The sequence below is a fragment of the Cyrtonyx montezumae genome, unplaced genomic scaffold, assembly GCF_038088225.1.
Source record: "Cyrtonyx montezumae isolate F1298 unplaced genomic scaffold, pur_monq_1.0 scaffold_1, whole genome shotgun sequence".
NCBI classification, from domain to species: Eukaryota; Metazoa; Chordata; class Aves; order Galliformes; family Odontophoridae; genus Cyrtonyx; species Cyrtonyx montezumae.
In genome coordinates this window covers 13,423,548-13,694,612 of record NW_027071825.1, presented here as the reverse complement: position 1 = coordinate 13,694,612, position 271,065 = coordinate 13,423,548, and the positions used below count along the sequence as shown (strand labels likewise).

The 271,065-nt window shown below is 39.1% G+C and overlaps 7 protein-coding genes across 7 annotated transcripts; 3 read left to right on the top strand and 4 right to left on the bottom strand.

Moving 5' to 3' along the window:
• Positions 1 to 10,414: 10,414 nt before the first annotated feature.
• SH3GLB1 (SH3 domain containing GRB2 like, endophilin B1) lies at positions 10,415 to 25,727 on the bottom strand. Its single transcript, XM_065741165.1, has 9 exons — positions 25,567 to 25,727; positions 22,337 to 22,478; positions 21,411 to 21,539; positions 20,209 to 20,342; positions 19,730 to 19,822; positions 13,465 to 13,554; positions 12,832 to 12,932; positions 11,849 to 12,080; positions 10,415 to 10,878 (listed from the first exon to the last, which is right to left on the bottom strand). The coding sequence occupies exons 1-9, from the start codon at positions 25,636 to 25,638 to the stop codon at positions 10,771 to 10,773; spliced, it is 1,101 nt and encodes a 366-aa protein (XP_065597237.1). The 5' UTR covers positions 25,639 to 25,727; the 3' UTR covers positions 10,415 to 10,770.
• Positions 25,728 to 31,159: 5,432 nt separating this feature from the next.
• Positions 31,160 to 46,015, bottom strand: LOC136051660 (calcium-activated chloride channel regulator 1-like). Its single transcript, XM_065741205.1, has 14 exons — positions 45,823 to 46,015; positions 44,236 to 44,373; positions 43,866 to 44,016; positions 42,198 to 42,306; positions 41,298 to 41,469; positions 40,541 to 40,768; positions 38,583 to 38,807; positions 37,701 to 37,878; positions 36,546 to 36,652; positions 36,029 to 36,253; positions 35,414 to 35,678; positions 34,123 to 34,287; positions 33,033 to 33,260; positions 31,160 to 31,797 (listed from the first exon to the last, which is right to left on the bottom strand). Exons 1-14 carry the CDS (start codon positions 45,979 to 45,981, stop codon positions 31,379 to 31,381), a joined length of 2,769 nt encoding a protein of 922 aa, XP_065597277.1. The 5' UTR covers positions 45,982 to 46,015; the 3' UTR covers positions 31,160 to 31,378.
• Positions 46,016 to 51,209: 5,194 nt separating this feature from the next.
• On the bottom strand, positions 51,210 to 114,399 carry CLCA2 (chloride channel accessory 2). Its single transcript, XM_065741258.1, has 14 exons — positions 114,289 to 114,399; positions 62,115 to 62,252; positions 60,498 to 60,648; positions 60,074 to 60,182; positions 59,006 to 59,174; positions 58,508 to 58,735; positions 57,635 to 57,862; positions 56,640 to 56,817; positions 56,318 to 56,424; positions 55,528 to 55,752; positions 54,572 to 54,842; positions 53,367 to 53,534; positions 52,571 to 52,807; positions 51,210 to 52,278 (listed from the first exon to the last, which is right to left on the bottom strand). The coding sequence occupies exons 1-14, from the start codon at positions 114,397 to 114,399 to the stop codon at positions 51,854 to 51,856; spliced, it is 2,745 nt and encodes a 914-aa protein (XP_065597330.1). The 3' UTR covers positions 51,210 to 51,853.
• On the top strand, positions 66,937 to 85,620 carry ODF2L (outer dense fiber of sperm tails 2 like). Its single transcript, XM_065741271.1, has 15 exons — positions 66,937 to 66,941; positions 69,341 to 69,612; positions 70,585 to 70,716; positions 71,849 to 71,911; positions 72,974 to 73,045; positions 74,354 to 74,470; positions 76,184 to 76,369; positions 77,584 to 77,693; positions 79,178 to 79,313; positions 79,903 to 80,013; positions 80,212 to 80,316; positions 82,909 to 82,994; positions 83,084 to 83,246; positions 84,027 to 84,152; positions 85,492 to 85,620. Exons 2-15 carry the CDS (start codon positions 69,346 to 69,348, stop codon positions 85,618 to 85,620), a joined length of 1,803 nt encoding a protein of 600 aa, XP_065597343.1. The 5' UTR covers positions 66,937 to 66,941; positions 69,341 to 69,345.
• A 4,664-nt stretch (positions 114,400 to 119,063) lies between the features above and the next one.
• On the top strand, positions 119,064 to 225,709 carry COL24A1 (collagen type XXIV alpha 1 chain). The gene is made up of 60 exons (XM_065745862.1): positions 119,064 to 119,074; positions 119,439 to 119,503; positions 124,267 to 125,549; positions 130,298 to 130,351; positions 133,072 to 133,125; positions 135,659 to 135,712; positions 137,113 to 137,166; positions 141,768 to 141,812; positions 143,615 to 143,668; positions 144,796 to 144,840; positions 146,429 to 146,482; positions 146,850 to 146,894; positions 150,134 to 150,187; positions 152,100 to 152,144; positions 154,835 to 154,888; positions 154,980 to 155,024; positions 155,399 to 155,452; positions 156,023 to 156,076; positions 157,539 to 157,592; positions 162,881 to 162,934; positions 167,214 to 167,267; positions 167,535 to 167,579; positions 171,961 to 172,014; positions 172,785 to 172,829; positions 177,489 to 177,542; positions 179,300 to 179,353; positions 179,922 to 179,975; positions 180,676 to 180,729; positions 186,772 to 186,825; positions 187,121 to 187,165; positions 187,279 to 187,323; positions 188,511 to 188,564; positions 191,299 to 191,352; positions 192,296 to 192,349; positions 192,564 to 192,617; positions 193,909 to 193,962; positions 194,658 to 194,765; positions 197,699 to 197,752; positions 198,250 to 198,357; positions 199,223 to 199,276; positions 200,041 to 200,094; positions 201,345 to 201,401; positions 203,027 to 203,080; positions 204,008 to 204,061; positions 204,167 to 204,220; positions 205,859 to 205,912; positions 207,126 to 207,233; positions 210,098 to 210,205; positions 211,181 to 211,288; positions 211,374 to 211,427; positions 211,720 to 211,782; positions 212,836 to 212,889; positions 214,552 to 214,587; positions 219,441 to 219,476; positions 219,572 to 219,598; positions 220,727 to 220,792; positions 222,116 to 222,284; positions 222,976 to 223,085; positions 224,143 to 224,358; positions 224,541 to 225,709. The coding sequence occupies exons 1-60, from the start codon at positions 119,064 to 119,066 to the stop codon at positions 224,685 to 224,687; spliced, it is 5,013 nt and encodes a 1,670-aa protein (XP_065601934.1). The 3' UTR covers positions 224,688 to 225,709.
• Positions 225,710 to 226,590: 881 nt separating this feature from the next.
• ZNHIT6 (zinc finger HIT-type containing 6) lies at positions 226,591 to 254,700 on the top strand. The gene is made up of 10 exons (XM_065741152.1): positions 226,591 to 226,703; positions 227,199 to 227,264; positions 227,349 to 227,455; positions 227,546 to 227,631; positions 227,932 to 228,035; positions 234,110 to 234,178; positions 234,952 to 235,032; positions 235,544 to 235,624; positions 249,753 to 249,877; positions 254,120 to 254,700. The coding sequence occupies exons 1-10, from the start codon at positions 226,636 to 226,638 to the stop codon at positions 254,203 to 254,205; spliced, it is 873 nt and encodes a 290-aa protein (XP_065597224.1). The 5' UTR covers positions 226,591 to 226,635; the 3' UTR covers positions 254,206 to 254,700.
• An 8,125-nt stretch (positions 254,701 to 262,825) lies between these two features.
• On the bottom strand, positions 262,826 to 265,281 carry CCN1 (cellular communication network factor 1). Its single transcript, XM_065741141.1, has 5 exons — positions 265,176 to 265,281; positions 264,869 to 265,085; positions 264,197 to 264,544; positions 263,864 to 264,066; positions 262,826 to 263,754 (listed from the first exon to the last, which is right to left on the bottom strand). Exons 1-5 carry the CDS (start codon positions 265,233 to 265,235, stop codon positions 263,455 to 263,457), a joined length of 1,128 nt encoding a protein of 375 aa, XP_065597213.1. The 5' UTR covers positions 265,236 to 265,281; the 3' UTR covers positions 262,826 to 263,454.
• Between the last annotated feature and the right edge of the window lie 5,784 nt (positions 265,282 to 271,065).

The window sequence follows — 271,065 nt, the reverse complement described above, 5'->3', positions numbered from 1 at the left end:
TTTCTGCATTGATAATTTACTATGCTATTTTTTAAAGAATATTTTAGTTGTGTCCTTCTTGCCAGCCCCAGATCCTCTACTGCTCACCAGGTCTGTTCACTTCATTTGATGTTTAGTAAATATTGCTCTCTGCTTCTCAGTATTTCCTCTCTCTTCCTCCTTACCACGGCTGCCCAGCAAGTTTCTGACTTCCACCCACCCTCTTCTATCTTTCCATGTCTTCCAGCTGCCAGTCCACTGTTACCACACAACCTTCTTCCAGCACAGGCCCTTCACTCTTGCTCTTGTCTTGCTCAAAGCAAGGACCGCACTCTTGTTGCAGGCAGTAACCACCATACAGTGGAAGGGTGTAGCAGATGGGAAAAAAAAAAATTCTTCTCCAGCATACCTGGGTTTTGTGCCTGCAGCCCCAGCTGCCTTCTACATGTCTGTATAGCCTCTTACCGTTCCCTGCACTGGCTCTCCTGTATTTTCAGCAGGGGATCAGAAATGAACTTTTCTCCCAGTTTTGACTCTACTTTCTCTATTTGCTGATTCTCATTTCATATACTAACCCTGCCTTGTAATACTGATATTGTCTCAGCGTAAAAACATGCACAGCATACATCCCTGAATTTCCCTGTCTATTGGAAAATATAGAGAGAGCTCTTTGCAGTTCTGTCACTGAACTGTGGAGCCTTGAACCTATTCAGTCTGCTAGCTTCTACCAACAGTGTAGTTTCTTGACCTGTTAACTGCTCTCCATGCTTTTGAAGGATCATCTTTACATTCATACTGTCCTTCCTCTGTTCTTCCTAATTCTGCCCTTTAGATGATACTCAGATTTCCCTCTACAAAGAAGTGCTAACGTTCTAGCAAAAATGAGCTGGACTTCATGCTAAAAGAGGAAGCTGGAGTGGGGAGTAATTTCTTTTTAGAAATTCTTAGGTTTCTGTTTTATCAGTGTGGGTTGTTTCCTTCAGTTAACAGCTGTGAAAATTCAGAGAGATTGAAAGGTTATTTTGGTTTGTGGCAATTAACTACATAAAATGTTAGGTTGAAAGCTTCCCTGTAAAAAGGAAGTGATTCATTTTTACTTAATAGTCATGATAGGCACTCAGTACTTATGAAAGGCATCCACTCAAAATTATGTGAGAATGATTTAGTCTTATATAATGCCCTCATTGTGCCAAATCTTGAGAGAATTAATGGAAGGAAGAATAAAAGCAGCAAGCATGCATGCATAAGTTGAAATATGAAGTACCCACCTACCGCTCCCATCTTTTTAGAAGGAAGTAAGGTGACTATTTTACAGGAAATATTATTTTAAAAAGAAAAAGCAAAAACATGTTCTATATTCCATTTTGTACACAGATATGATTACAGAGATGAATTTGAAGCTCAGCGTGCAAGCTACTTGAAAGACATTCTTGGGTATCTGCTTTCTGTAGCTTCATCATGGGTTCCTACAGTGCAGACCTGAGCAGCAGACAAACTGCTTTCAGTTCTAAGAAACTTCCATGATTAAAATCACAGAAAGCACATAAGTATTCAACTGTCATTGTATCACTGTCATTGTGCTTCACCAGCAGGGAGGCTGGATTTTTAGAGATTAATTAGTACTCCTCTTTCTATCCCTTAAGGTAAACAGGTTTTATCTAACTTCAGATAGTTTCAGGAGCCCACAGGAAGCAATAAACATCATTTGATTGTTCTTCCAGTAAATGTAAGGAAGGTTGGACAAAGCACAACATTTTATTTGCTACAGATGGTTTGACAAACTGACAAAGGAAGCAGACTTGGAGATTCATCAAGTGTACCTGAGAAGATTCATTCATCGAATGCTAAGATGTAGAGTTTTTACACAATATTTGTATCAAAAGCAGATAAAGAAAACACTGTCTCCTGAATTTCTATGTTTCACCCTGAGCTTTTAACTATTAAGGTGCAACACAATTATCTGGAACCTAATTTGCTGTCATTTCTAGGAAGAGTAGCCCAAGGGATGAGATATTCAAGGAGACAAAGAACAGACAGCCCCAGTATGTTTCATTATTGATCAGCTCTGGTTCAGAACAGCAGATCCTCCCAAGTGCACTCTCATTAAAAAAGTCTAAGCAGAGGATAACTGGAGAATATTTACAGTATTTTTTCTTCTTATCTCTTCTCATAAAGGACAGATAGAAAGAAATACATTATGGAATTACAGTGAGCTTAGACAGAAAACAAACTACAGAAGCAGTCAGAATATCTCAACATTTGTTGATTTAAGTAGGAACCGTGGCACTAGGTGAACATGTAGTAGCTAGGATCTCTTTGAGCCATCTCTGTTATTTTTTGAAATGGATTCCTGATACTGAAATAGGCCATTCAGCTTTGTTGCTGTCATAGAAAGGAACTGAACTACATGTCAGCTGTGCCTTTATACGCAGAAGACCGTAACTACAGCAGCACTTGTGTCCACTAATGCAGATTCAACAAGGAGAAATGGAATGTATTTCCTCATGTTCCCACTACAAAGATAACTACAATCAAGTTAGCCTAAAGAAAAGGAGTTGGATGTTCATGTGCCAGACAAAATACAATCACACACGCAAAAATATTAATGGTTAAAAAACAATCCAGCAGAACCAAACACAGAGACTGAGACACCTCAGCTTTGTCTTTGTTTTAAATGTGTGATTTACTCAGCAGCAGCAGGAAAGCAATCACTCCAGTGAATCAGAGCACTCCATGAGAGTTCCACAGCTCTCAGTGTTCTTCCCAAGATGTTACTCTGGTGAAGTTTCACTATAAATCACGTTGGAGGGAATGGGAAGGAGTAGATCAATCTTGCTGTAAAACCACAGATTCATCTACGAATATATTTGCTCATTTCTGTATAATGGCAACCCTCAGAAGAGCCTGCACTGGCATTTGATATATAGGAATAACTAGATAATGGATTTACAGTGCAGAAGTCTCCACATTCCCAAAATGATTAACTAGCACAGCTTTCAATTTTTCCTTAGGTCTAGATACATTCCTCAATAGGTTTCATACCATTATTTCTTAAGTCTTCCATCCTGAAAAGACACTGGTTGATATTGATAATGACCATTTAGGGCCAGATTTAATTAGGTTACTATAGGAGCCTCCCTGACTCCTCTGCTAATTTCAAAGTGAGACCTGTGGGACAGCACATCATTCAGAGTTTGACTAGTGCACAGCTGGCTGGTTCATAGATACCATGGCTTTTTTTGTACACTTGGGATCAAACTCTGTGTAGGAGGGCAGTTCACACTTTGGTATAGCCCAGTTCTTTTTAACCTAGGATTAAATTCACAGTTATTTTAGTGGAACAATGGCCCGAATCAGCCTGAAATACGGGCAGAGACAAAAGTCCAAATTTCACCTGTTGTAGACTTACATAAAGAAAAAGCATTTCTCAAATCTGTTGCTAGGCTACAGTCATTAATCATGCTTTAAATTCCATGGAAAAAGATTTTGGGGGCAGGATAAGCATAGAACAAGATAGGATAAATTTTACTCTGCCTCTCTCACTGTGCAGTCAGTGACTTGTGTTCTCCCACCCACACTTTAGTGTACCTGACCCAGTTTCTGAAAAGCTCTGACCTTCAGTGAGGAGAGGCCTTGAGAACAGGCAGACATCTGTCTGAGGCTCACGGTGAGCCATCCAGAGCCTCAGCATGCACTCAGTGCTGCCAGGACCCAGCTGCAGGCTGTGCAGTGCTGCCAGCTTCCTCTCCCTCCTTGCTCTGGCCAAGCACAGCTATAACGTGACAAACCATGACTTTCCTACTACCCCAGCAGCAAGAAAGGGGACACACTCAGCCATTCCACTCAGAAGCCTGCTGTAATTTGTAAGTGTAACAAACAGAGACATCAGCATTATTATTACTTCTAAACTAGAGCATATAAGGAATAAATTTAAAATACACGGGATTTTGCATAAGCCAACAGCAGCTCAGTGGAACAGAGAAGGTAATGCCACTGGCTTTGCTCCTCTACAGCAAGGGAAGTGGTACCCAGAGAAACTGCTGGAACAGGAAGAGCATGTGGAAGCACCCAGTCTCAGAAGAGCAACTGTCTATAAGCACCTCCTGCATGCAGTGCCTAAGTTCTCCAGACAAATTAAATGCAACTTAACCCTTCTGCTCAACCTCTAGGCAGCACCAAAGCTTAAACACTTTCCTGGTCAAACTTCACAATGCTTTCAAAACACTTTTAAGCCACAGTTCAGTGTATCCCATTGAGCCCGATCCACAATCTCACAACCAGGCAGACTCCTCTCACCTTAAAACCTCCTTATTTATTCCTTCTGCTGTTCCCAGCCAAATTTAGCTGAACCACACTTATGTTTAAGCATGCCCAATTAATAACAAATGTGTGCCATCCACAGGCTTTTATATAAGAGTTATTAAGAAGCTGGATGTCCCTCATTACCACACATTCCTCCAAACCTTTAGGCCTATTGGCAGACATATGCTGCTTACCAACCCAGGGTGAATGGGAATCAGCACCACGAGGTTTCCACTGCACACTGTCAGGCTGGGTTTGGATTTTGCTTTTCTAAATGGTTAATTTCTCACTATGCCCACCAGCCTCTTACCTTCTTGCAGTTTTTGAGCCTGTCTGGTAAGCTAGAGGGAGGAAGGATCTGCACTTCCGAGATGCCATCTCCTGTGGCAATAAAGCAGAGAATCTTCAGGCCCCAGCAGTACAACAACAAAGAGCTCTGATAGAGGCAGAACCCACCCTTTGGTTCCTGTTCTTCACAGAAGCAAACTCAAGTGCTACCACCTGTGTGAGCTCAATCAGTGCAACCTGTGGAAGCCTTAGGGCAGCTGTGCAACTTGTAGATCTTCTCCTGGTACATTTGTTACCATATACTGCTTTGGAGAGCAGCATTCCTATCTCTAGAAGTATCATTATTAAACATCTGCAGATCTAAGAAAGCTAGAAGGTTTTCTATAATTAAATTAAAGGAAAAAAAAAAAACAACAAACAAATACCAGTCAATCACACTGAGATTTAACAACCAGCAGTTATTCTATCAGCACAGGTCAAATGTGTCTGCTGTGATCCATCGTTGACCCTATATACTTCTGCTCCTTGGCTGGCTGCTAGAGCTTCTCACAACTGTTGAACAAGTTTATTTTAACAGGCTGTCCAAGAACCAAACCACCAGAGCAAAAACAGAGTTTGTGGAAATGAAAAAATGTCAGTGTCTCCTTTCAAGACAATGAAGGAGAAAGAACTCAATGTGAAGTTTTGGGGCATTTTGTTTGTTTGTTATTATGTTTTTACTCAAAGTATTTGTTGTTTTTAAGACTGCACGTGTTCCTTGAATCACACCTCTGAACCAACCTTTATGTGAATAAGGTACTAGCCATTAGGAAACAGCAAAACCCAATGACCACATCACTCAGAGAACCTGGATGAATCACCTTCCCATTTCTGTTTCTCTGCTGCAGTTTCTCCCAAGTAAACAAAAACAGCACTGCTCACCTTTGCAAAGGAAGTTTATGATGAGCAAACTGGAGCTGTTAGACTGAAAGTCATTAACAGTTCCTCTGCTGGAGGAGCAGAGCTTAAACAACATATAGAAACTTCCCTGGATGCTTAGTTTTCTTAATGGAGATTCCAGAGCTATTTCCACTGGATGACATGTAAAAGATAACGTGGGAAATGTGAAATTACATGTCAGTGGGATTTCCCAAAGCTGCATAAAATAGCAGCTGCCTCAAGTCACCCAAAAGGAACTATCAACATTTCAAAAATCTTTAATACAAAAAAATCCTAAACGTGAGGCTTCTGAAGGGCATCCATGTCACTGCTGAATATCAAGAATTAAAAGCAGTTGAACTCAGAAACATTACTGCAGAACTCTATCTAGGAAAGGCAACTTGTTAATGTTTCTCCTTTCCAAAAAGCAATTTCCTAGGTCCTTATTCCAATAGCTCTGCTTCTACCTATAACCATGCGAAGACATTTTAAAGCCTTAATTAATTTTGCAATTCTAAATAGTTTCCCTTAATTTTTCATGTCAAACACCTATTATACATTTTTTAAAAATTTATGAAACAATTCCATGCTGTCAGGAGGAGAAAGCTTTTCAGCATTAAGATTACTAACTGGATGCAAGTGCCTCAAGCTAATCTGCTTGCTATCATTCACTCGTGGCAGGAAGCTATTATTAAAAGGCATTAGATTCATACATTTCGTGTTTGCATTCACAGTGTATTTTCTTGCCATTCGTTCAACTAAGATACAGAACTTACCACGCTATCCAATTTGTTTGGAGGGGTTTCTTACTGCCAGATGCAATAAATGCATAATGATTTGCATAATAAATGCAAATGCAATAAATGTCAGTGAACAAGGGTGAGGGCACTCAGAAAATGATGAAGGTTTGTGTCTGTCAGCTTGATGGATATCTTTGCATTTTCACCAAACACAAATTTGTATAGCTAAGTGAAGCTAATAAGCTTGCAACATAGTTCCCTGTACTTCCATTAACAGTTATGTAATTGAGTTACAGTCCCTTATACTGGAACATACCCAATAAGAAATTATACATAAAAAAGAAATGGGACAAAATCAGGCTGTAAGCAAAATTTAGCGATCAGTTTCTGCACATTCTTAAGGTGAATAAAGTACAGCAAAAAACTATAAAAGTTGCATAATAACTTTGGAATCCCAGAGATAACTCTTATCTCCCAAGACTCTGTAGAGTTTGACTCTAAATAAATACATACACTTGGTAGTCCAATGAAAATAAGGAAGACCAGTTCTGCACTCATTTAGACAGCACTTGTAACCACAGTGCTAGAAAGGCAGCAGCAAACTTCTCATCACCTCATATAGAGAGACACATTTTAACAAAAAAAATCCTACCAGAGCTGGTAGATGACAAGACTGGAGGACTGGGCCTTAGGTTATGACTGATGGAGCTTTGATAATCATATTCTTTTTCCCATAAGTATTTTTTTTATTAGACCAAATAACTGCCTGATCCTGTATGACCTTGCTGAACTGGGATAAGGGAAACCATGGAGTATAGTATCATCAATTACTGATCAGACGTTAAATCCTATTTGTCTAAGATTACCTTGTGTGGCTAGGTAGAAACATTTCAGGAAACGTGGAAAATGAATTAAAATGTACCAGGTTGTAGTGCAGTTTCACAAGGCTTCAGTACCTTCATCTAAGTGTGTCAGTTTCCTTTTTTGGGGAAATCAAACTCCCTCTTCTATGATGAAGTATTTTGTGCTCCCAGATGGAAGTACAAAAATTACTACAGCAACTCCTGCCAGAAATGCAAGTGAGAAGTACTGATGGCTTTTGAACAGAGCAGAATTATCATTTCATACACCTCTGATACATTCCTAGGCAGTAAAGTGCTTGTCTGTGTACAATACTGAAATGCAAATTCTTGTTTAAAAAATAAAAAAAAGGATAAAACAGTTTGGTTCTGTTCACAAACAATCCCACAGTACTGAAGTACCTGGATTAAACCTCAGCCCAATGATTTATTTCACTGTGTCCATCTGTAAGCCCTCCTAGCTTTCAATCTTTCAATGCAGGAGGGAGCACGGTGCTGCTATTCTAATCAAGTCTGATGTTACTATGTGGACAGTAAAACTAACTTTCTTTACAGTGAGCAATCGTTTTGATTTTAAAGTCCCAGACAACTCTTTGCCACAGCTTACAAGAGTACCAATAAGGACTATATTTGTTCTTAAGATTTTGGAGTTGTAAAATATTTTTTCTATGTTCTATCATTCAGAAAAGCCTATGCCAGCTCTCTGTACAATCTAAAGTCCCTATAGTTTTACTGTACAAAACACAGGTGAGACCAATCTTTCCAAGTTTGCTTTCAGAAATCACATGTAAATCCCTGGCTATGATGCCACAAGCATCAAATTAGACTATAAGCTACTAAACCAGTTCAGCCATCACCAAAGCTGACAGCAGTCCTTTAACGTGCAGCAAAAGCTCTAAATATAATTTTCCTCTAGGTTTGACCTATAGATCTGTATGCATACAGGAGATTATATCCTGTGCTAGAGGAACTTTTTCGTATTGTACAGCACTGGAAAAATACTTGGCATTCACTTATCTTGCTGATTGGTGAGTATGCCCACTTGTTCTTCACTACTGCATAAAAATTTCAACAGACAGTGCCCATGCTTTCTTCCAACACTGTAGTTTTACTAAAGTAAATTTGGTTATTCTCAAGATACTGTCTTATGTCAATCTTTCAGTGATTGTTGCAATTTGGCTACAAAAGTTCTACAGAAAGGATATTTGTCATATTAAGTCTTAGAAGCTTCTTATAAAACAAAACAAAGAAACAACCACGACATAAAAATAGCTGCCATACAAAGAAAGAAAACCAGCAACACACACCAAAGCACTAATCAAAGCAAAAAAAGAACAAAAAACAACAAAAAACCCCACACCTAAACATAGGGAATTAACCAAAGAAATTAAAGACCCAAAGCCAATCTCAGTTATTGTCCCCCTTGCTACAGAAACTGTTGGGTCAGACAGAAAACAGAAATCCAGTACGAATTTTTGTATGAAGATTTCCCATAAAATAGCATTGGAAGAGGTTGAGTTTTGGGATTGCTTCTAAAATTCTCTTCAGTTAAATAGTTGAACAAGTACCTTCCTTCTCAACAGTACAACAGAAAACCCTAAGATAAGACAACAGAAACACCTTTATTTTCCTACAAGAAAACTATTCTATGTTTAAAGTAAAACAAGGAGAATTGAGACTATGGATTTGGCATTTAGTTAAAGGATTTCTTGAAATGTCTCAAACACAGCTTAAGCTGCTGATGTATATAACAAGTAATTTTGCTGCCAAATACTGCCTTCACAAAGTTGCAGTCCTTGTATTTCCCTAAAACCCTATAATCTTCTACCATCATTGCTTTATGTTACTGCATTTAAATGGGAAGTTAGAAAATAAATGGCCCAGTTTAGCAAAGAGTCAATTCAATTACATTTGTGAATTAGTTGACACGTATTGCTGAATATTCTGTAATTTAATTGATTTAATAAAATCTGTTCAAGTTCAAATTGGTTATGACAGCGCAGAGCAGGAAAAGAAGATATCACCATCATAGTCAAAATTCTTATTGTTTTCCTTGTAAACTGTAGGACTTCATCTTATTTTATTAAACGTATTATGAATGATTCATAGTGAATTCTGATTTCATAGAGTCCTTAAGAGTTAGTAGGGAACTTTAATAAAGGTCATCTAGTCCAACTCCTCTGCAATGAACAGAGACATGCACAGCTATATCAAGTTGCCCAGGGCCTGATTCAGCCTCACCCTGAAATTTTCCAGGGACAAAGCATCAACCACATCTCTAGGCAACAAGTTAAATATATTAAATTAATTTTTAGGCACAACCTAAAAAAAAAAACAAAAACAATTTCATTTATCCTTACTTAGGTAATTCACATCACTGAAAAAGTTTCATCAGCACTTGTTTACAACGACTGTTAAAGTTGCTGATTTGAAATGGTTAGATAAGCACTCTGTAGCTGTGTCTACTGAGAGAGTGGATATCCACAGATGTAGCATCTTCCTGTAATGAAAGGAATTTCTTTTCATTGAAAAAGACATTAGTCTCCTTATCCAACCAGTCCAAGTCCCATTCAATGAATGAAACCTCCCACAACTTAAATAATATATACATACTCTTCAAACAATCCTTTTAATATTTTACAGCCTGAAAAGACTGTGAAACATTAAGGGCACATTCTGTATAGGAAATATATTTGCAAATAATCCTACCCTTGTCAAAGTTGTTTTTAGGTTCAAATCATTTTACTTTCTTCCCAAATATTTAAAGAAGGTCCTCCTGCAAAACAGAAGTGTAACACTACTTGAATCCAATTCAGACATGACAACAAACTGTGGCATAAGAACTGGGAATGTTGATTTTCATTAAAACCTATAATCTGAACAAATGTGTTTTCATCTATAGGACTCTTCACGCAGAAAGAATATTTACTTGGTTAGCAAAAATGCAGTGCTAAATTTAATATAAAGGTGGATTTGCAGTTGAAAGTATCTTAACAGTTACTCAGAAGTGTGAATTATTTTTTTCTGGAAAGTAATTAAAGAGTAAAAATACAAAGCAAAATTAAAGTGTCAGAACATAGGTCACTAATTTGTGACCGTCTGCCTATACAAAGCTTAATACCTCAACATACTTGCTGTTTGCCTCAAGTTTTCAACAGAGAAAGGACATCTGTTCACATTTTTCAAAAGCAATTAAATGCACGAGTTTCAATAGATAACCATACAAGTATATCAGCACATTTCTACTCCACACGTACTGGGAACAAAACCATATGAATTTACGTTTAACGTTTGATTATTCAAAAAAAAAAGTGCATTACACTTGCATCAGTTCACAATAAGTTTATTTTATGTGAAGAAAAGCTTTGCCATTAATGAAAAATTTCTGTAGAAAACAGTACCTCCTGCTTTCAATCTAGATTACTCAAAAGTAGAAGCCTGTATTAGTGAAAACTTCAGTAGAAACAAATCTGTAGGAAACATTCTTGGCACATGAAGTAAAAGCTTTAAACATTAAGATTGAATATTCATCATGCAACCATGCTGGCAGAGAAGCCAGTCTGTAATGGCTGGTATTTGTCTCTCAAGAAAGAAACATGGAAGACACTTAAACCTGCTTATATAAAGTTAATTGTATATAAATACGGTCACCATAACTGACAGTCTTTATTCGGGGCAACAACTCAGTTCAGCAGTTCTAAGTAAGTAATAGGCACTTTGCCTTTCTGATTTCCCCTTTCACCCATCAGCCAATCTGAATCCATGCCAGGGATACTGTAAACTGTTATCACCTAAAAAAACAAACAAAACAAACAAACACACTGTAAAAATTTCTTTTTTTTTTTTTTCAGGCAACGTCAAGTCTATCTTCTTGTGATTTACAAAGTCTTAGAATCATGATCAACCAAGTTAAATAAAGCATCCATGGAACATAAGCTAATGCTCAGAATTTTTTTTTCTGGTCCATGGAAAAGTTAAAATGGCAAAATATTTAAAATATCTAACCCTTTTTCTAGGTCATTTTTCAACTAATTACTTCTCTTTTCTTTTAAGTCTATAAATCTTGCCTAAATCACAATCAACAGTCAAGTTAAAAGCAAGTTTTTTGGATCTTCAAGTATATGACAGATAAAGAGATGATGTTGATGAACTACATCTTAAGTCAATCTTAGGTCACAGCTTCCATCTAAATCACTGTCTAGATAATAATAAAGTCATATAGAAATATGTAAGAAATGCACATCTTTAAGAAGCCTGAATTTTTTTCATGGATGTTATTATTCTGTGATTCATTCAGATGTAGTCACATTACTAGGTAGAATACTCCTCCAGCACTCAGCTTCACCTGTATACAATTTTACTTGCTGAGAATAACACTGAAGTATTAAGAGTTCATCTGAATCGAGGAGGAATAAGCACAGCACTGCTACTACTAACAAAAACAGAAGTGGTTGTGCTTTGGTTTTCTTATCAAACTGCAACACTTCATGCTTGAAAGTATAACTGTATTGATAACAGCTTTAGAAGCATTGTAGAAGGAAGATAGTATAATTGTACCTTGATTGTCCAGCAAATGTTCTTGCAAGCTAAGCAGGTATAACAAATATCAACTCTCAGTACCTGAATATACAAGATGCTAACTTCTCAGAGCACTATTAAAATTTAATTAAGAAATGTCTTAGACTGAGAAATCTATGTAATTCATCTCAACTGACTATCACAAATATTCAGTTTACTCTTAAATTACTGAGGTAAACTTACCTCATCTGCAAGTAATGATAACTCACTGCTGTTTGCAGCATCATAATCATACAGAACTCTAGCTTTCCTGCTGCCACTTGATGACTTCAGTTCACTGATGCCTGAAGTGACTACTGAATTGCTTATTGAAGGCAACGAAGCAGAAGCTGAGGCCAAGACTGAGGGAGTAGAAACACTGTGCACAGGAGCTGAAGAAGACTGATTGTTGTTAGAGAGAAAAGTAGATGGAAAGCTGTGGGGAAAACAAAACAAAAGATTTCTGTGTGAATCAGTTCCACTGAGAGAGTCAGTAGTAATGATATTTGTACAAACCTATGTAACAATATTTGTGTGCTAACAATTTTTAAAGTTGTATACTTTTTTCAGTGTAACGTAGCTTTAAATATGTAGCTTTCAAAAAAAAAGTTTCAGTAACTTTTTGTGAGTCTTTGAACTGTCTGTTTAAACAAACTGAGGATCACAAGGAGATCAAGCAACACAGGAAGCAGCAAGTCAGAAAAAGGACAAGACGTGAAAACCACATCTGTTTTTACTTCCTCTTCTTGGAAAACAAAAGCAAAGATACTTTATAGAGTCAGTTATTTAGAGCAGCCACTACAATAAACTTTTAATAGTTAAAGAAAATTTCAAGTTCACTTCACTATTAAGTGAAGACAATTCTTCACTGCCTGTGCTTACTTAAATAAAGCAGTATGCAATAGCCCTAAGACTCTGATATGTAGAGAAGACTCTGAATAGGAAAACTTTATAGATCTTTCTACATCACCACCAGTCGCAAAGAAAGGCTTACAAGCATGAAATTCATGTTAGACTGTTTCTTCCCTTACTTTAAAAATACTAAAACTTCAGATCATAAAACTAGATATTTTCTCTTAGTACAGCATACCACTGTTTTAACCACTGCTTTATCAGCAATAAGTTTTCCTACAATTGAAAAGCACTTGAATAACTTCAGAGAAGAATGTTTTAAACAGTGTTACTACCTTCCCAGTTGCTTCTGAAGATCCAACATATACTTGTAACATTGTGCATAATAAGTCATCTGAGCTTCAACAAAGTCATTCAGACAGCGGAGATGATGTGCCTACAACATAGCAAAAATTCGGGTTTTTAGCTCGCAAAAACTTCACACTGCATTACAAACACTGGCCTATTAATCAGGTTGGTAAGGCTGACATCAGCACAGAAGTATTTATCCCACATAGGCACTGTGTCAGGACTTACCAGGTAACTAGGATAAAACGTCCCAAAATCAACACACCTGAGCACAAAAACTAAGCGCTGTACAAGAATCATGCCATTTATCTACACTGTTTCCACAACAGATTATCACAGCACATTTTTGTGGCTTCAATAACCAGATTATCAGATAAATTGAAGATTAGGTTGAAAGAAAACCATGAAAACACCACAGATTAATGTTAATGGGAAAATAAAGTAAATTCACTGGGCACTGAAGAACAGTTAAAAAATAAATCATCCAATAAATGTGTTGTTTGATGCAACAGATTAATGTAAGTAGCCATACGTTCCCACACAGACTGCTGTAGCTTTCTGTTCGTTTTCTTTAGGAACTGCACTGATTGTAACTAATTCTTCCCCTTTCTGGTACTCACATGTGTGCTGCTGATACCTTCCAGCAGAAGTCTGGTAATCTCTGCTTGACGGTCAAATTCACTTTGAGTAATTCGTACTTCCTGTTCAGACTAGAAGAAAGAACACACGTTAAATATTCGTACAGTGCAATATTGCACCTTCATATTGTAGCAGTCCCATTTTATTCAGAGCCAGTCATACAAATGCATTTAATAACATTTAGTTGTTTGAATGCTGTGCTTTTTCTTTGCAGATATTTTTTACATAAGAAGAATAATTAGGTTTTTTGGTGTTCAGAAATGCTAAAGTCCCATCTACACAACAAACAGCTTTATCGTTAGACACTTACCACACAAATTCAATGTATACAAAAGGCAAACATTTTTCTACCAGCATTATGAACCCACCTCTCAATATCAAAGCAGGCATTAAGTGGAATAATAGTGTTTGTACCTCAGGTTCTCCTAGCACAGCAGTGGCAGCAAAGGTCAATATATTCCCCCCATATTTCAAGTCAACATAGCTCTGCTCATAGAATTGGTGCTGTTTTCATCAGACAACAACACAGCCACCAATCAGCAACAAACAGCTCAAAATACAAACTACCCTGTTGTCCACAGATGTAGTCAGATTTTGTTTTTAAAAGTATTAAAATCCTCATTGAGTATCTCCCATGAAGACACCTCAAAAAATTACTCGATCCTCAAATTCAGAATATGAACTTGGTTACTGAATATTAACATTCAGAAATCCATCATCTCCCAAAATTCTGCCCAAGATTATATGAACATTTAGAAATACTGTGTAATGAAGTGGCAAAGCAATAACATCTTCCCAAGAGCAGAGGAAATAAAATCACTTTCCTAATGTTGTTTTTTAAGACAGTGAGTGAATACATTCATACAACCCAATATAGCTAGGTCTCCTTGTTCCTTCTCTAGTCCAAGAGATGTGTCTCTTAATGTTCAAAGTCACACTATAACCTCAATGTGTAGAGTAAAAAGCCTCTTTCCAATTAACTACAGCAGATATCACAGAAAACTCCTTGCAAAGCTCATGTACCTAGCATATAGCATGGCTCCCTACTTTGTGTTTCATAGCACAGTACTTACACAGCATTGAACCTTGTTTAATTACACATTTCAGAAGGGGAGTTAAACCAAAGAAAGTCTATCACTGACACCATGCAGATCTTTTGTTCTACCTTAAAAACCATAACTGATGTAGAATTACTGAAAAGCCTGCAGTCCATACCAGCAGCTTCTCAGATTTAAACACGAAGTGTCTCTGAACCTCTTCCTCCACCTTTTAAACAGAAAAACATTACCTGGACAGGTTACTGCTCCCTTAGTGGAGCATGTGTAGTATAGCTTGTTCTCCTTACTCCCTGCTTTTTATATTCTTATGAAGAAAAGAACACTGAACTACATTACTGACAACATGATTTAAAGTTTTTTGTCTCCTTTATGTTATGGAAGAGCTAATTAATATAAACTCTTCAGCTCTGGTAGTTTTCAGATGTGCCTACATCCTTATCTTTAGGTGCTTAAGCCAAGTGTTGCATCCCTTTGTGACTGTGGAGAGATGAGCTGCAAATTCAAGCAGGTAAAGAAATAAACAACAAACCAAACAATACAACAGCGGTTTTGCTGAAGGCTGAAGTTTCTTACACACACTCCAGCATTATAGGTGCTGTTCCACGTTCTGGGTAAAATCTGACAATTGGTGTTTTTCAGAACAGAGGTGTAGATCACTAGACCTCTACCTTTCATCTTGTCACATGAGAGTCATGTGATACTAAGAGATAGTCAAAAATAGCTTACTAAGAAATGAGCTGTGGGCTTTGTATCAACACTGGAATTTGAAAGGCCCCAGAGGGATCCAGGGTATTTGCAACATGAGACACTACCAGTACTCAAGTCAACAATACTCAATATCCCTTATTACATTATATCCACACAAGTTATTATTTCAGAATTCTGCAGTTTCTAAGTTGTTTACTTACTTTTGTCACTTCCTCAGCCCATATCTAGTCAGCATTAAAAGAGCAGAGAAAAAAAAACACACAAACTTAAGACTGGTGTCACTTTATTAGAGGATGCAACTCTACTTTGCCTTTTAACTATTTCCTTGTTTTAAGAACTTCACAGGAATTTGAGAAGTTCTACGAATAGATCATTTTCTCAAAGCCCTCCACGTACAGAGAAGTAAAGACAGCACTACATCACTGAAATAAATTCCTGAGTTCATACATGGAAAAGAATGACATGTAGAACAGTTTTGCTTAAAATAGATTCTTGTAAGGTATTACTACAATGTAAGATTTAAGATTAGGAAGTGATATGAATCAAACTAGGTTACTTTATGGATGAAGTTAAGTTATCCTCGTATGTTAGGACACTGGAAGCTATGGAAAGCTATTCTCATTTTAAACACTACATTAAAGACTGAAACAGACACATTAATGATTTCTCTTGCTATGTCCATTATTGCTTTTTTATTTCGCAAGAATTTTCACTGAAATTAAATTACTCTCAAATTGAAAATTAAAGTAGGAGCACACAGTACAGCAAAGTCATAGAACCAGAGGGAAATCACTCTAGAACTTAATTACTTCAACTTGCTGTCCCAATTCTCTCTTGCAATACAATTCTCCTTTAACCACCATATTTGCATAATTGTAAGAAGATGACACAATCAGGACTTCATAGGAAAAAGCGTGCACGAAGGTCACAGAAGCTAAATGAAATAAACTTATTCACTCTTTTATCTGACCACAACTGAGAAATATGTAGTACTTATTGTGATGAGATCCACTATGCTGTGCAGATCCAGAAGAAAATCATGACAAGCCAAACAGCATGGTTTATGTCAAAGAATTGCTCAGGTTGGAAAAGACCTTAAAGATAATCAAGTCCAACCACAACCTAACCACACTACCCTAACTCACTGTCACCAGTGAGAAGAGATCTACCCTGCTCTCATTGCATTCATCTTCTACATATTTGAAGAGGGCAAAATAAGGTCCCCTCTCAGCCTACTCTTTCTCAAACAAAATGGCCACAGTTCCTTCAGTCACTTCTCATAGGACATATCCTCCAGGCTCTTCACCAGCCTTGCTGCCCTTCTTTGGACCTCCTCCAGCACCTCAATGTCCTTTCAGTGCCGAAGTGTCCAAAACTGAACACAGTACTCAAGGTGGGGCCTCACTAGTGCTGCGTACAGAGCAGGATTACTTCCCTAGTCCTGCATACCACACTATACCTGATGCAAGCCAGGATGCCATTGGCCTTCTTGGCCACCTGGGCATACTGCAGGTTCAGCACAACTGCCCATTTGTACACCAAGGTCCCTTTCTGTCAGGCAGCTTTCCAGCCACTCCTCCTCAAGCCTGTAGGGTTGCTGTGATCAAAACACAGGACCCTAAATTTGTCGCTATTGTTGTTAAGCACAACAATGCTGCTACAGCAGTTACAGTGATGGGTCCCTACAACAAGTCTGGTATAAAGCATACTCACATCTTGAAGACAGTAAGTAGATTCTACATATTTCTAGCCATTTCATATTACTTACTCCTATCCATATAAAAACAATGGGAAAACAATAATTCCTCTCCCTTCAATGGATAAACTTTGACAAGGAATAAAAACTGAATTCCTTTTCAGGCTAAATTTACAATGAAGTCTTATGAATTTAAGATTGTATATTTCCAGATAATTGGAAGTATTCTAATGGAAACACTACCTGATGCTGTACTGTTGGCGAGCATATTGAGTACATTTTTCATATGCAATGTTAGATACACATCAATCTTGGAACAGAAAACATGGAATCATTAAAGTTGGAAAAGACATCTAAGATCATCTAGTTCAACTCCCATCAGCACCTTGCCCACTAACAAATGTCCCTCAGAGCCACATCCTCACATTTCCTGAACACCTCCAGGGATGACAACTCCACCACTTCCGTGGGTATCCTGTTCCATTACTCTTTTGGAGAAGAAATGTTTCCTAATATCAAACCTGAAGTAAGGCCAAATTGAATGGATAGCAAGAGGAACCATTTGATAGAAAATGAATGAACACAGGAGGCCAACAAACCTTCAGCCATTTTACATGCAGCAAGTTGAGCACGTAAGAGACATTTACCATAATGTTATTCTCTTCAGGCTGAGAGGTGTTTAGTTGCTTAAGTGCATAGATAAAAGACAAAAGCAAGTTACAACGTTGAATATGGCAGATGAACTGATTATTGGCACAAATCCTACAAGTTTAAGCTAAGCAAGATTGTGAACTGTTTATAGAAATCTAAGCAGTTTTATTCAGTTCTTTTAAATACTGATCTAAGCTAATTCCGTTGAAAATAATTTCAAGTACTTTTACAACAGGAAAAAGCATTTGATTGTAGGTGGTAATTTAATCACCTTGCTCCATTCTGTCAAATAAGGTGGTGAAACAAATTTGATTCAATACATTTTGCTAAATTATCAGTTCAGCACTGTTTGTCAGATATCTTCCTTCATAAAGAGGTAGCTGGCAGAAGGTGAACTATTTGCATAACATCTACATCCACATTAGTCTCCATTTCTATACTGCAGGATAAAAATTGAGATGCTTTTTTTTTTTTCCACTTCTCTAGGAATCCTAAAATTCAGTACTACTCAAACATGCTTACTGCTATTAAAATGTAACTAAAGTTCAAGTATAGGCAAGATAGTGATGCAAGAAGCTTGAATATTCATTCTCTACTTCCACAAAATAACCTCCAAGTAGAATGGAACTGCATGCTATTGGGATATTTAAGACCAGACAAGTTAGCAGCAGCAGCACCTATCAATAGCTTCATCCAAGCACCAAACTCTAGGCGATTATACCATACATGAACTAATAAACTTGAGTAAAGAATCTTCCTTTCAATATTAAGCTCAATTCCTTCAAGAAAAGTTTCCTTACGGTACTTCTACTTTAAAAGTATAGGGTATACCTACTGTCATAACAGTAAATTAACAACCTGCTCCACACTTCGCTGGTAACTTTATAAGGTAAGAAAATGAGACAAACAGAAAAGTAACTTTTTTGCAGTAAAATAACGTGATACAGGGAGAAATGCATGCATCGACCTGAAGAATATATCAACAGTTTAAATACACAGGAACAGTAGACAAGAGGTAAAGAACTGACACAGAGAAAAAACTGTCAGAGAGATGTGCCTGGTTTTTTTGTTTTAAAAAGGATCACCATCCCAAGGATATGAGGTGCTTTATCTGTCAAGCTCAGCCTCATAGATGATGATTCTGATATCTTTTAGGACAGTGATCCATACAGAAACACCAGCAAAAGTCTGAGAATCCTGCTCCTGCCTCTTCATCTTGCATACTACATGCGTTCTCCCTACATACTGAAGCTGTCTGCATTTCTTCATTATCTGTGTGCATAACCCCTACTACACTAAACACACAAACTCCCAGGGTAGCAGAGGGGAAACAATCAATTATCCATCATTTATTTCAGTAACTATTGCACTTTCAGAAGTGCAGTCATGCAGATAGCTGCAAAAATCTTATAAGAACACCCTGATGAAACTGCATACATTTGATTATCCAGTTCTTGTTACTTAAAATATTCCACTTAGAGTTATCTTCAGGGTTTAAAAAGCTGCATATTTTTAGTTCATAGGAATTCTAATCCCCTTGAACAAGGAGATATTAAAGGAATAAGAATGGTTCAGAGGTGCAAGTTTAAGAGTTCAGCCCTATTTGGAGGTGCGAAGTGGTAACCTACAAATTACTGGTACGGTAACATCGAGTCTAGGTGAGTACATCAGTTAGAAGTAACTGCACGTATACTTCAAGGCAAAGATTCAAGTACTGAAGTGGTGGGGTTTTGTGGGTTTTTTGTTTGCTTTATTTTACATTTTATTACATGACAAAGGTGTTTCCAAGGTTTCCACAAAATCTGTATGTGATTTGTACTCACAACTGTTTGGCAAGTAGTAAGACATTTTGGGCACTACAGGCTCATCGACTAGTCAACAAGGGGAGAATATTTAATTGGCTCAATTAAGTTCAACTGGATAGAAAACCTAAAAGACTAACACTCTGATTTGCAATTCACTTCCATTTCCTCATGTTTCACTGATAATTCTTTTAAAGTATCTGATAAAAAAAAAAAACAAACAGCAATGACAAGAAACTAAGACTGGAACCCTAAATAAGCAGTCAGACATATGTAAATACATAAGTATACCAACTCCGAAAGTTGCAGACAATTTTACAACACTACTTACTGCGGCTCGAGCTTCTGCAACTTTTGCCTTCTTCAATCTGGTTTTTGCAGCATCCAAATCCAGTCTTTTATTTTGCAATAGTTTACGTTCTTTCTGAAAGCCACGTAGGTTAGTTCATGAGAAAACATAACATTCAAAAGCAAAGTCCAGTCTACTTGTTTTCCTCCCTCCTCTCTCCTCATAACCATATATAAAACGGGTTCTTCAGTTGAACAAAGAAGCAGAATTAGTTCCTAATTATTCTCACACATTTTATACTCCAGATACACACTTTTAATAGTTCAGTAGTTTAAAAAAAAATAAGATTTCAGCATTATTTTGATTGGTCAAAAGGAAAGAGAATACATTACGGTTACAAATTCATCTATCCTTTTCCAAATAAGGTTTCCAAAAGCAATACTGCACATTTTTTTTTACTATTTCAGAGATTTGCTCTTCCAATTATTTTGAAATGTTTAAGAACGCACACTTCAACTTACAGTAATAGTTTTATAGTCTCCTTCAATAAAGTTTCTTAAGGGAGTGAGAAAGTTTATAGCTGAAGTTTGAATTAGTTCTCTGTCTGCTGTTCCAATTTGCTTTTGTGTTTCTCCACATTTAATGAGTGCGTTTCCTGAAAATGAGAAAATATAATTATTTCATAGCAATTTAAACAGGTAGCTATCAAAACAATTCAGTACAGGCACAAGAGTCAAGTCAAACAGTTTGAAAGACATTACAACACCATAGTGGGGGCTTTCAAAATACATTAATACCCGAAAAAAAACCTATAATTCTTGTTTTATTCCAATAAACATCACAGGCGAAGGCCAGGTTTCAGTGGAGAAGAATTGGAGAAGTTCCAATAGCTATGGCAACTCAGTTGTTCACACCTATTTTAGGATACTGTACCTACTTACACTGATTTAAAAGCCTCCTCCCTTTATATTACATTTTTAAGTAATTACTCATGAGTACTTACAGGCAAGGAAAAGTCCACTTGAGTACTGGAAAACCACTCCCTCCACCCTTACCCTAAGATCAACACCAGTTTCAAAAGGTGCACGTAGGTTTTGTCTACTGAACGAACAATACTTGGAAATTTGGTTACAAGTTAGGCAGTGAAGCCCTGGTTAGTGCATCAAGAATACACAGTGCTCATTATATGTTTCAACAAACACACAAGGCTGAATTAGAAAAGGCGCTCACCAAGTCCACAGACAACTACACCAATTTCATGACACCACAAAAGCTTAGTGTATCTTTATGCTAAAAGTTCCTGAACTCCCTTGAATTATACATGTTACAGCAACTGCAACATAAGGGACCGTGCACCCATAAGCAAAAGTCTAAGCAATGTTAACAAGTCTCAAGGCTGATGATCAGAAAGGGGCCACGGATAAAATCATGAAAACATACTGAAAGAAAAAGTATAAAGCATGCCATTATTGATTTTATATCCTTTCATCTTCTACAAAACTTTTTTAAACCCTCTTTCCCTCCTCCGCAAAGGAGCCCCATTATTTCCAGAAATCTCATCAGTGATCTCTTAACACACGAAGTTACAGAGCAAGTCACCTCAAAGTGACAAAAGTCTTTCAAGTGTTTTATCTGAGAAGAGACAAGAAGCATATTTCCCTCCCCCCAATGTAAAAACATGGATGTGCATTTTATACCTCCTGCATTCATTGCTTTCACTTACCATATGCTGTTCCTGGCCCAAATTCATTACCAGCATCAATCATATACTGGCCTAATAATTCTGGATTATTCATACGACTTGGTGCTTTCCGGTCCAGTTTCTCATAGAAAAGTTCTTCTATCCTAGCATCTAAAAACCACACGCATTTCAAATAACTGTCACTCAAAACAAAGAATTTTAAAATCCAGTCATACAAGCTCAACATTAAATGAACAATGCTAAATTGAAGGTGTTAATCTTAGAAACTATCTATATTTCATATGACTTGCTTATTTCAAATATTACAGCTATCATTCAAAGTGAAAAAACTATACTTTTAAACTTCCTTATACAACAGGGTTTTCAAAAGTTCAGCTCTTAAGTCCTAAAAGCCTAATAGTGCTCTTCTTAAAAACAAACACAGGGTATCACTTATAGAAAGCTACAAATCTGGGAAGCATTAAACATCCAGTATCTAGGAAAAACAATTGCTTAGTAAAGAAATTGTTAGAGACAAACATTTCAGCCCATCCTGCCTGCTTCAGAATGACTTGTATTGCACAGGAAATTTAGAATAATTAAATAGATTAATCAAGTTCCTCAAGCCACTGTCTCTGGAAGAATTTTAGAGCTCTTACAGCCACCAAGGATTTCTGGAATTAAGAGCTAGAAATTCAATTATATAGGAAACAACTCTAAAAGCAATCAGAGTATGGAACCAACGCTACTGTTTAATTATTTCCATATTTCTGCACTTGAAGGCTCACAGAAGAACTGAAATCAAGCAACTTGTACAGTGCCTCTGATACCCAGTGGCTCTTCAAAATGTTCAAACTTGAAAACTGCTGAATTTTGTTACAGCTTAGGCAATACCTATGCCATTAAACAGTTACACAGGCAAGTCTACTAATTCAAATGTTGCAAACAAAAACTGAATGACTCCTTACTTGGATTTGGCTGCAATAACACTTCTGTTTGCTTCATTATTTTCTCTGTCCACTGCTTAGTGCATTCTGCTTTGCTGAGAAGGTTCTCCAGGTGAGCATCCAGTTCAGTCTTCTCTGCTTGACCAAGCTTTTCTTCTGTGAACTGTGGTTAGACAGGTTGAAAATACTCAGTTCATAAAAATAGTTTACCAGTGCAAGTCTAGGACAGCAACTATTCACTCATATTACTTTCACATCAAGTTATCCAAATGTCATTAAGAAAATCTAAGGTTAAATCTGTAAGTTAAGTTCAACAGCCTACCCTTACTACCAGCAAAAAAGGGGAGAAGGATATTAATCACACCAAGACAACAAGGATAATTTTTGAAGAAATGCTCTGCTCTACCTGCTCTTCTTGCTACTTGGAGTTCTCACTTGAAGCATTTTGTCCAATTTAGCATAGTACTCCTGGGAACATGAGTCAAAAGGTAACAGAGGTAACAAAGACAACTAAAAGATGGCTTCAGCCTGGCAGGTTTTGTAATTCAGGTTGTCCCTTCACACCTAGGGAAAGCTGAAAATATGACAGATTCTCACAGCAGCTGCCTTTAATGTATTTAAAGAATGTTGTCCTGTTTGTAGCAAACAGACAAAAAACAGTGGGTCCCAACTTCAGCATGATGATTTAAATTAGAACTAGATGTCAGAGAAAACTTTTAAATCAAGAATTAAAAGCTAAAATAGACCACTGTGGAATATATGTTTGGGGGAGGGAGGGATTGTATATTAGAATAGGACAGACCCATGCTTCAGGTTCTGTTTAAATACAGCTGATCCTGTTAAGCTTCACAGAAACAGTAAGCTGACCTCTTGAGTTCTCTTCCAAGCTGTTTCCTTTGACAGTGAAATACAGTGCAACTCTATTTAGCTAACTAAATAGAGCAGACTATTAATTTCACTTGATATTAAATTCATGCCAACACTTAGTAATCCATAACCAGTTTGTACTTCACTCCCAGGTCTCCAGGAAAGAGGGAAGATGAGTGTTTTATGTTAGGGAATGAAACAAAACTGGAACTAAGGGTTTGGCCTGCCTCTCTTCCGCACATTGGTTCAGCACGATGACCTCATCCCTTCACAGCCTGTTCAAAGTCAGGCATGCTGAGAAGAACTTGGTTAAGAAATACATCCCTAACAAGGTTACCAATTCAGAATGTAACAGTACCAAAGCATTCCTAACTATTAAAATTTATTATTTTAAGCTCTTCTGTGGAATATTTAAACTTACAATAAAAAACAAGAACACAGAGATAATAAAACCACACTGTCCAAGTTTAATTTCCATTGCACATAGAGTAAAAACAGCTTTGATAGCGCACACATCTGAAGGCTAGATAAAAACTGCAGTAGTTGAGGTTCCACAAAGAAAGGCACCTTTGCGAGAGAGTTCAATTGCAGCATAGACACAGAATTTATTTATAGAGCTGCTACTACTATTATTTAAAAGGCTCTTTAAAACAATATTATGTGCTGCAAGGAGCTCTCAAAAGCCTTTTAAGGTTCATTAGCATACAACAAAAATGACTTTGATTTTTTACTAAATTCACAGGATTGAATCTGTTTATGAAATGGTCTTTTCAATCAATATTTCCAGAACTCTCCTTCACAGTGTGGAGACTGCTCAGCTCACGTTAGACTTCATGTACCCACTTAGAGGAAAAAAAAGATCAACAATATAGAGCAGCACAGCAAATGAGAGTTTGACAGAAATATGGTTTCCAACATCAATAAAATGCATCTGTGCTGTCCCTCTGATTTCCCACCTCTGTTCCCACAGGTTGCTTGAATGTGCCCAGACCACGCTGGAGGAAATAGTATTGTTTTGTATACAATGTCATATATACATATACAACAACTCCCTTCAAACATCTTACTTTAAGAGGAGGTGGCAGCTGGTAGAGCAAAACTATTACTTCCACATTCCCATGAATTTCAGCTCAGATGAAGAAGCCTACATTGTAGGCATTCAGATGTAAACTAGCAATACAGAGCACACTGGAGTAAATCACCATTTATACCACTTGTAAACTATGACAGAAAATCTACATTACATTTAATGCAATAAAAATATTTACACGTTAAAAGTCGAGATAAAAGGAAAAAGTCACAAGATCCTATCATAGGACCTTACAATGAATGGTGAACTATAGCTCTTTTTTTTTTTTTTTTTTCTGTTCTATGAGAAAAACTAAAGCTGGAAAGGAAGAGGTGGAATGGGAAACAAGCAGCCCTGAAAGAAGCCAGAAAAAGAGTGTGTGGAAAGACCTCCAATACAATGAAAAGCCAGAGTTACTGCTTTAAGTTAATTTAAGTTTGAGCAACAATGTTTTCTGATGAGTTTGCAACTTCAGTGCTCTGCTGTACCACCGGTAGCTGGTTCTGTTTGAATATTGAGATTCAGGACAACAGTCCGCCTGATCCGAGCAGATAACCACTTAAATCACGTTCCAAACCTGACTGTGACCCAAGGAGAAAACACAAAATATTACAGTGCTCCGCTTGGACATCCACCTCCCTACAGGAAATCTGTTCAGGTTTGATTATACAACGTAAGAGGATTACGGCTAAAGACAACAGCGAAGGAACAAAAGCCAATTATAGTGCCCTTAGTGAAAAGAAAGAAGATAGGTCCAGAAACAATGGGCTATCAAACGAGCCTAAAAGCCACACCGAATCTCAAACAAAACAACACTAAAGCAGACAGATGCTTTCACGTGTCACGTCAGAGCTCAAGTTTCACTGATCGGGCAGCAGGACGCATTCAGGGCAGCCAGTAAAGGCACCGGGTGACTCCACAGGAGCCACACCTTTGTTCTTCTGCTCAAGCCGCAGAACAGCCCCATCTCCCCCCAGCTGCCGCCGCCCCTCTCCCCTCTTGGCCTACTCTGACCTTGCGCTGCCCCACCCACCGAGCCCGGCTGTTGTGCAATGGGCGGCGGAGAAACGCCCGGAGCCAGCCAGCCACGGCCGGCCGAAGGCTGCGGGGCACGGGGCGGCCCGAGGCGCAGTTCATCGTTCACCCCCAGCAGCGCGGCCGGGCCCGGCACTGCCCGCGGCACGCCCAGCCGGCAGCCCGGCCCGGAGCGGAACCGCGATCCCCGGCCAACGCCCCGCGCCAGGCCGAGCGACGGCGGCAGCAAGGACCGGCCCAGGGCCTCGCCCTCGTACCCACAGCCGGGACCGGCTCGTACCTGCACGGCGCGGCTGAGGAAAGTGCCCGCGTCGGCCGCCAGCTTCTTCATATTAAAGTCCATGATGTTCATCTTCGGCGGGGGCGGGAGGGCGCTGACTCAGCCCGGGCACCCGCAGCGGCGGCCGCCGCTCCGGCCCGTCCCTGTGGGGATCCGCCGGGGGGCGGTGCCGGGGTCAGACGGCGCCACCGATTGGCCGCGGCCGCGGCGTCAGGCGCAGGGCCCGGATCGGCAGCCGAAGCGGCGGCGACGCTCGCCCCGCGCCGCCGTGAGGGCGGGGCCGGGCCGCGCTTCCCGCCGCTGGGGGCGCTGCCCGCCGTTACCGCGCGCTGAGTGCCGCCCGCTCTCTCCGTTTGTTGAGCGATGGGGTTTTGTAAATCAAACCGTGCTTGCCTTCATGTTGAAACTGACGCGGGAAAGAACTTGCGAACAGCCGATCAGGTTGCGCTGCTACTTAAATGGACGTGTTTGGATCACCACATACAAATGCAGGTAAACTCGCCGCAGGAGCGTTTGGAAGTACCTTCAGTACCATAATGTAGCATCGGTGAGCAAGCAACCAGTCTCTAGTTTTAATAATTTCCCACTGTTTTAACATCCCTCATCGTGGCTTTTGGATGCCTGAGGAAGGCCTTCAGCCTGGACTGCTAGGAGGCAGATTTACAACACATTGTCTCAGCAATGAGTTGACATCACTACCTTAAAAGCAATCCTAGTCACTCAGTCAGGTAACAGACCACATAACCCACATAGCAAGTAACCCTGGGCTGTATTTGATAAGGCTGGAGGAAATCCCAGGGCATGACGGCAGGAAGTTGAGCTCCAGAAATAATGGGAAGGATCAATGCAGTCTTTCTCACATGCTGGGCAGATTCCAGGAACTAAAACCCAAACACAGCCCAAGCTGTGCAAAGCTCCCATTTTACCAACAGCACTAAGGAGAGGGCCTGAAAGCTGTTGTATGTGTGTTTTCGCTTCACTTGTGCTCTTCTTGAGCTACTTAGATAAACAGTTACATGTGGATGGGTCTGTTATATACAAACACTGTGTGGCAAGTTTGTTTCCAATTCTTGACAGGAGTTTTAATATTATAAATACTAGTGAGTTATCTATTCCCTCTGCTAGGGAAAGAGATAACTCAGATTTTAAGTTTGGAGACACAAAGGCAATTCCAGATTTTCTGTTAGGATTGTGGAACAAGATGCCAAACAGCTGAGAACAGCAGCACCCAGCACTGAGGCAGAGGCACCACCTCAGGGAGATGTACCCCAGAAAAGCCTGGACTGAGCAGTGTCCAGGTTAGAATTAACAGCTGACATGGCTCGCTCAGACCAGAGCAAAATGCTGCTGGTTCTCAAACCTTGAACTCTGTAGCTGCCCATGAGCCTCACCTAGCAGAGTTGATATTGTTGCCTTAGAACTCAGCTCTTCCCTTCAGAATATGTTTTCCTTTTGAGCATTACCTGGTTGGAAGTGGAGGAAGAGTCTCATCCTTTAAGCTCCCATTGATTAGAGCATTCTTAAAAGATGTGGATTGCCTGCTTTTGATTGTTTCCTTTCTCAGAAGCCCTAAAGATGACAGTTCCAACTCATAGGAAAATGATTTATTAAAACAGCACTTCCACCCCTAACATAGGAGCTATTTGGCATATGTAGGCATTGCATATTACTTTCAGTTCTTACTTTTAATACCCTTCTTTTATCAAATGTACGAGCAGTCAATGTGAGTGAGAAAACTTTTCAAACTAAGAGTTTCCACACTTAGAGAGTAAGATCTGTTCTACTGCATGTTTACATATTTAATACAAGGCAGCCCTGATACAGATGTTTTTCCCCATTTTAAATTAGAATAGTCTTATGTAAGACTATAAAATGGTTATTGGAGTGCAATCTGGAATTCCATCTTGCCTGAGTTCCATAGGCTTTTCCTATTCCCAAAACACTGCAGAGTTACTTTTATTTTTAATTCTCTCTCAACACTCTGCAGACTTGTAATCCGCTGTTCGGGACAAACTGTTTAAGCTAACTCCTTCAGAGGAGTATGGTAGACAGCAGGGATGGTCACTTGTGAAAACAGTGTTCAGACTTCCTGGGAGGCTAATGTTTAAATTAAAAGCTTTGGAGAAAAAGATTTAAATTAAAAGGCCACCCAAAAATTCCTCTACATTCAGTTCCTAATATGGAGACAATGCATTAAAATAAATATCATTTGGTAATGTGTACTACCCCAGTAACAGAACTCATGCTGGAATTCATACACACTTAGCTCTATATTACACTGAGTTACATGTGTCACCTCCCAACATTGTCTTTGTATGTACTATTTCCCTTTCTATTCATATACCACAGTTGAATAATCATATTTGCACAGAATACCCATTTTATTTGTATTTACGTACTTGCATCCTCTTTTAATGCAGTTGAGCAGCTGGAAATTTAGAGATCTGGAAGCATGTTACCATTCACACCTCTGCAGAACAACAAATAATCTGAAGAACACCTGCAATCCTTGAACCAGATTTCCAAAATGCAAAAGGTAAATTTGATTTAACATTCATTAATGTAGTTGCAGGGAAAAAAGTTTGTGTCATTGTAAAGAAACACTTTGAAATTTTCTCTCAATTTAATGGTCAAAAAGTATTTCGCTGAAAGGGGAAAGAGCCCTTGTTTGTGTGTGTACATCCATGCCAGTATTAACAACTGTGAGCTTAGTTTGATAATAAGTGAGTAAAGAAAATCAGTAGTGCCAGCTGTCAGGCCTATGCACAGTCGGACTTTCATGAAAAATCTGGGGACTGTATTTGTCAGAGCCAGAAAGCAGCTGTTCTCAACAGCATGCTTCCCATCTAGAAACTGCAGGTCTCTGAGTAAGAATTAATGCTCCCTTCCACATCAGTGCACAGCAGCTGTTACTGTCTCTCTCCTTACCATGGCATCCTATGACAGCCAACAGCAAATGGCAAAGCAGTCAGTGGGCTGAGGCCCTGAAATTTCAGAGAACCAGACTATATTTGTCTACAATCAGACTTTGATGAAAAACATTTTCTGTTATTTTTGTCCTCACAGTTTCATACTTCCTAAAGCAATAGTGAGTTATTTTGTTACCCAGGCAAGATAATAATTTCGTCCCACACTCCAACTGCCTGCCTTAGAAAAAGCTATACTCAGAGGAAGACTGCATAGGGAATTCTACAGGCCAGAACTGGCCCCTATTGAAATAAAAATTGAAAGAAAACTCTGAAGGCTCTCCTTTTTACTGTGCAATAACAGGTTGATGACTGGAGATACAGTTGCATCTCTAACGTTTTCCTGCTGATGACTGTGGGAAAGTCACTTTATCATGTGGTACTGCAGTTCTGCCACATTTGTAACTTAGAAATAATTAAACTAAATTTCTTTGTGATGTGAAGTCTACTTCCTACCATTCAGGATGCTAAAGTTATTTTAAAAGCATTGGAATATCATACTTCAGAATAAAGCTCATAGGTTTTTTACTTCAATAAGTACATTTTCTCTAGTTAATCTAAACTGGACTACAGCATTTGTGTCAATGACTGGTAACCCAACCCGTGCAGTTTTCCAGAATACATTGGTGTAAAGGTAATAATTGAAATAAGTGAAAGTCTTATTCCATGTAATAGCAATAGGATCAACACAATGAAAAATTGTTGCAAAGAAAGAAGAAAACGGAATGCTCACCCATCTTCAAGGATCTATGCTCACAGGAAAAACTCCACAAATAAGGGATCTCAAGCAAGATCCTTCCTTGGTGGCAGTCAGTCATTAAAAGAGGTTTAAAAGGGGTGGAGCCTGCTCTGGTAGCACAGGTGAATTGCCTTCACCTGTGCTCCCAGAGCTGGCTGGGTCATTTCTCCAGGTGCTCAATCAGCGGTTCAGGCCATGACTCAGCAGTTACCATACACCCTGTCATTGTAAAGATGAAAAAGCAAAACATGTCTGTCTTGCAAAGATGTTCAGGAGATGTGTGCTAAATGCTGTGGTGCTTGAACTGAATGCTTTAGACATTTACCCACAAAATTCAAATGAATCACCTTCATTCTCTAAGGGTAAGTGCCATACTTAAATAAGAATTTCAACCCCGGATTAATCGTATTTTATTTGACTCTCAAATATGCGTTTATGTTATGGTCAGAGCATCCCAGAGGGAGATGCTTTGTTCAAAACTTTTTAGGAACATTTGGAAAAACTGGAAGTGTTGTTAGAGCCCACTAGGTGTCAGTGTCACCACGCGATAGTCTACTGAAGCTCTGCTCACTGGGCTGGTAGGGTTGGGTGTCCGAGGTGGATTGCCTTAGCTCATGAAGACTGTATGAGTAAGTTCTGTAATCTTTTTATATAATGTCAGGAAACGGTTCCAGAAACAGTGATGTAACCTGCTTATTATGATTGTGTCCTGTGAAAGAACTTGTATGTAGCAGCCATAGAAACACTTCTGGGAATGAGCAACTTCTTGAGCACTTCCTGAGAGGCAACCAAAAGGAAACTTTTGTCTGGAAAATAGACATTCAGTGACCTGAAAGCTGTTAAAGAGAACTAATACCATAAATTGTCCTTTTATTTCTGACTCTCTTCTCCAAAGTAACCTGTTTTCTAAAATGTGTCCACTATTTCTGCCTTGATATTAACTGAAATTAAAACATTTGTTATTGCTTGAGGAAATAGAATTTTAGATGTGAAAATTCATCCATTAGTAAGGCTTATTAAGAAAAAAACACTCTGTAGAAATACAGAAAATTACAAAAAAAACCCAAAAAACTGGACACTAGATAAAGAAATAGCAGAACTTGTGAATTAATATTCTAAGTTGCCTCGTTACATAAAAGCTTTTCCTAGCTCCTATTTTATTGCTTTCATTACTCTCTACTTAAGAACATTTCCCATATGCTCATTTGCATACACTCTGTAACTCTCATTCTGAAAGTACTTATACACTCATTCTGGAAGTATTGGGTGCATTAAAAAGAGTGTTGGTTGCATTAAAAATTGTGGCCAGCAGGCCAAGGGAGGTGATCCTTCCCCTTTATTCTGCCTTGGTGAAGCCACATCTGGAGTACTGTCTTTCTGGGCTCTCCAGCTCAAAAAAAGACAGGGATCTCTTAGGAGTACAGAGGAGGATAACAAAGATGATAAAGAGCCTGGAGTGTCTCCTGTATGAGCAAAGGCTGAGAGAGCTGGGGATGTTCAGCCTAGAGAAGATTGAGAGGGGATCTGATCAGTGTTTATAAATATCTGAAGTGCAGGATGCAGCTGGTTGAGGCCAGAGTCTTCAGTGGTGTGTAGTGACAGGACAAGGAGCAATGGCCAAAAAATGGAACATGGGAAGTTGCACATAAATACGAGGAAGAACTTTTTTACAGTGGGTCTGACAAAGCACAAGAACAGGCTGCCAAGAGAGCTGGTAAAATATATTTAGAAAGCCATATAGCACTATTTGAAACACTTTCTGACTTCTTTTCCCAATTTGTCTTACTTGACTATTATATGCAGAATAAAAAAAAGGGGAAATGTGGTTTTCCTTTCTCTTCTTTATTTAGCACGAAAATAAAGCATGCTATATTGGAAAGATCTCTCGAGAGAAGACTTAAGTACTTATATTTCATAGAAAGAAATGAAAGTACACATGTTTAAGGCACAGTTTTTAAAATCTACAACACAATCAAAAAGACAAATACATATCTGCATAAAATAAGTGTACTTACATTAAATTGCATTTCCCTGCTTTGAAATTTATACATGACAAAAATTACTCTATATTCCTTTTTTTCTTTTTCAAAGCATTTTACCAATACTGTTACATTCTGATTGCAGGATCCCTTCTTTTCTTTTGTGTTTGTAAAATACACACAGTTGAACTTATAATTATACAGACAAGTACTACACATCCAGCTACAACTGCCACTATTAGTGTAATGTTAACACCACCACTGGCATTGCCTTCATCTGAAGGCACAGATGCTTTTGGAGGAATAAACCAAGTTGCTTTTGCTATATTTGATGTATCTGAAATCAAGTTTGTATCATCAACAGCACGTATGGCAATGTAGATTACAGTACCATTTTCTATTACCAAATTTACTGGTTTAAATGTCAATGTTTCTGAGCTACCAGCCTCCTGAGGTATGAGATGGGAGGAATCCACAGAAGCAGCATTATCAAATTCATCTCTTAGGACCAGAAGATTTGCACTGCTTTTTATTATGTAGTGATCAGCTAGGGGAAGAAGAGTACATGTAGAAACAAATTAATATAGATGTTATAATATCCCTGCTTGAGGTGACAGTATTGAACTTCTAGAACTGTTTTGGAAAATTTCCTATTTTACTACAGACTGCATTGCTTAGCATGGGAGATTGACAGGATTGCTCTTAACCCTCGCTTTGCAGCATCAAGAGTCTGTTTTTTCCAAGTCTGGAATCTCCTTCTATTTGAGAACATTGTTTCATCAATATTCTTATCTTTGCAAGGACTATATTCTGCTATCCAAAGAAAAACAGCAATTAAAATATATATGTAGACAGTAGGGGTCTGTCACATTTGGCCTGTGTTCTCTCTCAGCATGAGGTTTTGATACCAAAAACTGTGTAAGACACAACGATTCTCTCATTTGTCTATAGCCAGAGAAACTGTAGTTATGTTGCTATACATGTGTTCAACTAATCTGAGGGGAATTCTACTGTTTCTATGCCAAGGTTGTAGCTTTTCAAGAGTTTGCACTTCTCCCTTTCTCTTCTTGTTATGAATATCTCATTTCCTGTTTACATAATAGAGTCAAGCATGATATGTTCAGCTCCAAACCAATACAGTTTTGCCTTATCTAATACAGTGTTGCCTTTAACTACAGTGCAATGACTGATCACTTCAGCTATAAAATAGCTGCATAAAAGAAGTTGGGATTAAAAAAAAGAAAGAGATTTTTCCTTGCAGGATTTCTTATTTGTCAATTTCAGATGTGTAAGATTAAAATCTGAAATCATAATGTACATAACTTTATATTGCATGTTTGATCACATAGACTGCAGTCTACACAAAGAAATGTTTGTACATTACAGCTGCAATTAGTTTTCCTTTTTCCTGTGTAGTTTATTTGGGAACAAGTGCATATTCTACCCATCTCATTGATTTTTTTTTCCTCCTTAAATTATGCACAAACATGGATTAAGCTCTTTTACTGAAGTGTCTTGTGATTATAATTTATTTGTTTGCCTCTTTAATAGTAATACTCCTTGCTTTACTTCTTTTTCTTTTTTTTTTTTTTTTTGCTTGTTTTTTTTAGTGTGAAAAAAGAAATAAGGAGAACTAAAACATGTACTGTGCAACAAGGTCACTTTCTATATGGTACCATTATTTGGTGGAAAAGATGTAGCCCTCATCCCTGACTGATGGTCCTTAGGGCGTATCCATTAGGACAGAAGGATCAGTCTGATCCCATGAAGTGTCCTACTCACCTTTTCCATTGTCAAGGTCACCTCCTGGAGCTGTCCAAGTCAACACTACTGTTTCATTTTCTATATAAGCATCGAGGTCTGTAATTTTACAGGGTGGAAAACCTGATGTTGGATTTGGCGAATTATCCAGTTTAATAGAACTTGTTGAAATTCGACTGAAACTCCCCAAATTGGCTTGGATTTCTTCATCAGCAACTTCAGGTCTTGGTGCATTCATCTGAATTTTACCTGTGTGAAAAAATGTTCAACTTTCACCATGACAAAACTCTGATCTACATTTCTTTTTATTTTCACTGTATTTTATTACCTCACCTCATCTTTATTTTTATTCATTTTTATTTTCCTTATTCTAATTTAATAGAAGTTGGTGAGGTAAGACAGCAAATAAGACGACCTCAGAATGCTGAACATACTATTTAAGAAATTCAAACAGTAGAAGTCTGAAATGTGTGGAAACTGGAAACGATGCTATTATTAGTAAAGCAGGTTGTATATATTAGCTATAATAATTTGGTTCTTTACATCTTTCTACACACTGCAGACTTTAAAAGAACTTGTATTTTATAGGACATACATTGGGTGATTTTTAGACAATCTTTTATGTTGATTCTTCTAAATTGTTCTATGTACATCTGTGTAAATTTTAATTTGCAACAACAAAAGCATCTCCAACATAAAGTTGGAGAAGCACTCAAAACAAAATAAAACAAAAAAAAGAACGCAAAAGTGTCATTTTCTACCAGCATTAATTTGTGTACTAAGGTTGAATGTTGAACATTCCATTTTAAAATCCCAGAACTATGAAAATTTTTCTTCTGAGCTGCTGATACACAGACTGTGAGTAATATTTATCCTTTCATAGCAGAAAGAAAAAATTGTTTTTAATTGTTGATAACTTACATTATTCCTCTACATAGGAAACAACAGTGGGAAGTGATTTGTTTTGTTTCATAGTAAAAATGATTGGTGGAACATCTATTAAGATTAAATATCATTATTGTGACTCTGAATGATCTCACTTGCTATGTTTTTAGATCCCCACACACATGAAAATCACACAAATAAAAATCTGGTTTACAAGTATTCTTACCATTTTCTATGTAGCCTGGTACATACAAGGCTCTATTTTGCCTATGGCCAAGTCTTATGGTTTTTTTTCTCCCTTGGGCACTCACTTTTAGATTGTATCTTCCGTTACCATTTAAAGAAGTAACATAACTTGAGTAGACTCCATCATTCTTGGTCATATCAGCACCTTCATATTGAATTATAGAGAATTAATCTCTAGAACAAGATACCTGCTGTTAAATAAGGTTAATTCATACACAAATATAAAACCTGAACATTACAGTGCAGAGAATCTGACAACGCTTTTTTAATGTAGACATCTTTAAAAACAGATGTTGTCCCACAGTATTTTAAACATATTTTGCTTAAAAGAATGATTTTCATTGACACTTTTAACTAGGTAAACCACTGGTTAGTATCTGGAAAACAAAACAAAACAAAAACAAACAAACAAAAAAGAATAACCACCAGCATAATAACCTCTGGCCCAGGAGTTCATCAATAAAAGGCTCTTTCTCTTTAAGTGAACTTGCACAGCTTCTGGAACAAATGGTCTAGCATCCAAGCAAACTATTCTAAATTTTAGCAGCATTGCAAAAAATCTCACCAGTTCGGAAGAGAGATGGTGTTTAAGAAACACAAGATAACCCATTGAAGTCTTACTGTATTTCTAAGTATGACAATGTGAAAACCAGGTCAGAATGAGATGATACTATTGACTACTACTGAACTCATAAAGCTACAAGTCTGCATCATTGGTGAGAATACTAATGGAGAAGAGGAGGAGGAAAGATAAAAAGAGATTAAGGGATGCTGAATTCCAGAATGTTTAGCTATTGCTCTAAGAAAAAAATATTTTTTAAAAGAACAATAATGCATGTATTTAAACATGAAAAAGAGATATTGCTAGTTTTTGGTGAGCTAATGATAGGGTTGTGGTCCATCTTCAGAGAATATGAGATGGACTAACAAAACAGCTAGCCTTCTTTTTACCTTGCCACGTGAGGTCAGATGGCTGCATGAAACAGAAGTAGATATGAGCAATTTACCTTCTGCCATCACCAGTTCTGCTCACACAGCAGCAACACAGTAAAAATGTGACAGTTTTTCAGTGTAAGACCCAATTCTTTGTTCTCACCAAATAAATACTTGTAGCTTACTTCTGTCTTAAAACAGTAAGTTACTTTTTTTATTTTTGCTCTTATTTAAGATGTAACCATGTCATGATACATGATAAGTTTGATGGCAACACACACATTTGGATTCCCATTTGCATAAATGCAAATATCTTTGCTATGTATGTGGAACCTTACCTGTACCATTATCAAAAAGAGGAAGGCTTACTGCTGTAAGATCGTTCTCTATGGTGGCTATCACTGTTGCACCAAGAACAGGCAAGAATCCTTGGCTAACCTCTGCATAAACAACAACTGGATTAGGTGCTATATTTGCCACCTCCATGTAGGCGTGCACAGTCACAGGAGGAATGTCAGAAGAGGCTGCTCGAGAGGTAACTGTTACTGATATAATTTGAGCTGCTGTATAATCATTTTGAATGTAGTAATGCCAATCTCCCACCTGCAAATAAGATACAAATGTATTTAAAACATTATGAAGGAGAGGAGAGGAGAGGAGAGGAGAGGAGAGGAGAGGAGAGGAGAGGAGAGGAGAGGAGAGGAGAGGAGAGGAGAGGAGAGGAGAGGAGAGGAGAGGAGAGGAGAGGAGAGGAGAGGAGAGGAGAGGAGAGGAGAGGAGAGGAGAGGAGAGGAGAGGAGAGGAGAGGAGAGGAGAGGAGAGGAGAGGAGAGGAGAGGAGAGGAGAGGAGAGGAGAGGAGAGGAGAGGAGAGGAGAGGAGAGGGGATGTAAGTTTACTGTAAATACTAATTCAGAAACAAATATACAAAAAAAAAAAATCTTCCTGTTTTTACCTCTGCAGTGCCATTTATACCGAGTCTAGCTGTTTTTAAGTTTGAAGTGTCAATTGTAAAGTCTGAACTTCTATATTCTTTTCCTTTAGGGTCCCTCAGAAAGAAAAATGGCTGCTTTATGCTCCATGAAAAGACAAAGAAAGTGTCATTTCCCACAGTATTGTCCATGGTCACAGTATCATTTATCCATCCTGAAGAAGGAACAGTTTGTTCTTTGCTTTCTAGCTGTGAGAGAGATAAAATTTGTTTTATTGCTGTTTAGTAAGTATGAAAATTACATCTGCAATTGAAAAATAACTTGTCATGAACTTAATCTTGTTTTCTTCTGGGGGAGAAGAATGGGGCAGAAGTGTCAAGTTAAGGCAATACATTTATTCCACTGTAACTGTAGCTGGTGACTAAAAATTTTGTTTGACACTATATTCAATTTGAGCCACTATCCATTTAGGATCATTAGTATTTAATTTCGTTCAGTTACTGATCAAAAAAAATGCATAGGAGATAGAATTGTCCAAACCTGAATAGATTGTTCAGAAATATCGCCACTTCCTGCAGTAATTTCACTGAACGCTTCTATTAGTTTACTGGGGACATCTACATCTACAGCATAAAGCTTTAAACCTCCTGAAAAACAAGAATAAAAGATTCAGTGATACTGATTTATACTGTAAAAATGCCACTTGACTTCTGGTGACTTTTGGTACCAAATTTTCTTAATAACACAGACAATTTGTTCACAAACCAGAAAAGGAAACACATTTTTTCTTAATGTGTTAGCACATGAATCACAATAAATTCATGAAAATATCTATTCTGACTTGTATGATCAGCTCATTCTTTCTCTCGGTAGCTTAAAATTCACTCCTTGTAGAATAATGTAAGTACAGCATTTTGGGACTTTTCCTAGTGTTTTTGGTTCTGGAGCCATGTCTTATCCTCCCAGAGTCAGGAAGAGTCTGACTGCTTGACTCTGGGGACTCTAGATGTGGGTGTAACTCTGAATATACACAGCATGTGCACCTCTCATATAAAAGTATTTATTCACCATACTTGTTGGAGTCACATTTCTTTCTAGAGCTATGCAAGTTCTGTCTTACATGGCATGTTTCAGGTATTGTAGCATGAAGCAGCACCCCTATGAGCAGTTTTAAATGCTTGTTTTAAAACTACAGTTCTCCAGCTAAGTTGACAGCTCGCTTGTGACAAGCTCAGTCATGGCATTTACAGTTTCCTAGCCACTGCACTTCAGCTGCAAAAGCTGGTAAAAAGTTTGGTATGTACATAGTTTTAAAAATGCTTATAAGTTTAATTATGTAGAGCATTCCAGTCATTGCATGCTATGCCAGAAATAAAATCTGAGTAATTGCAGAACACTACTTCCTATGTCCTACATAAGAATATTATAATGAAATCTCCTTATTAACAGGATACTTTCATGTTACTCTATTTTTCAAATCAAGACAACTCTTAAAGCAGAACTGGATATCTTAAGAGTTCTGCTTGTTTGCATTAAAAATAGCTTGTCATGAAAACCGGACTTCTTTAAAATTAAATGTTTTAAATTCATTACAAATCAAATTTATTTTTTTTTCCAGACCAATTAATTGCTTTGCGATGACATTTTCATACTTGAATATGAATGCCAGAGAAAGAGTTTATTTGGGGTATTTACCTGTCATATTTGAAAATTCTTCTAGTTCTGATGCTGCTGATGGGCCCAGTGCAATGGTATGAATTATTGCTCCGCTTTCTCTCACTCTTTCACGGCAGACTGACATACCTGAATCCTCTCCATCTGTCAGTAACACAATTTCTGAACCATATGTTGTACCAATTTTTTCTGTAATTATCTGCATTAAAAAAAAAGTGAGACACAAACAGGTGAATAACTTTTAAATACTTGCTTCTTCCAGAGAGCAGTTAATGTATACATTAGAACTGTTATCTTCAAATGTAAGACTAATTTCTTCTTTAATCAATGTTTGAATTTTTATTTAATAGTAAAGTTGTTTCAATATTATTGCAATTGATAATGCAATATACAATTGCTTAGATTTAGTAAATGTTAAATTACAGAATCGTAGAATCATAGAATCATAGAATGGTTTGTGTTCAAAGGGACCTTTAAATCATCTAGTTCCAGACTCATGCTGTAGGCAGGGACACCTCCCTCTAAACCAGGTTGCTCAAAGCCCCGTCCAGCCTGACCTTGAACACCTCCAGGGAGGAGGCATCCACAGCCTCACTGACCAATCTTCTCCAGTGCCTCCCCACCCTCACAGTAAAGGATTTCTTCCTCCTATCTAGTCTGAATCTACCCTCTTCCAGTTTATAGCCATTTCCCCTTGTTCTGTCACTACACACCCTTATAAAAGGTCCCTCCTCAGCTTTCCTGTAGGCCCCCTCCAGGTACTGGCAGACCACTGTAAAGTCCCTGAGGAGTCTTCTCCATGCTGAAGAGCCCTAGCTCTCTCAGCCTGTTATTGTAGGAGAGGTGCTTCAGCCCTCTGATCATCTCTGTGGTTCTCCTCTGGATGAGAACATTGTACTTTACCTGCAGTCCTTTCTCAATGCCTGCACAGATATTGGTTCCTCCACTAGCAGTTGTAGGCAAATACTGAACAAGACTTTGACGTCTTGAGGCACTGGTTATTTGTACCAATAAACTTCTTACAGTCGCAGAAGATTCAAATGTGACAATTCCAACCCAGGAACCGAGTTCAATAATTTGGAGTATAAAGACCTCCGCAGCATTACGGAGATTTGTGATGCGGTTAGACTGTTTGTGAATAAAAAATAACATCTTTAGAATGCAGTCTCTTCTGAAAAGCTTTGACTAATAACAAAATATAGGAAATTCTTGATGTTGACTGTAATTAAAAATGATCAGCAAAGTGTAAAATATGTATGCTCAGTTCTAACATACAGGATGTGTGTACCATGTTCTGGTACCATGAAAATGCAGCATAGTGCAGCTTCCAAGAGAGATGTCATCAGGAAAGATCTATCTTCTGATATAATAGCTTTATTCTTTATCAAGATTTTTTGTCACTTTCATGACATGGTGGCAATGCAGGAGGGCAACATCTATAATGCCTGACGAGTAACTTAGCCTAGAGATTAAGTAGTTTGGAAATATAAATAACATTAATTAAGGTAAAAGCATGAATATGTTAAATGCAAATATTTGAAGAGATTACTAACAAAAAAACAATACAGTTATATTTGGAAACATTTCTCTCTACAGCTATAGCTATTCATGCAGTATATTTTTTGGTAATGTTTCAGCATTACATTATTTACTAACTGCTTTAGCAAAATGTATTATGATTGTTAGATACCTGTATTATAAAATTCATATGATGTATTATGATTGCAAATCTTTGCTGAAGATCAGTCTCAAGCTCTGGACTAGAATGGCATGTTTCAAAATAGATCTGTTGGAGGACTACTTTAGGAGAATTCTAGTATTATTATTATGTTTATGCCATACCTATAGAATCTGAGCTGACACTGCTTTATGCTTCTTCACCTATGTTTTTATTTAAAATACAACTGACAAAAAACTTAATATCTCTCAATGTGATAGAGCCTTCTGAGTTATTTTCTTGTGATGAGCAGTTTTTGGGCTTGAATTCATGTGACAAATTAAACTCTGAAACTGTAATAGTTTCAGTGAAAGAGTAATGGTCATGGCTCACTACTGAACTTTGAAAGAGACAGTTATGGGTGAAGAAATTCAAGAATATTTTGGTTGATTTGTGAAAGCTGTTCAAGCGTGCGTGCAGGTTTGAAGTCTATTAGTAAATCATGACATACCTACCTGCACTTATAATTATGCCACCTTACTACAGGTGATCACATTTCTTACATTTTTATAAGTGTATTAGGATTTGTATGCAAATAAGCACATATATGCAGGGATCTTCACTAAACTTTGCAGACATGAACAAGCTTATCATATTCTGCCACAGGAAACTGAAAAAATAAATCTATGTAAAATTTTATCGGGGGGAGGGCGGGAATTTAGCCTCAGCTGTCTTAAAATGATACAGCTTTATGGCGGCTCACACTCTTGATTCCAAAGAGCAAAATTGTGATGAGGAAAGAAAATCTAATTTGTTGACATTTTGCAACCTACATTTTAATTTAAAAATTGACAATGATTCATAATGACAATGCAGTGTAAAGTGCTACCTAAGTATTTTTCTACTTGTAAGAAATATGAAGGCACCATCTTTCTAGGTCCGGAATAGAGGTGGGGAACTTATTAAATAGAGATTTTACAAGAAAACACAATCAAATTTGGCCTACAACTCTCAGTATTTTGCAATGATTTCTGATAGGAATTCTTAAAAAAAATCACTGATGAGAATGACAGTAATCCTATTTTTTTTTTCTCAAATAACATAGTTGGGGACTGAATTGACTAAAAATATTTTTACTTTTGTCACTTTTTTTTTGCTTCATACAATTTTTGCACAAAGTTGCTTATAAAATGTTTATTCTTACCGCTGCCATGCTCCCAGAAACATCCAATACTAATGAGACTGCTCTGTCTTGAGTTTGCAGTAGCTGGAAGGTGGTCTCAAATGGAGGTTTAAGGCTAGTAACAATAGATGAGTTGCGAAAGTCATCAGATTCCATGATTGTTTCCCATGTGCTTTTGTAGTTGCATATCTTATTCTGCATATTTGGAGCCTCATAATTGTGAGTATATTTATCACAAAATTCGACCACCTAAAAAGTCAGATTGAAATTTCTAAGAATTTTTAACCCAGCAGTTTAAATATAAGAAAGATTTTCAGAAAGTATGAAGTTGGTGGTGGGAGACAGGACACATAAAGATTTTTTCAGTGACCTTCCTGTGTGCCACGGTCCCTGGCCAAACAATATCTTAATAGACAAGAAGAAAGATAAGATTGCTCTGCAATGGAGTGTAAAAAATAATTCTTTAACAGCTATGCTATGGCCAAGGCATTTGACAAGAATGCTTCACTCTTATGCCCTCTGATCTGATTTTCCAAAAGAGAAGTGAGAAGGGTGCTGAGATTTCAGCGAATCTCGCACTTATTGACACAAAGCATCCTTCAGATTGGTTCCAACAGCTGCTTTGTACTGCAGCTGTGCTTTGGAACTTACCTTATTAGCAATGACAGAATCATTCATATTCATTGAAATAGATAGAAAAGGATCAAAGAAGCATAACTGATCATTTATTGACTATTGCTGGTAAATTCTCACTCCAGAAAGGTTTAATAATACTTACAGAAGGTAAGTATTGCATATACATAATAGAACTTTTGCTGTTTTGATTTAGCTCCGGTACAAATGCACATCCAGCTTCATATAGCTGACCATCGTATTGGCATTCTCTTGTCTCACACTTGTTCCCAATGCAATTTTGAAACACAGGTTTACCAGTGACACCAGCTGAACACCTAGGGGATGAGAACATGGGCAGGGCTGGTAAACTATACATAATCCATAAGTGGTTATTTTTGTAAATTTTGGCTGCCTGAAGACAAATTGCCATTGGCACAGCACGGTCCTAGACACCACACAAGTACACGGGTAGACAATCTCTATTCCTGGAAGAGTCCTTAAACTAATCTAGAAGTGTTTATAATCATAAAATACTTGTGGGCTCCTGTTGATGTGTTGATAAATTTCTTGTGATATTTGTAGGTAATACACAGAAGTTATTCTGCTAATAGTTGCAGTGCAACAGACTGTGTTGAAATGCCTGGACTAAAAAAGAAGGAAAATGTGAACTAATTCTTTATGTCCATGCAGTTATGTGTTCCTTTGTAGAAGCTGTTTAAAATCACAGAGGTTTCACTGGGGAATTTCTGTGTTGTTGATAACTGCTATTTAATAAAATTATCTTAAGTATATAACCAGTGGTGACTAAAGTCTGAAGTTGCATATGAAGCAAAAGATTATCCAGACTGAGCTGTAGAACCTGTTACAAAACATCCCTGATGGCAGCTGTTGCTTTCTGGGTCACAGAGCATGGGACAGGCAATGCTGAATAGGCATCTTCTAATGATATGAACAGGACACAGACTACACAGTAACAACTCGGCACACATTGCAAGAATACCAAAAAGATTGTTTAGGTGTTTGAAAGAGTGCAATGTAAAAGCAGAAAAATGACATATGATACCTTGTTGCCTGAACACCTGCATTTTCAGAAACATAAAAAGGCGCGTTGATATTATATTCATCGAACACGCCCCAACGAAGGTGAGCCCACTCATGGACAAAAACTCTACCTGTTGAAAAGCAATAATATGTGCGTTATCAAAATAAAACAGTTTAAAACATACCTGGTATTATTATTTTACATTTTAAGAAGCTAAAATAATTCTTATCTCAGGTAATGCTAGAAGATTGTGAAATAGTTAAGCAAGAGGGATAATAATTTTTTCTGGAGGCAAAAATCATATATTGCAGAATAATGTGGATTAGAAGAGATTTAAAGACCATCTGTTTTCAACCCCTGCCATATCAAGGACACCACTCACTAGATCAGACTGCCATGGGCTCCATCTAGCCTGGTCTTAACACTTCTAGGGATGGAGCACCCACAGCTTCTTTGGGCAGCCTGTGCCAGTGCCTCAACACCCACTGATAAAGAATTTCTTGCTTACGCTGAATCTAAATCTACCCTCTTTCTGTTTAAAGCCTGGTCCTATGACTATTCTCCCTGTTGAAGAATCCTACCCCATCTTTCCTGTAGGCCCCTTAAGATATTGGAAGGAAGTAATGCTGTCTTCCTAGCATCTTCTCATGCTGAACAACCCTAGCTCCCTCTGCCTTGCTCCATTTGAGAGGTTCTTCCATAATTTGATCAACTTTGTCACCTCCTCTGGACCCATCCCAGCAGCTACAAATCTTTCTTGTCTTGGAGGTCCCAGGCCTGGATGCACTGCTGCAAGTGGAGGCTCACAAGGGCAGAGCAGGAGAGAATCACTTCCTCAACTTGCTGCCTACATTTCCTTTGATGCAGCCAAGGGTATGCTTGGCTTTATGAACTGCATGGGTACACTGCTGGCTCATATTAGTTTTTTGTCCACCAATGCCCCCCAACTCCTTCTTCTCAGGACAATTTTCATTCCACTCGTTGCCCAGCCTGCATGCTTGAATTGCTCTGACCCTGATGCAAGAACTAATGCTTTGTATGACACCAGGTAGATAATGTCAGTCATCTAATAGGAAATCAACAATTTAGTGAGCAAGACTTGAACTGTTTTTCATATCAGACTTATAGAAATGAAGGCATTATTATAGAGATACTTTTTTCCAAGCTGCCAAACATCAGATGAGGAATTTTTTTTTTTTTTGTTGGGTCTATCTCACAGGGCAGCAAAGCTCTACATTTTTGACACAATAGTAGAAAATCACATATGTACACTGATCTTTATATACAGTAAATATATATATTTTTATATAAAATATTATATATTATTTTATATATTATGCATTGTATTATATTATATAGTACATATTTATATATAAAATATAAAAATATAAATATATATATATTTACATATATATGTACACTGACATTTTACTCACTAAGTGCTCATAACAGGATGGCTACTGCTAATGGCAGAAGTGAAATGCAGAATAGTAATATTTTCGTTTTTAAAGAATTTAGCAACTTCTGGATCCAATTCTTGAATATTTAGCTTGAGATACCTCGCAGTTATTTACTACTTCCAAAAAAGTGACTCTCTTCCAAGTCTTTTTTGGTTTGGCAAAATTGAATTTAAAAAATAATGGCCATTTTATATTAATAATAAAGCAGAAAGTTAAATTGTAGTGTTACCTCTTTCTCCATAAACTTGAACCAAGCTGCTATCTAACATGAAGTTCGGTGTGAAATGGATGTATCGACCTTTCTTTCCACATCCTCCATACTGTAAGGTGTAGGGTTCATCTCCATATTTCAAATGAGGGTCTGCTATGATGACATCTGCCTGTGACAGTAAGACCAAAGGCATATGTAATGTTGGTGAAGGGAAGGGTTAGGTCATTCTTTTTCAATAAATGAAGTCCTGAAATTATTTTCTTCTTATCAACACTCCCACTAAATCTCCCAAGTAAGAACTTCCAGGAGTTGTCATAACTTTTGCTGTGATTCATAATGTAGTCTTGATTTTTCTTGTTCTAATTGTAAACAGTTCTCTAAATCATACCTTATCATATGATTCCGTTTTTAATCTTAAATAGTTCTTTTTTGTCCATGTTTTGGGAAGTATAATTTTTACAGACTTGAAGAAAAATCTATGTTTTGTAGCTTCAAACAAATAATTAGAAGCATCTTTGATCATTGTCTGTGGAGTGAAAGAAAACACATTAATATCAGCATTAATCAAATTTGACTGTTCATGCAATGAATACTTCAGAAAACAGAAGTAGGATAAAGCAGAAGTGTGTACATAACACAAAACTTAGAAAGAACTACAGCTTTCACTAAGATAGAAGGAGTGAAAAAAAACCACAAAAAAGTTGTAGTTCTTGGATTCTCTCAGCAGTTCTCTAATCCTCCTCTTTATCAGAGATTGTGATTAAATTTACACTCTAGCCTTGATGTGAGATAAAAATTACTGAATTCAAGTATTTTATCCTTAAATTAATACTGGCTCAACAGCAATTACATATATCCAGGTAACATACACGCAAAATTAAGACAAGGGAGATTTCTTATAGAGATTGTTTTCTAGGACTGAGGGTGGTGGTCAGTGATAACCCCATGACAAGCTGAGCAGTGATGAGATGTGATACTTCAGCTGTCCTCATGCCAACACTTGCCTGCTCTGCAGACAGAACAGAGTACTTAATTGGTTCAAAGGATCTGAAGGAGGAATATCAGAGCAAATTCTCATAATAACGACACCACTGCTAATTTATCAGATGGTTGATATCTTACATCAACAGTAGCCATTACTTGCACACTTCTATCCTAAAAAACATTTGGTGGCCTTTCAGTGAAAATTGAGTGATCCAAACTCCATTTATTGCTAAATAAGGGGACAGTCAGTGGCTGACCTGATTTCATTAGGTGAAAGAAGTCTGGACATTTTGTAAATTTTATTGCTAACCAAAGGATAGTATCCTTCATACTTGATCTTAGAACTGACACGGAATAGTGATAATCCTACTTCAGGGTATTGTAGGCATTAGTCATCCTGGAAAATCTGGAGCATTTGTCAGAATGTGTATCCTATTCAGTAGGTTTTCTCCAAAGCAATTTGACCTTGTAGAAACAATTTTGTTGCTTTGGAACCTGGCCACCATCTGATCATTGGGAAATTGATCCATTGAAGTATCTACATGGATTGCAATGGACAGAAATGCCACTAAATCTAACATTTTTTTCTTCTTCTTCCTTAACAATTTTAAACGGAACATTAGAAGGACTGATAACTAACAACACATTATAGTATAACCAATGACTATCAAAAAAAATTCTTAGGACATTCTTTCAGGTAAAGATAATATGGAAAGCTACTTAAAAGAATTTCAGCCTGTCTTCAAACTGAGATATCTCTGTATAAGCACTGTCTCAGGAAATAAATTCCCTTTCTAACAGCAAAAGATGGCAAGGCAAATTAGAAATGGCTAATATGGTAACTGTGGGCTTCATGCATCCATTACTAATTCAAAACCACAGGCAAGAAGTCCTACTAACATGAATGAGACTCATGCTACTTTCAAAGTAGAAAAAGTCAAGGCATTCTTAACTACTAAGAATCAGTTCATGGAAATGTGCGTGTTCTTACCATTGTGTTTGAGATGATGTTGGCATCTTCTGGCACTGTGGGATTAATTGCAACAACCAAATCTTCATAGCCACTCTCATTTAGCCACACCATGGAACCTTTTGCCACATGCAGGAGCTGAAAAGACAGCAAAAATATCAAACTCCTAAACACTCCCATTATTGTTCCCTGTCCCCACGTTTGTGGTTAGAAAAGGATTGGGTTACCAGTCCTATTTATACAACTGTTTTTGGAGCCAAAAGAGGCGTAACAGTTTGTAAGAAGACTTTGATCTCTATAAGCCCAGTGAAAAATGTTTGGATACGTCAATTGCAATTAGTTACATGTTATTTTCAGGAAGAAATGCTTGCATCTAATTGTCATCATAAAAATGCAGTTTACTTCCTTATGCCTTCACAGGTTATCTATGATCTTTTATTTATTTTATGTCAAATTTGGTCAGGATCATTTTATGAGTCAGCAGAAAAAATCATACAAAGAAATCTTAGGGATTTCCTGAAAAACATTTCTAGTAGTGTAGTAATAATATAACATGGAATTGAAACAATTGGAAAAGAAAGATTAGATCATCATGAGAGTATAATTGATGATAAACTGTAGCAAATGGTTGGTATGTAATATTTCTAGGTAGAAATATTGAATATTGGATAGAATAATTGGATAGAATTTTCTAGAATAATTTGCTGGAGTTTTTTTCTTCTTAAACCAGCAGTACTTCTACTGTATCTGGTACTTCCCTTATTCTTGCTTAAACTTTCTTACTCTTTTTGACACACTTCTGCTACAGCAGTTTTTCCCTGATACTGTAGTTCATTATCAACTTTCTGCTTTGCTAGCGTCTAACTCATATCAGTTGTTATTCACTTAATCAGTGTGTTGCCCTCTCAAATTGTTCTTTTCATCTCCCCTCCAGATCAAGGAGACAAATCAGCAAAACTGAGATCGTTTTCTGTTTGCCTTTAGCAGCCACTGAAGCCTTAGGAAGCATTAATGAACAACTCCTTTTAAAATGTCTTCTGCATGCCGCTTGGTTAGCAAAGCTTTCTGACTAAATTCTTAGAGCAGTGAGAAATTACCTATCACATGGGGAAGTCAGCACTGAAAATAGGCTGAGGGGTCTACTAGTTAGCCTACTTATCTACTTGTACGTGTATGTGTTTGGCTGTGCCATGCAGACAGAGCTGGGAATTGTGTGTGACTCAGATAGACTTCGAGAGCTTTTATTTATTGTGATCTTTGGGTTCAGTTTGACCCTTGGTTTTACAGTTATCAAGCTATAACATTTTCTTGTGGAATGCTTTCAGTCCAGTTGTAGTCTTTATTATTCCTGCAGTAACAGAGGACTTTGCGGTTCTTTTACAAGACACCTGTTTTGTTCTACTACACACAGTTCCAAAGGTCAACAGACTTATTCAGACTGGAACATGAGAGGGTACGATGGCATTGCAAAGCTACTCCCATAATGAAGATGTTTGTACTGTGAGGGTCATCCCGGGAGTACACTCCACAGTTTTAGCCTTCTCATCCCTTTCTCATGCCTAGGCTGGGATTTCCCCAGTTAACAAATGTTTCAGCTGAAATGATGTAAGAAAGTTTGATCATTGTCCCTGGAAAGCAATTAAACTGAGAGGAAGCTGGCAACTTCCAACAAAGTCTTCAAAAGAAAGGGCCTGGAAAGCAAATATTGTTGGCTCTTTGGAAATCGGGACTTCGGGTTTATTAGCAACTGTAAACTGTAAAATGGGTACAGTTCCTGGGAATAGATAAGATTAAGTGCTTAAAAGCGACAGTGAAGCAGCAAGAAACATGAAGGCAAAGTGCTGTCCGGGTCTGGAAGGTTTGATATGGCCCAGTCTCCCTTTTGGCCTCCAGCAGAGCACCTTCTACCAGGATCAGCCATGCAGGTCTATGCAAAATCAGCTTAATCATGTAAAACTCCCATTTCCCACTTGTAAAGTGATATGCCTGTCTAAAGCTATGTTTAACCAACCTAGAATATTTTTCACACCTTCAGGAAGAGCACATTTGGCTGAAAAAATTACCTTCTCAGCTTTCACTATTGGCCTGTTATCAGTTGCCCATTTAATTTAGTCTAGCAGTAAGCATATATTGATCTGATCTTCCCCAAGGGAAGATTTTGGTCTGTTTTCCAGTGGAAAAGTTATTTTTCACTAGCTTAAGTGAGATAAGTATTGTATCACTTTTCTTTAATGTCATACTATGAGAACAGAAAGAATACTGTCATACTAGAGGACGGAAAGAAAAAGAAGAGCCATGCCTTAGGACAGAATCATCGCACATTAATACAAAAGCAAGAGGTGAAATTGCTGTTCAGCTGACACTTTTTCTCTTTAAGGTGAGATAACTCAACAGACAGTCCTTCTCTGTCTTCCTTTTATACTCTTTTTTTTTTTTTTATGAGTGCCAGTCACATATTTACTTAATTGCTGCCTTTATTACAACTTCCTTTCATCAAAACTCTGAATGCACTTATTGACTCGAATGCCCTGGACAGCCCATAAACATCTTTATCTGCATTCTTCCTACAGCCTCTCCCTCTGCAGCCTCCACAGCCCTTAAATGCAGAATGCCAAGATCAAGTCTGCTTTGTACACCTGTGAAACCTAGGATTGGGATGCTGGAAAATAGCCAAATTGTTCTTCCTGCTCCCAGCATGTCTTCCCATCTCTTCCTAACTTTCTAGCAATTTGTTAGCCCTTCTAGCTGGCTTCATTTGAGTTATATTTCTGATTTTGAAAGATCAGGTTGCCCCAGATCACTTCCTAAACTTCATGATCTGGTAGAGCTGGTTTACCTCCTGAAGAAAATTGTTCCTGTTCTATTTAGTTATAAACATCACGAACTCTTCCAGTAAGTTCAAACCAAGTAAGAACATGGGATGGCATTTTATAATCTTTTTATAATCACTGCACTCCAGAAACAGTCCATAAAGGAAGGCAGAAGTCTTCAAATACTTCTTCACTTGATCACTCCCTCAAGTTCACAGAATCACAGAACCACAGAATTGTGGGGGTTGGAAGGAACTCTAGAGATTATTGAGTCCGACCTGCTGCCAGAGCAGCTCCCTAGCCCAGGTTGCACAGGTAGGCATTCAGGTGGATCCTGAATGTCTCCAGAGGAGACTCCACCACCTCCCTGAGATGCCTGTGCCAGTGCTCTGTCACCCTTACTGTGAAGAAGTTCCCACACGTATTTGTGCATAACTTCCTATGCTTCAGGTTGAGGACATTTTCCCTTGTCCTGTCCCCACACACTCCTGAGAAGAGTCCAGCCTCACCCCTGTGACTCCTGCTCCTTAGATATTTACAGGTGTTGATCAGATCCCCTCTGAGTCTTCCTTTTTCAAGGCTAAACAGACCTAGATCTCTCAGCTTTTCCTCACGAGTGAGGTGTTCCATGCCCTTTATCATCATTATAGCCCTAAAGTTCTGTCAGATAACACGAAGACCAAAAAAAAGCTGACTTGACAATAAACTTGCACCACCACCACTGAGAGATATCTGTTAAAATATCCTGATAAGACACCATGCACTTACTTAGAGGCAGAATGTGCTGGAGAAATACTGTCCGTTAGTCTATTAGGACTACCTTGGCAGCTTGAGTCCATCACTCCCTCAGCAGTTCTGTTCTGCTGCCATGTACAGAAGAATAAAACTGATATTCAGCACTGAAAAACATTTAAGTTTCAGATTTTTCTTTCATCATGGAGCAATCAGATAACACTTGTTATCATTGCTCTGTCATCAAAACCCATCCTATTGCAGAATAGTAATCGACACCAGCCATTTTCTGGCTAAGTGACACCAAAGAAGCATTTATTTCTATCATTCTGGTGTGCTTATGCCTTACTTTCTGTTCCTCCTTGAGAGTGATGTTTTTGGTGATGGTGGTTTTGTTTGTTCACTTACTTGTTTCTTCCTTTTATTTATTTATTTATTTTTGTGATGATCCTCTCACCTTTCCTGGTTCAATCAGCAAGAGGGTGAAATGATCTCAAAGGGCAGAACATGAAATCACATGAGCAATCTGTAGCATTTGACTCTCCCAAAGATGAGGTTTTAAAAAAGGAATGTGAACCGGTATAACACTGGGCTATTTTCCGTATCTTGTGCTGGAAATAGAGAATAGGTTTCAGCTGACTCAGAAAAGTGATCAGGTTTACCCAGGTCACTTGGTGGCAGCTAAAGAAAGGTGGTGGCCATGCTGCTGGGCAACCTGCAGAGCTGAGCCTGTCCTCCCTGTGCAGCATCATCTTCTGTCAGAACAGGGCCAGGGAAACACCGCCCTGTGTCACCCTCACCACATCTCTTCCTGTTCTTTTATTCCATCTTACCTACCACCTATCCTACATTCATTGGATAACACAGCAGTATTTCCTCCTTCACCTCCTACATTAGCAAAGGAACTATTTAAATCTCCAGATACCTGTCCCTGGATTTAGACTCAACTATAAATAAAAAGGATCAGGAATGGGCAGGAATGCTGTTTAGTTCCAGTGACTTCCTGCTTATTCCCTTTATGTGATCCTGCCACTTTTGCAGAAAGATCTGTCCTAAGTTCTTCACTCTGGATAGATTTCAACAGGGATCCTTCCTGTCCCAAAATTCTCTTCCCTGTCTTTCTCTTTCCTTTAGCTTGTGTGCTTTTCTCTTTCCAATCTATGTTATCACCAAAGAGCTAAAGCACCAAACAGCAGCCTTGCTTCTGCCAGAGGCTGCTTCTCAGCTTGGCCTGCTGACTTCTTTCCAACTGCAGCTGCTACAAAACTGGCTCCTCCTTGGGTGCAGCAGCAGCTGTCACCCCATATAAGTGCAATGGCAAATTGTGGTGGCAACAACACATAAATATCGAATTTTAGCCATGCAATGCAAACTCCTTGAAGTCTGCACCTGCTCTGAAATGCTCTATACACTGCACCTACACTCTATTCCTTGAGGAAAAGATGCTCCTAGCAGCAGAGAACCGGGTTGGCTTTGCTGTATGTAATTCAGTATCCAACTCATTTCAAAGAAACAATGTAAATCCAGCACAACATATTCTAGAATGTCCTCAGTTTTTTTTCTCTCTCAAGTAGTAGAGTGCAAACTGACTCAGTCTGGTCATAAAATATTGATTGCCCTACCTTATCTTTACACGTAGCTTCACAGTCAGATATTGTATTTACAAGCTCATGTTACGGGAAAAAAAGCAACCCCCCACATTACTTGCACACATATGTGCACATACACAAACATTCACATATATTTACATATACACTGATGCAGATAAAAATAAAAGAATAACCTTAGTGTCTCTATATGAGCAAAAAAAACTTTCTTGAAGGACACAGTAAACTCAAAACAAGCCAATGTGTTGTTAATAAGCACTTTTCAGCCTTCTATTAGAAGAAACACAATGGAACCATTGCAGAATGTACAGTTTTTCTTCAGACATGACATATCAGAGAGCTGCAAGCAGAGTGCCCCAGCTAGTCTCTTTCCTTCTGCTCTGGTTTCCAGTAAGCATTCCTTTGCCTTCAGCTGGGTCAGAACAAAGATTATTTCTGCCTTGTTGCAGAATTTTCTCCCCCACCCTCTGATCACAGTTTCCTCCTCCCTGGGAATTCCCCACCTTGCCTTGAAGGTGAATGGTTAATGTGTTTACAGAAGCATAAACAGAACTCACACTACTTTTTTGCTTGTCTTCTGTTTTTAAAAAAGGAATACTATCTTCAGTATCTCTCCCAACTTAATCAAAACTTTTCCATTTCACAGTAAGAATAGGCTATAATGTTGCACAGTGTTAAGACTGTACACAGATGTTGCATTTCTGCAGTACAAGCTATCAAGAAATGACCCGATTTGCTGTCACTCAATCTTCCATTATAAACCATATAGACAACATGATTCAGCTGTTAAATCGCTGTGTCTTCACAATATCTGGAGTCTGATTTCTTGTTTACTCTGTTTATTGTAGGGTATTTGCTTTTACAAATCTAAGCAGTTAAAAAGTACCCGGAGCTCTGACTATCTTACACTTTATGCTGAAGCAGCTTAGCTGCATTTTCTAAAAGAATCTTTTTCTTCTTTTTCTTTGCTAAACAAAGGCTTGTACTTACTGTTAGACACACTACCATTAATAATCCAAAGAATAGTAACAATATTGTTGAAACACCAAATTTTGTACTAGAAGTGGGAAATGCCATTGGGGGAATAAACATTACTGCTTGTGCAATATTAGATAGCTCAGAGCAAAGAAAAACATCATCCACAGCACGTATTGCAACATAGACTACGGTTATGTTCCCTGTTGTAAAAGCTTCTGGTTTAAATACAAATACTTCTGTGCGGCCAGCACGCTGAGGTGATAGAGTGGAAGTATTCACAAAAGTAGTGTTATAGAAGCTGTCCCTTAGTTCCAGTGGAGTCTCACTTGTTCTGATCTCATAACTTGCGGCTGAAAATACAAATATTAAAAGATATTGTCATCTGTATGTCAGCCATCATTCCAACTTCAAATCTGTTTCGAAATACTCACTTTCCAAAACACTTTTAAAATACTGTTTACATAGTACCATGTCACAAGCCAGTTCAGCACTAGAATAACTAATACAGCATTTTGCAGTGTGAATAAAGCCCTGGAACCACAGTAGCTTTTAATTAAATTTCATTTGGTGTCAGTGAGACAAAACTCCACTGCAGATCTTTCATCTTGGGCAGGAGGCAGGCTAGCAAGTCAACAAACGTACCTTGGCCTTTGTCAAAATCACCTCCTGGTGCAGTCCATGTTAGAATGACTTTATCATCTTCCATTCTGGCATCAAGGTCAATAATTTTACACGGTGGAAAAACGTCAATATAAGGTCCTATTGGAACTGCAGATACTGTGAAAGAGTCTCCCACAGCTGTTCTAGAGAAACCTCCTCTTCTGACCTGAATGTTATTTTTAATAGCCAGGGGTCTTGATGGGTTCATCTTGAGTTTACCTGCAAGATTAAAAAATGTTCAATAATCTTAACTGTTTGCATATTATTGTACTCCACGAGTTACCTGAACTTCACTACATTTATACTGTTTTAAATATGAAAATTCCATTCACCTCTATCAAAGCCATTTCAAGGACATTATATATTTCTTTGTAGTTTCAAGAGTGCTATTTAGCAAGTAAGATAATATGAAATTGAAGTAACTATTGCTTTTTATAATATAAACAAGAGAGTTTAATCTCCTAATACTTTAACCATTCTTATTTTAAGATGACTGAATAGAGTCCTCTACTTACTAAACTTGTGGATAATTTTTCATAGATAAAAACAAATCCTTTTTACCTATATACAGATACTGTCCCATTATAGTTGTTTGAAATCTACTTTCAGTATTCTTCTGGGGTATACGACTATTTATGTGTCAAATTCTTCACAACTAAATCTCTCTCAGCTGGGCTCTCATTGTTCTAATGACTATGCTTACTATCTTCACAAGGATATCATATCTTCAGGTCTTGAAATGAAGCTTTGTATTTTTCTCTGAGTTACTTCATCTTACCATTTTCTACATAACCTGGTATATACATGGCATGACTCCATGGCATTGGAGTTTGTGGCATGGTAGTCCTGTTAGCTTGGACATGAACTTTCAGGCTGTATCTGCCATTCCCAGAGAAAGAAAACAAGTACTTGGAATAGATGCCATCATTCTTAACAATGTCAGAACCTAGACAAAAGAGTGACATAAATTGCTTTCAAACAACAATGAATGTGCTTTTTTATGATTCCTAGATACATACATAGAAAGTAGAATTTAAGAATATGCAAATTCTTCTCTGATAGGCAATCCGTGCAGCAATTCTGCCTTTGGTTGCATGTTAAAATGATCTGAAGTTAAGATTCTTCCTTGTACTGAAGCTTAGCTGAAGAAAAAGCTAATTTAGGAAAATCATTTTGCAAGTTGTCACACTTGATTCCTCAAGCTGGGCTCTGGGAAAGTGCCCAGGAATTCAGGGGAAACAGAGGACCTGCATTTCTGAAGTGCTCATTGTGCATTCCCAAAAAGTATTCTCATTTAGGGGTTTACCTGCAAGGTGATACAAACCAGGGAGTATTTAAACAACAATTTATCAAAGTAGCTCCAAAAGTTACAAAATTATTTCATAACTACCTATTCTGTACAAAAATCCTTTCCACCAACGTGATGGACTATGCAGTTAAGACTGTGCTGCCTTGCAGCAAGTTTAATTAACCATAATAATTTCTGCAAAGCAAATGTGGGATTTACTAAACATTACTAAATTCTAATGCCTTTGAGGTATTTACACTTTTTCTTGACAACTGTTAAGAGGCAGCAGAACATAGGGCCTGCAGTTTCTGCCTGGAAATGCTTGCACTTCACCCTGATAACAGCTTTTTAACTTATTGAGCCTTGAAGACCTCATCTTCCAATGCGCTGAGGATCAACAATTCTATCAGCTGGAATGACAACTGATAACTAATGCACACAGCACAGTTCTGCTTATTGGAACATGTCTGTGCATTTAATTCATGCACATAAATAATTTTTTTTTGTTCTGAACAAAAGTTTATCTAGAAGTAACTTCAACAAGGTTAGTGACACTTGTGTGTGTTACCACAGAACATTGGAAACTCTTCCTCAGAGCACTGTATCATAAAGGACTGGGTGAAAACAGTACTTCCAGGAGTCTTTAATTTAATGTTATAGATACTTCTGAATTTGTAGTCCTAGAGTCTTGTTACCTGCTCCATTGTCCAGAAGTTCAAAGGCAACAGGATCTCCATTCTCTGAACTGATAATGGCAGTCACATTTGCCCCAAGAATAGGGAAAAAACCTTGACTAATCTGCACATAGGCAACCACTGCGCTAGGATAGAAAGCTGTATCTTCACTCATATAGGTTTTCACAGCCACAGCAGGTATAGTAGAATTTGCTGCTCGAGAAGTTACTGACAATGTTAGAACTTGAGGAGCCAGGTGAACATTTATTAATGTGTATGTCCAGTCTCCTGTCTGAAAAAAAAACAAACAAACAAAAAAAACCAAATATTTTCAAATGAAATAACAATTTTTTGGATTATTTAATTTGTCATTATTTAAATTCTGTCAGCCTATTTAGACTAAGTAGCACCCCACAAGTAGCTGTGTTTTGTCAGTGGGAGCACTCATAATTACAACTCAGAGTAAAGAAGTGCTTTCCAATTGTCCTTTGACTGTTGGCAGCCATTCCATGAGACCACAAACATCAGTTTCAATTTACTTCTTTAGCTCCTATGGAATATTCAGGAGATTAAGAACAAAATTCTATGAAAAATAAGTCTTCAGAAGTTTTATGATGGAAATAAGTTTCTATGTACAATACGGTAATTTTAAATGGACTTACCACGTTAAAGAAACGTTATCTATTGCTTAGAACAGAAATGAGATAAAATTTGTTTACTATTTGCTGATAGTATTCAAAAATTTGCTGTTAAGGTGTAAATCAAATGTTAAGTATAATAAGGACAATACAGACAAAACCTTCAGGTAGCTCTCTTGAACACTTCTGTTTGGCAACAGCAGCAGTCAGTAGTATAGAAGAGCAATTCTATCTCAAGGCATTAAATGATTTTACTTAACCTAACATCAATGAAATGGAAGAAATGTAGAGTCAGGATGTTCCCCCCATTGTTAAAGACAAAAAGAAAACAGTTTGTACCTCTGCAGTTCCTGGAATCTGGAGGCGAGCTACATGGAAAACTGAATCGAAGTCGAAGTCCTTGCTGGTGTAGCTTCTTCCAGTGGGATCAACCAGGATGATTTGTGGTGGTTCAGCAGCTTGCCATGTGGCTACAAAGAAGGTTTCTCGTCCCACAGTGCTATCAATAGTCACTGTCCTCCTGAGTTGCTGGTGCCCTGCAATACTTTCACCAGCACTTTCAATCTATCAAAAAGAACAAAATTATTCTGTCAGTTCTAGACAGGATTACCGAATGGAATTCTAGAAATGCAGAGGTACATGGGACATCACTACTTTCACAGCTGAAACAGCTGATATTAAAGAACATGATCCTGAATAAGACTGATTTATGAATTTAGAGTTCCACCTATATATTCCTCCCTGTGGGAAATCAATAAATAATGCTCCTGATGAAGACAGGACTTCATCCCTGTGACTTTCTTGGATGATCAGAATTCCTGACGGCATGTTGTGTCTTGCTTGAAGTGATAATTATCTCCACAAACTGCAGAGAAAAAGCTTGATATATTCTAGCATGCAGTAGAAATCAAGGAAACTTTCTACAGTTTTCCAAGTAATACGAAAGAACTTAGAGTAAACACAAGTGTGTTTACTCACCACTGCTTAACCTACAAACAGACAATTATACATCAGCCTGGTGAAGCGGTCACCTGGAAAGAGGGAGGAAGACACCTAGATAAGTTTGCTACATTTTGATCTTATCTGAAAAACAGTAAGCAGAATTATTAACCATGCCTGTAACACAAACCTGAACGGATTGATGGAAAGTATCTCCACTTGTGGACAAAATTCCAGTAAAAACGTCCAGTAAGTCACTGAAGTCCAGCCTTTCTGGGACAAAAAACTTAAATCCTCCTGAAACAGCATGATTTATTACAGATTTAGCTATTAGATATATAAGACACAAGAGCTGCATCTGATCTGCAAAATGTACACAGGTTACAGCAGAACTGCAGTGGTATCAGGGAGGGAAGACAGGTGTCCCTCTTCCCTGTGTCCTCTAACCACTTTCTTCATCAGAGTTTTCCCAGCATCTTCAGATTGGAGGCATGCTTTGCTCCTATACTTACCTGTCTCTTTGGAGAAGTGTTCGATCTCCTTAGCAGCTGAGGACCCTACAGTAATCGTATGGATGATTGATCCACCATTAATCAGTTCAGAAAAACACCTGCTTGTACTATTGTCCTGTCCACCTGTCACTAGTATAATTTCAGATCCATACAGATGTCCTTCTTTCTTCCTAATGACCTGGTGGTAGAACAAGCTTTAGCAAAGAATAAATATCACATAACCTACACAGTAATTAATTTTGACACCATGTTTAAAGACAGTCTATCAGAATGAATATCCTCTAAGTTGTACATGGCAGTAAGGTGTAGAAATAACAGGGACTAAAATGAGAATATGGCACACGAGTACTTGACAGTGAGACATGCAGTGAACAACTAATGTACTTCCCTTTCTCTCAGGCATATTTAAGCAGACATTAATCCTCCCAGCAGAAGGCTGAGGCTAAAGGCTTCAGCATGCAGGAAGTCTATTAAAACCTGACACAAAAAATATCACTGCTTCCAGATTTCTGTGTCGTTTCTCTGATAAAATTCAGAGAGATGGTGACCCACCCCAGTGGCAGAATGCGTGCATTTCATATAATTCCTTTGCAGAACTGTTGCAGTACTCAACAGGCTGAGGTAAACTGAGGCAGGGAAAAAGTGTGCTTCATACACTGTACTTGAAGATGCAATAATAAAAGCACGTTAATTAATTTATATTGCATATCAAGGCCAAAAATAAATGTGATTCTAGTCAAATCTAAGTTGAATTTAGCAAACAAAATCCCACTTAATCAAAGACAGCAGAAACGCATTGTGTCAGCTTCAGTTTTAGAAATAATTTAGAAAGAATATGAAACAGTATTTCACAGGAAAGATAGGAGAGTTTGTTTCAGAAACCATGCAATAAACAGTAGAAGACATTTGATGTGACATAGACACAGATATCCTTACTTTTGAAAAAACAAACCACCTATTCAGTGCAAACAGAAGTGGTGTATGTGATGCTTTACCTCACATGCCAGCCTCAGGCCTGCACAAACATTTGCCCTCTTTCCCCTTGGAGCTGTAGGGAGGCATGAAGCAAGCTGCTTCCGTGCATCATCACTGACTATCTGGTGCATGTGAGTTTTGATCTCTGCTTTGTCACCGAATGTGACAATACCAACATAAGAATTTTCTTCCACAATTTGCAGTAAATACAATTCTGCTGCTTGATGCAATCTATTGATCCAGTTACCCTACACATAAAATGAGTGAAAAGCAAAGAATTTTGTTAAGCATGTGAAGTAACAATGAATGCTGCAAATTATAAACTGATAGCTAAAAATCCTTGGCAGAAAATATCACAGAGGCAAGGAACATTAAATATTCAATTTTGCAAGTTCCAATGTTAATTTAGAATGCAAAACCCAGATATGCTATTCAGTTTGTTTCACTAAAGATTAGCCTCAAGCTTATCAAATACTTAGCCTACTGTTGAACACTGTTCATCAGTGAAGAAGGCCCTCTGACCCATCTCTTCTGGAATTTTTTTGTTCCTCCCAGCTTTCCCCCTACTCTTCTGGTTCATGTCCACCTTTTCCGCACTTCAGGTTACCCAGCACACAATGTCCTTCATTCCACTCAAAACCTTGCCACTGACAGCCACCTGGCCAGTATCCTGCATTGCTGTCCTGGCCTCTCTCATGTTAGTTGTGACTCCTCTGCCTCAAAAATTTGAGAAAATCCTGGACACTCCTCTCACTGTCCAGCAGATTCCTTTCATCTCTAATCAGGTTTCTCTGTCTCTGCATGGAGACTATTTCTAGATGAGTAAAGTTTCTGAAAACATAAGACAAAAAAAAGTACAATGTGCAATGAAGTATATGTGATGGAGAATTTACCCCAGCTATAGTCTTGGAAACATCAAGAACTAAACAGATGACTCTGTCTCTCTTCTGCAGCAATGAGAAGGAGGGAGGAGTAACGAGGCTGTTGCTGGTCAATGGAAGATCATTTTCAAAATCTGTAGAGTTTTTAATTACTTCCCATGTACTTCTGTAGTCACACATTCGATTCTGCAGATTGGGTGCTTCTCTGTTGTGGTTTTGCTCATTACAGAATTCAGCCACCTAAAATGTTCAGAACAGGTAGATAAAAATCAGAAGTAAGAGATAGCAGAGAAATAAATAAAACAATGGAAAACCATAACTGCTGATTTTTGTATACACACAGTTGGGAAACCACCTCATAGTTAACTTAATACCACATTAATAACAGTATATATTACAGCTGATTTGCTTACAAAGAAGTTGAATCAAATGTAACATAGAAGAAGGATATATCATATTTTGTGATAGTGTTTCTCTGAAAGAAATCTGTTCTTGTATGTTTGTACTTACGGATGATAAACTTTGCATATACATTATTGATGATACTGCGGTCTGATTTCTCTCAGGAATAAATGCACATCCTTCTTTAAAAAGCCCTGTTATCTTATTAATGACACAACTACCATCAGTGCAGGAGTTTTTTTCACAGACATAGATGCCAGTAAGATCAGAGGAACATCTAAGGATAAAAAAGAATACATTTCCACTTAAAACCCTACCTGAACATAGTGCTGACGTTAATGATGCTTGCAATGTCTGCAACCCACCTGCATAAAAGTTAACGTTGTAAAGAGATATGAATATACATAGCAAAGTGACATGAAGAAGAATTACTGATTTTTTTCCTTCTTCATCACTTCAGCCTCTTGACTAAGTAGAAATATTACAATTACAAAGTTTACAGAAGCAGTCTTATTCAGCCAGAAGTGCTTATTGCAGAAGCAATCTCATTCATCCGGAAGTCACATCTTCTAAATGCTTCTGCACCCTGGAAAACAGCTGTAAATGGCCTCTTGGTGTACCTTAGGCTTGGTGAGTTCCAGGCCAAATGTGCTGTAATAAAACTTTGTTTCCCAAGGTTCATTTGGTTGTATAGACAGTAAGGAAAAGCAGGTCATGAGCCAGGTACTCCTGCTATAGTGAATGCAGAGGTGAATATGTGCAGATTTAGCAAAGAAGAAAACATGGGTTGAAGAAGAGAAACTAAGGAGCTCAGCAGGAAAGCCCCAAACCTGTAGCATGCTCAGATGAAGGAGAAACGTTTAAGTAGACCATGGAAGGATGATTTCTGAACAAATACCATTTCCTCTTCAGCAGTAGAGTCCAGAAGTGATGAAGTCTCCAGTGCCAGGCCAGAAAAATGTAACAGTCATCACCACTGCCAAGCCATCAACCACAGAAATGAGTAAAGGTGAATGCACGGAAAATAGTGATTGACTCATAAAGAAAGAAGAATATTTAATGAAAGATAAAATAAAGGCTAAAAGAAACAGGGATACCTCAAGAGCTTATAGAAAAACACCAAGCAGCTTTCTAAAGCATACCAGAAAGAGCTTGTAGGAACAAATGTTGAATTACCTTGTAACTTTAACCTGATTCTGTCCAGTGACATAGAATGGTCTGTCATCATCATATTCATCAAACACCCCCCAGCGAAGGTGGGCCCACTCATGCACAAAGGTTCTGCCTGCAGAGAGGATGGAAGGGCAAACACAGAGTGACCAGAGTTGGCTGTTACATCCCTGCCTGCAGAAATTGACTAGCAACACTGTGGCAGGGACTTTTTGACCAGCAGCCTTCCAGTAACCATCACATCTCAAGCAGTTTTAATATCAAGCAATTCACTTCTATGCCTAAGTGTGACCAATTTTAAATAACATCGTCTGGAAGTCTTAGGTTTTATGTTAATTAAAATTGGCTTATTTTATCATCAGCGTTCAATATTCCATCTTTTGTTCCACACTAAGGCAAACTGGAGAAGTAAACAATTTAGGCAGTTTACCCCGTGAGCCATAGATGTCTGTCACATAATCATTTACTAGGAAGTTAGGTGTGAAATGGATGTATTTTCCCATTTTTCCACATGCATCGTGTTGCAGGGTGTATGGGTCATCACCATGTTTCCAATGAGGAGCTGCCACTATGACATCTGCCTAAAATCATAAAAAAGTACGAAAAATTACAAAAAGTAACTAGATTAAGGGAGAAAATATTTTTTTGACTAACAGATAAAATATTTTTTTATTTAAACTATCCAATACAGTACCACCTAGCCCACAACTGAGCTCCAAACTTCTGTTGCAGCAAGACAAACAACAGAAGTTTTTCACTCTCAGAGTGGTGACGCACTGGAACAGCCTGCACAGAGAGATTGTGGATGCCCCATCCCTGGAGGCTGGACAAGGCTGAATGCGGCCCTGGGCAGCCTGGTCACTGCTCACAGCAGGGGTGTTGAAACGAGATGAGGACCTTTTCAACCCAGGCCATTCTATGATTCTATGATTTCAGCAGTGGCAACAATGACAGTGGTCACTTCTACTGGTATAGATTTTTACAAGCATAGCATACAGGCATTTGTTCATCACTGGTGAAAATGCAGCTAACAGTGGTAATTGTACTGAAAAACAGTGTTTTGTAGCTGAGAATTTGCTCTATCAAATAATGTTATTGTACTCTTTGTAGATGTTGTAATTTCCACTGAAATAAATAGGAGCCAACCTATGTCAAATATATTATTTTATGTGATATTTGATGTTATATTACTTACTGATAGAGTATATTGGAATGTCTGCTGCAAATATCTCATACTTGTGGAGCTGGTCATTAAGTAGCAGTGCCCATGCAAATAGCTAAAATACAGATTCATGTGCATCCCATTTCCTGTATTGCAGGTACACAAAGTTTTGAATAAATGGAGACAACTAGCCTGTGCTTTTTTTATTTCCGTAACAATAAGGTGACTTTGCTGTTCTTGATTTCCTTGGCTTTCTTGCCAGATCTTTCTTAATGAGTCTGAAACTCCACCTAGACAAGTATTACTGCTGTCTTCAGCACAAATACCAGCCACAGTGCAATTAGAAAACTATGACCTAATTTACTGCATGATCTTTAAGGCCTCTTCCAACCCAAGCCATTCTGTAACAGCTTAGAAGGATGATGGGTTAAGAATGCAAAAGGGGAAAAATACACCCAGTCATCACTGGAACTCACACATGAATGTTCCCAACCTGTCATAAAAGTGAAAATGGGTAAAGAAATGAAATTAGAATGTTCAGATCACAGATATTCAAACTAAGCTTCTAAAACGATTCAAGAGCCTGTAAAGCATTCAGCTTATGGACTATGATGGAGTTAACGCGGAGCTCCTTGCAGTCCAGCATTCTCTTGTTTCTGATTGAAAAACCAACAGGATTGCACAACTCTATGTTGTTACTGATGCTCATTACTTATGTACTTGCTAATGGTAGTTCACGGACCATTTTTTCTGTTCTTAAGAGCATTCTCATGTGAATGGTGTACATGACACTTCTTAAAAGTTACTGTACATTTGGGCATACAAATGAATGTTCAAGTAACTTTTAATTGAGCCCCATTCAGTGCAGCTGGTGTTGAGTCTTACCTTTTCATAGGACTCATGTTTTGGTTTCTCATAACTTTTCTCTCTCCACGTCGGAGGTATCAGAATCTTTACACTTCTGAAGTAGACCCTTCCCTTCGTAGCACTGAACAGATAAGAGGAAGCTTCCGTGATCATCTCCTGTCAAACATGCAATAAAAACACGGGATTAGCAGAGTGTGCCCTCCACTATCGATCTCGACTACAGTATTTGCTGTACAGCTTGTTGGCGGCTAGAAGAGAGCGTCGGGCCCGATTCTCCCTCCGGGGGTGGGCAGTTGCCCTGCATGTGCCGGGCAGCGCGAAGCCGCCTGAGCTGCCCCTTCCAGGGCTTGCCGCCTTACGCCTTACCTGCAGGCGGGCGATGAGCCGGCCGTCCTCCGGCACGCGGGGATGCACGGCGGCCAGCAGCCCCTCGTAGCCGCCGTCCCGCAGCACCGCCGCCGCCTCTCCTGCCGCCGCCAGCGCCAGCGCCAGCAGCGCAGCCCCCGCCGCCGACCCGCCGCTCATGCCGCTCGTCTCCCCCCCCCGCCGCCGCCCGCCTTCCCCGGCACCGGAGCTGCGGGTGTAGGAGGGCGAGGCGGGCGCCAGCCGCATTCCCTCCTCCCCGGCCTGCCTCGCAGCCCCCCCCGGGCGGGCGGCCGTGCCCGGCGCCTTCCCGGAGGTCTGCCTGGCACAGGTATAGTGCCGAAATCCCAAGAGCCGAAGCCCGCCAGCAGTCCGGGCTGGGCCTAAGCAGAAGTTTGTTAAATCCAATGGCAGTTCTTTGCATTAACAACCTGGGGTGGCATCCCTCCTGCTACAGCCCTACGGTTACACCAGGAAAGTGGTTTGATATTGGTGACATGTTCCCACTTAAAGTTTTGATGGGCCACATTGCTCCCTTCCAGGCAGCTCACATTTGCCAGCAAGCACCACTTGTACCCAGCCCCACTGCCCACTCCACGTGTATGGTGGGGTCTCTGCCTCTGCCTGCTGCAAGGCAGTACTTCCAGGGCTGCAGGAATTCCAGGACTACTTGTGGCTGCACAGATAAAACAGAATTTAGCCAGTAGCCTGCTCCTCTGCTCCCCTCATGAGAAAGCTGTAGGCCACTGTGGCCTCCCACTCAGCCCTCTCTGATCCGGGCTGAACAAATCAAGGAACCTCAGCCACCCCTTATGCACCTTAGTCACACATTCTTCCTCATCTTTATTGCCCTCCTTTGGATGCTAACAGCTTTATATCCTTTTTGTGGCACTCAAACCTACACACAGTGCTGGAGGCGAGGCAGCACAGTGCAATGCAGAGATAATCCCTCCTCTTGCTCTCTGGCACTGTTGGGCCTGATGCACCCCGGGTTACAATTGGCCCTTTTGCCTGTCAGCACACACTGCTGCTCAGATTCAACTTGTGGTCAGCCAGAACCCCCAGATGCCTTTCTGTGGGGACTGCTCTCCAGCCTGCTGCACCACACAGGGAGAATGTCTAAATTGAGAAGTGAATGCAAGTATTGATTGAGAAGTAAAGAAAAGTAAATGAAAGCTACTATTGCCTCCTTAGAAGATCTAGAAATTCTCCTGCAAATAGCTGAGATGTCTGACTGAGCTGGAGGTGACTCACATGGAAATGAGGTGTGGCACAGCTGGATTTACAGTAACAAATTGGACTGGGAACTCTAACCCAGGCAGGTCAGTGCATGCAGTAAAGGCAGCTCTGCAATGCTGAAGCTGCAATAATCCACATCTAGGGTGAGATGTTCCCAAATGACTCTCAGCCTAACAACTTCAGCACTGAAACAGTGGTCTCCAGATGACACCCAGACCTGCCACCACGTAAAGCGTTCAGGAAGAAACACTGCCTTTTACTGCCCTGTACACCCTTCCATCCATTCAGATACAGAAACACCTGCTGCTGCTCAAACAGCAGTGAATATTATCTAATTCTTCTACAAGTCCTCCACGAAGAGATGAGGATCCTTGGGTGGGAGCCTACAGCATCAGAACTCCACTGTCCCAGTATTGATGACCCCAAGCACTGACAAGGAAAGGACTCCCCTATGAGGATAGACTGAAAGCTGGAGCTGTTCAGCCTGGAGAAGAGAAGGCTCCAGGGAGACCCGATAGCGGCTTTTCAGTATCTAAAGGGGGGCTGTAAGAAAGGAGAGTCTCTATCAGGGTCTGTTATGATAGGACAAGGGGAAATGATTTCTAACTAAAAGAGGGGAGATTTAGATAGGGCAGAAGGAGGAAGCTTTTTGCAGTAAGGTTGGTGAGCACTGGAACAGGTTGTCCAGGGAGATGGTGGGTACTCCATTCCTGGAGACATTCAAGGTCAGGCTGGACAGGGCTCTGAGCACCTGACTGAGCTGTAGGTGCTCCTGTTCAGTGCAGGGGAGTTGGACCAGATGATCTTTAAGTGTCCCTTCCAATTCAAACAATTTTATGATTCTATGACTTTGGGGCCAACCTGCCTGAGGAGTTGGCATGCCACAGCAGAAACCACCATGCCTATTTTGTGGGAAGAATGTTGTTTACTCTCCTGGATATATACTGCTGTGTAAGACAGTAAGAGTCCAAGACCGGCTGAGAGAAAGGAAGATCGAGTCCTTCCTTTCCTAGAGAAGGTAGCATTACACCTCGTGGCACATAAAGGTGTGAAGAAGGAACAATTTTTTAAACAGGGCAGTAGCAAATAAAAAGGGAAAAAATAAAAGAACACCCATACATATGGTGCAGCAAAAAGATTACACAGGAGAACTGTTCTGGTTTGTATTTACAGGAATGTTAATGAAACCTTCAGTTAGTATCTGACAACACATGACTAAGCAAACTTCTTGATGAGAAGGTTATTTTATTACCATTCTTAATATCTTTATGGTTCTGTGTGCTGTAGCTTTAGATTTGGGAACTGTTTACCAATATGACCACAGAACCTTGAGTTTCACAACATATCCATGCATTTTGTAAAGTATCTTTGCAAATGACGAGTTGGTCGTGGGCAGGAGTTTACTAATTAATCCAGGAAGAAGACTGGGGAACTGTAACCTCTTGACCTCCTGGATAAACCTTGTTTTGTTTTGTTTTCTTTTCTTTTCCTTGTTCCCTAATACTATGTTCCCTAATACTAATATGTTCACATCTAATACTTAGCAGGAAACCTAATTTATTTTTAAGTTTGCTAGCTTTTTCTCTGAAAAAATGAAAAAATGTAGCAGCTGCCTTCAAAAACACCAGCACAGTACTGCAAGCATATTATATGCAGTAATAAAGAAGCCAGTTCCACGACTAAGAAGTGAAAATAGAGCCTTTTCCTGATAAGCAGCTGTTGCCAAAACTAAACAATGAACAAAGAATGGCTTTGGATTCTTGTATTTCTGACACAGAAATGAAAAGTTCCATTATACCTTTAAATCAGATAAAGTCGTGAGCTGGGACAAAAAATCAACAGTTTCTGCAGTATCTAAAGAAGTCACTCTCCAGCACTTGTTTTTTCAAGTCTTTCAATTATGTGGCAGTTGAATTGATCATATATTTCCTTTAATTATTTTCCACTTGGAGCATTGTACAGCAGGCCCACCATAATACAGTTTTTTATTTCTCTCTTTGTTTATGAGGTACAGAGTGCAGTGCTGATTGTCATGCCAAATAGCCCTTATTGTAACCGTTGTTCTATTACATTAGCAATCACCTTGCTTCTAGATAATTCTTATCATTTATTGCTTTAAAAACGTGTGATCTTTATAGCAACTTCTAGGAAGTTAAAATTCCAAAATCTGTTTGAGGAGAATGTGAGACGCCAGGAGCATAGCTAACCAACTGCAGTGCCAAGGCAAAGTTCTGATGGAGGTCATTAATCCACTGCTAAAGCTGTGATTCCTTCAAAGAGCAAAGCAGCAGCCTTCTCCACATGCAAAGACAAAATCTCCCCTGAAATACAGGTACAAACAGGCTGTTAATCCATAATGAATAATGGAGTGATTTCATCTTTACTAGTATTATAAATGTTGGAATTTAGCCTTGGATTTTTTTAAGTGTATATGAATATATTTTTTTCTTTTCAGAAATCCGTGCCTCTTCTTGTTCAAAGAAGAGCATTTGTGGAGGGAGGGAGGGAGGAACGAAACAATCTATCCCCTGCTAAGCTCCTCTTGACACAACTTGTTATACAGCTCTGAACGCACGCACCGAGTGCCGATCCTACATCAGGACGCGCTTGCTTGTTCTTCTGACTCTGCCCCGCTCCGTTGCCCAGCACGTGACACAGAACCGGCATTTGGCGCTGCCGGAGCCAGCGGGGACATGAGCGCCGTGCAGAGCTGGCATCAGCTTGCAGGGTCTGCGGTACCCTGACACGCAGCATGTTCTGAGCAGGGCAGCGCTTCCCACGGTCCGTCGGGAAGCACGGCACTGCGCGCAGGGTCGGAGAAAGGCGTTGTTGTGGGAGACGATCCAGAGTTCGCACCTGCAGGAGGAAGTTACCCGCGTGCTCCCCAGGAGCTGCACTTCGGCGTACATGCGCTAATCTTGTGCAAACAGTGCAGAGTTTACCAGGGTAGCATAAAAAGCATGATTTTTTTTTTCTCCGTGCGTGTGGCTCAGATCAGTCCGTTTAAACAAATAACGATGACCTCAGAAAACCTTCCTTGAATGGAAGCACCCAGAAAGAAAACAAGCAGGAGCAGCGGGCATGCCGATCTCCAGGGCATCCCGTGCTCCCTGCCCGCGCTGTGACGGCCCGGCCGCGCGGGGACGCGAGGCACCGAGCGCTCCGGGGAGCGCCCGCCTCCGCGGGGCACCCGTTGCCGACTCTGGGTTGTCGCGGCAACGGCTGCAGCGGTCCTCGGCGGCGGTGAGGGCTGCCGCTAAGGGGCGGCGGGGTTCGCGGCCCGGGACGGGGTGAGGGGAGAGGAGCCGGGGCGTGCGGGCGCCGGGTGCGGTGAGGACGGGGGCAGCGGGGTCCTGAACCTCAGCGCAGCGTGCGGGAAGGGAGCCGCAGCTGCGGGCTTCGCCTTCTCCTTTGGCCGCGTTCCGGTTGCTGCTGCTGGGGGTGGTTGTTGTGCCACCCGCTTACGCGGTTAGTGAACAAACAGCCTTAAGCTGCATGGAGACCTGCGCAAAACTTCGCTTGCGTTGTGTTAAATCGCTGATGGGGCTGCGTTCCCCTCGGTACTTTGCTTCGCAGTGGGGCGCGGCTGCGTTATGGGGGTACTTTGCAGATAGCGACGGATGGGCACCGGCGCGTGCTGAGACGCACGGAGAGCTGTGCAGAGCTGGCAGGGTGCCGTCAGCACCGCCAGCACCAGCAGCCGTACAGCTGCGTGTCCCCACCGCGCCCACACGGGGCTCTGCTGCTCAGGAAAGCTTTTTTCTTGCTGATATTAACGAGGAAAGTTCGTTCTCCTCTGTTAAGTCTGAAAAACGGCACACTGAAACGATGTGAAAATCTTAATTCTTCTTTTCTGCATATGTAAACGAAGTGGGATGAATTAAATTTCACTTTGAGCCTTTCAAGATGCCATCTTCAATGAAAGCAATTAAATTCAACAACCCAGCTTTGGTTATTTCACTAAGATATAGAGACCTGGACTGTGTTACTCAAACTGGGGCCTGCTAGGAAATGTACCCATGTAGTAAAACAAGACACATAAGTATGCATTAAAAATAATCCAAGCAACAGTTAACAACACCATTGGAGAGCAGTCATTTGCCTTATAGCAAGAGTTCAAAGTAGAGCAATTACATCCTGAGGTTCTGAGGGAATCTTCTGGAATTCTGGTATGCATTTTCTCAAGTATGTGATGAGGGAAATGTGTATGGGAAAACATAAACTTTCTGTCTGATAAACCCTTTTGAAGAGGGTGCATCACTTGGTATGGAAGCAGGAGTAGTTGGTTCTGGCTGGGTAACGCAGGGCCAAGGCAGCTTCCTGGTGCTTGGCAAGGGATCTGGATAGTGGGGTGTGTTTTGCCAGTGTGCAATACCTGGAGCTGGACTTCTGTGCCATGGGCAGTGCATTTCCCTGTGCAGCTCCAAGGTAAGCAGGTGTTCCCAACTGGAAAAAGCTGCTGCTGCCTCCAAATGGGATGAACTGCTGTTTCACGTGGTATCTCCAAATTCACTGCAGGCAGTTTACCTTTGCCTCACAAATGCGGTGAGAGCTGTCAGTAGGAGGGTGCATCCTGTGGTATCACGGGTTTGTACACTCACTGGGAGTCATAAATGGAAGTGAGGTTTCTTCAATGCTCAACACTCGAATTGCCTGAAGAGCTGGATTGTTTCATGCCTTGAGCTGGAAGGTGCATACCCTAACAGTAAATGATACTAAATGCTACATAATTATGAGTGTATTTCAGGGAAAAAGGTGTGTGATACCTGTTATATCTCGAGAAGAGGGAAAATTCTGGTAACTGATTCTGCCATATAAAAATGATTATTGTAGAACTACAAAAGCCATCTAAGCTGGAAAGTATTTTACTGAGCTGAGCAAAGAATCCAACTGTCCAGAAGAGCAAGTAAGAAAATTGGTAGAACAAAATATAGTACCCATGTGAATGTAAATATCTTATGCAAGTATTTAACATTTAGTCTTATCATTTTCTTTGTTATAATTAGTTGAAATATATATATTACTTTATGCCCTATGCACGAAAATGTTCCTGCAAAGTTGGAAGTCCAGAGGGTCATATAAGCCAAAGTGGGAGATAGATAACAATGAATTCTTATTTAACAGTAGTTAAATATGAGCAATAGTGTGATATGGAATTCACATGGAAACCCTGTGGAGTGAAGAATGAAGATTTCTTTTAAAATTGAAGGTGATTTTTCATTCCTGACTTCCTCAGTTCTCTTCTGGAAGTCGTAACCTTTACTTCTTACAGGCTACCAGATGGGTGTCAATTCTGAGCATTTTTAAATTTTAGAAATACTTTTTTTGACCTTTAGGTTTTCATAGAGCTGACAGCCTTATGGCATGAGGCTTTTTATTGACTGCTACAGAGGATTTAGCTTCATAGACTGTGGGGAAGATAATGATGTGAGAACTGGAAAATTGCATGATTAATTCAGGTCCAATCATGTCTCAATTCTCCAAAGTCTTCTTAACAATTCCCTTTATGCTGATTAATTACTGTGAGGGCACAAAATCATGATTCCTGCTTGAAATGAACTTATTTTGTGGCAGCAAATCTGCACCACTGTAACCAAGGACAAATTAAATTCTAACTGAATACATTGTTCTTAAATTTGCAGTGACTATGCAGGAGGAAGCTTGGAAAAAGATGTGGGGACCATGTCCTGATAAACATGGGACTAAGATTACAGAACGGTCCCTACTGCTTAAAGAAAGCTTGCTAAGAAACCCCCTACAACAAAACTTGAATGGAAGTGTGGAAGCCATGGAGGAGGAAAACGCCTCTTGTGAAAATTGTGCATCACATGAGATTTTTGGAGCAGAAATGGCAATTAATTCAGCAGAGAACTTATTGCCAGCTTTTAAAGACATACTTGGTAGAATGACAAATGTAAGTATACTGTTCTCAAAAGTTCATATAAGTACTAAATGCTGAATTCAAAAGTAATTATTATTGTTTTAATTTATTGTCTGTACCAATATCTGTGGTTTTTATTTTTTATTTTTTATTTAGAAAGTTTTACAATTCTGATCTCTGCAAATGCTTGTCCCATTTGCAGAAGCTGCACAAAAGAGTTCATGAAAGAGCAGAGAGGTGTGACTTTTCCAATTTTAACCTTTGACAATCATGTACATAAACCTTATCTAGATGTGTTCCTTAAAGCCTGCTTGCCATTGTATTTAAGGAAGAAAGAAAAGATACACAAGTCACAAGTCAGTGCAGCGTGACTATAATTTGAGGGGATGTTTTCATGTTTTTCAAATAATTTATTAATTTAGACTCTCAACCTAGAGTTGCATTTGAACTTTTCTCCAAGAACATTAGGTTCATAAGTACATTAGGTTAGAAAGGACCTACAAGATCATCTAGACCAACCATCCTCCTAACACCATCCCTACCCACTAAACTACTAAATCATAAACTACTAAATCAATTAACACAAAAGTATTCTGTATATAGTATTATGTATTCTATAATTATGTACAGATGAGGGTAAGATGACTTCTTTGCAGGGGGTTGTAGCAAATCTTTTGATTCCAGAGTTTCCACTTTTTTTTTTTTGTCTTGATGCTATCACAACATCTTTAAAGTGACATTTTGTGCCATTTATCAGAAAGAAGTATTAAACCAGAGGAAGATACTTCATTTCTGTTAGATTGGAAGAGGAACCTCAATATTTCACATTCTGTTTTAAGGATTACTATGGCAATGTTTTTTCTTTCGTTACTTTACTTTCAAATGTTGCAAGCATTTATTTATTTTTAGTGTCAGTGTTTGAAAGAAAAATCTAAATATTAGTAACAAACATTTAGGGGAGTATTGTGGATCACGTATAATTTCTTGGTTGCAATGTTTTAACAGGTTTGTAAACTGCCAACATCAGAGATGATCGTTATTGATACGCAAGAGGATTTGCTGTTAAAAGAATTAACAACACTCAAAACCACCAAAAGATTACTGTGGCTTTTGCTTCAAACAAGAGAAGAGAAACACGTAAGACTATGCAAAGCAACCACTAGCTTCCTATGAGAGTCAAAGATCACATGTCTGTAAAGTGCAAGACAGGTTCTGAGTACCTGGAAACGGAGGAAATGAGGACAAGCCTGTAGGGAACTGCTTTAAAATAATGGGAATGCAGAGAGATTAAGGAGGTGGATGCACCTGGGCAGTCAGGTGGGTTGTGGTAGGATGCAGCTAGTTAGGCACATCTAATTCCAGCTGGAAGAGATACTTATTTTAAAAGCATTGAAAACAGCTGTTCTTATTCCTTATATGGAGCACAATATAATTTGGAGAGTAGGTGCAGCGCATGCTAGCACTGTGCTAGGATGTGGAGCTTAGAACACAATTTAACTGAAGGCTCTGCTCTCTTTCTGTGGTCAGTAATTTCATTGCTTGTGTGTGTGTGTGAGAGAGATCTAGGATGCCTCTTGGTGCTTATTGTCCTTCAGTGTTTAGATTAGGTCTAATAGTATAAAATGGTGAGTTGCCCTGTTTCCTTGGAGACCCTAGATTAATTCTCTCACTAGTGAAACTAAAATGCTTTGGGCTTTCAAATAGGAAGTCCTACTGTTTGTATTTATTTTGCTTTATTTATTTAAATTTATTCCTTCTCCAAAACTTGTATTCTAAAATGTCGTTAACTTTTAGGTTTATGGTAATGAGTAATATAGAATGATTTTCCTCTTCTCTTAGTTTGTGTCTCATATTTCATTCTTCAAAGTTTCATCTCTAACTGAAGTTACTGAAAGCCTTAAACAGTCAATATTAGTCCTTAATATATTACAGTTTGTACAAGTACTTTTACTGTTTTTGACTATGTGTTCAAGTAACATTGAAGCACGTAAAGTTTTCAGACTGCTTTTTGCTGAAATAAATAAATTGGAATATGGAATGACCCTAGTCTGTAGGGACTCTCAATCCGTAGCTGAGAAGTTCTATGTACTGAACAAGTTGCATCTTTAAGATATAAACTACCAACTCTAAATATCCTGAGTATGTTATTTTTAATATTTACACCTACCAAACAGAAAATGAACTAGACGTTATGCCAAATTCAAAGCTAATTGCTAAGTCAATTGTAACTTAAAGTAATTTGTTAACGTTTTCTGCTTTTGTTTTGCAGACAGACAGCAATAACGTTGATGCTTTGATACAGAAGTTAAGAGAAAAGGAAACCCACAATGCTGTAAGAAAACTGAAAATATCTGTTACTTTTTCCTTCTACGCTGTACATTTGAAAAGGACTGTGTCATAGTATACTAATTCACATCAGAACAGCATAGGGAGAATGTGGCTTACTGATACAGTTAAACAGTAACTACCACTTGATTATTGTGCTGGATTTTGACATCACTTCTTTTACAGAGTGGAATGCATTATGCATTGTTTTCTGTACAGAGTAGACTCAGAGTAACTACTGCGGTTACTGTAAATGAGATAAATATTTATATAGATGAGTCTTAGGCTCTTTGTTTTGGTTTTTTTTTCAGCTAGGACTTGTCATTTATTTCAGTATCAGTGGGCAGATAACAAGAATCATTGGAACATAGAACATCAGAATCATTAAAATTGGAAAAGGCCTCTAGGATTATCTAGTCCAACTAATAACCCATTACCAGTAAAAAGGTGAAGAAAAAGCTTAGAAAACAAACTCTTGTATTTCAGAGCCATTCTTCAATCTATATCAGATATTCCTTGATGAAATGAACAAACAAAGCTAAAATAGAGGAGCAGAGAGATAAAGTAGAGAGCTGTCTGCTTAAAAAATATGTATTGGTTGGTTTTGTTCAGAAATATTTATTAGGCCTCTGTTTAGGTTATATTAACTCGTTTTCTATAATCTCTGACCTGGAATTGTGTTCTGTTCATTTTTTTTTCCCCCTATCATTTTTCCTATTCCCTACCATTTATCCTACCCATCATATTTTTTTGGAAGCAGAACTTGCTATTTTTTAGAGCAAACATATCAAGTTTTCCTGAATACTTGTTATGTATGAAACTGTGAAACATGTTTTAGATTTTTGTCTTAGTGACATGACTTAAACAAGAGCTTATTGTGATCTATGCAGTTAAACATTGATTCTTCAGTACACATTTGAGGCCATAGTCTCTGCTATTTAGAGATTGATTGCAGTATTTGTGATGTATGGTTAAAAAATGGAATCTCAGTTATTCTTAACTGAAATGTCTGTCAGTGTGTATTACATTATTAGTCATGAAGATTGTTTATTTTTCTCCCTCCATTAAGAGTCTAAGGAGAAAGATAGTAGAAAGAGAAGAACAGATTGAAGAACTGTCATCCAAGATTCAGCTTAAAAAAGTGAGTGACCAGTTATTGATTATTTTTTCCAATATACTATATTCTTACTTTCTAATTTAATGCTTTTATTAAAACTACTATTTCAAAGATCTACACATTAAAAATGCCTGAAACACATTTCTATAAATAAATTTGAATAATTGAGACTGTATCCATGCCTACTTAGAGTTCAAATTTTCCTTAACACTGATGCCCCACAGTTCTGGGTTGGTCATAGATCCAGAGTAATGGCTTTGAGCACCCTTTATTTTCTTATTTGCTGCAGTTCTGGAACAAATAAAGTAATACAGAATAAGCTGAAGTGATTCTGTTCACAGTTAGTCTTCATTAATTTGTTGGCTTTTTTTTTAAACTCAACAAATGGGGGAGGGTGGTATAGGCAGCAGGTCTAGTAACATCAATGGCTGGCAAGATCTTGCTCATTCTCTGAACAGCACAAAGGAAGGGGCTCATTGCAGGAACAAGGTCAGAAAAGTTGTTGTACTCTTCTATACAGCACAGACAACAGTTTCAGGATTAGTGTGATTTACACATGGTTTATCAATCTGTTTCTTGCTACTGTATCTAAAGTAGAAGCATTCTTTTTCATAAGAGTAGAAATGTTGCATAGATCTGTATACTTCTAAGAAAAGTTCTACAAAAAATTCTGAAGACCATAAGGCCAACAAGGTGAAGACTATCTCAGCATAGGTGGAATCTGAGCAGCATTCTTTGTCCTGACTAAGATGCTCAACATCAGAGAGATTTTAAAGGTGTAAGAGATTACTTATGCTATCCTATTGTTCCTTCTTATGTTATTAAAAAGCCATTTATTGGAGATAATTCTCAGTGCCTTTCTTACTGGCATCTATAGCAAACACTTTTACTAGTACATTAAAATATTCCTCTATTCTATACTAGTAATGCAATTTCTTTGACTGTTTATTTTTTTTAATGCAAGCTGAAATAATTAAGTTGCAAAATATATCCTAGATCAGCTAACTTAAGTTCTGATGAGAAGTTGTCTTTCCCATACTATTAAACTGAGTTTAAGTGTATCAGTAATTCTCAAAGCTGTTAATGGTCTTTAGGGTTTAATAAATTAAATTAAATATGAGTGAAGTGCACAAACATCCTATAAATTTGTGATTTTTGTTAGCTTTCTATAGAAAAGTCATATTAATGACATTAGTAAGAAGTTACTGCTTGTGAGTATACTTGTAGGTTACATTTTCTTTTCTTGAAATTCAACAAAGTAGGAAGAATGTAGTTTACATCATATCTTCTATTTCCATAGACCAATAGATTTGCATTTGTTTCCTTTCTTAGGTCCATGTACTGAAAGAGGGCTACCCATCAAGATCGGTAAACATGGTTGAAGCTCATCTGCAGTATCAGATTCAAAGAAAAGAAATGAAAAATGATGAGTTAAAGCTGAAAACACAGGTCAACATATTTTCATGTATTTTAAGTTTATATGAAAATTAGCAAATCCCCTCTGTGGATTTATTTCAGAATTGAGTTTTAAGTCTTTTTTAAGGTATTTCTTTGATCTTATTGAATAAAAAAATAGATTTCTTTCAAGTGATGTATGAAATTAAAAAAAAATCCAAATCAATTGAGAATATATGTGTTAATTCAATATTATTTTCTTCTAATTGTTTCAACTCATACATACTAGTGGTCCTGCTAAAGAAAAGTTCCGTAGAAGTGTTTCTATTCACCTAATTTTACCATGTGGAAGGCTGTTACCTTTCCTAAAGCAGAGCACTTTCCATGCAGTCGACAGGAAGAGAGAGAAGTCCCCAGGATGAATTTTCCATAGAAAATTGTTTGAGATGTGTGATGGCTCACTGCTTGTTTCTTTTTATTAAATGTGGGGGACTTGATAAAATACTGACTGAAACACTTGTGACTAATTCCTAATCTCGCTGTGTTTAAGGCAGGTAAAATGCTTTCCATTTCATTAAAAAAAAAAAATGGTAAATTTGGGCATTTGCTGCAGCAGTTACTGGTTGTAGAACCACACTGAGGGCAAGGTCAGGTGCCAGATACTGGAGTAGTCTCAGATTTTAGTATTTGAACATGGGCATAAACGAAAAAACCTTGGCTGCAAGATTTTTTTTTTAGTTTTAAAAAAAAAATTTTGGGGGTGGCATACACACCCCTACAAGTTGTGCAAATTTGAATTTGTTGAGGTACTGAATAATGCCTAAAGCACTCATTCTTATGTGATTCTGACCCCCTGTGGTTGTAACAGGATTTAACAGTTATTTACTGAAATCTACAGGCAAGGAAAACTGTACATAGACTCAGACTTTTTTCTCTATTCGTTGAAGTCATTTTTCCTGCGAGTCATGTCTTATATGTGAAAACTGTTTCCTGAGTGTTTATATATTTTAATAATAATTTAATTTTTAGAAGTTGTACATTTATCAAACACTATATAGGAATATAAGAAACTCTCAAAAGTTTTACTATACAATTCTTTTTCATTTTTAGAGTGGTACCATTGCACTCATGGGAAGAAGTTAAATCTTGCAGGGAAATAGGATATTGTCATCTGATAGACCATCTCATAGTGCATGAATTCAGAAAAATACCTTGGTCTTTCCTGTTTTCTTGACTTAAAATACTCAAATCTAAGATCTTGACTTTCATGTTAAAGCTTCATTTGCAGTTTTACTGATCTCCAGTCCTACTCATGTGTTTGCTCACTATAAATTCAGAGCTCAGGCTTCATCAGCTTATATCACTAGTAACAAGGTGATATTCATCAAAATGAGTCACTAGGGGATGGTGTAACCAATCATATTTCCCATCTCAGATATGGGTTTAATGTCTGCATCGCGTCATCTATGTTGAAATTTTACATTCATTTCAAAGAGTGTGTGATGATGCCTTTCCTCCTTCTTGTTTCTGTTTCTATACCTCCTCGACCTCTTATCTTGCTTATCTTTCTAACAACTTTCCCAACACACAATTTCTTTTCTAGTTCTGTACAGATACTAAGTCCTTGTGTGAACGAGAAGATTTCAAATACAGAGGTAGTAATGGAAATGGATTATAACCACAGTTCCTGTTCTTCACTATGATACCTCAAAGACAGATTTATAAGGTGTAGGAATTGAAAAGAGCTGATTTTTAATTATGTTGCAGACTCTAGAGAAGAAAATAGCAGAGTGGAAACTTGAAGTTTGTGATTGCAAACGTCAGATGTTAGCCTTGAGGGAAGCAAGTGAGCAAAAGAAGGCTGATCTGAGAAGAGCAATCAGGTCCCAGAAACGAAAAACTGAACACTTCGAAGAAGCTGTGGGAAATTTAACCTCCAGAATAAAAGAACATGTGAGTGATTACACTGAGCAATGTTTTCCTGTGTTAAACTGAGTAACTGGAAAACTTTTCCCTTTGTAAAATAGGAAAGTTTGTTGTTGCATTGCTTGTATTTCTTATTTTTGTTCCTCAGTTATGGAGAAGCTTGCTATAACTGACATGCAAACCATTCTTTTATTCACTGTTTTTGCTTTTTAAAATTTAGTTAATATTTTATGCTGGTTCTACACTTCATAGTAAATAAGTGGAGTGTGATCAGTGTGTATAACTCTTCTGATCTTTCTCTCAACTTTTGTGGAGATACAATGACTAAGTTCAGAAGTATGATGTACTGAAAGATCAGAACTGGGTCTGAAGACTTTATTTCCTTTATTCATTAGCTTATGCTGTCTCATGTGAATGCTTAGCTTTCTGTTTCCATGCTTCTTGCTTTGAACTTTTACAATAACCAAGCACACAACTTCAATTCAAATTGTGTGGCTTATACCTTGTCTTTCACCTGTGTTCAGAGAGTTATCTTTTTGAAAAGATAACTGTGCTGGGATCTGTCAACTCATTTAAGTGTCCTAAGCGTTTTCACAGTTTTCCATACATTGCCATTGTTTAGGATTTGTCTGTATTAAGGATATTTTTCCAGTTAGTATATCTGGAGAAGGTTAATAATTTATTTTGTTTTCTTTAATCTTTGCAAGAAATTACATTTACAGAGGAGTAGCATTTGCTCATCTCCTGTCTGGTAGCGTTTTGTAGTCACACTGTTTTCTACCCATTGAAGTTCTCATTTACATTCAAGATAGTGTCTGTTAATGCTCAAGTTTATGTGACCTTGCATTTATTATATAGCTATTCTTTTTTTAATCCTTAAAATGTTTTTGACAGAATTTTATTTTAGCATTAACATATAATTTATATATAGAAGGGATGTGTTGGAGACAGTTGGTTTTTTTTTTTTTGAGAAGTTTTTCATCTTAAGTAATGGTACATTCTGAAGCTAATGTACATTACCTGTGTTTATTTGTCTTTGAAGGTAAGTTTGTATTAGGCTTTGATTTTTTAAAATGTGTACAGTTTTTGTTCCCTTTTTGAGGTAATAAGGCAAAGTTATGTATTGCTTTGTATTAGAGAACTCAATAAATAGCAGTTGTGTTTAGAAGATTTTGTAGAACGAGATGGTGCTCCTTATGGCATCTGTGTGATCCAGGATTTGTAATTAATGTGTTCTGTAGGAAGTCAAATTGTCTGAGATACTGTCTGCTTCTGAAGTCTGGAGAAAACAGCATGATAGAATGGTAGAAGAAAAGACAATGTTAGCAATTCAAAATGAAGACCTAAAGAAGTAAGTTAAATTAGTGGAGATCTAATTTAGTTTCTGCAGTCACAGAAATTTGATTTTTAGTAGCTTGTTACGATTGACAATGTAAGCTATGTATTCATGTTAAAATTCTGAGCCGAATTGAGAAATGGGAAACTAGAACAAGTTTAAGAATTCTGGTTTCATTTCACAAGTTTGTTTGCTGTTTTGTTGTTGTTTTATTATTTTAAATAACTCCCCCGTAGAAGTGAGGAACTTGTTACTTCCCCTGCATAGTTTCTTTCAGCTGGAGCTTGATAGTGATTGTGCTATTTCACAGAATCATTTATTCAGTTATTCAACAATTTAAGTTTTAACCCTTGCATCGGCTGCAAAGTATGAATTTCTTATTTGGGCTTCCAGGATCCACTGCAGACTAATGACAGCAAGGTTATTTTGTTTCTGGTAATATCTCACACTGCTAGAGGATAGAGATTCCTCCTAAGTGAACATCTGAACAATTAACTCTTGTCTGAAAAAGCAAGACAAAACTGTCCAATCTTACTAAAGCAATGAAATGTAGACAAAGACTATGCCATCTTCTTTGTCAAACAGTGACAAATATTTTTTAACTCAGAGTAGGAATATGGACTCTAATTCAAAAAAGCAAAATAAACTAGGAAGTGCATTTATGCAGGTCTAATATTCTATATTTGTTTTATACAGATTTTGATTCATGCTCAAATACATAACTCAAATTAAACTGCCTTGACTGTTTGATTTTTGTTTCAGGAAATCTGTTATACTGAAATACTTTCAGAAACATTTTAAAATTTTGCAGTACAAATAAATGAGGTGAGGCTGGAAATCTGTATAGCCAGATGAGGTATATTGTGTATGCATAGGCATCTAGGAAAGAAGAGGAACATCTGCTTTTTTTCTTCAAGTACTCTTTTTACTTCTGCTTTTTGTCATTAGTATTTGAACTAGAAATACAAATCTCTATTTGAAATGTACCATTTTATCAAGACCTGTGTCACTAGACAGTGAATGGCTACCTAAATGGTGAAACAACTCTCACTGTTTGTCCTTGTTAACATGAGGAAAAATGGTGAAGGAAAAATCACAATTTATTGCTTTCAACAATGGGAAGTATTATTCCAAAGGTAACCATGGAATTCACTTATCTGATAGTTATCTGATAGACTCCTTTAAATTCAGTATCATTCTTTTTTTTCAACAGTAGGTAAATGCATATTTGCCTTGGAAGTACCCTTGTGTCGTCTAGGTAATACTCATTTACAGTGGAGCTAGGTTCTCTTCTTTGATGGATAGCATCTCTTCTGAAAAATTGATATTTCAATAGATACTGCTTGCTTCAGATATTTAAGTGTGTTCTCCCATGTATTTATTTATTGTTCTTTTATGAAACAAGAACAATAAAGGAGTTTGTTTTAAGGAACAGGTTGATTTGCATAGCGAAGGTTCTGGAAACATATGTTACACAGAATTCCTTGCTATCCAACAAGGCAGATCACAAGCCTTTCTGAAGACCTGAAAAGAAAGGAAGAACGCAGAAGAAAATCTAATGATGAAATTCTTGGAAAGCTAAATTCTGTTAACTCTGAAAATGAGAAGATTTTTCTTGAAAATGAGAAACTGAAGGTAAGATTACTTTGAATCACTGAGGAATGGCTTTGCATTTCTGATGTATTTACAAATTAACCACTTTAATTTGCCTTTGTCCTCCGTCTAGAGATCCCAAACTTGTAAAAAAAAAAAAAAATATATATATATATATATTTAAATAAATAATTTCACCCATTTTTTTTCACAGTAAGTGGAATGTGATGTGGAATGGAATCTGGCAAAGCTAGGAACAAATTTTAATCATTCTATTTAACCGGGATGTCATTTATTTTATAGTCAGTAGATATAAAATTGCTTACCTGGAAATTATTTTCCTTAATACAAAATTAAGATTCACAAACAAAAGAACTGTGTTCAACTTGATTACTGATATAATTTAAAAGAATTTCCAGGTTTTGTACTCTATCCTCCAAAGTACATATTCTTATAGTCTGATAAATGAGCTGCGGACTGTCATTTTTTATTGCTAGGATTAGTAACCATTACTGTTTTTATACTTTCAAGTCCCTTGAAAGTAGTATCATATTGTAGACTGTTGTTTCAATTACACTGTTAATGTGTGGTTTTTTTTGTTTTTGTTTTTTTTCCCCATGTTTTAAACAAGGCTTCCCTTGCTGCTTTGGATACCAGTACTGTTTCTGTTGAAAATGACCTGCTATGTCTGCAAGAAAAGACCAAGCTACAGGAAAATGTTGTTGAACACTATAAAAATCAGGTAAATAGCATATTGGAGTGTTCAAACACAAGTTTTAAATCTATAAACAGTTTTGAGTAAACATAAAGGTTTTGTTTATAATGAAACATTTCTTATTATCATGATTATAATAATGGTGTAACACTGAGAATAATAGAAGCAATGCAAATAGTTCTATTTTTCTAGATTAAAAAATGGTAAAAATAAGTTATGTCCTAGGTACAAGAATTACAAGCAGAAGTAGAAGTGTTGAAATCCAGATACAAAACAGTTTTCAGTGAAAACAGAAGAATAAGAGAAAGCAAATGCTTAGAAGTCTATGAGGTAAGTTTTGCAGTATTATAATGTGCTCCCAAACAGTTCTATAGGAGATTCATCTTTCAGATGTTATTGCAATCCATTTAATGGAAGCAGTAGGTACTGGCTCTTCATATTTTTCTGTATTAAATCTGAATTTAAATACCCAGAATGTTTTACTAACTTTTACTTTTGAACAGGTGTTTTTTGGCTACTATGCAACTGCAAATAGCTAGGAAGAAAATGATTAAGACAAATGACTAAGGGTTTGGGCTGCTATTTTAGAATTCATTCCATCACTTCTAAAAATATATAGTGTTGTTGATGACTTTAAAACTAGATCTCTCAGCAGAACATCTATGAATGTTGTATAGAAAATAAAACCTGCTGTAAGACTTCAGTGGTATGAGTTTGTTTTATGTAGCAGTCAAAAGCTGTTAGGTATTGTAAAAGTTCAATTGACTTTACACATTTTTCTACTGTGATGGTACTGTGCAGGTGAGGGACAAAACAGCATAAGTTGAAGATGTTAGAACTTGTTTGTGGTTTACTGAAAGCAGATGAAGGGAAGCTGTGAGGATGTCGAGCAAGGCTTGTGTACTGGGAAAGGATTAACATGCAGAAATGCAAAACCCCTAGGGAGCTGCATGTTCAGTGTGCTTAGTATGTTCTGATTTTTAAAGATAAATGAGGAAACCATCTAGAAGAAAGTCTCTGGGTTGTTTTTTCCTGCTACTGCTTGTGGTAGTTAAGCTGTTTCCTTTGTTTACTTCATAAATCAAACAGTGGAATAAGTATTGTTGAGTGTATTTATGTGAATTTGGAATGGGAGAAAGAAATTCTAGTTACTTATATTTACTTCTCTATTTTGTATTAATATATTCTCAATCCTTTCGAATAGCTATGTTCTGAGAAGTATCTCAGAATTCTCTGGAAATGAGCATGCAAATCTAATTATTGTTTGTATCTCTTGGAATAATTTAGTACCACATTCATTTTGTTTTCATAATGAATAATTTATGAACCAGATGGTATCTACTCAGAAAAATAGCCATAAACTGTATTTTGATAACATCAACATTTAATGAGTTAATTATAAAGGTAGATAAAAAGAAATCAAATACATGCTTTAAAAACATTTCTATTCTTAATGTTAAAAGCAGTAGTGTTAACACTTTTCTTAAAGCCTGAGTCTAAGTGTTTCTCAGCATTCTTTGGCCATAGTATCCATTTCTGTGGTTTGGGGTATTTTTTCTTCGTTTGTTTTGTTTTATCATGCTTTGAGTTGGAAGACAATAATTTGCTAGCAGAAATGACACAGGTGTTTGAATCAGTAGGGTGGGAAAAATTTAATCTTCCTGCATGGAAGACATGCTGACTTCAGCTGAAATGCACAGTGAGTCTCTGTGTCTGTACATGCTTTAGTTGTAAAAATGTAGATCTTGATTTTTTCTTTTCCAATTTCCTGTCATTATCATCATTGTAGCATCAAATTTGGCTTGTTTCTGTCATTATAAATACTCATTTCAGAAGCTCATAAATCCATCTTTGCTTAGCAAAGTACTTACGCAGCAGTTAGTTTTGAGGTGCACATAAAACTCAATACATACATGGTTTTACTATATATTTTTATGAATAAATTAAAAATCCTCCTAAATATATTCCCCAATTACTTCAATATAATCACTACTCTAGTAAACAGCTAAATTTTGGCAGTAAATCTTGTTGATGTCCTTTAGATACTCTAATCATATGATTAGATGTTAGGAAAATTCCTTTTGAAGTAACTGGACCGTGTACAGAAGCCCTTTTGAGTTAATCTGGACCCGGACATCAGCTTCCTGCCCCTCTGCTGAAGATTTTTTACTATCAGTCTGTTGATAGAATGGCCTGTAATTACATAAGCAAATTCAGCTGTTAGCTCAAGTTACTGAATGGAACTGCTTGATGTAGTCCAGTGAATGATGGAGATTGTCCTTCAATCATAGTGCCAGCAGAATTGTGATGTGGCCGTTCACTGCTGATCTGATGCTGGTGGATGGTAGCAAGAGAAATGATATCATTACTGCTGTACTAAGATTTAAAAGTAAACATGTAAGAAGTTTGTCAATCTGAATGCTGGGTAGGAGTAAGACAGTTTAGCTTCTTTTTTCAGCCTCTTCTTGTGAAGTCAGTTGTCTTTTATTATACATACCACTTTCAGAAATTTTGTCAGTACAACTGTGTTCTTCCATGATAATTGTGCATGTATATATAAATATATACTGGATTATTTATATGCATCCTGTGATTGCAGGGGTGAGGGAGCTTATTCTTGCTGGAATCTAAAGCCTAAATTCAAAAGGAGATAGGACCAACTGACTCCTACTACACAAGGCTACATGGGCAGCACATGGGTTTCATTAGGACTTCACTGTTACATAGCACATCTTCAGTCTTAAGTGTTCACATAAGTTTGCAGTGTTTGATTTTTTTCAAAAACCTGAGCATAAGATGTGTACTTAAAATTACTCAACCTAAGATTAATTGTTCAACTGGATTTTATCAGGCATACTTAATTTATTTTGTAATGTCTTGCACATAAGTCCTTTAACTAGAAAGGATTTGTCATTTGTACAGGACAAAATTGGTGTAAATTCTGTGGGTAATGGTTCCTTAGAAGAAGAAAACAGTAACATTCAGAAGAAATATGAACATCTTAAGAGGTAATTCTTAAAAAAGAATTGGACTGCAACTGATTACTGTGACATTGTACTGCAGTGAAATATAACATGTCATAATCTTTTGCATAAAGGATATTAGAAAAGATGGAATTTCAAAATGAAGAACTTGCTTATCTGATCAAAAAAGATGATGAGAATCTTCGGTGCAGTAAATTGCAGCTTGAAGAGAAAATTGCGGAGTACAACAGTTTAACCAAACAACTGGAATCTGCTTTGGAGGAAGGAAGAAATATGGTACTGATGTTTTAATACAACTCTTAGCTTTGATTGCCATTTTCTAGTTGAAAATGACATTATAAAATGTATGCTTGAAGAGAAAAATAAGAAAAGATTACTTGCATACATGGAACAATGCTGAAAGTTACTTGGAATCCTATTTAAATGTGAATTGCACCATTCAACATTGATGCAACTGAAGTGAAGGAAGTTCTGCACAAATGTAAGAACTTCTTCACAGTGAGGGTGGCGGAGTGCTGGCACAGGATGCCCAGAGAGGTTGTGGAGTCTCCTTCTATGGAGGCATTTGAGACCCACCTGGACACCTATCTGTGCAACCTGGTGTAGGGAGCTGCTTTGGCAGGGTGTTGGACTTAGTGATCTCAAGAGGTCCCTATAGTTCTGTGATTCTGCAATCTTTGTAGACTGGGCCAACATTTCATCATTGTTTTTGTGACAAATCAAAATGTTTTAGCTGACGTGTAAGTTGGTTAAGTTAAATCCCATACACTGGTGTTTATGGACAAAGGCTTAGTTATTATTTTATTTGGAATAGCTGGTCCACGAGAACTTTAGCACTGAAATCTTTCTAATCTTAGAGCAAGAGCTTGCATTCTTTGAATATTAAGCAAAGATTTGTTGTTAATATGAAGGTTGCAAACACTAATTCAAATGAAAGATGGAAGGATTTCAATCTCAGATTAACCATGTTTGGGGGGAAAAAATCTTTTATCAATGCTATCTGAGATTTGGGTTTCAAATATAAGTAAATGTAATTTCTTTCTTGTGCTATTATAGGTAGCTGGAGAATTTGAAACAATGTCACACTTGGAACAAGCCCTTCAGACAAAAATGCTCATTCTTGAATACGAATTGAGAGAGAGGCAGGAAGAGAAGAAACAACTTCTCTATGAGTTTCACTGTGTGAGTAAATAATACTGTTTATGACTTAAGAAATTATCACATCACCATGTACATGAAGTTTCTTATACTGAAAAACAAACTGTTAATACAGTTGATGAGTGTGTTGGGGAACAGCAAATTATTTCAACTTGACAATGTATTTTGTGTATTGATGTTTTTAACAGATTTAACAAATGCTCAGTTTATTTTATTAAGTAACTGGAACAACACTGAGCTTATATTTCATATTTAAACCAGTTTTCCAGCAAAGAAAAAAAATCATTAGACATGTATGAAACTGTAATTCCCTTCTCAGATAAATTGTTTGCAGCAGACATAACTAGATTTGAGCAAATAAGTTTAATAACCACATAACAATATATCCAGGCTTTGATATGTAGATACTCCTTAAACTGTCATTCTGCTGAATGGGTAATACTCTCTGAAAGTCAAAACAAAACAAAAAAGGATAAGGGGGAGGGGAGGGGTGCATGCTACTTCTGATCTATTCTTCTAACTAATCCAGAAAATCTCAGCACATTTTCTACTAATAGAGTGATTTTAGCCAAAGTTTTGATAAGAGATTTGTCCAACCATCAGTGACAATAAGCTACAGTGTTATTTACAATAAACACGAAAGATGGTGAAAGACATGAACACTCTCCTAGATCCTCAAAAACAAAATTCTGTATTCTGACTTGAAGTGTTCAAGATCACAGGGCAATGCAAATGCAAATTCTCTTAAGGGTTCAAATGGCATCAGAGATACTGTTGTTTGGTATGCTTTAATTTTTATCACCGTTGAGTATAATTCAATTAATGATAGCGTTTACCCTGAGATAAAAATGTTATAACAAAGTCAGACATTGGCTAGTAATTCGTACTGTTTCAAATATTTTTTTCTTAGTAACATATTACTATTAAATAAAAAAATAAGGGAATTTTCTAGTCTTTTAGCCCAGGAAGTCTTACCTGTTGATCTGGAGAATGAAATTTAATCACATTCAGCAAGCAAGTTATGGTAACATACTTGCTTTTATGTTAAGAAATAAATTGAGTATCTTTCTATAGTGAAGTCTATTAAGATTAAATGTTCAATTGATCTTCTTTGCAGAAGGTTAGCCTCTATAATCGCAGGCCTTTTTTGGATTGTAAGCCTATTCAAGCATGCTTGGTTTCGTTTGGTTTTAACTGGGCATAAGCAAGATTTCTGCGCCATGAGGTCCTTATAAGTACCTCAAGTTTGTAAAGCCTCTGAGAATTTTAATGGATAAATAAGGCATATATAACGTAGGTACTAACTCTATTGTTATTTAATTTGCATTTTATTTCTAAGTTCTGTTGCCTTTTTTCTCTTTAGAATGAAAAACATCATGAGGTATGCTTGAAAGAGTTGGAAAATAGCCTACAAAGGTCAGAAAACAAGAACCAGAGCATCCAGAATTATGTGCAGTTTTTGAAAACATCATTTGTAACAATGTTTGGCTGAATTTTATAACTTCATTTATTTAAGTAATAAAGGAGCTGTTCAAAATATTTGGTTCTAACTCTTGTTACAGGCAATGCTGTTGACTCCCTATGGAGTTTTGTGGGATTGAGTACTACAATTTTAGCTCTATTCTGAGAATTTCTGCTATGGATCTAGAAATACAGATTAATTATGTCTGTATATCCTACTGACTGATCACATACAGAATGTTTACCTAATATTACTTACAGAAATAACTGTATTATTCATGGAAGTGAATGAAGTGAAAAGGCAGACTGCATGATAGTAGTGAAAGGTGTATAAATGTAGGGTATGCACACAAAGTTGTAAATCAGTCTGCTATGACCATGGGTCAGGCCATGTGCTATAAATTCTTCTGTCTCCTTTTAGTCTGTGGTAAATATAGATAATCACAAATTATCTGTTTCCATGAAGAATGAGGGCATCCACTGACTGATTGCATAATAAATTGCATATCTTTTTATTGTTTGTTTATATATAAGGGTAGCATATATTATTAGTCATTATACTTTTGTTATTGTAGATATGCTACCTGCCCAAGATGATGACATCTATTATATTAAGCAGGAATTTAGAATGCATTAGGTTCTCTTTGGCTCTCTTCCTTTCTTCTCCCTACAGCTTACTGCACTGCATGAAATGGTTGCATAAAATGGTGGCAGCCACAAAGCTCTCTCATCCAGACTTTGTCTTACGACTCATTATGAAGAGGAGCATATCTATCTTACAATAATGTATCTGTATTTGAAATACTTTCCTAATTACTATATAATTTAAGCTCTGAATGTATTGATAGTGTCAGAGTGACACAGCACTGGCACAGGCTGTCCAGAGAGGTTGTGGAGTCTCCTTCTTTGTTGATGTTCAAGACCTGCCTGGATGCCTACCTGTGTGACATGCTGTAGAGAACCTGCTTTGGGGGGGAGTTGGGCTTGATCTCTAGAGGTCCCTTTCAACCTTTAGCATTCTGTGATATACCCTTTCACGCTGACACACCTTCATTAAGGTGTTTGTCAGTGTTTGAGTACAAAGCTGGAGTTCACTAAACGTTTTTACATGTTACTTTCCAGTTGTGCCAGTTGGCCTAGAAGAAGGTTACCATGTTTTTGATTCTGGCATGGTGTATTTTGTTATGCCATCTCATCACTGCTATTGTGCTGTTTGATATAGCCTAAAGAGTGAATAAGACATCAGTTCAAAAGACTTAGTGAGTTCTAGTTTACTTAGAAAACTCAATTTATAATAAAAACAATTCAAAATTGTATACCTTGTCAGCATTTTGTATGCTGTTCCATGTTTCCTAACATGACAGGATTATGGGGTTATGAAGAACAAAGTGCTCTGAGGTTGATAAATTCACTTTCTAGCTAGTGAATTTCCGTTTTCAGTCAGAGCTTAGAAGCTTCAGTTGGGGTTAAGTGCAAGCACATACTATCCTGAAGCTAAGAGACCTTTAATAGCTGAACTTGTAGCTCCTGCAATTCCTTCATTGGTGATAAAAATGGAGGGTAACACATCAGTGCCTCATTCTTGTTTTTGAGAAAGAAAGGATTTGGAGCAGATCATTGTCTTATATGCTTTAGGTGTATTACTGCAGAAGAACACAATTTAAAGCAGAAGCATAGGTCTTTGGACTATTTGGGGCTCTAGTCCCTTAAGTCCTATTTGTCTAGTAGCTTACTGCTAGAGGATTAAGGTTGATTTAATAACTTTATCTGTTTCCCTTCTATGGCATAAAAACTGCTGTAAATTCTGTTGTAGGGTGAGTTCTTTCCAATAAGAGAAGAGAATCTCTGACTTCTCTCTGGATACTTGTATCCTTAAAGAATTGCTGTATAGAAGACATAGCAGTTACTGGATGATCAATGGCTCTTTATGGTATATTTGGTCTGACTAGTAGTGAATGAATTTGACACTTGGGTTTTTGTTAAGGGTCCCTACTCAACTTTTTCTTCTTAACATGCAGCTCCAACATCTACTGGGACTGAGTTGAACTTTCTGCCTAGGAAAGGACCAAGTTTAGAACAAAGTGACAAAATCACTTGGTGGGTGTTTTCTTACAGGAAAAGTGACCCATGACCTGTCCTCCTCTATAGACATACTGTTCAGCTGTGTAACAACTGTGTACAACCCTCAGTGTGCTGGGAGCCTTAGAGCTGGCCGGCACAAAGAAAGATCAAAGCAGGGCCCCCAAGGAAGGGGTTGTGCAAGGGCATGAAATAGGCACAGTGATTGTAGGCAGATTTATTTTTGCTTTTGTTGAAAACCTTCCTGCAGGTTGTTTTGAGGCTGATGTAGGCTGTGCATGTTCTATAAGGTCAGAGGGGTGAGAGTATAATGTTGATGTCCATTGATGGGGAATTTCAGCAGCCAAAAATGTGAATTTACTGTAGTCGCACAGGTCACCCTGCTATGCGCTTGGGTTCAGTGGATTTTCTTCTGAACTTGTGGTTACTTAGTAGGAAAGCTTCCAAACATATGAAGGTAGGGCATATTTTATATTGCCATCCACATCTATCTGTGTGTTTTACTCAGGATTCTTGTTGCCAAGTCATTGTCTTGCAATCTTTTGCAGCTACAGACAGTTCTAGAAAGTGGTAAGTCATTCCCATGCATATAAAGTCTCTTTAAAATTCTGTTAGTACTAATACCAATATTATTTCCAGAAAATAACTGATGTATGAACAAACCTTTTTTGTTTGGGTGTTTGACAGAATGGATCAAATATTTGATTGGTGTATTGTACTGATTTTAACTGATTAGTCTGATTCATTGAAAAGTGGTAGTGAAAAGGATGCTTTGTGTGTGGAGACTCTGACACTATTTCCTTTGAAAATTGAAACTAAACCTTATTGATTGCCTTACTGATTAAACCAGTTCAATCTTTCAGAAACCTTTAATGTCTAATTTCTAGAGCATCTGTTACACATAAAGCATCTATCTCTGGATCTCCCATCATCATTTCAGGCATGCTGAGCCCTTGTTCATTATCACAGTGACCACATTCCTATTCTTAGTAAAGCTTCTTTGCAGACTAGTAGCACACTCTGCTGTGGCAGCAATCCACTTACTAATTTACAACTCCACCCACTAAATGCTACTTTGAATTAAAAACTACCAAAGCAAACCACATATTTTTAACAGCCTCAATTTTTGCCATTGTGCCTTTTTATAAAAGTCAACTGTTTTTTGAAGTGCATGGATGCTAAGTTGTCGTTCCAGGTTATTCTCAGAACTTCGGCTGTTCTTTCAAAGCAGGTTTTTCCCCTCCTCTCTCCACTTGAGGAAGTCAGTTCACCTAATATACTACAGATGTGTACTGTTCTATACTGACAATTCATTATTTTCTAGATAATACAAATCTTAAGATACTGGAAGATTTTAGGTTGAGGTCTTTCTTCAAATTCTTTGAGAAAATTCTATAACATAGTATAGGCAAGCTTTCCTAACTCTGTCCTGAGCTTTATTTCCAATTTGTTTCTAAATATCTTCCATAGAGTAGGATGAGGTCTTGTCTTCTGAATCACTAGTGTGATGAGGCGCTGGCAAATGCTACTCAGAGAAGTCGTGGATCCCCCATTCCTGGAGGCATTCAAGGCCAGGTTGTATGGGGCTGTGGGAAACCTGCACATGGCAAGTGGGTTGAAATTTGATAATCTTTAAGGTTCCTTCCAACTCAAGCCATTCTATGATTCTACAGATCACATACAATATAGAAATGACATGAAAAGCTGTTTATATGCTGCTGTTTTAGTGGCTTTTTTCTACGTTTAAATTGGGTTGTATAGTAACAGATAACTTGGGTGGAGTTTGCTAGAAAAAAATTCTCAGTGGCTTCTGATTTCCATATTTTTATGAAATCCCAAAGCTTGGGTACAGAAAGGTGTCTTTGCTCTGGAAGGCAAGGATGGTGGCTCTAGATAAGAAGGAGCAGGAGGACCAGAAGATCCTGGAGTTAGTGTTCAGTAGGTGGCAGCCTGACTCTAACATGTTGATAGGAACAGTCTTAGAAAGAGGAGATTGGCTTTCTCTGCAATTAGGTAAAAGCTGAATGGTCGGGTTTATATTACAAGATTTTTTAACCCTGTTTTTTTTTTTTTTATGGGGTTGTGCTTTTTTCTCAAATTCAAATAATTTTCCTACTTTTGTTGTTGTTTTGTTTTACTAGTATTTTGGTTCAGGAGAAACTTTACACTGGTATTTCTGAATAGATAGAATACTATGGTTTCTTTACCAAGAAAATAATTGAGTTCATGTTCTCAAAGTAGAGAGTTCAGATAATTGTTCTGATATCTACTGAGGACATTCCAGTCCTAGACAATTTGATCCATTTAAGCTCCAGCACTGATGTATTCTATAAGGCATGTATGAATGGAAATTGGTATTTAAAGTCCTTTTTGGCAAACTTGTATTTCATAGGAGTTTTCCTGACAGAAGCATTCAGAGATTATATTCTTGCTGATGATTTATCTTTCTTTGTGCACATATAATAACGGAGAATAAATCTGGTTGTCTTCTAATTATGTGCTTTTAGTTATTAGTATTAAATTGGGCAAAAGTATGTTTTTATTATAACTATTACCATTTTGGTAAATATTAAAGGTTCACTATTATAAAGCGTTCTGCAAATCAGACCTAACATCACAAAGTGTGAACAGAGAGACCTAAGAGCTGTACATGTGAATGAAGTATTAAAAAAGTTTGTACAAGATTGCCATATTTGATTCTAGATTTTAAAGATTTAATGTCTGTTTGTCTGGGATTATGTAAAAGGAATACTTCCAGCAGGAGGTAACTGTGAAGACTCTAAAAGTAAGAATTCTGTATGTCCAAGCTTTATTTATTTATTTATTACTTTGTAAGGATGGATAGATGTAGGATGGATGGTTTTTAAGTATAATATCTAAATGTGCTGTCAAGTTGCTCTGAGGATAAGATTATTTTATGATGGATGAGGCCTCTGATGCACACAAAAATATTTGATGGTACTTCCTGTATTATTTTACTGCTGTATGTACTTGATCATCCATTCAGAAACATTAGTTCCTGAATCTAAGAATATGGATTTAATTATCTTTGCTTAACATTTATCACACTGGAACAGATTAATCATCCTTTGAACTAGATTGTTTCCATACTAAGACATTATTCAGGATTAACAGAGTTATCAAAACGTTATTAACTAAAAATTCATAGGCTCTTGAAAAAGGCTTTCTGGGTCAGCACTGGTCTCAGAGATATCCTTACAATTAATGAACTGCTTGATTTATTCTGCTTTCTCAGCAGCTTTTGATGGTATTGTTTGTTACATGGGGGTGTTCCTTATCACTGCAGAGGGCATGGCTTCAGGTGTGCAGTGAAGAAGGCACACATAGAGAGTCACAGTCTCATATTTGTGTAAGAAATGTGCAGATGTACAGCACGTTTCAGTTATATGCATAAACAAAAGTTTTGGGAGCAAAGTGGGAGTGTGAATGTCTGTGGTTTTAACTGTTGTGCTCTCATTTGAAAACATATTCTTTTTGACTGGTGTAGTCAATGTTCATAATTGAAAGGGAACAATACTCTGATACAGAAATACTTAGAACTGCTTGGTTTTATTGTTTTTTCCAATCCTTCCTTTTTCCTTTAAAAGTCAGGGCAGAATTTTGGGTTTATTCAGAGCAGAACTCTGGACTATTTCAACCAGGCCATAAACAAGCACAGTACTTTTTAAGGCAGTGATTCTGTTCCAGATCCTTAGCTTGCCCACTTGAAAATATCTCTATTGTGTACTCAAAGAGTTTAGCTTGTATTTCTGTGTCAGGCCACATAATTCTGTCGAATGTGAGAAATTATTTTACTCGATGTATTTTATCCTTTGAATTTGGCAAATTCAGTGAGGTGTTACACCACAAATCATGTTTTTCAAATATGACCCTAATGATGTAAAATTCTTAGAATGAGGCACCTGGTAACCATATGACAGTGTCAAAGTTATTGAGTTTAATTTTAGACTGCTTAATTCAATGTGTAAAACTTAGAATTGCCTTCTTATTTACCATGTATACGTGCTGGCAAATACAAAATTCATGTTTGATCTGCACACCTGTTTGTGGGTGACTATTGACTGTGACTGTATTTCTGAGATTAGAAACAACAGACTTTGTGTGCACATGAATGCCTCTCAGAAGAACATATTGCTGACAGCTGCTTTATTCACTGGGAAATAAAATATTAAAAGAAGCTATATTTAGATTCCTTTAGCTTAATATGCCAGGATTTTGCTTTTCTTAGTGTAACCTCAGCCAAACCAAAAGATAAATTGCTCTCAACTCTTTGGAGCATCTGTTAAAAAAAAAAAAAAAAGGCATTTCAGTTGCATTGATCCCGTTAACAAAAATTCTTCTTCTTAGTGAGTATACTGATCATATAATAGAAAGAATGTAATGACTGAGCTTGGTAAAATTAGATGAAATTTTGATGTACACATTGAATGGTAGCACTCCATGCAGGGAAGACCAGTCTCACAGCTAATGCCTTGATAAAAATTAATTCTTCATTCTTACTGAATACTTACTGTATGTTGAATTTTGCTCGTTTTACCTCCGTTTGTTCTGAAAAGAGTACTTTCTTCAGTAGCACTTGCTGAGAATCAAGCACTAGAAGGTTCATGGAATGACCAATGCAATGCTGTACATCCTCAAATCAATCTGGAGTTAAATTATTTACCGCTCTTGTAAACTGCAGGTCAACTTGTACTCGAGTAATGAATCCTTTCAAATGCAGTTCCTTCTATTCTTTACAGCAGAGCTTGTAAGCAGTTGCAGACAGCTATTTGGGCACTCAACCTCCTGCACATGTATGTACATCCATCAGATTTTTATTTAATCTTAGCATTATATTTAAACAATACTCATCTTCAGATTCAGTGCTGCATTAAAGACTTGCTGTGTTCAGTTTACATGCCTCCAGCATGTAATGCTTCCTTCATTGAAATATAGAATTAAGGTTGGAAAACACCTTTAAGATCATCTAGTCCAACCCTCCGCATATCACAGCTCTACTGGTTTTGACTTACTCTGTCAAGATTTGAGGCAAATATTTTGGGAAACAGGTGTTGTGGAAAAATATTTTACTGTTACTAATTTTAATGTTTATATAGAGATCTTACTTGGTGATGCTGCCCCAGCCTTGAAAAAGCATAGCAAAGTACATTTGCTACACTGGCTTACAACTGAAACAGAAGAAGAGAGAGAGAGAACAGTCTGATCAATTCTGATGTGTACGATTTCTGTGGTTCGAATAACAGAAGTTGTAAGGAAAAAAGATCTAAGGGATTGCCAAATCTATTGCTGACCTGCATAAGATTTGAAGCTCTCCTTAGAATGGACCATTAGTCATGAAAAACTAGAAATATAGTAGGAAAGTGCAGTAGAAAGGCTAGGAATGAAATGCTAAATCTGCCTCTGATGGCTGCAGCAAGCCTTGCCACAGTAGATGTGACTGGCACTGAAAAGAAGCACAATTTCAGTTGCCTGTGAAGATACAGTATCAATAAATGAGGGCTATGGAGATTGTCAGCATCTGCAGGGCTGGGTTGCAGCTGGGCGGAGGCTGTCAGGCTCAAAGTCTAGTCCAGGCTCCTTGACTTGGTCTCAGCTGCTGACTCTGGCACCTGAGAAGCTACGTGGGAGGAGCAGACTGCGCGTAACAATATCATTCAGGAAAGTTACAGTTATGCACACAAAGCAGAGTTTGCTCAGTGGTGGGCTATAAGAATAGTAGCTCCTTAAAAAGATGTTTGTGTTCATGTATGCATTTTAATACCATAATTTTAACATACTGGCATGTACTGTACAATTTCACATGTGGATTTCTTGTATTTTCCAGTGTTTTATTTTGTCAATGCTAGCAAGTCATCTCCCTAGCATTGCATAGGGAAAACATGTTTGTCTGTTCTTCTTCTGGTAGATTTTCTATAGAGAAGTGATTTGAGACATCAGTTACAGCACAAAAGTGAAAGGAAGCAGGAGAGGCTGCTCAGTGTTGGGTGACCAAGCACTATACTTTGGCAAACTGAGCCCTGAATCCAGTGTGCTGTCCCACAAATGCATTTCCCTTAGAAAGCTTCAGGAATGTGCCTCAGAAACATAAGGGTTGAATCAGCTTTCCTTGTCTCTTTTTATTGGGTAACACCAAAAGAAAAGATAGGAGTGTTCAATCTGCGTCAAGTGGGAACAAATAAGTATACTCTGTTTATTAATCGCAGAAAGAGATTTCAACATTAGGGCTTATCTCAGTGTTGCTTTTTCTTCTTTGTAGAGGCAAAGTGAAATGGATCCAGAGTCAGAGGGAAGAAAATACCTGGAGAGGGGCCTGATGCACTTGGGCAGTTTTTGGTGTCTGAGTTGCACTGGAGCAAGCAGATACCTGCAATTGTGTCTGTTCAGCTTTCAGGATATGTTCTCAGAAGAAGCAGGGGTCAATTAGAGGAGAAAGATGGGTATTAGAGACCCAAAGCATGAATCAGACCTAGAGGAAGTCTGACCAGCTGAGCAGTAGGCCCTGGGCCATGCATGCTGCTCGCCTCTGGCTGAGTTCAGAAGCTCAGCGTTGTCTGTCCAACCCTGGCTCCTGTCTGTTTTTCAAGAGGCATTTGGCTGGAAATGTGGTCAGGAATGGGCTCCTACTGCTCAAAGCCCTCCTTTCTCCTGTCATGCTGAGCAGGCAGAGGGGCTTCTGACTGTGTGCAAGCCCCCAGTGCTCATGCAGTGCCTGGTCGATGGGTGCAGGTCCTCAGGCTTAAACTGAGTGCTACCTGCTCCCAGCAGTGATAGGTGAGAAGAAGTCAGTGCTGCTCTGCTCATGTGGGAGCTCCCCTATGTTCCAGCCTGCAAAGATACTCCTGCAGATTACCACAGGTTGAAAATCAGCTCTTACGTTTCTTAAAACAATCAGAATGGAAATAGAGTCACAGAAATATGTTTTCTTCAGAGCTGTGCTGTTTCAGTTTGCACATCTTGTAACAAACTCTGGATTTCCAGAGGTGGTAATGCCAAGGTTACAGCGAAGCTGACATACGAGAGAAATAAGCATAAATTTAAAACCCAGGCATAATTGCCATTGTATATATTCTTCTACTGTAAAACATGGAAAAGGGACAGTTCAAAGCACTTTGAGACAATCTTTTTCTTCTTTTTATCTTTGGGTTTGCACTTCGTGTTGACCTAACCCCGCCAAACGTGTTTCATTTTTGATCAGCTGCCAAGTATTGCTCTCAAGAACATCAAGAGGAAAAAACCTATTTCTTTTACAACAAAACAAAGCCTTTCACTGCCTGGAGAAGTGAAAACTCTGGACAATATCCACCCACACATCTTCATATTTTGATACAGAGGAAGCAGGCTCTGCATTAAAAACAATGTATGAAGAACAATGGTAAGTTCAGTGGAAATGTAAGCAGAGAAAACAAACCAAACATCATAAGAATGGCAATTACAAATACTGTTTTTTTTACTCACTGAATGAAAAGCCATTGCCAGGTACAGTGGCAGGAGTGGGGCAGCTTTATTGGTCTTTTTGCCCATATAATCCTGCTGCAGGAACAGACTGCAGCTGAGATGTCTCTGAGGCTGTGAAGGTGGGAGAGGCAGTAATTTGGCAGCTCCAGGTGCACCAAGCAGCAGGATTTGGCCTTGAACGGCAGGCATCATCAGGTAAGATGGGCATGAACAAGGAGGGATGAACGCAAAACATCTTCAGAGCAATTAAGGGAAAAGTGCTGAAACAAAACATGGCAAAAGAGAAATGCCAACTTTATGTTCTTCAGGCAGAAGAGAGCACAACTGCTTCCTTCTGCTATCTCCTTCAGAGGACACAGCTGTCACTTGAATGCATGAAACTTCTCTGCCATAATGGGATCATTTTTGCCAGTAGAGCAAGGATTTTCCCAAATGGTCAGGCTAGTAGACCAGGAAAGTTACTGATAAATCTGCCCTGGAACCATCTGCATCCCACTTTTCAAAGAAAATGTGCAGAAAAAATGCAAAGGGCAGCAGCAACAGTGTGCACGGCCCCCACGTGTGTAGAATGAAATGTGGTGCACACCCAGCCACTGCTCAGCAGAGCCACTGGAAACTTGGAAGAGCTGCAAAGGGATGAGACTGAAGCTGCTCAGAAACATCCAATCAACACGTACTGCACAGGCACTCCGAAGGTCTGCTTGAGATAGAAGCCAGAGTTCCCTTCAGAGCAGACAGGAGAAACGCACAAACATTTCTGCAGTGGCTGGCAGTTTGTCCCCTTCTCTTCAGACAGTTTATGACAATTTGTGCTCATGAATTTATTACTACTGCTGTGACCTCAGTGTTACCAATAACACAAGACTTGCATCTTTCTATTAGAAGACACCCCAGAGCATCCCAGGCTCGCAGCAGCTGGGAGCAGCCTCGAAAGGAAGTTTTCTGCAAGGTTAGATGCAGAAGGTCATCAGAAAACCAAATCAGTGTTCTGTATTGCATAGGCAATCTGCTTGCTCAGATGAGGTAACAGTAAATCAGGCTCATCACATGCAACTTCTCCCTGCTGCCAGACACCGACACCAGTTGAAATACAGGTGTATGTTATTCAATGGTGACTTGCGATAGAGAGAAAATGAAGGGTGGTGTTATGGGGGAAGGTGCAAAGTTAACTTTTGCATGGAAAGTTCCTTATGCTCCACATCTAATAGAAAATGATTTGCTTGAAAAACTGTAAATAAGAAAACAGATGGGACAAATTACACCATAAGAGCTAACTGAATCTTAAATTCTAAACGTCCTCTTGGGTTAGACCATCTTCATAGCAATCTTCTGCTGTCTCTAGCATAAACTGATGCTTCAGTAAGTATTGTACTAAAGGAGTTTATTTTGTTTGGAGATTTGATGTCAGAAAAGCAATTCCATTGCAACAAAAGGCACTACCTGAACATCCTGCACATGGAGAGCAAACAGTGAGCCTGAGCCCTGTCCTGGGATCCTTCCAGCAATGGGAGGCTGTGCAACAGGGGTCCTCAGCTGTGGTGGGAAGGCAGAAGGACATTCGCACAAGGTGGAGCTGCAGTTATGAGTCAAACACAGCTTCCTAGGGACTGCATTGCATTAGAGGAACTGTTCTTAATTCTTTTAAGCTGTTGCCAATTAACTGCAAATCTTACACATGATATTTCTTGAATTCCCAGTGGAACTTGGTCAAATAAAGGAGCTTTGATCGTGTTTCTGGAGTACTTTTGATTAACAAAGTGCATCCTACAGTAAGCAGAATCATTACTTGCACTGTGCTTTACATCTAAACACACTAGATTTTCAGTAAAATCATCATTAAAAATTACTGAGCTCAGGGAATTTCTTCCTGTGGTATTTTTGTAGATCATTCCAACTTAGCAACCCCTGTCTAACAAACAGCACAAAACAGCTTCTGTTGATGCTCTTACCGTTTTGAATAATTTAATTGTATGTTGAGATAATTGTTTTATTAGCTGTTTTGTTGTGAATAACCATTTTGTGTACGGCATTTTGGTGCTCTCATTACCAACATGTACGTGATACACAGCTCCATCAGCTCCTTCCCAGGGAACGGTGACATCTTGCTCCATGCCTGTGCCTCAGGAGCAGCTGGGAGCACCCAGGCAGCCTCTGGCACTGCTTCTCTCTGTCTGATAGAGATTTATCCATCCTTGTGCACATCTGGTCTGTATTTATGCATTGTAGAACACGGAAAAGTAAAAGCTAAACACATGATTTAACCTATTTCACCTAAAGAGGTGAAAAGTGGGTGTTTAGATATTATCGGTCTGTAGCTGGCAGTCACTTACACACTGTGTAAATCTCGGCACCAAAGTGACCAGGTGTGGACCTGCAGCAGTGGTGGGGCCAGCAGGCAGACACCAGTAGGCTTTTTGTGCTCCAAGGGTCCAGGAGAAAAGCTTGGGCCCAGCTTCCCTGGTTTAGCACTGGTTCCAGGTTGTTCTGAACACAGTGTGGTTGCCTGGCACAGAGGGATCACCTCGGTATATTATGTTTTGGTTTTGCACTAGTTGTAGTATTTTAGGCTTGCACTCAGTTTAGTGAGGCAAACCCAGGGCTAGAGGGCAGCTGGCAGAAACTTCTTTGCCATCAGCCAGAGCAGGTCAGTGTCCATGGGGTAAAGGAGGGAACAGAGAGGAGACATCCATAGCCATAAAACATAGAATCATAGAATCATTTGAATTGGAAGGGACCCTTAAAGTCCATCTCCTCTACACTGAGCAAGGACTCCTACAGCTCCATCAGGTGCTCAGAGGCCCAGTCAGCCTGACCTTGACTGTCTCCAGGGATGGGGCATCCACCTCTTCTCTGGGTAACCTACATCAGAGCCTCACCACCCTGACAGTAGAAAGCTTCATCCTTATGTCCAGTCCACATCCTGTTAAGGTCTGGAGAAGGCATCTGGGGATACACCTTTCCTGTCTCCCCTACATATGCTCACTTCTTGATTTCTGCTGGCCCCAGGAAACCATCAGTGTCATAACTCACATCATATTGGGAGATGCTGTGATGAGACCCAATATTGTACGCAATTCAAAACCTACTTTGAAGTGTACCATTTAAGCTGTGAAGCAAACCAGACCTGTACCTGCTTACACCACTATATTGATCCCTTTTTCTAAATGGTTGCTTCATTAGCAATTGTTAATTCTACTTTAAAAGGTGTAAGCAGACAGATGGCTGCACTACATAAATCACTTTCACATGAAGATAGACATGCTTTCTGCAGAAGTGAAATTTGTGCCTTCTTTTGCTTACTCCTAATAACAGGAATGTGTATTCAAATTTCCTGTCTCCCAGAAGCAACAATAAATTATTCTGGGGCACTTGAACCCCTTCCAGCTTGATACTGAAGTTCAAAGGAAAGGTAAATCTCTCTCTCTCTTTTTTTTTTTTTTCCCCAAAAGGTGAGGCAGGTGCACTTGACAGCTTGAGTAAAGGTTTTAACCCCTTGCTAACAGATTTGATGGTGCTGTGATTTTGATTCCATACCCCTTCCTTGCACATGGACTGCTATTCAATAAGCAAGCAAAAACGTAAATGACACAGGTACAAATAAGCCCCCAAATCTAGACTAATGATTAAAGATTTTATTATATATTATTATGCAATGTTATCTACATCAGAAGCAACCCCAGCATTAGCCCTTCAGCTGAGATGTGCTGCCTCTGATTGTTGTGGTCAGTCCCAGTCAGCCCCTTTTCCTATATATCCCCTGGGCCTGAAGCTGTTCCTGTTGCTGTGGGGGTGAGGTGGGTGAGGTATTCTACAAAGCCAGCTCTTGTCATCTGGATAAATGTGGACCCTGCACAGCTGTTTTGGGTGTCTTCTGGGAGAAGCAATGTGTAAGTAAGGCCGTTGTTATGTGTTGTGGCTGGAGTACTGTGCTTACTTGGGTTAATATGCTTGAGCTAAGTTGATTCTTTGTAGAACGATGGTGTTTTGGGTGGTTATTTTTCTTTTACTTTTTGGGGGATAAATGGATCTACTTCTTCCTGTATTTTCTGATGGTTCATTGAACCAATGCAAGTCCTGTATATGAGGAAAGGCTTTGAGCTGTTGTTTGTTTCCTCTCTAATGCTCTTTAATTCAAAGTTCATATGTGGGTTTTTGGAGATTCATTCAGGGCCAGCTGTGATGTTAAAGGGATATTTTGCTATCTCAGTGCCCTACTGCTGTATGTAACTCTTGCTGTTATTGTATGCATAAATATAAAACAGTGGTAGTGCATAAGCCTTAATTACAGAGCTCTGTTGCTTTGTTTCCCTCTTCTGTTCATTTTTTACTACAGTGCTTCTTCTATAACCTTGGTGTAAAATAAGGGAAGCGAAACACACTGGTTTGCTGCAAAGCTTTGGAAAGCAGCTGGATGTTATACTTCCTCCACCTACATAGTGTCAGCATCTATAGGATGCACTGTTTATTCAATCCTGCTAATTGTAGAATGCTTGTGAAAGGAACTCCAAATAGAAACTTCAGGTTTTGTAGTTAGTGAAAAGAAAAAAGACAACCCAATAGATAAAATATGCCATGCACAGCATTGTTTCTAAGGATTTTCCATTAACTCTCTTGCATACACCAAATGTCCACCAGACACAAGGGAGGAATTGCTGCCTGCTTTGGTGGTGTATGTGCAGCTGTATCCCCTGGGCTTCCACTGCTATTATCAGTGGTGTCACACTATGCACGAGACCTTCAGCTCTGAGTGATTTACCTCTGTGCTAATAAGGAAAGCATTTGGACTTCTGCCTGTTGAAATAAGCCTCATTTGTCATATCCCATGCATCTTTGCCTCAACCTGCACCACAGTAAGAATTAGCTTCTATAATGTAAAGCTCTCTGTAGGTAATGACAAGCCATCGTGGCTACCTGTTTTTTTGGGTGCTGCATTAGTCAGACTGCTGGGACTGACCTGGAAGTGTTCCCCCTATACTAAGAGGCTTCCTTAGATGTTTATAAAAGCTAAAGAATGGGGAGAAGCCTTTGCTGCTTCTGAAGGTGAAGTGTTCTTTTTTGTTTTAGGACACTGACAGGTATGTGGGGCTGAATGGGCCGTGGAAGTGTTAGTCACTGAACCAGCCTGTGAACTGTTGACATGTGATCAGGAACAGTTATTCTGTCTAGTGAAGTCCTACCCACTAATATTGACCACAAGCTTTATCCTGCAATTTGTGCCCTCTGCTTTCAGCTCAGAGATTTAAGGGCTTTGGTTGTTGGTTTTTTTTTTTTTTTGATAGCTCATTAAGAAACATTAATGAGCTTTTGGAGTTCTCAAGAGAAATTAAACTTATGTAAAACTAGAAATGTTTGATTTCTCTAATGTGTGATCTGGGTTTGAATGAGGAACTGGTATCACATCTGCATGACACCTATGGAGATGTTGTTTGTAACTCTTTGGATTCCTAGACCAGAAGTTGCTCTAAGAGCAACTTCTGAGTGTGTGTGTATGTATGGTGTGGTGCAGAGTATGTGTCCGATGTCTCATTTGCTGTGGAAGGACAGACAGACCAGTGCTGTGGCCTGTTGAGGCACATCCCTTGATTTTTTTTTCCTTGATTGCATCCGCAGTGCTGGCAAGAGGGATGTCTCCTCAGAGAGCAGGGGAACTGGTCAGCAAAACTGATCTGCTGAATCTGAAGTAGCAACCTCTTTCCCCTCACCACAGGAAACTGGATAAGGGTGAATTTACCTCTCTCCTTTGAATTCATCACTCAGCAAGAAACTCTATTGTAGCAAAGCACTCCTACTGTTTTGGCATTAGCAGCTGAATTGCTTTCCTCTCCTGAGAGTATCATTTTGATTACAGTAAAGGAGATGTGATCTTTGGAGACAGAACTCTAAGGGGAGGGGAGCAATCTTGTGTTGTGTTGAGGAGAAAGGATACTTTGTCCTGAGAAGCAACTTGAATCACAACACATTTACATTCAGATGGTCTGTTTGGCCAGCAGTGCATATTGGTGGCTTGCTTCAGGTGAAGCAGCTGTCTGCTGTCACCTCTCCCCATGGTTGCTGGATGTTGCAGCACTGCCCTGAACCAACTGTTGCCTCAGAAGAGGAGGTGAGCTCAGTGCAGGGTGCTACAGCCACATCCAGCCAGTGACCTACCCCTGGAGTAGGAGAGGAAGTAGGATTCACAACAAGTAGTTAACTTGCACAGAGGTCCTCTGAAGAACCAGTTTTTAAGTAAAGTAAATTGCTGGAAGCTCTCAGCATTGCTTTCTACTGGCCTTGTCAGCCTACAATCAGTCATCTGTGCAGAGGAGTAAAATAACTAGTACCTAGCATTTCTACTTTCCCATAGACTTTCCAGATGTGTAGGTGACGGAAGTAGGGTATACACATGGTTTTTGCAACTGCATGCAGGGACTTCCATGAGACAGATTAGCATTAAAAGTAGAGATGTGCTGGATATCTCTGGGGCTCAGCAGGCAGGTGGGCACTGATTAGGACAATGCTGCAGCTCACAGCCTCACTGCACACTGAGGAACTTCAGAATCTTTTACTTGGAGAGCTCCTGTGACTCTTGTGAGGCAATCTGAACTAGATGTGTCGCAACAAAAGTGTATATGACAGTAATCTCATTTTTTTCCGCAGACCACTGCATGAACTCAAATAAGTTTAATAGTTGAACCTAGATTCTGCTAGTAATCTCTTTGTCTATAACACAGTGGTGGATGTGTTGTTACAGCAGTACTCGTAAGCTCTGATGGCCCTATGCCAATGCAAGAACCAGTTGCTTGCTAAGGGCACCTGGGTGAAGGCAGGTTACTGGTTCTGCGAGTGGGAAGAACATGGGGCTTTTGTGCTGGGGCCCATTGCAAGTGTGAGGCTGTGGCCTGATCAGTGGGCAGACGTGCAGTGCTGTCTTCTTCCTGCTATGAATGTTCTTTCTTGATTAACAGTCTGTATCTCTACTTTGGTTTCAATGGCCAAATTTAGATCAGTGCTACGTATGCGTCCCTACAGCCAGCAAAATGTCCTTAATTATATGCCTCATTATATGCCTGAGGAAAATTTCAGGTTTGCAAAGGGATGAAGAAAGGTTTCTATATTCGTATGGCTGTAGGAGTCCAGCTGTTCAAGTCTGATGGCCCTGTTCTGATGTGTGGTCCACAGACCTACCACCACCTTCTCTGTGTGGGAGTGCTCAGATGCGATTCCTGCAGGGTCATGCTTTAACAGTCAAGATTTTGGTTATACTGATTTCAAGAAGTAGATAAAAGGGGCACTCCATAGCCCCTCAAACACAAACCAGCAGAACCTCCCTGATGTGAAGAGCACTGTTACTGCAGTATTCAAGTTTTGGCTATACTTGGCCATTTGAGCAGTGTTTGACCATGCAAAGTAACTCGCATTAAGATGTGGCTTAGTCTTGACTACTGTCTGTCAAACATCTTCTCTTTGTATTCTTCTCTTCTGAAACATGCCATGTTTCCTGGGGAAATTTGTAGTACCTGCGCAGGTACTTTTTTCCTTTTATTTTTTCCATAAATAAACTGCGCAAAGGTCACCAGCCACATGTTGTCATTTTCAGAGCTCATTCCAATCAGCTTCCTACAAGAAAGTCAGAGTTCACACTCCTCTAGATTGAAGAGGAAACTTGTTAAAACTTGCTCTAATTTTTTTCCTTGTTTTTAGTGTACACAAATCTTCTATTTTCCTTTCCAAAACAGCTCTGGAAAACTCATCAAGAAAATGCATTTTTTCATTTAAAAAGTGCTGTTGAATCAGGAAATGAAATAGAAAGTAATTTATGCTCCATGCTTTCTGGCATTTTTTTATTTAACATTCTGGGAGATAGTTCTTTGCTTTGTCACAAGTTCAGTCCTGTGCAAGTCACAAGCCAGACATAGATATTTAATACACTTCTCATAGATGTCAACTGACTGTGTTTAATGTGTTTCTATTGTGGGCGTGATATCTGAGAATATGATAAAAGGTACCTGCTGGCTAAACTGAAATGCCAGATGTGAGTAATTCTTATTAATGTACAAATTTACTGCAAAGAATAATACTACTTCCTTCAGTTTTTCTTTCTAATGTCATTTGTTGGCTGAAGTGTTTCTTAATGAGCCTGGTCCATGTCTCATTATTAAAAGAGCTGAAAAAAAACCAAACAGATGACAATCACCAGGAACTCAGTAGTCTGGTTTCTATGCTTCTCATTAATTCAAATCCAAAATATAATAATGAAATCAGTACAGTTAATGGAGGAAAAAAAGGAGTTGTGAAGACAGAATTGACTGAATGTCTATGACAAGCAGCTGGATTGAGTAGCACATGATACTTCTAATAAAGTATGTTTTTGATTACATCTATTGATGACCTCTCTTAGGGAGCCAACCCCATGCTCCTAGTTGTAGGAGTTGGAGATCCTAGTTGCAGGTGGCTGAAGAACGTGGCTGAGGACAGCAGGGTTTGATGGCAGACTCCGTGTGAGGAACAGGCAGAAGTCTCAGTTGTGAACACAGAGCTCAGCCCAGAGGCTGCTAGAAGAGAAAACCTTCTGTCTCTGGAGCTCCACAAAAGGAAGCTGTAAAGCAGCCCTATCTACAAGTCTTAAAAGCAAACTGCCCATACTTTATTCTCCTTGAGAAAGCAAACAGTGTCAGGTTCAGAGTAAGAAAATCCTTTTCTTAATAAAGAGATTCATGCTATCCTAAGTAAATATGGCATTACTAACTTCCAAGTTAGGCATATAACATCTTCCAGATTTAAAGGTGTTTGAAACTGTTTGCATAAAGCTGTGGAGTCTATAAACTAACCTTTCAGAGGGTTGGGGGCAAACATACTGCTATAATTTGTCAATTGCATGACAAGTTTGCAAAAAAAAAAATCTTAAAAGCTATTCTAGTATAAAGTGATACCTCCCAGTGGAGTTAATGCCTCTCTAAAGCAGTCTCTTAACAATAACATATGTATAACAACCCATTTCTTTGACCCTGGAAAATGAGTCTTTTTTTTTTTTTTCTGGTACAAGCTAGATGCAGCTCTATGAAATGCTGAGGATTAAACTATGTTCTGATATCTATTGTTGTTTGGATCCAGTAATTACCTCTGTGTGCTTTCTTCACCTTATGGATCACTAAAGGACACTCAGATGCCAATGAAAGCAGAAGACCAAGCAATACATTGACCAGTCTAGTTTCATGGTTTCATACAGCAGAAACAGAAGAACAGATGGGTGTACTGTGGAGTATGAGTTTAATACAGTAGAACTGAAATGCAAGAGTGAGGCTCCTGCTAATCCTTGGGACATGATCAAGAGGTGCAGTTCAGTTAAATAGGAAAACTAAATGACTTCCTGTTAGCAGACTCTTTTTTGCTTTGTTTTAAAATTGAGCCTGAAGATCATGAGAGTACAAAATATTGCTGTTTGCAATTTCTTTTCAGATACATGAGCTCAAGCACAAGCAGTACTGTGGTGGTAGAAATGTAAATCCAAACAACTAAGCACTAAGAAGCTATCATAACACAGCTAATATCGTTTGGGATTATCAGCTCTTTGTTCTTAAGGATGACAGTACATTAAAAAGGTAATGTAATTCCAAGTGCCAACATCCATTAAGATTTTTGCATTTCATGTACTTAGAGCTACACAAAAGCAAACTGGGGAGGCAGCAATTGTGATAAGAAACTGTATTGCAGCACTATGGTAGTAAGAAAATAAAGGCACTTGCAAGGTTTCAAAGTGCCAGCGTCACAGTACAATTGTCTGATGCTGTCATTATAGAGCAGCTCTGGAGGATATTTCATCTCATTCAACGTTTTCATTAAGACTGTGCATGTGTCATGGAGACCCACAGTGTTATTGACGGTGCTCTGTTAATGTGCTTTGCTCAGGGCAGAGACTGGCAGCACAGCCAGCACCTACCTCCAGCTCTGGATGGGCCACTGCAAAAGCTCCCTGGCACGCCTCTGCAGTGAGCTTCCTCTGCTGCCAGGTTATGTCTGAGGCCAGAAAAAGTTGCAGACCTTTAGAAAAACAAAATAGTTTGAATGTAGTTGTGTTGGCTTTCATGTGTTTTTTTTTTGTTGTTGTTGTTGTTGTTTCTATGTTTGTTTTCCTGCATTATATTCTCCTGGGAAAGAAATATGAAGTTGGAGAACTGATTCCTATTTTAGGCTAGGAGAGGAAAATCAACCAATGTGTGTATACAGCGTAAGCTCATAGCTTCTGTTTTTCAATCCACTTTAGTCCTGTATCTTAGTGTATGTACATTTAACTGTCTTCTAATGTGGAGATTTAATCCTTAAGGGTTCCCTTGCTACACAGTACTTCTCTAAACAAGAGACAGAAATATAATGCAGTATTACCAAAGTCAGTGATTCATTCTGATATGCTATTAAAGCATGCCAAGGATGTTAGCTAGCTACCTCCCAGCCAAAATCTCTGTCAGAAATAAACGCTGATCAGAGTTCTGCATTAATTTTTAAAAATATAAAAGCAGGGGGCAAGGAGGTCCAAGGTTTTCCACTGCTAACCAGCAGCTTCCACAGTGGGGACAAAGTACATTTTCAGTGCTTATTAGTCTTCATCTAATTAAAAGCAATATTTGTAGTGGTGGATGAATTCTGAAGAATTCTATGATTTAAGGCTCTTTTCAGTAAACAGTGAAGAAAAACATATCCTTGCACATTGTACCTAAGGTTGAGAAATGCTTTCCTAGGGTCATGAGCTAAATTAATATCTGTCTTGGCTGATATTTCAGCTGTACTACACGTAGGTCTGACTGCAGCCCATGGCTTTATACTCTCGCATTATGCAGTGGTGCTCATTGTGTGCTCATGCAGCATCCAACGTCTGAATGAATCTTGTGGTTTTGGTCATCTGGCATACTTGTAGAGTCTTCACATTTTATTATTTGGCTTACAAATAATTACTCTGGATACATCAGGCTATCAATGTGCTTTGTAAACAAACCCTCTTCCAAATACTCTGTTCTGTCACTTTCTTCATGGAAGACTGTCAAATGAGTGATACAGTTGAGTAAGAGACACATAGAAAAAAATGGAAAATAAATCATGTAGTGTCATCAAGGAAGTCCCTGTCTTTGTCATAAGACATATATATAATTATAATTATAATTTATAATTACAATTTAATTGTAATATATAATAATATTTCTCTGATTATTATGTGTTAGTTATTTACACATTTGAAGTGTTACAATCTGTAATGCAAAATGAAGATCTGTTCTTTTTCCTGTCTGAGTGCCATGCAGACTGATTTCAGCACACAAGTTCTCATAGTACAGAAGGAGAAGTTCTGGTGCCTTTAGGATTCTTCCTGCTGTTGGTGATGGTTTGGCAGTGGTCAGTCTCCAGTGCAAGCACTTACAAGTATCATCAAGATACTAAACCAATCTTTTTCCTAACAGATGCATGCCTTCATCTGTGTGGGTTAACAGTTGTACCCTACACACAGGAAAGACACACTTGCCTGGCCATTGCTAGTACATGCCACTTCCAAGCAGTGTGTATGAAGATTGGGATGATGTTTCCTATCACTAAGTTTGCTAAACCAAAGGACCCTGAAATTTATTCAATCCTCCAAAGCACGGGAAATGGAGCTGAATGTAGGCATCAGGTTGAAGCTGGCTGTCAGAGGCACACATGAAATACTCATCCTCCCTTCAACCAAGTTACTGGAACCTGGATTTCTTCCATGAAACCCACATCTGTATTTTATAGTTACTGGGACTTTGCTATGGTAAATTGGACCTGATAGAGATTCTGCCAAAAATGAAGGATCTGTTCACGTCACTGTCACTGAAATATCTGGTTGGATTTGGAGAGAGAATTTTATTTCTTTAAAGTTTAGCCCCTTTTTCTTGCCCTCTGGAGCCTGCTCCAGAGGAGCAGTGTTCTGGGACTGGGGAATGCTCTGGAAGATCTGCACACGCTTTCACAGGAAGTCTGCTGATAATCAACCTCATACTGCCTCTGTGAACGGACCCCCTCTTCCCACCACCACCAAAAAAAACCCACAACCCCTGATTTATAGAGGATATTAACATTTGGGAAATTATTTCCCTAAGCTTAACGAATAATGCAAATTATCTGAAAATGAGGATACTTGTTTAACTTCTTAATTTGCATTTCAACTATAAAAATACATTCCAAGTTAAGAGTTGTGATTTGTTGTGAATGAATTAAATATTATTGAAAAAATGTACTATGATAAATTTTGTTTTGATTCTCCAGCAAGCAAGAGTGCTGTTGTATTACATACGTAACTTTAAAATCACTGCAAGTTAGCTATTATGGGAGAATACTTCGATTTAGAAAGGAGCAGTTAGGTTACATGTGTTGGGAAAGAAGTTAAACATCTGATAACAATAAATGTCCTTTTTTATTTTTTGTAAGTGCATTCTAATGCCATAAATACTTTAAGAAATAAAAAGCGCTCCCCAAACCATAAAATAAGAGAACAACTAACTACAGAATTCTTATGGATTTTTTCTTCTTATTCACTTTAGGAAGGTCTACATTTTGGTCTGTTATTGTCTGTCTCAGCTGGATGGCTTCAGAAAGCTTTGTACTGCCCTGTCAGTTTCCAAAGGGAGATGAAAACCATACTGTTGTGCCTACGTTTGAAAATGGAGACCAAGTTAAGGTTTGGTATCACCTGCTTCTGTGAAAACAACTCAAGTCTCCCTGTGAAGTGGATTGTTGTACCAGTCTGTGTCCTGCCTCTAAATTCAGGTAAGTTGTGAGGCTTTGAAAATGTAGCAGCTCCCTTGAGCCCAGGTGAAACTTTGCAGCGATCCACAGTGCACTCCCTGGAAGATGCAGGGTACAGTGCTGACTTGTCTCAAGGGGAACCAGAGCACCAGGAGAAGCTGAGGTCCTGTGAAAAATCACCCATAATCCTGCAAAGAATCCTGCAAAGAGTTCGGTGCACACAAAGCAATGCTCAAGACATAAGTTAGTGCTGGTTCTTTGACTTAGGAGGTTTGGACTTTGCAACTATAAAGAAGTTCATTAAAACCTTTGTGTATGTTTGGGTCAACAGGGTATAGTTGCTTGCATCATCTGTTGTTCAACTGTTCTGATGATTTCTAAGCCAACACTGTGTAATTTAACAACCATGAGGTTTTTATTGCTTTCCAGTAAGAATAATCCAGGCACATCTGGCCTAACAAATTTGTTTGATCCGAGCAGAATGTCTCATCTTTCAGATGTATCCATCTCTTCTCTGTACTCTTATTGTTATTTTTATCACTTGGGTCAGATCCACTCTGACAGCAGTCTCCACTGTGACATGGCTGGGGATGGGCAAGAGGGCATGAGTTGCTCTGAAATCATGCTATGCCTGCAAAGACTTATTCTTTTGCTTTCTTGCAACAGAAGTTCTTGCTCACATATCTAATCAACTGTAAACAACTGAAGAACAGGGTTAAAACCTTCATCTCTAAAAATAAGGTAATGAAAATACCCTATTAAAAATACCATGCTTTACTGGGGGTACAGCTGCAAAGGATTTACAAAAATTAATTGTGCTGGTACTATAAAAATATCAGAATTGAAGTTGGTGCCAGTGTATTTCAGTCTGGGATACCACATATCCAGCTGTCTGGTATTTTTGGAATAAGCAATCTACTTATTCTCTTTCTGTATAGAAACTTTTTCCTTTGACTATATATGCCTCTTTAGAATTCTTAATTTGGAAATTGTGTGTGTCTATGATGCAAAAGTAGTAGAAAATAGTTTTGTCTTGCTTATTTGATCCAGAGGTTCCAAGAAAACAAATAAGTCACAGCTCCTTCCCTTAGGAGCTGAAGAGCACTGGAAAAGTTTGATTATATCCAGGGAAAAATGAAGTGGGAAATAAAGCAATTTCTATCAGTGATGTTAATATCACCTGAGTCTAGAAATCTTTTTAAATGAAAATTGTCAACAAATATTGTCAAGTTTAAACTGCTCAATTCTTTGCTTGATTTAGGTATGCTATTTGGTAAGAGACTCAGGATACTTAAACACAGAAAACAATGTGTGCAAAAGTTGGAGGAAGCTTTGAAATTCTAGAGCAGTGGGACAAAATATTGACAAGATTTTTAATATCAAAACAAGCCTTCTTACTCCAAGGTGGAGATTTAATGTAGTTTCAGCTACTGATCATCAGTACCTCGCCTGTTCTCAGGTGAGAAGTTATAGGAGTGAATCTTTCATTGGTGGGTTGTTGGAACAGGTTGCCCCAGGAGGTGGTGAAATTTCCATCCCTGGAGGTTTTCAAGCTAAGGGTGAATGTCACACTGAGAAATACGGTCTATAGTGGTCACAGGTATGAACTGATGGTTGGACTGGATGATCTTACTGGTCTTTCCAACTTAAATTCTATGATTCTGCAAGCTCCCCTTGCTGTTGCCAGAAGCTAATTTTGCAGAAATTGAACAGAAACATTAAGTTCTGAAGAAGGAAAATCTGGAAATACATTTTTGTTTGCAGAATGTTGCTTTGAAATCCTGCCTGAAAGGCTGGGAGCAAAGAAAGACAAGAAAGACCTTCCTAGGACTAACAAACTAAGTAATGAAGCATCTGCCCCAGTTGCTGAGAGAAGTGTCTGAAAGAATTTGAAAGAAGCCTGGCCTCGTGTGCAGCTCTTTGTGGCTCAGGAGCAAAATACTTCTTAGATGACTATGCTGGTTCTTCCAGATGTGTAAGTAGTGCTGCTGAGACTTTTCAAGCAGGCTGTGAGCATCCTATCAGTGTGGGCACTCTCCAAAATGAATTCTGTTTTTATTCTTTTACAAAGAGGTGTTGTCAGGGAAATGACTGTAGATTTTGCCCTGCAGAAAGATGTTATACAGTCTGCTGGGTTTTGGCCCTTTCTTCCTACGCAGAAGGGTGACAGTGAGCACTACTGAGAAGGCCAAGCGTCCCTGGGTACCATAAAGAGCATTGTTTAACATAGAACAATCAGACCTTTCCATGTTTTACAGAAATAGACTTATATCTCTCTTTATAGACGGAGTCAGAGCAGGTTTTGTACAGAGAAAGAGGACTGACACCCTTTGGAAAAGGCTTCTCCATGAGAAAGAGGCTCAGGGAGACCTGATGGGGAAGTCCAGTGATGCAGGGGACCACACTGTGACAGGAGGTTGCAGCCTGTACCTCAGTGGTTAAACACACCTGCTGAGGTCTGTATTTTTCTGTGTCCCTCTCTGAGCACACACCTGTATAAGTTTGTGATATGGTCCTGGTTGTGCAGACTTCTAGTCATATTTATGGACTTCACCAAGAAAGGGGATTTTCAGTTCAATGAGTATCCCAGAAAAAGCCTCATGTCAAGTGCATCTTTCTGCCTGTAGGAGTGGGTATCTCTGCTCCCTGCCCAAATTGCAAAACATTCTATCAGTGATGGGATAAAGACTAACTAAAAATGAAAATCAATGGATTTTCTTTGACTCTGTTTTTAATTTCACTAGCTGCTCTTGAGATGGAAATTTACTGTGTTACTGTTGGCAGTTTGGCCTATTTGTTAACTGGAGTCTCCTCATCTGGTGGGCCATTCCATGGTTCCCATGTCATACTTGTTCTTCCTATAGTATTTTCCATTCACATACTACTTTCCTAATAACTGCTTCTCAAGCTTCTCCATTTAATATTTCCTTGTGTGTTTGGCTAAGTTTCCCTGCATTCTTGGTGTGGTGTATGCTATGCCATCAATGGAACAAGGTAGCACAGCTTTACGTGCTGGGTGTGAGGTTGCTCCGTCAGATCAGTTCACTTCAGTTGTGTGTTTCAGCTTTCTCCAGCTCTGCTTTGTGGTGATCTCTATAGCAGTGACTTACTAAAACGGATGCTATCAGGTCTCTTAAGCAGTTGCAAGCATCTTGGCTTTGGTGAGGCACCTTTTCCAGTCAGAGTTGCTGTAACCCTGTGGTCTGGAGCCTTTACTCTGTCTTGTGGTTCAATGAGGCTCTCTTCTGTTCTTCGCTCCTTGCTGGACATGTTCCCTTGTTTGCTTTAACTAAGTATCTTAAGGAATTTCACTAGTCTATATGGTCATCTGTGGCTTGGCAGTTTTGTCACTCTGATTATTGCATGCTTTTTTCCTTTTTTTTTTTCCCCTCTGTATGCCAGGATGTCTGAAGTATGGTCCCCTGAACTCAGAGCATCTATTTTCCTCTCTCAGCTTCTTTCCCTCACAGGCTTTTGTGTGTTGCTCTTGTAAGGTAGAACTCTCTCTACTATGACTTCATTAAAGTGTACATTTATATTATTTCTCTAGTTTGCTATTAGAAAACTAAAATCGAGTCATACTTCAGTCACTTCCAGATTTTTGGCATATTCAAAACTGGAAAACATTATTTCTTCCTAGCTCCTTCTACAAGGAAATAATGGGCACAGATAGAGATTGAAGGCAGACGCTGGTCATTACAATTTATTTCACATCCTGCAAAAACTGATGGTTTCAGAGTTGGAGGCCCTCTGATTTTAGCCAATTGTTCTCAAAGACATGTTGTAATCCTTTCCATTTCTTGTGTTTCTTAATCACATTTGATAGCTTGGTAACTTTCTTAAACCAGAGCAATGTGTTAAACATTCTTTTGGCTGCCACAGAGAGAAATCTAAATAAATATTTTGCTGAACTAGGTTCCAACAGTTTTGGTACATAGCCTAACACCATATATTGTGGTGTGCAGGGAAAACAGTTTGCCAAAGGGAACTAAATAGCAGTGAGGATCTTCTGCCAAAATATCTCGATTCTGGGATAGGACCAGGAAACTCACATGGGTCCTGTTCTGCTCTGGCCAAAGTCAAAGGTAAAGTTCCTACTGCCTGCAGTGGGACGAGGCTCAGACTCCAGCACTAAGTATTTACATTCCCACTTCACACATTTTCATTCATATTCTCACTTTTTTTTTTCCCCTTTGTATTTTTAGGCTCTGGAGATATATGTACCATTGCTCTCTCCTGTACTTACCCTGGAAGGAGAATCCTGTCTGAGAACTGCTTTCCTTGCCTTTTATAGCACCTCAGAACAGCTCCTGCTATGTGCCTTGCAGAGGGGCTGGAACTCAGCAGTCATAATCTGGAGTGACAGATGAGCAAGTTAGTTCACAGAGGGAGGAGAAAACTTATGAAAAATGAGAAAATAAAAATAAGAGCTTGTCAGAAGGCCAGAAGCAGTGTCTTAAAGAACTAATTTTGTATTTCACTAGGCCCTGGGTGTACCTGGGAAGAGAAATCAGGGATGGGCTATAATCAAGCATGAGAGTGCAAACACAGGCTCTTGGAACATTTACAGTAGGAAATGAAACTCCAGCATCACTGTGTTGCAATGAGAGTTAGTACACTTGGAGCTTGAATGTGTCTTTCAATGTCTGTAAGTATATGGATGACTATATTTAGCTATGGAAATAAACAAAATCAGATAGCTTTAAACATGTTAGGTTTTGCATATCAGACTGTAAGAACCCTTGAAAGAAGCATGTGTAACATTAAGACTGATGGTGACTTTTGGTGTGAAGCTTGGAAGAAACCAGACAAATCTGCCACATAAGGTGATGGGTTACAACAAGTCAGGGACCACTGGGCTATTTCCAGCAGATATCATGGAATGGCACCAACCTGTTCCGAAGCCTAACTGTAAAGTATACATTTTAGTCATCTTAAAGCTACTAAGAAGTAAATAAAATACTACGCTGAAGTTGTTGGAAACCATTCAGGTGCGGTCTAAAACAGAAAAAAATGCTGACAAAGACTTTGTTGCAGTAGTGTCTTACAAAGTTTTCTTCAGTGAACAAATACAGTTTCACGTTCTGCTGGCATTAATTTTTATGTAAGGTGTGTAGACAGGAAGACAAAATGTCATCAGTTTTTTTCCTTCAGCTTTCAAAAAGTATAAAATCCTATGGCAGCCACTGAAACTGCATGGATTCTAGATTATTCAAAATGCAGAAAATGAATTTGAGTGTGAAATGAAACAGTACAATATTCAGGTGGGTTCTCTAAGAGTCATTTTCCATCTGTAACTTTGTACTGTTATACCCAAGAATGTTCACCACTCTGTATTTGGTCTTGATTTTCCATCTTCATGTCTGTTGCCATATACCTGGATGACACAGAAGGGGCCCTTTCAGCTGAGTGAAGCATCCTCAGTGATAGCAATATATGATCCCTTTCTTGTGCAGCCTTACTCTACTTCAGCAATACTCTTGTTTCCTGAAAATTAAGATTTATTTCCTGCTGCCTTCTCCATCACTCCTGTGACTTTAAGGTCTTAGCTGTGATCTGAAGTGAGATCTTTGTGAAACGTCACCCAGCAAGAGCCAAATACCACACTCCTAACTCATGTAAGATTTCTGCTTATGTCAATGGAAGTTTTGCTAAGTGAGGCTGCCAGTTTTGACCTGTGGGCTTGCAATACAGCATGCACCACAATCTCTCATGATGTTCAACAGTATTTTGTGTGGGAAGCAGGTTGCACAGAGATTCTTATGGGAGACAGTTATACCACCAGCCTGTTACTGGGACAGGGGAGGAGAGCTGTCGACTGAGGTAAAAAAAAGACCTCTGTCCGTTTCGGATGAGACGGCAAAAGGTGTCAGATTTCTTTCAGCACTGCAGTGCTACCGCATTACATCTGCTCTTCGAAGTTTTCTAGAGAGAGCCTTGTGGGACACCACCACTTACACTCGAGGTGCAAAACCCTCCAGCACGCTCGGGCCAATTTCATCGCCCCATCCCCGCGGTACAACGCAGCCCGCAGCCGAGCGGCACCACCTGTCCGCGCTCCCGCCCCGTACCTGGGGCCGCCGCGCCGCTTCCCGCGCCCTCCCGCTGCTGCGTGGCCGAGCCGGGGTCGGGGCCGCGATTGCTGATGTAATCACGGCAGAGAGCGCCGAAACCCAACACCGCGCGGTGCGGAGCGGCGCGGATCCGCCGCCGGGCGCTCCGCGGGGCGCTCCCGCCCCCCGCCCCGTGCCGGGCTCCCCGCACCGCCCCCGGCCCCACCGCACCGCCCCCGGCCCCGCCGCAACTCCCCCCCCCCGCTCCGCCGCGCCGCCCCCGCGGGCCGTGCGCGGGCCGCCCTCGGGCTTGCGCGGAGCTCGGCGGAGAGCTCGAGGCCGGCGGGGTTCATGGACAGTACCTGAGGCTCCGGCGGCGTGGCGCTCGGCTCCGGCTTTCCCTCGGACCTCCGCTGCCTGAGCAAATGCATACAAATGCATTTGGGAGCCGAGAGGACAAGGCGAGGACGCATCTCTCCCGCGGCACCAACGTAAGCTGGGCCGGGGAGGCGTGAAGGCGGGCGCTGCGGCGACACTGTCCCCGGGTGGGCTTCCCCCCGCCCCGAGCAGCCAGCTCTAACCGGGCGGGTCCCGCTGTGTCCCGGCACTTGGCTGTGGGGTGCCGCTGCTGGGGCGGACCCTCCGCTCCGCGCTGTGAGCCGTGCCGGCTGCCCCGCTGCTCTTTGGGTCCCGTTGTTTCCGTCCCACAGCCGGAACGCAGCGTGCCCATGTGGCCGCAGGTAACCCGGTGTCTGAAAGCTCGGCGGGAGGCTGCCCAGCTGCGGGCTGGGAGCTGAGGCTGCTCTCAGCGCGGTGAGCACCGGGTGAGGTGAGGTGAGGTGCTAAGCAAGGTGATTGAGGACTTTTGACGGTCATAGTGGCATTAACCAGGTTACCGGAGTGCGAATTCTTTGTGAAGTGCTTGCTGTACTCGGGCAGTAGCTGGAGTGAGGTTTGCAGGGAGCTCCCGGTGGGAAGGGAAGGGCTGTGCCGCGGCGAGCTCCGTGCTGCCGGAGGAGTGCGGCGTGCTGTCCGGGTCCGCTGAGCCGCGGTGGGCGGCTCCGTGCGCGGCAGGAGGCTGCCCGGGAGCTGCGGGCTCTTGGGCGCTTGCGGGGCTCCTCCAGGAGTTGTGTTGGTGCAAGTTCACAAAAGGCGTTGTTGAGGGAGCAGTACAAACTGAATTATGGAAAAGATGCACGCATGCTGTTTATCTGAGAGTGATGTGTGTCACTGAAGTAGAATTGCATAGATCTAATATAACTCTAAAGCTATATGGACAGGAGTTTATCTTGTTCACCTAATTCACTTGAGAGAAAGCAGCCTGGTTGCTTGCCTGTGCTAAGAAACCAGACTATTTGCTCGAGGATCAGGTTTCCTCAGCATGTCTCAAACCAGTCTGTCCCTTGTAACCCTAACCACCCCTCTGAAGAAGTGCTGTAAGGCCAGACTGCTACCTGCTTTGGTACAGGGAGAAACAGTGCTCCCTCTCCAGACCAGGGATGGTGAGGTACTCATAAAATCAGCCTTACAATTACTTATTGTTTTTTGTTTGTTTCTTTTTTTCTTTCTTTCAGAAGTGCAAGCAGGATTGACTGTTGTGGATGTAGTTTATTGCTTTGTGCCTTGTGCCGTCCCAGGGGCATCAGAGCCTTCCACCAAACCATGCTGTAATGGGATTTCTCTCAGGCCATTGGTCCCCAGAAGGAACTAGCAATGCATTGTTGGATCTTATTCCTCTCACCTTCTCTTGTGTCTCTTACTTTCTTTACACTGTGAGCCTGCTGCAAGGTTCTCAGGGCTTTTCCCTCATTTGGGTGTGCAGTGTCAGCAGGGAGAGGCCATGCAGGCCGCGTATCCCTCTGAGCCCGAAACAACACTGGCCTGCCTCCTGGTCCCCTCAAGGCAGAAGAAACGTGTCTGTCCTCTCAGGTCTTGAACAATCAGATTCTTAACTGCCTGGGGTCTTAGGTGCAGGATATCTCTGTTCAGGAGGTGTTACCGCCTTTCACAAAAACCTTCTCAGGGATCACAGAATCACAGAATTATAGGGGTTGGAAGAGACCTTTAGATAGAGATTATCTAGTCTAACCCCCCTGCCAAAGCAGCTCCCTAGACCAGGTGCACAGGTAAGCATCCAGGCAGGTCTTGAATATCTCTGGTGGAGGAGACTACACAATTTCTCTGGGCAAAGGGATGTACATAAGTGCATTTCTCTTGGGATTTTTTGTGAGACCAGAGGGGCTGTGGTGAGCTCTGCCACTTGTTGCCCTTTTTCCTTGATGTGAATGCTTTTCTTCTTGGTAGCTCTGGGAAAGCCTGTGTGGGGGATACTGTGATGTGGTTAGGTCTGCCCAGCTGAGAGGAGTGCTGTGAAAAGCAGATATGGTGTCATTATGCTTAGAGGGGAAGAAAAACAAACAAACAAAAAACAAAAAAACAACAAACACAAGAGAAGAAAGGGGACCAATTATTCCAGTGCCCCTCAGACCAGGAGCTATGCCTGCCCTTGCTCTAGGACCTGACAAGTGAAAAATCCAGGTATCCAGAGGCTCCTGGACGTTCAGGTTGCAGTGCGTGGCTTTGCCTGTGCTGAGCTGTGTGGGGAAATGCAACATTCAGAGATGGGGGAGAGCTCCACCACACACTGAGCATCAGTGGAGGCAGCAGAGGCAAGCAATCATGCTGCCTTGAGCTGTGGGCTGTCCCAAGCAGGCCTAGGGAGAGAAGATAATCTGAAGGTCCTGATTTACTACAGTGTAGTGTCTCCTCTCACACTTTAAATGCTTGTGTGAGATTTACAAAAAGGCTGTCGGAGTGGTGTTGCTCAGGTGATTTAGAGGCAAGGAGCCATGGAGACAGCCATTGTGAAGAAAGCCACATCGAGCCTTAGAAGACATATATGTTGTGCTCTTATGGTGGCTGTGGCAGATACAAGCTGGGCTTTTGTGCTCAGAGGATATCTAATGCAGCAGTGTGTGTGGGGCAGATGCTGGTATTTCAACTGTCATCATTGGTGGATGTGGAGTTGTATGCAGCTCTGCGCCAGTTACTCTAGGGTCAGGTTTTCTGTCCTTCTCCACAGCCAGCTAGTGGTATTTCTTCAAATTTGAGGTTGAGAAAGCTGCCAGGGAATAGAGAATGTTGTTACATGACACCGACATGCGCTGACCAAACACAGATTTATATGCTGCTGGATAGTCTTCAAATGGTGGAGTTTTGCATTGCTGTTTGTCATGACTTGCTTCGAAGTTTATCAGTTTCCTCAGCTACCTGTCATCCTGAATGGGGAAAAATCAAACATACCATACTGAGTTTTTATCTCAGTCACCTTCCACTCATAGGAGGAAGAGAGCAGACTCAAGATGTTAAAGATTATCAGAAATATAAGCTCAATTTTAAGTGGTGAATAGCTCAAGCACATTTGGTAGTTCCTTCCTCCAAGCAGTTATGTAGTTGCCAACAACTTGTGCATGAGTTTGAAACAGGAGAGAGGATGCCAAGCTAGGAGAAGCATAAGAGGTTACTGGACTTCAGGACAAGGACATTGCCAAAGGCCATTGGAACAGCTTCAGGCTCATTGTGTGATGGTAAAAGGGGAGAGAGAGCCAACAACGTAGTCAGCCACTTCTGCTTTTTTCTCTTATCATGTCCCAATAGGGCAATTCTCCCCAAGAGCTGCTGGCCCTGCTAAGGCATGTGGACCAGGACTGTGCTTCTTGTGCTGTGTGTGTTGCTCACTGTGTTCTTGGTAGCCACAGTAGAAATGGCCACGCATACCTTACGCTTGAGGGGAGCCTGGTGGCCTAGTGACAGTACCCATGTGAGCCTAGGGTGTGAGAGCTGTCTGCTTTGTTTCTTTTAATGTTAATAACAGTGGTCTTGACCAAGAAGGGAAGGTTTGAATGAATAGGTTCTCTCTAGAAGACAGAATTTAATTTTTTTCCTTTTTCGGTCTTTGGCCACAAGGGCTGCATTGTACAGCTTCACTTCAGGTTTGCACATGGTTTCATTTACAGAAAGTTTCCACTTGTTGTGGAAAGAGGTAGAAGGAAGAAAAACTTTTCCCATGTATTAGGGGATCTCCAGCTTTATGGTTGTCTCTGATCCCTGTTTTTTCTCTTAGTTGCTTGCTCATCTGTTCTTGACATTAGTTGGAGAGTACTGTGTAAGCCAGACATTTGTCTCTTTATATCCAGTTACATCTGTGTAACTTACAGCCCTGAGAGCATTTCAGAATTTCTTGCCTTTCTACAACATTTTCTGGGAGGCGATAGAGGCAAATGTCTGACTCACAGCATGTTCATCTCTGACTTTGTGGAAGAGACTGCTATCATGTTAAGGAACTGTCTTTCTTGTTTGAGCTTTGGCGCTCTCTAAGTGTCCTGACTTCAGAGTTCAGTTAATTAAAATGTTTTGTACTATTCTGAATCCATTTTGTGCCCATGAAAATAGGAAAACAAGAAAAAGAAAAAAAGTTGTCTCATTTTGGTTGATGCAGTGCAGTGTGGACTTCTTGCTAGCACAGCTATCTGTCCATTTCTAAGACTTTATTTCACAGAGTTTCTAATTAGATTGGAAGATGATAGTGTGACACAGAAACTGTTTTCTTGTGAATACACACTGAACTTGAATTCTGGTGTTCAGAGCTGATAAACATGTAGTGTGAGCCCTTGGGTTGTGATTACAGACACTTGGAAGAAATATTAAGATCTCCAGTAAGTACTGCTTTATATATAGATATTTGTAAATCATAACAACATGATTTATTGTAATCGAAGCATTACTAATACCTGCCTTATGTATATGCTATTCTGTGTGCTGAAGGTAAAAGCCTAGAGGTTAAAGGAAGAAACTTGTCTGCCATTTCTATTTTTACCTTATGCTCCTGTACAAATGTGTGAGCTTTTCTTCCTGCACTTTCTTGATTACTTGATTTTTATTATTATTATTTTCAATTGGTGATGCTGGGTTACCCTTTAATATTATATCAGAGCGTCAAGTTTTAAGTCAAAATGTGGTTGGATTTTATTTATTTTTGCTTTAAAGAGCATGTCTCATTTGTTATGTGACAGAAATCTGTAGCATACAGGAAGAAAAGTATCACAACACTCTCATTTGTGATAAATGATGTGGTACGATGACAAGGCTGTAGGTACACCGACTCAAAAGTATCTAATAGGCATGAGCTTGTCATTTGTTTTATAGTTTCTTTGCAGTAACTTTTTTTTCTCCAGAAAGAAATCTACTATAAAATAAAATATAAAACAGATGTAGTTACTTTATTAATAAAAGCCCTTGTAAAACATATGTGCTATGTATATATGTGGTCCTTGTCCTCTGTGTGAAACGCCTTCTCACTATTGAAGGAAAGTTGTATGATGTGAGGGCTGGAAGGCTTTGCTGGTCAGTGGTATCTTGCCATTGACATTGGGTATTGAATCAAGTTTCTGATTTTTTTGAATCCTGAAGCTTTGTGTTTTCTCACATGCTGTTTTCTTTCTTCCTTTTTTAGGAAGATCCTCCTTCTTTCTATTGCAATATGTATAGCTGTGGGTGTTGCAAAAGCACCCAAACAAGGTGAGAATACTTTCTTACAAAAGGATGTTGGTTTGTTTTGTTACCAAATAGAAAGTGTGAATGGCTGTTTTTACTAGTGACCCTTGGTTCAGTTCCTTATGGTGACTTATATATCAGCCACAATATAATTGAGAGCTAAAGTTTAAAGTAACTGGTTTGGAAAAGATGACCTTTTGAAAATGACTCATTTTCTTTCCATGAAATTTCTTACATATTTAAGCAGGCTCTTCATAAAAGAGAAGTCTTGTACAGAGAAAAGGCTTTGATTGTGTTTTCAGTGCAAGTGGGTGTCCTTGGGGGTGGCAAGCAATGACTGAGTTACCTTTGCACTTCTGAGGACAAACAAGCAAACCAGTGCATATAATAAAGGCTTAGTCTAGGCTGGCATCATTAAAGCAAAAAGTGAAATTGTGTATTCTTTTGATTTTGCATTCAGATGCAGATGATGTTAGGAAGGGACTAAGGTTGTCTTGTTTTTTGTCTCTTTTTTTAATTCTGCCAGCTGTTATAGCTGCACCAGATGTTCATTATAAGACCATTGTGGGAATATTAGCATCCCAAAGTGGTGGAAGCTAACATGCAGTTTACTCTTTAGTACCCAGGAGAGTGGCAGTTTCAGTTCTCTTCCATATTCCTCCATTGTTCAGGTGAAGCAAGAAATAGCTCTTCCTTGGCTGGTATGGTAACAGTAATCTTCATGTAGTATTCAGCTGAATGCAAACAGCTGTGTTTCATGATTAAGTCAGAGCACATTCCTGATAATGTTTAGCTAGAGCTTTGTAACTGTATCTCCAGCATCCCACTGCTGCTGTCACCAATATTTTTTTCCTTCTTGTTATTCCTTGTTCTTCGTGAAGTATTTCTTTTTCTTGTTGCTTTTTGTGAGGATGAGATTGGGTGCATTTTTTCCCCCTTCAGTTTTGCCTTCCATTAGCTGCTCATAGTTTTCCTGTTAAGATGTTTTCTCACTTTTCAGCTAGATGGAGATGTGCTTTTGTGATGATGGGAGTTTCTCAGATTATCTAGTTGCTGAGCCAAGTTCTGCATCCAAGGTGAGGGAGGAGGGAAGAAAAAGCTCACCTGACACCAACAGAAGTGTATTGCCTCCCTGCTCTGGGCCTGTGGGGTGGGAGGGGAGAGGCTGAGTTAGGGAGGCAGTTTGTTCTTCCCAGTGGAGCAGGTGAGGGATGCCAGGCATTGATCTGCAGCGGTAGTGGAGCTGGTGGAAGAGATAAGTGCACACTGTGGAGAGGTGCAGGGCTGTGTGTGTTTCTCCACCTTGCTCACCTGTGCCCTTGAAACTTACCAGCTTTAGGAGGTGTAAAAATGTGACTCCTGAAAAGCAACTGAATAAGTGCACCTGCCAAAAATCTTTCCGTAGGAAATCTTGTAGTTGAATCATAGAATTCAAAATTGTTAGAAGGAAGCATAAGTAAATGAATCCATTTTCTTGAAGTTAAAAAAAATATTGAGAAAAGCAAGTTCTTAGGGAGTGGAAGGAAAAGGAAAGAAGTCAGAACAGATCAAGAGTATCCTTCAGTCTATACAGAATGCAGAGGTAGCGCTGTTCCATTCAGTTCTTAGGATTTGTCCAAAAACAGGGTGGTGTGCTCATTTATAAATATGTTAGCACCTAAGCTGGTATCAAAACATTCTTGGCACCTTGTGTTTCAAACAGAATATTCTGTCAAATACGAAGATGCTAGCAGGGGTAATGTTCTTTCTTTCCTGATCTGATCAGACAGCTAGTGTGTGCTTTACTTAAGGTGCTGCACTTAATGCATTGCGATAGGGTGCTATAAATTGTGTTCTGTGAAATATATGAAAATACAAAGCCTCAGCTTTTAGGAATAGTTCTTTGAGTTTGGCTTGAGGATATGCAGAATTCATATCTCTGACTTTGCGGAGCCAGTTGCCCAGCCTTGGTGACCAGCAAAGTACCAGTTGTAACCTTGTGTTGTAACTTACCCAACTGCAATTGCACCACTGCCTAGGAGAGGGGCAACTCTTTCCAACTTGCCCTGAGTTCTGGTGAAGCTGATGAATGATCGTTGCTTTTCTGAACCCATATCAGTAAAGGGAAAACAAATCATCTGTGCTAGGATTGTTGAAATGGAGAGAGCACCCTAAATATTCTGTCCTCAGACAAGTCACGAGAGTGAGGGAATATGGAAAATGAACAGAGACTGAACAGAAGAGTGATACAGAACACCACCATCACCTTACCATTTTTGGGGGATTGTTTTGTGATTTATTATTATTATTTTTTTGTCCAAGTCTTAACTTTTTTTTAAGTTTTCCCTTCCTTTGCAATCCAATTATGTTGTGAATTTTATAAGTAATCCTAGAAGATGGAAAGAAAGCAACTGACACAAAAAAAAAAAACCTAATAGCTTCTCTTTGAAGAAGAGGAGCCGTTACAGTTTGGGGGACTAATGGATTAGGTGAACAGTAAGTGAAGACAGATGTTGTGCAGACATGGATAAACAAGGAAAACTGGCTACTGATAGGTAAAGAAGGTTGTGGTTGTCATTCTGGGAGGAAAAGCTAAGAGGGTTGTCTGCTCCCAAAACCCTGTGTACTGCCAAGAGCTTCTGAAAGCTTTAAAAAAAAAAAAATTGGATCAGAAATGAAGTGAATAGCCAAAAAAGTCTGGAACAGCCTTTTGGCTTGATGGTGGGTTAATAGGCAGTAAGTCAGCAAGGAATAATTAGCTGGTACTTAATCTTTTGCTGTTATTTTTCACGCAGCATTTCTCAGTGGTGAGCCTTCTTGAGACCTGTCATAGTTGGCATGAATCTGCTTGCAGGATGAGGAGAAAGTGTCTTGTATCTTTTTGCACTCAATAGTGCTTTTCCTTTTTAAAAATAATTTTTAAACAATGTGATGTTTACAAATTAAAACTGCCAAAATTTGTCATTTGAGATTTAGAAATGGTGATCCTTAATATCATTTTTAAATTGGCTGTTCTATGGCAGTGTGGTAGATTTGTTTTTATTCTTCAGTTACAATACTTTGGACAGAGATCACTTGACACTGTTATTTTAAAATGTAACTATTTAATGATAAATATTTATGAATATCTGCCAAATACTTCAGGTTAAAATTGTGACTATCAGGTAGAAGGTTGAGTTGGATTGGTGCAGTGTGTCAGCTGGCTCAGCCAGTGCACAGAAGTGCTTGAGCTGTCCCTGAAGCCACTGGGGAGCTGCTTTTCCTTGTAAGTCTTCCATATTGCCCAGAGGTTCACACACACACAGCTTTCTCCTCCATAGCTACACCCAGACCATGCAGGACCAGGGTCCTGGGAAAGTACAGGAGTTCATTAGCAGAGCTGCAAAGTAGAATGCTTCTACTATAACCTGACCTTTCTTATCAGTTTGACAGATTAAAATACAGCCTAGTAAGTTAATTGCTCTGAGGCTGAACATCTTGAGAAATTGGCGTACGTGTGACTTTCTGCAAAGACATGCTTTCCCCATAGCTCCAGCTGGGCTGGCTGCCAGGGCAATCTTGGCGCTCACACAGATCTCTAACATGGCTAGAAATACTACAAGGTGTGTAATTAATTTTCAAGATGCACAATGCGTTCAGGTTGATGCTTTTAGTTCCAACTTATAAACCACTCTCAAGGAAGTCTTAGACTCTCTTCATAATTTACTACTGAAACTAAGCCAACATCTGTGTGTTCTTAAGTTTTCTGTGTGTATATTCAGTAAACAGAGAAAGGGAAGACTGGGAAAGGAAGCCTTTTTTCCACTAAAATAGTGAACATCCATTTGTTTCAGTTGTTCTTGTGTCTTAAAATAGCAGTGAATCTTTAGTTTCTCTTGGTTACTCCCATTTTTGTCATGCCACTTAGCTTTATTTGCTTAAAAAGAGCACTTCGTTGTGTGGTTGGAAAAAAAAAAGCAGTTAAAAAAAAAAAGTAATACCCTCATCTAAATGCTGTGGGAAGCACAGCCTGTTCCCTGTTAGGCCTATTACATCAGTGCAATGGTTAAATAATATTAAATAATATTAGTCATTTTTAATATATGCAGTTCACTATAGCTCAGGTCCAGCCAGTTGTTGCAGAAAAAAATGCTTCTGTGCAGTAGTGCCTATGAAAACTGTGTGATGTTCAGCTTTCCCTTGTGCAGAAAATTGAGAAGTTTAGGTTGGAAAGGTCCTTGAGCTTGTCTGTTCCTACCTGGTGCTGAGATCAGGGCCAATGTCGATGTTAGTCTGGGCTGCTGGCTCCTGTCCAGCTCTGCTCTGAGGATCTGCAGCAAAGGAGCTTGCACGATACCACTGGGCGCTGCTTACTGTGTTAGTCAATAGCTTGTCCCTTCATGGAAACAGAACAGCCCTCCCTTGAATGTTAATATTTTTCAGACGAAGAGGAAAAACACTATTATTTTATTTTATTTTTCAGAAATTGTTGGTTTTTTTTTTTCTTGTTTATTTGTTGTTTCGAAGGAGGGTAGGCAGGAATTGCCAAATAAGTGTAGGATGTTCATTAACTCTTGTGTAAAGGCTGATAACAGCAAATGGGGACTTTTCAGTTTTATGAATGAATTAACCTCCAATGGGCATTACCAGGGCTTTTTTTTTTTTAAATTAAATATTTTTTTCATTAGAAAAGCTCTGATTAAATCTGTTGGATTTATGTGAAAGACTGATATATGTATATATATATGTTGTGCCTTACATTTGCTTTCATGGGTCTGAATTTGAGCATGTAAGTGAAATGAACAATGTGCCTTCATTTCTTTTTACAGCAGTAGATGTTCTTTATCAACTCGGCCTTGTGAGCGATGTCCAGCAGCCATCAGTGATGCCAGTGCCCTTGGCAGTGCTGCCATTGCCCCGGGGGGTTCGCCTGGCTGTGTCCGGAGTTGTGCTGACTGGTGACGTGCGTGTCGAGGCCTCCGTTGCTCAAGTCATACCAGCAAGTCTTGGGCATCACTTCACCATATTGGTTGGGTTGTACTCTTACAGTGTAAATAATGCTTTTCTTTTCAGTATTAGGAGCAAAACCAGACTGCAGTTTGGTGTCCAGTTGCTACCAAGAAAGGTAGTGGTGTACACTGGAGGGAAGCAGCCTGTGTACTTCAATTATAGTGTTCATAATGAACAGTGGCATTGGTTTGCTGTTGAAATTAGAGACAAGACCGTCTCAATGTTTGCTGAGTGTGGACAGAAGTACTATAGCAGGGAAATGCTTTATGAATTGGAGGCATTTGATTTGGATGGTTTATTTACCCTGGGAAGGATGAACTCTCACTCCGTCAGCTTTAAAGGAGTTATATGCCAGCTAGATATCATTCCTTCTGCAGAAGCCTCTGCAAACTATTGTAAATATGTGAAACAGCAGTGTCGCCTGGCTGAAACATATCAATCTCTGCTAGGAACACCATATGCATCAGGTGTGCTGGATGTTTCCTTGAAGAAAAAGATCGGTGAGCAAAAACAGTGGGAAGATGTATCTTATAGAAGGAAAGAAGCATCATATGGTGTGGTTACCAACATTGCTCACATTCACTCTGTACTGGAGTACCTTGAGTCAGTAAATGTCTCAGCATCGGAGTTTGCAGAGTCTAAACCCCTGCTGCTGGAAGCGTGGCCAGAAACAGAACGCCAGGAGGGGGACAGTCTGCCCCTTCATCAGCAGGAGCCAAGCAAAGAAGGAGGCATCACTGGAACAAATAAGGCTTCTTTTCCAAATACTTCACATACTACCACAGAAGGTACAGACAGACAAAGTGAGCTTTCTCTGATCTTCCCTGTAAAACAGAACACAATGAAAAGAAGGGGAGCAGACAAAGAAAAACAACTAGGTGAACCAACCAAAAACCAGCAGATGTTCAACAGAACTCTGTACACTTTGACTGCTGACCTCTCCCTGGATAATCAGTTTGATCTGGAAGAAGATCCTGCTGATAGGACTTATCACACAGAAAACACTTACGATATTAATGTTTATAACTACAGCTATGAAGATCAAGGCAAAATATTTGAAATGGGAAGTAGCAGAGGTCTAAAGGGGGAGACTGGACCTCCTGTAAGTTACCTTTATTACACTCATTATTATAATGAAGCAACATACATTTAAAACAGGCTTTGAAACAAATTTGGCAAAACGAGCGAGGCTGTGATTATCACTTCTCCCATTTGTACTGTGCAAAACTTTGTCTGCAATGAGTGTGTCTCTGGCATGTAATTTTGGCCTAAGTGGTGTGTATTTTTATTTACCAGCAGAATATGGAGGCATTCAATTCTGGTGAAGTGGTAGGCAACCCAATCTTTTTAAAAATTTGAAATGGAGCCAGATGTTTATAGCTGCTAATTATGGATGCTGCTCACTGAATAAAATTATCGGGTGATTTCATACTCTACAAATGTAGATGCTGTTCCATGAAAAGAACAACCAGGATGCTTGTAAGAATGATATGGTTTCCTCAGTTGAGCAATGCTATCAAAATTTGTAATTGTTGAAGCAGATCACTTGTGGAATCTAATCCTTTCAAACCATTCCTAACCCACAGTTTCAGGATCGTGCAAATCTGCATGCAAAATAATGTTTAGAACTCATATTTGTGGCATTTCTTCATTTCTCGGGGTAAGTGATCTCTGAAATGACTGCAAATGCAGAGCAGTGCATTTAATAGCACTAATTTGTTCTTTTTTATTGTGTGGGTCATAAACTTTTTCATACATTAAACTGGGGTCAATGCGTATGAAACTATATTCAGGAAAGAACAGCAGTTCCTGTTTAGTCTCAGAAAAGTGGTTTTAATGCTTGTTTGAGTCTCTGGTTAAAATTTTTTGTGCTATAGCATGGGGAAGATTGTTCCACTTATTTTTCTCTTGTATTTGTGCAGTTATTATTAGAAAGTAATTTGATAGGAGGAGGCAAGCAACTTCTAGTATATGTTTGAATATGCATGAATAACTTCGTCACTGAAAAAATAACTTCTTTGGATAGTCAGCAACTGAAAACTTACTTAGAAATTCAGTTTTTACTCTAAACAGAATCTTGATGCTAAGGGGTTGTTACACAGCTGAAAAACGTGTTAAGTGATGTGCATTTGTCAGGAGGTGCTCTTGTTTGTGAATATGAAGACAGTCTATTTTTTTTTCCTTTCATTTTTTAGCCATGTTTATGAGAAAATATCATTATATGTGTAGCTGTTATAGATGTGAGTTGAAGTTAATTTCCATTTTTGCAGCTTGTGGCATTTAATAACTGCTAATGGAAAGCTTTGGTTAATAGCACATAACTTAAAAATTGAACATTTAAATTTATCGACTAACTGACTGAAAGCACAGTTTCTGATGTGCAAAGAGTTGGCTGCTGGTCTTGGGGGTTTTTATTGTTTATTTTTCGTGTGTGTGTACTAAGCAGCTGCAGATAATGCTCTGTTTTTGCTAGACACAGACACAGTGCATACAATGATTAGTATGCCTGATCTGGAGAGTTCAAAATGTATATGAAAGATGTGTATGCTGCCATTTTGTATTTTTGTCTTATGGACTGAATGCAGAAGCTTGTCTGATCTGCAAGTCAGCTACAGCGTATGGTGCATTGCTGGGTCAGAGTTTCGGTAACGTGCTGCAGGTCTTAGATGTCTGGATCAGCCTGCTGGCTCTGCAACACCTTTGTGGGTGCAAGCTCAGCTGGAAGGACCAACAGCACCCACTGAGCCTATGGACAAACTAAAGCCTTGTGTTGCCATAGGGATTGGTGCCAAAGCAAGAAAAAGGTCTCTGTATGGCTCTTCCACAGAAGATTTCTGTAAAGAATGGTGTTTGGTGGAGGTAGCGTGGCGCTGTGCGGCTGCTGTCATTGAACTTGTCTGAACTTGAAGAGATACTCTTGGTTTCTCAGTCTAGTACATCCTTGGTGAGAAGACCGTGATAACTCAGGTTTTATCTTCAAGGCTCTAACATTTTAATAAATAAGTATCCACAGAGTCTTATCAGTGGGGCGCCTAAAAGAGCAGTAGTGAGGGACTTGCAGAGTTTCCCTGCAGCAAAAAGAAATCCTGATGAGGCATGAAGCCCCTTCTCTTTTTTTCTTCTCTCATTATGTTGTGGTTGGTTTGAACCTTCTTTCAAGATTTCAACACAGAAATAATGTTTGTTCTATTGGAGTTGACAGGCAAGAACTAGCTTTTGTGGTTCTTAGACTCCTCAGCTTCATTTTAGCTTTTAATCATCTAGCAGAACTGATTCTTGCCTTATATAATTAGGCCCCTTGAATTCCATGATCCCACAGCTGTGGAATTCACCCATTGCTACAAAGCAGGGCTCCAGAATTCAGTCCTTCATTTATGGATAGCATATCTAATTCTTCCACTTAATTCTTCAAAATCACTATGACTGATTAAAATCCTAGCAATTGTAATGCCTGGAATCCCCTATTAAAAATATGAAGCAAGTTTAAAGTTGAACACTGGTCTCCTGACCACATCTCCCTGATTCACAGAGAAAGCTGTTCCATTCATCTGATGAGCTACTCTTGCAGAGCAGAGGGTGTTGGCTCTATGCAAAGTTGTGGGGTTTTTTTAATTAATCTATTTTTAACTCTTTCAATTTTCCAGTTGGTATTCTTTGTCACAGAAGTCCTAAGGCTGTTTGTAGTAGCATGGTATGCAATCCCACGTGTCTAAAGAGAGGTGTTAGGATTGAAGTACAGAGTTAGGTTTCTTGCTGTCAAGTAACTGCATCAGCCTGCCAAACTGCATGAGCTTTGACATCCCTGAAAAATGAGCTAGAAGTTTTTCTCTATTAGAAAAGTTTTCTGAATGAAGAAGACAGTCCTTCAGCAAGACTGGTGATAGAAGACAAAATATGGTGTTTTGTAGGCTGTCCAGTTGGTGACAACTGTCTGAAGATACTCTCAGATGGAACTGGAAGTGCATTCCCTGCATTAGAGCTGGAGCCTGGATGGGTTGCTCTTATTACAGCCAGGAGGTGTGAGAGTGAGAATGCTGAAAGAGGGCAGGAGTTTTAAAATTGTAAATTAGCAGTGGTATCTGATATTTCACTCTTATCCAATTTATTAGTTGAAGAAAATTGCTCCCTGTGGCTGTCCCTAGCCAAAGGGGATATGCTGGGTAGTTAATCACCTTCATGTATTTTAACTTCACAGGTAACCCTCATGTTTCTCTGCCCAGTCTGAGAAATCTCTATTTAACTATCTGCTAATTTAGATGAAATTTTAAGATGGCATTTTATTTTTGTTACTAGCAAAAACAGAACAAAAACTCAATCGATTAACATTTATTTAAGTATTTAAGCATCTGTTTTCACTTACCTGAAACAGTTTCCCTGTCGTCTGTACGACAGTCTTGAGAAGCTTTAATCTATCACTCAAAGCTATGTATATTCCTCTGATGTTGATGACATTGCTTTGGCTGTTGTAGTTCTTGACAGAGAGAAAGACTTCAACAGCTCTAAGGAAAGTAGGCTAATCCTACAGAAGTGACTGTTTGCTTTAGCGCACTTGGGAAGAGAAGTGTGCTTCTCTTCTCACTTCAAATGAAATACAAATGAAGCAAGATTAAAAGGTAGGTGGGCATCCACTGATACCTTGTTGCTTAATAATTAGTATACTTTAAGAGGAGAGACAAACATGCTAAAAGGTAGAAATCTGAGTGACAAAATATGAATTCCAGATGGCCCAAAACTGGTAGCATTGAATTTAGAGCAAGGTAGTCAGATGAGGGTGGAAGAGTGATGTTTAGCACCCTGGAGTTCACCTAGCATTGCAAAGATAAACTGTTCATCACTAGGAGTGCCAAATATGGGAGACTGCCTTTCTACTGTTTTGAGCACTCTGAGGCAGAAGTTTGGAGAAAAGTCCTCAGTTTTGGGTGCTGAGCTCTTTTCTTAAATTTAAAAAACAGCCCAAAATAACAACAGAAAAACAATTTGGCAGATAGAAAGGTTGTGGAAGAGTTTGTTAGCAGTGTCAGGTGTTGAAAATACAATTCTGAGCAGAAATTAAAGCAACAATATTAATAATTTAAATGAGGACAAACATTGCAGTGCACCAAAAGATGAGTTAATAAAAACAGTCCACAGATTTGCAGAAAGTATGGCAAGAGATAGTGAGAGTTGTTGGGTGGGATATGAGGAACAGGGTCAGCATGTACCTGTGTGGAAATTTTCTTTGTTTTTCTACCTCATGGAAGACAGTTTCTTCTCCATTAGATTTATTTGTTTGTTTGTTTTTTGTTGTTTGTTGCTTTTTTTTTTTTTTAAGTGAATGATATGATTTATTTGCAAATGAAACAGAGGATGGGCACACTGCCAGTTATTCCTATCCCAAGCTCACAGCTGATGAAGCTGAACAATCATTTGTCTGCACTTAAACTATCTCTTCTGTTTCATGTCCGTCTTTTTTGTGTAGTGCTAGCTCATTTTTCATATTAAGTTATCTGAATGCCATAAAATGTTTGGCATGCCACCATATTTATTAAAAATAATTATTCTGCTCTTAGAAATACACTAAACTCATTTCTAATCCTTGAGATGAGCTGTTCTTTCTTTGTAAATTTTGCTGAAGTGTATTTGTGTTAATCTAGATTGTTGGCTTCAACTCCTCAGGCAAAAAATTATTTCTAAACATCTGATATTGAGCAAAATTAAAAATACACGTGCTTGTAGCTTAAGTCATTCTTCAAGCAGTGAAGGCTTCCACAATCAGAGAATCACCAGATAGAAGAAACAGTGTTATTCAGACTTGTGGTGCTGTCTTTCAGTTGGTTTTTAGCCTCAGTTGTTTCAATTTTCTGTTACCAGGGTCCTCCAGGTCCTCCTGGTCTACCTGGTCCATCAGGAAAGAGAGGTCCTCGGGTGAGTAAAACTGCTATGATCTTGTGTAGCTCTACACAGATCACTGGTAATTAAGCCGGAGCTGGTGTAATTTCTTTTTAAACTTTGTTTGTATGCCTGCTAATTATGAAAGTGTGTGATTCCTAACATTTGGTAGGTAGGCTAAAATAAGGCAAACTAACTTCTGCTGTTCTAACTTCCAGCGTAGTTAATTCTTTGTCGGAGTGTGTACACACAGGTCACTGTGACACTTGCACCTACCTTTTGTTGTTTGCAATAGTAACTTTTTAGTATTTTCCATGCTGCCCACGTCTGCTTCTCTGCAGCCTAAGTTCAAATTTATTTGGTTTTAGAATGACGAGTGAATGATGTGCATCACTGTGTAGACAAGCAGGCAGTGCATACAAAGTTAACCACTATAAGACATTAAAAAAATAAAAATAAAAAAAGAAAATTGTTCTCAATAATCTATTTTAGACTCTTGTGTTACAGCAGCTTGACAAAAGATGTGATAGGTAATGTAAGGATTTGTTGCATAGAAGATTTTGGGCTGTGGCATTTGGGGATGTAAGTGGTTATGGCTGGAACGTACTCAGATAGCCAAGTGGCAAGTGGGGAGCAAGGGAGTAGATTATACAAAAATCCCAGCAGATGTGTGGGAGTAGTGTTGAGTCAGACTCTGAGGCACATTTAAACAAGCTGTCACTCCACATTGCATTCTCTGTTTCGTTCTTTACTGGCTTTCAAAACCTGATGTGGCTGGCTAGGAAACTGAAGCAGCCCTTCAAGAGGCAGGAACTGACCTGGTACTTCAGAGCAGCTGGTGGCAAGGGAGTGGATGAGACACATTTAAAAGTATAAACTGAAAACATTTTTTTCAAATCCATGTCTTCCTCACTTAATTTCTTGTTTTGGTTTGTTTACAAATTATCCTGCTAAAGAAGAGCTGATGGTTCATACAGCACAGATTTTTATATTGTAAAACTACAAGCTATGTCAGAAAACACGTATTGTAGTGTTGAATAGGGTGTCTGGAGAAGTAAGAGAATGACCATTGTGAATATTTACCAGCAGTTCTGATGCAAACAGAGTTTAAAATGCCTACACGAGCTGACAAAGTATTTTAAGCAAATGGTTTTGTTGTTGTTGTTTTTAATGCCAGAGCTCTTTATTTTGCTTTTAGTATTAGCTTTGCTAATACTGCAAGTACAGTTAGTGCAGAGACATGATATGATAGAAGTGTTTTGAGCCAAAAAGCACGTAAAACCCTGTTGATGTGAAGTTCATTTCCCCATCTACCAGTCTGTCCTGTGACTTCTGTCTTCCATTGTTTGAGCTTCCCTTTCTGATCTGAAAATGTGACTGAAGGTGTCACAGGGAAGCAGTGGAGTGCAGAGCTGCAGTGCCTTGACGTCCTCCAAGGTCTGAGCCTGCTTCTGACAGAGATTCATGAGGGTTGAAAACTACCAGTGCCTGATTAATAATTACAGATTTTCATTAAAAATTAATTTTGATGTCTTTTTCTGTGATAGAGAAGTCTGTATCTGACAGTAGGTTTTCAGTTTCATGTTTGTTTGTTTCTTGACTTGTTCCAAGTTTCTCAAGAGTAAACATTCAGCAAGTTCAGAATTGACCAACAGGGAGGCCAAATTCTGACTGTCTCCCATTTTGTCAGGACAACTTCTCAGCTCTGTGTTGCTCCAGATCTTCAGTTACATCCCAAGATGTTAATTTCACAAGCAGCAGAAACCAGGAGCCTCTTTGTCACTGGAGCTACATTGACACTTTCTGTTTGTTTCCTTGCTCCTAAATCCCTGAGAAGAGCTTCCAATGTTGCCTGCAGACTATTATCTCAGACGTGGGATTAGTTTTTCTATGGAGTTTTGTGAACATTGTCATTAATGAGAGGGAGCACTTGAGAGAGAAAACTTTCAGTGTTACTGCAAGGTATAATTGCTAAATTCCAAGTGATGTGAAGGAAAGATTACTGCTGAGTTTATCTTTTGTAAGAACATTGGGAATAGATGAGAGCTGAAACAGATTCTTACTATTTTCAGTTTGTTTGTGTGAAATTTTGGCTTTAGTGGATCCAGGAAAAGCTTTGCTGCTGACGTATCAGAGTGAGGTTTTCACTGGTTTGGTCCTTCAGTTTTTGGAAGATTAATGGTTGATGACAGCCACTGCATAAGTATTTTCCCTAATGCACAGTTCATCATGAATGATTACTCAGTGTATTGCAAGAAAGGACATTTATCCTGGGTGCTGTTTCAACTAGTAGATAGAGACAGTCCTGGTTAGCAGTCTGTTCCTAGAATGGTTTCAGTTTAATTGTTTTGGCAACAAGTCTGTTTTCTACACTGGCTGTAGGAGAATCTGAAGGGTTTCTATTTGAAAAGATTTGTTTTGAGGAGGTGTAATACTCTGCTTTAAGTCTTCCCCTCAATCAGTGAACACTATTCAAATTCCTTATTTTGTAGTTAATAGTTAAATTCTTCAGTGTTATTTCTCTGTATTAATCTGTTCAGATTTGGGAAGACAATAAAAAATGAGGTTTTTAAAGAAAGGGGATAAATACTTCACTTTTAATTGTTAGGAAGTTGTACTCTTGAGAATCTCTTGAAAGTCCCAGCCAGTGTTTCCACAAGTGATAGTAATACAGTAAAATGATTCACTATTCAGCTGTGAACAGTTTAGTGAATTGCTCAATAATCCTACTCTCTTTTTTTGTTTGTTTTTTGTAGGGTATTCCAGGACCACATGGTAATCCAGGTTTGCCAGGATTGCCAGGTCCAAAGGTGAGTTAATTTACATATATTTCCCTGTAAATACGTGAGCTTCTTTAGAGACTTTTTGGAAGCTATGGAATCGCTTAGAGAAGCAATTGGTCTTCTTCAGTTTACAAATGGAGACTGTTACCATAAGCAATTTTTAATTAAACATAATCAAACAGAACTTAAAATCAAAACAAAATAGCAGTTTATTCGGGAGCAAGGAAGTGGTGCAGAATGGTGACTTTAAAATCAGTATTCTGTGCTTCCCAAAGGAGTTTGTGTAAATCAGCCCAGCCTCTTCCATAAATGAATTTAAGGTAGAATAAGCATTTAATTGCTGCAACCTTTTGCCTTGATAAAGAACAGCAATAGAAAAAGTAAACTGAGACATTCTCTATAAATTCTTCTTTTCATCGGTGTCCAGTCTTTCATATTTAAATACTCTGATATTTCAGGCACTACCACTTGGTGTGATACTTAAAACCAAAGCAAAAGTACTAGACCTGGAAGCTTAAATAAAACCCTTCAGATCTATGTCATGTAATGCCTCTTTAAATAGACTTGACAGATTTGTGCAATTGCAGAATGCCTTCGACTCATATTTAGTTTGAAAAATTTGATAGGTGGGTTAGGAAAAAAGCAGCAACAACCTTGATTTGTTTTAGCACGATTCTTTGTGGCAGGAATCTGACCTGTCACGACAGGTGTTAAAAACTGCTTGAGGACATTTAAAAAATAAAAATAAAATAAAATATATTAAAAATATATATATATATATAAAGCTTTCAGTGTTAAACATTGTAAAACCAAGTAACACTATCTGGTATGTGTTCTTTAGTTATTGTCTCCTTTAATAGGAGCAGTTAAACTCGGAGTTAGTTGTTACAATATCTGTGCTGGCTGTATAATGAATTACACTGTTAGGAAACAATTATAACCAGTTTCTCCTAGTGTTTGTTTTATAATGGATTTTTCTACTCCACTGGGTCATAATTTTTAATGGCTCTGTGGCCATATCCGTGAATTTAAGAATAGAAATGTATGTGTATATGTATGTGTGTGGCTATATATATGTATGTGTGTATATATATGTATGTGTGTATATATATATATATATATATATATATATATATATATATATATATATATATACACACATACATATATACATAAATATGTGTGTATATATGAATACTTGTATATATATATGCACACACATTTCAGTGGGTGGGTAGCACTCTTCTTAATTTATTATATTATAAATTATCCTTTCAATACAAGTGCCTTCTGAAACTTTATTTAAATAGAAACTAGCCACGTGTTCACCATAGATTGACTTTGAGCATCCAGCTGACCTATACAGATGATGTAAGCTTAAATTAAACAAACTTTGGATCTTGAAACACAGCAGATAACACTTGTAATAATGCAACTTGCTGACTTAATGCAGCTTTATATTTCACCTTTGAGATGCATGCATTTTTCACTTGTATATTAAATATTAAATAATGAGGTACTTTATTTTATCAATATTAAATAATGAGGTACTTTATTTTATCCTTGCATCTTGACCTATGTCCATCCACAATTGATGCATAACAGTGGCCTGTTTTTTTGGTTTTTTTTAATTATTATTTTAACTAGCCAAGAGCTGATCACAATTTTATTTCCACTCTTAGTTTAATGTGTCTGCATTGGAAAATGGAAGCAGAAGAAAAACTGGATTTGTTCAAGGGACATAATAATTTGCTTTCCAAATGTAAACCAATTGCTAAAAAAACTATTCAGATATCTTTTACCGTGCTGAAGAACTGTGTTCTATGTGTCCTGACACGCCAATTTAGTGCTACATGTTCTGCTTAGTAGGAGTGCCTCAGAGGAACCTTTTCTGAGTGTTAGTGTAGGAGTGTATTAATCTCATGGACAGGCTACTGGGAATGCCTATGAGATTAAAAGTAGTTGCTAAAAGTATGCTTGCTGTGAGAGCTAGAAATTCTGAACGGAGATAATAACTTCGTAATCACTGTAATGGAAAATGATATTATTGCACAGCCTTGTTGGGATGTGCCTGTCTGTGATAAGGAAAGCTAAGCTTTTGAAGTGAATTAACAGCTTTAAAAGGTCTATTATGCAAAGGAATTGAAAATATAGTTGCATGGAAATTGGAACAACTGCATTCTCTGGTATGCATTTTGTGTTAGCTTGATAAATCAGTTTGATTGGTAAAGTAAAAAACAGAGTGTGCAGCTATAATTGTGAATACAGGTACACTGATATGGCGTATCTGTATCCCTAGACAATGTACAAAAAAAAACCAAAAAAAAACTATTGTCAAATGTCGTTGTGATGTGAAATTTAGAAAGCATCTCCTTTCAGTGTGAATTGCTGTATTTTGCCATGACTCATTACACGTTTCTGTCTGGTTACATTTTTTGTAATACTGATGATATATATATTTCCCTTTCTTTTGCTACAACAGAGAAAACATTTGTCTCACGTATATAATTAAAAACTCTCTTCCCTGTTGATATGAATAAGTTTAATTTCTCTGCAATAGGGCCCTAAAGGAGACCCAGGATTCTCCCCAGAACAGGCAAAACGTGGAGAAAAGGTAACACTTTCTCAATTATTGAAAAATGCTGGTCTCATTTAATAGTCACACAAGTTATAACAAGACAATGCTTTGTGTGTATTGCACTTCTGATGTGTTTTGACACTTCTGTGAGACTGATCAGTGGAGACGCAGGTGATGTAATGAAACATAGGCAGTTAGAAAATACTACTCATAGCTTAAACATAAGTTATGCATTTTATTTCACTTGGGGGAATGACGAAGTACTGATTCCTGTTTTCTTAGTACTGTGCATTAGTACAGACCAACAGATCTGTTAAGTACACTCATTATAGTGTACAATATTGCAGCTAGTTAGTTTTTATTGTAGTTAGTCAAATTCTTGATGCTAATATTTATCTTCACATTTGAGACTTTTCCAGCTACCTCCTAGGCTGTTGTTCTTTCTCCACAAAGTGTATATATATAGTATATATATAGATATATTTATATTATAGATAGATAGATATTTGATTCTTCATAGAAATTGTGGGCTTAAAAGCTTGTGACTATTTTTAGATTACAAATCTACTACTGCTTATGTATGAAACTTTTAAATGAAAGTAGTAATTCTAAACATTTAATGGCATTTTAATGTTCTTCTTAGGATGACTTGTATTTATGCAGTAATGTTATTGGGAGTATCTGCTGGTAGTTAATTTATTGAATATATATGCTAAGTACCTAAAAGTCCAGGACGTGGTCTATCCATAATGAGTCAATCATTAGCAAATAACTGTTGTTTACTAACTGCTCTTGCATACGTAAAATAAGATATATATATATTTTGTCAAACCCTAACATTCTTAAATACGTATTTTAAGTGTTGAAAAACTGCACAGCAAAATTCAGAAATATTTCAATTGAAGCAATGATAAGAAACTTAATGCTGCTTTTGTAAAAATAGCAGAGTTATTTTAAGCTTGCTAGCTTGTTCTTCTGTCAGCCTAACCAGTGTCATGAGTTTTACCTGCCCCCTTGAAACTCAAGGCATATTCTTTGTTAGGAATCAAAACTGCCATGGATATATTATTATATTATTGAACAGTCTAAAGCTCACCCATGTATGAGTATGAGCTATATCTAAATATATACAGCATGCCTCTGTAGTCCACAAATATCAGACTAGGCATTTTCATAGTTCTTACTGTTTTGGGTTCTTAAATTAATCTTTTACCCAAGACAAATTTCCTCAGCTGAATTACCAGTTGGCAGCACTTGATCAAAAATAGACTTCTCAGGTTTTTTCATTTAAGAAAAAAAAATCTGTGCCTGAATTAAAACAATAATAATAATCTGCTTTTTTATACCAAATGTTCAAGAGACAACATGATTTGCTACATGTTGATAGCTTTGTGTTGTGGTCCAGTGAAACATTGATTCTAACTGTTTTTGAACAGGGTGATCCAGGCCCTATAGGCTTTTCAGGACCACCAGGGATCAAAGGCCAGAAGGTAAGTTCCTGTTTCCTCTTTCACGTAGCTCTCCTTGGCTCATATCTACAGCTGCCAGAAACAAGAAAGAATAGAAGGTGTATGAGCTTTGTTTATTCTTGGTACTGTCAGATATATGAGGTCAGAAGTCCATCAGTGCAGAATTTTCTCTCAAAAACAAAGCAAACAGCTTATGGAAGGCATGGCACACCCCTGCTGAAATGCAATGGTTGTGTAGGTATGCCTGCAAGATACAGCCATTTTAAGACTGATTGTTTTCAGTAAGTCTTTTCATTTTTTCTTTGTGTTGTGTACTCCACAGTATAGAAAAAGCTCTGTGCGATCACACGTTTTTTCTGCTGATAGTACTTCTGCATTATTTACTTCTTTTCCAAACATGTGCTGGAATTGTTAAATAGAAGCCAAGTGAAGTAAGTTCCAATTTTGTGAGCTACTATTTTGTTGGGTTTTTTTTAGCATGAAAAAGGTCAGATTCTGCACACTGCATTAAAAGGAATACATAAAATTATAGCAGTTCAGTGTATGCAGGACAGCAGAAAGCAAACAAGGAGTTTTAGGAAGGAAAATGGAAGAATGTTGCTAGAGAAAATGATGTGATCTTAAAAAATGAACACAGAAAGTGATGGAGTGAATGTAGTTTGTGGAAGAGGAGAATATCTGACATGTCCCATAGGCTGCTCTGGTTGATAACAAGGCTGTATTATTGATAAAGCGGTGAAAATCAACAAGAAAGCTGGTGAAAAAGTGCTGATAAATATTGTCTTTTAAGAAGACAGTTCTGTTTTGCAAGTGTAATAAAAACCATGGAAAATAGTTAACACAGTAGTATTTAAAATTATGTAACATTAAAGGCAGTTGTAAAGAGTCCATCAACAGGATGGAATAAATTGTTTGAAAGATGGTCTATGTCTTACTTTGACATAGAAAAGATAAGTAATACTCGAACGCTTGCTTGTTAATAAATTAAAGAAAAAATGATACTGCAACGAAACTTATGTTTGGTGTTATAAGACATCTTAATTTGATGCTGTCTTGATCTTAGTGTAAGAATAAAAAATATATGTATATATCATCTACAAACTCATTTCTAGAATCAACAGAAACAATGAATGCGTGACCAGAAAAAAAATTATATCACTGAAGTCATGTCAGGAGTGTGGAAACTTACTTGGCCAAAACGTGTGGTCCCAGTTCTGTGAACTGGGCAAATGTTTACCTGAAAAAAGAGTTTACATCCCCTATTGTGAGAGCTAACTGAGAAGTCTGGATGCTGATTGATAGCTTTTGTTACTCACTTGAACTTAGGGTGCCTTGAGATTCTCCAACTATGAAGCTCTCTAATTTCATCAGGTTTATTGTTAGAAAACAAAGTAGTTTTTGTTTTAAAGCTCTTTAGATGGGAAGCAGCTGTCACTTATTCTGGATCAAGAGACTGACAGTTAGGGGCAAGGAAATGAAAATCTCATGGCCATTGTGCTCTCTTCCTGCCACAAGAATTCACCCCTTATCTGAGGGTTAGAGAATCAGTGAATCACTTGATCACTGGAAACGTTATATTCTGTTTGCATATTGTATACATCAGACACTAATTAGAACCGTGTTTAAGTTAACTTCTGCCTAACCCACATTGCAAGAGCACCAGGTTTTGAATAGCACTGAACCAGCAAACAGTAAAAAGTATTTAATGCTTAATTTTTTTAATAAGTTCAGAATTAGTTGCATCACTTTTCAATATGTATACACAGGTAAACATGTTGTCAGAATGGTCCTTTTCTGTTAGTTTACTGTGATCTTGGAAATTGTTTTCAAAGGAATGTTAAGTAGAAATAGCTGTGAAGTCAACTAGATCAAGAGTAAACTGCAGGATAAAAACAAGTACTTCAAATTTTTGTTCCATAGCCCAGTGTTACTGGGTAATTGCCACAGAATTGAGTAAATAACATATTTCTGATCTACTGTCTCTTCCAGTTTAAGAGGAATATAAGAAAATCTTATGTAAGAATTAATGGTGTCACAAATTATTTGATTTTTCACAGATGGCTCATGTTAACTGAGCATTTTCTTAACCATATTTGATAGCAAGTCTAATAATCTTCTAGGTTTTATTTTAATAATATAATACAAGTCTATGTTATTTTCATTAAAAAAAAAATCATAGTGATTTTTGTTAGTATCTTCCTGAAATATTTGAGTCCAGGGTTTGCTTTTCCTTCTGCAAACCCAAAATCCATTGTGCTGTAACTGCAGTGGTTGTGGCCATGGAGCTGCAATGTCTGCTGCCCTCCACTGGGCAGGACTGCTTTGGCTGCACCTGTGAATTATGTTTTGTTTAGCAAGTTTTATAATCCAGATTTTCCTGTTTCTGGACTTTGTCCAGTGTTGTTCAGAGTTTATATAAAAATACATTGTGGAAATTTGAGACAAATGTGCATACTGTTTTCACATTTTTGTCCCGAATAACTTTTGAGAAGCCTTATGCTTCTGGTTCTTTTCTGAATAAGTGAGTTCATATTAGGTCATATTAGAGTATATATAATGAGATCGCATTAGAAATGTTTGTTAGAAAGATTCATTTTACAAAAAAAAAAAAAATTTTTTTTGAAGCCCTCTGTGCAGTACAAAAGTATGGGTAAACTACTGCTTTGGATTAAAACTATAAATTGTTTCTTTCTATGAAGCCAAGATGGTAGGTTTGTTTGTTTATTTTTGTTGTTGTAGTTCTTTTTTGTTTTTTTTTTGGGGGGGGGGGAGGAGGTAATTAAATAAAAATTATTAATAATCAGGACTCTATGAGCAGGTAATTGCGATGGACTTTTTTTCATTACACACCATATGTCAGAGTGCATCATTGTGTCTGCATATGAAACATGGCATATTTTTCTTTCCTGTGTTACAAGCTACATAACTGAGCTTTGGTTCAGGTTAAGGTTTTTATCGCTCTGGATAGGGTTCTGACTTTGTTCTAGCATAAGCATAGAAAATTGTGTGCTCACGAGGTGTTTAAAGGCTTGATTTTCAGGCATGTTTGAAGCAGGGAAATGTTGGCTGGAAATTTTAGAGTTTGCAGAGAATGCTGTTTCCAGGGCACAGATCTTATCTCAAGCCGTATCTGACAGTGCCATCTTAAAATCAGTCCCTGCAAAACACCTTATAGTAGTCTAGAGACTTCACAAGAAGGGCCTGCTTCACCTCTGCAGACCGGCAAGTAGTTGCCTCTGACAGCCAGACAACTGGGGTGGAGATTGATCAGCATTAAGGATGCAGTGTGTGCAGACATCACTTATTCAGGGTCCTTAGCTTAATTTCCAAACAGCAATTTGAAATCTAACTGCGTTACTAACCTATACTGGCATCTTTAGTTCTTCTTTATCAGTTTGATAAAGAAGATATAGTTGATACTATAATAAATCAGAATATCTTGTAGTGACTTGTTTCTCCATCATCAGTTTATCTGGTTTATCAAGGATGCTGATTACAGAATTTTTTCATTCTTTTTCCACAGCAGTACAGAGCTGCTCTCTCAGATGCAAGATAACATATCAAAATTATTTGATTTAAGTTACAGGAGAGGGTTGAATCCGCAATACCTTATAATTTTGCAAAGTAGCAATATCCCATGTGTGATTAGCAAAATGAAAGGACATGCCTGCTTTGAATTTAGAAAAAATAAGGTCTTTGGGTTTCTTAGTGAATACATCTCTTTTGGAACAAATTTCTTTAAACAACCCTATAACAGTAAAACTACCAAACAGATGTCATTTTCTTCTGTTACCTAAAATTATCACTGGGCGAAGTCATTCTGTCCTTTAATCTTGTATGTAATGACTAATTTCATACAGCAGCACACTCTTGGTTCTACAGATGCTTATCCAAAATGTGGGAATACCTGGCTTTCTGAAATCAGTTGCAGAATTCCTTGCAGTGGGTTTGTCATGTCACTTTAAATCTCTACTGCCTAAGAGTATCTTTACCCCAAGGAAGTCAGATATTCCAAGTCATCCAAGGCACTCCTACTATTCAGTCAACATCTTAACAACCAGTATTTATTTACTTACTTATTAAGCTGCAGCTTTTAGGAACTTGTATATTCCCAGTGCCTCTGCAAGAGATGTGGAGAATAGATACTTGGCATATGCATAATCATGCATTGTTACAGTTCAGTTTGCTTGGGTCTGCTTAGGTGAATGTGAAGACTAAGGAGGTTTCTATTTCAGGTATACTGAAGCAGATAGCATGTTCTAGGCGTATTTTTTATACTTTTTTTTTTTCATTTCTTTTAAAGAGCTATATTACAGTTGAAATGGTTAAAGTTTGACAGGTTCCAGCACCACATTAAAGATTTCTGGGATGAGGAGCAGGCTGTTCTCTTCACTGGTAGGAATTCTAGACTAGAATTTATTCCAGGTGGGTTTTTTTTAAAGGAAACACTGTGTCCTGAAAGGTCTTCCTTCCCTGAGAAAGTCCTGGAATCATCTGGGACAATACAAACAAGTTTGGATAATGGTTTTTTTTTCTTAATAATTGGAAACTACAGTAGGAAGAAAAAGCCAATTTTGGGTTGTTCAACTGTATTTATCACATATCTGTTTCTCTACCTGCAGGGTCCTAAAGGTTTTATGGGATTGCAAGGGCCACGGGGTGAGCAGGTAAGTAATGAAAGCACAGTAGTCTATATTCTTTGTATAAACAACTGATAATAGAAGAATGCGTAATCCAATATAGAGGTTCAATACAAGCAATCAGTGTAAATTACCAACTGCTTAAGGATTCAGATTGTGTAGAGGTTAGTGTGGTGAGAAATGGCCTAGGTGAAAAAGGAAAGATCAATTTATTTTTCTTAACTACTGCACTGGCTTGGCAGAGGTGGTTGTGAAATTTTTGTTAGAGCCACAGTTCATATTCTCTCAATCTAATAATTTAATACGTTTTTAATCTTCTAGTATGTTGCAAACGAAGTGCTTGTTCAGTGCTTTTTCTCACCTCTGAGTTCAAGAAGTGATCTTCTGACAACAATTACTGAATGTATTTTGTTAGGATGAGCAAAGCACCTAGCAACAGAATAGGTGGAACCATGAGTGCCCTTCTGGTCAATGCTCAGAAGGAAATGGCAACAATAACAGATAATAGGCACCAATAAGTTTTTTCCACCAATGTTTTCTCAGTGAGTGGGGACTTTTATTTTATATCCACAGGCATTTCACAGCGATGACTGTGGTTTAGCAATGAGATAAAGTGAGAGCCAGTGGAAGAAAAAGTAATTGTTAACTTCAGGAAAATAGTGTCTCAAACTTTAAAGGAGTTGGTGGGGAGAAGTAATTGATCAGTTGTTGTGCACGGAAAAATGTGCAACTTGTGCTGTAAAATAATTCTGCTAATTATTTGTGCAATCAAAGATGACTTTCTTCTTCATACTGCAGCTGTAAATGTTTTCCTTTATTATTGCTTAGAACATACTCTGTCTTATAGTTCCATAGCAGAACACCTGTCAGAAGATGAATCACTTCCAGTTGAAAGCAGGTGGCAGATCACTGGAAAAAACAAAAACAAAAAACCCAGCAACCTGTTTTTCATAGAATCCTTAGAGTTGGAAGGGAACCCTGAAGTCCATCTAGTTCAAGTCCTCTGCAATGAACAAGGATGCAAGCTAAATCTGGTGCCCTGGGCCTTATCCTGGATAAGGATATCCTTCACCTTGAAAGTCTCCAGGGAAAGCCTCTGCATTTTTTAGTTCTGTTTCCTGTTGCTGCTGTTTCCAATAAATAATCTGTGAAGAGTTCAGAGGATGTCCTGATCTGACATATGACAGTGGGTGGGAGGTTGAAGCTAAGTATTTTCCAGTTTATGGACTTAGCTTTTGTAGAAGGAAGTTAAATGTGCAGTTAGGTGGAGCTTCTCATATCTTTGTGATAGGCCATAGCATGTGGCATCATTTCAGGAAAGCATCTTTTTCAGAAAACAGTAAGGTGTGCAGATGTTAAGTAGTAAAACAGTGACAGAATTGACTTTTGGATTTGACTTTTGGATTTAACTGGAGGAAGAAGGTGGAAAGAGGCTGAATGCATACGTGTCTAATCCATGGCTACATTGACCCGATTCTGGAAGAGACGAATAAGTTAGACTTCATAAGGGCACAAGGATTCTTTAATGAAACATTTAACACTCATTTGTTAAAATATAGCTAAGACCAGTGTACTTATTTTCTCCTACAGTCCTCCTCAATTACTTTCATAAGCTGTGTCTATATTTTTATTATGAAAGTAGGTCATATTTTTATTTCACAAAGGCACTACTCCTGTAATGCTTTTTTAGGGGTGTGTAACTGACATTGATGGTGTTACTTAAATATAATGATACATGCAGCTCCAAACCTGACGTTAAGCTTGGTTTCTCATGTTTTTTATTTTTATTTTTATTTTTATTTTTTTCCTTCTTTCCTTTTACCATTTAGGGAGTTCCAGGAATGTCTGGCAATGTTGGGGCAGTCGGTTACCCTGGCAGGCAGGTGCAGTAACTATGCTAATGTTTTGGTAGTTTGGTTTTTGTTCATTTGTTCTTTCAAAAGTACCACGTCTAACACTTCTGAAACTACTAAGAGTATAATGTATTGGCTTACATCCTATGGTGGAGATATAATGCTATTCCTTTCTGATGCACACAAATCACATTAAGAAAGTACTAATATCTTAATGCTGTAGTTCAGTCATAAACCCCTTTGTGATTGTCTGATTTAACTTCACATTTCAAGTTCAGTAGGAATAGGAAACTGCTTGTTGCTGTATAGTTCCTCCTGATTTCCCCCAGTGTGTTTACTTTACTGTTAAAACTAGTTCTTCAGCCTTTCAGGGAAATGAAATGTTTTCCAAGTTGGAAAAAATATATATATTGAGAAGGATGACCAAATAAAACCTTAAGAGCTTTCTAATAAATGCTTGCTTTTAATAAGTTCTTATTTTTTAATATAAACTAACAGATATCTTAGTTTAGTAGTACAAATAAGGCAAAGTAGAAATATCCTTTGTTTTCCCTATATAAGGGCATGTGAGCCAAATTCACTTGTTGACTTCGTGTTTTTATGTCTGCTTAAAGAGTGAAATTGACCAATACTGGTTTATTGGACCAATACTGGTTTATTAGGTTTGCTATGACTATACATTTAAAAATTCAGTTACAATATTTTACATAGTAATACATAGTAGCATGTTTGTATTGACTCATATAAAATATTTAGAGCATTTGGACTGTATATACTATTCTGACAGAAGCTTGAAAATAAATTGAATTTTGTCCAAATAAAAAAAGTTTATGGAAAGCCCTGTCAAATTATGTCACTGTAAAGCCATATCACTAGTTATGGAAAAAGTTTCCTTCAGGGAGAATTAACTGTAATGTAAAAGAAGCTTCAACCACTGACTAAGGTTCAGCTCTGAGTTAATGGGAGATCTTTCTGAACATAGTCCCAGGGCACTGGTTGATAATCATTAATAATCAATCTTGATAATTTTTTTTTGAAGACTATATTATAGTTGACAAATACTTTCAAGTACTTTATTTATTTATTTTCCAAACAAAGCTTATCTGTTTACTTAAATGAGGTATAATTCATGTCTTTTTTATTTATTTTTTTAATAGGGCTTAGCTGGACCAGAAGGTAACCCAGGCCCTAAAGGTGCAAGGGTAAGTAAGCATATCAAGCATTTTGCCTGTTTTCATATATAACTTGTATTTCATACATAACATGTACTCGATCCTGCCAGTTATATGCCCAGTGAATCCCTATGTCTTTACAGAATTCATAAGTGAGAAATCAGTGTTTATTTCAAAATATCAATATTACATTTTTTGCTATGGTGAGTAATCTTCTGTTATTGCCCTTCATCTCATTTGGAGTGCATATGGACAAGAAAAGTAGAGCAATAATGAATGTGGGGATATGAGGGCTGGGAATGAGGAATGGACATTTTCTGCCTGAAGCATTATTTCCATGATGGAAGCTATCAAGAAGATAGATGTATCTTGCAATGCAATCTGCAACAGCTACAGAGGTTGATAAAAGGAAGCACTCATCATATAAACATTGGATAAGACCTTGTGTTGTACATTTGCTGTGTTCTCACGCATTTATTAAAGTTTATTGTGTTGTAAATTTGCTCTGATCCTGTTTTTTTAAATGAAATTACTAAAAGCATTTACCTGCAATAACTTCTTAAGGATGAGTCTGATTTTGTTGGTTTTTTTTTGGCATGTGTTGTTTTGTTGTCGGTTTTCATTACAGTGATGGGAATAATGAGTTTGTCAGGATCAAGTGCCAACAGATATTGCACCCTCAGGGATTGTATCTCTTTACATTTCTTTGCTTTATTTTTGCTCAAATTCTAATTGCATTTTATCTTATTCTCTTCTCAATGAGGCATTAATTGATCATAGTCACTTCCTGAAAATTTACCACTTGTCCATTAACACACAGTAAAGAAGACCAGCTTTTAGTATTGTAAGTAGTCTGGAGGGAAAACACCTGTCAGGTCTTAAGTTCTTTATATGAATTCTACAGGCAGCTTACAATAAAAATGACATTTCCTGTTGAGATAAATGACTGTGCCATGGAGGTGGCACAAAAAAAGTTAAAAAATTACGTCACACAGAGCTAGAGAAAAGGATGAAAGCAAGGGATTTTTGTTTTTGTAACTAATACTTTTCAATCTCAGCGTGAATCTCTTAATGCATTTTTACTTTTTTGATAAATTGTCATTCCAAAAGCATGTTTCTTTTGCCACAGAACTGTACAAGAGCATCTGCTTCTCACGTCTTAAAGGAAAAGTGGGAGAAAAATACAGAGTCTGACCTTTAAGGAGAACATTCTGCTTATGTCAAGATAGACTTTCTAGTACACTTGCATATTGCAGTAGTCAGACAAAGTTAGTGAAGATAAGTAACATCTCTGGTGCATTTCACAGAAAAGGCTGATTTCATAGGCTTTTTCATGTTTTATGTATTATAATAAAGTCTACGAGTGTAACTTACTGAACACTTTGTCCATACTTCTTTGTTAATTTTTTTCAGTTCCAGTATAACAGGGAATTGTTTTTGCTGTTTGCCGGAGAGTAAATAGTAAATCCTGGTCACGTTGAAGTCAGTTGAATTTTACTGGTAATTTCAAACAAGGCTGGACTTAATCCCTGGATCCTTAACCCACAGCTGGACAACACTGAGGGACAAAGCAGTTCTGGTGGAATCTTGTAATCATGAATTGTCCTTATTTCTTTAGGGCTTCATTGGACCTCCAGGTGTGGCAGGCCAAAGAGGATCTGAAGGGGAAAGGGTAGGTTTGATGAAACATCAAGGAAGCATTAATGTTTATGTGATAAAATATGTTAAAATGGTGAAAAATTAGCAAGGACGAACTATTCGAGTTTGTCTGAAAGCAAAACTGGTATTTAGGAAATTACGTGAATACGTAACACCAAATTGTTATTTGAATTGCTCTTAGGACCACTGAAATCTGTTTTTTTCATTGAAGCAATTTGTCAGTTGCCACATGGTGTTCACAATAAAACTAGGTTTTGTTTGGTTTCATTTTTTTTTAATCGTGCTTCTTTTCAGACAGTCTGAAGTACTTGAATTTAAGTTGATGAAGAAAAGAAAAAAAACAAAACAAAACTAACTGTGGTGGGTTATTTCTTTCTCAGGGCATTCCAGGCTTCCATGGAAAAAGAGGTCCGAAAGGAAGACAGGTAAGTCTTCTAATGCTTACTATGATTTCTACTGGCATTGTAAGTATACCTGTAATTCACTGCATAGATTTACTCAGCTGAAAAATTTTTACTTTATTTTCCATTATTTCCAATTATTACTGTGAGATGCTGCAAATTCCATGCAGTAATTCTGTTTTGAAGTGAAAAATGTTTAACTTGATGAGCCTTATGGCTGGGTACTGATGTCAGCTGTCTAAGGGTTAAAAAAGAGCAGAAAAATGTAAATATATTTGAGAAAATTAGTGTTTGCTCGATATACCGATGTGTTGAAAGTTTTGTGAGGCCTGATTTTGTTGTCATTTTGAATGGAAATTGGCTGCTGCTGTTGCATGGTATTTTTGGACAAGGTAAATTACAGCTGTCTTCTACTTAACATACGTTTCTACAGCTGAGAGTAAACACCCAATTGCCAAATATACATCATCAAAGTTTTCATATTTCTTGTGGTATATCCACAATACCAAGTCTTTTGTTTTCTACTGCAACCTTATTATTTTAGGTCTTTGAAGCTGTCGAGGAGTTTCCAATTTTAAATTGCGAATGGTCTGTGATTGGAAACTGTGATACCATTCTCCAGTCCTGCACTCTGCTATGCTTAGCAGTTCAGATGACCTCCATCTACCATGCTGAACAAGCATGCTCAGCAAGAGTGGTGTGATTACCACATATGGCCCTAGGTGTATGTGATGAAAATTGCAGAGGATTCTGTTTATTATGTTTTGTTTTCTATGCAGTCTAATAACAGTCAAAAGGCTTGCTACTCTTCAACAGAGTTTCTTTTAGTGTAAAGAATGGCGTGTAGAGAAAAGTGCCATTAAGCTGATATGCTGTTCTTTCTAAAGCTGATCTCAGACTGATAAAAGTATAAAATCAAAGTAAGATTCTAGTTCTTAATCATTCAGCAAGCAGGACTGAGTGCATCTGTATTTTTGACAGCATTTTAGTTTGCTCGTAGTTTGATTCAAATGCTATTTTGTGTACCTGAGTGCTGGGTGATTAGTGTCTGTGCTGTCAATATACCATGGTAGTTGGCAGCATGTTGTGCCACTGAGTCCCATGCTGCATTTATGATGAAAGTAAGCATGGATAGAAAGCATAGCCTGTGCCCAGCGTAGAAAAAGATGAGGTGACCGCAGAGTACTCCAAAGCATTGTATATTTTGTTTTCAGGGACAGGATTCAGAGGCTTGTGATCACCACTGTATAGTTTGTTTCCATCTTTGAAAGCTGGTACAATGCATACTGTAGGAAGCTGTCGTTTTTTTCATCTGCAAAAACAGAGCTTTTATCACTGCCACACTGTTCTAATGAGGACTTAAAATTATATAATCATATAAGCCAATTTGAAGTGGTTCAACAGAAGTGACAGAGAACCCAAAGTACTTCTGCTCAGTGTTCATAACTATCTTTGTCTGTTACTGGTTCCTTTGTAATGTTGTCTTTTTCTTCAATTCTAAGAGTCATTCTACATCCTTTCTATAAGCTATCTACTTAAAGGCCACTCATATAGGGACCAAGCCTTACTTGAATACTTCACTGGATTGCAAACTTACAAAATATCAGTTATTTTAGCCCCAGTGATAGCTGTGATGACATTTTTTTTGCCATAGTATCCCAGAGTTAACTACTTCAGTGCTTTGGGGTAGAATATTGTCATTTAAAGGAAATTTGGCATGGGAATTGCGTAGTGCCTGGAGTCCTGACCTTGTGTTCTAGTATACAAATTATTTCTTTGGTCAACATTTCTGTCTATAATAATACTGGTAAAAAAATATTATCACTGATAGTAGAGTTAATTCTGGAAGAAAACATCCAGAAAATGATTATTGTTTGTAGACAATGATACAAAGCTTAAGAAAGGAGGAGGCTATTTTTTCTTAATCTTTCGCTGATTAAAAATGAAAGTTCACTTATTGTACTCTTAAACACTTATGAAATACTAAGGACTTGTTAAAAAGGATCATAAACTGTTGTATATGCTCCCCTTTAGTTCATCACCTCGATGGCCTGACAAGTGTCATGATTTACGAAGGATCCTACCTGTAAAATTCAAAATACCACCAATTAGCAGGTTTAGTGAATAGTTATTTGTATTTATAATAGCTTTGGCATATTTGAAGTGAAACAACATATTCAGTAAGCTGTGACTGTAGAGGGAGAATTTGTCTTATTTTCATATTGTACATATGATATGCTTTAAAGAAAATGCTTCACAACCAAATCATATGTATTAAATTTCTTTGCATTGTATGTTTGCAATATGAAATTTGGCTGGGTCTACAGTAGGTTTTAATGCATTGTTGGTCCTGTAAGTATGATACATGATGCTTTTACGTGCATAGTTTGACCACATTTAAGGATAATGTTTTTACATAGTTCTTCTCCAAATGGGATTAGTTACAGGCAACAGTCAATATGACAGAACAGACCTTGTAAATTATACCAAGAATTTAAAAGTCTAGTCCACTCTAGTTGTGCAAAACCAGTTCTGTTTGTTTTACATTAACAATATGAATTGTCATCATTTGTATGCTTTGTAGCAATGTTAGAAGATAACATTGATGTAATGAAATACTCTTCTCACAGTAGCAGTATTAGTATATTTCAATGTTAGACTTTTCTGACTGTTTTCCTGTGTTGAATATTCTAATATTTTTCAGAAACTAGTGTAGTTTTACCAGCATTTTTTAGAAGATGTGGTTGAGAATGGGATTATATATCTATAAGGAGGCAAAGGGATGAGGCTGGACTCTCCTCAGCAGTGTGTGGCAATAGGACAAGGGGAAATGGCCACAAACTGATTCACGGGGAGTTCCACACAAATGGGTGTGTGGGAACTTCTTCACAGTGCAGTGACGGAGCACTGGCACAGGCTGCACAGAGAGGTTGTGGAGTCTCCTTCTCTGGAGACGTGCAAGGCCCACCTGGATGCCTGTGCAAGCTGGTGTAGGGAGCTGCTTTGGCAGGGGGGTTGGAGTTGATGATCTCCGGAGGTCCCTTTGTACCTCTACAATTCTGTAATTCTGTGATTATGATGTCTGTAGGTAATTCAGCCCTTAACTTTCCTTATGTTGTTGTGTTCCATGGGAGAGAACACTGAACACACTCACTGAACCCTCTTGCTGAAGTCCTAATTTCTAATACATATAGGAATTTGGTGTTTAGACCTTCCTTTGTGTCTAGGTTACTAAAGAACAAGCATTCTCTATTCTGCCTTAGGGTTTTCCAGGTGACTTTGGAGAGAGAGGTCCCCCAGGGCCAGATGGGAATCCTGTAAGTATCATGTTATGTTGATTTACATGGTAAAATGCATAATGCTTGGCATTAACTCCTCTCCCAGACAGAAAGATTTATGCTTGAAAGGCAAGGTTTTGAAGTTCACAGAAAAAAATCTGGACTGTTAATTTTACATGGAAAGTGCAAGATAGTTCTGTGATAAGCAGCTCTTTTTTAAAAGAGAAAGGAACCTGATGGTTACAGAGAGCATGCACTTTCTAGTCTTCCAGGTGCTGACTACTTTGAGAATCAAATGTCTTACTGTCCTCATTTCATTACTAATGAATTTTTTTGTCTTCCAAGATTCTTGTGTTGTATATTAATTTTACTGCTTGTTTCAAGTCATGGTTCTAGGGTCACACAGTTGGAACTCTGCCTGTGTGCCAAAACTGCAGGTTTCATATGCTTCTGGACTTGATAGTTGATTTTGTCCTTTGAACTGCTACTGAATACAATTATGTCACGTTGGATACAAGTATGTCATTTATTGTGTTAATCAGTATGATAACAACTTTGTCCTTGGCAGTGTGTGCTGGCTTAAAGTGGTATTCAAACTGCAGTACAGTCAAGTTACTTTACTGACCACTCTCAAAGGAGCTTTGCTGTCATACTTCATTTGTAGGAAAACCCTGGCAGCAGGCTCAAAACTCAAGTTTCATTTGATATGAGAAACCAGTGAAAAGGCTTTGGGCCAGACAAATGGCCAGTCAGTGCTGGGCAAAAGAGCAGATGATTTAAATCATCTCTTACTACTGGACGTTCCTTTGGAAACTGCAATTAGTTTGTCTCTAAAGTCTGTTCTTATGTAGACCAGAGTCAGCAGATGGGCAGAGGTTCTTGCTGATGGCCTGCCTTTTCCTATTAGGAATGTTAGAAAAAATTTAGAAATTATGCAGATTTTGATGCTGCAGTTACAGTCCTCCATTGCCAGCATTTTGGAGCATTGGAAAAAAAATATTTTTCATTTCTGGTCACTGACACGAAGTTCTCCTTGTGAGAATGTGAGGCAATGGCAGTGCAGAAAGCCCTTGGAGGGGCTGTGTGACCTGCTGCTTGCCAATGATATGAAGAGGTGAGTTCTTCCCTCCCTCCTCATACTCCTACGTCTTCCTCCTTTCCTGATAGGGCAGAGATGTCTTTCCACCAGTTATGAGGAGGAAGAGTACTTTACCAGAAATAAACTCTGAAAACCTGGATCCAGGAGTAGACTTACCTTTTACAAAGAAGCCTGTTGAAACAGAAATATTTGCAGACAAGTTCCTTCTAATTTGTCAAGACAACTGATCTTGCTGCCATCTCAAACAGGCAGCAAAATTTCCACTTCTCTCCGCAGACTTTCCCTGCAGGACTTGTTCAGGCAAGGGGCCAGAGCTGCAGCTGCAGGGGCTGCAGTGCTAATGGACTTGACTGCTCTGTTTTCTGCAGTGTTAAGAATTTTAGCCTCGCAGAGTGCAGAGGTTAAACTTGAGTATGACAAAGATGGTAGCAAATCACTACTGAATTTCTTATTACAGAAAATGGAAATATATATTTTATATCAAGAAATAATTTGCCATCAAGAGAGTGTTCCCCAAAGATCTTTCTGTGAACTGAGCTGTTATTCCATTTATGTTTGAAAGGAATCTAAGTAAACTCTCCTGGTGTTTTTTTTTTTTGCCACAAAATTTTGTTTTTCTTATTTCCACTTGAAATATCATGATAAAGAATTGTATATTCCTTGGTAATGCAGGAATGATTTCGTGATACAAATGCTGTGTGATCTAATTTCACAGTCAGACATTTTATAGAATGAGAAACTGTCGCAGGACTGTTTGTAGGACTTCTCTATATAAATCCTAAGTTAATTGCTTTACAGATCACTAAGAGTGAATACACATCTATTAAAGTCTAAAATTTGTTGCCTTGATAGGGAACTGTTGGTGGCATTGGTCCTCCTGGATTTCCAGGATTAAGAGTGAGTACATGTTTATTGTAATTTTGATGTGGCTTGATTAGAACTTTCATCTTTTATATTTGTGAAATAATAAAAACAAATACAGCAATCCAGATATTCTGACAGTTGTTTTAACAGTTTGGTTTAGATAGTGATGCTTGAAATCACAGGATGAAGCATTTCTATATTTGGTTTGGATTTTGTGTGCTTATTTCTAATCTTATATGTCTAGAATCTTTTAAGTGAAATAATGGAAGTTTTCAGATTTCTATTCCTGAATTTGGTATTACTTTTTGTAAGAGTGCAGTGCTTTCAGACATCCTTTTTCAGTGCCCACAGCCCTCATTCATTCCCGTATGTGGCTTCCAAACTCTAAGTTGAATCACTTTTTGAATGCAGTTTCATGTCCAGGTTTCTGGTATATTTTTAAAATAATGTTGTGCTGCCCATTGTGAAGTTTCAAACTATATTTGTATAAATGCAGCTGAACCAGTGAAGATCTGTGTCATGAATGCATTGTAGAGGAAGTAAGACTGACTGTGATTCTCTTCTACCATTTAGAATTATTTAATTACTTGAGTACTTTGTGTGCTTAGTGGTAGAGAACCTGGGTTTAATTTTCAGTGTTGGCTCAGTCAAGACCACCTGCCCTGCAGCATTCATAGTTCATAGCACAGGAGCAAATAGCATGTTTATACTCAAGAAAGCTGTGGCTATGTCAAATGTAGATTGCTTTTTTAATTTTGTTGGCTTTTTTGTTGTTGTTGTTGATAGCTTGAGATCTAGAACATTCTTCATAAGTCTGTTAGTTTACATTGCTGATCGTCTAACTTTTCCTTAGTGAAGTGTGACAGCTCAGTTCTGTCATCACCATCTTCTTAATGATGCATTTATGACAAAAAGAAGTATTCCTATTAAGAAGTCTCTTGCTACTTGATTGGGATTGTTATGACTTCTTGACAGTTGACATTTTCGAGCCAGTTGGCCCATTCATGAAGTTGAAGTTGCATTCTTGAGAGTTTGGATTGAATTATAGTTTCCTTTTCTTTCTTAAATGGTGTTCTTTGGAATTTTATCTGAAGGATTTCAATAATGATATAAATGTATTTCAGAACTTTTTTTAAACCTATCATGTATTGCTTCTGAAAAGATGTGGTTAATGATTATTTTGTCTTAAACATAGCTGTCAGTTTATCCCTTCCTAAAATTCTTGAGCACAAATATACACAAGGTCAAAGCTCTACATGCCATGTTACTGAGTTGCAATCATTTATGAAACAATTGAGTGTTAATACTTTTCTGCAAAATAAAGAAATTGTAGTCAGTCTCTAGTCCAAAGGCTTTACTATATGTAAGCTTCAAAAAATATAATCTTAATGGAAAATAAATAAATAACTAAAACAAATAATGGAGTATTTAGATTTTGACAAGCATGAGGTTAGTACACGTTTTGCTTGTGAGTTTCATGTGAATGGCCTTCCAGCTCCCATTTATACATGGGGGCCCATATGCTCTCTTCTGACTGTAAAAGAGCATTGATTATGTGCCCTTCTGCTCTACTTAACTTGTACTCAAAGACAAAAAGTAAAGAACAGAAACAGACATATATTTTCCTAATCACATTAAATTACTGAGCTAATTCTTCTTGTTTGTAGTTTTTAAGTTTTGCAGTGTGACAGTTTGGAACAGTGCTTTGCAGGGCACATGCTTATGTTCACATCTTTTGTTGGAATTAGTTTGACAGACCGTGTCCTATGAAGTTCTGGGAACATTACATCATCTGATGCTGCTCCATTTGACTTCAAGGAATTAAGGGTCTTAGATGGAGCAGAGAGCACCTTTGATTCCTACACCTGTGCTTGTAGCTGAGCTGTACTTATGTGCTGAAAGCCCAACATTTTAAGAGGAAGAAATAATTTTGCAAGCCAGCTGTTTTTAGTGGAGTTTATTGCTTGAGATGACAAATGTATGAATAAAAATATGTACAGACACGTACTTATGAAGTGCAAATGCAGCTCAAGAAGATAGGGTCCTTGTGTGCTCTTCTGACAGATTAATAGATCTTATGGATATCTTGGAGTGTTTTTAAAGGTATTTTCTTTCACTAAGCCGTGACATGTTAGAAATGCTGTTCAGCAGGAGTTAACTGTCTGTGGTTGCTTACTGATGCAGTAAGATTTTGCAGTTGAGGAAAACGGTGCAGCAACATTTGCTACAGATTTCTGAACAGCTTTGAAATTTTCCAAGGCATCAGGAAGCCTGACTGCAATTTTGAAGTAAGATGAGCACATAGCTGAATAGGATTTCGGTATCTAATGTTGTGATTATTTGTGTGGATACTACAGCTGTATAGACGTGATTGGGACAATTTTCTATTATACACCATCTGTTGGTGTTTCTGTACTACATGATATAACTGCTCTGGTGCCCAGTTTCCCATTCAAGATAATGACTGGAAGAACTCTGCTTTGTTACAGAGTTTCTTTACAAGGGGCTATTGTGCTTTTTAATCTTTAAGCAGAATTTCACCAAGACCTCTGACATTTGCATCACCACGAACAGTTTATGTGGTGCAGCCCTGTTCCTGTACTGTGCCTGCTCTCCAAATGGATTTGTGCACCCTGGTGGATCAGAAAATTGTACAGTTACGTGTCTAAGTTGCTTAATTTCACCAAATATTTAATGTAGCCATCTTTCTTGCCCTCCTCCAGGGAGACATGGGGCCAGCAGGACCAAGCGGACCATCAGGAATTCCAGGGCCTGTGGTATGGTGCTGAATATTTCTGCAGCCAAGTGACTATGCTGCCTTCCAAATGACAGGCACACACTGGATTTTTGTTTCCTTCATTTTAATAGGGTCTTCCAGGGAACATGGGACAGCCCGGAATGAAAGGTGATAAGGTGATTTAAATATTTCCATTATCTCAGAGATGTAGCTCTTTGAAACTCCTCTCATCAAATCTTGAGTAAAATAATCTGCTTCACAAAGCTTTCTTTTTTTGCTTTTGGTTTGTTATCTCTTTCAACTTCAATTTTTTAAAAATACTTCAGACCCGGACATGATACTTTCGGCAAACTTTTGGACAAAGCGTTTACTATGGAACATAAAAGAGTACTATGTGCTATGCCCATAGAATTTCATGGGGTGGGTGATTCAGTGCACGTATTCTGCTGTCATTAAAAAATCTCTCTTAATTTTCGGTGCTAAATGTTGAATGAATCTTTCTCCTTATCTGATTCTAAACCACAAATGTGTTTGTATAAAACATGTTTAGGGTGAGCATGGCCTTGCAGGAGATCCAGGAGATCAGGGGTACCCCGGAGACAAGGTAACCTGTAGTTGTTTTATTTTAAAGAATTGTCTGTTTTCAACCTTATTTTTTCTCTTTGGCTTCTAAGTCTTAAAATGCTTTGTCAGCTTCACAGAAAAATATGTGGTAGTAGAAGTAGTTACTGGATGTGACTGAATTAACATTTATTTAATAAATACTAGTTAAAACTTTATTGGGGAAAACAGTGAGCAAAGATAAGTAAAGGATGTGGGCATAGTTCTGGGCGCTGTCTGTGAAGAGATGAATCAAATAACTGTAGTGTAACCTGAGACCTGCTAAGTGTTGCAAGGGCTGTTTTCCCTTGAGGCTTGAGATTCCTCTACACATCGCCTGGGTCAGCTGTGGCTAGTAGCACACGTGGTCTGGCCTTCCTAGGGCTAGTCCATGCCTTGAGAACTCTTGTTGAGAGATGGATGTTCAGTTTGCCATCCCACAGCTGCAGGACTCTGAACTGTGAACTCTATTTGAATGGCGAAGTGTAGCAATCTATTGGTTTCAGTGTAACACAATATATTTTCATTTGCCTTTAGTGGCTTGCTTTTTTTTTGTTTGTTTGTATGTTTCCAGGGTGCTCCTGGTTCACCAGGGCCTCCAGGAATCAGGGGAAAACCAGGACCGCAAGTAAGTTTAAACATTAGTTTTTGCTCTCAGTGTATCACTACATGCTATTAAATTGGACACATGGGAAATCCTTTTCTCACAGGGGTGGGAGTAGTCGTCTGTTCAAGTATTTACTGGGTAGTAGCAGCTTTAAAAGCACCTTGTAGTGCTGGCACGTCTGCTGGGATTATAAATGTTGAGGCAGCAAAGCATTACCTGGCTTTTTTCTCACTTGTTCTCAGCACCGCTTACAGCCTCCTTTTTGTGCTGAATTATAAGCCATTATCTAATGGTTTTAAAGAATGAGCCACAACAGTCTCAGTTTTTGTCACAGACTCTTAAAACTTATATATACACATATATATATACATATATATACACATATAATATATATACATATATACACACACATATAATATATATACATATATAGAAATAGATAAAAATATGAATGTCTATAAATATATAAGTTATATATAAAAATTAATATATAAATTATATAAACAATATATAAATGTATAGATTATATATATGTATTTATATTTATCTTATATTTTATGAATATATAAAAGATTATTTGTAATATAAGCCCTAATTCTGCAAAAGACTTAAAATTTTTTTATTAATTTTATGTGGGGGAAACTTGTCTGTTTACAATTAGAAATGAATTTGCACATTAAGCTTGTTCCTGAGCAGTTGTGATGAGGACCTTGACTTCTGTTAAACAAAGACCCCTCAGTCTTGCAATTAACATTATGTTGAAATTTGCAGAATGCATTTACATTTAAGTCACTTACATTAAAAATGGAAAGGAAGATTTTTCAGGTCAAGCTTGAGTAACGTTCAGTTACGGTAGCAGCAGCAAATGTTCAAAAATGTGGAAGAAAAGAGATGCTGTAGAGTCACTATAACATGAGGAAAGGGCCCCAATTTCCTGATGAACAAATCATAGTGTTAATAATCTGCAATAGTAGTTGCAATGTTAATCATATAACTGCCATTAACTTTCTTGACTGTGAATGACTGTTAAGCTAAAAAGTTAAGTTTATAAGCCAATCTCCTTCCCAGTTATTTCCTGAACTTTTGAACAATGCGTGGTTCTTTATTATGGAAACAGCTACATATTTCAAGTTTTGCTTTACACAAAGCTTCCACTTTTGTTTGCCTAAAACTAATTGGTGTTTTTCTTGTGACTTCAACAAGATATGAAGAACTACTACTCTTAGTTGCGAAGAGAAGAAGGCATAGATTTTTCCTATTTAGTTGAAAAGTCATTTCATCACTGTCATGGATTTCTCCCTTGATAAATGCTTTTCAAATCTTAATACCAACCTTCTGATGCTTGGTTGTTCTTTGTTTGTTTTTGTTTTTTGGTGGTTTTTTTTTTGTTTGTTTGTTTTGTGGTAGCTTTTATTTTTTTATTTTATTTTTTGGTTGGTTGGTTGTTTTTAAATAATCAGTAAATTGTTTCCCGTTTCTTAAGGGAAAAATTGGAGATCCTGGATCCCAAGGACCATTGGGTCCCCCAGGTCCTGAGGTAAGAAGTTGCTCGATACACTGATTGTTCTGAATTACTGAGACCTGTGAAGCAAATGTGTTTACTTCTAAGACTGTTGACTTAGTTGAATCAGAGGATGCTTTTTACTCAATCATTTCCAATGATCTCCTGCATAAAAAAAAGAAACTTCTATCTCTTTTTTTTTTTAAATACAAAATATTAATCTATACAATTCTTGAAGAAAACAAAGTAGCTCATTCATTGATGTTATTAGGATTAATTCTTATCTGAATCAGTTTTAAGAGCTTGCACCTTGAATGGGGCTCTACAGTGCCTTTACAAATGAGATTCTCCAAGCCTGGCTGGGTATTTATCTCTGACAAAATAACTTTATTTGGAAGGAATGTAAAGAATAAACACCAGTGACATAAGAAGCATTGCCAAGTGCTTGAATTTTCCTCAGCAGCTGCCTGAGAACTGGTTGTAATACTGCATTATTATGTCAATGCACAGAGAAACTGATTATATTACAGAATTGTCAGTTTGGATACTTTTGGGCATTTGTACCAATTTGTATAAGGAAAATTGTTGTGGACTGTACAGGAGACAGCATTTTCTTTTGCTCAGGTATGCAGAATTACTTCAGCCATTTTAAGGCAAATTAATGCTTTGTGTTAAGTAATTAAAATGTGACTGTCTGAGAATTTTCCTTTGGATATTTGTCTGTGAAATAGTTTAAAGGTTTAAGTTTGCAAAGTGACGTCTCTCTTAGCTTTAGACACACAACATTGATCCATACAAGTAAAAGTTGTGCCTGTTTCATGTGCAGACATTAAAGTATGGTCACCATATGCTGAAATAGAAAAAAACTGTAGAGACTAGGACAGCAGTTTACAAGGATCTTGCAAAACTCGGGAATTCCAGAAGTTCTATAAGTTGGTATTTCTTTTTCTTTTAGAACTCTAGATAGTATCTTACTTTCTCTGTTGCTTTCTCTTATAAAAATATGCCAGCTTTTGTTGCCAGCAGCTATTCAGAATCAACTGGGTCTGTGAAATATGAGCAGTTAAGTGCAGGTTTCCCTACAAGACGATCCCGGTGTCTTATTTCTAATCATGCTGCTTTCTTCCAAAAAACTGGCAACTAACAGGTCAAGCCTGACAGGCTTTGCTTCTTCTCCCAGGATCTTAGCTTTTTAAATACTGTATACGGTGAAGTGCACAGTGGTTAATCCTGATGAAAATGAAATTAGACAAAGTTTTAACGGGCTTCTGTGTGTATTCAGAATATTTGATTTATAGGTAAATTTTGTTCTACAAATCACATTGAATTATCCCTCAGAATGGGGATAGTTTCCTTCAGATGTGCTCTGAGCATTCTAAATGGATTTCATCTGGTGCGGAGAAGGATTAGTCATTGTCTTCAATAGATCTTTGTTCATCTGTGTACTGTTTCAATCTGAAGTTAACTTATTATTTCAGGAAAATAGTCATATGGGATTCAGCTGCTTTGCTTCACGCAGAAGGCAGTGGGTTGCAAAGGAAAAAGATACTTTCAAATAATAGTAAACAGTCAGAAAAGCATGTGTTTTCTAAGTGAATTGCTGCTTAGTCTGAGTTATTTATTTCAAAAGAGAAAATGAGTTTTAATTTTAATGTGTATTTATCTTATCACATTGATGTTTTGAGTTGTACAAACAATGTCATGAAAGCGGTAGCATCAGTCTTCTGTTTCACAGTGTAATTCATTTGTCATCTAGGAGACTTTCCTTTTTTAGGCAGGGCTGTCTTGAGACACCCTCACTCTAAAAATGTAAGGGCATATGAATAAACCAAACTTGATTTGCCATGGCAATGTATGTACTTGAGTTCTGATTCTGCCTAGAGTGATGGAAACAAAAACTGTCTTAGATCTCATTTTGGATACCAGCACTGATTTCTCTCTTGGGTTTTCCTGTTGATCTTGCAAGGAAAAAAAAAAGGATAGTTCTTCCTTTTGGCACATGGTCTGGGTCTAAATTTGAAGGGATCTGTGTAGACATGCAGATTTATAGCATGGACAATTGCTACAGTTTGCAGCATCACCTTCCCTAACATCTCTGCTGATGCTTTAATTTTGATAGATAGCAGAATTGTTCTGAAGTTCTTGCTGAAGTTCTTCCCTTTTTGCATTGTAGACTTTCAGAATGCATCCAGACTTTATCCTTAGTATGTTTATTGAGGGCCAGTGCTGCTATGAATCACCAACCACTTTCTTGGTCGTAAAACAGCCAAGCAGGTCTGTGGAGGAGGTGTTTGGGAGGGCCAGCGTAGGGCCTTGCACACGCTATGAAATAGGCTCTACTACTTAAACTACACTTTATTTCTTAGAAGAAAATAATTCACTAGTGTCTCAGTGTGCATTGCTGAATGCATCTGCTTTATCCAATTACGTAAACTAGCAGCATCATTGTGCTGACACCTTAGCAACAATGCATTGTGAAGCTTTCCTGTAATATCTACTGTAATCTATGATTGCTAGTTTTTTCTAATTTGCATGTTAGATTCCTTCATTCATCCTTTCCAAAATCAGAATTGAAGATTTTCTGGGGAAAAAAACAGTAATATTTTGTTTCTGCCCTTTAAAAATGCTGCCATTAAGGGTTTTTATTATTATTATTAAAAAAAAAAAGATTTATTGAATTGTCTGGTTGGAGAAGATGAAAAAGCATTTATTTGAGAATGCAAAATTGCAGCTCTCACTTTTTCAGTTGACGGAGATTGTGGTTTAAGCAGAAATCTATATTTGTCAATTTGATTGTAAGTGGTACTAGGGCTCCATTGAAGCTTTTGCTGAAGATTAGTAGCAGCATCCAGTCAATACTGCTTCTGAAGATTCATTCTAAATATTCATTCAAAGGAAACACAGCATGCTGTTGGATGAAATTGTTTCCAAGCAGGAACATTTGTCAACCAAAGAGATTTTCATTCTCTGTTGCTCTTGCACCAGACCTGACGTCCCCAGTGCACTGAGTGATGCTGGGAAGCTGGAGGGTGCAATGCTGGCATCTGTCCTGTGGAAACCACTTGGAATGAGTGGGATTCTGTAAATGCAAGAGAATTCCCAGTAGTATGGAAATGTGACTTCCAAATGTTTGATATTCTGCTTCCATTTAGCAGCAGAACAGGAAAACAAACAAAAGCAACACTGTTTGCAGTCTCTTTAGCTCTATGAGAACTTCAGTATGCTCTTTAGCTCTATGACTTCAGTACAAAACCACAAACCTTAACATAGTAGCAGCCTGTTTCACGTTTGCATTGTTTTTAATTATTTTCTAGATAAATGAGATCAGTAAATGTTAATTTCATTTATTTCTTTAATTAATTTTATATTTAAATTGTTCTGCAGAAAAAAGCAACTTCCACAGTAGGATTAAACTACATCTGTGTTCAGACAGGCAGTCACTGTAGTTATTTTCTGACACTCTCTCTAGTGTGCTTAAACTGAGTGAACTCTTAAGTGCTTTGCTGGCAAAAGGCCACCTCTGCAGAAAGATTTTGAAAATGATTTGTAGCCTGACAGCTGTCAAGGTTCTGGCTGATGGCAAGAGCAGAGCCTACTGTTTAACCTTCCCTAGATGTTATAATATCAAGTGAGGTTTTGTTCTTAGTAGCTTGTGCAGAAAGCTGTGTTGCAGCTGGAAATTGTACACTGATCTCCCAACTCCTGTGTAGCTATATAACTTTTGTAAATCAGCAAATTTCAGTTATGGGAAGGTGTATTTCATGGTGCACCTCAGATAAGCATGACCAAACTCTTCAGTGTATTTCGATAAGGTTGATAAGGTAGATAAGGTTGCCCAGCGTTTTTTTATTTAAAAACAAAATACCGTCTTACAAACTGTGTAGAAATCTTGAGTGCTTCAGTGATGAAAATTGGGTATCAGTGTGCCTTTGTCAAAGCTAAGTGCCACCTAGAGGCATGTAGAAGTTGTCGCACATCTCTAGCAGTTGCTTTATGGCAAAAAAAGAAGTGACCAACATGATGCTTTGAGGAATGCTGTGTGTTAAGGCTGTTCCATTTGCTCTGAATGTGTTCAGCTCAGTTCTTATTTCAGTGTTTAGTGGGTTTGCTTTATGACTAGTTAGTATTCAACTGCTAATGCTAAGGTGTTTGGTTTTTTTTAAAGAAATTGTAATGTTTCAAGTTTTATATGTTTGTTTGTTTGATTTAACACTTAAAGCACCTAAAATATCTTCATGCTGTTTATATATTTTCTTATAACTCTTTCTCTATACTGTTAAGAACAAGTTATAAAAAGAGAATGGAGGAGATATATGCAAATAGAAAAGAAGACATTCTAAGCATTATTTATGATGCTGTGGCAGCTCTATTGTTCTAGTTGAGGGTGAAGAGGTTGTTTTGTTTGGGTTTTTTTTGTTTGTTTGTTTTCAAACATTGCTTTTCTATGATTTTACTTGGAAAATCTGAGTTCTTTTGTTTTCTATTTTCTCTTTTGAGGTGTGGGGTTTTTTTTGTCTATGATTAATTTTAGCCAATTATGAACATTCATTAGAAATTATTATAATCTTTATTTGAAGTTCAGTTGTTCTGGAAGAATAGAGTATGGCTAACTACTATCCACCTAGAGAAACAATTTTTAGACCTCTCTCATAGTTAGAGGGCCTAAAAAGTGTCTCTTGAATCTTTAATGATATCCTCTTACTTGATTCATTTCCTTTACATGTATAAGTTTTCTTTATCAACAGCTGAACCTACACCAAACAGTATTACATAAATGTTTGTTCCAAATAATCCTGCATGCCAGTGACCTTCATTTACTGCCAACCAGACCTGGATTATCTCCTGCTGATTTGGAGGCAAAAGGCTTTATACCATATTATTAATCTTGTAGTGATCTTGTCCTTAAAGTGAAGCCAAGGATTAAAGGGCTCCAGCTGCTGTTTGAGCTTATTTTACAAAGTTTTTTAAAGTTGAATTTATGAATTCAGGATCTGGTGTTGGCTATTTTCTGAGTACTTTGTGTATCAAAACCAGTCAAATAATTTAATCATAAACACTGTTTAGTGGTTAAAAAGTCTCATGTTAAGAGAATTGAAACCTATACTGACATATGCTAAAATGAGTTTAATGAAAGCTGTCTGAAACCTGTCAGTTATCCAAGCCTTTCAAGGGTGCCTAATGGTTTTTGACATTTTTGGGAATGGTAAAACAAATTTAGTTCTTTTTTCTACAATTCAGATTTGTTAAATGAATGGACATAATCAAAACATGTGTGTTAGAAACATTCCTAGGCTATAAATCATTTGTCTGTCTGATTTATTTAGGGTTTTCCAGGAGATATTGGAGTACCTGGATTAAATGGTCCTGAAGGTCCCAAGGTAAGACTATGAAAAGTTATTTGCATTTACAGTTCATCAGTATAGATTGTTGAGGAAAATGTCTGAGAGATGGAAGTTAACATTGAGAAAAAAATCTTGTCAAAATGCTAATATTTTGCCTCAGGTGTTGGTATGAAGGAGCTGATTTGATGTTTTCTGGTGTCTGCACGGTTAGGAAGGTAGTAGCTGTGTTACAGAGACTTTTAATGTCAAGGTAAGTGCAAGAAAATTTGGAGAAAGCAATATGTAGCTAAAAAGTAGTGTGTATTTCACCAGTATTGAAAATGTGCTTGTCAGAGGCACGCAGACCTTTATAGTCTCATTCAGACTTCTTAACAAATTTTGAAATAAATAATAAAAGATACAGAAAAAGAAGATAAAAGTAATGTATCAGTTTAAATAATTAGAGCTACTTAGACTAATGTTTTAGACTAACTTTAGCAATATTTTCCACAGAGAGATTCAAGTGAAGCTTTGGATAAAAACACATATGCAAAGTTCTTGTTTAAAATGAGAAAGTTAGAGATGAGTACAGCTAATAGCAATGCAGGTGGGTCAGAAATTAACCCAAAGGGAAAAATTTGCTTAGGATGTTTATTGTTGAAAGTACTCATGAAATTTCTCACTCAGAAGAAGGTAATATTACTTACATAATATTTTCATCAATAGATTGCTCGAATTAAATTTGTATATTGAACAAAATGTAGCCATTTCAGGTGATCTTAAAAACTGCACTTACCAGTTCACCCCACTTGTGTTGCTTCATACTGATGTATACTGGGATTAAAACAATAAATCCTACTGTGAACTTAGAGCTTTGCAGCTGGCAGTAAGAGAAAAGACACTGCCAGATCTCCTTGAAAGGAAAGCACGATAAGGCCGTTAAAACCAAAGTGAAATTCTAGAATGCATGAGGGACGGTGTCATGTTAACACTACTGTACAAAGCACAGAAGACACAAGTAGTACACAGAGTTCTGGAGATTTGTACTCCAGGAGGGCACAGTCAAATGGGAATAGATGCAGAAAAGATTACTTGAATGACTTTATTCTGAAAGACAGTTTATTTATCGTACCAAGAAGAAGGGCCCTTTCAAGCTTTGTAAGCACAGTGAAGAGCAGAAATTGTGGGGAGACCTAAGAACTATGCAGGACCAAGGGCATGAATGGTTTGGTTCAAGGACAAAATGATAAAGTTGTCTGTGAATAAACAGAGATAGAAATGAGATTTCTCATCAGCAGAGTTGTGAAATTCTGTGTCAGATTGCTTAAGATGACATAGTATGGGAAACTGGAAATGGTTGAAGGATATGGTTTTATTTGAACCTGGAAAATGGAAACGATCATGCCACGATGAAATTCATCATGCCTTGAGAATGAACATCTCAAATAATGCACTCGCCAAAGCCATAACCAATGTTTTCTGCATCTCATGTCTTTCATCTCTGTCAGGAACCTTGTCCCAAAATAACCCAGAAGGAATTTAGAAGGAAGTTTGGAAAAAAACATTATTTGATGCAGTGAAAGGGAGAAGTTAAAATACATTTCCAGAGGCAGGCATGAACTTTCTTTCATTCTGATTTATTTGCTTGCTCACTTGTTTGTGTAATGTTAATGGCCTTCATTACATGAATGATTATCAGACCATTGGGTGGTAATTGCTCCCATGTTTCTGAGAACGGTGAATTATTAAGCTACTTTATGGTGTGATGAAAGATTGGGTACAGGATCTAGGGAAGATGGGAGAAGCAGAATACAACAGCTTTTGTACTGCAGATCAAATTTAATCTTCAAAGCAGATGCATGAATTCTCTGAGATCTTATCTCTGCTGGCCAGATTCTCTATTAATTCAGATTATATGATTCCATATTGTATCCGAAGTGTTACAATGGATATTTTTGATTTAATTGGTTTGATATTTAATACATACATTACCAATCTATTCCTTTCCCATGCAAATATCACTTAAAACAAATTCTAAAAGGTAGCAAATAACATTTATTTCAGAGTATACTTTCCAATAATGGAGAAATTACATGTCTGAACAAGATTCGTTGATCTCCAGCACATTTGCTCTTAGAGACAAAAAAGCGGAGACAGCCTACTCTAATCAGAAAGATTTGATGGCTTACATTTGAGATGGAAGATTACCAAACTGGAAGAATTCTTAAATGACTCCTACTGCTACGGGAGAAAGGCTGCACATTGGAAACGTTTGGCTGTCAGGATTTCCAGCTGTCTTCTGTTTTTTTTTTAATTCCTCCAACTTTTTATTTTTAGGATTGTTTTCACTGTGTTCTGTTTTTCTACATGTTTTTGTTTATGCTTCCTCAGAAGCAATACCCATTTTAAAAGCCAAGAAGGCAAGAAAAACTTCATATCTTAGTAGTTGGCAAGGGAGAACTTTGGCCTCTTGTTGGAAAGTTTAAGCTCTATAAGCTCTATCAGCCATCTCAAAATACCAGTAGAACTTCTGGATTATGAATTTTCCCTAAGTTACTGCAGTAATCAGCAAATCTGACCTACCGAAAATAATGTTCAAAGGCTTTATTGTGTAATTTGCTCTATTGTGCATTACTCAGCTTGGGAGCAATATTTTAGAAGGTGTTTGATCTTGATCCATTTCTTATTTAAAAAGAAAAAAAATTAAGAAGTTTTCAATGCAATTTAGTATGCTTCCTGTGTTATTCTTGTATTTATGCTCTGTAACTGAGAAAAGTGAGAGAAATAGGCAGAGTATGGTGATTATAGCTGTAGTTTTTCCAGTAATTTGTGTTGTACTATGGAAGTAGTTGAGAACTTCTGTCTTCTGCTCATTTGCGTTTGCTTGGATAACACTTAATAAAAGCAGCTACTAGGAGTTCCACCAGTTATTTAGGAGGTGATCATCTAAAAAGTTGTCTGTGTATGTACATTATTATATATAGACACACACACGTATATGTATGTGTGCATGTATGTATGAAATACAGCATACCCCCATTTGCTGTCTGCCTGATTGTTTTCCAGACACTTTGGCATGTGTCTAATGCCAATTTCTGTTTGTTGTCCGAAACCTCAAAAGGAAGATGGAAATTTCCTTTAGTCCTAATACCAGTTTTATAGTCTGGGACTTTTTTCCACACCCAGTTAAGTGCGGTGTAAAGGCTTGTGCAGTGGCAGTGCTGCTGACATTTTCATGGTGTAATTGCATTGGACTGAAAATCATCTCTCTTAATGTGCTTTGTTATTAGAATGTAACAATTTATTGAATTACTACACAAGACTACTGCTTATGTAGTGCTCCTAGAAGCCTTCCTGTCACTTCTGATGTCGTATGTCAAACAACATACGTTTTCCATCTCAGTCTTCTCTAAACTGATGGTAATCTATGGACCTTGAAGTAGTCTATTCCATTTTCTTTTCTGTTGTTGTTTGGGTGCTGACTGTTATGATGTTACTGGAGGAATGCCTGCACCTTTAGTCTAGACTTCAGCTTTGTTGGAAAGCAATTAATAAAGCTTACACTTGGAACTTTCACACCATCACTTTCTTGAAGGGCAGATTCTTTCTTCTCTCTGCTTTATCTCATAATGTTAATCTTTGCTTCTTAGAACATTAATAACGTTCACACAGGAGATGAAAAAAAATGTTGTCCTATGCCAGGTCAAATGCTTTACCCAGTTATTACCTATGTAATTTGGATGACAGAGATTTTTGACACACTTCTAGCTATTAGTTGATTTTAACAGTTTTAAAAATGTTGCTGTAGCATTCATAAAAATTCAAGAGTTGGCAAGCCAAGGTCCTTCATCTCTGGGAAGCTGTTTATAATCACAAACAAAAAGTAAAGGCTGAAAATCAAGAGGTAGTTTTGGACAGACAAGCTAGTAGTTAAAATTCGCTTTCTAGTTTGTTTTCATTGCTAAATCAAATGCTAAATATAATCTGGATCAAAGGTCTGTAAGAGTTATATTGGTTCCGCTTTAATCTGGCATGATTTGTTCTCAAAAGAAGAGAGAGAGTTCTGCGAGCTCCAATGTTTTATTTCCATTTCAAAAAATTAACAAAAAATAATTTCAGAAAAAATTACATAGTTGAAATATGTAAGATAGCAAGATTTCTAGCAGATATTAGAATTCTGCTTCATATTCTCATGGCTTCCTAATGGGAATGGACAAGAGTACTTAATGAGATCTGCCTACCCAGTTTTGTGTTTATGACTTTTAAGATGTGACAAACTATACCGTTGTGATTGTTAGCTGATGTAAGACATTACTGTTTTTCTTGGTTTGTTTAGGGACTTCTGGGTGACCGGGGATCTCCAGGGCCACAGGGCCCCAAAGGAGTTGAGGTAAGATGGAAAAACTGTTCAATCAGCAGATTGTTTAAAAGCAAATGTAAAGAGGAGGAAGATTAGAGAATAGTGATTGGGTATTTATGGTGTTACTGTATAAGAATTCTTTTTATTAAATTTATTTCAGTTTATTCAGTGATTTCAGTAAAATCTCAGGATTTGGGTCCTGAGTTTGACATGGTTCTCTTTGTTAAGAGAAATACCTGATTATTGTTGAATACCTGATTATTACTTTATTTTATTTTATTTATTTATTTATTTTAGGGAGAAGTAGGACCAGCTGGACCTATTGGCACAGTTGGCCCAAGAGTAAGTAATTTTGTTGTTGCAAGCTATTACTGAGCGGAAGTTCTGGCTTAAAAGATACATCCACTGTAGAGAAAAAAATAAAACCTGCTTTAAAATACTAAATGGATAAATATTTTAGGTGGAGATGGGAAGAGAAATGTCTTTACAAATCTGGGTTTTGAAAGGAAACCAGAACCATGGTGCACAAAGTAAAACCTGTGAGAAGGAAAAGGAATTGATATCAAACTGCTTATGATGCTCATTTGGTACAGATGAAATCACTACGCACTTCTGAGGTCCTGAATGAAATACATTGAATACTGAAACTGGGGAAGAAACAGGCATGAGACTTAGTTTGCAGGGAGCGATGTAAACAGTGGGTGCTTTAAGAAATCATTCTCTATAAGATGTGGTTGGTAATAGTGGAGAGCAGTATTGTTGGATTATCACTATGCTGTTTGGACTGATGTTTTAACTTTCACCACTCTGTTACTTAGGAAAACGTACTAACCTCTAAGTATTCTGGGGACTCGAAGCTCATTTTTATAAAAATTCAAAGTTGCAATCTTTCCTGCTGCCCCCCACATCTAGAGAATGTGTTCCTATGTTGTTTTTCTTGCTCCTTAACTCATCAAAGTTGAGAATTCTTTCTGTTAAATGTATTTAAAAGCAGATTTACCACATGGAGTAAGTAGAAGTAAAAATAATAAAATGAAAGTAATACTTTTCAGCTGAGGAAACATTAAAAAAAATGAACAAATTCAAATAACTCCATTTTATATTCAGTTCCTTGTCTCCTGCAGAGACCCTGATGGAAATTTTTATTTTGGCTGCCTCATACTTTTAGTCTCCCCCTTGGGCAGTGCACCGTGACTGGATGGCATCTCCCATGTTGTGCTGTGGCAATGGGTGCAGCAGGGTACCCATGGGCTGTTAGTCTCTTGTTGTCTGCATCAGTGTGCACCAGCAGCTGTCAGATGGTGGCAGAATGGCCCAAAAAGGAATCTGGCAAGCAGAAGTATTTTCATTTGGGTCCATTTGACCAAAGTTTATTTGGAAATGCGTATGCCATTGGTGTACCTTATGGCCTTATGGCTCCTTGGTTTCCCTCTCACAGTGAGTGGCTGAGAGAAGCAGGTGTGGGTCTGTGGTGGCCCCATGGTTGCTGTCTCCAGGCATCTCTGAGTAGATTGCTGGCTAATGTTCCTCCTGAAATGAGAGCTAGGGGAAATGGGAATTTCTCTTGGTGTGGAACCCTGCCTGTTCTTCCCCTCATCCCAGGGCCCAACTGTTCTCACCTGGATCCCACAGCTCCTGTTGGCTGAAGCAGCCTCACAGCCCCAGGCCACCTCAGTGTCCCTCAGCACTGCTTCCACTGTTTGCCCTGTGTCTGCACCTCTGCCGGGAACACATGCTGCTCATGCTGGAGGGAGTGAACTATAGTCATGAAGTTGTTAAATCTCATATAGTGCTCTTGGACACATCGATCTTTTTAAGTTACACTTGCTTGATTGCAATTGATTTACATAGGCTTTATTTCCAGCATCCTTGAAGGGAATTTCAAACACATGTGAAAGTAAATGCTGTTGAAGCTGTGTTGTTGTATTTGTTTTCAGTATACTAATTAACTATCCAAGGAGCAGGGGAGATCTCTGAGGGGACTCTGACAGTAAGAATGGATGGAGCCTTACTCAGGGGCTACCAGCTGTCAGCTCTGCCCTTCTGGGCAGGTATCCCTAACTTGTTTTTGCAGCTTTCAGGTGCTGGGGATTCTTCCTTCTCCCTGGCAAAACTGCCTCTGTGCTCTGCTTGTTTTACAAACAGTTTTCCTAAGGTCTCACCTTTCTGTTTAAAAAGTCTTGCCTGTCTTTCCTACTACAACCTCCTACTTTCCTGTCCTACAGACTTATAGGCATGGTCAGTAGGCTACTCCTCTTTTCACCACCAATAATGCCCAATAAACCATGTTCTACCCTTTCCTTATTCTTAGCAAAAACTATTGCAGCTTTCTATTATATAATAACAGAGACAATTTCTAGTTCTTCTAGAATCCATCTCCACTCCTTTGAGGGTTTCAAGTAAAAAAAAAAAAACAAAATCAGCCCCCCAAATCAAGTTTAGATGTGCATTAAGTAAGCAGCAATAGTTTCTCTCCGTTTTGCTTTCCCTCCCCCACATGCTCATTCCTAACGTTCACTTAAAAAAAAAAAAAAGAAAAAAAATAACAATAATAAATAACAATGTGCATGACACCAAAAGCCTCTGGGACCCACCTAACAAATGCTACTAGTAAAACAGACATTCTCTGTTGAAACAAGTGGTGAATAGGAACCTGTGCTCCAGGTCTCGGGTTGGAAAAGAATTTTCATGTCTAAAACAGCTGGATTTTTAGCTGAATTTGATTTTCATTCATGTCATTCAAAACCTTCCCATCCATTCTACTTCAGTATTAAATAATTTTGTTCTCATAAATGAATCCTTATTAAAAAAAAAATAAAGCTATGCTTTCTTACTAATTATTTGTCCTGTGAAAATACATTAAATACAACATTAAATAAGTGACCATGTTTATTAAATTCCCTCTGTTGATTCTTTCTTGAAAATTTTCTGAAAATGAACACTGTAACTGTCTGTAGTAGCCCAGCTCAGTGCAAGCATGTATTTGTAATTTTTTTTTTTTAATCTTCATTGCTGGAGCAGAAAAGGCCTTTGAAGTCCAACCAGAATGTTTAAAAAATAACAAGGCATTATGAGTTTTGGTTTTTTTTCAGAGATATATGCTTAAAACAAAAGCTGGTATTTATATGTTGTCATATTGTCATTAGATGAGCAGTTCTCCTATAGACAGGAAAATGCTCTCAAAGGTGCAGCATTTCCTGAAAGTGGCTCATTACTTCCTGTAGTTTGAGGGCATGTGAGGAGCTTGTTAGAGGGATGGCAATGGAGTGATAATGAGATACTTATATTAAAATATCCAAGCCTGTATCGACATATTGTGAGGTGAAAAGAAGTGCAGGTGGTAGCTGTTTCCTGGAAGGGAAGGGCAGAACTTTCAGTTAATAATTTAGGAAATGCACATTTCCTTCGGGATTACACTGCTCTGGAAGAATGATTTTCCTAGGGGTTAGTGAGTAGAAAAGCAGCCATTGCTAATCTGACCTTCCATTGTAGCTTTTCCTCCACTGTAATTTGCAGTTGTATTGCATTTCTTCTGAAAGCTGCATCTGTGCATTTCACTTTGCTTTACCATTGCAATCATCTTCTGTTTTCTCATCAACTTGCATCTGCCATGGTTCCTTCATGGCTCATATGTAACTGGGATGGTACAGCCACAAAAGCTTTGCAAGCTGTAATGGCAGTTCAGTTCTGGCAGAACCAAAGCCATCAAGGTCATTAATGGTGGCCACTAGTTTTCTTTTTATGAATTCAGTTTAAAATATTCCTATGTTACAGTCTGTTCACCATAAAGACCTTATCATTTTTCACAGCAAATAAATAAAACAGCATGTAATGACCTGCAGAAGTGCATCACTTGTTCTTTGCTAACCATTGTGGAAATACATGTCTTGCCTGCTCTTGGTCTCCCAGAACTTGTCTTCACAGTCTTTTCTCCCTGCATTCCTGATTGCACTCTGTTCTAATCTATCTGTCAAAACAAAAGCCTGTTCCTAACACAGTGAGATTTGTTGGGTCTTGCAGAACAAAATGAAATCACTCAGGCAGAGAGAGAAAAATAAACAGAAGAGAAAAAAGATTAATATGAGAAATCTAGGATTGTATAGTTTTGATAATATATTTAAAATAATAAAGAATTTCTTGAATGCCTAGAAACAAACACCACACATTGTGGTCTGAAATACTGGCATAGGAAAGCCAGAGCAGAAGTCTTTTTCTAAAGGAACTTTTTTGGGGGATCTCTTGGTTTGATCACTCCTGTTTCACTACAACCGTATGGAAAAGAAAGTTAGCATTACAGAGAGTTATCAGCCTGCTGAAAGAACAATGTGATTTAACATCTGTTAGCTGCTCTTTAGCAGAAATTCGTGTGATCTTGATACAGAATCATTAAAATATTGATTCATTTTCCTTCTCCAATTGTCAGACCTCCATGATCTCATTATCAGTTGTCTCAAGATCCAGCCCTCTTGACCTTTACTTTTGGACCAAGATCTTTCCCTTGGAGCAGATGGGCAAAATTTATCTAGACAGCGCTGTGCTGTTCAAATAACCAAATCTGTAGGTCACAGTTTAAATTGTATAGGAAGTGAAGAATACCTGACTTCAGTTTATAAATGTACTGGATTCAAATGCAGGTACTTAGTATCACTGAGCTCTTTTTTTTCAATACACTTAATTTGATAACCACAGAAATTGAAATACTAATTAATTCTGTTTATTTTAGGGAAAACCCGGACAGAAAGGTTATGTGGGTGACCCTGGACTAGAAGGTTTAAAGGTAAATGCTGCTTTTATGTATGAAATAAGCATGTGTTTGGAATATGAGCTGTGTATGTGTGCCCAGTGCATTGTACAGTGATGTGCAGTTGAAAGGATGGGAGTTACAAGTGCTTACAATCTGAGCCAGCAGGTCTCAAATCACTGTTGATCAGAATGGTGGTGTTATTGCACATATACACTGAGCTTCCACTTCCAAAATGTGCAGGGACATGCATGCTACATGTAATGCAGTATTATGAAGGAGAGCAATATTCTTCTAGTTTCAAATATGGGATTTCTGGAAGGAAAAAAAGTATGTGTTAAAATAGAACTCAAATGGCAGTTTTCCTAATAAAATAGGAATGTTTTGTAACAAAGTTAAAGTTATTGGTAGAGTGCGTAGGTAACATTTTACTTCTGAAGCAATTCTGAAACAATCAGGGCAATCATATTTGTTAACAGGAAGATTTCAATGAAAATTACATCATCCATTTATAGTATTTGCTGACTTACAGTGTTTACTGAGCCCTTAGTACACAACTTGCATTTTTGTGGAGAATTTATAAATATTCTAGGATAAAGTCTACATATTTTTTACAAAAATAAAATCAACTGACAACATTTATCTTTACTTTTCACCAGTTGCTTAATTTTAGTTTCTGAAGTTATAATTGGCTGCTGTAGTTTAGAAAATGAAGAGTCTGTTAGGAAAACAGAGAACTTGAATATACACATATGAAAGAAATTACTTCTTAATGAACTACCTCATCTGTTTTTCCCATTTAACAGGGAGAACGAGGAGACCAAGGAAACATTGGAAAAATTGGTGAAGCAGTAAGCTTGTATTCTCTTTCTGCTTTTATTTTCAATTCTATATTCATTAAAGAGTGATTGAGTAATTTATTGAAGTAGCTTTATGATGAATTTTTGGTTTCCTTTCAAGCTGCAGTACAACAGGTTTACCTTTGTTGTCTTTCAGAATCATGCTACTTAAAGAAATTCCCCAGTTAAAATATTTGCCAGAGTTCATTCTGGTGCTGTGTTTCATTGTGTTTTGTTTTGTTTTTCAAAACGAGTTGAGAGAATATCATAGGTAGTCTTCCAAAGCATATTTGAGTCAGTGAATGAGCAGTCCTTTTCCAGATAAATGATTTGAAAGGCTACATTCAGCCTGAGACATGTTTTGCAGACTTGTTCTGTCTGCCCTCCGTAAAATCAGAGCTCTGGGTGACCTTGACGTGACACATAGCTATGTGCCTAGGCAGAACTGGTTATCTCCATATCATTCCTGACAATTACTTGGCTAACCAGTTATTAAAAATCTCCAAGGATGAAGGCTTTATGACCTGCAGACAGCACAGGGCTTCTCTCTCTTTATTTAGAAGTTCCTTCAATTCAGTAATCTGATCCTCTTCTGCTTGAAACAGCATTTTACAAATGATAGCTGTTACTGTGTCCCTTCTTCATTCTCTCCTTTTCAGGCTAAGCTGTCCCAAATCACTTAGCCTTTCATTTTTTCTAGTTAATTTAGGTCACATTCTTACTATCCAGTAGCCCATTTCCAATTCATCTAGGTACCTTTGTCTCCAGCTGTTTAAACTGCTGAGTAGAAAGGAAAAACTGCTTCTCATGAGCCATAAGTTTTATCTTTCCCATTTCTTAATTTTAGACGCCGTTGTAGTTAATAACCACTTAAACGTGTTGCCTTGCAATTCTCCCTGCTGAGTTCCATCTCTTCTGTAAAACTTCTGCCTGGGAAGTATGAGTAATTATTAGCTTTCCATGGCTCCTGACAGATCAACTGTGTTTTTTCTACTACAGATGATTTGAAGCCCAAAAAGCAGATTGCATAAACACTTTATTGTGCTTTCATCCTAATTTGCGTGCAGAACTTATCTCTGTGGTATCTGGTATAAGAGAGCATGTACCGATCCAGAAGTAGTGCCTATGGTGCCAGAGACCAGGTGGATTAGTTTTAAAAATACTTGTAAGTACCATCAAGTCTGGCTGACAAAACTGAGCTTAGGTCATTATTTATTTCTTAAAACCTCCGTTTTTAATTTTTATTATAATGTTAATTGTAGAAATATTTTATACATCACCTGGCTATGAAATAACAGAACCTGACTACTGGGACATACTTTTCTTCCCCCTCTTGTCTCTTGCTCTCAGTTTTCTTTTTAACAGAGGTAGTTGAAGCGACTCCTCAAGGACTGTCAAATAAATCAAACCTTAAACCTTAATGTTTTCTCATTTAGGGTTTATTTGTTCATTTGTTTCTTTGGTTTTGGTATGTGTCAAAATATATGAAGCCCATTGCGGAATTGTAAGTTTGGAAGAGACCTATGGCAAGCATCGAGTCTAACCCCACGAAGTATGAAGCTGATGGGCCTTTAAGGAGTGTCAAAGTGAGCAGGCAGAGAATGGTAACTGATCTGGAGGGAAGAAGAATGCACAGATTAAGTATAAATTCTAATGAAAATTAATTGAAAATGCCCCCAAAATTTCAAAAGGGAAAATTAATGTGGCAAGATTATATTTAAATTTTCTTGTGTGATGTCATTGAAAGAATGAGGTATAAAGATATTTAAAAATGCTGAATTCTTAATGAAATAAAGTTGGATGGAAGGATTTTCACTTAACTCAGGAATATGTTAGCATACCACCTGACAGGCAGCTACTTCCACAGGTGCTTTTTGAACCAGCTGAGTGTTCATTTCTCACTACCAAGCTTTTCAATTGATTACTCCAAACTTGAGTTTGCATTTAGTACACAGCATGTTTTCAATTATTCATCAACAGGCCAGTTTCTAACATGGAGCATATGTGCTGGCAAGATGATGTGTCTGTCTTAGGCATGTATTACTTGTGAGATCTTGTTTTTGATTCATTTCCCACAAAAATACTCCTGTCAAGAAGTTTCCTAAGATGCTGTTATTGTCACTGTAGAGTTTTACATAAATCCTTGCAATTGGAAGTTTATGACTTTATTAATAAGGTTCAAAACTATGATGAGGGGTTTTTTTAATAACTGAGAGCTGGCTTTTTTGTTTGTTTGTTTTTCTTTTCTGTTGCCTAATATTCCCAGCTTGGTTTTTGGAATCCACCCCTGGTCCCCAAAGGATTGAGGGGATATATTGAATGACACTGACTCAACCAATGCACTTTGGAGAGTATTTATTTTTCTTACATAAGAAGGAGAGAAACCTCAAGCAAGTCTCAGTGGCTGATCTCTATGATGAACCGATCCAAATCTGAAATTTAAAGAGCCGCATGATCTTTAAGAAGCTCCAAACGGGAAAATATCTTGTAGCTAAAGTATTAATGGAAGAAAATATTTACTTTTTTATTATACTTTCTCTTCACTGTATGTTACTAATTGTTTTAAAGACTGAAATAGTATTCTTGACTAAGCTTTTTATCTCCCTTGCCTCTGCTGGTATCTGCCCTAGCTTTATCTCGAACACTTGCCCTCTGTCTTGAAAGAAGATGTGAATGAAGGTTTAGCTAATCTGTTGCAAACTATCTCCTTAATTCCTCTTGAAGTCCCTGTTGCCTTGGCCATTTCTTTGGATTTAGTTCTTGTCATCTCAAGTACTGTTTTGCTTTCCATACATAGATGCTTCCACTCATACAGTTTCTTTTCCTTTTCCTTTTTTTTTTTTTTTTTTTTTTGTGCCATAAAATTTCACTTTCTTCTAGTGTTTCTACTGTAAATGTTCTTAATTCCTTTATTTTGAGGGACAGTGTCTAGGAAACTTTCTACTTAGAAGCCAGTATTAGTCTCCTCTCTCAGAGGTTTTGTAGGGTAAGCCTGATGTGTTGGGTGACACAACAGCACATTCATAGTTCCTGCTTCCTCATCATCCTTCTCTTTCACTTCAGAGCAACTAACTCAGAAATACAATACTTCTGAACTGAAAAAAGGATTTAGTCAGTAAATGCATCACTGTTGATGCAAGGCACGACTTTCTGATCAATGTCTTCAGCCCTCTACACAGTCTGACATTGACTGGGATGTCAGGAGCCTCTGTGGAGGGAGAATAGATCTCAGCTGTATCTTGCCTTTGATTACATCTTTTTCCCTTTCTGAAATAAGAAAAGCAAAGTAATTAGTCTTCAGCCTTTTGAAATCATACCTCCACAGCCCTCATCTTGATGAACAGGAGTACAGGGTAGTTCTTTGTCTTGCCAATTTCTGCCTGGCATTGAGGCCTGTGGTTGGACACAAGTCACACTGACAGCAGTGGTAGCTCTCATTCTCAGCGTTCATCACAAAGTCCCTTGATCATGCTACTGACCTCCAAGCATTGCCTTGGTGCCAGCATCACCAGGAAAAATCTTTGACAGATGCCAAGAGACGCCTTAGGCTGAAACATAATGCACAAGTTCAGACACACAGTATGTTACTCTAGCGACCACTGGAGAACCTGCTTGTCTCTGTATCCTGTCCAGAAACTCATTTGTGCCACTGTTGTTAGCCTCCAACATTGCTGTCTCAATGGCTCGTTGCAGTATATATAAGCTATGAGATTTCTAGATTAGCTAGCAATTCAAGGAAAAAAATAAAAAGCAAACATAAGGTCTTACTTTGCACCTGTTATGTTAAAGTACTTGGCGGAAACTACTGAAATTTTACAGGCAAAAAGATAAAAAAAAAAAAAAGAAAGGTTTTGTTTTTTAAAGACAGAAATGTCAGGCTGGAATGTTCTTTCTGACATGAGATTATTTATATGGAACAAACTACTACTAGGTTTATGAAAAGAATATAGCTGCCTATTGAGTGCAGGACAAATTTTTTTACCTTTTAATTTTTTTATTTTTTAATTCTTCTTTAAATGCCAGTTTAGTGCTAGTTAAACTAGCACAGCAACATATGTGAGATTCCAATGCCAATGTACGTGTTGCCATTTTATTTACATAGTGCTTTTCAAAGCATTACAGGCTCAGTGCATTTATGCTTTATACTGCTACTGGAAGCTTTCATGTTTCTTCCATCTTTCATGTGCATTTATATGCAGTGTATTCTGGACACGTATTTTTCTTCAAGCTCAGCATTTTATATTTTTTGCAACTGATTTTCCAGTATCATGTTTACTTTGACTAGCTTTTGCTTTGTTCCACTGAATTTATTCCCCTTGAAATTCGTGGTCAGACTGAAGTGCTAGCAAGTTGTATGTTTGTAAAACTTCTAGCACTGCAATACCAAGATCACAGGTAGACTCTGTGTGATAAAACAGTATGATGATAAAATCAACACAATTTGTAGCAGTAGCTATTTACTATTGGTTAGTCTAGCTGCAGCCATCCCCTTGCATGGGCTGCAAACCCATTTAGCTTGTGCAATCCTCGTTGCCCACAGGACCACTTATACAAATAGAGCAGGGGCACTCAGGAACTGAGTTGTGCTATACTGCTGCTGGGGACAGGGGAGCTGCCAGCTACAAACTGGTATGGACACTGCACTAATAATTCCTCTTACTTCTTAACCAGGGGTCAGCTGGTTTACCTGGAGAAGCTGGGCCATCTGGAAGCCTTGGTGAAAAGGTATAAATAACATATCTAACTGCTCAGCAGCAAAAATCAACTTTAAAAGCCTCTGGGGAGATGAAATACTGGTGATAGATGGTTCACTGTCCATGGATAAAGCTTATATTTGTGTAGTGTTTCAGTGTGCAGGGATGTAGTAAATGGCAACCCAAATGCTGTTATTAGGGCTATGTGTCTGGTGTTCCTTATATGAATTGGCAATCCATTTGCCAATCTATCAGCAATCTATTGCTTATACATTTGACATGCTACGTTATGACACTTCACTATCTGCTGCTATTGATTCACAAAACTGTCATAAATGATGCTTGTTTTATGCATTAGTCACCGGTTAAGCACTGCTACGTTGTTAACAGGTGGAAGTATAAAATATAGTAGTGTGTATTAACTGAGTAAAAAAAGCAACATTGTTCGTTTTGTCTGCTGTGTAATAACAGTTGTGTTTAAGAAAGCAAAGTCTGGCAGACAATGTGACTGGAACTGCATAAATAACTTAAGTAAATTTGACATGGTTTTATTTAGGTGAAATATTTTAAAACTGAAAAACAGGAAACTATTACGGTACTGCCTGTCAGCTTCAATTATAATAAAAACATAATTGTTTGTCGGAATGATCCAGCACCATTTGTGTTTCTGCCCTGCAGGGCTGAATTATTTCACCTAGACTGGTGGCTGCTATTTAAAGGGATCTTATTAGAAAAGTCGTAGCAATTTATTAGAATTTCTGTGAACATGTGAACAGAAATTTATCAATGGAAAGCACTACTTGTTAAAACTAAAACTATGTAAAACTATATAAAAACTATACTTACCTCATATTGTTTTAATCGTAATATCTAAGAATTCAGCAACAGAGGATTCTTGCTCTTCATAATTGTACTTCACTCACAAAAATTACCTTGGGATACTGCTGCTTGTTTAAGTAGAAAGGAAGGGAAGAAACAGTAAAAGAATAATTGATCTATCAGCAATTTGAAGCGATCTTCTTTATGGTACAATAATTATTTTCATTACTATGCTGTCTCTGTAGATCTTGTCTTCCTCTTTTCTGGATCGAATACTACAATGTAAACATGCTGTGTGGATTTAAATGACAAATATACTTTGAGCACGGTTATTTTAAAGGAATTTTCAAAATCTTTAAAGTAACAAAATTATCTCATAGTCATGTTCTGTCCACAATAAATGTGCAGTCTGTGCAGCAAGGATAATCTACAGTCAAAATGATGTTTGGGCTGGATGTTATATGAAAAAAAGATGAAAATGTAAGACAAAAATGAGACCTCCTTATGCCACCCATTCTGATTACTTCTGCAGCTGATGCAGGACTAGCTTCCTTTTAGATCTGTTCTTTTCCCAAAATGTACTGAAGAAATGAGGGAGAGAGGAAAAAAAAAAACTGTTTACTGTGGCAAGGGTTATAGTTTAAAAGCTTAACTGTTAATGTGGTGCGTGCAGCAGAGAGAAGAAGGGATCTGCTAGCAGCTAGTTCACAAAGACCGGTGCAGTACCAAAGCTCTTCTGCAGACATAAAGGAAAAGGAAAGTCCCTAAACCAGAGTACTTACGCACTCCCCTTTCAGCAGTAAGTCCCTTGTAGATTGTGAATGACACTGCTAATAAGTCCTTTCACATTGCTGTCATATGGTTAGAGCAGGTCAACCTTGCTGGCAAATTTATGCTAGGAATAGTAGACAAGGAACAATTCAGGGAAAGAACATTCACTGTTATTTTCTTTTTAATTTTTCATTAAAGGGAGAGCGAGGCAGTCCAGGACCAATAGGTCCTCCTGGAGAGAAAGGTGTGATGGTAAGTCACAAGTAAGGTAGAATTCATATTTGTTAATTAGAAAGGCACTTTACCTTCCAAAGCAGTAATGAATTATAAGCCGTCTGACTGTGCAAACTTTATAGAATAGTATTTATAATGTGGTGTTCCCAGGAAGCTTCATTAGTGACGTTTGGCCTGCTGTCGAACTGATGTTGCAAATTGATCTGCTGGATGGAGCAGCAAAATAATAAAAGTTTTATCAACTGGCTCTCAGCAGACTTACATTAAAAAAAAAAACATTGAATTGAAAGGAGAGAGAAATAAAGAAGTGAAGTAGATAAACCATTTATTTTGTGTGCTGGGGTAACCAAGTTGTTCTAGTAGTCAGACTGGTAATCAGTGTGAGCTCTCAAATCGGCTGCACAGCAGTTGCAGACAGGCCCTGGATGCCACCCTAGTGGGAAGACTGGTTTCCTGACAGCAGCACTTGTCCTAAGTTAAGATGCATTAATTTACCTCCAGTTTTTCAAGTGACTAACTGGTTTTAATGTTGTTTTAATAACAATTTTGATTAAATTATCTTCTTCTATATTTATTTCAATTCTAGGGCTACCTGGGACCTCCAGGAGGCCCTGGGCCAGTGGGGCCAGATGGATTACATGTAGGTATAAAATACTGCTTTGGTTTGACATGAAATGTACCATTTTTAAATAGCCTTTTTCTCTGCTGGAATTATGAACACTTTCTAACTGGTACTGCAGTCTGTAAAACTGTCATGAAAATTTGCCCAGTCAGACACAGTGTTCACTTGCACTGTACCAGGATAATCCATGAGAGACAGGAAAACTAATTATATCATTTACTCACCCATTTATAAATTACTCAGTTGAGACAAGTAGGGACGTAGAATTTTTTAAAGGTGGTTCATTACTGCACAACAATTTTATTCACTGATTCTTAATATAATTTACATATGTTATTATATGTTTAGTTTGATTATTAATTTAAAAGATGGTATATGATTTGCTTTATATAACTCTGTTGTAGTTTCACTATGGGTCAATGGTACACAGGCTTTAATATAATGCTGAGTTCCAAGTATCTTTTGAGGACTTTTTGAACATTGGGCAGAAGTAATATAATCCAACTGAACATGCTTTGTTATTCAGAATAAGTTTACTTAAAGACTACTGTTCAGATTTGTCTAGATAAATTATAATAACACAGTTAAATTAATTCAAACCGTGACTACAGGTTGCTAATTTGTTTTGCTTGTATTAGTTGTTACTAATTGTGTATGAACCCTGTAATTTCTATAAATCTATATGTCGAAGACAATAACTAGTTTATTTGATGTGTAGGGGCCTTCTGGGACAAGGGGACCATCAGGGCCACAGGGACCTAAAGGCAGGAGGGTAAGTAATGCTGCTTTCTCATGGTACCTAGAGCAGGGATTAGACCATTGCATATATGAATTCGATGTGGAACCAATGTACAGTTGCTTCTTCTGAACTCTGGCCTCTGGACTCCAACTATTACTGAAGTCAGACAGATGATGATTCCTATTATTTCCTACATAGAGATGCAATTTTCATTTCTCTTCACATTTTTGTTAAATAAGCATTTTCTTTTGATTTCAGCTGAGAGCAAGACCAGAACTAGAATGACCACTGGTCTTGTCTTCTGTGGACGAATATGAAAGTGTTACATGCCTTATCTTCTGTAGGCAAATATGAAAGTGTTACATTTATGGCTACCACTGGTCTGTTTGGGTGTTTTAAGAAGAGTTTTCTTTATTAATACATCATTTATGTTTTTGAAAGTAAAATAAAAATCCCAAATAGCTCTGAGAGAGGAAGTAGCAAAGTCTGAAGCGAATGTATTAGTTTGGTAATTTTACCTGCAGAAAAAGCAAATTAAGTTCAGAAAATGAGCATATGACCTGTGAGATGTAGGGAGCAAGTGTCACACAAGTCAATACCCAGAAAAAATGAGTTAATTGAGGCCAGTTTGACAGAATGCAGATGTATTTGTTTATGCAATGTATCTGACAAAATTCAAATAAAAACTTTATCGGGCTGCAGAGGATGAGAACCCAACCTGTCTTTCAGAAACATGGAGCCCCACTGATTACCAGCAGAGTTCTACCCCAGCCATTGGCTTTCAGAGAAGTTGCTCTAGTGTTCAGGTGTTTTTACAAATAGGTTTGATACAGAGAGAGGCTCTTGGGGCTCCTAGGAGCCTGTGTTGGTGGCTATGGTAGCCTTCTGACAGGAGTGAGATTCTCTGCTTGATGGGAAGTAGGACAAATAACCCATTTTCTTCACAGACAGATTTGAAAACATATATCAAAACAAAAATGCAAAGTAATCATGAGACTGAAAACAAGCGGAAGCTTGGCACAACATTCAGCGGTCTGATTCAGTGAACCAGATGGGTACACTTACCTCTCTATGATTTCAGTATGAGCATGACTCAAAGTAACGTGTGCTGAACTGTTTTGCTGAATTGGTACTTGCAAGCTAGTGGCATGCAGGGGAATATGTATATGCAAACTCAGTTTTCACTGTACACTGTTGTTTGGGCTTCATCTAAAAAAGAAAAACTCTTTGGGCCACGTACATCTACTGGAATTTGCTCAGCTGGTCTATGGGATGCAGTGAGTTCAAAGGCCAGCTTAAATGTAATTAGTCTCTGAAACTGGGACTAAACTGCCTTCAGGTAGTATGTTTTAATTCCAGTGGACACCACATTCCCCTTGAAACTCCCCTTCTGATCCTTCCCTCTTGATAGTCCATCTTCCAGCGTCACCAGAGCTGGGACTGGAACCAAGCTGCTGCTTGCATGTGAGTCCTCCAGGCTCTCTCTCTTCTCGGCAGCAGATTTAATTTAGATTCTGTTTTGAAGTTAGGAGATATTTTCTTCATAGAATGTCACATCTTCTGCCAACTGAGACAAGAATTTTTGAAGGTGTCCCTATGATTTTGGCAGCACATTATGGAGTAAATTTCTTATAATTAGAGATCACTCAAAATAAATCCCAAACATCCTAAGTTCTGTGGAAATCCTTGTTCAGAGCTGTGGTTTGTGCCTTTGCTTATATCCAACGTGGCTAGGAATGCTTTATGGAAAAGTGTCTTGGAGCAGATCCAAGTCTTTAAGCTCAGTGAACAAACTCCCACTGAAGTTGTTGAGAATATTTTCTACTCTCAAGATCAAAATATCAAACCCAAAACGCATAAGGAAAATATCTGGAGACTCCTGAAATCTGGGATTTGTCATCACTGGATTCAGAATGACAAGTGTAAGAACCCAAAGGTCTATGTGGCAGGCCTTGGAAAAATACGTACCGCAGTCACATACAGAAGTTAAATAGAAGCATATGGAAATTTCCTTTTATTGTGTACTGAAACAAGAAATTGTCCCATCTTCACAGCTGGAATCTTCAGAAACCCCTGGGAGCAGTGACCTCTACTTCAGCCCTGTCACACAGTGGAATTCCTTCATCCCATAAATTATGAATCTTTCAGCAACTGGTTCACATCCCAAGTTTCCCAGCAGAATACTTTTGCCTGAGAGCGTCCAGCTGCTCAGTCTCCAACACACTGGGGAGTTCTGGCCTGCTGGAGGGAGGCTGTCTGGGAGCCTGTGGAGCACACTGAGGGATCTGGGGGGATATGCCACTGAGCGCAGAGCATTTTCAGCTCATGCTCAAGACTTAAAATCATGTGGAGAGTTGGGTCCTTTTGTGACTCAAGTTTCTTTTCTTACATACCATTTATCTTTTGAAAGTACAGAAGGAGAACGCCACTTGGTAGATACTTTAGTGTCAGAATGGTACTCTGGAGAGTGGAAATAGCTGTGCTGAGAAGGAATTTCTCTCATGGCCAAAAGGAAGAGTAGTCTTGAAGGACATGTTGGTAACGATATTGTTGCCGTGGCTCTATGGCTGCTAAGTTTTTGGTTCCTATGTGTTAATGTATGGAGAAGAAAATTAGAATGTCAGAGACTGATGCTGTTTTTGTCTGTACCATAATCTCCAGTGAATTCAACTGTTACTCTAATTTGAGAGACAGTATTCCTGTATCTTTTGATTGAATTGATTTTGATTGAAGTGAGACCAAAGCAAAGTTCTTAATACCTGAGCTGTTAGTATTCTTCAGGCTAATGCTTAGTATTTTAAAGCTTAAAAGCAGTTATTTTTGTGCTCTTATTTTCCTGGAATTCTGCTCTTTGAGAGAGAAGTAACTGCGTAGCATACTTACAGTGTTATTTTCACTCTTATATCTAGCAGACAGAATGAGGAAAACATAAAGGGCTGGTTGGTTCTTCTTGCCTTCTTAGATTAACTTTTTCTTTCTTTACTTATTATCTTTAAGTTTTCAGTGCAATATGTTTCACTTTAGTAAGAAAGCTGGACTCACGCCAAAGAAAAAAGTGGTAGCAATCATTTGGCAGACTCACTCCACAGTTCAGCTGCAACCTAAATTAAATAGCAGCAGGCATATTATATGTATCTCTCATTCTGTACAAGTTGCAGTAGGAAAAGATACAGATCCAACTAATCTGTGCCGATAATGAGTCAGTGTACTATTTATTGGAATGTTATCGTGTGTTTTTGATAGAATATTCAATTGCCTTTCCCTTGGGTTCTTACACTCTGTGGCCAACTAAAGGCAGGCAAAATCCTGAGCCAAAAGCTGACTACTGTTTTGGTTTCTGTTAACTTGTTTTCAGTTCAGAATTATTTAGTCAAAGGTCAGAGTTCTGAATGATAGGCCTTTTCACTTGATTGCTAGTGATTATTAGTGATCATTCTTTCTAATGAATGGACTGTCTTTCTAATGAATGTGGCAGTATCTGTGTGGCTAGCAGGAAGATTTTTGTACATTATGCACATAGTACAAAATGACAATCCTGTGCTGTTTCTTCACAGGGCCATTTCCCAAACTGTGGGTTATGACCCCCATTATGATTAAAAGGAATTCAGAAGTGTTTAAAAAAATTGATCAAAAAAAAAACCTAGAATGAAAATTCTCTATTACTCAAATGCATGCAATTAAAATGTCAATTTTTCTCCTTAAATATTTTCTTTTGAGGTTCTATTCCCTTATCAGCACTGTGGAGAATGGAGAAAGGCAAATAACAGGTTGTGTATCTAAGAAGTCTGGGAAAGAAGAAACTTTTCTGCAATTGCTCTCCTTAATACTCTGAATCTTCCCCTTCATATGTTCCCTGGGATACTCCTTTGTTTTTCTTTGAGTTTCTATCTCCCTGTGCCCCCCATCCCATTGATCCACCTTCACTTCATCTCAAGATTTCCGATCTTCCCTTCTCCTTCCCTGGAGAAGTTTCACCCAACAGCAATATCAGATCACAGGATGCACAGGACCTGCTTAGTCCTCCTTAAGTTTTCACCACAACCCATTTTGTGAACATTTTAGATATCTAGTACAGAAAAAGTGCAGAGCAGTAATCTGACATTAATTTGATCAAGATGTTTAGCTTTCCTTTAGATTATGCTATGCAATAATTCAGTTATATAATCCAAACTTGAGGTGCAGTTCTGTTTTTCTCATCAAGGCCTCCATCACCCTTGAAGGCACTGTTAGGCTTTTGGTACTGATCACTGTGTGCATTGAAGTCACCAGGATTTCCATGGACTTCAGTTGTCTTTGGACTGGGACCACATTCAGCAAGAGCCTTATGGAGACCAGGAGTGTTGTGTTTTGTGGCTTCTTTTTTTTTCCTCCTCTGGCTTAAAATATGCCTGTAAATACTCTGTCATTAATCGACCAAAGCAAGAAAGTGGTCCAGGAAAGCACAAGGATTGCCTCACGAGAGCTGTTTCCAAACCTACTGAGGTTTCAGAAGGGTTCTAACAACTCCCAGCCTGTCCCCTTTCCTTGCCCTGAAGCTCCTGTGCACTGCTCATGCTCGTCAGGAGCAGCAGTGCTGAAAAGCAGATGGATAAGCTTCTCATGGTGCAGTTTTGGCTTGGCCAGAAGATGTAATTATGTATCAGCCTACAGGAAAGGCCTTTTCCTGAGTCATTTTCATTTCAAGAGCAAAGCCTAACAGAACCTGAATGCACATTGTCTCTGAGGTGCCTGTCAGCCTTTTGTTTTACTGTAGCTCCAGAGAGGAGCCTGGTCATCTGTTTTGGGGGGCTTTGGTGTGCATCAAAATATCCAAGCTAAGAGAGCAGAATTTTGTTAAGTTTTATCTCAAGAAGCTCAACAGGGGCACAGATGCCACAAACATTTTTTGAGAAGAAAGTGAATAAAATCAGATGTGCTTCCAGCTAAGTTTTTTTGCATCTACTTATTAGAACACTTTACAACTCCCTGTAATCAGATGTGATTGAATGCTGTACAAGAAAACCATGACCCAAGAAATAAGATTCCCTATAACTCAGAAATGTGCTCTGAAAAATGCAAATCATTTTTGTTAAGTCAATGCCTTCGCAATGTACTTATTTCCTCTGCTTGTTAGCTGCACAGCATAGCCAGGAAGCCACCAGAAAAGCTATCATCTCATCCTCCCACTGCATACTGTCGTAAAGAACCCAACTCTGTTGTCTTAACTTCACCCAGCTCTTGCTTTAAAGCAGTCAGTGGTTTTAGATTGTATTTAAGGTGTTTTTGATTTTGTTTCTGTTCCCTAAGAGTGGTAAGAATTATGGGCGCACTCTTCTAAGTTAGTATGAATAAACAGGTTTTTTTCCATTTTGATCTTTACCCTTTTTAAGGTTTTTTTTGTTTGTTTGTTTGCTTGCTTCTAAAATAGTGGATTAATTGCTAATGTTAAATAATTGCATTTCACCATTTTGGCAGTAAATATTTGCTATATTGAAATACCATAGCATAACAGGCGTAACATAATATGCTATCATTGTTCATGTGTTGGTTGTAAAATGTTAATTTACAGTAGATAATTTAGTTTGATAATACAGTTGTTCACTATGAAAGATTATAAATTGGTTTTAATCTTGCCTCAAGCTGGTTTGCTAATGGAAGAACCTTATCTGTGTGTTTTAAAATCTTAAAAACGAGCTGGATTTTCTGTATGTACAACTTAAGTTCAAAAGCAAGTTCCTTATATAACCAATGGTCATCTGAGTACTTCTAAATATGCCTTGCATGCATACAAAGTGGATGAAAAAGAGCAGAAAATATCTGCCTGCAAGCTGAGTCCAACAGAGCCCCTAACACCTTGTTTATATATTTAAATATATATATCCTTATTCTAAAATTTGTATTGCAGCAAGCCAGAAACTACTTTTATTCTTTGAAGCTTTATTTCACACTTAACATGCCAGGAAAATTGCTTTTCATCCTGTGAATTTTCAGTGTTTGTGCCAACAAAATAGATTTCCCTCTCCTAAAGCTTATGTTGCATATTTTGATACAAAATAATGCACAATTAATGTTCCTAATTACATGTTCAATATTCAGGGGCCTAGAGGTCTAGATGGTCCTCTTGGAGAGCCAGGTACACAAGGCACTAAGGTGAGTGTTTCCTTTGCTCAACATCATACAAAACATGTAGATAGACTGTGACAGGCAATGCTCCCAACACCTTACCATCACCAGAAAGTCAACGTTGGAAGCCATAATAAATTTCCATTTAGTGCAGGAAGAGACTTGCAAGTTTATGCTTTCTACAAGTACTCCCTAAGTGTAGTAAAAGCCCATCTAAGCCTGAATCTGCAGTTTCTGTACTTTTCCAGCGTTTAAACTGACATCGCCAGTATGCAGCTTATATGGCAAATACCTATAGAACTCACATGTTGTTATTTATCAGGGAGAAAGAGGAGATCCAGGAAAGAAAGGCACTTCTGGGCTTATTGTAAGTATTGGAGCCAGTCTTTGTATTAAGCCTTAATGCATTTGCTACCAGTTTCTGACCTGTACCTCAAAATTATCAGAGGCCAACATCTTTCAAAATCTCTCTTGGACCAGGGTAAAGCTGGAAATCCAGGTCAAAGAGGAGATCAAGGAGCACTTGTGAGTATTAAGTGCTCTAGCACTTCTTCCAAGACACAAAATGTCATACTTTTTAATATATCATACTTTTTTTTTTTTTTTTTTTTAGTGAAGCTTGAAAACTAACCATAAGAGTTTGAATTTTTTGTACAAGGAATCAGAGGCAGAAATGAGAGTTAGTGTGAATATAGCAGTGTTCTACTAGACCAGTGCTTTTGTAGATGAGGGCCCACATAGTATGATCACAAATTGCAGTAGATCAGCAGCTGTGTATGGTTTGGAGGGGCTAGAAGTAGCTTTGCTAGTAATTTTGTTGTACTTTTAAGGGAGGGGGTCACTGTGTCATAGAAAATTACTTGACAGATTTTAAACTAGGTGGATACTATCAACATATAGAAAAATATGAGGTATATCAATTGTATAGGAGAAAATTCCTCTTCTAGAAGTTTTTTTCAATGGAAATCTAAGATATTCTGTCTTCTACTGAGAAAGTTATCAATTAATCCAAATGGTAGGGGATATTCAAGAAGGAAGGAAGCCAAAACATATTAGCAAAGCAGTTATGGTAGTGTTTCAGGGCTGAAACTGAGACTCCAGAATGCTGTTTGCCTCTGCATTTCTCTTGCCTCTTCTGGTCAGTTTGGTAAGCCTGATGCCTCTCACCACTGACAGTGTGTTTCTCTTTTCCTTCTCTGCGACTTGTGTGTGTATATAGATACATACATAATATGTACAAGATAGTACAGTATCTTGTACTAGTACTCCTACAGATGAAGTTTCTAGAGGAGGATGTGAGACATGCTGTAAGCCAGGTTAAACAGAAAGGAAGGTGGGGTGTGAACCTTACTGGTCATCTCAAATAACTTTTATAGGACAGGACACTCATAACGTTGTGGGTATGCCCAGTTTGCACATCCAGCAGCACCTGAGGCAAAGGAGAACAGATCTGGTAAATGGTGGGTCAGCCAAGATCCATCTCTATGTAAAAGAAACTGCAGAGATTTGTTTGGAGCTTCTTCACCTGTGACAAGGGCTAGTGATGTGGTGATGTGTGTCATCCAGAAAATGCGGCTGCATGTATTTCTTAAGTATTTCTGAGCAAGCTATTGAGAGCTGAAATGAGATAGAGAAGTGGTTTTTCATAGAATGTAAAACAGTCTGTTTCCAACTGACTTTTTATTTTCCTTCATTTTATTTTAATCTTTGAGGGTTTGCCTGGGCCTCCTGGAACCACAGGAGACAGAGGACCAATGGGAGAGCCAGTAAGTTGATCCTTATGCCTGCATAAAATTTTTTCCACATATTGTACTGAATTCTCTAGTAACTCAAGCTCTGTTTTACCAAGGTTTTATGTTGTCAACAGTGCATGGATAGGGACTGTGGGGTAATAGTTCTTTAACTACAGGACTGAAGTCTGCCTCCCTTGCTTGGTGTTACTTGTACATAAAAAGACTGTTAATCATGCTAGGAAGCACTATACTAATGCATGCACAACATAGGAGATCACAGCAAAATCTGTATTGCACTGGTAGGTGGCTCTGCTCTAAATTTTGGTAGACATGTATGTGCCAACACAGATATTAGTGGTGTTTTTTCGGATATCTTTGGATTGTTGTTCAAGAGCACAAGGACCAAGTCTACTTGGCAGATTAAAGTTTCATTAACAAAAAGACGTCTAAAAAACCTCAGACATTCCTCTGCTGAATGGATTCTTGTTCTGATTATTATCATTTCAAAGTCACACTCACTTTTACGTGGTAAATGTTGTAACAGACAATTGTGCAGGATGTGTAGCAAATACATATGAAGTACTGAAATGTATAGCCATGATAGGAATATTATTGCGTCACCATCTCTGGGGATAAGTCATATTGTATAAATACAGTGAAAGAAAATGTACTTTCTTAGAGGAGGGGACTTTGGGTAAGTCATTCTGTAGTGCTGAAGTGTAAAAGATGTTAAAAACTGTGTACTTTTGTTGCTTCTGAAGTGTTTTGTACAGCAAAGGACACACAGGTAATTCAAATCTTGAAAGTGAATTGTTGATATAAAGCATATTATTTCTAACAATTTCTTACATTATTAAATATTATTTCTACTAATTCATAGGCTGACATACTTACAGAAAGCCATTGCACTTACAGGACTGGGAGGGCTAGAAAACAGGTTTTATTTTAACTTGTCTTTTGAATGCAGTTGCTGACTTATTTCAGTTGCTAACTTGTAGGAGTGTTGTAGTGTCTGAGAGCCTTGCAATGCAAAGCTTATGTGTAAAATACCTGCTATTCCCTTCAAACCTGAATTTTTATGTGTATAGAATGACTACCAGCCTTATTAAATCTAAGAGGTCTACTCTTGGGCGACCTATATTTCTGTAGTGCTCATCACTGTAGAATATATATGTGCAGAGTAAGAACTGAAATTCCACTTGTGAGTGGAATTTTTATTTTCAGTGCTAGAGAAGAAAAATGTCTTTGGGAAATGGTCTGTGGAGCTAGGAAGAAGCCATGAATATGACACAAGATATTACAAAATGAAATGCATGGCTCTTTTGTTTAACTGTGTTTGCAAGCAGTTTGATTTTGCCATCAGCTGGTCACTACGTAAGAACTGGCTGTGTAAACTTAGGTAGTTGGAACTATTTTTAGTAGCAGACTTGATCTAAACCACACAGCAACTTTGCCTACTTTTCAGACAATTCAGTAAAATTCTTGTTGGCAAACTATCTGTTGTTAATGTTTAAAAGGAATCTCTATTTTGCTCTGTGTTTGGCTTATGAATTTCCCTGGAAGTCACAAGGGAAAGATGTGTTACCGATCCAGCAGGCTTAGCTCTATGGGGATATTACTACTTGAGTCATACATAAGCTTTGGTACACCTGCATCATGGAATGCCATGGAGTTACTGTGAACCAAAACCAAGGGACTCAGTGTAGCCCAAATGAATTCTTAACAAGAAATTAACTGCAGTCTCTATACTTAGAGCTATAAGGTAAAAAAAAAAAAAGCCATCTGCTGAAGTCTTCTTACTCATATGCAGTTTACATTGGTGCTACAAAGCAAGAACAGATTTATGTTGTCACTGCCAAGTCATTAGAAGTAAATCCATATGCATAGTCCAAGGAGGAAGTTAAAGGAAAAAAGAAGTAAATATTTGCTTAGAAGACTTCTACCGCAAACACTGGTAGCAGCATCTTTGCTTTACATTAAATAATAAATAAAGGAAATATTTAGAACATAGTATCTTTATAAACACAATAAGTCCAAGAGGGGTAAATGTCAATGAACTTTCTCAGAGTTCAGACTGGATACATCTAGGTGGTTGATTTGTCTTGACATACAGCTGATTCCATAGCCTCTATGAATGTAAGCTGTTACAGGCAAGCTCTGCTCCCCAAGCACACAAATCCTATGCAATGAGCAGAGATGAACAATCTTAGGTGCATATAGATCGAGAATGTTGCTTCAGGAAGCAATTCATAGGTGTGTAATTGCAGTCAATTTATTATTTATAAGTGTGCCTTGTAAGAAAGTGCTTATAGCATAGTTACTGATGTTATCAAAAAGGCCTCAGCCTTACTCCATTACACCTCAGTGATTGTTCTGTCTAAATGTTGCTAAATCCACAGTAGTTGTTTCCAGTTAATTCAGTACCAGACTGTAGGCTTTTCCACAAAACAAACCAGACAGTCTAACAATCCTTAATTAAACAAAGTCTCAGTTAATCAAGAGGAGAGCTTAGTTGAGATGATAGTTTACTTTTGGTCTATAAGAAGAGACATCTGTGTTATTCTAAGAAATCTGTTATTCTAGTGTGTCAAGGTCTTCAGTACTGTACATGATCATGGTACTTACATACACTGAGGATTCAAGAGGAAAGACAATTAAATACATTTCTTTATACCGGTTGGTAGAGTTTTGAAGGGTCAAAGTCGAGGCTGCAAAATACAACTTAATGTTGATTGAATAATGCGTCCAAAATTCTGTTTGATGCCAGGGTCCAAGAGGACAACCAGGGGATGCTGGTGCAATTGGAGATATGGGTTTTGAGGTGAGTTTTTAATTATCTGTATTCTAATTAGAAACACTCAAGCAACAGAATATACCTGGACAACATGTTCAATTATTACCCGTAGCTGATTTAAATACCATGAGCTGCTGTGAGTCTCTCTTACTTATAGGCTATCTTAAATAAGTAGCTTTTTCTGTCAGGCATGCAGTCATGACATCTATAGCAATCAGTTTTGGAGAGAAACAAGAAGCTTTCTCCTTGCAGTTAGACCGCTTATCCAAGAATGGGAGTTTGCAACTGGAGCAATATTAATCATAAGTCTTTGCAAATGGTAGATGATGAAAAGCAGCTGCAGCTGGTCTTCTTGCTAATTTTTGCTTCTATTTTTGCTTTGTTTTTAATAACTCAGTGAAAGAAATATGACAGAATGTATTAGCTACATTTGCAATAAAGTAGCTGAGGAGTGAGCTCACTTAGAACAAAAAGGATTTGGCTTATTCAGAGAAGTGTACTTTCCCAGTCACCCAGAACCCAGTCTTCTGACTGTCTGTTGAAAATAGTTAAAAGAAAAGAAATTTTTAAATGTGAATTCTGTAAGAAGTAATCTGAAGACTTCTATATTTGTTTTCCAAAGACTGTATCTACTTGAATCCAAGCCACAGCAGTGACAGAGTTGTCAGTAAGATTTGCAAAAGGTAGATTATTTCTCAGTTTGCTAGTAATTTATGATAAAAGTTGCAAGCTTAGTGGTGCTGTTGTGTCTTCACTATCTATTCATCTACAGTACAATCCTGAACTTCTCTGTACTTTCCTTCTGTCAGTCTCCAAGAAGACCAAGCAACTGTGTTTTCTTATTTAATTTTTCAGACATGCAGCTTTCCAAGTATCTCATTTCATATTTATGCTTGTATTTTGGCTGTATTATTTGCTAGTTCCAAAATTACTGATGACCATCTGTAACAGTAGCTCTTGTACCATGCAGGGACCTCCTGGCCCTGAAGGAGAACCTGGCCTGCAGGGAGAACCAGGCACAAAGGTAAATGCTGAAATTATTCTCTTGGACTATTTAAATTTTTCAGTTTCCATAAATGCAAATCAAGTGATTTGACTCAGTAACCAATCAGAGAGTGATACAAGATGTGAGCCATTACGAAGTGTTATCATAATGACCACATTATCTGTAAACCTTGTCGTTGTTAGAAGTATTGTCCCTTGTCGTTCATTGTCTTAATTTTCTTGTGACATTTCAGGGAGACACTGGGCCTGCTGGGAAGGCTGGAGAACCAGGCGACCAAGGCTTAAGGGTGAGCTATTGGTGTGAATGTTTCTTCAAAAAAAAAAAAAAGTTACAAACTTGTCATAAAACCTTCATTTAGGAAGAGAATTTAATAAGTTGTTTTCATATATCCTTTAAAAGAACATATACAATACCGTGGCAAGTTAAAAAGAGTATTAATTATGTTGTTGAAATATTTCTAGGTGTACAGTGCCACTGAGAAATTATTGGTTTGAGCAGGAAACTAAATCCAGAGGTGTTAAGACAACTGCATGAAGTAATTCTCTGTAGAGGTTAGGCAAAATATCGGAAATTTATTGCACCAACAGAGCAGGGTATCATTGAATCATAGATTCTCTCTGTACCACCATCTCGTGCAGCTGATTTGCTTTCCATGCTGTGGTGAATGATCTCATTCAGCACTCTATTCCACCAAACACCGATGTACCTGCTTATTCCTTCTGTATGTCTTTCTTACCTCATTCACATGACTCAGATAGTTGTATACCTTTGAAGGATGAAAATGTCTCTCTGCTAGAGACAGATTTTTATCTATGGTACTTGTAAAAGAGCATAAATTGTATTCTTTTAAACTTATGTCTTCCCATTATACTGCTCAAATGTCCCATTAGTTCCTTGCTGTCATCTTTTTTTCCTGCCCAAAATCTCCAGTAAGTTGCATTCTACAAATACAGCTGTGTGTCATACTAATCCACATGGCAGTTCCATACTTAGCATACTTTTATGACTGAAATTCCATGTTATTAGTAGAGGGCAGCTTGTGTTTTCTGTTCTGCTACCTGCATCAAAAGTTGCGAGTTGCCATTGTCTTTCAGGATCAAGTCCTGAGAAAAGCAAACATTCTAAAACATTGTGGTGTAGTTACTGGTGGTAAATGAGGTTTCTCATGGCCCTAAACTGAGTCACTGAACATACCGATACAGTAGTTATAGAAATTTAGGACAGGATAGGTGTATTTTTTTTAGTTACTGCAATTACATGTTCTGTACTCCAAAACTAAGCAATCTCAGTGACACTGTCCAATTGTTCATTGTTATACCAGCCTAACCTTGCCTTTTTTCTTTTTTTAATGCTGATCGTCTTTTATGTTTTTCGGTGCTCCAGGTTCACAGGGCTGTCACTGTCACGGTAAATAAGAGAAAAATGAAGGCAAAATGAACTATCTCAGTGTCATAAAAGTTGTCCAAACTCAGAAAGTCCAAAATGATAATAAGTGTTTGTAAAACCAAGGGAGAAGGAAGTCTGGTGAAGTTCAGCCTGTGGCAATAACTTTATTTTTAACTGTTCCCTTTTGTAAGGGTGAACCAGGACCTCCAGGAGAAGATGGTGTTCAGGGAAAAGATGGCCCAAAGGTAGGTTCTTTTTTTCAGTCATTAATTAAAGTTAAACATAAACAGTCATTAATTTTAAGGTAAACTTTAAAAAGTAAAAAGTAAAAAGGTAAAAAGTTTAAAGATAAACATAAACATAAACAGTCATTAATTTTAAGGCCTTTTTTTCCCCACTCTCTATTTCACAAACTCAGCAGAGCCCAGTTGAGTGCATGCAGTTTTACCATGGAAAGCCCTGTATATTATAAGCCTAAATGGCACAGACCTGCTCTGCAAAACTGAATGGCTTAGCAGAAAAATTTAAAGTGAAGAACTCAGTGCAGCTTGTGAACATCATGCCAGAAAGACCAAGCCCAGTGCTTCACTTCCTGCATCAGATCAGTGCTGTGCCAGGGACTAGGACAGGTGCAAGGACAGGGGATGTTACACCTTCACAGTATTTGGAGACAGATGAGGCAAAATCTGGCTGTAGAATGAGTGTACGAATAAGCTGTAGAAAAGGTTTTACCTTAACATGAAGCCTTGACTGGAAAGATTCCTATTAGTACTAGCACGGTAGTGTTCTGGGGTTTTTTGGGGCTTTTTTTTTTGTTGTGGTTTTCTTTTTTTCATTTTTGTTTGTTTTCTTTGGTCAAACTTGAAGATTTGGAATTCTCTTTTCTCAGGAATAAGTTTTAGAGCAGTAACTTGATGAAAGATTTTTTGTGTTGTGTTAGGGAGAGCCTGGAGAACAGGGACTTCATGGAGAAGCTGGTGAAAAAGGCGAAATGGGAATGCCAGGAATTGCTGGACCCCCTGGTGAACCTGGCATAATAGGTGCTCCTGTAAGTATTTTCAATATGAAGTGAGCTTTCTGTTTGTTTACTTTTTAGGTTTTTTTTTTTTTATTTTACTTACTTTTTTTTTCCTTTTGCATTGAGAGATTACCATCTTTAACTGAGCTTGTCTATCTTTTCTATGTGGTTTGGGATTTTAGAGAGACAAATGTTTTCCCTGTTTTAAAAATCTGGGACTTCTCAGCAGACACTAATTCTTCACACCTGTCACCTAGATACATACACCACACAGCCTGACCTCTCTTGAGGTCTCTCCAGGCAGCCTTCTGTTATTAGGCTCAATCCTCACCTTAATTTGGAGACTGTGGGTAATTTCACTGAACTAAATCATTCTCTAAATTTAAAAAAATGCCCAAAGAATCTGTCTGGTTGCATACGTTATCACAACTAGTGCTGTCAGATATTTCATTGCTTTGTATCTTTCCCTACTAATGGGTTTGTTTACTGTCCCAGGGCTGTTTAGTTTTATTTAGTTTTCAGTTTAGATTAAAAGTTCTTTAGGGTAAAGAATTGCCATTTTGAGGACTTTGTAAATAATGAGTCTCTAGAACTTAAAACACACAGGTGTTGGCTCCAATTTTAGACCAGGATATTCTGTGCTAATACTCTCACCAAATATATGCCTAACTTAATACACCTTAAAGAGAACACCAGTGTCTAAAAATAACATTTCTAGAAAAAGTGATGCATTTAACACTGAGGTGTCTTTAAAAATTAGTGCAGCACAGACATCAACATCACAAGATTTCTTAAAGTGTTGGTGTGGATTATGTAGCATTCTTTGTTAAGATATGCAGAGCAGGTCAAAAATTACCTAAAACGAGTATCACATGACAGGAGGTATCTCATAATCTGAACAACACCTACTGCTGATTTGTGATCAGTTGCCATGGGAGGCCAGTCTGCCTTTCTTAGCAGTGGTCTTTCAGCACTTCTGTCAAGGTGATGTAAAGACATTACTATAAATGCTGTCCAGCCCATACTGAAGCTGACTTACAGAAGAGAAGGACTATTGTGTCAGGCAGCCCTTCTTCAATTGATGCTTTTGTGCTTTAGTGAGTCTTGTCTTCTTACATTGTTAATGGAACTGTAATGAGACACATACAATAAGAAATTTAAAAAATTTAAAAAAGAAAGGATGAAATTCTTTTTGTTCTTAAAGAACATTTATTTATTAACTAACTGCATTTTGGTGCTTTTATGAAAGGAATTAAATAAACATATCATGGGATCACCAATTGCCTGAGATGACAGATGGAAAGAAATGGCAGCATGCATGCATAGGTCAAATAGCAAATGAACCTTGTGATCCACAGTTAACACTGTTAGATCAATTTACTGTTTGTTCTGGCATTATGCCTAGCACCTAAAATCCATCCATCTAATCTACTCTGCTGAAGTTTTATGCAACTACTTAATATAAACTAATCTTTTAGAGCACAGTTTCTAAAGCAAGTATGTAGTCTCAAGTCAGACATCAGATTCCCTCACCCAAAATTGTCATGCTCTCATTCACAATCCCTTGGCTGTCTTCACTGTAGCTCTTACATGATGATGGAATCTGAGTAAACAGCAGTTTGGAGGGCCAGCTGTCACCAGCTGTGAGCCCTGTCCTCCCTATCCTCTAAGCCTCAGAATGACAGTCTGCTTTCTTTACTCCTAGTTTCTTCACAGGAAAAAAAAAACAACAAAAAAACTCCTAGTGGAGGAAGAAAATGCACTTTTTAACTGTCTCAGCTTAGAGTGCACTACAGAAAAACGTGAAATTTATGACGCAGTAATATCACCCTGACTTTTTTTTTCGTTTTGTGGATTGTCAATTCTGGAGAAGCAGGAATGTTTCATGCATTAAAATTATCATAAAATAGCTCATGCCTGGCATATCTGCATTGTATGTAATTATACTTGTATAGAGTAAACATCAACAGCACTGCTGTGCCTCAGTGAGGCAGGCGGGTCTGATGATTCAGAGTTTGGGAGGATGTGGTTAGCAGGGTATTTTTCACATTTCTGTTCCATGCATTCCAAAGGTGGCTGCAGAGCTGCCTCCCTCCCCACTCGTCCTCCCCAGCATCTGGGGAGTTTGTATCACAGTTTTGGATTGACCTCATTCTAGAGCTGTGGACAGATCACAACAAACCTGGTCTAAAAAAGGAAATCAATTCCCTTTGTGGGAGTTTTGTTGGAGGTGCGAGTAACATTGCATTTTCCTTAAATGAAGCAACAAATGAGCTTCACTATTCTGTTTGAACTTTATTGTATCTCACCTTACCCAAAAATAAAGCTAAATTACCTCCTTGCCTTTACAGAGCTATTGGGTAAATTGAAACCAATACACTCTGGGCACTCCCAGCCCTTTTTGAGTGTCATTTTTTGTAGTGACCCAGAGGACAGTGGGGTTGTAGCTCTGTGGCAGCCCTCATCTACAGGCAGCACAACCACTTACACAACCACCATGAGGCTGGCAGTGGAATGCCCCACTGTGCACTGATCAGGGTCTCTCCTCTCCAGCAGATTTTGTCAAGGCCCTGCTCTTGGCACTTGACAACCCCAAGGTTTTATTAGTGCACTGCATTTCTCTAACTCCAGAAGCAACTTTCTTCCTGAAGTAATGCTTTCTGTCTGGGCAAGTTTTATTATGGGTTTTTTTTTGTTTGTTTGTTTTGTTTGCTTTGTTTTGTTTTTAATGTCCAGTTCATTTCCATGAGTTTGATAAGTGATCCCTTATGTTTGCCCATTTATTTCTGCTGTAACTTGAAACAGCCCCTCTAACTTCCTCATAGCGGCAGTTAATGAGATTTTTCCTCCCACTGCTCTGTTAAAACAAAAGCCTGCTTAGTTATCTATTTTGGAGCGCAATTTAAATATGTTTCCAGGGCCTTTCTGAACCATTTATTTTTGCCTCCCTTATAAATGTACAGGGTCCTGAAGGAATGCTGGGAAACCCAGGTCAGAGGGGCCGTTTGGGAAAGAAGGTACTACTTTTCATCTTCCCAAATTCCCTTCCTTTTGTCTGAAACTTGAATTTACATTACAAAATAATTCCACTCAATCCCTCGACACCAGTGAATGCTAGTCAGCATCTAGAAAGATATCAGTAGGTTTTATATGTTAATAATTTCATACTGCAGCCTAATGGTAAAATAGTTCAATCTAAGTCCATCCCTGTTTCCTTTAACTTCTCAAGCTATTCTTTTATTATCAGGATAGTAAATCTGGATGTGCAATTCAGAACAGCTTCTGCTGCTATCAAAAGATGTTCATCTTTGACTGACTGGAAAGAAAAAAAAGGTTTTAGCAGATTTTTTTTTCCAAAGGAGTTCTGGATTCAGACATTCTAAGAACTACAATAAACAACATGTAAATGTAATATTCTTCTTAAATAATGCTGTTACACACTTTGATTAGGCATGAAATGCATTTAAAACATAGTACCAATCTCTAATTATTTTTAATAAAATTACACTAACAGGGGGAAAAAGGGCAGCTTGGCCCTCCTGGAGAAATTGGACCTACTGGTGATTCTGGCCAACCTGGAAAAATTGGTCCCAAAGGTGCAAGAGGAACTCGAGGCCCCTTGGTTTGTATACAATAAGCTTATTTAAGAGCTTATGCATTTGTGGTTTAGCAGTGACCTGTCTCTTCACTGAAATAGCCAAGTCACAGCTGTAGCATATATAAATATCAAAAGCTGTAGCTGGAGATGCAGAGGTTTTACTCTGTCTAGAAGTCCCTCACAGCTCCTGGCTGCCAGTGTGTGCTCTGGCCTTCTGGTGTTATTCTAACACCACTGGTCCAGACAGAAACTCATGGACCAGCAGGAAGTCATCTCATGTTCTGATCATTGTTTTGATCTGTCAATCAGAGAGCAGGATGGCAGGGTGTGCCGTGGAGTATGCATACCCCACAGTCTAGATGTAATTCCACTTACGTTACTGTTTCTTAAACCTTTTTGACTCCAAGAACATGGGTTTTGCTACTACATAAATAAAGCCTTAGTTGTGGCCAAAACAGCATTTTGGGTGAAGACTGCTATAGCACTATTGAATGGGCTACAGTCCTATCTAGTCCACAGTTAACTGGTTTAAGTGTATTCCCACTAACGTTATGAACTCATCACAAGATCTCCATGCATACTTCACATTGTGTGATGGCAGATGCAAAACCAAATGCATCCAATATGTGCCTATATTACAGCTCCAGGGTCCAGTCCTGTGGCCACAGAGTGCCGCATTGTGTCCTTTGAACACATGAAGTTCCGCCACACTTCTGAAAGCCTCAGATTCTTTTGATCTTAATTATGAACAAATGAAGTTGGACGTAACAAGGAAGTAATCTGTGGTTCTCAAATATCAGTATCTGTAGATTACTTTATAAAGTTTGCATTGTTGTAATATTTTAAAAGGAAGCTCATTTTTTCTATTACTGATTATTGCATTTATCAGGGACGTCCAGGAGAAATGGGACCACAAGGAGAGCTAGGAATTCCAGGTTATGGGGTGAGTTTTTGACTGAATTCATGTGCATGCAGGTGTTCTAGATAATTTCACATATCATGTGGGCCCTTCTGCTAGGATACACAAATGTCTTCTGTATCAGATACATATATTTGTATCACACCTGATTTTCTACTCAGAAGTGTAAGCCTTAAGCAACATTGGCTATTTTTTGCAAGTTTGCTAGCAGTCATTTTTTGTATCAGATTTGAAACTTTCCTTTGCTTTTTTCAGTGCATCCCACTCTATTTTTTAAAAAAGTTCCTATTAAATTACAACAGCTATTCAATATGAAGAGAATTAAGCAAACCACTACCTCTGCTTACCATCTGGCCAGGCTGTTTCCCTTTCACTAACAGATCCACTGATTTAATGAGATTAGCTGAAGGATATAAAAATGTTGTGGCATTTACTGAATAAAAATTGCTGTTCTCTGATGGTCATCATATATGGATTGAATCTTCCTCATATGGACCAGACTGCCATGTCTGCTCCAAACAGAATGTTCCATCTGCGGCCCTAGCCCTGAAGATCAAGCCTTGACGTGCATCAAGCCATTGTTAGACATCAGCCTTTGGCTTCCCAAGATTTTCCTGCACACAATAAATTTTCTGCCACTGCCCATTAATTTTGTCCCACATCACTGTGTTGCATTACTAGCAAGCAGCCAAAAATAATGGCAATGAGTAGCTAAATTAAAGTTTGGAATTAATTATTTCTTTAATTGTTTGTATTGGAACTAATTTTTGTTTTCTTTCATTCTTTAGGGTCACCAAGGTCCTGCAGGGCCTTCAGGGCCCCCAGGACCCAAAGGAGAAAAGGTATGAAGATAGGTTATTCTTTTTTATGGTTTGAATAACCACAAAAGAGGAAATACTACTGCATACTCACTGCTTTCCACAGCATGCAGAAAAAGCCACCATTTATTCAGTATTGTGAGAGAACATGCAAAGAATTACAAATTGGGGAACAGATCTTAATGGAAACAGAGTTCTGAATTATTGTTGAAATGTTTCATGTTTCAGAAAACAAGGTATCTATTGTTTAAAAAAACCCACATTATCTTGTATCAGATAGCACTGCTGCCCTCAGTAAGCACTGCTGATAGAAATAATCAGTGTGGGAACTGCGAAGCAATCACTTAACCTTAGTCCTGTGAATACTCCCATGAATTTTGCTGAAAGTCCAATTGTGATGCTTGATATAAAATGTTAGGGGCAGGAAATTGCCCCAGTTTGGCTTTTTAGTGTTAAATTCACTTGTCTTTAAAGCCCCAAACCCTGCAAACAAGTTTTCAGGAAAAGTGAACCCCCTGTGGCCCCAGGGAGGTAAAGAGATTCCCTTCATAAAGACTAGTTTAGAGTTGCACCTGACAGAGAAATATGTCCATATGTTATGGCAAGTTTTGCAATGAATGCTGCTACTAGGCAGTTAGTGAGGATTTTACAAATAGCTTTTGAAAAGATTTCTAGAAACAATGTCTGAAAACAAAACTGTTGGGAGCTGTTTTAGCTTGCTTTGATGCTTCTGAAAATGCAGTTTGGTGCACTTTTTGAGACCTGTAATGATAATGAAAATATGAATCTCTTTGTATAAAATATGTTGAAATACACAACTGCTTTGTCTATTGCTTTAGATGATCATCACTTTGTACTTGAAGTAAAAAATAGAATGATCATGTTTAGGCTGATTGTTGGAGTTTTGTGGACTCTTATTTGTCTATGTTAGTTATATTTCTTAAAACAGTGGAAGAAATTCTTTTTTTTTACTCTTGTCAAATACCCTGTTCCTCAATTCCTAAGAACATGGACAATGTTCAAATACTTCTATAATAGCTGCTTTTAAGAGCAGAGCAAATACTTAGGATTCTTTAGACCTATATTTGCTTCTTAAAAAGACGGTGCATATCGAAATGGTGTTGTGACTTCTACTGTCCTAAAACCTTCTGCATCATATTCACTAGTAGCGTCTATACAGTATGCTTTCTGATGTATTACTACGTTTGAATATGTATGCATTACAGACAATGTGGAACTTACAAGTATGTTTTTAATGTTTACCTTTATTTTAGGGTTACCCAGGCGAAGACAATACAGTACTTGGACCACCTGGGCCCATAGGTGAACCAGTAGGTCTTTGTTCCTCAAAAAAATCATATTAGTGCCTCAAGATGAGACAATGTGAGCTCTTTCTGAACCTTCTTATCACTTTCAAAGGAATCGGTACCCCCCTTGTGCAAAACTATAGAGTGATGGTCTTTCCATTGATAAACTCACTCTGAAAAATGAAGCCATGTGCTCTCTCCTGCTTAAGAGTATGTGCCTTGTGTTTAAATACGCTAATGCCATTAGTCTGTGTTTGAATCAGTGCATTTTGAAACATAAATTTTTCCTCTGTTTTATATTGAATTATACCTGATTGCTTTAATAACCAGTATGTTTTGACTTACTTCATTATCACTACAAAGCTAATTTAGCTGACTTAAATACCTTCATTTTGTAACTTTTTGTTTGCTAAGTTTGTATGTGAAGTATCTCTTTTGAAGTAACTAGGACCATGCCCAAAACCTAAATGCAATCTCAAAATCCTATTAAAAGCTTTGTGCCAGGAGCAGTACTTAGGGCTTGTTTCTCTTCAGTTTAACCTTTATATTTCTCCTCACTCCCCAAAATGCAGGGACTATAAGACCCAGGTGTAACTAAACACAGCCTAAGTGAGGTTTTTAGCTTAATTATGGAAATGCATGGGAGGAGACTTCAGTTGATTCTCTTGTAGCTGAACTGACTGCTCAAACATTGCAAGCAAGGTCTGTTCACTTTGCAGATTTCCCTAAAGAAACATGCCACAAACATGCTGAAACCTTGGAGAGTATAAAAGCAGTTGCGTAACAGTATCTATTGGTGGATCTGGCCAATTTGTTAGTTCCTGATACACTGCAACTAGCTATGCCTCACCAAGTTTTCATTATGTGCTTTTATCTCAGACATGGATAGATGAGGCTGTTCTTATTTCAGCTGCTCAGTGCTGGATGTCAAAGTCTTGGCCAAACTTTCTGTGGGCATAAAATATTTCACCAAATTTCATTCAAAGGGAAAAATGATAAATTTGCTGCAACAAGAGTTAAAATTTTGGGGAAGATCCCTTTTTTTGGGATTGGAATAAGAGGCTTTCCCTGAAGTAGGGGCAGTAAGCTGTCAGAATGCAGCAGTAAGAACTATCAGTCAAGAAATAATGCCATTCCCTCTGCTTCTGCTCAGTTCTCATTCCTGAGAAGTGACCTGAGGGATTGAGATTGCCTCCTTATTAGGATGAACTTCAGAATTAAAACAGGTTCTGAGTGTAGCAAGCTTTTGTGAAAAACAACCTCATTTACCACATGCTGTCTTACGGAAACCACATGAGACTTTTCCTTGTATTCCTTGAAAACAAAGTGTGGTCATTCATGAGATTCATAATTCTGATACCATGAAATATTCATATATATCAAAACTTCTGCTGAACTCAATGTTCTGACTTCATTTTTGCCCATGGAAGTTCTATCTTTTAACTTCTTCAGTTAGAAAATATTTTAGATAGTGCTTCCTGACTGCGATGTATTTTGTTTAGAAAAAGTATAATGTTTATTCCTTTAGACAAGCTGAATGTAATATTTTGGATCCTCCATTCCATCTGGTTGGTCAGATTCTTCTTCACTTCACTGCTGCAGTATTTCAGTTCAGCTGCTGCATTGTGCTCTCTTTTTTTTATTTACAGGGGCCCACTGGGGAACGTGGAGATAGAGGAGAACCTGGTGCTGAAGGCTACAAGGTAATACATCTTGCTTTCTAATACTTTCCATTTGAACATGGATGCAATGCATACGTGCAGACTCATGCAGCAAAAGTATCATCTTCTCTCACATATGTGCAGAATGAATGTGCTTGTGCATCACTACACTGATGTGTTCCTAGTACAGATTGGAGTATGTTTCATATGAGGAGAAGCTGGCAGAGCAAGGACTCTTCAGCCTGAAGAAAATAAAACTTAGGCAGGGAATCTTTGTGCATATAGATACCTAATGGAAAGTAATGAGAATGAAGATGCTAAACACGGTAGTGTGCAGTGACAGGCAAAGGGCACAGATTGAGACATGTGAAATGTTCCATTTGAACACAAGGAAACACTTTTTTTTTTAATTATTATTATTTTTTAAGTATTTTCATCTTTGGAGGAACTTTAAACCCGACTAGGCAATGATCCTACACAGCTTGATGGCCTTTCTTAAGCTTAGTTGCTCTAGATCAGAGCCTTTCCAACTTAAATTATTCTTTAATTCTAATAGTTATTCATTAGTTGTATGCAGTCTTTCAGCAAACTCAGATGAATAGTAACTCTGTTTGTCTGTTGAAATACAAAACAGTTCTTGACACAGAATATCCTGTTTAAGTTACACAGCCAGTGAAGATAGGCATGGTAATAAATCAAAGAACCAAACATAGCCTATGCTTGTGAAAGTGCAGAAATGTTTAAAATACAGAAATCCTCTTAAATTAGTTTGAAATAGAGAGTTTAAAGAAGAGAAGATCCCTAAGATTTCATCTCAGGCAAGCTAAGCATTCTTCATGCAGGTGAAATCAGTCAAGCTGAGGCCACTCAACACCTCCCAAGATGGTCTTTAGAAGCAGATCTGTATCTTATTGAGCACAATACCTTGATTTATTTGTATTGCAGTATGTTTTATTTCCTGCTTCCCAGGGTCACGTGGGTCTTCCAGGGCTTAGAGGACCAATTGGACAACAGGGGCCCCCAGTAAGTGTTTCCAAAAGTGAGGTTTCTCTACTAGTTGTTGAAATCACATTTTTGTTTTTGTTCAAATGATATTATTCACCTACTTAATACGTGTTCTTTCCAAAGGGAGAGCCAGGTGAATTGGGAGAGCAAGGACCGAAAGGGGAAAGAGGTTTAGAAGTAAGTAGAAATACAGTAAATAAAACGTGCTTAAATTGAATGTATGTTCTTCTTGTTTACTCACTGTACTTGGGGCGGGGGGGGGGGAGGAGGAGAAAAAAAGAAAGAAATGCAGGTGTTGATACATAAAACTTCTTTTAAGAGGTAAAACATAATTTCTGATGGATATTTTCAAAGATGACACGATATTTGCCTTTATATTCTAGTGTCACAAGAAAGCTAGGGCTCTCCATCACCTTCTCATGTTGCACATCCTATTAAGTCTTCAACAACTTTAATCAGCACTTTGGAGTTGAACCCTGCTTAACTTTGGACCATTTTCTACCACTGTGGTTTGACTGTTGCTCTAGACAGTTTTGTTGCAGTCTGTTGTAAGAAATCTATATGCAAGCTGATTCATAGATTTAGGCTGAGTTGTTGCTAATTACCTAACTAAATGTTCTTTTCATGCTGATCCAAGTCCATAAGAGCCCATTCATCAGGGGCTCAGCAATGTCAGTGAGACAAACAGGCTGAAGTGTGGACTGTGTTGTGCCTGGCGCTCACTGAAGCTCCAGCGGTTCTTGTGGTTGTGTCTACATCTGGCAGTAGGCACCTTCACAGGGATCACACTGTGTTCTCTTTCTCGGGCACAGTTTGATTCTTCTAAGATGCTCGTGTCATGTCTCGGCATTGATACGGCAGTATCCATTAGTGGCATCTTGCCTTTCTCTGAAAAGCCTCAGTTTTCATACGCGCATTCTCTTTTGAAACGATTGGGCTGTTTTTTCCAAATACTAAGCTTGTAGGAAAGTTTTGTAAATGACTGACAGCGGCATGGAAACAGTTTGTATTTTTTTCCTGTTATATAAGGCTGAAATTCAGTATTTGGCTTGGTTTTTCATACCTGCAGGGGCAATGAAAATTTCCAATGAAAAACTGTAAAATGATCTTATTAGATACGTTTTATTTGATAGATAAGTATTTTTGCTTTGAGGTAATGTAAAGCATTTATGAGAGGCTCTTTTGGAAATATTTCAGTGATATTCAGTTATACCCTGAAGTGGAGTTTCTTGTGACAAGGTTTGGAAAACTCCCAGAATTTTAGTGGTCTGATTTGTAAATGAAGCCTCTTGGTACTGCGCTGTGCTGAACTGTCATTCAGAAATAAGGAATTTGCTAAAGAGTAGTAGAGGCAGTGCAAGTCCAGATAAAGATAAAACACTAAGTCGTGTGCTATAAACAGAATCCTCAGATCCTTTTGACCCAATCTGAGCTTTTCTGAATTAGTACTCAGATGCTGGATCTCCTATCAGTATCACTCAGTTGTCTCAAAGTAAGATTACTAGATCAAGCCAAAAAATTATGGTAGGTATTTTTAGGTATTTAGGTATTTTTTCTGTCTACATTTTAGATAAAAATAATGTTCATGTTTTCACATACATTCAGTGCATCAGCACTGCCAGTTTTAAATGATTTCCATTTTTGAAAGGTACTGAAAGTACTGTAAGATGTATTAAGTTACTGAAAAACATTCTGCTATCTCCATCTCAAAGCCAGGCAACGTAGATATTTGTACCAGAGAGGAAATAAATTCTCAGATTGTCATGAAGGACTGTTTGTAACACTTGTCAGCTCACAAGTATTTGTAACTTTTAGGGAACCACAGGGAAGAAAGGAGCAACAGGTCAGACAGGCAAACCTGGAATTCCTGTAAGTAACGCAGTTCTGGCCTTCTGATCTTCTTGTTATCAAAGAAAGAAACAGTTATTAAAAAAAAAAAAAATTGACTCATGGCAGTGGTACTAGAAAGCCTTCTGTTTCTCATTTACAGTAAGTGTAAAGGAGCCTCTGTGGAAGTAAGAATAATTTTTGAGACTGTATTAAATCATACTAATTTATACTCAGTTACTCAGTACATGAGAGTGAAGTGCAGCTATTATAACAAGCTGCATCCCACTTGAACAGTTACTTAATAAGATGATTTGTTCATATGGCCCATAGCCCATGTGCAGGTTATCACATTACATTGTGCAGAGCTGTACTACTGTTCACTCCTGGCTCCCATCAGCTCCTTCAACAGCTGTGGCCTACGGAAGGTTGTATCCATATGTCCATAATGGATCTCTGGAGGTTTTATTCTTTGACTTGCCCTGAGATTAAATTTTTAATGCTGTTTCTTGAGTAACTGTAAAGAAGCTCACTCACATCCCTTTTCCCCAAGGGAAAAGAAAGCAGGAAGCAGTAGGTGTTCTGTAAACATAACCTAGAACAAAACGCATCAAGGCTATTTTGGTCTCCTAATAAATTATACCACACAAGACCATTTTGTAAATATATTTTACTACCTCACATCAAAACATTGTCGGTAACCAGAGTAATGCAGCTGTTTCACAGAGCTTCTAACTTCTGGGTAGAATGGAAGAATAGCCTTTTGAAGGCAAGCAGACTGTGTGTCCTTTGTAAATACTTGGCTTTTCCCTCTGAGGGACTGCAGAGAGAGCATCACTCTTCAGATGTCGGAGAGAAAAGAAATGCAAGAAAAATGGAAAAGCAAAGAGAAGACAGTAAAGCAGAAGTCTTGCAGCACATCTACTGTGCTACAACTGTGATTATTTTTGTTTACAGAGATACCTAGATGACTTTACTAGGTTTCCTTGCTTCAGTTTATCAACACTTTTAGTCATCTTCCAGGCTTTGCATGCAGAGGGGTCAGCCCCACGGTTTTGTCTGAACTTCCTCAGATCCCACAGCCTAGAAAGGCTGAGGTTAAGCCAATAGCATTTTAAGCCATACATGCTAACTCCCCATCTCTGTGAATATTCACCTGTGTCACTGTAGGATTTAGGAAATACTATGACTGAAATCTAGCTCTGTGAAGGGAAGGAGTGCTAATTGTGTTATAATGGTTTGAATTTGTTTCAAGGGAAAATTGGGGCCAGCAGGGCAGAAAGGAGCAGTGGGCTACTCTGGACCAGAGGGCATCCCTGGGAACCCTGGCAAGCCTGGGCTGTTGGGAAAACCAGGCCCTAAGGTAAATTGTTTTCCACGTTGCCCCTCTTTTTGTCATTCTGGATTAAGGATTTTCTGAGGTTAAGATGTTTTAAACAGAAGGAGCCATTCTCAGTTTTGTTGGCATCTTGGAAATCAGTCCAGTTCTTGTTCTTTCTTTTGAAGCTTGTATTTTCTCTCAGGAGCTTGCTGATAGATAGGCATGGGACTCCCAGCCCCCTGTGCCGTGCTCTGCCTGGCAGTGGGTGCCAGCCCTAGCGCCGGTGCCGCCTCTTGCAGGGCAGGTGTGACTCCAGGGAGCTACTATGGGCCTTCCTCTTCATGGGGCACCACGACCTAATGGATGAACGGCCCGTGCCCTGGGTGCAGGGGCCCGCTGCCTCCGCCCGCTCTTCTGAGGGCACAATGGCGGTGGTGGGGTGCCCAGAACTCCCATGAAGGATGCCAGGGGGCTCCTCTGCGTGGGAGCCTGCAGAGCTGAGAGACTTGCCTTGGCCAGTGGCAGGAGGACTTTGGCAGGTGGTGAGGCTGAGGGTGGCTGCGGGGCTGTCCTCTTGCCCTTCTGTTGCACAAGCATCCCGTCTGTCCTGCTGTCGGCGGAGTTCTGGGGCATACATGGCTGCGGCAGTGGTGATAAACCTCCTCACAAAGGACGCTGTGTGGTCTTTGAGGAGTGAGCGCAGCCCCTGTAACAAGGCCACCTGGTTGAGTCCATGCATACAAAGTATGCTTGTGATGGTGCCCTGTCCTTCAAATACTTCCCACCACCTGCTGCCACAGATCCACTCGATCTCTTCTTGGAGCCACTGGAGCAGGGGTTCGAGGTCTTCTGGATGTTCTTCAAAAAACGTAGCCCAGACCTCAGGTGGGAAGCTGTGCTCTGGAGGCAGGAGCACGGGCTCTGCAGGCTCCTGCTCATACTGCATGTCATAATTTGAGTGTTCTGCAGGCTGTGGGACAGAACACTCAAGATAATCTTCATCTGACCGCACCGAGAATCGGATTGTACAGGTCTTGTTCCCACATATGGCACATCTCGGTGTCTTTTTGGCCCACCAGTACGCACAGCCATAGCAAAGTTGATGGAAACAGGGGATCATGTAGGTGATATCTGTCCGACTTTGCCAACAGATGGGGCAGGTCCAATCCAATGGCACGTCCATGGCCCCGGGCTGCACGGTGGGCATGGGAGAGCAGGATAGGGAAGCTACTCTCCTTGCTGGTGCTGCAGTAGACAGAAGGTGTCACAAACTGCAAAAGAGAGAGAGAAGGAGGCTGTGGTCACTCTCTGTCCTGGCACAGGCAGCAGCAATGCCCTGGTCCCTCAGCAGGAGGCCCTTGCTTCACATTGGCTTCCCCTGGGCTGTGTCCCCACACCACTCACCTCTGCTGCTGCTAGCACATCTGAACCAGGCAGGGCTGGGAAAACACTGGTGGTGCTGTGGGAGCCAAAAACTGATGCTGGCAGCCAACAGTACAACCCAAGGCAGTCCTCTTCCAATACTCCTGGTCTCACTGCAGTGCTCAACCACAGTCCAAGTACGAGTCTACACTGGCTTCTGCCAGCACCTGAATTCGTACATGAGAATCAGCAAGGTCATAGTCTTCTCTTGCTGACATCACAACCCCTTGGTCGGTGAGTTCTCAGTCCATGGCTGTATTCATTTGTGCACCAGCCTGAGCCCCCATCACCCTCCATCATTCAGTGATTTTGCTTTGTAATGGTGATATATTTGGGAAAATAAAAATTGCACGTTTACTATCTCCACAGTAGTCCATCTCCTGTGAACTACTAGCACTTTCTGAAGCTTGAACAAATTTTCCTGTTCTGGTTTGGGTGCAATACAAATTGGTGGCAAGCTTAGGGATGCTTTTTGTACCAGGTGCTCGTATTACAGCAGGCTCTTGTGCTTTCCTGTGCAACCTACTCTACGACACCTGCTTTAGCAGGGGGCTGGACTTAGACGATCTCTAGAGATCCTTTCCAACCTCTGTGATTCTGTGATATTCTGGCTTGAAATTAAAGTTAATCCATTGCAATGGGCTAAGGAGTGCTTGACATTTGTTTTGCTTAACAGTCAGCGACTCGTTACATTGCAATTATTTGACTTTTCATAATCTTCAGTCTACAGTGGATGCATATGAAGCTATCTTCCTAAGTATGACAGGTTTTTGCTTTTTGAAGACTTAACAGAAATCCAGATGATACTGCTGATCATTCTTTCTGTATGTTTTGGAGTATTATCAACATGTCCATGTATACAGAAAGCATTAAGTAGCTTAGAATCATAGAATCACCAAGACTGGGAAAGACCTACAAGATCGTCCAGTCCAACTATCCACCTATCACCAATAGTTCTCACTAAACCATGTTCCTCACACAAAATCTAAATGTTCCTTGAATACCTCCAGGGTCGGTGATTCCACCACCTCCCTGGGCAGCCCATTCCAGCACCTGACCGCTCTTCTGGAGAAGTTTTTCCTAACATCCAGTCTGAATCTCCCCTGGTGCAGCTTGAAGCCATTCCCTCTACTCTTGTCACTAGTTACAGGAGAGAAGAGGCTGACCCTCACCTTGCCACAATCTCTCTTCAGGTAGTTATAGAGAGCAATAAGGTGTCCTTGAGCCTCCTCCAGACTGTACAACCCCAGCTCCCTCAGCCATTTCTCATAAGGCCTGTGCTCCAGACCCCTCACCAGCTTCATTGCCCTTCTCTGTACACACTTCAGGACCTCGATGTTGTTCTTGCAATGAGGGGCCCAAAACTGAACACAGGTGCAGCCTCACCAGTGCCGAGTAATGTACTGTATGTTCCATGCCTGTTTTAGCATACAATGAAAACAACTGACTTTTCTACTAATAATAATTATTTTTATATTTTTAAGGGTAATAAAGGAAGCCCAGGCTTAGCTGGTCTGGCAGGTTATCCTGGAGCTCGAGGTCCAAAAGGATTGCCAGGCATGCAAGGGCCCATGGGAGCAGCTGGGCAAAAGGTATGCACATCAGATCATGTTCTTCAAGTTCAGTACTTCAGATACTGCTCAGTATTCATACTGCATGCAGTGAGTGGGAAAACACCATGCTACTGTTAATTGTACAAGCAGTTGGTAGCAGAATTAATTTGAAAGACATGACTACAGATTGTGCTGGCCTCCTCAGCTTCTACTGATAATATTATTTAGACCCGTTTCAATGGTTTAAAAAGCAAATAAAGGAAACGCAAATAATTTTCATCATGTAAAGTTGACTTTTTCATTTAAAATGATGATTTGCCATGTTCTGTGTGATTTCAACAGTAAGCAGTTTTAAAAACCTTAATATCAATTGAAAACTGAGGAGGGAAATACTGTCTTCAGTATCTTTTCATAAAGATACTTTATAAAAGCTTTATTCGCTGTTAATAGTGTTTATTGCCAGTGCTTCCAGTCCAGTTTATACTGCTTGATCTTGGGTGATAAACTGAAAAGATGTACTTCCTGCTCAGAAAAGCTTGCAATCTGAAAAAGGCAGGGAATAGAGAGAGAAGAGTTGCCAGATTTTGCAGAGTAAGTATTAAGAGGAGACATACTGAGTCAGGCCAAAAGTCTTTGTTAGAGCAAAAAGGAATCGTCAAAGAAAGAGCATAAGCACAAAGTAATCATGAAAGTTGTATGTTCCCAACCCATATTATTTGCAGATTGGTGATATCCTGAGCTAGACATGATTTCTGTGCATTTAAATGTTCTCAGAGAATTCCTCTAGTGTGAACTTGCTCAGTTTCTGCATGAACTGATGTGAAATCTTAGACTAACAGCAAGGAGTTCCGCAGCTATATTGTGCCATGCTGAAAGGATTGTTTTTTTTTAAATTTACTTCTGATCTTCCTGTTCTGTATTTCACTTTGTGTACTTGAGCCCTTTCACAGGGAGGTACCATACTGATAATGGCCTAAAGCGTATATATAAGATGTATTTTCTTCCTATTTGCAGGGTGCAGAAGGACTTCAGGGTCATCCAGGAAAACGGGGTAAAAGAGGCCGTCCAGGATCACAAGGTGACCAGGGGCCGGCGGGAGAGGCTGGAGCCAAAGGACAGACTGTACGTAATCACAGCTGTTGAGGCAAAACAACTACACCAAGAATTACCAGTGTGGAGTAAGTGAGGATGCCTGCTTCTATTACAGGGAGAAGATGGAGATCAAGGTTTGATGGGGTTTCAAGGATTCCCAGGTCCAAAAGTATGTGTTTGTTCTTTTCTGTTAGATCTCAAGCCATTTACAGAGTGAAAATATTAGGGAAGCACAGATTTAATCAGCTTTAACAGTAATTTGTTCAGAGTGTGTCTGAACTTGTTGGAACACTGTAGCTAGAGCTGTGTTTTTCATGTTCAAATATGAATGTTCTGGGTCAGTGAGTTTGGTATTTTCATTGTTACAACTCCTAGAAATTATCTTCCACTGATTACAAGAGTTTAAAACAAGCTGATAGCTGATATTTATGTTTGACTTAACTTTTCCTTTGTATTTTCAGGGTCCTGTGGGAGATGTTGGCTTGGTTGGAATTCTAGGCCCGAAAGGTCCAACAGGACAAATTGTAAGTGTTTCACTCCAAAAAGGAGATTGTCGGAAAGGCTTGCTGGTTTCATGCATTTTCAACTGAGGGAATCTTCTTTTTCCTTTTTCTAGTAAAAGGCCAGAATCCTCTAGCCAAACCTTTCTCAGACTGCGTTTCCACTAGAAGCCCTTTGCTTGTTCTTCCACACTGGTGTAATTACAGTGTGGGTGCAGATAACACAAGCAGAGCTTGGCTCCCAGTTTTAAGGAAAAAAGCAGGTTCTGCTAACAGTGACACTCTCCTAGTACAACTTTGTTTATACAAGTCTCTTTAAAAATGTATTTCCTTTCTTTTTTCATAAGGTTACTAGTCTGCATTAGCTCATTCTTCATGACACCTTCTTCATGATATTCTACTTTCCTACCAAATATGTGGAAGCACTTTGTATTATTTGGGAGCATGCATCCATCTTACTGCCTCAAGCGGGGGAAGTTTGCAGCACAGGAACTCTTGTGTTCCTGTGCTGCAACACATGGAAAATGCTCTTCTCTCACTGCTACCACTGACGTCATAGAACCCACACAGTTTAGTTAACCAGATGCAGAGCAAAGGCTTTAGTGGCCTGTTCTAATAGCTGTTTCCTTTTTCTAAACATTCCTATACAAGATAATCACTGGAAACGAGCTGTTCACTCTAAATGAAACAGAATGGTAAAATCACATTTTAGCAATATTTACCAGCAGCCTTACAAGAGTACTTGTGGGTAGTAATATGGCTCAAGATAATAGTGATAGTAGCTCTATAAATAAGTTGTCTTCAGTGGTCAGAGTACTTAAGTTTCCACTATTTTTAGTGCATCCGCTCTCACATAAATAACTGTGTGTGGGCTTTCCTAGTGTAAATACTGCAATTATTTTAATAATTAGTCTTGTTGATTGTGTAGCAAAGAGCATTTGCTATTCAGAACAAGAATGTTATCAAGACCTTTTGGGTATTAACCAGCACTGAGCATTTTGAAACAAGGATGTGTCATTAGGATTTTCTTCATTTTGAAAACACAGTCGACTAATTAATTCCTTTGCTTGTTTACAGGGATATGTTGGTCCTGTTGGTCAAGAAGGCATCACAGGCCCAACTGGTAGGCCTGTAAGTTTCCCTTTTCTTTTGTATAGTTTGGTTATTCCACCTACCTTCATTTTTAATAATCTGTTTTACGGCTGGCTGCCATCTTATTTTGCCATCTGCAAACAAGCAACTAGCAGGACCATCTTTATACTATTACCCTGCTGGCAAGTTAATGTATATGTGATTTCAGCATCTGATACAAACAAGATGGTGAAAGAAATCATTGTAATGGCATTTAAAAAATGGCATAAAACTTAGAGGCAAGGAGAATGTCTAAAAGTTGAAATAATAATCCTCAAATTAACAAGTATATATAGATGTATAGCATTCCTGTTGGAAAGTAGCTCTGTGGAGAAGGACTTGTGTGTTTTGGTGAACAACAAGATGGCCATGAGCCAGCAGTGTGCCCTTATGACCAAGGAGGCCAGTGGTATCCCAGGGTGCATTAAAAATAGCATGGCCAACAGGTTGAGAGTGATGATCCTTTCCCTCTATTTACCCTGATGAAGATGCATCTGGAGACCTCTGTTTCTGGACTACTCCGTTCAAGAAAGACAGGGAACTTTTAGAGTCCAGAAGAGGGCCACAAAGATGATGAGGGGTTTGGAACATCCACTGTACAGGAAAAGTCTGAGAGAGCTGGAGCTATTCAGCTTGGAGAAGACTGAGAAGGGATCTTATCAATGCTTATAAGTATCTAAAGGTTATTGTCAAGTGGAAGTGTTCAGGCTCAATTCAGCAGTGCCCAGTTACAGGACAAAGGGCAGTGGGCACAAACTGGAACATAGGAAGTTCCATACAAACATGAAGAAAAAATTCTTTATTTTGAGGGTGGTAGAGTGCTGGAACAGGCTGCCTAGAGAGGTTGTGGAGTCTCCTTCTCTGGAGATATTCATAACACACCTGGACACTTCCCTGTGCAACCTGCTGAAAAGAACCTACTTCTGTAGGAGGTTGGACTAGATGATCTCTTGAGGTCCATTCCAGCCATTAATATTCTGCAATTCCATGGTAAAATTAATATTTATGCCAATTTAAAAGTGAAGAAATAAAAGGAGAAGGGATAATTCCTCTGATAATTAAACTTTTCTTTCCACTTGGTGGGAAAAAGGCAACACTAAGTCCTCCTGCATTCATTTCCCTGCTGCATAGGCGAAAACAGTTCTATATATCTGAACAAAGGCTTTAATAGATTCCATATTGAATGTAACACAGTGTAAGTAAAAAAACTAGCTAAAAATGCTATGGCGACAGAAAAGCAGTATGTAGTCTGGCTGTGAGAGAAGAACTAATAAAAGCGGATATGTCACCAGTGGACTTCTTCAGTGGCAGGGTGTACCAGGTTTGGTTCCCAATTCATAAGATGGTGGAACACTTATCTGATGGATCAGATTGAAGAGAGAGTACAGTTGATTGAGGGGGAGAACACTGACAGTTAAAATTACTGAGATAAAACTGTATCTATAATCTGAAGAAAACAATCAGCTTTTCAAATATAGGAATTACAAGGTGTTGTCAAATAATTTTTTTTTCTAATAATGTGGAAAAAATTAAAGCCCTGGAGCTGTAAATACTTCCACAGGTGGACTTTTTGTGGGAGCTGTATGACTTTCACACACGCTGATTTGCTGAAGTCCTAGAAGTTAGAAAGTATGCTGGCTTAACAGCTTCTCTTTCTTACAGGGACTGAGAGGTGAAAAGGGCACAAGGGGTGAAATGGTAAGCTGAAACCACTTCTGTGCTTTCATTTGCTTGGCTGTGTGAAAAGTATTCCTGTGTGATGCTGAGCATGCTCCTGCCTGCTCTGATTGCCAGCCAGTTGGCCCTATTGTGCTCAGCAAAACTCTGCCCTGAGGACTAGGACCACAAGTCAAAAGCACGACCTCTCCTTGTGCACACAGGCTCCTGTGTCAAACAGTATGGCTCCTGGTCATATAGCAGGCATGTACCCCACGTCTGTTACAGTTCTGATCTTAAAGCAAAATCCTCTGTCACGTTTGTTGTCAGCACTGCAGTGCCTCACAGCAGGGTGTACGTACAGCATCACGTTCATGCATGCACGCTCCTGTCTGGAGAGGGAGAAGCTCAGGAGAAGCCAGGAGCTGGAAGTTGGTGTCCATGTACCATGTGCTGGCTGTGGTTATAGCAAGCAGCACTGACAGCTAATGAAGTTGTGCTCATTAGTCTTTGTCCACTAATAAGTGTTAGGTTTTATTTAAAAATCGTGTTAGAGTTAGTAAAGCACCCAACTAACGATGGCTACATGAAAAGCCAGTGTAAGTTTGTCTTATTTACAGCAAATGTGAATGCAATTTTACTTTATACCTATGGCATTTGTTTGTGATAATTGCTTCCTGTTCCCATAACTGGCCGATGCAGTTTTGTTCCTGTTACGCTTACTCTACCTTTCACCCCACTTCACAAAGGTCATTTAGCTGTATGTTTTACTGGATTTTGGTTTTAGCATCCACCTATCTACAGTTCCAACCTAACTGCTTTATTGAATTATTGAGAAATCATAAAAACTCAAAGAATTAAGGTTTAGAATGAAGCTTTATGTGCTTATCTCAAGTAGCTTTCCTCATTGATCCTAATGCAACAGTTCCTATCTCAGAATAAGAGGAAATTAGGCTCTTAATGCTTATTATTAACTGTCTTAACTGTTTCTTGTCTTTTATTTAAAGAGTGGCTGTAACAGTATAGAGCTAGAAACATTTTCCATTACTGGTGCTGCTCTTCAAAAAATTATCTAAAATTATTAGTTAAATTCAGCTCTTATGACTTTTTCTGAAGAAGGATATTTAATTTTGAACTACACAAAGTAGCAGCAGTCTTCAATATGTAGCCAAGATAAGGGCATATTTCCAACTGTTGTCACATATGAAGGAGATAAAATGATTTGCATCCAACTTCATATTCTGAGATTGCTTATATACCTTAAAAATTGATATTGGCATTCATGCTAGAATCATGGAAATCAACTTTTCTGTAAGATTTTAATTTTTAGTTAAAAATGTTTAGTCTGCCAGAAATAGCGTTCAGTACTAGAAAGAAATGTTCTCTTATCCTCTGAAAAACATAGAGTATAAAATCATACCTCATTGTTTATTGAAAAATTCAGGTCCTGGATGCTATTTCCAGGGAAAAATTGGTAGTCAGAAACAGAGGATTCTGGGAATAAAATGAAAATTATTTTGTTTTTATTTATTTATTTACTTATATTTTGTTGTTGTTATGGTTTACCCATTCTGAGATGCAGTGAAATAACATGGCAAAAGCAGTCATTGAAAGCTTACCATTTTGCGGTGTCCATTTTTCTTTTTTTATATCAATTCTATTGATTTTAAATCAATATTTTATTTATTTATTTATTTTTAAAGTTTCTGAAGGCATGTAAAATATGGACATCCATGGAGTTGGTCATGTTTTCAAAGCTAAACTTGTCTATCAATGCATGTGAAATCGGTGTTAGAAGAAGGCTGGAGTTTTGCCCTTTGAACATCTGTACTAGCATACAGAGTGGTAAAGAATTAAAGAGCACACTTAAACTTACAGCTCTATTATCTGCTTTTGTTATCAACTGGAATTATAGTCAGTACAGTGGAATTATACTGGAATCTTCTCACTTCAATTCTACTAGGATCAGAGGGTAAATGAAGTGGATTTGTAAAGGTAATCCCGTACATTCCAGTAAAACATTCTGCAATTAGCTTAATCCATAAAAAGTGTAATTTAACCTTATTCTGCTGCTCTGTAACAGAAAGAAAGAAAGAAAGAAAGAACATTTATAACATCTTTACAGGATTTTCAAAATGCTCTATACAGATTTGCTACATTCTAAAGGCTTTTAAAAGTAATGGATATAGGCCTTTGAAGTGTTAATGCATTCAGGAAATTTAATATTCCCCAAAAGAAGTTTAGTGCAGTTAACAAGAAGCATTCAATTTTTATCTTTTTTTTCGAGATTGGTTTTATTGGCAAGGTGACAGTGAATCAAAACAAATCCCATTCCTCTTTTGCAAGATCCCTTTAAATCATTGGAACAGTGCAGTTAGGGATTTTTAAATATTCCGTTCTGTGTCAGAAACCACCACAGTTTTCATCTGTACTAGTCCCAGAAGTTTTGAAGTCTTAAAATTGTGACAGATGCCAAGAATATAGAATATTAATTGAAGTATTCAGTCATCTGGAAAATTCCCTGGAATTTCTAAATCTCAACGCCCAGAGAACAAAGGCATCTATTCATCAGAGAGCAGTGGTTACTTAGGGATGAACTGTTGAAGACTTTGTGCCTTGCTTGACCTGATGTTTGCATAATCCAGTCTGGAACCAAGATAAACAAGTACATCCTCACACTCTCAAATTTGTCAGGGTTCTCTGACACACTTTCATTTCATACTAAAGATACTTCAACAAACATGATCATAGAGGGGAGCAGTGCATTCACATAGCACTGAAGGTATCCCACAGCAGTCCAGCAGCACATGAGCTGCTGATCTGATTGAATACATGTGGAGGTCAGCTCTGTGACATCCAGTTTCTTTGTATCGGCCAAGGTGTACCACAAAATAGTGAAGTGGTTATCATCTACCATCCATTTTGTATTAATCAGTAACAGTAATAATATTTTATTATTCTTTCATAGTAATAGAATTTCAAAGGGATTGTCAGGCTGTGTAGTAATGAAAATCAGAGTAAAAAGGGAAGGTGAGGTACTTGGCACAGAACTTTCAGTGTTTTCTATACTACTGCGTGTGCTAAAGTGACTCATCCTTTGAAGTTCATTTTCTATAACTAATCATTAAGGCCTTTATAAAATATTAGTCAACTCTTACCTACAAAATGACTTAAGAGTCCTTCTACAGTTACGAATGGATGAAACATAAATAGGGTCAAGATGGATCTGTTAAAAAATTAACATTTAGTCATTAAATTATACCATTAAAGTTGCCTTACTTAAGCGTCAGAAAACCATACTTCTAAATTCCCAGGAACAGATTGTTTCAATTCTCACACCGAACATGTGTGAAGCATAGGACTCAGCCTCTTGTTGGTAAAGAACTAGTGCTGGGAATAACAGAGCAGCCCCAATCCAGCACGTGGGCCCCTCTGCCATGACCAAGGCACGTGATATGCAGGCACTCATCACCTTGTGTGGCTGCAGAGATCATCATAAACCCATCAGATGCACTCCCAGGTGGCTGCCATGTGCTCTACCTTATGAGCATGTGTAGAAACAGTAAGAAATGTGGCTGGTGTTGTCTCAGTAAAGATAAATTTGGAGCCTTAATAAATTATTGCTATTTGCTTTGAGGTCATCTTTATCTAAATATGCATAAATTCAATGTAAGATTGAATCAATTTGTCTCTGAGCCTTTTCCAGCTGGGCCAGCTGTGGTCAGCAGTGGTAGTGACTCTCACACAGATCTCGTGAAATCTCACAGCAGGAATACTTCTTATTGCTATGTTAAGTGGTTTACAAGTTGATACTGCTTTGGCTAGACTAGCCTCACAATATTTGCTGCATTACCATGTCAGATAGGATTATTTCTCATTCGGTGGAATTTTAATTCTGGCATGACTATAGTGGCATATGAGTGCTTTTGCTGGAACAGCTCATTGTGCTTGAATAATTGGTACATACAGCAGCAGCTAAGGAGCGTTTTGCTTAAAATCAGACAGGTTAAATGGTTTTACTCATGCATAATACAGATCTAGACTGTGCCTTTCATTCTTCTCTTTTGCTTGTATTAAGCCACTGTCACCTATTCTTTTCCTTGTCACTGTTCTTGGTGTTATTTATGTTACAGCAGCTCCTAGAGGCTTTCAGTATACAGGAACTGAAGAATGTTAACAGAGATACAAGTATCATTCTATCTGTGTGAATAGAAAGGCTCATTCAGATGAGGGAGACTGTCTTTAGAAGGGTCTGTATCCAACCTTAAGGCAAAACTAAAGCTCAGGCTTAAGGGCCAAGCAGCTGTCCTCCTCTCCTCCCCACCATATCCTACACACTAAAATGATGGTCCTTAAAGGTCGGGAGCACAGACATAATGTCATTAATACAGAGGAAGCCTGCAGTATCTCTTAAACAATGAACCTAATACGTTCTACCTGAAAAGTGGCACTGCTGATAAATGGAGCTGACAAAGGCTCAACAGATATCTGTGGAGTCAAGCAAATCAGTCAGTTCTTTTTGACTGCCTGTAATGTTTTTACGGTGTTTTATGATCATTCTTCCACTATAGTATTTGTATCAGTAACATACTAGTAATGCTGGCGTGTTGCATGATACGTTATGTAGTCATACTTTAAGTAAGAATGACTTTTATATCAAATGTAATCAGATGAAGAAGTTTTGGTAACTAGCTAACCTAGCAATAGTCACAGGAGTATTCCATGTTTGCAGAGTATGGTACTTAAAGAATATTATCAATTACATTTTTACCAAGGCCTGTACTACAAACCTCTCAATTTCTCTGTATGTATGGTGGCATTTTGTAATTTTAAAAATATGTAATTACAAAAGTAGTTCAACTGTAACTGTTGCATTTTATCTCCATTTCTTCCAGGGACCCCAGGGACCTCAGGGCCAGCCAGGGGCACCTGTAAGTGCATGAAAAAAAAGGCCTGTGTTTTTGTATTGTGATTGCTTTATATAAATGTGTGAAACATTTAATATGTGGTTTCTCTCATTTTCTAGGGGTCACCTGGGCCACCAGGACCAAGAGTAAGTACTGTAATTAACCTGAATACAATACAGTCCTCAGACTCAATTTTTGAAGTGTCCTAAATCTGCAGTGATTTGCTTTGAGGTCCTCTTTATCTAAATATGCATAAATTCAATGTAAGGTTGAATCCATTCGTCTCTGAGCCTTTTCCAGCTGGGCCAGTTGTGGTCAGCAGTGGTAGCTTGCAGTGACTCTCACACAGATCTTGTGAAATCTCACAGCAGGAATACTTCTTATTGCTATGTTAACTGCCATAATCTGAGATCTAGGGCCACCCACAAGATCTAATTGTTTGCCTGGCTTCCTTAATTCATTTAAAATAAATAAACCCGGTGTTTGCTCTGCACCTCTTGCAAAATGTAGGGAATGAAGGTACTCAAGGAAATGGCTTCCTATTCCAGAGGCTGCATTTAGGTCAGTCTTGATACTTTTTTTTTTACTTTTATGTAATCGTGAAAATTACTTCAGTCCATATCAGCACAGATGCTGCAGTTACAGATCACCAGATATTTTCAGAGTTCAGTTATTTCTCCAGTCAAACTTTTTCACCTCAGTTTTCCTTTTCCTTTCTTGTCTGGCAACCTGCAACTTGGTGGCAGCTTTGCTAGACAAGGACTTCTCAGCAGGAGTGATGTTTTCAGTTGGTAGAAGACCTGCGACCTTTCTTACACAAAAGTCAGATGAGAGAACATAGCATAAACTGCACCTATTTGGCTAGATCAAACGTTTTTTATGTGCTAATCTTGAAAGGCATAACAACTTTTCATACTTCTGCAGATTGGTTTCCTCAACTGTATAAATTAAGTGGCTGGGAGGGATTAAGTTGAGGTATTGATCTGTAACTCTTATTATAGCATATATTTTTTGTAGCATCCACAAATGTGATCATTAAAATTTGGGCTGGGATGCTAATGGAAATCAATGCTTTATCATTATGTAAGCTTGTTTTCTTTGGGGGTGGAAAGACAAATTCCATTTGAAAAGTAAGTACTGTCTGTGAGTTGTTTTCTAAAATGGCAAAATTATGATCATGTGTATGTTCCTATACAATGCTCAGAAACTGATCTCCTGCAATTTAGAGTATTTCTGTTCATTTTTTCATGTTCTAAAAAGTTTTCTGTTTTCAGAAACTGGTGGACATCAATGCTGCTGTCCAGGCTTTGATTGCATCAAATGCTGCATTGCAGATGGAGGTAATGTATTACACCACATTTACCTTGTCATATGGGATATGCAGTTATACATAGGTCACTCCAAAAGTAATGCCTCCTATTCATTTCTATGGTAACTACAACAGATGCAAAGAGTACAGTGATGCTATTTGACAGAACAAATTCTCAGCTACTTAACGCTATTTTTAACGTGGTCAGCACTGTTAGTTGACTTGCATGGATGAGCTGATTTCACTCTTAATTTTGTGGTGTGACATCTGTGCAGGGCTGTCCGAAACATGGTTTTTCTTTCACATTGCCATTGCTGAAACACACCACTCACTGTCTCATGGTTCTGATATCCACTGTTGGATCTCCTTAAATGTTCAGCAAGTGGTGATGAATGTCACTTGGAGGAGTTCAGTGACACCCTTTGGCTTCATCTGGACTTCCATGTCAGACTCCATGTTGTCAAACTGCCCCTCTCCTGCAATCTGTCACACAGCAACAGCATGTAATGGGATATTGGTGAGAAGGTTGAACCTCTACTACCATACTACCAATATCTGCCTCTGGTGTCATGAGCCAACATAATAAAACAGGAGGCATTGCCTTTGGAGCAGCCCATGTGCAAACACTATTTGAGGGCAGAACAGGGCTTCTTTGGAAAAACTGTGATTTGAAACAAATCACAGACTGCAAGTAACTACTGAAAAATATAGTTAAATATGCAAAAATATGTAAAATACCGTTTAAATGAAACTAAGGAAAACAGCAGCATTTGTACCTTTTTCTCACAATTAACAGAGACTGAAACATATCAGCTATCACAAACGGGACCACGGGACCATAACTATTCAGCTACAGATAATAGTGACATTTAGGCCCTGATCCATAAAGCACTGACATGCATCCTTAACTGTATGCAACTGTGGGGTCTCAGTGATGGGAAGAAAACTCATACACGTGTGAAGTCAAGCATATTTTCATATATTCTATAGACTGAGTCTAAGAATAGATTTAACTACTCAAAATCTGAAACTACTACATTTATTGTAAAAATGCACTGATTTTTTTCTTTTTTTCTTTTTTTCTTTTTCTCCCATATCCGTATTTCTGTCAACTTGTCATACTGATATATTTGCACAATCTTAAACTGTCTATAACTTCACTGGCTCTGATAATTTTAATTAAACACACTAATTTGTTTATTGGGATATGTTATTCTCATTCTGTTTTATATGGCTGATTGCATGTATTATAAATGCTTCTGTCTGGCTCTTCAATGGCCATTGGATGTTTACTGCATGTGCTGCTGTTGTCTTTCTTCTCTATGGTAATGCATTTGTTAATGGCCCCTGGCAGAGGTACCAGAATACTGAAGTAACTTCACTAGATCACAGTACAGAGATATACAAAACACTGCACTACCTTAGCAATTTACTGCACAGCATCAAGAACCCTCTTGGCACGCGGGATAACCCAGCACGCATCTGCAGGGACTTGCTTAGCTGTGAGCGGAAAGTGTCTGATGGTGAGTGTCTGCTTTCATCAAAGCTTCAGTGCAGCGTGGCTTTAAAGTGTATTGCTTCCAAGTGACAATTCCTATGTCCACTTTTTGGTATATTGACTTTTTTTTTTTTAAATTAGATTCTGTTGCAGTTTGTCACAGCTATCCTTATTCTATCTTTATGTGTGATAAAATGTCTGGATTATAAAGTGTGTAGCTACCTAGTATTATATAGATATCAGAGGTAAACATAGACGTAAAGAAGTGGACAGAAATTTTGAAAGTGAATTCCATTTTGTGATCAAAAGCTTCCCTGTTATTTATAGTCAATCAGAAATGATTTTTGTGTGGACCAGATTCTAGATTGTTAATGAGAAAACTGTGTACTGCAGATTACCCCAGTCAGATAAACTGGCAGCAGCTGATATTTTAGCAGGTTTCAAATCAATGGTTCAAACTAAAATAATTATTTAAATATCTAATGTCAATACTGTGACATAATTCATTTTCTGAGCAGTTAATAGATTTGCTCAGCATCCATTGTTAATAGAATTATGGAAATTGAATGAATTCCATGTTCCCTTTCATCCATTTCCCAGCAAAACTATGGTAATAACAAATTTAATACTTGCCAAGAATTAAGAATATTTTAGCAAATTGCTTAGTAACAATTATATTTTGGTTTCATTTTCTCTCTGGGATTCTACACTAATAGGAAAGTACTGGATTGACCCCAACATTGGCTGCCCTTCTGATGCCATTGAAGTTTTCTGCAACTTCACTGCAGGTGGTCAGACATGTTTAATGCCACCATCTGCAACAAAGGTACACACAGCATCCTGAGGGAGTCTGTCTGCCCCAGAGCTTTGAACAAATGTCTGCTTATTTCCTGGCCTCAGGAGAAGTTGCTAGATTTCAGTGGGGACTGAGGGGTGTTTCGTGCACTTTTGGGAAGGATTCTTAATACGCTCTGTTCAGGAAGTTACAGAACATCTGGAGACAATATATGTTACTATGACTGCCACTTTCTCCATTTACTTGTTTTCCACACTCATTGAATTCTTACATTTTGCATTATACCTTTCTAAACAAGACATAGAAATAAACTTGAAATGCTTCTAAGCTATGTTAGTAATTCATCATCTGGGGTGTGGTCATCACCACTTCTCAACACCTGGCTACTGCTGAACACCTTGCTAGGTAAAGGCTGCTTTCCTTTATGTCATTCCTCCATGCTCCTCAGTACACATAGTCATTAAACCACTGTGAGTAGTGGAGGTGTTATGTTAGGTCTGCGTATATACTTTAGCTACTGAGGAACATCAGAAAGAAATCCCATATGAATTCCTGAATTTGTAAGATCCCTGAACATGGTCTACTCTTGGAGAGATTCTTGTTGAGTAATGAGCAGCTGAATTTTTTGTCTAAAATCAAAGCATGCTTATGATTTTCAGTCTGTTAACAGAACGTGGGTATTGACAGACAGAATCTATGCTCTAAGACTAATTAATGGTGCAACTGCAATTAAAACACTGCTGCTGCTGTTAGCTTTGTTTGAATCACAAGTTCCCTTGCCTCAGTTTCATGATGTTAAAAATAAACTTTTCTGCCCAGCTATGTACCAACGACATTCATGGGCATTAGTAAATGTTTCTTTTAAGCTTTGAAACTGACTGGAAAGTTTCTGTTTGAAGTAGTCACTATAATAGAACCGTATTACTCTCCTGAAGAATACAAATTGTGCTTTTCAGCACTGATCCCAGTGTGTAAGCACACATACGTGCTCCCATGTGTAAACAGTGCACCCGTCTATGCGTGTCATTTGGCACTGCTGTGACCATTCAGCGTGTAAGCATAATGGCATATTTCTTTTGGAACTTAGCTGGAGTTTGGCATTGGAAAAGTGCAGATGAACTTTCTTCATTTACTGAGCTCAGAAGCAACCCACAGCATCACAGTTCACTGTCTGAACACACCGATGTGGGGATTAAGTGAGGCAGGAGGCCAAAAGACATCTGTTAGCTTCAAAGGTTGGAATGGACAACTGTTTAAAGCCAATTCACTACTTGAACCCAAGGTGCTTGTGGATGAATGCATGGTAAGTACTTTTTAGCACTGTGATACTACATGGGGGAAATGGCATTTGTTGAATTGCTTGGTTTCTTTACAAGCTGCTGGAAGAATAAATGCTTATGTACACTTCTCTCACCCTTTAAGCTCATCTTCCATTTGTGTTTTGAATCTCTGATGTGAATTTAATATTCTGCCTGTGTGTTGCAGATTCAGGATGGCAGCTGGCACAAGACACAGTTCTTTTTTCACACTCAGGACACCAATCAGCTTCCAGTTATTCAAGTTCATACACTTCCTCATCTCAAACCGGGACAGCAGCACTTCATAGAAAGTGGCTCAGTGTGCTTCCTTTGAGTTTTGTGTCCTGGTTCTTTTGCATCTGTGCAGGACTGCAGAGAGTGAGGGTGAGAGTAATGACCTGTTGAAGGCAAAATTGCTCTCAAACTGAAGAATCATACTGAACGTTGTTGCTTAAAGAATCTCAGGAAGAAAAAAGACTTCCTCTTATGGAGAAATGGCATTTAAAAGCGAAGAAAAGAAAGAAAAGACTACAACAATTTTCCTAAAGTATTTAAATCTCTTTTTAATACTGGTTGGTGCTTTCTTGCATAATTTCCTGGGACTGAATATCTGAGCATGGAATTTTTCAGGACCTCAAGTGTTCTTGGTGATCTGTATGACAACACTGCAAAAGAACACCCCGAGGAAAGCTGGAGACATACAGTACCAAGGAGCAACACTGGCTACTGCTCCTAAATGTGCAATAGCTATATCTGAAAAGTGAAGTATGCCACAGTACAAGTTGTCTTTCATATAGTTTTATAATAGTCCTTTGTGGACACACGCATCATAACAGATGACACACTACCTCTTACATGTTCCCTGTCCATGTTGCCTTGGTGCTCTTTATAACACAAGGTGCTGGTGGCCTTAACAGAAATGATCTGAGTCCATTTTTATTTTTCAGACTGTATGTGCTGGTTACATCAGGATCTGTCTCTGTTGTCAAGGTACTTATTTTAAATCATTGGTCACATATTTCGCTACAACTAAAACGTTATTTATGTGGATATCTTGTTTAAAATATTTTTGTGTACTGTTGTGGAAATGGCATATGAGACAGCATGTTGTATATAATGCATATAATCAGAAAAATTAGCTTTACAGACATTGTAAAAATCATTGTAGAAGAGCTACCTACAGTAGTTTTCAGTTTTTTCAGTTAAGTTTTTTGAATGCCAAAAGCATCTTAAGATGATGTATTGTGTATATATTTGTAACTTGTTGCATCCTCTACAGCACATCTTTTGAAAGGCAACTGTTAAGTTATAGTCAGCATTTCATCCACTTAGACATTGTCATTTTTTGTAATATTATTACATTTTCCCTCAAATCTAAAGTGTTCAAGCATCTTCTTTTGTTTAAAGAAAGAGCAATTTTACCATTAAGAAAAGCACTCTTTTATAAAGATATCCCTCTACATATTATCAATCAAAAACCTGCTGACTATTTCCTGAAGATGGTGCCAAACCACACTGGGGAGCAGGGAAGCATTCAAACAACTTGTTTAACTGCCTCAATCCATGGGAAATCATACTTAAAATATAATAAAATAAGATTCCACACTACCAGTTTGTTTTTGTTGTTCTGTTCCGTGTTGTATAGTTCATTCTCAGCAATGAGGAGAAGTACTTTTCAGATGACCATGCTTCATTTACAGAAGGGAGATGAGCAGTTGTTGTGCTATGGAGTACTGTGTGACTGTAGTCACTTTACACAGCAAGGAAGACACGCCCTGTGTTTTCTGTTAAACCATCGGGTTTTCAGTCCCGTGGCCTTTCTCTTGGAAACCTTTCTTTTGGAAATTCTTTATAGCCCCTGTTTACAGTTGTTTGTTAGATAGTTTCTGAGATAAACAAATAAATAAAATTAAAAACGAACTAGCTCAAAGTATTACTGTGCTCAGGATAAAAGTGCAACCGCCGTGCAGACAGCACGATGGACTTGGGGCTGCGACACCCACGGCACTGCCCCTCGGCGCCAGTAGCAGCAGGCAGAATCCTTTCATCTCTTCCTTTCACCCCTGCTCTTGGCGGTTAAAATCCCGCACTGGGGAAGCGAGGTTTTCCAGCGGGGGGCGGAGAGAGGAGGAGGTACGGCCGCTACGGCGGTTCCCGTGCCCTGCGGTGCGGCGTGGGGCGCCGCGTGCCGCCAGGGGGCGCCGCCGCCCAGGAAACGCCGCTGCAGGGCCCGCCCCGCCCGGGCCCCGTCGGGCGGCGCGTGGAGGCGGCGCGGCGCAGCCATGGCGGGGAAGGGCGGCGGCGGGAGCCCGCGGCGCGCGGCCGGCGGGCGGAAGATGGCCCTGCAGAGGTGCGGGCGCGGGCGGGGCGTGGGACCGCTGCCCGTGTGGCGTCCCGCCGGTCGCGGCCCGGCCCGGGCAGCGCCTCCGCCGGGATCCGTGGAAAGCGGCCGAAGCGTGAGGCCGCGGCCCGCACTCATCGGTGCGGGGTAGCGGCCGCGTGCCACGTGGGGCTGCTCGTTTCGTCGGGCTGTGGGTGGGGAGGGTGGTGTCCGGGAGCGGCGTCAGCTTTCCCTCGTGCGGCGCGGCTGTGCAGCCAAGGGGTGAACGCGTTTCGGGTTTGTTTTCGCGGCGTCCCGCAGCGCTCGGCCGCACGGTGCGGTGCCCCGCCCCGCCAGCAGGGGGCGCTGCCGCGTGTCACCGCCGGGCGGGCGGCTCCGGAAGGGCGCGGCGGGGCGGGGCGGGGCGGAGACAGGAGGGGAGCTGAGGGCTTCGTGAGAGCTGCTGCCGTGCCCCAGCCCACCATAGCAGCCCCTTCCCCAGCAGCCGCTTTCTGCTTCTTTCAGATGCGAGACGTGTGGTGAAGAGGAGGCCAAGTACCGGTGTCCGCGATGCATGAAGTATTCGTGCAGGTGTCTGTTACCTTAGTGAAGCTATCTCGATTTTGCCTGCAGTTGTGTTGGCTGAGATGCTTATGTGGGTGTTTGTCGTTCCAGCCTGTTGTGTGTGAAGAAGCACAAGCTTGCCCTGAGCTGTAATGGAGTCAGGGACAAAACCGCGTTTGTCTCTGTGACAGAATTTACTGACTTGAATCTTCTGAGTGGTAAGAACGTTCCAGGCACTTCAGAATTTGTTATTTCTAATAGCACTACATATTTTTATATTCTGTGTTGTTGTTTTTTTTCACCTTCAGATTATCGTTTCTTGGAAGATGTGGGGAGGACGGCTGATGCTGCTGCTCGAGACTTGTCTGTGCATCGGCCAACAACAAATAAATTTGTAAGTTCCATGTCAGACTGCTGGGCTTGGGTTGGCTGCCTTTGAATTCCCACTGAGGCACTCTCAACGTGTGTTTCAGGACTGGGGTTTGCTGTGATGGTATGAACAACCCCAAATTTTGGAGAACTCCTCAGGGCTTATTGAATGATAGTTTTGAAGGCTACACCCAGGCGCTTGGAAGAATAAATTGCTAGCAGCATGCGTAGTCTTAAAATATTCTATGCATGCCTGTTTGTTCTATAATTTCCTTGTAATTCAAATACTGTCAGTCAAATTATTACTATTTTTGATTTTTGATAGATCAATTACTTGAGAAATAGAGCTCGAAGGCATAATATCAATCTGAAGACGCTCCCTATTGGATTCACAAAAAGAAGAGAAAATTCAACTATCTTCAATAAGAAGTGAGTCTTCTGTTGGCTGCCAGACAATTTGTTTTGCTTTCACTGAACACATGATGATGTGTATGTAAATTCATACTGATGTGGTGACTTTCATAATCTATTACATGCACAGCTTTTCTACAAAAACTGTTTAGATTTAGTATTTCCTGACGCAGTTCTTGTTTTTTAGGCTCTCGAGTTCAGTTTAATGTTATTGAACAGAAGTAATTAATGCTTTGTTTTGAAAACTATCAACAGGAGGAGGAGGAGGAATCTGTTAAATGATATTATGAAGGTTTTGGGGGGCTTTGTTGGTAGAAGAAAGCTTTTATTTTGAAAGTTTATGAGAGAGGAGTGATGTAGAACGATTACAAAAGATTCCTGTCTCTGAAAAAGCTGCTTTGAAGCTGGGGCTGGATCACTCCTAACCCATTTGCCATTGTTGCAGCCATCGTAGGATTCGTGTATGCTCGAGTATGTTTAGGGAAAAGGCTAAGAGAAGACTTCAGATGTTCTTTCCTTTATACACTTGTGAGTTTTCTCTGATACCCAGACTTCTTACTGTGAAAATACTTTAAAATAACAAAAAATTTTACAAAGTGCTTTCTTTACTGTCATAGTAATCAAATATGCCAGATCCACATCCTCCTGGTTTTTTTCTTTGCATTCTTAGTTTTGGTGGCAAGTTCTGCTTCCCATATGAAATTTTCCCCCTATTCTATGTGACTTAAATCTGTGACCTATAGATAAAGGCGGTGGCCCAGTGGGAACCAGCCACCAGGTGTCCCTCTTGGACAGACAACAACCCGAGCTTCTGGCAGGCCCTACTTCCCCCCCCACCATGTTTGCTCCTATCATCTGCTCTGTCCTGAGACAGCGGAGCCCTATAATATCCTCTGCTCTTAAGAGGATAGGAAGGAACTGTCTGCAAGTGCTGTCGAAGGATACAGGATATGCTCTGTGATTACTGCGAGGATGGAGTTCCTTCTCCTGTTATTTGTGTACCAGTGAGCACAAATGGTTTGAATTCAGTGACGCAGGTTAAGAATTATTTTTATTTATTGTGGTAGGAGTGTTGTGCCTAAGCCATATGTGGGTGCCTGAGAAATCAAACCCAAAGTGTGACTGAAACTAAAAGCATTCATCAGCCATTTAACACCTGTCCCCTGTGACTTCAAGATATGACGCATAACTTTGTTGGATATTACAGTCAAATAGGGAAAGCTGTCTTAATAGTTGCTCTCTGTGAGGTTAACACATGGTAGTTGCCAGGGTCTGGTGCGTCTGCATTCTGTGGTTCTGAGCTCCCACTCGTGCTGTGCATCAGCCAGAATTTGGGGAGTGATTGCTACAGAGTAGAGATTGGAAGCAGCTCCACGTAGGTGTCTGGGAAACTGAGTGCCTGCTCAGATGTCTCCTTCACACTTGCCAAGCTGCTGGGCTGTTGGAATCAGAGAGGAGAGCCATCCAAAGCAAGGACGTACAAGATGTGTTCTGGTGTCATCCCCTGCCCCTGCCAGCACTGCAGGGCAAGTCTGTGGTTGTTCAGATGTGTTAACCACTCTTCATTGCCTAGCTTCCATTAGTTTGTTTGCGAAATTCGGAGTTACAAAAGCATACGTGCCTGTGCTGGGTAACGTGTGGATTGGACTAACTTGTAATATCAAGTAATGCAGATAATACTTGATCTTTAGCAAATGGAGTTTGAGTCCAGTTTGTGAACTCTTACCTATGGGCCATCTGGCTTGCATCTGGCTAGCAGTTAAGTGATCATCAGTGCTATGAGAGCTACTCTGAGGTGTATGTGAAAACTCTAAAGATCAGTCTTTAGTCGTAAACTAGAAAAAGATAATTAGAATGGTTTTTTTCAAGAGTTGCTGATGTTAAGAATTTACCAAGGAGTTATATGGACTGGTTTTGGGGATCACATTACTCTGCTGGAGCTGTTAAACTTCGTGCATAGTTCTGCTTGCTTTCCAGGACCCACAGAAGTGACCTCACAAGCAAAGTGGTGCTGTGGGGTGAGCAGAGAGCGCAACCTTGGTGCATTTCAGTCTGTTCGTAGTTCTTCAGACCATCCCCGTGTGAAAATGAGTAGTTGAGATTTTTTTAAATTTGTTTTATTTTCATGGTGGATCTGATGGTCGTTTTGTTTATAGAAGCGAAGATGACAGTAGTTTTGTTTGTTAAAGGTAATTACAATTTGGTTTCTTAGCAGTCTCCCTCTGACTTATGTGGGACTCTCAGCTCAAGACCACGGTGTCTGCTTATTGCACACATATGTCAGTAACATCTCGTGCTGCTAGGAGCTCCCTCGACAGAAGACCATATGTGTTGCAGTGGAATTGTTCTTCAGCTTCTTCATTGTCTTGTTGTTTACCGTAACTAGGAAACATTTGAACTTTCAGTAGAAGTGTTGCAGTAGAAATATTTACTGTTTATATATAAAATCCAGGAATTAGCTTAACAAAGCTCCAACAGAATGGAGATGTTCCTGTTAGTGTGCTGTTGTTTGAAGCACAGCAGAACTCATTTTGGCCATCTCGCTTCTGTATGTTATCTTCTGTTAATGTTTCAATTCCACAAGAGCCTGTAGTCACTTACTTGGTCTAAATGTTCATTGTTTAAGTAAGTTGTAAAAGGTAACATTATCCAAATGAGTAGATACTGAGTGCCACATGTTTCAATTAAACCTGGATGCGTTTGGTGAGAGTACTGAGTATTGTGAAACTTAAGGATAGTTTAAGGATAAGGTCACTATTTCCTTTCCATCTCTTTTATAAATTTAAAAACACTTTTAAAAATTGACTAAGGCACTTATGTAGGGTCTCCAGATCCCAAAATCTTCTGTAAGATCCTAGACAGACCCTAGATCTGTCCTTTAATTGCCAGCACCTTTACTGCAATACACTCACAGTTCTTGAAACATCTTCCAGGGTACTGCATTAGCTGTAAAAACAGTAAAGAAAATCGTTATAGCTGTGCCAAGAGCTAGCTGAAGGTAGCAGTTGTATTTATCAGTACTGGTTTTGTAGTATCAGAAATAAATGCCTGTTTCAGCTGTCATGAATTTAAAAATCACTTGCATGCAGTTCTTTGAAAAAAAGTATGGAGTAAAAATTAATTGATTACAGGAAGTAATTATTTTGAGGTTTTAGGAAAAATGAAAGGGAGACAGTTACTTTGGTGTAGAACAGAAATGGCAGAACAGCCTATGCAGTTCTAAACACCATTTGCATCTACATTTAACATAGAGGAAGAGGTCTTTTGCTTCTCTTTTTCTCTCTGATCAGTTTCTGTGCTTCTGAAGTAGCCAAAATAGGATGTGAAGCCAAGCGATGCAGGGATGGGCTGTGATGCTGTTTTTACTGACATCAAGGATGTGCTGTGTCTCATCAGATCTGTTCTGTTCAATAGCTTTATAGTCAGGGCCTTGGTATTCAAGCAAACCATGGATTGACGTCCCATGGCGGCCGAGAGGCGTGAAATGCTTCAAGCAGTGCGAGCTGTTACTCAACTCAGGATGACTTACTCAATTAAGCATTTTTCATTTAGACAATGAACACAGTACATGTCAGTTACATTTGAAGGAAATACTACCCCAGTGAGCCATAATGGAAAATGAAGTCAGTGAGATCTGGAGCCAGGATATCTAACTTAAATCTGAACTTGTTATGAAGCAGTTTTGATAGCATCTAGAGCTGACATCAAGTTCTCGTATTGGGCAGGAATCAATGATGGTGAGGGATGCTTCCCTTTAGTAATGGCCATCCAGGAGGTTGTTACCAATTTTTTTTCTGCTTACGGAAGCTTGTTGTGCAGAAGTATGGCTGTTTTTTTAATACTTCATTTGACAGCACAGTTGCATTCCAGTTCTAAGCTTCTTCCTTGCTGCCTTCTACCCAGCTCTTACCTCTTTCTGCTTGTCACGTACTTTTAGGCAAGAGTATTTTAAATAGAGATGAAATAATTCGCGCTTGTTTAGCTTTTAGTGTGCTGAAAAATATCAACATTTCTCTTTTTCCAAAGGGGAACTGTCTGATATTTTTACATTTAATTTTCAAACTTCCTGATTTGTAGCTTTATCTGTTCACTAATCCATAGACTAGATTGTCCTCGGAAGGGGGAGGGAGAGTGAGAGTCTGAAAAGATCCCTCTTAAGCTGATTATACAGCTGCAGTGATGAACTGAGTCTGCCTCAGTGAGCCCACAGCAAACTGGTCTTGCATGTGAAATCACAATGTGCTGTATGACCACAGTTTCTGCAGACAGAGAGTATTCCTAACAGGTAGCAGATAGCTAGAAGTATTTCTGGAACATTCCTCACTCAAGTGTCTGTGTAAGGAACAGCCCTACAGATCGTGTATGTGCTTCTGTCGTCATTATCACACCTTGCTGTTTCTGCTTTAGAGGGAAGTATCTGGAAGTACCTTACTTTAAAGGTGTTGATTTAAAGATTTGATGCAAGAGAGTCCACATCATAATAAGTGTTGGTCGCTTAAAGTACATGAGTGTGGTCTGATTTAACAAGTTAGTGGTGAATTACACAGAAAAAATGCTAGAAATGCTCAAGTTAAATGAGAATGTGTTTATAAAAGCCTCATCCAATGCTTCTTTCTGTTGTTAAGGTGAGGAAAACTTTGTTTCAGTCACCTTGCAAAAAACTTACAGAATTCCAGTGCACTCGCTGATTTTGAGTTGCTTCTTCTTCAGTTCAGTAATTCAAGACAGTGTTGTAGCAATATGAAAAATAGCATAAAAATCCACAAGGCAAGATGTCAGCTTTGCATTGTGTATGCAGTGTAATTAATAATGTTTTGTTTCCTACTGTCTGGCTCTAGTCGTACCATTTTCTTACCTGTTTCAGACCTGATCTGCTGTAATTTGACCTCTCCATTTAAGGAGGGATCCTTCATTCTCAGTTTTAATAAGCATGAGCAGATGCAGGGCAAAAATCATGAGGCATGATACGCATACAGCTCTAGTAAGTCACATGTTGCTTTGTGGACCTTAGCCACTTGTAGTTCAGTTTATTCTAATATATTAATTATTAGCTCCTCAGAGTGCTCTTGCATCTTTTTTGTGGGGGTGAAGATAAAAGATTATACCTGTGATTGTGCTTAGACTTTGAGAAGTGTAGCTCAGCTGTAAAGCTTAGCTTTCCCCTAGGCATAACTTTTAATAAGTCAATAACTATTTATTTGCTAAGTGCACTTTATAAAGTGCCTGCATCTAAAAATCAATATGATAGTTAATTGAGCTTAGCAGCTAACTTGTTTACTGCCTTTTTACTTGATTGCATGTGTGCTTGTCTCTGCAGGCAGCTAGATCCTGCTGGATAGTTCCATCTGTCTGATAAGCAAATTAAACAGCATGTTCTAGCAACAGTGTGTTTATTTTTAATTGTAGCAGTACTAGAATCTTTGCATAACTGTTGCTGATTATCTTAGATATAAGGATTTATGGGTCTTAAGTAGTAAAAATAAAATTAAAAAGTACCACTTGAAGTTCTTGTGCTTCAGATAGGTACCTGGCATCTGCTTTCTAAATCATCTTTGCTGTTTGTCGTGAGTATGAAATTCTGAACCAGAGGAAAGAGCCACGAACCTACCTTTCAGACTGCTTTTTCTTATGAGATTTCACTTAGAAGAAGATCATTACACTCATGGTACAGGATGGGAGAATTTGAAGCAATAAAGGAGAAATGGTTTGACTGAAATCACTATTGCCTTCAGCATACATCTAGAGGGACATCCTGTGGGCGATACTACCTTCCCTGGTACAATATCACACCAAAACCATGCTCCAGCCCTTTCTGTTCTTAGATAGTGATTACATGAGCTTTAAAGACAGGATGGTTTGCCAACCAACAAACTGGAGAACGGAACACAACATCAAATTTTGTATCTTATAGAAGCTTTCTGCTGGTTCTGTAAAGCACTTATTCTTTCCAATGTCTCTTTTCACTGTTATGCTGAAAAGCAGCTTTCCTCCCTGCTCTTGACATCTATTTAGGTAATAGCTGCTGTGGAAAGACAAGTAGCAGTTACCAGCTGACTAGCGAGGCATTAATCTGCATTTCTTCTTCTTTTCAGAGAGCAGAAGTTCTTCTGGCATTTGAAGCTTGTGTTTCCTCACTGTCATGCTGAATACACTTTAAAAAGGTACAGGGTTTGAAAAATGGATTTTTAGAAATTACAAATGGGAAGTACTTTGATCCATTCGTAACTGTTTTTGTTACATGAGGTAAACTTGAATATTATTTTGTCTCTTAACTAAAAGGGCATTCAAGTTCAAAAGGTACTCAAAGTTGTGCAGTACATTCTTCTTTGAAGGCTAAGGAGGTTGTCATATCAAGGGAAATATTTTATTGCTAGTCCTTCCTAGTGATGACAGGCAGCTTATATGTTTACAATGGCAGTATCCACTCAGTTAATGCATTCTGGTCTCCTGGACCAAAGGTGCAGCAAGATTTCCATTCCTTCTTTACCTGGATGCTGGAGCTGACCTGCACATACAATGAAATGTTCGCATTCTTTGCTTTTTAGGAAAGCCCACAAGTGTGTTTTGTAAAAGCCAAAAATTCAACAATTGTTGACAGTCAGTGTTTCTCTCATTTTTTCCTATTCTAAGGGTGAATGTGAAAAATACCAGTGTCTACTTCTAGGGCTGTACAAACAGCATGTTATGCTGCAGGGTTTGGAGCTAGAGATACTCATCTGTTTACTCCTTGCAGATGCCAATGAAGTCTTAGTGCTGAAATTGAGATGGAATTGTCAATTACCTGAGCTGTTTTGATCCACATTTATAATCCACCCATGAAGTACTCAGGTGTACCACCATAGCGTGCAAGCATACAGCTTTCTCTAAATGACTCAGAGTTCCATGTGCACGATGAACCATGTCTTATGTATTTGATTTTTATCTTTGGGGAAAGGGTGCCAGAGGATAAAACGCTCGCTGATATCCTTAAGCCCTACATTGATCCAGCGGAGTCGGATCCCGTAGTTTGTCAGAGGTGCGTATTGAATGACTTTCTGCCTCATCCATGTACTTTGCTAATAAAAGGTGGGAGTGGTTCTGAACAGCTTGCTTAACCTCACTGCGTTTCAAACATGGAGGGCTCAGGTCCCTGTCAGCTGTACAACTTTAATTGCTGTGGTGAGAACCATCCCAACTTTCACCAACCTAGTAACCCTGGAATATGGACTCCACATTTAAACCAGGAGAAGATAATGAGGATTTATAACATATAGGTCAAATAAAGCAACTGTAATTCTAAGAAGTGTAATGTAATTCAGCCCAGAGGGGGTGAATCCTTTTGTTTGGAAGAGTTAGAAAAAATTGTCAGTAATTACAGCCCTAATTTTTAGAAGGTATTTGATGTGTGGAAAATGTGCTTTTGTAATGAAAAAACAAATGCTTTTGCTTGTTGACGTGTAAAATATTCTCGTCTTTTACAGATGATAGGAGCAAGAATCTGAAGTACTTCATTGTTTCTTCATTTCTGTTTCTTTTTTTTTTTTCAGATTAAAGATATATACAATGTCTCCTCGGTCAGATGTACAAATTTTAATGAAAATAGAGAACAGGAAGCAAAACTCTATCAGGTAAGGTGACACTTTGGTTTGTGTGCATATTAATTAAAGACAGCAAAAAGAAAGAACGCATTTCTTAAACTTTAATACATCAAGAAGAAATCACCCAATGAATTAACTTCTGTGAGTAATTACCAGCCACCTTAAAAATGATTCAGCTGAAGTCTTAATTCTTTGTGTGTTCGTATGTCAACATAGAAGTTTGTGTATAAATACTGTGATTAGTAAATTCAGCTATGTTGTACCTGGACAATTTAAGAAGCTACAGTACTCACAGCTCTATTGGTTGACTCACAAGTGTGCCTGTACCTGAGCTGCTTCAGCAGCACTCCATGCAAGTGACTCAGCTCACTGCTGGATGAGTATTAAGCAGAGAATACACTATTGACCAGCAGAAGTGTCTGTTCCCTTTGGTGAGCACCTCCATGGGCATGTTAACTCCAGAAGAGTTAGTGGGATGGTTGTGTTTTTAAAGGATTGCAGCAAAAATTGTTTGCTCATCAGCATCCAGTGACAGTATCTGAAGTAACACATTTTTCTCAGTTACTGGCTCATCACTCTTCTTGCTACGATATTGCTGGGTGCGGTTTCCAGAGTTCTGACTCGTGAATAATTGCTTTCTTTGTTTCCTGAACAGACAGTAATCTTGAATTTCACAAATAAACATTAAGCAAATCATTCTTGATGGTATAAATGCCATTTTAAACATTCCACCCTGTTGGCATTGTTACTGAAAAGGATATGTACCAGCTTTAATGTAGCTTAGTGTGGTTGACCAGTGATTCCTAGTTACGGTTTTTAATGTGCATTCTTTTCTTCAAATGTAACAAGTGGAAATAGCATGTTTCCTTAAAGCGTTGTCTGTTATTTCTAAGGAGGGATGGGAAGTATAGTGAAGACATATCAGTTGTAACTGAACTTCCTGTTTGTGCTGCATTTCTTTTCCCAGTTAGTGTTATTCAGAAGTGAGTAATGTACTTGATCACTCAAGCCCCCAGAATGTCAACTTTATTTTATTTTCCTCTTTGAAGTAATTATTTGAAATAGGTTTTAAAATTTGCCATCAGAGTTCTCATCAGTAATCCTGTTGCTTTCCAGTAAAATGTCTCAGCTGATTTTCGCTTACTTCAAGAATTACAAATTCTGTGTTCTTAGAGGGGAAATTAAAAATGCTGGTATTGTAACCTTCCCTGTTAAGATCAATGTGGAAGGACCTGGGTGGATGAAGGTTTCTGTTTTCTCTCTTTACTGTATTTTCCATGAATTCAGCACAGGCACTTCACCCATTCAGGTTGTATACAGTGGTACAACAAAACAAAGAAAACTTTCTAGAACTTAGTGCCAGGAAACCAGAACCATTTCTAATTTTAAAATGATTTTATAAGGCTTGGGTTCATCTGTTAACAGGGCTGCTCCGGACAGGTTCCTGAGGCATGAACAACTTCTGTCCCCTTCTTTGTAATCAAGTTAATGCTGCAAAAACTGAAAATGCATTTGGACTGTTACTGCTGAAAGTCACTTTACTGTGTGATTGGAAAGGCAGTGTTCAGAAAATAGTGCTGAATGTTCATCTGTATCTTCAAGTATTGTAACTTACACACATTTTTTTAGTTTTTCCCCCAGTATTTTAGTTTTAACACTTTGGTATATTTTTGGGTTATGGGAGCTTTAACAGCTGCTTACTTGGCTTAACCTTTTGGACAGTTGCTTGCTTTTTTACATTGCAGTTTTTTAGAAAGGAAGGAAAAGTAGCAGGTAAAATTCACCTCTTGTTCTTTTGAAACAGGCTGTATGAATTGCATAGTAGGCTTGGGAAGTAAATGAGTATCGAAGTGGACAGTCTCTGTTGCTCGTCAGTTTCTCTTGTTACTTAATCATTTTCTTCTTCATAAATGGGTGTAATGCTTCCTTAGCTCATGGAGAGAGCTGAGAGCATTCTTTTTCATGAAGCTTTTTAGAAGAATCTCAAAATACCCTGATGTTTGAGTTTCATCTGTATTCCAAGAATCAGCACTATTGGTTGATGTTAGAGTCACATATTTAGTTAGTTAATGTAGATTTTAGAACTGTAGGAAGTTAACGAGAAGGTTATTAGATTAGAAATGCTCCTCCCAGTCAGTGGAGCAGGCCCAGCTGTGGCCGTGCACACCAGGGAAGCAGCATGCTGCAAGGAAAGTCTGTTTCTGAAGGAAAGAACAAAGTTTGTTTGAAGTGATGGGACTACCATGTCAGCAGAAAAACATCTTTTGTCGGCATAGCTTTGTCTCTGCCAGCAGGCTCTGGGACTGCTTGTGCTAGCATAGCTGCTGTGACTAAGACTCTCTGAGGGAATCTAAACTTTTACTCTAGTTGCATTATAGTAAAGAGAGAATTTACTTCGGTTTCGTCTACTTTATGACTCCCCCCAGTTAATTAGGGTGTATGTTGTCTCACAGTAAAAATCAGTACCTGGAGTTGCAGCTTGAACCAGGTCTGCTCAATTCCTAGCAGTGGCTGCTGACTGCTGCTTTGTGTCATCTTGAGTGCTACTGTAAGCTCACCCTCTGCCACCTCAGTCCATGCAGTTCTGGACTCTGTCCCAGCATGGCAAAATGCTCTTCGTCACTCCATGTGGCTGGAGGAATAGGGTCAGTATAGTCTAGTAATGATGCAAATCTACATAAACAGCCTATTACCCAAACTACCCCTGCACCCACCAGAAATAACTTCTCCACAAGTTCTAGGTAATGGGAAGGCTGTAAAAAAGAAAATGTGTGCTGTTTGGTTGGATGTTGTTTTTAGGTGTAGCAGAACCATTTGAGAAAAATATTTTTCGTGTTTGGGTTATGTATTACTGAGGCAGTGCAGTGGTGTTTCAGAGAACATCTAAGCAGGTTTGTTATGGGTTATAAAATATTTGTATGCTAGTTTTAAGATAAGTATGTTACAGAAGGATTTCAGTATTTCCTGCAAATGTTTATGAAACAGGAGTTTGCGGTTTAGTTTTGGCTGTTTTCTGCATTTCATCACAAACAATTGTTTCATTTTGAAGGTCCTGTGCAGAATGCTTTAAATCTTGGGGGTTTTCTTCTTTTTCTTTCTCCAAAGGTATAAATTAACTGTGCAGTGCAGATTTCTGCTTCCTCACAGGAGTTCTGCTGAACTTCAAAAAGCAAGTCTAATGCTGTATGGATATTATAGATAGCAGCTAAACAACGTGGTGCTTGCTTTCTTGCTCTGAGGAGCCTTTCATAGTCAGAGTGGCAAGAGAACTTTCTCATCCATGATACACTCTTATTTTGGTCTTCTTGTTCCTTATCCTGATCCCTGGCTCCTATCTAATCTCAAACCAGCTTGTAAGAATTGTTTTCAGTATGAGCTGGTAGTAGTCCACAATTGTTTGGAGTAACCTAAAGCATTATCACTGGTTGTGTCCTCTCCTCTGTCCCTGTCACCTAACAGCCTGTAACTCTAGAACTGTTACATCACTTGTTAGTCTTCTCATTTACTTGCACTCTATAAAGAATCTTATGAAGGAGGATTCAAAGTCACGAGTGTTACACAACTCTTCTTTCTTTAAAATGTTGGTTTGAAAAGCATCTGCATTTGAGTGCATTGTTAGTTTTCCATTTGTGGTGCTTGCCTCTGTCACCTGTTATGCAATATTTAGTTGGTGTCCATTCTCTCCTTGGTTGAAACTATTCCAAGAAAGGTTTAGCCACTGCCTCTTGGATGATTTTTACAGTCTACATTCTTTCATAAAGTAGTCTTTTCTTTCTTCAGGATAAATTAATGTCCTGACCGCCTTTAGTCCTTTATTTGGGATGCCTTCAAAGTGACTTCATACGGTAAGAGTATTGCTTTTTCCACTAAGGGGAAGAAAAAATGCAACTGCCAAATTACACAGTCTGATTTAGGAAATCCACTTTCTTATTTTCCTGAGAATTGCCTTATTAGGCGTTTTGTAACAACAACAACAAAAAAAAGCAAAAACAAAAATCCTAAACTCCATAGATCCTTGATATTTGTTGTAGGTGAAAGTTAATGGCTGGAGAGGTATTTACTCTTCCTTATCATTTAAGATAGGATTATTCCTAAGGCAGAATGAACTACAACAGACTTAGTCTACAGTGGATGCTTTTATCTAAGAGAGTTCAGAGATCTCTTTTTCTGGATTCAGTGACATCTTGCATGAAGTCAGTTGAGGTAGTTGTCTTTTACCATCTTTGTTTAGTTTGGTGGAATTAAAAATGATTTCTTAAATGTCATTATTAGTTATTTTTATATAAAAATCTTCTTTTTTATGTGTTAGTATATTCAAAATGGTGTGTAAGCATTGTCTGAGTGTGTCACTGTAGAATATTTTGAGTGTCTTTTTAGGTAGGCTGATGGAATATTTAGGTGCTTAGAAAACTGAGCCTGCCTGGCCTTAGAAGCCTTCCAAATCCCACTGCTTTTGCTGGACTGTATCCTTCCAGGAGCTAAGTGCTAAATAGCTTTCCTGTTGTAAAATGGCCATGCTACCTAGGGATGTTGGTGTATCAGGTTGGTTGTGGTACTGGTGCCGCTTATGCTTCTTCAGTTGCTCAGAAAACCAAAATCATCCAAAGCATTTCTGTGCCAGTTGCAACATCAAGGGGCTTCTTACTTTCTGTGGTGACATTGGCTGGTGCAACATGAGAATGTTGGCATGTTTGCCTCTTAATTCTTGTGGACCATGGGGAAGAAAATCTGCTAAACAAGTATTGGAGGTTCTGCTCTACAAAATGTCATTGCTTTATGGTGGTGAACGCTTATTCTGCTTCAACTGATCCGGTGCAGTTGCTTCCCAGAAGCCTGGATGATGTTAGTAATGTTGGAGCACTTCCCTGTCTCAAGATCAGCTGGCAGAAATGAGAATTCTTTCTTTGGATGACTGAGTTCTGTGCTCAAAGAGCATTTTCTTTTGTAGTCCATTGTTTTTCAGTATCTGTGGGTTAGATCACATTAGTAGGTCGCAGTAGTCACAGTAATAGATTTAGGAAGATGAAGTAAGTTCTTTTTGCTTTAGCCTCCATATGCTAACAGACTTTTATTGTCTGGGAATTCAAAGAGTAATATGAATTAATGGAAACAAATATTTTTAAATGTAATATTTATGTTGAACTATTTATTTTCCTGTCATTAAAAAAGTCTGTTATCTATCTGTTTCTTCATCAGTGATTGTAAGAGTATAAAATACTGTTATATTTACCCTCATTTCAGCTTCAGGTATTTGTAGTGTTTTCCTTAGATCATGTTAATTTTTTGTATGATCACCTAAGACACTTTTTTCTGCACTGTAGTCTGTGAATAACTTCATGTTAAACCAGGGTGTGTATAGATCTTGCTTTCTGCCTTTCATACATGACTTGGTGGTTTAAAAAAAAATAACTGCTACCAGCATGGTGTGTGTATGAATTTTTTATCATATTAAAAGCCACTTCAAAAATACTATTTGATTCATCTATCACAACAAATGTACTGAGATTGGGCCTTTTCAAGCATTATTTTTCTCTGCATTTCCTGCAGGTGTTGAAAAGTATGTGGTGATTTGTTAAGATTCTCTAGTCTTAGGGAGGGATTTCTCTTCCTATTTATTTAGTACGTGGTATACATGAGACAGGAATTAGGGATACAAATCCCTGACTGAACTGCTGGCCTTGGCATGAGTTGGAACAGACCCCAAGCTGGCTTTAGCCTATGCCAGCAGAAGATTGACAGTAGAATTCATTACCTCTCTCTGGCTCGCAGCAGCTGGCACAGAAGCAGCTCTGCCAGCTTTACAAAGGCAGTGAGCTTGCTTACAATAGTCATTCTTCGCTGTGCAACTGTAGCCAGGCTCTAGCTACTTTGTACTGTTCAAGGGAAATAGCGTTTGGTCTGTAGTCAGTTTCTTTAACACAGTGCTCCTGTGTGTTGCTTGCTGTTGTCTCTTCCCAGAGTGCTGTTTTTTGTTTTGGTTTATTTTTTATTAAAATGTGTGGTTTTCTTACTGAATACTTTGTTCCATTTTCTAGTAGGTCATTTTGAGCCTGCCCAGGTTTGATACTGCAGCCATTTCAGCATCACTTGTTCTTTCTCTGAACATCGGTCTCTTTGCTGACAAAAGTGATGGAGAGCATGAGATTCCAGGATATGCAGCTTTTACTGTAAAAAGTAGTCAGTTTTCCTTCCTATCTGCTTATGTTCTTAACCCAAATCCTGTCTTACACAACAGAAAAGGAAAGCATAAAACTAGTCATTTTTGATGATAAAAAGTATGTATGATGAGAATCCGTAGCATGCATAGCTAAATATTTATGATGTCTGACTACAATTACTTGACCTTTCAGAAGATTTTGGGGATGATTCCAAACAGAATTTGTCCATCTTACTATCTTGAGCAATCATTCATTTTTTTTCCTTAAAGGAATTCCTTTATGAACCAGTATGTGCCTGTTTTTTAAAGCAACAATCCAGTGTTTTGTAACCCACGCTGAATTATTTCAGATGAACTGTTTTATAATTAATGGTCTTGCATTAGGGTTTTTGGAGTGTCTCAGCTAGTGAATCTCAGGCTGAGACATCTGTTGCACAAAGATTTATTTGAAATCACAGTCTTCACTCCAAAATTCTGCAGTCTCTGTTGCAGCAAGTTAGATCCAGACCACTTACAGAGGAAGAATGTGTAAGTAAAGAGGTAGAGGATAAGTTACCATTAAAAGAGTTAGTGTTGGCTTCACCCAGAGGTTTGCCCTGTCTAGTCATCCACTAGTGTTCTGCGAGCATTGCAGGCAGATTTGAAGACATGCAGAACCTTCACGTTTGCAGAGCAGGTAGGCAGACCCCAGATTGTAATGTATAAGGAGAACTGTACATAGCAGCAGCATATTTTTAGCATCATAACTGGGTTTATAGAATGAGAGTGGCATACCCACTGAATATGTATGCACATTTTCTCTCTCCAAGTGAGTGTGCATCTAGGAATGGCTATTCCTACAGCATTTCTTAGAGTCCAGCCTTCCATCTCTTTTGGGGTGCAGATATAAACTTGGGTGTATGGTCATAATATGTAACGTAGGGATAGTACAAAAAAAGCTTTCATCACACTCTACGTGCTGTGTAGCATGCATATATAAAGCAGACTCAAAGGCAGGAAGACAGGTTGTGAAGTCCAAGAGAAGACTGCAGTTTGGAAACACCTGCTGCCCCTCGGTTTGGGAAGGGAGTTGCTGAAAGACAGTTGTAGAAGGGAGGAAACGCGTTGTCGGATGTACTGAAGGGTTTAATTCAGGGGTATGTATCTGAATTGCTGTTCAGTGTTTTCCAGAAGTAGACAGAGGATATGCCTCAGAGATCTTGTTTAACTGCCATTCATGGAAGAAAAAGGCATGGTGAGTCTCTGACTTGCAGCTAGCTGAGTTTCTCAGTTTTGGTGACCATGCAGCGCGCACGGAGAGGCTGGAAGAATCAAAGTTCATTTGTGTTTGAGAGTAGCTGTAGTGATAGACTGAACTTGGAAGCTGCAGCACTGTGAAAAATGGCGTATTAGCCATCAGTGTTTTCACAGAGGCGTAATAAAGGGGAACCTCTTTGTGCTCCAGTGGGAAAGGAGAGATCTTGTTATTTCCTTATGATGCTGCCAAAGGGGAATCCCTCTGTTTTTTTCTTCTTCCTGACGGAAATGAGCTAGGACTGATTGTTTCAACCCCGCCAAGGAGGGAATTGACCTTCCTACTTGCTTGCCAAGAAAATAATTCGTTTTCTTTATTTCAGAGCTTTTCCTTTTCTTTTGTAAAGCAATAGTAACCCCTTAATGGAAGGCTTACCACACTTTGATTTCTACTCTAGTAAGTATCAATTTCTGGATATATATCCACCATTTAGCATGGAGTGTTGGAGATATTCAGACAATCTTCATATGAGCTAAATTTGAAAACTTAGAACTTGTGGTCTGGTGATCCTAAGTTCTAGAAGCAACAATTCTCATTTCTGAAGTGGAAGTTCATTAGATTAACCCAACCATAACAAGAAAATTATTGCCCGTTTATAAGGGCTCATTAATCTTGTCAGTGTACTGCTGAATTGCATTAAGCTTTCCAGTAGATTTGACCTACTTGTATTCTGAACTTCATATACCAAGTTTTTTATTGCATCCTTTGTTATTCCTTGGTAAACTCTCCACCTCTAAAATTATTTACAATATTGTCTCATGTGGTTGTGTAACAAGTACTGTAATTTAAGTTGGCCTGTGACAATCACTGTTTCCCCATGATTATGCCAGCTTTTTATTAATGGTACAATTCACTTAACTTGATTTCCCTCACATTTTTGGGGAGCCACCCACAGCTTTTGCTTATACTAGATGTCACTAAAATCTTTGCACTTTTAGAAACTACAGAAATTTGTCTTTGGTATTCAACCCATTCTCTTTCTAATAATTTTTCCCTCGCAAAATTTCATTTTCCCTTTAGGCCTTCTGGCTGTCGTAGACTCATTAGGCTGGTTTGTTTCTTTGTCTCAGTTGTATGTAGTCTTAGACCATCATGGTAGACCCCTTTACAGTGTGTCTGCATGAACAACTTAGATTTATAAGCTGTAAGCTTTTGAGCAGTTTATGCAGCTCCCTGGCAAACTTCTGTTTGTGTAAAGGCCAGTTGCTGTGATGCACTTAAATCATAGTATGTTTACTTGCTGATGGATTCTATTTTTTTCTTGTCATTATGTCTTACGAGATGGGGAAAATATTTGCTTTCTTGAAATTTCAGTATCGCTGTTCCTGTGTTCTTTGAACCAGTTTCTACTGAATCCAAGAAAATGACATTATTTAGCTTCATATTTTCCTCCTGTTTGTTTTATTATGCTTTACTCCCTTAACTAAAAAATTCAAGATGGTTTATACTTCATTTAATCTTTAGATTATTTTGTATCCTGAGTTCTTTTACCACATCTCCCTTAGTGCTCTGTCCACTAAATTGTTGTAACAGATGCCTTATCTGCTTTACAGCTTTTGCCATCAATTGATACATTTTTCCATGGTTGTCACTAAAGAACTTCTACTGTGTTTTTTCCTTCATGCAATTGCCTCATTCTCAAGAGGTTTAAACAAGGATAGCCTTTGTGCTTCTACACTAACATACTTTTATGTTACGTATCTATTATTTCCATTAACTCTTTTGTATACTTTATAGGGTGAAAGTGAACAAACCACTGAATCTTTCTGGACAGCTACTATTGTGTCTGATAGCTTCGGTGACAATTAGTCTCCCTCTAGTATTTTCTTGGGTATTATTTTTTTTTTCCCCTGGAGATTTTAACTCCCTAAAATATGTTGTAAGAAGATTATTCTATAATATTTTCCCCTAGTTTACACTTCAGATTTCAGAAGATTTGTCTAATAATAGAGGCCTCTTATGACCCAGAAAAGAGAGGAGACTAGTTTGTTATAGCTTGTCTTAATAGAGCACCTGTACACAAAAACCCTATGGTTGAAACAGAGCAGTGAAAAGGAACTGTCATGATTTCTGTTATGTGCCTTTTTGTATTCTGTGTTTATAGGTGTAGTTAGGAGGTGATGATGAAGGCTGAGCTGCTTTTCTTGGTGTGCTGGCAGCTTTCCTTCCTGTGCTTTTTCAGCTGCTTCCCAATAGGACAGGTGGGCCAAATGCTGGTAAGAGGTTTGAAAAAGGATTGGTCAGGCAGCTTATCTGTATTGGTATGGATTAAGCTGTGCATGTGCAAGGCTATCTGTGAAGATCTTCCACTGGGAGGGAAACCATAGATTTAAAATATCAGTGTAATCTCTATTACAAATTTTGTATTAAAATATTAACTTGAATTTGGTTGTTCCCCATCTCTTAAGAGTGTTCAGGCAAAGTAGAGACTTCTGTATTTTTCAGCTGTTGTTAAGGATTATGTTACAAAGGAAGTATTCCAGCAAGTAAGTTCCTTTATTGTTTCTCTTCTTAAAAAAAAAAAAAAAGAACTCTGCCCTTTTTCTTACTGAATTTTCTGATTCTTTTTCATGCATATGGACTAAAAAAAATGGCATTCTAAAAATCTAGAACTGTAAGAGTTGTGACAAAGTTAAGTATTGAAAGTCTTTAGCATTATTTCAGTACATCATGTTTACTTTCTGCCATGTAACTTTCCTTTCATATCTAATTCAAGAGTGCATTTCACTACTTCCATGTTCACCAAATCATAACCACACGAAGAGGTTATTCACCACTTAGGAATGAAAGTCCATCTGGTAGCTATTATCTTTGCTATGCTACAGCACTTCACAATGAGTGCTTGGGAGAGCTTCTAAAAGCTGTACCCAGTCTTTGCTTTCTTCTAGTCAAATGCAGCTACTTAGAAAATGCTGCCCTCCGTCACCTGGGGACATTGAGGGGGAAGGAACGCTTGTTCTTCTCATAAATTAGCAGAAGATTGTGGATTTTTAGGATTTGGCCTGAAGTAGATAAACATGATTTATTGTATCTGAATTATGCAAAGGAAATACTTTGATGTTTCCACTCAGTTCTAGGAAGACAGATTCTTTGTTTAAAATGTGAATAAAAGTACTAGCTGATATCTCTCACAGGAAAATTAGGAACACCATTATACAAACATCTATTTTACTGATGTTTGTAATTATTCAGACTGGTAAAAAACTTCTTTGCTCTCTTTCCAGTAGCTAGAAGACTAAATTAAAGAAATAACGTGGTTACAATTTATCTTCAATTCCAGATTGCAGATTTTTCTTTATTATTAAAATCAAAGTTCCTGTAGATGACATTCAGGAAAACCTGATCAGCAGGGAATTTCCTGCTGTCTGAATTTGTGGAGACAAGTTGCACCAGTGAATTGATAGCCCAGGGCTCCTTTAGAGGGAGTTTGTTGTGACGCTGTGACCTAATATAGCATTCCTGCGTGTGGGAGACAGATTAGTCTGCTGAATTTTTGAATTCCTGGAAGGTAGTAGAATAGCTGTAGTTAGTGGAACTAGCCTTTGCAGAAGTTCGCAGGTGCTAGCAAAAGTGCAGAGCCACAGTTAACTTCTGCATTTTGTCAAAGGTAACAAAGCAATGCATAGAGCAAACGTAAAAGATTCTAAGGGAACAGATGTGGGATTGCTGAACCTTCTCAATTTTTCTCAGTTGTCTCAATTTTTGTAGGCTTTTAAACTGCCTGCTGGCAGGCAAATTTTGTTTAATTTTTGTCTTCTAAAAAGCCATTACTGTTACTTCATTCCAGCTAAAACCAAAAGCAGTTGGCTGCCAAGATTGTCCCTTTGTGGTCCTTATAAATGGAATCTTCTGAAGAAAAAATCCAGGCCGTTTTCCTACTTTGTGGCAAGGGCATGAAAATATTCAGGAAAGACATTAGATGCAGGGGGTTAGGACAAAGAGACTGAGGAGGACGGAAGAAACATACACCAGGTAAATACCAGGGACAGGGATCCGGGGAGGATGTTGAGAGAAGTCTCTCTGAGTGCAGGAACTGGGGAGCTGAATGAGGCAGAGTAGGCAGCAGTGTGTGTTCAGTGCCAGAATGGGAAAGATGCTCTGCAGCAGCATGTGTAACCACCAGTTAAGGGAAAAAACCCTCCATGTATTACTTGATTCTTTCCAAATGAACACTTCAGGGTTATGATGCATCACATGTAGGTTTGAACTTGAAGGGCCTGAAACAAGTTGCAGCCCAGTATAGGTTCTTACTGAGCAGGCTAGGAGTCCCGGTGGTAACAAGTAGGTAAATACGGTGAGAACAAGAATGTCAGAGGCAAGTTCTCGGCTCCTTGTGGTACGTGACTTGAAAGAAGCTGTTCTGTTTCTGTTTTAGGAAGGATGCTTTTCAGTTATTCTCTAAGCAGGTCTAACCTTTTCACAAGTAAAAGTTGAAGCGGTGAGTTCAAGTTTCTGGAAAAGCTGAATTACAGGGCTGTCTAGTGGCCAGAGGCCTGTGCTGCTCACCAACTGGGGTACTAGTGTTTACTTCTGGGATAAGTTGGGAAAGTTTTTGTTCTGATAAAGCCTATCAGAGAGAACCTGAAAACTCAGTCTTGCTCAGCAGAGCCACCCTGTATTTGACTGGAATTGAATGACAGGTATTTTTCTTTCAAGATTATAAATGTGCTCAGAGAAATTAGATTATTAGCAGAAATTCTCAACGTGTGTTTGTGTGTAAAGGAAGGAGTGTGATAGAGTGAGGACTCTAGATAGAATAGATATCAAGTCTGAGAAAGAAAAGAACTGGGTTCTTTGTAATATTCTCCCTGAAGTTTACAGCACAGAATATGAACTAAACGTTTGGATTTTTTCTCTGTCATTGTCAACCAATAAAATATACTTTAAGAACAAAAAAAGATAAAGCTCTGACTTAGTGATCTAACACTTAAATAATTTACTATCATAAAATAGTTCTAAGTACAAATGTTTTATCTTATGCCAAGCTGGACGCTAAAGATGTTTTGTCTAAAACATGAGATAATGGAAAGTGTATTATGGCATGTGAATTAGTTTAGCCTCTTAGTGGTAAATGTTTGCTTAACCAGAAAAGAATGTGTTGAAGTTCTTGCCAAAGGAAAGGTATTGCCATACTTTGCATTTAGAGTACTGTAAATAAAGCAGTAAATATATTTCTTTTCATGTGTGTTAGTCCATAAGTTATAGGTATATTCATTCAGTAAGAAATGCAATATACTGTTATCCCTTCTAAAGTGTTTCACTAAGAACAGGTCATAATTACTTTGGGTTGAGAGAAACATGAAACCAAATATTTTCATGATGATTTGAAGTTGAATAGGAGAGAGAAATAGTTTTTGTTCAAACTGTGTTTCTCTGAAATCCAAAGAATTAAATCCTGTTTTTCCTTCATTAATCTTCTTGTGTACTGACTCCTCTAATGTACAGTTCTTAATCACACGTTACTGAAACTCAGGAAGGATATGTTCCCTTCACCCTTCCAATGTTTTTTTTTTTTGTTTTGTTTTGTTTGTTTTGTTTTGGGGATAGCGTGGTAAAAGAAGGCCCAACTGCATAATATGTAAATGATCAGAGAAGGTAGAGAGCTATGTGAAATTTATTGCCCAGAATGTGCTTTGGTTTGGAACTTCCTCTGGCTTTAAGTGATACAGTAGCTTAATAGTAATTGAATAATCCTGATTGCAGAAAGAATTGCATAACTCAGATTGTAGTGTAATATCAGAGCATTTGTTGGGTGCTGCAGTTGCATCAAGTGAAAGAAACAGGGTTTCTCCTCTGAAGAGGGCTTTGAAATAGCCCTTGCTTTCCCCATGACCCCACATGCAGATTTCCTCTTAGAGAGATGAGAGATAATATTACATTTCTAGAATATAATTGTCAAGAAAGTGCTCGGTTTAGTTTTTACTGTGTTTACTAGTATGACTAAAACTGGCTTCACCTTTCGGAGTGAAGAGGAGCTCTTCTGTGGGTCAGGGCTGTGCATCTGAGTCATGTGCTTGTTGTAACACACACATGCACAGCTCTCTGCTGGGGTTTCTTGCAGCTGCTGCTGCTGCAAGCAGAGGTTTTGTACCATCTGCTGGAAATGACTGCTCCAGTGGCAGTCTTTACTGTCTTACCTGGATAAGCAAGCCTTACTTCTACAAAAAAACCCTGTGCTTCCCGTGTACCTTTGCTTTAATGGTAGATCATATATGGTTTTTATTTTGTCTTTCCAATGCTTAAATGATCATAAGCAAATGTCATTGGCTATATTATGAACCATATAAATTAAACCTGTTGTGTCAGAAAGCCTGTAATCATGAAAAAGGAGAAGTGCACACATGTATTAAGCATATACTGAGTGAAAACTCAAGTAGAACAGTAAGTCTTAGTTTCAGTTTAGACTCTGATTTTGGTCAAGATATTCATTAAGAACTCTGAAAATTTCTTAGCCCATAAAGAAATTTGGATTCAGTATTCCTCTTGCTCTTAGATTTAGGTGTTAGAAGGGTTTAAAAATAAAGTGATTGTAGTTGGATAGTAAGCCCAGATATGTAATTTGAATCATAAGATAATTCTTCTGAGCATGATATCATCTGAATACCTTGTGAACTGCCAGAAAACTTTTTTTTTTTTTTTTTAAGAAAGTGTACATTATGTTCTTGGTAGTATTAAAATCCAAAATAAACTTTCCTGGTTTTTTTAAGGTACAATGAGCTGGATGCCAGCAGAAGCCTCCTAGAAAATTTGAAAAACAAAGTAATAATTGAGTACCCAACGTTATTTGTGGTCTTGAAAAAACTGAAGAATGACATGGTGGTTCTTGGCCAAGGTAAGCATATATTTATTTCCTGTTATGCTATACTTAGATATTTTAGTTGAATAAACAATAATCAAGGATACACCCATTATTGATGCCAGGAATGTACTGTACGATTTGTATTTATTTCCCTCGGAATCTAAAAGATTGCTATAAAAAAGTTGCTATAAATGTTCTGTTGTAAATGTTGAAGTTGATGGCTTGCATTAGTAAGCGGTATTATATGTATTTGTCCTAAGTTTGTTTACTGGTGCTTCATCCATTTTTGTATAATTTTAGCCACTAAGATAGTGCAGACTTGTGCTAAATTTTGTACATAGCATTTCAGCAGAGTTGTTTGTTTCTAAAAGGTTGAGCTGTCAGGGGAAGATTAGTTGTAAGTCAGTCTGCTCCAGAAAAGGCAGTCATCGTGATTCCCTTGTGTAACTCCTAAAATTGGACAAATCATCCACAATTACAGTATGGTTATTAAAATGGTAATGGCAAAGTGTTTTTTTGGGTACGTTAAAGCACTGTTATTTTGTAAAGTGCTTAGTTGAGGGAAAGCTTTGATCTTGAAATCAGCTTAACGGGCAGCAGAAATTTGTATTTCCTATAAGAAAAAGCTTGAAAATAAGTTGGCTGTGACTCTTTCCCTGCAGCAACTGAATCATGGATTTGTATGTTGTATAATGAGACTGAATACATCTGAGAGTAATGATACTATATTGTGATATCAAACATCCATGGGTCTTCTCAGTTCTGGCTAGATTTCACTAAGGGATGTATTGGAGAGATCTGCTGTCCATGAAACGGTGTGTGTGCATTTCTTATGCTATGACCTGCAGGAGAGAGACAGCACGCCAGGGAATCACAGAATCACAGAACTGTAGGGGTTGGAAGGGACCTCTAGAGATCATTGAGTCCAACCCCCTGCCAAAGCAGCTCCCTAGCCCAGGTTGCACAGGTAGGCATCCAGGCGGGTCTTGAACGTCTCCAGAGAAGGAGACAACACCACCTCTCTGGGCAGTTTGTGCCAGTGCTCTGTCACCATTTCTGTGGAGAAGTTTCCACACACATCTGTGTGGAACTTCCTGTACTTCAGTTTGTGGCCATTTCCCCTCATTCTTTTACCACATATTGCTGAGAAGAGTCCAGTCTCATCCCTTTGCCTCACACACCTTAGATATTTAAAGACGTGGGCCAGATCCCTTCTGAGTCTGCTTTTTTCAAGGCTGAACAAACCCAGGTCTCTCAGCCTTTATCATCTTTGTAGTGCTCTGCTAGACTCTTTTAAAGAAATTCCTGTTCTTTCTTGTACCAGGGATACCAGAACTGGACACAGTAATAATAAGATAGGAGTTTTGGCTTGATCTGCTGATGTTCACCCTAGGATTGCATGTGGATTTACTGCAGTGCACAGAAATTAGGTACCTTGGTTTATCTGTTGTTCTTTTGTCTAGGTCCCTTGCTTTTCAGTAGTCAGCCCTACCTCTGTAATTTAGATATCAGGGGGGAATTAGAAGTGATTGACTCATAAGTTCAACCTCAACTGTGTGGTCATCATTATCATCTGTGAAGCAGGCAGAGAGCTTGTGTGTGTGTAAGGGTACAGACTCGAAGAAGTGTTGAATGAGCAACTGTATTTTGAGGTAATGCCGCTGCAGCAGCCAGGTGGTTCTGTCTGAATGCAGAGCAGAAGGCCGAGGGAAGAGAGCCAGTGGCAGCTGGGAAGTGCAGATAGCTCGACTCTGCCCTGGTGCAGTGCAGGGATGCATCTTCCAGACAGTGACTTTCCCCTGCTGCAGGGATCCTTCACTTAGCAGTTATCCCCAGCCTGGTATTCAGGGAATGTTGGCAACTGTTGTAGGTTTTGGGAAGCATTAATTGTCTTAATCTGTTTTGGTAACTGTTCTGTAAATTCCATCACAGTCAAGTGCATGTTGAGGTGTCAAGGTTGTGACAGCACGATGTTATAGCTAATAGCAAAAATAACAAGATTTTCACAACTTTTGTTATATCATGCTCATTCCATTCCGTATTGAATATTTGCTGTAAGATAATATGCTTTCCAAAAGTACCATCTCTGGAAATTAAAAATGCAAGTATCTTAACAGGATTATATAATCAAAAACAAACAAACAAAAAACCTTCTCAGTCACTCCAATCTTTTTTTTTTTTCCCCTTTTTGTTCCATTTTTGTCTTCTTCATAAAGCATTTGTTTGACTTGTGGAGGATATTACTTTTCTACCAGGCCAACAAAAATGTTAGTTGAAAATTGCCTTTGCAAAACAATTACATTCCTAATGCTACTGGTCAAGTAGTAACAAGTGCTTTTAAGGGAATGGGAATAGAAATGAATAGTGATCTGCAAGACGTTTCGCATTGTATGTTTTAGTAAGGTCTTTAACTTACAAACACACACACAAAATATCTTTACTATTCATAAGCTTTCCCTCTTCCCTTTAGTGTTTCTTAGAATCCGAGTGTATGGGAGCTAAGCATTTAACATTGTCATTGCTCTGGCTTGGCTGTGTATTTAGGCATATAGCACAAACAGGCACTTTCTTTTCTGGTATTGAATTCTCACAAGTTTCCTGTTCTCCAGATTCTTTCAGGAAAGGCACGTTCTGAACATTAGAAGAGGAGAGGGCTTTTTGTCACTGTTGTTTGTAGACAAGAAAATTACTTCTGTAGAAGTGTGTCACCCTAATCATACTCTTGTTTTGAGTAAAGAGCCCTTAAAGAATAAAGGAGAACATGACAACACTTGGTTGCTTTTCCTGCTGTTTTCACAGATAATTTAAACCCAGAGTTCAAATTTTACATTATGAATAAACTGCCAATAGTTTTATGATAGCAGAGACTGGGTGATCTTAATTGATAGGCAGTGCTATCAAGACAATAAAAGCATGTTCTTTTTGAGTGCAGACTATCTATGTATGTATTAAATAAAACTTATTATAACAGGCTAAACCAAAGTTAAAATTTGTCTGTCAAGCTTTGTTGCGAGTCAGGAGATAGCCACATTCTTTCATGCAATGTTTTGATGCTTGACTTGCTCACAGTAAAAAATACAGGTGCTCTGATTTCAGCATACAAGGTCAGTCATGGCTGAAGATAGTAGGGGATTATAGAAGTTTTCACAGGACTTAGGGGCAAAAACAATCCTTACTCTGTGCATTACTCCGTACATATCTGGCATATAAATGTTAATTGATTATACACTGGATTTAATGTAGACAAAATGTGACCTCTGATGTTTCTGGGTGAAATGCGTCTATTTTCATGAACAGATTCCATTGAAACTGTACAGGTGCACGCTATGTCCTGCGTATTATCCATGTTTGCCAGATGTAGAACTGATCATGACAAGACAGTAACTATGCTTCGTCAGTTCCTTTTTGGGAAACGTTTCCTAATGAAGTCTCTGACATTGAATGCTCAAAAACATCTTTAAATTCCTATTTGGATCAAATGCTGAAAATACCAATGTGAGTGGCATGTGAATCGCGTGCCTACTTGGCTGTAGTTTATTTTTATGCTGCTTGAGTGCCACCAACCAGTGGCATTTGGTGACCTCACCGCGAGGTGACAGTCAGTGCTCATTAAGGAAGGGTTCTCGGGATGCACGGCTGAAGGCCAGTTTGGGAAATGAGTGCTTCATGATGTGATCTCAACAGAACGCAGCAGCCTGTCCTGAAGCAAAAGTTACTGCACAGCTTTAACCTCCTCAGCCTTAGCTCATGGATTCATGCAGCTTGACACCATCTTTGGGATGCTGGAATGTGAGGAAGGAGCACATATGTGCCTTGTCTTAATTGTCCATTTAGAATTTCTCAGTAGTTCCCCATCTTAACTGAAACCCTAACAAAATTGCTAACGATTTATAATTCATTACAGTTGCAATACATTTATGTAGCAACCTCAAAAACAACATTTAGAACAAGTCACGAAAACAATTTGAACTTCTCAGTAGATGAAGAGTTTTGTATGGGATAAATATTCTACTTAGCTGCTTGACTAAGAGACCAAGATTTAAAACCTAAAAGAAACATTACCTTGCTTTCTCCTTCAGCAGCAAAGCCTTATACAGGGCTGTATCCTTTATTGAGTTGGTTATGTGTTACGAAATAAATGTCCCCGAGGAATCCTGTGATAAAAAGGAAGAGAAGTTTGAAAACACTGCTTCTGTTTGAGCAAACTGGGAAAAGAAATTGCTGAAACTAATGGCTTGATGGTTTGTTTGTTTCTTTTGTGTCCTACACCCTCAGAGGCCAGTGAATCTGCAGAGGACTCAGGCAGTGGAAGTTCGTCCCTTTCATCTGAGGAAGAAGGAGAAATTCGGGAGAGTTCATGACAGTTCTTTGAGAGAAGAGGGTGGGATGAGCCTTTTATATTTTCTTATTTAATTAAATCTTTTTTGCACAAATGATTTCTCTGAGGTTCAGCTTGGCTTGCTTCACTTAAGGCAGCACTTCCAAACTTCCTCCCTGACTTTGGATTTAGTATGCATATTTAGGTATGTAAATAAAGAGATTGGGTGTGGCTGGTTCCAGAAAAGTCTATTGATTTTATTGCAAAGCACCCCTTTATCCATGTATCTCTATTAAATCACAGTAGACCAAATGTAAAGCTTCCAAGTTGGTTTCAACAATGTGTATTTTTTTCCATAACATCTCAGTGTCAGATTTCTGTAAGTATAAATACGATGTGGTGGGTTTTTTGTGTGTTTATCTGTGGATTTGAGTCACAGTACTTCAACTTACTGATGAAGTCTTGTGTTTCATTAGATTAACTTTCCTTTAGAGTATTTCTTTTTCATGAAGAGATGCTGTGTGTGACCTTACTTTAATTTTGACCTCAGTCTTCTGCAGTGACTTTTTGGGTACCTGCTACTGTAGATTTTTTTTTCTGACTTGGTTGCATCCTGCCTCATGTGTTAAGGTGAGAGCAAGTTGCACTTTTTTGGTGGGTGGCTGGTTTCATCTTTTAAATGAGCCTCAGCTTAAAGGCTAAATTAGAAATTAGTACATGGAGTGTCATTAGTGCTGATGCACTTGGACTTCCATTAGTGCTGATGTTTTGTATCTGGTAATTACTTTATCTACTGAAGCCAGATAGTATAAATACTGGAATATCAACTAAATTTGCAAAGCATTTGCAAAGTTGCAGGCATGTGGTCATTTGGCAAACAGCTCCATGAGGCGGTTGTTGCCATCACTGCCACTTCATTTTGCCCTCTCCATGAGCTTGTCACCTTTGTGACCAAAGGTGGTGGCACAGGATGCCCACTGGGCAGCTGCCCGAGTGCAAGGCTAGATGCTCTGACCAAAAGCTCCCATGAAGGTGTTTTGTCAGTCACAAGCCAGTGACTGACATTACAGATAAAAGCCAACACCCAGCATTGAAGTTGTGCTGAGGTCACAGGGAGCTGTGACAGAAATGTGGGGAAGGGCTCAGGCTCCCAGAGGCTCCATCCAGACCTCAGCACCAGCTTGTCTGTTCCTTGCCAGACATACTTGGAGGAGGTTTTTGAGATGTTCGAAGTTGTAGAAATTTATCCACGCCTTTGAAAACAAATTGTCATTAAAATATTGTTCACAGCAACATCGAGCTAATGAGGTTTGGAAAGAGCATCAGACCTTGGTAGGCACGTACTGCTGCTCCTCACAGGGACACTGTGTGCTTTTTCCTCTGTTTGTTTTGCAAGCTCTGATAAAACAGGGAAGCTTTTCTCCTCTCCTGGCAGTAGCCACCTGTGTGCTGTTTTCTTTTTTAATCATTGTTGGGCTTCTGCCCACATCTTGTTTCAGTGTTTGTTTTTTTAACCCTATTTAAAGGATTGCAGTTCCTAGCTATAGGTGTTGCTTTCATATTTTTTCAGTTCAGTGGAAATGAATAAGCTTTTCCTAATCAGTGATTACTGCATGCTCATTTGGTAGCCACAAATTACTTTGAACCGCTCATGAAGCCATTCATATTAACACCTATAGAAGAGCAGAACAGCAAAACTGCCACGGTTCATTTGCCAGAAAGTGTTTCATCTGGAGTAGAAGTGTAGTGGTTCTGTGCAGTCAGAGCAGAGCGTTGCAGATATTCATGTTGGTCTGCATGTGATTGTGATTAGTTTTTTGGCTGAGGAACGCGGATTTGTGATAGATGTGATCTGCATTATTTCCTGTGCTCTTGGAGGTTTTCATAAATTGAATGAGAGGGTTTCCCCACATTGTGTTTTCTCATATAAATCTAGTATAAGCTCCCTTGGGAGTCAGAACGCAACCTTAATTTGTTTTTAAATGAAGATGTTAAATCTGTCTCTCAGGTGTAAATCTTCTCTTACTTTAGAGAAGATCTAAGCATTTTGAAGTACCGTTCCTAGAGCAGTTGCTGGAGATGACATTTGTCAAACAAAGCTGTGAGCCATCTTCCAGATCTCATCTGAGGGTAAAAGGTCATGTTAATACAGTACATTTGCCATTCATTCTTGGGTCACTTTTTTTTTTTTTTTTGAACAATTGCACTGTGTTGAGTACAGGCATTCATCAAATGCATGTCATAATGGAATCCAAATATTCTGGTTCAGTTTAGTACAACTTGTTCTTTTTTTTAATATAAAAATGAATCAAAATTATGGTCTTTGCCCCAGCCTTAGTGATGGCACTTGACTGGTACAGGTCCTGCAAGGGGCATAAGTCATAATAATGGTAAAGTTAGAGAGCATAAGCCTTGATTAAATCACTTACTTACCTTCATAGGCAATTAGAAGTTTTTAATCCCTCCCCAAGAGATGTCACACATCTTAAACATAAATTTCAACTGCTTGACCAGAAATCTAAAAATAAGACATGTAGCTGAGGCTATTTGGAAGACTTCAATCCATTTGGAAAGCATAGGATCACAATCATACTGCAGCAGATCCCAGTACAGGACTCCTACTTGATTCAGCGCAGATGATGTCTAGAAATGGGAACTCTGTGTTGATGTTTTAATCATCATTCAGGTCCAGCTTGTGTTGAGTGCTTGATTTTATGCCTACTATGCTCACTCGTTTGTTTTCCTCTGTAAACTGCTTGTCCCAGAAAGAACAAGCTATTTCTGTGCAGTGGTGTTATGGCACTGTTAACGTTTAGACTGTTCAGGTTTCAAGCCCTGAGCAGTCACAGCATGCTGAACTGAAGGGCTGTTGGCTTACAAAGCAGAGTAAAGCCTCTTGTACTGAATGAATGTGCTGCTAAAAAAAAAAAAAAGCTTAATGAAGTCATCCCTTTCACAAACCAAGGAACAAAAATAGCGCATAGCTAAAGGCATAGCAATAGCTGAGAAATGGGGTTGAGTCAGTCATATGGGAGAACTCGGTTCTTTTCCTTTTTTGTATAACTTCCTGGGGGTATGATGCATAAGTCATGGAACTGTCATGGACAAACAGCATCATGCTCCTGTCAGTGCAAAAGCTGAGTTTTAAGTGAACGCACCCAAGTTCTAGGTTTCACCATGTTAATATCCCTGTTGGGAATTGTTCTGTAGAGGGAAAAAGGATTTTGCTGCAGAAATTGCTGTTTGCCCAGGCCTGAGAGTCTGGGAGCAGAGAGCTGAGCAGGCCTTGCTACCCAGCAATGCAACACAGCTTCACCTTGTGCCAGGAGTACAGATGTTCATGGGGCAGGTCACCTTGCCTAATCTAAAAAAGTAATGAATGCTTGGGTTCACCTCCACACTGATGATAAGTCCCACCTGTGTGCTGAGTGTGAGGACAGCTGTGGCTCAGGCCTGGCCTGCCAGGTCAGGCGTGTTCTGTTGTCACCTGTAGGAGCTGAGAATGTTAAACACCTTGCCAGAGCAGGTTTCAAAGAGCAGTGCACAGCTGTGATGATGCAACTTCAACCCAATTTGGTCACAAACATTTCATTCTGCTTCCTTAAATCCCCACACACTTTTCCTGAAGACGTTTATTCTTCCTCCTTCTGAAGAAAGAGTATCTTGACTCTGTTTATGTTGTTGCCATGACATTGAGTTAAGCTGTATGCAGATGCAGATTCTGTTAATAAGGGAGAAAAAAAAACAACTGTGTACTTCAGTGAACAAAGATTACTCTGTGTTTGTATTACAATGTTGCTATGGCAGTGCATATGGTTTTATTTGGTGGAAACTTGTGGTGAGATGGGAGGAAGTCACATGTATGGAGGACAAACAAGAAATATAGCAAAACCAACTCAAAATAAATACTGAAACTGAAAGAAGAGTGGCAGATGACATGTAAAACCAGGAGAATGCAAGGACACTTGTTTTGTTGCCTGCCTCTGTGGTCTGATAACAGAAGCGTGTCCTTCCTGTGCCCTGCCTGGTTTCTCTGGCCCGCCAGGCAGTGGCTTAGCTCCAGTGGTGCTTTTACTGAGTGATTCTTGCCCTTGTTGGCTCTGTTCATCATAACATATTTTGTTGTTGTTTTGAAAGCAAAATTCCACTGCCTTGGCTTGATTACCCAACTGCTAACTTTTCCTGCCTATTTTAGTACAGTAGATTTTCGGACAGGAAAATGAATAGAGAATTAATATGTGGGAACAAGCTAGTGCTTTGCCTGCCTTTGGGGTGCCCTTGATGGCTCCTGCTTGTGCTAGAAATTATGGACTTTTCTTTGCTGCTGGTGCAGTAGTCCTCATGTCTGTGTAGTCCTTCTGCATGAGGCTACTTTTGCATCGGTTGCATCAGGACAGTTGGTGGTGGTGTGATGAGTTAGAACAAGTTAAAAATAATCTGCCAAAGAAACAGGATAGAAGTGAGGGGGGAGAGCAAGTCTCATTTTAGAGAATAGCTTGCCACTGCCCTGGGAGCTGGCTGGTTGCTGCGTGATCCCTGCTTGTGAAGAAAGCAGAAGTGTTTCTCATATCACGTTGCTACCTTCTTTCTGTCATCCCACTTCTGTCACAAGGAGAAAGAGACAAGTGTGAAAGCTGCCCATTGCCTTTCTGTTCCTCTCTTCCTGGTTCTCTGCTGAATCACATCCCATCCCCAGAAGTTGTCTGTTTTGCCAGGACTGTTGGGAATAGATAGAAGCCCAAGTGAGGAAAAGGTGGCTGAGGGACAGACTTTCAGGGAAAAAGAGCCGACTGATGGCAAAGAAAGCCTGTCGGGGAGGTCCCCATCACGTCTGTGTCTGAGCTCTGTGATGTCTCTTCGTTAATTCCTCTTCACAGCTTCTACTTTCAGCTGTGCTTGGGCATCCATATTGGTTTTAATGGGGCTGCTCCAGTGCAGCACAAGTATCTACTTCTGCAGATGAAAATGTATCTTCCTGTTTTAAGTTCTCATTAACAACTTGCTACATTTATGACTAGGCTATCTTAGTGTCTGATTTTGTTGGATTTTATGAGATAATTAGGATATGAGCTGTTTGTTTTGAGATGTTCAAGGAACTTGGAGGTTTCAGGGAACCAGCTGCTTTGAATCTGCTGTCCTGCTGGTCTCCATTTGATCAGATGTGGAAACAGTGTTCACAAAATGTTGGTGGACTACACTCTTGACCGTTTAACTGTCATTTATAATGGATTCTCTTCATTTATTTTTTTTTTACTAAAACTATGGCTGTTTTCATCATGATGGTAAGTTGTTGGTGACTCTATCCTAGCTCAGTTCCCGTATGCACAGATCTGTGCACCCTACCCATGAAAAGTATTCCATCCAGTGAATGAAAACCTTACAAGAGCTCATGTGATGTTTTCATCCTGAATGGTTGCTCCATTCCATCTGGTAAGTCATTGTACTTCAGGACAGATGAGATTGCTTCTGTGAACGGTGCCTTGGGATCTTCCAGGACATTCTCCAAAATAAATTGTGTATGTACTTTTGGATACTGTCTGTTTGGTTTCTTGGCGTTTGGTCTTTGCTGGATAGTATAGATTGGTGTTTACTGTATAAATCTGTTGACTGGGTTTCTGTTTTCCAGATGCCAAATCTCACCACGCTGCAGTGTGGTACTGTTGTTCCTGAGCTTAAATGCATTTATAGGCATCTGCAAAGCAAGCTGTATTGCTCCTTTCTCCATGGTCCTCCTGTATTTCTGTGTGCTCTTTCGTACCAGGGTATGTAACACAGAGTTAAAAATGATGAAGATGAAAACAGGGATGTATCTATGTGAGACACAGTCTGGAGGCAGAGAGCTGGGGCAAGTGCACAGCTGTCCCTCCCTGTGGGCACTGCATGTAAACCGTGCCTCCAGCTCACAGAGGCTTCCTCCAGCAGCAGGAGATGGGCCTGCTGCCTGGAGCATCCCCATAGGCGTTGCTTTGCTGGGGCTCCGTGATGGCTTATATGGAACTTTCAGCAGTTTTTGTGGCACGGCTCAGCAAGGGTTAATTAGTGGTTGTCTGTCCTTGCCAGGGATGTGTTGGCTTTTCCTCCATCTGCTCCTCATCAGCCTCTGCTCATTCATGAGAGTGCTAGCAGCGTCCTACAGGAGAGGGCGTAATGCAGTTAAGGAGCTCTGCTTCTTGCCAGCTCCTGCCTTTGTTGTGCTTCTTGTGGTGCAGCACTTGAAGACGCATAAAGTTTGTCGTCACTGTGTTGCCTTCATCAGCAGAGAGAGCTTTATGTGTAACTCTGATAGTACAAGGGGAACCACCATCAGTCCTTTAGAGGAGGGGCCTCTGTCAGTCTCACGCTGCAGTTCGACCGCAGCTCCTTCTGGCGGCAGCAGCATCCTCGGCAAAGCGCCGTCCACGCTCCATCCTCAGCTGACCCCGTCCTCCCACCGCAGGGCTGCTGGCTGGGGGCTGCCGGCCCGGGCGGCTGCGATAAGCAGCGTTTACATTGCTGCATGCTTCCTGCTTCTGTTCGTGTCCGTTATTGGTAGTGTTCCTCGTGCAGATTTGTTTGTCTTCATCGTGAAGGAAGGGTTTGGAGATTTTAGATTTTGACCAAGATACAAAATACCAGTGCTGATTCATCCTACCTGTAAGCCCTCCTGCTTATACCTGAAGGAACTCATCTTTTTATCATGGATATTTTCTCAGCAGCATTCAGTGTTGGAGCAGCAGGGGCGTTATGGTTTCAAAGCACATGCAGAGGTGTTATGCAGGAGGTGACACTGACTCCTTTTGCAGTACTGGGAGTTGTGAGGCTTAGTTGTTTTGCTGTGTAATTCTGAAATGCAACAAATGAAGAGAAGGTTGCTGATGAGCCGTTGGTGTGAAACTCCAACTCTGAAAGATTTGTAGTTTGTTTTCCTCCCTTTGTAACAGGGTAGCTTTATTTAGTACATGTTACTCTGAAGTCTTCATGTCCTGCTCACACAGCTCTTACTGTCCCACCAGGACAGTTCTTGAGAGTGGAAATTACAGACTCACCTCTCTGCCTGATGGGATGTGGAAAGCCCAGCACGTGGGCTGCAAAACCTCGGGCCTGTTCCCATAACTGTATTCCAGATGGGAATAGGAGTGGCCACGTGTGCTTGTATACACTGTGTGTGTTTAGGCAGACAAACTATGCATATAGCATAGTGTAGTTAGTTGTACCTGTGTGTAATTTGTAAGAGATAGGTCACTTTGAAGGTAGGTGTTACACAGGTGTACCTGCAGGTGGAGGTGGCCCAGGCTGAGCAGGCAGTGCTGTGTCTGCAGACAGCTTGCTGTTCTGTTCTCCGTGCAGTAACCGTGTGTGTCAACGTGATTTGTCAGTGAAAGGTGATGTAAGGAAGTGTTTGGTGCTAAGGGGTTTAGCAAAAAAAAAAACAAAAGCACTTCACTGTGTTTCACGCTCTTACTATCAACAAGTACTGTACAGACAGGTTTAGGTGCAGCTAGGACTGGTGGCCAGGTGGTAAATTCCAAAACAGATGAAGCTGTGAATGCCCCGGGGGAGAAAACTTGACTGAGCAGAAGAGAGATGGCTCTAATTTTTTCAGGGAAACTATTAGCTGCCAGCAGTGAGCTTCTAAGATATTTGGCCATTTATTTTATTGAAATATTTATGTCTAATCAAATGAGAAGTGAACTCTTAACCACTTACACATCTCACTGCATGCCAGTGAATGGCAATGCTTCTGAAACCACACAATCAGTCGCTGCTTTGTATGAGAGTGCTTTCCTTAGAAAAGGCCACAGGAAGGGCTCATGCCAGAAGACTGGTGACGAGGAGGAAAAAAATTGTGCTGCAGGTTTCCTTTCAGTCTTATCTATAGTACAACTTTATACTAGGCAGCATAGCACAAATGGTTCACGCAGCTTTCTCAGTTCCTGTTGTAGATCATTTTTAAATGTCATTTTCTTATGCATGCCAGCTGCTATCTTAGGGCTCCCTTGGTTCACTAAATGTCATCCACATCCCTGAAGTGTAGTTACATATTTAAAGTGGGAAGGGGAGGCAGAGAAGGGAGAAGATTGGCTGCTTTGCCTTTTACTCTATTGGAAAAGTACTTGAAATTCCTCACATTCTTCTCCTGTTAACAGTATGTTTACTTTTCATCACTGGGTTATTAGGATTAACAAAAGTCATTGCTTCAAGCTCATTTAATTTGAATTTAGTGAAAGCCAACTACCTCCTGCAGACTGTAGGAAACATTCTTCCACACAGCTCCATTAATTTGCAGAAAGCAGCCACCAAAAAAATGTGAGACCTGCCCACTGCTTCCACCCCACTGCTCAACATCACTGCGCACATACTGCATTCTAATGAAGTGCCTTATGTTGCAAATTCCAGGACAGTTTGAATAATCTGACAGACTAATTAACATTTCAGTCTCTCTTCCAAACATTTGCTTTCAGTGCCAGCAAGCTTTCTCTGTATACACTTTCTAGTGCTCGGGCTGACAGATTACGTATACCACTTCAAAATATCATTTACCTAAAGACTCCGCTTACTCATTCATTGCTGTACCCGTGCTGAAGCCTGGTTTGGTTTCCAGAGGAGCTTGGATCTTGGAATGCAAAGTGGTCCTGGAAAGGAGCTTACATCTGTTGCCTTTCAAGATGCTCCACTAAGAATAGTTAGGTAAATATTTCTTTATTAAATGATTAATTCCATAAATAAATTCTTTTAATTCATTGAATATAAAATTAAAATCATTTACAACTTATTCCAGTATTACAGGGGCTGGAAGGGGTTAAAAAAAAAAGAAAACAAAAGAGCTACAGTTCGATAAATAAAAATACTCAGCTTTAAAACAACTGATTTCTGTTTGCCATTAAACTACAGTTGGTACATAATAGCTGCCACTGTGAACACCCCACAAGTGCCCACCTCAGGAAGGAATGTAACTTCCAGCTTGGTTGAGAGAGGGGAGGAGAAGATGGAGAGAGGGAGGAAAAGCATAGTGTGTTAAACTGAACAGGAGAGGAAAGGTTTTCATAACCGGAACAAAACACTTTTCAGATCACTTACAAACAGAAAACAGTATAAGATAATGGTGCTCCAAAAAGAAGCAGTAAAGTTGCTCCAGTACTATGAAGCTTTAAGTATGCTTAAATCTCTGTTGCATTAGTGTCCAGTTGCACAGTGCACTCTTGTAGTATCTCAATATTGCCCTCAAATGGGCAAGGCGCCACTTCCATCAGAGGTCCTTTCTCCATGGCTGGTTACTTCAGAATTCTCTTTAACATCCCACCCCAAACACCACTTAGTCCCTAAATTTGTGGATGTCATTGACCAGTCTGTAGAAGGGGTAAGCTTCGTTTGCATGCGGACAGTTGTAGTTGCAGCGGCAGGACTGGATCATCATGACACTCTTGGTGAAGGTTTCTCCATCATCACAGCGGAACCGGATCTTGACAGTCCTGGTCTGCTGGGGAGTACAGCATCTGCCATCCACGCAAGACCCACAGTACTTGGGGCGGTACTTCTTCACACTGGAGCATCCAGCATAAGTAAACCTTACTGGGGACGGGGACTTCTTAGTCTTAGTACATTTTTTTCCCTTCTGTAAAGAAAAGGCAATAGCATCATTAGTGGGAGAGCCTTGTCTTGCCTTTACCCCCTACTTGAAACAGTTTGGAAAGAGGAGTACCGCCAAAGGAGTTCGTATTTACCTTTAGAGAGGCGTAGCTGGGCTGGCCACATGGCCTCACTTCGCATATCCTCGTCTCTTTGATGAGCTTGCAGTCAGGATTGTCGTTGGTGACTCTGGTGGAGATGCCAGTCCCACACGTCTTTGAGCACTGAGACCAGGAAGTTGTTTGCACAATGCATTTGGGATTCTCAAAAGCTCGGCTTTGTGGCTCAGATCCAAAAACTGGAAAAGAGAAGAGGGGCTTAGACTACATCTATCTTCTCCCCGAGTTTCTTTCCATCAATTTGAAGAATTGCATGGCTTCCCCCCCCCACCTCAGCTTTCACTATTACGCAGATCAGCCCACACTCACCAGGCAGCATCTTCAGGCCTCCCTTCACAATGGCAATCAGCTCGTTGTTCCTTGTCAGTTCGCCCTCAGAAGCATCCAGGCCAAACTCCTTGCTGAAGAAGCCCTCCAGCTCCTCCAGTGCATCTTTGCTCTCATCACAGACCCACTCCTCGCAGCACTGCCCAGGCACTTTGACCAGCCTGGGGCTGGGGCAGCCCAGGTTGGGGAGGGAGAGCTCCTGCGGGCAGAGCGGGATGCAGCCCACAGCTCCATCTATGCACGTACACTGGTGCTTGCAGTTGGGCTGGAAGCTTTCGCCGTTCTGGTAGATTTTGGAGTTGTATTCGCACGGTCTCCCCTCGGATTGTGCTGCAGAGAGCAAGAGAGGGAGAGAGAAGAGGGCGTCAGCTCCGGGAATCACTCGTTTAAAGACACATATTTCGCTGCCCTGTTAAATTCGGTTTATGGTAAAGTTCCCTACAGTCCCCTGGAGACGCAGGGCTAGAACAATAAGTTAGTCAGGAATCACTTTTCCTTATGTGCTTTTAGCGGAGCCCAGACATACTGAATCACATTCCAGACTGCTGAAGTCATGTGCCTTTCTGCCAAGCTACCAACAACAAAGCATAACCATACATGGACTCAAAGTTACTAAACTCCGGCACTCCGCACCGCGCTGCGGGCTGCCCTTACCTCTGCAGATGCCCTTGGTGGCGGCGGGGCTGGCGCCGAAGTTGCACTCCAGCCCCTTGGTGTGGTCGCAGGGCTGCGTCCGGCTGCAGTCCTCGTTCAGCTGCTTGGCGCAGACCTTGCAGCAGCCGCAGCCGTCCAGCACCAGCCCCACGCCCGGGGCGCACTGCGGCGCGGCGGCCGGGCACTGGCAGACGGCGGGGCACGGAGAGCCGAGAGCCTGCGGGGCGAGCGGAGAGGAGCGGTGAGCGCCGGCACCGCTGCGCCGTTATCCCTAGCCCTCCCGTAAAGCCCCGAGGGCGGCACTTACCAGGCGGGCCAGGCAGAGCAGGGCGGCCGCTAGCGCGGGGCGAGCTCCCGCGGAGCCCATGTCTTAGAGGCGCGGGACGAATGCGGAGCTCGAGACGCGATCGCGGAGCGGGACCGGCGCGGTCTGAGGCAGCGGCGGGCGCGACCGCCTTTTATGGGGCGCGGGGCCGCCGCGTGCGCCGCGGCGCTGACGTCGCGCGTTCCGGGCCGCGGCCGCGTCCAGCGCTCGCGGCATCCCAGGAATGCGGCTGGCGCGCGGCGCGGCCGCTCCGCCCCGCCCCGTCTCCCGGCACCGTGGCCGCTGGCGGCGGCTCTGCCGCGGGGGGTCCCTGCGCCCGCCCGGCCCGGGCACCGCGCCGCTCCGCGGGGCTTGGGGGGGGGGTTCCCTCGTCCCTCCGGTCCCTCCCGCACCGCCGTGGCCGCGGTCCCGTTACGCGGACGTCGGTGGGGATGGGGGGGGGAGCGAGCGCTGCGCGGGGGCGCCGTCGGATCGGGGCCGTGCGGACGCGGCGGAGCGGAGCGGGACGGGCACTGCGGGACGGCCGCTGGCTGCGGTGCCCCCGCGCCCCCCTCGGGCGTACGCGCTCCCGTTAGCGGTTCCCCGGTGGAGGGTCGGGGCCGGGAAGGAGCGTTTGGGCTTCTGTTGTGGCGCCCTTTCTCTGCGTGGCCGTAAGTGCTTCCAGATGGGGATTCGGCCACCAGACGTAACAATATTTCCATATTTGGTATAGCAGTAGCCCGCATTTTTCACATTTTTCTGCTCTGTTATCCAACCGCAAAGCATTCTTGACAACTTCAGATGTTGTTAAATATAGCCCTCGCTGCCGTTCCCAGGGCAGGAAATTCTCTGGAATTCCTGCTTTTCACGCAATCTGTCCATCATGATTTAGGAGCGCAGCGGCGGAGCAGCCAACTGGCGTTACCCCGCCGCTGGTACTGAGAAAAGCGGAGCTCCGTCCGCGCCCCAGCGGCGTGACCGCGAGTCCCCATCGCAGGGATTCCCTTACGAGCGAGACCCGTTCCTAACACCGGTTTGGGGTGGGCTTCGGGGGAGACTTTTTTCCTCTTATTCGGTTGCCTTTGAGGATGGAGGTGGAGGCGCGGAGGAGAGCCCCGCGCAGCGGAAGGGTGGGGAGGGCGGCCTGCGGGCGCTGCCCGGTGGGACGGGCGCGGCTCCGGGCACACGGGCTGCCCGCTGCCGTCCGCGGGGGGACGGCGTCTCGGCGGCGGACGGGACGCGCACGGCTCGGTAAGTCGGGGCCGGGGAGGTGCGCGTCATTTGTTTGTTTTTGTGTTTTAGCACCGGCGGGAAGAATAAAGCGGCCTCGTTGGACCCCGCCGCAGATAAGGGGCTGTTGTTGCCCGGGAGCGCGGCGTTGGTGGGGGACGCGGGCTGCCGGCGCGGCGACGAGAGAAGGGGCTCGGCACGGTGCGGCCCTGCGTCCGGCGGAGCCCCGAAGCGGCCGCCTGCGGGCACGCAGCGCTCCGTCCGCCCCCGACGGCCGCACACCCGTGGGGGAAAAGCCTGAGGCCCGAGGTGGCGGCTCCGCTGCGGCCGTGCCCCTCCAGACTCGGCTGGAGAGGGAGATCCCGTCCTTAGTTACGCGCTCCTGGGAGCGCCGTGCTCTGCCACTGCAGGCGGCAGGAGTCACTGGTCGCGTCCGAGAAGTTGGACGGAGCCCACGGGCAGCTGAGGCGGCTGCCAGTGGCGGTGGTACCCGCTGCCATCCCCACCCCTCGGCTCCAGCTGCGAGGAGGAGGAGCGAGGCTCGGTCCCTGCCTCGGAGCCGCCGAAGGCCCGCGCTTCCCTGGCTCTTGCAGCTGCGGGCGTGTTCCGGGGCTCATTGGTTTCTGACAGCCTAACGTTGCCTTTCGGGTGGAACACCCCGCAGGTGCTTTTTGCTCAAGGTAGCTCTACACGGCAGCTTTGTGATCAGATGGAACAACGTTGTTATTCAACGTGTTTTTTAATGAAAACTTTTGACAACGTTAAAGCAAGAAAGCTGCTGCACCAGTGTGGTTAAATTGGACCGTTTTGCTTTTCAGGGATTTATGCAAACACTGGTCTATTTAATTACATCTAATTTAAGGACATGCATCAAGCATTCTGCTTTGATCTGTGGCCTTCACAACATTCAGCAAATGCCACAGGAAAGTCAGTGAATGGTGCTTTTCTCAGTTGGTTTCGTGTCTTACCACACATTCACACATCTCTGATGGGAAACTGTAAATGAACCTGCATTTGCTCAAAAAAGGTCACTTGGAAAGCTTTGAAGCACCTTTTGACAAACCTGTCATGAATTTCAAGCAGCTGAAAGCGTTTGAGATGGGCTGAGTGTTTCTGTGCTCAGGTTGGACCATGAACTTTTCACACACTTCTATTGCACACATTTCCCTGTCACAAACGATGACCTGGAGTTTACATCCTAGGTTATGCCTGTGTCTGTGGATGTGCATCAGGAGACAGGAAAAGGCTGTGAGCATCTTTTATAGGTTTTGTTCAGCATAATGTCAAGTTTCAGACCTTTGCTATCCTCAGGAAGCTGGGAAATATTCCCAGCTTTAAGTAATGAAGAGCATCTTACTGTCTCCCAACTTGTGTGCCATAGGCAGCACTAGCTGTTGGTAAGGTGAGGTCGGCTGAGAACTTGGTTAAGCAGAAATTTGGAGCAATTGGTTAATGCACCAAGTACTGGAGATTTATCAGGTATGTGCTGTCATTTTCATAGGCCTTTATTTCTCCAAGGAGAGAAGTTTCTGGAGAGACAGTAATTTTTTTCTGAAGAAACCCAGATGATCTTCTTCCACGTAAGGTCATCGTTCCGCAGCCGTGTGCCTGGGACAGACAGCCCTCCAAGCAGCGGTGTGCCTGGTGGCAGCAGGCATCCAGCCTGAGGTAGAGAACATCAGAAGTTTACAGTCGTGTGAATTCTGGGAAGGTTCTTAGTAAAGCCAGCACCCAGCCCTTGCTTTTGTACTGTCTCTAATTTCCTCTTTCCCGTTCCCTCTTTCATTTGCCTGTCCTTTACTGAGTGTTTCTTCCATCTCCCCTCCTCTTTCTTCTCCTTTTCCCTGTTCCAGGCTCTTTTCCCAACGACCTTTCCTCTCCTAATGTTTACCTACCTTTGCTTGGGCCTCTCCTGCAGCTCCTGCCAGGCCACTGGTTCCTGCTGCACTAAATCAGTTCTTCCAGAGTCAATGGCTCCTCTCAGTGACTCACAGGAGGTGCAAATCCAGAGGGGCAAATTAAGCATAGCAACATAGCAGCAGAGTAGCCAGAAGGCTTCAGCAGCTCAAATCCAAGTGGGTTCAGACTTTTTTTTTCCTTGCTTTGATTTGCTCAGTTTATGCTGAATTCTTTGAGTATGGTATTTCCTATTTGTTTTCTTCCTTTTCCCCAGTGCCCTCCCTTCAGCCGTGCTCATGCCTGTCACTTTTTGTCTAGTATGTGCTTTGCCTGTAGTTTCTAATATTTGTGGGTTTGTGCTTCACAGCATCTGTGTACTGAGAAACACTTTGCTCTGCAGGCACGCTGATTTTACCTCTGGCTGCTGTCATGGAGTTGTGAAGGTTCCTCTTCTGTGAATGTGAAAAGGGAACTTGTAAGCCTGCTGACCCTGTAGGGAACCCAGACAAGTCAAATTTGCGATGTTATTCAGTTGGGCTCATTGATTCTTCAAGAACCATCCCTGTGGATGATCACTGGCAGTACGTGCTGCACGGCTTCTCACCCAGAGAAAGAAAAGGAAAGTAGTTACCATCAATTTTGCTCCTTCAGCTTGTTCACAGAACCCAAAGCTCTTTGTTGCTGCCCTCAAGGATATGGCATTCAATTTACTTTAATGCTAGAGCAGCTGCTGCTGCTGCTGTAGCACTGGGAAGCCATTCAGTTTCCTCAGTAAGGCAGGTTGATTACTAATGTACCTTAACCTGCTCTCACGTGCATGTGCTTCAACACCAAGATATGCTCAGAAAATAGTATTTGTATCAGGCTCATCCCTGTAGTTTTCAATGAAAAGACAGTTATAGGCTTTGTCCTAAGCCCTCTCTGCCATGTAAATAAGTAATGAAAGTCAGGTGGTCCTGGCCAGCACCTGGGTGCACATGGACTTCCAAATCATGTCTATCTTCCTTATGCAGTGACTCTACTTGAAATATACGTTGAAATCTCTCTTTATGTATCTTAGAAAAATTCTTTTTGCAGCTGTGTGTTGTGAGTTTTGCAGAAGGAAGCTGAGGCATCACTACGCACAACCTCTTTCCCAGCACCAGCTAAGGAGAAAGTCTTGGACATGTATCACTGATGACCTCAGGAGAAGCTTTTTCATTGCTTCCAGCTTCAGCGTGCAGGATTTCCCTGTGGAGCCATGCTGCATGTAAACTGCAATCTTTATTAAAGTAAAATGAGCAAGCTCAAAGGAAAATTGGTTGTGATCATAAAGGGTTACTGGAACAGGGTTAACCTGATTGCAATCAATAGAACAGTGCCTGAACAATTCTTGATCAGAGAACACCTGTGGGCTGTGGTCCATAATGGTTTTCAGCTGTTGCCTGCCTCAGTCCACCTCTTAGCTACACCTTCTGCCTCTGTCTGCGTTGTGGAGTTCTGTAGTCCAGAACGTCTGCTCTTCAGTACATTCAGGTTTGTTTTTACATTTCTACATTCAAAATACGTGGTGAATTCTTCTTTTGTGGCGGGTACTGTGTTTCATTATAGCTCCTCAAAGCTCCGTTCCCCTAAGGTCAGATGATATCAATGCTAGCAGAACCCTCTGCCTTCTTTCTGGTGCTTTTACTTTCTCTCCTCTGCTAATGATGCACATAAACATTTTCTTGCCAGTGATAGATGGGTGTTCAGAGAGCTTGCCTGGCTTCTGATTTTAAGAATGCTGTTCTGTAGCCATGCTTGTTTGTTTAAAAAGCAGTTCTTTTTCTTTGAGTGTAAATAGAAGGAAGGGCCTGAACTTTACAGATACCGAAGATATTTTGCCACACAGTGAATTCTGTTGATTTTCAGGCTACCTGCTGCAAATGTCATGGGGTCAATCTCAGAACAGTGCAGAATCCCCTGAGGTGCCTGTTGGCTTTGTCCACAGTTGTTACTCATCCTCTGTTACATACACAACTTATTAAAACACTGTGATTTTGTTCACTGTCTTCCTGTTTATTTCCATTCTGTTCTATCTGGACTCTTACCCTTTACATTCCAGCTTTCAGCGGCAGCTGGTTGTGTTCTTTTCCTCTGCTGTGTGTATTTAGTTTATGACACGCATGAGCTAACTGACAGGAGGAAGCCAGGTCAGGGCTGCCTTGCTGGCGATTGGCTTTTTGCACTGTTCTCTGGCATGTGCCCCTCACTTCTGGTCAGTGGTAGTGTAGTGAAAAAGTCAATAGCAGGCAAATAAGTAGACACGATGTCATCCTTGTAGACAGGGAGGACTTAGAGGCAGACAGCAGATCCTTTATGTGCTTTGAGAATGTTTCTGGAGACAGAGATACAATCTGATAACGTGCAAATAGCTGCCCACCTCAGTCTCACGTGCCTGAACCATCTCCAGCCTTCGGTAGCGTACCAAATCTTAAAGAAGCATCTTGCTCTATTGAACTCATGGGGGAATTTTTCTTGAGGGGTGAAGAACAAACTGAATGGAATCTCCTCCTCAGTTTATCTTTGCTAGAGACTAAAAAGGAGCTGGTGGGCGAGACCTGGTAGGCTGCTGGGTGAAAGGCTGCATGCATTGCTCCAGGTCCTTGTGGGGATTCAGGACAGAGGAGCCCACCAGTGAATGCAGAACATCTCTTTGAGTCAGCCAGGAAGCACGTCTATGTCTGCTGCCCACTGTTTTCCCAGAGACCAGTGTCCTCAGGAAGTACAAGGTTAGCAGGGCTAT

What these genes read in the sequence shown, in the direction of transcription:
- SH3GLB1 (XM_065741165.1), bottom strand. Translation starts at nt 25,638, where the DNA reads ATGAACATCATGGACTTTAATATGAAGAAGCTGGCGGCCGACGCGGGC. An exon ending in TTGCAGAAGCTCGAGCCGCA is followed by an intron (nt 13,555 to 19,729) that starts GTAAGTAGTGTT and finishes TCTTTCTTCTAG; the next exon opens with TCTGAACAGGAAGTACGAAT. An exon ending in CTTCAGAAGCAACTGGGAAG is followed by an intron (nt 12,081 to 12,831) that starts GTAGTAACACTG and finishes TTTTCCCCACAG; the next exon opens with CTTTCCATCTACTTTTCTCT.
- LOC136051660 (XM_065741205.1), bottom strand. Translation starts at nt 45,981, where the DNA reads ATGGGAGTGTTTAGGAGTTTGATATTTTTGCTGTCTTTTCAGCTCCTG. An exon ending in GCATTGAGAAAGGACTGCAG is followed by an intron (nt 37,879 to 38,582) that starts GTAAAGTACAAT and finishes TTTTTAATGCAG; the next exon opens with ATAATTACAGAAAAAATTGG. An exon ending in TCTTTTTGATAATGGTACAG is followed by an intron (nt 34,288 to 35,413) that starts GTAAGGTTCCAC and finishes TTCAATATGAAG; the next exon opens with GTGCTGATATGACCAAGAAT.
- ODF2L (XM_065741271.1), top strand. Translation starts at nt 69,346, where the DNA reads ATGCAGGAGGAAGCTTGGAAAAAGATGTGGGGACCATGTCCTGATAAA. An exon ending in TACTTGGTAGAATGACAAAT is followed by an intron (nt 69,613 to 70,584) that starts GTAAGTATACTG and finishes ATGTTTTAACAG; the next exon opens with GTTTGTAAACTGCCAACATC. An exon ending in AAAAGGAAACCCACAATGCT is followed by an intron (nt 71,912 to 72,973) that starts GTAAGAAAACTG and finishes CCCTCCATTAAG; the next exon opens with AGTCTAAGGAGAAAGATAGT.
- CLCA2 (XM_065741258.1), bottom strand. Translation starts at nt 114,399, where the DNA reads ATGCGTCCTCGCCTTGTCCTCTCGGCTCCCAAATGCATTTGTATGCAT. An exon ending in AATCAGGTTAAAGTTACAAG is followed by an intron (nt 59,175 to 60,073) that starts GTAATTCAACAT and finishes TTTTATCCTTAG; the next exon opens with ATGTTCCTCTGATCTTACTG. An exon ending in ATATGCAAAGTTTATCATCC is followed by an intron (nt 58,736 to 59,005) that starts GTAAGTACAAAC and finishes TGAACATTTTAG; the next exon opens with GTGGCTGAATTCTGTAATGA.
- COL24A1 (XM_065745862.1), top strand. An exon ending in GAGGATCTGAAGGGGAAAGG is followed by an intron (nt 146,483 to 146,849) that starts GTAGGTTTGATG and finishes TTTCTTTCTCAG; the next exon opens with GGCATTCCAGGCTTCCATGG. An exon ending in TAGGAATTCCAGGTTATGGG is followed by an intron (nt 199,277 to 200,040) that starts GTGAGTTTTTGA and finishes TTCATTCTTTAG; the next exon opens with GGTCACCAAGGTCCTGCAGG.
- ZNHIT6 (XM_065741152.1), top strand. Translation starts at nt 226,636, where the DNA reads ATGGCGGGGAAGGGCGGCGGCGGGAGCCCGCGGCGCGCGGCCGGCGGG. An exon ending in GGCCAACAACAAATAAATTT is followed by an intron (nt 227,632 to 227,931) that starts GTAAGTTCCATG and finishes GATTTTTGATAG; the next exon opens with ATCAATTACTTGAGAAATAG. An exon ending in CATGGTGGTTCTTGGCCAAG is followed by an intron (nt 249,878 to 254,119) that starts GTAAGCATATAT and finishes CTACACCCTCAG; the next exon opens with AGGCCAGTGAATCTGCAGAG.
- CCN1 (XM_065741141.1), bottom strand. Translation starts at nt 265,235, where the DNA reads ATGGGCTCCGCGGGAGCTCGCCCCGCGCTAGCGGCCGCCCTGCTCTGC. An exon ending in CACCAAGGGCATCTGCAGAG is followed by an intron (nt 264,545 to 264,868) that starts GTAAGGGCAGCC and finishes TGCTCTCTGCAG; the next exon opens with CACAATCCGAGGGGAGACCG. An exon ending in AGGCCTGAAGATGCTGCCTG is followed by an intron (nt 264,067 to 264,196) that starts GTGAGTGTGGGC and finishes TCTCTTTTCCAG; the next exon opens with TTTTTGGATCTGAGCCACAA.